The following is a 278,728-nucleotide window of genomic DNA, read 5'->3' as shown; positions in this document are numbered from 1 at the left end:
AACTCGTGTGACTTTCGCGGTGGCAATTTGCGATTGTCGGGACAGTACCGAGAATCACGTCCAGTGAACGGTAAACGGCGGTTATTACAAAAATAAAACGGAATCTCGGGTTGTTTCGCACGCAAGAGAACAAGATTGCCATACTTTTTTTTCTTATTCATCCTTAACCCTTAACCCTCGGGTGTGCTAAAAGTCATGTTTATCTCTTTTCGCTTAGAAACTACTTGTCTCGTGACAGATAATATTGAAACACGAAATTTCGTCGGCCTAACTGGCAGTAATTTTAATCTTAATAAAACAACGTTTCGACCTCTACTTTGGGTCCTTATCAAGTTATAAGTTATTTAGCATTGCTGGAACAACACAAAGAGTCGGTATTATACAAAAATTAATAAGCATTGGTGCAAGTATAAATGCAAAACTTACAATAATCTGCGCGTCAAGTTTTGAAACATATTATCATCGTTACACTATGTGGTCAGGAGGTATAACAGAGCGAACGTTAGAGACATGACCGTACCGTGCAAAGCCCGGAGAACGACTGGTAAATACATAATAAACAATCGCCAACTACCGTGAATTATATAGACGGTAAAGTCTAAAGCGAAACTATAATTCGGTCGTAGACTAATGGTAGATTTTCGGTATCTTTCTGCGAATTGATGGCATCAGTATGTTTTTTAATGAACAACATTTCCGCAATTTCACGTTTTTTAAGGTTTTGTTCTTTGTGTAAAATTTTGGCATCTTGTCATTTAAAGTTATGGTCCAAATCTAATCTATGCTTGCTAAGATGCTATGCTAAGATGCTATGCTATGCTATGCTAAGATAATATTGATTCTGGAGTAAGATGCGTGCTCTTTGCTCGCTTTAAACGACAAGTAGGATCAGCTAAAATAATTACTATAACTCTTTAATATTATATTATATCGATTCTAATGCATACAATTTCTGGCGCTGTTATAGACACGAGCCGTGTGGTGGAACATTCTCGTCGAGCGCAGAAAAGTTATCGAGAGCTTTTCCTGTAATCTAGTACATGAAGATTTTCTTTCTAGCATTTCTTTTTTTATTTTAAGAATGCATCGATCTCGCAACTATAATATTGATAGTCTTATTTATTAATAAAATCGGGAAGAGAGGGACGTAATCCGCGTCTTAATTTCATATCGATCAAGTTGGCGCGGAAGAGGAGTGCTCTCTGCCCTCGTAGATAAAGATCAGCGCGCGCGAGCGGTGTAGCGAGTAATTGGAAGATAGACGTAACCGATTGAATCATCTGTGCGGTAAGTGTCATTGCTTCAAATATAACCGCTCGTTTCTTACCGTTCGTTGATTCACTCGTTGTGGTAGCATCTCGACTGCTCTCGAATGTAGTACATTGGCTTTGCCGATCTAATCGGTCAATTATCTCGAAAACTTATACAAGACGAGGACCGTGTTGCGACAATAAGACATAAGAAATAATATTTTCCACAATGCTCCCGAACGATTAGAACGCTATTTATATAAGAGTGTCGCGCGGTCTCTCACGCCAATTTATCAAATTTACCCTTTACAAGAGAGTTCAAATTTCAACAAAAGTTTATCCAAGGCGGAACTAAGTAAAAAAAAATAAAAAAAAATGGAAAGAAACAAAAGAAGGAAAATAAACACGATAAATTTTTGATGTCGAGTCAATAAATTTGATTTTCTATTAAAATTGGACGTTTGCCCTCTTAAGACAATTAATCTTACTCCTCTTATCGATAACGCGCGCGATACGCTCCCCCGCGAACCGGATTGCCGTCGCCGGCAGCGGCAGTTATGTCAAAGTGCAGTTATGTCAAAGTGCAGCCCATCACGTTCGTGCACGTGATAGCCTCGCAAATCGGACTTAGATTCGGCACAGCTGCACGGCCGAGTTTCTCTCTGTACCGCGCGAGAGAAAAATCGGGTAGGAAAACAGCCGATAGGAACGGATGATCGACGTTATACGGCCGATATGTAGCCGGCTTGTGGTCGAACTTAACCCCGTTTATATGGCTTCTCCGGCTGCTCTTATAGCCGCTATTATCGGCGCGAAGCCTAAATCTAACAATAAGCAACGTCAGAGATTTTTCGCCGACGCGCGACGTCGACTCGCCGCGCCGCGCCGCGCCGCGCCGCTCCTCGTGTTGTACATCGCGTGTCTGTCATCGCTCCCCCGCCCTCGGCGGCGCCCTCAGCGGGAGGCACTTTGCCGTAAAACCGTCGCGTCGAATTTTAACGGCCGTGTCCATCTTTTGATCCGCAATTAGCTACAGAAGGACGTGCATTACGCGAGGATGGAAAATAGCTTTAGCTATTTTCAATCTCTCGCTCTCACGCGCCGCGCCGGCCGCCTCCGCGCCCGCGCCGTCGCGGCCGCGAACGCACGAATTTTTCCCGCCGCGCCTTCTCTTCCGGGAGGATCTCGTTCGAGGAAATATGACCGTCATCGGTTAGACGAAAACTGATCCTTTCCAGATGACTCCTCGTTTCTAAGCGATCGGTGACTTCTCAGAAATCGAGAACGATCGCGTGTCGGAAAAGAAGAACGTGACCCGGAGCCGACTACTCTCGCTCCGGCTACAGTCGAACTTTCTGCTTGCGTTTCTTCCTGCATCGCATTAGTGACTGTAAATATTTCATATTGTTAAGGCTGCGGTCCGATTCGCGCTCATAGAGCTGAAAGGATCGCTCTATCTTCGTTTGACATTCGATGTGCAACGAAGACAGAATGATGCTGCAGCCTAAGACTACCGTGGAAAATAAAAGGGTCGGTGGTCGGTGCAACGTGGTTTATCGCGGTGTTTCTCCCGTTTTCTCGAAAACATCACCGCCAGGATTGATGAGAGATGCCACATCGTGGCCGATAATGCGCGAGAACGCGCAGAAGCTCCGATTCTATATTGTTGCCATATTGTTGCTCGTAACGATATCTCATTGTTAATAATAGACGACTGATGCCCGCGCCCCATAACACGCTTATTTTCCACTGCGATTACTTATCGAATTGTTTCTCTTTCGGTTGCGGCGCCGCCGCCGCCGCCGCCGCGCGCCGGCCGGGAAACTTGCGAGTTTTCATCCCTCTCCCGACATAATAATCGCAGCGAGGCGCGCCAATTAGCGCTTAAGACCGCGCGCGTGTCACGCTCCTTTAATTAATTAAAGTTTTTTCTTCTGAATCACTTAATTAATTGGCGCTTACGTGTCACGTCTGTGGATACATTCGCTTTCCAGCAAAAGTAAACATTTCTTTCCCTGCACTCGTTTCAAGGCTTACGCTGCAAGTTATGAGGAGTTTCGGTAATAATATACAATTTATTGAAACTTGTATTGAATTTTATCTGTTTATTTGACGCCGATAATCATACCGAATTTCTTCTTACAAAAACTGTACAAGTTTTTACCATTACACGAGTACCTGAGAGAGATCAATAAAATGCGTCATTGGAATTTCTTTATCGTTGCCAGCGGATAAATTAATTATTTGTTTACTCTTTTCTCGTCGTCTACATCGTTACCCTCTCTGACTCCCGATTCACACACATCCGCCGATAATTCGCCTTTAAAAATATTTGTATATAGCATGCGTTCCGGGTGCGAAGTACAGTCTCCGTGTTTCTCGGCCTCGGCAATTACGCGATCGCTACTGCAGGGTAATTTACATTTTTTGCGATATGCGTTAACTAATATTAACGTATCGCGGTAATAACGAGCAGCGCATCTCGAGTTAATGGATGTACGAAGAGGTAGTCAAATCGTCCAGCGAAATGTTTTTCGCACATGGGGCGCGACACAGAGGCCTGCGATAGAGAACGATCACGAAGTTTGCGAGTGACGCGATAATTGCAATTTGACGTTACCAGGAACGCCAGGATTCTGCAATCGCGGGTTATTTTTGGACCGTGGCGGATCATCGCTTGAGCCGCGCGTGAGAGTGAGAGCCGCATGACACATAAACATTATACTTTTCGTGTAATTTCGTGAAACCGCTTATCGGCGCTCTCTCTCTCTCTCACTTGTTTTTAATTTGATTTTCACGTCAAAGGTGTAAAGAATTGAAAAATTCACCTTTGCAAAATAATATCGTTTTTGCGGAAACGTTTGCGAATGATCTATTTATTTTAAAAATATGGTATTTTGGAAATATAATATTTTAATTGATTATTATCGCCTATATTATCGATATTATTTAAACTTTTATAAATTCGAGAGTTAATCGATTAATAATCCAAATTGTCTGATGAAGAAAAAATAATTTAGCTTGATTTAATTTGATAATGATCGTCGCGCGCCATTTACATTTCTCGGAAAAGTACAATTCTACTTTTCCGCGCGCGAAATCGGTTCATCTTATAAGATCCCCCTCCTGTAGCTGTCTCGCGCGCGCGTTGGCCGGGACGATCTGACAGGCTAACGATCCACGTGTGACCACTTGAGGCTAGTTTTTCACGAGTTTTCTAAAGTGGCGCGGCTCGCACCTCTCCTTGCGCGCCATGTGCAGGCGGTTCACTTAGGCTCAATAGACCCCGTAAGTGGCCGCTATTACAACGGCGCGCACTTAGGAATCACGTGCGCGCGTGTACTCGCGCGGTTAAGCGAGTGCATCGCCACGTAGTAGTTTGCAGCACGTGGCGCGTGTCCTTGGCATGCGTCGACATCTTCCTGCATCCGCGTGTCACGCGAGAACGTGCGATCCAGGGGAAATTTTTCATCTCCTCGCCGTGCTGCCGCGCGATCGCGATTGGGCGGTGTATCGCGTTCTGCAGGTGCATTCTGCCAGAGAGAAAGAGAAAGAGAAGGAGGGAGAGAGAGAGAGAGAGAACGAGAAAGAAAGGGAGAGAAAGACTGTCATCGATTGCGTGCGTTATTACCATACATACGTGACGCAGACGTAAAACTATCCGACTGCGGTTTCTCCACCTGGACGGACACTTGCGATTGTGTCTATAAATAGACCCCAGACGACGAGCTCTGCTTTCTTCGGAAAGTTCTCGTATTTCAACGATAATATAATGACACATTGCCCGATCATCGAGCACCCACGCGTGAGTCGTTGACTCGGCGTTGTCGTATCGGAATTTATTCGTCAAAGTTCAGATAACATATATATCGATAATGATCGCCGCACCTCTCTTAAATTAACGCGTCTGTTGAAAAAAAATAATGCCACACGTCGTTCACCTGTCGGATAAAAGATGGTCCCGCTAGACCTGCAACGTTTCGTGCAAAATCTATCTGATTTTCATATTTCAAATTTAAATAATAATTTGAGTATGTGTTGTTGCAAAATATATATAGGCTTATACGCTTTGCCGATCTTTTCATCCGCTTTGCGCAAAAATAACACTGTAGAATAAGATCCGCTGATATTAAGGTGCTGTTTACAACCAAACCTGAGTAGAAAAGATATATCGACCGGGGGGGGATATACGTCTATATTCGTCGAAAGATATCGAAATTGCTAAGATCGGTCGAAAGAAACGAGGGTAGCAGGTCGCGTGAAGCGACCTCTCTATCTGCAAAAAATTGCGACCGATATATCGGGCTGAGAGACAAAACAGGCGCGGCGATCAATTAAAGTCGCCGTTAATGGACCACACTTTGTCTTCGATCGGAATCACAGATCACTTAACGTGATCCTTCCGTGTTTTTGCGCGCGGATCCCCGATACCGCGCGGACCCCGATAATCGATCATCGCCGGCTCCCCCGTCGGTCTTCGATAAGTCATTCAGAGATAATGGAACGGTTGTCTTCATTGATGCCGAACCGTAACCGATAGCTACTCCACTTTCGCTCGAAACGCGACGTCTTGTGCACGTGATCCATAGTGGGTCTAAACGACATTTAATAGTAGTGTTCTTGCAATTGTTCGCGAAACGCGATCTATTTACGTGTCACTCGAGCCTGAAACGCAATTCGCGCCACAGATCACTAGCGATTTTATTTACTCTCTTGGAGCCGAGCAGAAAGCGCAGTCGTTGCATCACATGAGAAGTGGCTATCAATAATAACCACAGCTAGATACACAAACGAAAAATATTTGTTTGTATTTTTGTAGGGTTTGCTATACGGATGCATATAATTATCTATTTTAAACGGGGCGATCAGCGTGAACAGCGTTCTTCCTTAATAAATTCAAAATAACCAGCTTAATGTGCAACTTTTTCCCACCCATTCTGGTTTCTTGAATTTGCCGCTACATCTAACACAGTCACGGGGCATTAGTTATAAACCCGCGTGATACAATAGAAATAATGCGGTATCGTGTAGCTGTCTAGCGCTCGGTCCCGGCGCGGCGCGAAGAGACCGAGACGACGAGACTTCGCTACGGGGGGCGTCCGAAGAGACAGCATCCTCGATTTAAAAAAACAGCTCGCTTTGTTCGGGAGATACGAAAAGAGACGGGGGATGAAATCGGACGGCGGCGGTGTCCAAGTGCGCGACAAAATGAATAGCGAACGGAAATAGAGAACGGGTCTGTCTTCGCGAGCCAGACGGGGCGGGTTGGGCCTGGCCGGCGCGGTACAAAAGGGGCGCGCGAAGTCCGTCCAACAAAAGAATATATTATGTTATACTTCGGGAATATATATCGCTCATGTGTGGCGCGAAGTACGCGCCGATTCCCGAAGTGAGAGCGGAATCGTTGTCGTTGTCGGCCTTCATCCTGCCTGTCCGTCTCCCGGCAGTCCACTCTCGTTTCTCCGGCTTTCGGCTGAGAGACGACGCGATGGTCCCCCTCGTTGCACGAAAAAGCGAATTCGTCTGGCCGCTAACGATCCCTCTTCTCCTCCTGCGCGCGGTGTCGCCGGTGACCGGCGAGAGTCCGTCTGCTTCTATTCCTCCTCCTCCTCCTCCTCCTTCTCCTCTCTCTTCCTCCTTCTCTCCTACCTCTTCCACTACTTCTCCCTCCTTATCATACCTCTCTCCCCCTGGTCCCTGAAATCTAGAACAAGAACCGCGTGGTGAGGCGGCCCGGTACCAGTTATATCGTCGAACTCGGTACCAACGGAGGTCTCTTCAAGGCTTCGAGTCTCGCAGCATCATTTCGCGATTTCTCGTGACCGCGAGAAGAGACGGGAGTCGCGTCGGGAAATCATTTCTCAAGACTATACCGAACTGTTAGACATCGCGACATCGAGACTGGAATCAAACTCGAAGGGGACTTTTCGGCGGTCGCGATTGTGGAGCCGGCGCGAGGCGAAATCTTATTTAAAAAAAAAAAAATATATATATACACAACGATCCGGTCGGCGAATGCGACTGCGAAAGACTTTAAGGTATCGAGACTTCCGGAAACCGCAGAGAAAGCACGCTACCGGTCTTCCGCTTCTTTTACATCCACTTTGATTGACGATCGTCCCTGACGAGAGAGAAACATGAGGATGATGGTATGTGGCAATCGTGTGATGAACGGAGTGGTGCTTCTGATCGCCTTGGTTCTCCTGAATGTCCTGTACGCCACCGACGCTCAAGCCTACAAGAAGTCTCATATCCGGATGCAGAAGTTGTGCTCCAGAAAGCTGAGCGACGCCCTGTACATCGTGTGCCGGGAACGCGGCTACAATGAACCGTTTTCTTATAGTAACGATGAGCCGAGGGCCGATCGCGGCCCGGGACTCGTTGAGGAGTGCTGTTATCATCAGTGCACCTACGAGCAGCTCGAACAATACTGCAAGCCCCTTCCCGAGGAGACGCAGGTCGACTCGAGGGACGACGTTATGTGAGTGGATGTTAGTGCGTTCTTTTATGTTCTTATTTGCCCCCTCTCGCTCACCCCTCTTTCTTTCTCTTTATACAATTTTACTATATTTTCGAAAACAGACAAAGATACCTCAACCTTCTCTCTCTAACTTTCTTTCTAATTTTACCTCTTTCTTGTACATGTTACTAAGATCATTATATTTCTAATTTTGTACATTTTCTTATGTCTTGTTGTGTTTCACCTTTTTTCTCCCGACTGCTGCCAACTTTCGGTCTTTCTCTCATTTTTATATATACTAGACACTATAGACGCGCGCTTCGCGCGCGCTATTTAGCTTTAACATTATGCTATTACTATTACACTATTAACTCCTTGATACACACAACTGTCAAAATATACGATGACAGCTGCAAATGAAGTAAGCGAGAAAACCAATCGGCATCGCGGAAAAGCGACAACAATAAACTTCGATAGATTCGAGTTAGATATGGATGAGTGGATTATCAGATAATTAATAAATTCTGTGAGAATCTAATCTGCGTGCGTGTTTATTCATAGCAATCATAGCTCTCTTTTTTAAATATTCGGATACGTTTTAAACACGTTTTAAACACGCTAATAAATTAGAGGGAGAATTTTATTCGAAATTCTCAAATAAATATTTTGTCTCTCGTGTATAAATATTTTGACAAATTTGTGACACGTACCTAATCGGATTCATTTTGCTCGAATAACACAAAACAAAAATATCTTAATTGACATTTCAAAGTTTCCTATCTAAAAAAAAGGCATGTTAAATCGATACTCGAATCTCTCGTTTTATTAAAAATTCTGTTGCTCATCGATTGAATTCTAATTGCAAATATGTCACTTGCACGACACATTCCGTGATAAGTCGATTTATTTCCGTTTTGCAACCGGGGGAAAAATATAAATACGTATAATTCCGCGCAATACGTATAAATATAGCTGATCGTCTTGTAACACATAGCAGCTTATTATATAATTATTTATATTGATGCTGAATCATTTGTTTTGCGCTGTCAGCTGATTAATAGATGATCTGCAACGAGTATAAGAGGGAGTTAATATGCACTGTCGAGAAAGCGTGTGCACTCTCGAGAGAGCGTAAACCGCAATCAGCGAGGGAGGAGGGAAAGAGAGGGAGAGAGAGAGAGCGCGCTAGGCCGCGTTATCATTGCCTCCGTGATAATCTTTGCTATCTAAAGTTCATGGTTGTGTATGAACTGGTCTCAGGAAGGTCTGAAGTATTAGGACGATTCGCTATCGTGCGTAACATTCTTTCCTCCTCCCTTCTCTCCCCCCGTCGCAATTTCGCGTTGGTTGCCCCGTGGGTTTATCGAGTTGTGCGACTTGTTTTTTTTTGTTATCCACCTACAATCGTAATCGAGCCTTCTTACACAAATGTTTACAGTGCTTTTTTGGTCGTATGAACCTGCTTTCACGTGACTCCCATATCGGGCGACATATTTTTTGTATTTTTAACGTCTAAGCTTGAAGTGTCTTTGTCTCGCTAAACACTGTCCTGTTCGAGTTAAACTCGGATGCAGGGTCATCGATCCGCGACGCGAAGTAGATCGTAATATAATTTCGCGGGAGTTTAAAGAAAAATGTAATCGATATGGCTAGAAGTTGAAAATTGAAAGATAAATCCGAACGTATCGTTCAATAATTAATATAACATTGGGTTCCCATCAAGATAACTTTGTTTCGTCCTACGATCTGTTTACTTATGTGTATTATCTTTACGTTTTTCAGAGATCAGTCGTACATAGCGAATCTACCTCATTCGACGACAAAAGATCTGCTGGAGCAGCATTCGCAAACGGAGTTGGAGTACGCCGGCGATGCGATAAAACGTAAGGTCGATGATTTGAAAAGGGGACGCCACAGGGGGAAAAGTGGTCGCAATATTGATGGTGAATGCAAGGGGAAGGCTGATGCGAAAAAGCGACACCGCGGCAGGCACTGCAGATGCCGGCGTCGGCGTCTGGAGTGTCGCCGAGCTGGCAAGGTGCTTTCACGTCATGTCGTCATTGCTTGCTTATTAGCACCTAGCGCTTTCGCTTGTAAACGCTTTTGCAGCGCGATCTGATCGCGACCGCCCAATGCCTTTTTGCTAATTTATCTAATATGCTTCTAACATCCGCAATGCAATGAAGGTATCTCTCGAACAATAATTATCCCGTTTGCGCAAACTTGAATTTGCTGCAAGCTTAAATCTTTTGGAATGCTTATTAAAATATTGTATTTGTTGTTTACTTGTTTTCTTAAATCGATGGACTGCTCGAAGGAAAGATTTGAAGGAAAGCTCCACTTCAAATCGTATTATCTTTATCCATTCCGAATTCTTGTTATTTAAGATTTGTGCATGTATCTGAAGCGCGAAGTCTCATCGAAGTTGTAAACACATTTGATATGATTGTGTCCTTGTGTTTACAGGATTGTGCGCAGCGCACTTCTTTTACTACTGCTTATTACACACCAGTCACTAACTTATGCTTTGCATCTAAAAATAATTATAAGATAGGTGGCTATCGTGCGTATGATTTTTTATTTCATTTTGCATGACGTTCTGCTGTTTGTCACCCACGGTGAACGGCTGCAGTGCAGCCTCGGACAGCCATCGATTGCCTTTGCATGCGTGCTGTCTTGTAAACGAAATAATTTTCAAACATTAATGAAATTCTTCAATTGATTGTAACGTATTGGCGTATCTATCGTTACAGGTTTCACGCAGCAACGTTAAGCCTCTAGACAACAAATTCGTAACATCATTGACGACTGACGAACCTACGCCGTTTCCCTCTGTATCGTAATGCGAAGCTGCGGTGCTAAAAAAAAAAACAATGCAGCCGATTGTCGATCGTCCATACGAGAAATAAGAAGAACTTTTTGAAAAGTGATTACTCGTAGATCGAAGTTATTTGTTTCTCCAATGCCAAACTTTTATCTGTTACGTTCTATCGATCGCATCATTGAAATAACTGATGGAGTTTGCACACGGATGATCGCTCGTAGAGAAGAAACCGGAGAATTCAGGGGACGGATATATCAGGGTGGATAAATCGATCTGAAAATGAATGATTCGCGTGGAAGAGATATTATTTATAGGAAATTCAGCCTCATCACGCGCATTAGTGTTAATAGATCGTATCGAAACAGCGACCACGTGTGGCGAACAGTGTCATCCATCAATCTTGGACATCGAAGAACTGGCGATCAAGGAAGCATGTGGAAGATCGATTGCTCGGCGACGATATTGACGGAAACAGATGCGGCTGTTCCAATATATTGCTTTCCTTCAATGTCAAGACAAATGTCGTTAAGGCAGAAGTGAATTTCGACGACGACTCCGAGAGGAACCGCGCGGACTCGAATATCGAATGCAATTTGTGATGAACTTGAATGCAATCCGTACAATCGGGTCGCGCGATCTCGCAAAAAAAGAAAGAAAAGACTTAAGTGATTTCGATATAAGCGTTTTCAGGCGTGAGGAGCAGTCCGATTTGGATATTTATCGGTGATTTTAGTTTTATCAACAATTGATCTCATTAGTATTAAAAATTCTGTTTAAGGTTTGACTTAGAGTTTTTAGCTTTGAAACACATCGACGAACGCGTACTTTACTAGTCCACAATGGAATGGACAAGATTTAAATGCGGAATTTGTAGTTTTTAATAAAATAAGTAGATTCGAAGGATTTGAAAGGGAGTAGTTGTAGATGGAAGTTTTATCACGCAATAAATTTGAATATCGAATAGCGCACGCTCTTTTTACCGCGATTCAAAATTTCCAATTGACATCGGCGTTAATAATAGCGACTAATAAACATTTATACGTACTGACTGATGTTTCATTTATTTCGTCGAATACCTGACTTCGTACAAATACAGGAAATTGATTGAGAAGTAAGATAATAAACTTGATATTGTATTTATAATTTGTATTTGTAATTAATATACTCTTCCAAGAGGCACTAATTTTATAATCGCAATTTTTAATTCTTAACACGTTTGTCTGCCCAGCAAGTATCTCTTACCGTATATGCCATAAAGTTCTTTTCCTCGAAAGGCAAGGCCTTATTCGAAAAAAAATTATTCTATTATTTTGATTTATTTTGAATCATCCATTTCCTAGGTTGTATGTATTTTGATCTACTCTGTATAATGATAAAATATTATGTAATATGATTAAATAAGACTATCCTCATAGGGAAGAGTAGTATGTTGAATTGCGCATTTTTTACTTTACATTGTTATCAGCTAGCTACTTATGTCATCTAAAATTTTATATTACTGGTATGGTATTTATTTTTTTACAAACGTTTTAAAAAATTTTGATAGCGCCGGTCACCAGTGATCACCAGGACGCCATTTAAAGATGCGTCAGACGCCGGTTACGGATGACCATCGTGGCAGTCAACGCGTTAAGACATCTGACTTTCTAGGCAAGGTACGTGCATCGTTTCCTTAAGGCACCGGTCAACATTTTGACAGCACTTTGATGCTGTTTCTAAGAAAACTTTCCAAGCTTCGTCTTTCGGAGCTCTCGGTAGCCTTTCGTAGATATCATTGTACAGTTCGTCAAGTTCTTCGTCGTTTAAATCGAGACCGTCGTTTAAGGCCTGCCGAACATTATATGTCAGTCTGATTTTTTTCCTGTTGCCTTTATATCCAGATTTATCATTAATTCCGTTTGATTAAATCTGCTATTTTTCATTCTCGAGTTAATTGATTGTTTACTAACATATTTCTGCGTTAGCATTAATTGTTAGTTACATTACACAATGTTGTTAAAATTATTCAGTTAAAATTAGAACGTGTTTCGATACAATCCGTATTTGTCCTGTTTTGTTGTGAGTCAGTCGAAAGAAGTGGAGGCACTACATCGTCGGAGGAATTTGCATATAGCGCAGTTACAGTTGTGTACATACATGTTAATCACACAGGTAGTGCAGAACGGTGCGTTAGAACATTTTTATTGTTACGCTGTTTGTATCGTCGTTGGGTCACCGATGTTTATCATCGCCGTTCTCTGGCACAAATTACAGCGAGATGAATCACACGATTGTAAAGCGTTTTAGTCCATAGACGTACAACGGCTTGACGGATTGCAATATTGATCTTGATGAACCGACTAGCTTCTGTTTCCCATATAACAGAATGGATCCCAGAGGTGATTGGCTTACCGGAGCGCGGACGGGTACGACACCCCTGCCGAGCGGATAAGGAGGCGCGAGATAATATTCTCTCGGCCAACCGAAAGTAGATCCTAATAAACTCGGCCTAGGGTCTGAGTATTCTGTGCCGGACGTGGCGTACACCCGGGCTCGGGCAGCGCCGTTTATAGCTTCCGCGACAATCGGCAAGGTGATACCGCTAATTTGTCCGGCCGATAGCTGCCTTTTCTGTGGAACGCCGTGCGTTGCTGAATCTTTCATCTTCGAAAAGTCTGGAGGAAAACAGAATTATGAATCGAGCGTTAATAGAATTTGGACCGCGGTCGAGACGCCGGTGCCTCTTCTCGCGGATAATCTTTCTGACAAGATTTTTATTGCGCGAGGTCATGAAGTGTCGCGACATACCGCACTTGACATCGTGCAATCTCTTCGGCAATGCCTTATTAAGTGACTTAATGAATTCTTGATAATAATATAATTTCAACAAACAACTACTACTCATTCGCAAAATAGTAAATTAGTCTAAAGTCTAAACTAGAACAACGGGGGGAAAACATCTTACCTCCGTATTTGTTTTAATAAATATTGTTTTATACTTTATTTACAGTATTTAAGCGTACAAAGTTTGTATTAGGAAAAGAAAATATTTTAAAATCTTATTCGCTCACCGGGCCCTTCCTGTCTCTTCGCTTCGTACTTCTCGTCATATTTCTGCATATCAAACCTCTCCAGGCCTCTCTTGGCTCTCTCAGGACCGAGTCTACACTTCTTCATGTGCACGTCCATCACGACCGACTTGCACTGCTTACTGGCCCATGAGATCTCACATGTTACCGTCAATATCGCCAAAATCAGCGCGATCCTGTGTGCGCCAGACTGATGGAGACGCATCTTCTTTTACAATTAATCGTTTCGATTGACACAAGACCCGAGCTGTGGTCTGTCGCACTTTTAATAATGTTCTTATCCAATCGTACGTGTCAAAGACACATCCATGCAATCGTATCTGACATATTTTAGTTCGTCTACAGCACGTGCATTGGCCCGTGTATAAGCACATTAATTGTTATCAAATAATATTATGAATGACGACACAGAAATCGTTTTTGCGAGATACCTACAATGATAATCGGATGAAAAAGTGAAGAGAATAGGCAGCGAAAAGAAATTGGAAATATTGGAATGTACCCATACAAACTTGTTTTTCATAGCGATATTATATTGCACTTCTTTTTGCAAGAAAAATGCATGAAAAATTTGTTTGAAGATTAAGTGAAATATGTGCACGGCGTATAGTATATTATTTGCTAATTGCAATTTAACATGGGTCTTTCTGCGACTCTATTATTAGTATGGTCATGCAATAATCTCGTGCGTGTAATAAACGGTCTTACCTCATTGTTGCGTGGGCATCAATTGATACGAGCGTACGATAAAACGCTTTGCATGACGTTGAAATTGCATATTCTTACGCGTTGAAAATTATCTGCGAGACTCGCTGAATAGCGCGTGCTCGCAAAGGCATGCAACCATTTCCAGCTGTCCTAAACATTTGATGATGAAAGGCAGCAGGAATGTCTGCTTTCGCACAATTTTGTCACTTTTGCAATCACGTTATTTCATTACGAATTGCACTTTAAAGCATTTGTATTTTTTTATGAAGGATTCTTTTCAGGACTATCTAGGTATAATATATTGTTTATAATAAATCAAAGTGCTTAAAGTACCTGTTGCAAAGTGCACGATGACACGCTCTGATGTGATCTGATAACATTAATATCTTAATGTTGAGGACATCTGAATACAACTTATCGCGACACGTGCGAGGAAAGAATAACATGATAATCGTGGTGTCAGACTTTCATCCAACATCGAACATCACCAGTATGTCACGCATTTAAAAAGTTACGTTTAATTAATATACTATATACGGCGTCGCGAATTTTTTAACACGTGAAGTTGCATATCGAGCAATTAAAGGATCCCACACAATTCTTCTGAGAAAAACGTTTTCGGTCAATTTCCTTGAATTCATGATACGTATAAATAAAAGAAAAAAAAACCAATAAAGTTTTGATTTTTGGAATTAAAATGCTTAAAATTATGATTTGTTTTACCTTATTCCTAATTATATTTTAATAGAAAATTCTTGAAAACTGGGAAAATTCGTGGACATTTAAAAAATTCTTGAAATTTTAGATAGTGCAACTATCCTAATATCATTATGTTTTCATAACGCATCAATGCCTTATAAATTAATACATTATAAAAATATAACGCATCGATAAAATGCATCATCTGTATTTGTGCGACATCAAGAATGCAGCCAAGAAGAGAAAATTATAATGATTTGAATCTGTAGAAAATTAGAAAAAAAACTCCGTACGCGTGCAACAGCTATAAGAAAGATAGCAATGCGAAAATAATAATGACTGCGAGAAATCGAAAAACGGAGCGACATAAAATGAAGAGAAAAGCGAAACTTTGGGAATGCCACCAAGGGCATACTATTATCTACTTTGGGAAATATTAATTTAATAAATTTTTATAAATTAAAGGGCTACCATATATCAAATTATCCTATCGGGAAATTTTGTTAGTGATTCTTAAAAGAATTATACCGGGCATATGGTAAATTATCTGGTGCGTCGCTGCGCACACGCTACACACACGCACACCGACGCCTATCTGGGTCCCTCACTTCTTTCTTATTTAATTATTATGCAGGTGATCTTATGAGTTTATCCTTGACAACAAAACGACAATTAGTTTAAATGCAACTTCGGGCATCGCGCGCTAATGATTTTATATGTGATTGCTGAAGAATTCTTCTTTGACGTTACCTCGGCACTTCGTTTGCTTCGATTCTAACCCGACGACGAAAAGCGCGCTTGTGTAAAAGCGCTCTTTCCAAATTATCTTAGATAGCAATTTGAACGAGCAAAAAAGAATGAACAATTAATTTTCCGTTATTCATTAAGGATTAAGGTAATTATCCCAGACTACACACGTATTCAAATAGTTTATTCTTAAAGACGTCTTTTTTAAGACGTTATTCAGACTTTATGAAAAAAATGTCTTAATCTAATGATTATTATCAGGAGCATCGATTATGCATGTTACTTTAACAATATTTCTGTCACTAATTTATAAACAAAAGTAAAAACATACGATAGAAGTTGTGCTAACTAATTTTCAATTTCTTAATAATGACAATTGAGATTTATACAATATTTTACGATATTTCTATTTATTACTTGCTTTAAAATATTTTTCTATAATTTATAGAACAACTTATGGAATTTATGAAATAATTTTACAGTAAAATTTAATTACTTGATATATTATACCTAAATTTTTTTCAATTGCAAAATACATGCAACATTTTGATATAATTGTAAAATTTAGCGTGTTTAGAAAGAGTGCATTTAAGAGTTATGTAATAGTAATAAATATCATAGCAAGTGCATTTTTTCATAGGTAGATAGAGGTTTTCGAGAGTTACATTACAGGTTAGATAACATTTTTGCTATGTCCCGTGTATAAGAGAGAAAGAGAGAGAGAGAGAGAGAGAGAGAGAGAGAGAGAGAGAGAGAGAGAGAGAGAGAGAGAGAGAGAGAGAGAGAGAGAGATTATATAACTTCAATAATTAATTACTCGACAACCATGCAGACGATTGTTTTCAACTTTGGCATGGACAGATTTCCATAGATAAATATCCTCCATAAATTTGAACTAATTCTTATCAAATTGATTTGAGCAACCACCCTCCTTAATAACAGTGCATTCATGACGACAATGGAAGTTGTCTCTCTTGTAAAACAATTAACTTATCTGTGTACAAACTCTAGAAATTATTACATTATCGTTGAAGATCATTTAATGCAATATTTAACGTTCAAAGATCTATCTCTAACTTACATAATATTTCCGTTCTCTTCTGATTTATAACATCTATCTAAAGTATGTTCACTGTTATTATCAATAATCTAATTAAAAGAAAAATAGGAGATTAAATTAACAGAATGTCATTAAATTCTATAATTTAGCTAATAAATACATGCACAAAATTAATCCAAATTGTTGGATAGATAGTAAATTCTAATGAATAAGCTTAATGTGACTTTCTTGCGCTGTAGATCAATTAAAATTTTTTATTGCTTTAATATTATATTTTCTTTTACAATTACAAGGTTTTTTAACGTAAATATTATATAAAAGAATATTACTTCCGATATTGAGTTATGTATACATATAGATATTAGATACTGCTAAAGGATTCATTATTTTCATATTTTTTTATTTATGATAGTGTTTTTATATCTTCAATGACATCATTTTTCTCTGACAGACTGATAGGCATAGTGCAATGATAAGAATTATTTGTGATAAAAAAATGATGATACAAATTATGATGATGTATGTCAATGTACGTACAGTGTTATACATATACATAACTGGTATTCCGATGAAGGCCGATGAAGGAATACATACAATGCCTGCAGTGTCACAATACGTCAAGCACAACGCAATTTGTATTTGGTGTCTAAAGATATCGAGTTTTTGCAAAATAGTATTTTTTTATATCGGGTAAGGTCAACTCATGAGCAGTTACAAGAAGAATACGTGTTTTTTTTATTTTGATCACTACATAAGATGCCCATAGTTTCTCAAAATCGGGAGGGAGGGGGGAGGGAACACTTAGGTATGTCTTTTTATCAGTCTCATAAAATGCACTAAATTGAAAGTATTTCTTTCTATCTAAAGGAGAGATATAATTCATTAATTATATATTAACAATTTTTTCAATCGTGCTAGTTTTGCGTTACATGTTGCTCAGCATTGCAATAATACATGATTAATTAATAATAACTGTCATATAATTAATTTATCGATAGAAGTTACAGACCTATCTGATATAAAAATAATGAATTTTTGCGTTATTATGTGCCTTTCGAATGTGTTTGTTAATTTCACGATGATAAGGTTTTATCATCCTTGAAAACTTTATGACTCTTATTTTTCGTGATGTCGTTATTACATCTCGTCGTTATTACATGATGTCGTTATTACGAAATTACAACTCAATTCAGAAGATTCAAAAGGCGAGCGCACAAACATGATATCTATAGATAATTTCTAATTGTCTATATATAATTGTCTAATTATAAATAATTAGAGATGCGGTATATTTTTTTCTATTTTATCTGTTTCTATTTTATTAGATAACAGTCAAGAAATAGACCAACCAATAGATACATAAAAGTAACATAAAGATAGAGAAACCTGGAAAAATATCTCACTTGAACTTGCCTTACGAAAGAAATAAATCGATAAGGCACGTGGTCTCTTGACATGGTTACAATCTAGCGAATACCAAACAATTAGGCACGAATCCCTAAAGAGTTAAAAAGAGGATGCCTCGACGCGATAGAATGATGACGTTATTATGAAATATTGGCGATGTCAACAGATCTTCGATACCGCTTGTGCGCGGATATCCATCAGGATATAGACTAATTATATAAATAGACTAATTATATAAAATAATCAAAAACTCATCAAAATTAGTGATGTCACCTTAGTGATGTTAAGATTTGATTTTGGGTTTAACTGAATTTTTATTTAGGAAGTTTTACGCCAAGTTTTGTTACAAAAAAATTTATTTATTCTATATAACTGTCAGCAATCCAATCAGATAAGGCTTTTTAAGACAATTTAGTACTAATTATCAAACTGTTCGTTAACTATCACTAAACTAGGGTAATTTTTACGAAACTGTTTTATAATAAGTACTACATAATTTAGTTGGCTCAACTAAACGCAAAATTTAATTTTATAAAATGTTTATAATTATTACAAAATGTTTTGTTATTATTATTAAAATTGGTAATAATAATCAAAAAACCAATTACCTACTAAATGCATCTCACAAATTTACCAAGAATTTTTTTTCAGTGATGGTGAAGTACGTTAGTATGAATAAATGTATAGGTATATACAGAGGGTAAACCATTTTAATCAATACACGCAAATATCTCGAAAAAGAGAAGTTTCTTCAAAAAATGTTTCAGACAAAAGTTGTATGGTTTCAAGGAGTAACATAAGATGGTATCATTGGTTTGACTTTGGATAGGCGTTTGAAGATCACATGAAGAAGATGTGATTCTTCAAAGATGTCGATGACGTTAAAAACGTCCAAGATATCGAAGATGTCGAAGACGTTGAAAACGTCCAAGATATCGCACATGTCGAAGACGTTGAAAACGTCCAAGATATCGCAGATGTCGAAGACGTCAACAACGTCGAAGACGTTCAAGATATCGAAGACGTCGATTGAAGATGTCGAAAATGTCGAAGATATTGAAAATTATGATTTGCATGTTAAACATAGGAACATTGACGCTGGAAGTTTATGTTCTGCACAAATTAGTGGACGATGCTTTGTCGATTTCGGACATGTTTTTGCTGAATTGCAGAGACTGTCCGCTCACTGGATCAACGAATGTCGTTTCACTGATCTTGTCATAACTAAAATGAAGCGTGTCGGTCTGAAAATCAAATTTATTGTAGAATGTCGAATGTGTCACTTCAGAAGTAGCTTTTGGAGTGAACCGACAGACGACAGAAAATTAGATGTCAATAGAGATATCGTAGCCGGTACTATATTGACAGGGACTGGTCACAAGCAGCTCGAAGAACTTCTTGCTGCTGTGGATGTTCCATGCATGAGTAATAAAACGTACATAAGTTTTCATAATGAAATGTCGGAAGCCTTTGCCGCCGCTGCGGAAGAAGAAATGCGCATGGCTGGAGAAGAGGAAAGACGTTTAGTAAGTGAAAGAGGAGATGTTATTGATGGTATTCCACATATACCCGTAATAACAGACGGCTCGTGGATGAAGAGATCCTACCGCAGCGGTAGTTATGATTCTCCATCTGGAGCAGCTATTATTACGGGACATTATTCGCAAAAAGTTTTATTTGTTGGCGTTAGAAATAAATATTGCATTATTTGCGCAAGAGCAGCAAAACTTTCTGTAAAACCGAAAAAACATAAATGTTTTAAAAATTTGGGAAATAATCAAAGCTCAACAAGTATGGAAAGCGATATCCTCGAAGGCTTCCGGCTTAGCTTAGAAATGCATGGATTAATTTATAATAGATATATCGGTGACGGAGATAGTAATGTAGCAAAAAAATTGAGAGATTTTCCACCGTACCCGAATATTGTTGTGGAGAAGATTGAATGCACGAATCATCTTCTCCGCAATCTGTGTAATAAAATTCGCGAAGCGGGTAGTAGTGGTGGTAGAAATATCGCAAAATTAAAAAAAATCGTTACGAACAGCGTGATGAAAATTCGTAACGCTGTAGTAAAGGCTATAACGTTTCGCCGCAATAGTAAAGCATCCTGAAAGCAAAAAGTCGCAGATTTAATAACAGATTTACAAAATATACTAAGCCATGTATTTGGTGAGCATAAAGATCGCGCTTCCCTTCAATATTTTTGTACTGGCGAACGAAAAGAAGGTGAAATAAATCTTGTGCCCCAATTGCAGAAGGCAGGGTTATTTTTAAAATTAGAAATTGCAATGAAACGCATTATAGACAATGCTAATAGTTTATTATATCAATTTACTAGTAATTCCGTGGAAAGTTGCAATGGAATTATTTGTAAATTTATTGGCGGTAAACGTATACATTTTGCGAGGAGAGGCTCTTATCAAACGCGCGTGAAAGCTTCTGTAGTACAATTTAATAGTAGGAAAGTATTGAGTTCTACTTGCCGTGTAATGAGTAAAGAACCACCTGCATGTACAAATATTGTAGAAAATCGAAATATTAAAAAAATTGAGACTTATCAAGAACGCACACACGCGGCAAAAGAATTAGGTCTCTCTGTTCGTACATCAAAATATTTTGCTAAAACATTTAAGTCCGATAAAGATTACGGACGAAATGCGGAACGACCAGATATAGAAGGTCATATGTACGAACAGTTGAAATCTAATCATTATCGAATGCTAAAAGATCAGCAATGCAATAATGTTGTATTGGAATGTGCTACACGGGGTCAGTATGAAAACCCGATGTGGCACAACGTACGGCGAAATCTTCTCACTGCTTCAAACTTTGGAAAAGTTTGTAGTAGAAGAGAAACAACTTCGTGTCAAAATCTTGTTAAAGCAATTCTGTACCCTCCTCAATTGACGAATGTGGCTGTTGAGTGGGGTAAAGAAAAAGAAATAGTGGCACGAGAGCAATTGCAGGTGGAGTTGGGAATAAAAATTAATGATTGTGGAATATTTATCGATGATAATATTCCATATCTTGCCGCAACGCCTGACGGCATTGTCGGAGACGATACTATCGTTGAGATAAAATGTCCTTATGCGGCGCGGCAAGTGTCTCCCACCGATGCAATGCTGAATAAGATTGCTTCTACTCGTACAATATTTGATAAAATGGATAATACTCGAATGAATCAAAGACACGCGTACTACTTCCAAGTGCAGGGACAACTCCACATAACGCAAAGAAAGTATTGCATTTTTGCTGTGTGGACACCCTTTGGATTGAAGTACACGATTGTCGAGCGTGATGACAGATTTTGGGAAACAAAAATGTTATCGCTGCTTAAACGATTCTACGAGGACTGCTTGGTTCCTGAAATAATAGATAGTAAAGCAGCACGAAAAATGCCTATTCTGGAACCGCAGTACGTCATCGAAGCACAAGAAGCGGCTAGAAAAAAAAATATAAAAGTAGAAAGTAGTATTTAAGCTAGCAAACAATTATTGTCGAACACTACTACCACTGTTGCTGTTCCAGAGCAAGATGACGATTGCATTATAACTGATTATTATATAAAAGATCTAACTGAGGATGACATAAAAAGACAAAAAAATGTTAGATGATGTAATAACTTCTCTCTCATTAGTGAAGAATAATATTTTGTCTATAAAGAGTAAATTAAATGATGAATCGTTAGATCTATTTTTACGCATTGTAAGAGAGACTTCTTGCTTTGAAACACAAAGTATGTTATACTTACAATACCCGCACTTAATTGAAGCTAGTCGTAGCAATAACAGCTTACAAATTATTGGCGGAATTTGCACAGATCATTGGCGATGCATTTATTTTGACGGCACCAAACTTCACGTGTACGACAGCCTACCTGGTACTACGTACGATAAATTGGCTGCTGAAGAAAAAGAATATATTCGCCTTCGTTATCCCAAAATAATGAAATATGATATAATTTGTGAAAAAGTACAAATAATACAACGGGATTCCATTTCTTGCGGAATTTATGCTGTGGCTTTCGCTACAACTGTAGCCTTGAAAGGAAATCCTTGTAATGAAAAATATTCTACTGACGTAAAATGCATGAGACGTCATTTACTAGGTGCGCAACTAAGTTTCCGGGTTTCACACATAGATGGCACCAATAACACATGTACTCAGAATTAATATTAAAAAGAAGGAAAAACAAATAAATACTAAAAATTAAATATAAAAAATATATTATTCTTTTTTATTACTTATATACTTCTTTTTTTCATAACATTTATAATTTATCACAGATTTCTTCATTGCGACACTGCGACTAGAAGAAGGAATAGCTTTGACAAAGTTCTTATCACAATCTGTTTTTAAAACAAAATGTATACGTGAAATAACAAATATTTTTAGTAGTTTATATATAATATTATGACATGCTGGAATAAAATCCGTCGAATATATTTGTAAACATTTATTAACTAATTCTATAGGTTTTAACTTATTAGATAATAAATCAGTCTCATATTGCCGAAATAATATTTCGCATTTATATATGATATTATATACATCCATAGTAGGAAAATACAATACATTTGTCTTATATTCTCTTAATTTGGTGAAAAGACTTATATTATTACTATTATTGACATCATCATTTGAATTTGTATCAGTATTTACAAGTGCATTAAAACATGTAGTACAATGTTTGTAATTTGTTTTAATTTTACGTAATAATGCACCTGTCAAATAATACAATGCAGTTTGCGTTTCATTATTTAAAGGTTCATTTCGCATTAGTGGAGTATGTAGTTCTTCATCCCAATCATCCCATATTTCATTCTCAATGCTCTCGAGACATTGTATGTCTTTAGACTTATTTTTATTTTCTAACTGTTTTATTTCTGTACAATATTGTACAAGGTGATCCGTATCAACAACAGAATAATTACCACGATCAATATTTGCCTGAAATTGTGATAGAGAAATAAGGCGCAATGATTGTTTAAATTCTCGTGCGTCTGGTACGGATGTTCGCCCACGTATTGTCGAAAATAAATTTTCTAACGCATCCTGAGTAAATCTGCCTAATAATAAATATTTAAAATTTTGTTTGTTTAAATATTCATCTTGTATATCGAGAGCAGTTTGGGTACAAAGTACCAAACCGTTTTGGAATGGTTTCCACTTTCCATCTCCAACTACTGTTATCCCATAAACAATTTCATTAAATTCCTTTAAAAAAGTGATATTTTCTGTGTATATATTTTCCTGAAAATGGGATAGCGCAAGTTTCTCATAACGACTAGTCATAAGCTTAAACCATTTGTATATTGTGCTTAAAAACCACGCAGTAGTTTTATGCTTGTAATCAATATTTTTTCTATCTATGTGATATAATATGGCTGCAGCAACATTGTTATTTAATAATCCTACGCTTAAAGCAACGTTCATTTTATCGAAGTGAGCAGGATTGATTGATTTTTCTTTTAAGTGTGGACACAGTTTTAAAGTATCTTTTTGGTCTAGCATATATACCTCACGAATAGGTTTGATAGAGACTTCGTTGTGTGGTAAGTTATACTTTTTCACTATTGTTTCATCTAAATAAAATGTGTTACCTGCAGTTAATGCGCATGCAATATTTTTAAAAACATGAACTGAATCTGCTGTAATAAATAGTTTATCTTCATTGTTACATGGATGTTGAGTGAAATTTTTTATTTGACTATATTTACCAGCTGTAATATCAAAAAGTCTCCACCAACTCCTATTTTGTGCTCCCATATCCGAAAGTACTACCTTAATAATTAATCCAATATCGTGTGCCTTTTCAATAATTGTTAAAATCTTTCTCGCCATTTCTTGCGGGCAAAATGAATTGGCTGTATATTCATATCCAATGGTTTGTTTCCACTTAGTAGTAATGCCGCACAGCATAAATACCATACTATGTGTAGCTAGCTGATCACAAGAATCCATTCCTCCTGACAGTTTCATTGTTGGTCGGCCAATAATTGCATTGGTACTTCTATCATATTGCAAACCAGGCTTTATGGACATTTCATCTATAAGTAGTATTGCATGTTTTTCTTCTGATTTAAATGTCTGTATCTAAAATAACATAACAAAATACATCATAAACTCTACATGAAAATATGCATATATATAATACTTTTATTTATATTCAGCTGCTTTTTGATGAAAGTAATTTCAGTTTAAATGTACTTATACAAATATATTAATAAATTATTAAATAAATAAATATATATATATATATATATATATATATATATATATGTATGTATGTATGTATGTTTTGTGTGTATATATACAAAAATATGAAAAACTTAATTATTCTTTTTTATAAAAGCGCACGCAGTTTAGAATAGAAGCATAATTTAATAATTTTACATTGTATGTGTTACATATGCGTGCGTATATAACTTTGCATATATTTTTTTCTTGAAACTGAAGTTACTTTTTTTAACATATGTATAGCAATAAGGGTGGTTCTACAATCATTCCACAATACACTGTCGGAAGTCGTTGTCGGAAGAGTTTACCACAGTTTAATTTAGAAAAGAATTATCCACTGTGTTTGATCAATTCTGCCGACAATAACTCCCGACAGTCTGTTGTGGAATTAGCCTAATAAAAAATACTAACTTTCATCTTTAACAGCTGGAATATGTCTTCTAAAATACCTGGCCCAAATTTTAAATTTTGTATGCGGTTTTGTAGAGTACGAATACTTGGATATGGCAAGTTCTGCCGTTGCACCTCCTCGTAGCCTTTTCGTCCGCAGGCTACGTACAGTTTCAAGGCTTTATTTATTGTTTGTGTAGACCATGAAGATCCTCTATGGTGACACTTTGTCATAAAATTGTGTTGATCTGCGTTGAACACTTTTTCAAAATGTATATTTCTTTGCCGCAATTTTTTCTTCAAAATATTACATTCTCGTATTTTTCGTGTTAAAGCATTTTCCAATTTCCTAATCTTTCTATCTTTTTTTCTGATTAATGGAGTGTTCTGTGATTCATCCATAACATTTGTTCCAATATTATTTGTCATGCTATTACTATTGTTCTCATCGTTATTATTACTGTTGCCATCGTCATTATTATTACTGATGTCCTCATAGTTATTATTACTGTTAATATCATTACACAAGCTAGTGCAATTTATATTTATTAGGTTCTGGTCATTGTCACCTATGAAAAATTAAAAAATGAAAGCTTTAATAACAAAAAACAAGTTAACGCAGTATACTAAACAACATACAAACAGTTTAATAAATAAGTTAATTTATATATACAATGGTTACAAACAATTCAAGGCTTCATTTTCTAATTCACTTGTCATAAAAATCTTACAAATATAAATGCACACATTAAAGTTTCTATAAATATATACAATATATACACTTGCAACTTTAAATTATTCATATTTTTTTATTTATATGTGTTCAAAAATCTAGCCCCATGTAATTTATATTTTTTACTTATAAGTATTATTATATTATTTAATACTTACAAATTTCTATCTCCACAGGTCTAGATGTCTTTTCTGTTAATTGGTTTTCCGTCTCTATTGTGTGTTTCTCTAATAAATTTGGTTTTGCGAATGGACGGAGCAGTTTTCTTCCATCTTCTCTTTTATTCTCAAACTGGTCCTCGCCAAAAAATGTGCCTGCACAATTTACGTAAAAATTATCACTGTAATACATCATTTCATACATAATTATAATTTTTTATTAACTTACCTCACAAATTACAGCTCTTTCAGATAACGTATTTCTCCCAATTAATCGTAACCATTCTAATCGCCTTTCGCTATTTCTTTTGCCTGTTGGCAAGCGAAATAAGCGAGCTCCTTTCTCTGTACGGTTTTTGCACAAATCCACGCAACAAGCTGGCATTTTAATATGTATTTTTCGACTTATGTATTTTTGCTTTACCACTGTTTACCACACAGGTTGTGTCAACACTCCGCAGAAGGTGATACAATTGTACTTTAAGTGTAATTGAACGATATAGAAGTGTACTATTTACACTTTTCGCCGCCATTTTGGCTCCATCGAGAACAAAGGATTTTTAGTTTGCGTTACTTTATAGATCTAGTGACTTTAATGTACTCGACTTACATGTCTGAAGTTATAGCTTGGACATCTGTTAACAATAACCAGTCGTTATATAAACACATATCGCAACGCAAAAATATTTTTTCTAACAACGGAGATGTCGAGTTTTGTGCCAAATAAACAGCATTTGCGGGAAGCTTTGCTTTTCTGCTTTAACTTGAAAAAAAATGCAGCTGAAGCACGTCGTTTGCTTGAGGAGGCCTACGGCGAACATGCACCATCGAAAACTACCTGTGAAGATTGGTTTAAACGCTTCAGAAGTGGCGATTTCGACACTGAGGACAAGGAGCGCTCCGGAAGACCAAAAACAATTGAGGACGCCGATCTGCAAGCGTTATTGGATGAAGATGATACGCAAACACAAGATCAACTTGCGGAGGCATTAAACATGACTCACCAAGGTATTTCCAAACGTTTACATGCCATGGGAAAAATTCAAAAGGAAGGAAAATGGGTGCCGCATGAGTTGACTGAGAGACAGATGGAAAATCGAAGAGCCACTTCCGAAATTTTGCTTTTGCGGCATGAAAGAGTTTTCTTCATCGAATTGTTACTGGCGATGAGAAGTGGATATATTTAGAGAATCCCAAACGCAAAAAATCGTGGCTTTCACCTGGTGAAGAATCAACATCGACGGCACGGCCAAATTGTTTTGGAAAGAAGACAATGCTCTGCGTTTGGTGGGACCAGAAAGGAATCGTGTACTATGAGCTGCTGAAACCGGGCGAAACTGTCAATGGGCATCGCTACCGACAACAACTGATCAATTTAAACCATACATTGCTCGAAAAACGGCCAGAATGGGACACGAGACACGAACGAGTGATATTGCAGCACGACAACGCTCCGTGCCATCGCAGTTCCATCGTCCAGGACACCATCAAAACGCTGAAATGGGATCTGCTACCGCACCCGCCGTATTCGCCAGACCTGGCGCCTTCCGATTATCACTTGTTCCGGTCGATGGCGCATGGCTTGGCTGGGCTACACTTGACCAATTTCGAAGAAGTGCAAAATTGGTTGGATGAATGGTTTCGGTCCAAAGACGCGTCGTTTTATTGTCGCGGTATTCATGTATTGCCAGAGAGATGGCGAAAATGTATAGCTAGCGAGGGACGATACTTTGAATAAACCATTTTTTGTATTTCTCTCGAAATTTTCCATTTTTTATTGATCAAAAAAACCCGAAAACTTAGTTGCGCACCTAGTATTTAAAATTCTGGAAAGCAAAAAATTATTGCCTTTCCCGAATTAATATTTTTCATTATTTAACACATCTTTGTAAGCTTTTATTGCTAAATATTCCTTAATAATTGTTAAATTAATAATTGCTAAATATTACTAAATAATTGTCATTGTATAAAACATATAGTAACTGTTATGTAGTTACACATTCATAGGTTCGCGCCGTATTGTTTTCGTTTCCGCCGGAAATAATACGGGAAGTAGAGGGCTCAGGAAGCGAGCGCTAGTATATATATCCCAGTGAGAAATAATTGATCGACTAGACGTCGAATCGACGTCGATGAAAGACATCGATCGAGCACATCGATTCGATGTGATTTTGTCCCTGAAATCAATGTGTTTTCGATATCGATGGAATTTCGATAAAATTTCGATCTGCATATATTTTGAACCCATAGCAAATATCAGGTTACGCGTGTATTCAGACATCATTGTGACATTTAGACTCATTACATAGTTTACTTTGTCATCTTCGAAAAGAGGTCGAATCGACGTCGAATCGAATGTGGTGCACCCTCTCCCCTCATTTTCCTTTTTCTTTCCCTCCTGATAACATCAATAAACAGAACAACCGGCCATGTATGTGAATAAAATATGATAAAATACCTTTGGAATTCAGTCGAATTATAATCTTCGTGGCATCATTGCCTGCTTGAATCAAGAGGATTGTGTACAGAAAATCAATTTTGAGATTAACATCAATTTTAATGATCACATAAAGAACATTTTTAACGACTACAATTGAAAATATGCATACATTTATACATTTGACTATAATGAGATCAATGAAACTAACTGAAATGACCACAGAGAAAACATGTTAAAAATAAAAAATGTATACAAGAGCTCTTAAAAATTAGTAGAGTAAACAAAAATGATAAAAATTGACAAACCAGTTTTGGTTTATACAAGAAAACCTATAGGAAAAAAGGAATCAAATTTCTGTACGAAGCATGCATATCTATTTGAATATTTTATAAGAAATGCCATAATGAACAGAAAAAAAAAATATTTTTTACTTTTAATGAACCGTGATAAACATAGGCAAACACTAAATTTAAAACAAATATAAGTACTAATTTACAATCTTGTTTTAAAAAAATATTTTAGCTCTAATCCATAAGCTGTGACCACAGTCAAATGTAAGGAGAATCGACTGTGATTGATTACAATTTACAGCTTAGAGCTAAAATATTTTCTTAAAGCAAGATTGTAGACTAGCATTAAGGCTTCAGAAATTTAAATGATTGCATCTAATGTCAGAATAAATCTACTGTGGTAATGAGATGACAGACAGTTTGACTCATAGGAATAACATGCTAAGTACCTCACAGCATAAATTTCTAAAGTATTTCAAAATAACTATACTGTATCTGAACAAATAAAACTTTTGTTACAATAAATCTTCTCAAACAAATAAAATAACTGAACATATTACAATAAAACTTCATTAAATCTTCTCAAAAATTTAATACAACCTCTGACTATGTTGCAATAACTAAATAAAAGGAATAAAATAATATATATAGGTTTTAGTACGAAAAGAGATATATTCCGGTAAACACAATGTTACATGTAATGTAAATGATAGTTGTAATTTCCTACTCAACAATGTAACTATTATATAACATAAGTGTTACATTACATTGTTACATGTTAAGTTATATTGTTGAATAGGAAATTTTAACTAATATGTACTTTACATGTAACGTTGTGTTTACTAGAATGTCATCCTACGCATATTTTAGACAGCAACATTATTAAATTATAGTAGCTGCATGTTTGGTTGAAGAAGTACTCTCTTCACTATTACTGCTATAGTTCTGCCTCAATCCTCTTTCTCTCCTGGTACTTTTCTTCTGACTAGGACATGGCTGCTGACTAGAAGTGCTACCTTCTTGATCTCTCCATTTGGCATCTTTGAGCCAAACTTGTACTCCTTTTTTACACGCTGAGAAGTCTGTATCATCTATTTTTAAACTGACAGCACCTGAATAAGACAAAAGCACAGATTGTATAAAGCTGTACACTAATTTATGTTTGTTCAAACTACAAAACAAATGCAAAGGAAAATTATTACTCTTTTTAAACATTATATTGTTTTATGTAAAAGTAAATCTATGCCCATAGTTAAAATGAAAAACTCCTATACCCAGTTAAATATTAGTCAGAAAATGAACTCCAACTTTCACTTCCATGAAAAGTAAAAGCAAATAGGTAAAATTGGACAATTAAAACAATTCAACACTTTACATTTCTTTATTGACAGAAAACCTACATTTTCATATCAGGGCTTATTAAACAAATAAAAAAACACTACTTCTGGATAAACTAAATACTAGAACATAGAATTTACAGTACATTATAGTTCAGAAACTTTTAAATCAAATGCATTTATTGAACTAAGTCCTCAATTAGGTACAAAATGAAACATTGAGCAATGATGCATTGGAATCAATACTTGCTTTAACATGAATTTTAACATGTACTGAAAAGATCAATCTATTGAGAGATGTGAAACACATGTTTCACTAGAAGTAAATAACATTCTCACCTTTGAGGGCAGTCCACAATAACAGGTTGTCGCAATTCAAGAAACGCCTCTCGATTTTGAACAGCTGTAGCAGCCCTGCGTCTAAAAGTTTTTCTGCACTGATAAACACAAACAGTTTATAGTACATAATCAGAACACCTCACGAAAATAATTTAAAATGAAATCCACGGGCTAATATATTACAAAAGCTCCTGTTAAATAATAAGTACATGTATCAAATTAATCTATCAGCTTCAAAGGAGGCTAGGCTGACAGGTTTCGTCCGTAAATCGCTAATAAAATTGATAATAAAATAAACAATACAAGTTGAAATGTCCACAAAAAGATTACTAGTGAACAAGAGACATTCCTACTCAAAAGCCGGCCACCAACACAATCCCTAACCTCAACATTATGCCATGATCAGTAATAAACTACCTACATGAATATTTTAAATAATATTCATGTAGGTAGTGAAATAATTTAGCACGAGATATGCTTGAATTTGACCTTGTAACAAAAAATACTTGAACGATCGCGAAGTAGCATCAGGTATTTTACCTCTGAGGCTGAACTTCCACAGACATATACTTCTGTATTGCTTTCAAGACAAAATGTAAATATTTCTAAATGCAAGACCATGATCGAGAATAACTTACTGGTAATAGTTGAGCCATGGCAGTAAAACATTAAAAGTAGCATCCAAACATAACCAAACACAGGCCTCAAGAAGCAACAGGTCAATCAACGCCGGTGGAATGATTCCAATATGATTACCGTAAAGTCTGTAAATCAAATTCATGATACAAACACGAATATTTAAAAGAAAATATAAGTAAGAATAAGGATAAATTAAAGTCTTGAATTGATATAACTGTAAAATCTTGTACCGCGTGCTCACGCTCCCGCGGATGATCTACGGCGCTCGCGATCGGGCGAGTCGAGAGATCAATTACACTGTAAATGTCTAAATTGTCTGATTTATTATTGCAAGCACAAATCACGAGATCGAGTCCCGAACAGCACCAGGAATATTACGAATAAATTATGAGATTAAGATGGCGAACACGTGCGAACCACGAAGGTACCGAGATAGCGAATCTGAGTACAGCGATCCGGGGCCCGGCGGCGTAGCGAATATGTATGTACATATATATAAGTAGGGCGGGAGTTACTTACCAAATTCAAACGACTGTCGGCTGATCCAAAAAGAGTTTACATCTTCAGTCGAAAAACGTAATAGTAACATGTTTCGTACATGTTTATTTCAACTCACTGATTAATTTAATCACAATTTGGGAGCATTTCGAATTCTCACATTTAATGATATTGCATCGATGTCGAATCGACATGTTAGTATTTGTATGTATTTTTAAAGTGAAAACGCAAAGTAAATGAGAAATTCCGAGACATATTATTGAAATTAGGTATTTCCTCATGTCTAAACAATTGATCGAAAACACATCGAAATTTAGTTGAAATCGATCGTCGATGACCACTCGATCCCTTCGAGCTCGAATCGACGTCGATTCGAACAACCATTTCTGACTGGGTATATAGCCGTCAGCTAGCAGCGAAGCTCTCTCTCTCTACGGCGGCAGCTAAGAGCGCAGTATTATATATATCGAGTACCGAGGTTGAAATATAAGTAATAATATCAACGTGCCAGAGTCTTTCTTTTCCCGATACACAACAGTAACATGTAATTGTTACTGTATCTCGCATGCAAATAAAAATTTCGGAGAGACGATAAAAGAATATTGGATGCGTTCTCACGGGAATGGGCGTTGGAGGGGCCCATTCTATATTTCATATATGTAATATTTATTATGACAATTATTTTGTTATACTTTTGTTTTGAAAATAGTGCATTGCAAATCAGATCGCAATTTGAACTGAGGTGATTGCGTCGCAAAGTGTTAATATGAGATAGGTTTTTTTTGTTTATTTTCAATGTACTATTTTCAAAAATACATAGTAACAGGTAGATGAAAACAAATTACAAAATATTTTATACAGTAAGTATACTTCCCATAATATGGTTGAGGTCACTTTGCGACGCAATCATTTAACTTAGTTTAAATTGCGATCCACTCGAATTATTAATTTGTGTTGTTTATTCACATAATTTTATTGTTTTTCTTTCAGATTTATAAATTAATAATTTATTTTATTGTTATTATAATTAGTCTATGCACGAAGCATAGAGTTGCTTATTGTATACTCACGACATGAAAATGCCTTCTCACATGAAATTGCACGCGTATCGAAACATATTCAGAGCGCGTGCTCCGTCTCTAACTAGTGGGAAATAGTAATCGAATCGATGTCGAAACTATGTCAAATTGATGTCAAAGAGTTCAAATCGACATCGATTCGACATCGTTTCAACATCGATTTGATTGCGTACATCATGCATGATTCTTAATTATTCGGCGAAGTTGTCCCAATATATTTTAAGAATATGTTATAATAATATATTTTAAATGTTTATAATATTTTTTAAATAAATTTATAATTAATTAATAATATAATAAAAACTCATTATTCTCACTAAAAAAAAGTAACTTATCGTTACCATAACTCGTTTTTCTCATTGAAAAACGTAATCCCCGGCAACAAATTTTTCATATAACAACATATATATAAATGTATATAATCCTTTTCTAAAATGGACATTATATGATATATATATATATATATATATATATGTATATATAATTTATATAAATTTATATAAATTATATATAAATATATATATAAATATATATATTAGACCGCATACTTGGTTAATGTATAATTTAAAACACAATAATTTTCAGTTTTCTTCGATTCAGGAAACAATTTAGTTCTTTTCATCTCATAAGTCGAATCGATATCGAACCGATATCGAATCGTTGATAATGGACAAACATGAAAAACATTGAAAATCTTGAAAGAAAGTATTATATTATATTGCTACATGCTACCAAAACAGATTGTTTGCAAAGTTATCATAACATCAAAATAACCTCAAAATATTTAAAACTATCGATGTTCAACAACCTGCAGAACACGTTGTCGGCGACCATCTTACACGACGTAGGCTACCACGTTACACGACGTAGGCGGCTACGATATACGATGTCGGCGACTCCGATATATGATGTCGCCTACATCTCGACATGAGTGAAAACGCACCTTACTCTGAACGCACCCTTGGTAATAGTGGTAATACCGGCGATACTACGGCGAGCGTGCCACTGGTGCCACTGGTGCCACTGGCCGTTATTAACACATGCGTTCTGGCTAATTCGCAGGATAAGCATCAGAGCTGGGACCAATTTTAACGATCTGCAGGAGGTAGAGGTGATGGACCTGAAGGAGTCAAGCGGATGGATAGTGATCCCCATTAAGAACATCAACGATCGGCCTATTAGGACATTCATGATTCAAATAGCGGTCGTCAGTAATCATTGGCAGGGACACTCGAGTGTCCCTGCCATTTTGATGATTACTGATATATTGTGCGGGGCTGTGGATCTTGATCTGCCTCATATGATCATATGAGGCAGATCAAGATCCACAGCCCCGCGCAATATACCCACTCGGCATGTAATATTTCAGAAACATTTCTGCAAAATTACATTTGAAATATTACACCTTTCATCAATATTTCAGAAATATTTCACGACCGTTTCTGCAACATTTCTGCAATGTTTCAATCGGCACAATTATTTCAAATGCAACTTTGCTGAAAGATTTCGGCAATATTTCGGTAATATTATTGAAATATTTCTGAAATATATCAACGAAATATTGCAGAAACACTTCAGAGATATTTCAAATACATTTTACACTGAGAAAAATGTTTTGTATTAGCAAACAAAATTTTGTTACTGACGCAAAAACTATTTGTTGATATGTGAAAAATGAAATATTTTGTTACCGGAACAAAAAAAATATATTAAGCCATGTGCGTATAGCCGCCGCGCGTTTGTCCGAAGTCCGGTCTCTCAGCCGGTCACCCATCCAAGTAGTATACCGGCACCTTGTTGCTTGACATCGATGATTGAACAGGGTAGTGGTGATCCTTTGACTCTGACGCTTCTTTCTTTCTTATACTTGCTTATTTTGATGAGCATAAAGCTATCGCATAACAATATTAACAATACAGATATACGAATAAATCTTTTTTGCCAGTCAACGTCGAATATTATTTTATATTAAATATTATTAAATATTTTATATTAAAAATGCCATATGACAAAATTTGGAATATCAGAAAATTCTTAATAAAAGAGAAAAAATGCAATAAAATGCAATAATTATATAATAATAAATTTAATTTTATATAAGTTTTAAAGTCTGTCAGCAACTTTTCGGAAATATTACAGTTGCAATGTTGTATGTGAAACATTCAAAAATATAACACGTGCAATGTAAATGTAAATAATAATTTTATCATGTATCAGAAATGTTTCTAAACCATTACATCTGCAATATTTCTTCTGCAATATTGTAGAAATTCACTGCCTGCAATTCAATTTTTCATTACCTACGCAATCTTTCAGAAATTTTTCAGAAATATTTTAAATGCAATGTTGCGTTTGATATGTTACAGAAATATTATTCGTGCAATGCAAACGTAATATTACTTTTATAATGTTTCAGAAATATTTCTGAAATATTGCATCTGCTACATTTTTTTGCAATATTACAGAAACTTACAAATATTGTAACCAACTTTCTGAAAGATTTCAGAAATATTGTTAATGCAATATTATAAAAAACATGATGCAGGTACATTTCTGAAATATTTCAGATGCATAGTTACAAATGAAATGTTAACGAAATATTTCTGCACCATTTCCGAATATTTCAATATTTCAGCAACATAACATGCCGAGTGGGTATTCGTGGCCCATCGGCGCCTTACATCCCTGCTGAAAATGACCGATTGAATCCGATTGGTTCCGCATTAAATTTGGTAAAATTGAATCGGAATGAATGCGTTTTCAATCCGGTTAATCGGATGCCCGATTGGAAGTGAATCGGTTTTAATAACAAATCAATCGGAATCGTTTTTAATTCGGCATTTCCGGATTGATCTGAATCCGCCGTTATCGGTTTTAATCGTATTAATGCCAATTCATTTTAATCGGGTGAATAAATAAGACCACACGAATTGTATTGAATCCGCATCAATCGTAAAATTTTAATACAACACCGGAATCGGATTTAATGCGATATTTCCGGATTCATCTGAATCCGACTCAATCGGTTTTAATCGTATCTGCGCTTAATCCATTTAAATCGGGTAATTAAAGTAGCTATGTGAATCGGATTAAATCCGCTTTAATCATTAAAATTGTATATAACACATAATTTTTACGTAATAGAGTTCTTACTACAGGATTTCTTTTTGGTAAAGTTATGAGTTCTATATTTGCAAAACTGTAAAATGTTTTTATTTAAATAAATACTGCACATTGTAATAAATTTGTAGTACAAAGAATGGAATTATAATAAAGTAGTAAATAATCCTGTTTATACATATATCCGGAATTCACGGATTCTGTCAGTTTGATTCGGTCAGTCAATCCGTATAAATCATTATAATTTCGTGATTTCGGGGTTCACGAAATCATAACGATTTAAACGATTGACTAAGACCGATTCAAACCGATAGAAAACGAGTGAAATTACATCCTTGAGTACGAATCCGTTTCAATCGTTTCCAATCGGTATAATCGTTATGAAATTATGACAATTCAAACCGATAGGAACCGATTGAAATTACATCGTTAATTGATTACGAATCCGTTTCAATCGGTTTCGATCGGTGTAATCGTTACGAAATCATAACGATTCAAACCGATAGGAACCGATTAAAATTACATCGTTGAATACCAATCCGTTTCAATCGTTTTCAGTCGGTGTAATCGTTATAAATCCGTGATTTCCGGATCAAGAATCCAGATTCATGCGGATTCAAAATTTTTAATCGGATTCAATCGGTCATTTTTAGCAGGGATCCCAGGGCAATTTCTTACCAATGAATTTTTACGCTACGCCACTATTAGCTAAGATTTGTAAATTGAACTTTCTGAACATACATAAGTATATATATATATTTATATAAAATAAAATAAAATTTTATTATCATCAACATTCAATTCGACATATTTACAAACTCTTTCATTCTCAATCACTTATTTTGCTCAATTTATTTTATTATTTACTTGGTAAGAATAAATTGATTATTCCATTTATTAAAGTGTAAATGTAAATGAGAAATTCTGAGGCTTCCTACATATATACGTACACAGTGAGATTTATATTGGCGTTTATGTATACCTGTTACAGACTGGAATGCGGAAAGGTAGGAACTATGTACAGAAAAACTGTAAACACAATACACACTATTGGGCGGCGAGCTCGCGTTGTGAATCAGTCGTGATCGGTAGCTTTGAGAGACTACTTTGTGCGAATATGTTACGAGAGCTCCTCTTGATTTTCACGTTAATATGTGTGACACAGTGCGAACATTCCCCTTATTCAACGGAAGATTTGTACGCGATACTCGATCGAACGACGGAATACTTAAAAAATCTCAGTCATGGTAAAATATTAATTACCTGGTACTTGAATATTATAAAAATTACCGTCCTTATTTTTGAAACATTTTTAGCGTACGATGCATTAAACAGTACCACTTTGAATAATATTAACAACGAAATTGCGAAATATATGAATGATACGACCGAAGCGATCCTTCAGAAAATCAAGCGCCAAAAGAGGGGCCTTCAGAATGAGCGCAGTAGAGGTGAGCAAAACATTTCACACGTATCATTTGTACAAAAATCCAGGGAGACTGAAGGAAATTAGACAAGATATATATTTAACGCTGCTACTTTTATATAATTGTATCAATCCGAAAATTTGCTGAATTTTCCTTCTATTCCAAAAAGCTCCTTGAACGCGTGCTGGCAGTCGCGATCAGTTAGGTATTTGAGAAGTTGACCCATGTCGTTGTGACGCTCAGTAGTGGGAAAGGAGATTTCTTGGAAGTCCGTAAATTTGCGCATTCTGTCCACATTGTTGCAGTCCTCCTCTTTCTCCAATAATTTTATTAATATCCTGTGCCAGTTCATAAACCTGATCTGCAAAAGAATTGTACAAATGTGAGACATTCTTATTATATCAAATATTAAGATACGGAAGAGATCATTATATTGACGTTACTCTCTCCCAGCAGTAGTCGCAATCTTCCAGACTTCCCTCCATACAAATTATCCCCGGTTTGCCGGCCAAGCAGAATCCCGTGATGGAGTTCTCTTTCGCCAAGCTAGCCACGTCCTGTCTCTTGGACTTGCCGTACATGTGATGACTGTAGATCCAATATCTGGAGAAGGCCACCGGGACCCGATCTTCCGTGCCGCTTTTACTCGCGTCGCTGTGCTTAACCGTTTGATTACGCACGGAAGCTTCGAGATAAGTATCGGCGTTGTCCTGCAGCCACGATATCAGGGTATAGATGCAAGGCTCGCCCGCCTCTTGGGCCTTGACGAGGACAGAAAGTTCCTTGTTCAGCAGTGCCTGCTGCGTTCGGTCCAAGCAAGAGCCTCTCGCATACACTTCGGACTGCTCCTTCGGGTAGTTAGTCGGCAAGTTCACCAGTAGCTCGATACTCCCCTAGTGGCACAAGCAACATGTTAATGATGCAACATATATGGCTGGCATATGTAGAAGAAAAATTTGGAGAAACATTGAAGTAAACAGTTAAGGCGCATACACCGTGGCAACGTTATGTCATAAGTAAATGTTATATTACACCTTTCAACGGGACCGCGATAGCGTACTCCAGCCATCGCGGTGGGTCCCGGTCGGGGCGCTCGATGTACTCGGTGATGTCAGCCAAAACCCCATAGTCCGCCACAGTCAGCTCGGACGGATAGACGGACTGCAGTGCCTGCAGCTCGTTCACCTGCGCCGTCAGGGTCTCCGTCATCTCTTTCGGAGTGGACATGCTTCGAACGACGACACATACGACAGGACGATGGATCAGTCCACGATTTGCTGCGCGCCGCGCTCGGTTTTCGACGATGATCGGTTCGGTCGAGCCGAGACGATAACACGAAACACTGGTGTATATCGCCCAGACGTTAAGTTTATCGAGAGATCAGCTGATGTTGATGATGTCAATAAGAAGTCCTACCGCGCGGTTGCGTTTCGAAATCGGAGCACGTTGCCGCGCGTACTCTTTTTATCTTATTCATGCCTCGTTATACTTTTTCGTTCATTAATTACTTCGTTCTGAGACTTTGTTTATAAAAATTGTTCTTACTTTATCCAATTGTTGAATTTATTACCGTGAATAAGGATATTTTTAAGGAAAAGGTGTTTGAAATAATAAAGTCTCAAAGTATTCAAGAATTAAATCAAAACTGAATAAAATAAGGGAAAGTTTTGAGATTGCAAGTTTTCAAATGTAATAATGCTCATTTACAGAGTATTATTTCTAGAATTTAATAGATTATGGATAAATATTAGCGATATTAAAAAATCATCTGTTTTTTTATTTGTTACTTTAGTTCTTGTCATTGCTTTATAAGCCTGAAAAAAATCATTAGATATCATCGTCGAATTCTGTAGATATAATTGAGATGAGAAATGAATTTTACGAATTCTCATTTGATTGCAATTTCAAACTAATTTTATTTACAGGTGTGAATGTGTTGCAATGTTTCGAAGAGACCTTACTACTCGAATTGTCGGACTTTCAAGATACGGCCTTCTTTTCCATACAAGATGGACATCGATTTGCAGCTGCCGTCGATTCTTCAAACATGTTACTTTATCAATTTGTTGTATGTCGATTACAGTTATATTCAAGCACATCTTATTTTATGCCGGAATAACAGGAAAAACACTACCTTTTTTTTAAATTACAACAATGTCTTTCACAGGATGATAAAGCTCAACTCGTCGGAACGTATCCGCAATTCAATGGAAAACGGATAATCGTAAATAATTACAGCGCTGGTACGCTTATAGCTGTGCAGAAAGATACCGACGGAATCATCATTCTGCGCCTCAGCAAAAACGAAAGCGGAAGGTACGAATTGCGGTTCAAGCAGGAGTTCGAAATTCCCGAAGTGGTGCATATGTCTATGTGGGTCGGAAAGAATCAGCTGTATTTGGGAATCGCGACGGAAAAGAGAATATTTATATACGTTTGGCTTGGCGAGAATTTCGACAAGATCGACACGTTGCTCTATGGAGCGAGAAAGCTCTTGCCCTTCCAGAACAAGAGTTTCATGCACGTCGTCGTCGTATAGGATCGCTCACGAAGATACTCCGGTTTTCCGTGCGTTCTAATAGATTCGTAGAAATGCAGAAATTACGTTATGCTAACGTCAGTTCGTTTCATTTCAAAGAGGGTCATTTCGAAGAGCGTTTTCTGGTTTTGGCCGGTAACGAGTCCACAATCTTGTATAAGGAGATGTACGGCCGCTTTGTACCGTTTCAAAAAATCGCTCCGACGAGGTATATTCATTCCCTGACGATGGAAAACACTGTCATCCTTCTCGCATTAGAGCAGGGTACCGTGGGAATTTATCAGTACAACGGCTGGAGATTTTAGGAATTGAGCACGAAATTATCGAACATTCGACAAATTCATTCTATTCGCTTGTACGAAGACGAAGACGTGCTAGTGGTGTATAATCAGGTCGGAGAATGGAAGTTTTTGAGACCCACTTGGACCGTGAAGAAAACATGGGAGGAAATGCAGGAGGAAATAGCTGCTTGGTGTACCGAGACAAAGCGCAAGGCGTCTCAGAGAACCTTCGTAAAACTTCCAGATTTAAAAAGTCCCGTGATTTCGAACGCACACATCGGTCAGCTTCGTGTGCAAAACGTAAGACATTGTCTCTCACTCTTTGTTAGTTTAAATAAAAAAATAGCATTTTATATTTTAAATCGATTAATAAAAATAATAAAAATCTGGATTTAAATGTTGCCAGATAAACGGTCAGAACGCAGAGGAATTGGTCCGTTTGACGAAACGGTACAATAGTACAGTTGCCAAATTAAATCTAACGCGCAGCCTGTTGGCAGAAAGGACAGAAGATGCCAAGCATGCAATCTTGCATGGTAAAAAAATTACAGTCAAGTGTAAGACGAATTGTCATGTTCATCGTATAATTACGGATGGCGGAATTAAACATACTGTTAAATACGTGGAATCGGAACCTAATCAGGTCCTGCAGTTCGCCAATTTGAAAGTACAGACGATAAATAACTGGAAATGTCCCGTTCCTAATTTTAAGATAAATGATATATTCGTTAAGGAATCCGTTAACGGGATACTGATGCGAGACTATCTTCATGATAATTCACATCCCAAGGACGATGGAGATTGGATCAACGTATTTATGTATTGCATTTTAATAAAATAAAAATAAATTGATATAAGTATGACAGAGAAAGACAGTCGATATTCACTAGTTAGTAAGTATATTACTTTATTTTCTCTCTCATTCTCCTCCCAAATATAAGATTTTAAGATGAGATCTTTAAAATAAGATTTCTTTCGTGCCCTTTTATATCTTTATCAGGATTAAATATTGTACAAATGATTCAACAAAGCAATACTTAGAAATCTTTTTCAATATGTATATAAACCCGAGAGGAGCAGAAATTATCTTCCTGTTGCATATATTCTAACTTTAAAAAAAAATTGAATATTAATTATATTTATTATTTTATTATATGTGTAATATGTCCATTTTGTTTCTATATTTCATAGCCCATCCATGTGCATGTCTATTATGTGTTTAGTTTTATATTACTTGCAAGTCAATTATGTGAGTTTATATCAAGTAATATAATATTTTATATCAAGTTAAAATATTTTATATCAAGTAATATAATATGAGATTTTATATATATATATATATATATATATATATATATATATATATATGTCGTAGGCATTTAGAAAAATCAGCCCGTTAGCTAAAATCCTAGGAATTTAGCTAAACGCCGGCCAATAGAATAATGAACCGTGAATTAGTGTAATAGCCTAGTAAATTCAGCCTCTTAGGCTAAAAGCCGGTAAATCGAGAAGTTGGTCGAAAGGTTTTTTCACGTAAGTGACGCGCTTATCTAAAGTGCATCGTAATTTCCACTAAACCTGCATTTTCTTAGTAATTAAAGCAGCACCTAGTGGCGACGCTTGTGTCTCCATTGAATTTTTTCTTTCCTTTCTTTCTTTTTTTCTTTCTCCGATCATTCTCTGCATATTCGAGAAGATACGGTGCAATGTAGAAATCCTTTTGTATATCGAGAAAATACAGTAAAATGTAAACAATGTGAATCTCCTTGGCAAAACGAAATCGATCATCGTGTAACAGCCGGACGATATTTATTAATTTGTTATTACGTTGACTAATTAACTTGTGACTGGCCGTGAGATAAATATTCGCGGGAAATGACTCACTCTCGCCGCAATTTACATCAACAATTTGTATTGTATAATTCTGGGAGCCTGATTTTGTTCTCTGAAGTGGGTCACGATTACTTATTATTAATATACAAAGTTTATCATTCTCTCTTTCTTTTCTTCATCGCAATTATCGTACGAATTTTTAATTAAAATTGAAAGTCCTAATGTCGAGACCGCGCGAGTTCGCGAGTTACGATTAATCCGCGCTATGAGTGACAGACGTAAATGCATTAGAATCAGTAAAAAGTTCAAAGTGCGATGTGAGAGTTGTGCAAGTATAAAAGAATTCTGCTTATAATTTTATATATTTAAGAGAAATATATAATAATTGCATATGAAATAATTCTGTTTGTAATTTTATTTGTAATATTTAATATTTAAGAATTTGTAATATTTAAGAAATATAATAAAATTATACAAATATAAAAACATTTTGCTCATAATTTTCATGCGTATTCCAATATACGTGTGTATTTTAATAGATATATATTTTATGTATATTTGAATTTCCTAAATTTCTCTCGCAATATACGGTACATGCAATTGCATTAAAATCAGTAAAAAGTTGAAAGTATGATGCGAAAATTGTGTAAAATATAAAAGAATTCTATTTGTAATTTTATATTTAAGAAATATATATTAAGTATACAAATATTTAAAAAAAGAATTTTGTCTATAATTTTACATGCGTATTCTAATTTATTTTAATATATATTTTAATAATAATAATAATAAAAAATAATACAATAACTATTATTACATATTATATAAATATTATGTATGATGTAATATGTGTGCGCGTGCGGGGGAAGCTTACTTTTATTGTACTACACAAGCGCATACGCATGCCCTCACGCACACATATTACATCATACATAATATTTATATAATATGTAATAATAGTTATTGTATTATTTTTTATTATTATTATTATTTATTATTATTATTTTTATTATTGTGTTTTATTATATTTACGTTTTGACATTAATATTTCTTTATAAATTTTATTTTAGGTTATGTACGCAGTTTTTTATGTTTTTATTGGTTTAATTATTAGTATATCAACAATAAATATGCATCCCTTACTTGCACTGTGTGCTCGCCTCTGCATATGAAACAGAAATTTGTTGCGGCCACTTTCGACACCCTATATCTCGAATACTACCCGTCTTAAAAATTTAACCCAAAGACCAACGGGAAGCTTACATCATGTATAATGAAATTTGAAACTTACGTCGACCGCAAAAATTTCGAAATAAATTTTTTCGACAATATTTAAATCATTAAAAATTACGGTAAACTGAGGAAAAAAGAGCAACATTATTCTAGCATCTGTTGTTGGTATAATTGTTGGTCACATATTAATGCCGAATATACTGTTTTTCAGGAAATTTTATAAGCTTCAAATTTGGTCTGAAGCATTTTGTACGTATCTCTCATAGAAACTGAGAAAATTACAAAAAAGTGTGTGGCAAACCCCATTTTTTTACGAAAACTCTTAAAAAAGGCATAATTGAAATGACAATTCTTTAAAAACTTTCATTTCAAAACCGGTTCCACTGCAGGATCACATACATATGCATATAAACTTTTGAAAAAATGTCGATATTATTTTTTCTAAAGTATTTTTATGTCATGTTTTGTAAAAAAAAACTATAAATTATTAAGAAATTTTTAACATAAACAAATATTTAAAAGGCTATATCATGTATTTTTTTAAAAAAGATAACTCGGAAGTCCGCCATTTTGAGAAGTGTACCTAAAAACCGTTTCTTTTACGGATATCAAAAATACTATTAGTCGTATGCAAATCGGTCAAAAACCAAAATAATGAAAATTTAATAACCTTTCTATTTGATTTTAACAATTTTTTACGTAGGACTACCCATTTCCGACTTATATTGCGAGGAAATATTTATTCTCATAATTTCCGAAAGTCAAAATTTCATTTAAACCGTAAGATTTCCAGAAATATTAGTCGCGCGGTATAACATAAATAATGCATTTTGTAGATAATTTAATTCTCTTTCACTTTCATTGTATGCATTTTTTACTTTCGGACAGCCAGAACAGATATTTTGAAAAAACGCTCGAAGAAACAGCTCTTTCCTCATTTGCCCGATGTTTCAAAAAAATCTATCTCGGGAACTAATGATCGTACGAAGTTCTACAAAAAACCAAATTGCGAGGAATTTTATCAGCTACATTTTCGCTCTGAATGTTCTTTCCCGTGAAACTAATAATTTCCGAGTTATTCGCAAAAAACCCATTTTTGTACTCTTTTTTTCAAGATAGCGCAGCCGGCTCACGCTCTATGTATGGGGACTTTTAGTATGTTTAAAAGAACACTAAAATGAACCTGTATACCAATTTCCAGCTTGCCGGCAATTTTTTCATCCAAAAATCTTAATTTGACTGGGCTATGTAGATTTTCATGGATTCACGATTCGTAAAAGGCTAAGAATTTTGTTGTTTTTTATAGGACCTTGTAGTATTATATGCGAAATTACAATCATTCACGAGTCAGAAATTTAATAAGGTAAAAAATTGTACATTTGTGTATTTTTCTATTGGGTCTTACAGCAAACTATACGAAAATAAAAACATAAGTATTTTAACATCTGCAAATTAAAGAGTTATTAATAATACATAAATTTTGGAAGATTTGTGTAAAAACTTGTAACATTTAACTAAAAAGTACAAATTTTAATTAGCCATAATTGTAATACATTTTTGAGCTGTACAAACAAATCGGTATTTGTTACTATTCGTACAAAATTGTAGTATTTTATGAGAAACTAAAAACTGAATTGGATTCTAAGTTGCACAGTTTTACAATACGTAAATTGTGGTAGATTTCTATAATCATTTATAAATAATTGTAGTATTTTCCAAGTAAACAGATGTTTTAATTTTTTAAGATTTTGTTTCTTCTTAAATTTTTAAAATTTGTAGATTTTTGTACTATTTTTTATTAAATTATAGTTTTTCATGAAATACTACTTGCAATAATTTCTTGATTTGAGAACATTGTAATTTATGGTACTATTTCGTAGATATTTCTACAAAAAAATAATTATTTCTACAAAAAATTAAATATTTCAATAGAAATGTACAAATTTCTATTTTTAGTCAAATTTTGTAGTTATTCATAGAAATTTTTCCGCCAGGGCATACGTGTATTTTAATTTTCCAAATTTCTCTCGCAATATACAGTACATGAAATTATTAACAGAACTCTATCCCAAATTTCGGCACGGAATTCTATACATATCTAATACTGGAATTTAAGCAATGTTAACGAAAGATTTTGTGCAAAATATCTCTCGCGGTAAAATGATAGTTAGAACTGTAGAGTTCTCGAAAGACTCGAAATAAAAGAAAAAAGAAGGAACAGCTAGGTTATATGTGTATCATTAACTTTTCTCACGTGCGTTTTCTTTGATCTTTATTTTGAAAATTTTAACAAAAATTTCGGCAGTTTTTCTAAGTCGCTCTGTACATTATTATTCCCTAATAATAAGTATAAGTCTCCAAACAGAATAATCGACGAAGTATTTGATACTTCTAACTAATATGGAGTGTCGCTTATTATAATCCGTCAAAATGCAGTATGTATAATAATTATAATTATAGTTATAATTATGTTTAAGTAATTGAGTTAAAAGAGAAAAAAAGGAAAGGATCAGTTTTTCTCCTGTGCACAATAATTACCGCCACGAGCAATATTAACGCAACAATTAATACGCAAACTAAAATAGATATAATAGATATAATAGAGATGGTCTTTGTCATGCCAGGATCGCCGGATTTCTCTATCGTCGGATTTTTGTTGAAGTCTTCGAAGACCGGCGGATTGTCATTAACGTTTTCAATAAAAATCTCGACTTGCGCCGTGTCATTAAACACACCGTCGAACGTTCTCACAGTCAGATTGTACTTGGTGATTTTTTCATAATCGAGCGGCTTGTTTACGCGAATCATTCCCGTTGTAGCTTCAATATAAAAACTGTCGTCGGTGTTTCCCGATATGATGCTGTACGTGACAGAGCTCGCCGTATCGGGATCGATGGCTTTGACTTCAGTCACGGGCGCGTTAATGTTGGCGTTTTCGTAAATCGAAATATGAGTGTACACTTTCTGGGTGAAACGAGGAGGATTGTCGTTCTCATCAGCGATTTCGATTTGGAACGTCTGTCGTCCTTTATTGTGCTCGCCGGTTCTGAACAAAGCACTCGGAGCATTATCCGTTGCTATTATTAACACATTGTAGATATCTTTATCTTCTCTGTCAAATGTCACTAACGTAGTGACATTACCAGTTTGCGGGTCAATGGCAAAGAGGTCCTTGAAGTTGTCCAACTTGTAGCTAACCTTTTGAGGATGAAAGTCGTGATATTGCGTTAAGTGCAAGACATAATAAAACTTTTGACGTATAAGTTGTAATAAAAGACGCTCTTACAGCACACAAAATATGACTTATGAAATTTTAATACCTGATTATTAGCGGACGTTCCATCAAGGTCAATGGCTCGCACTTGCATCACAGGAACTCCTCGGGGTTCGTTCTCTAACACGCTTCCACTTTTGACACCACGGAAGACTGGAATGTTGTCATTTACGTCTAGAACTTCGATATTGACCACCGTTTCAGCAGCTAACTCATAATTGTTTTGTACTTTCACTGTTAATGAGTATTGCGTGTTACTCTCGTAATCAAGAGGCTGAGAGAGCTTGATATCTGCTACATCTTTATCATCGGATTCCAATCTGTAATAAGCGTGAAATAAAATACTTTGTTCAAGTCTCGTTGAAAACGCGCTTTGGTTCGCAATCGTTAACATGTTTCGTTTCATATTACATAGAGTGAAAACACGGTAAGCGCAATTCGTGTAGTACCTAAAAGTGTCCCCCTTGTTGCCGGTCTCGAGCTCAAACGTTAGATACGAATCGTCTGAATTACTAGAATTTTCAATGTTGGAAACCGCTTTCAAACGGACAATGCTAGAATCGAAATCGTTGAAATTCTCCTTAAGTCTGATCGGCTCCGATGACCTCGGTAGAAAAGCTGGCGCCTCCACAACCCGTATGTCAAGATCAATGACATTGCTCTGCGGGATTTCGCCAAGATCCTCGGCGGTCGCCGTCATATTAAATTTGTAACCTGGATTCCGCTGTACAAATTCATTATGACCATAATGCAGGACATTTATATATACATACGTGTTTTGTTAAATAAAACGGGGAAGCGGAAGCTTATCGAAAAAGAGATGGATCGATACGTTCTATTATTTAATTGTCAGGGTTTCGGGAATATTATTTTTAGTAAACACGAGAAGTAAGATAATATTTCTGTCGATTATTCAACGGACATTTTTGTTTCAGGCGTTACTCGCAAAACGTTTACTAAAAGCGAAAGAGAATACATTTACGTAACAAACTTTGCCGATGAATTATGAAAATTCGAACAACGATTTAATAAAAAACGACGGAACTATCGCTTAAACTATCAGATAAGTGTTACAAGCTCTAGTTTTGAAGTAACATTGTTCGAAGTAAGACGGAGTTTGCGTTTAAGCGCTATCCTCTTAATATCGTTCCACCTTCGCATTACTTACGTCTATAGCCTTGTTGAGGTATATGATACCGGACTCGCGGCCGATCCAAAAGTATCCCTCATCATCCGGTCTCTTAGGAGACAGACTATACCGTACGACGGAATTGTTGCCATTGTCGATATCGGTGGCGGACACATACATGACCTGGCGACCCACCGGTAAATCTTGCGGCACAGGTTCCGTGTATGCCTGCGTAACAAGCTAAAATGTATTAGTGAAAACCGACAATCGCACAATACGTGCGCGTGGCTTCTAAAATGCACTTACAAGGGGAGGACCAGGTAGTGCCCTCACCGATTTAAATAAATTTTTAATATGTTGTAGGGTTAACCCCCCACTAATTAATGGTAAAGTGGCACGATGCAATACTCGAGCATTCGCAAGATATTTGCATCGAAATTTACTTATTTAGTCCATTCGCCAGTTCGATTGAGCATTTTTATCGAGGTTGTTGGCTTAAGTTAATGTTTTTTTATGTTTTTTGGGTCGTAGAACAAGAATCTGTAAATAGTTTTTTCGTAAGTCGATGCAATAAAAAGTTATTAACAATTTATTTGTTTAAATTGCCCTAGCGATCAAACTATACATCCTATAAAAAAATGAACTAGAGAAAATTTGTTCCTCTCTTCACGACGAACAAAATGGCGGTTGAATTTTTCCAAAATCTTCATTATTGACGGAAATATGTCAATTTTTAGGTAATTACTGCCTACGCGTTGCGGAGTATTCTAGGAGCAAAAAAGGATAAAAAAGGAGCAAAAAAAATAAAATAAATTAAAATTAAAGGAGCAAAACTCGTGTGGTACAATTGAGCGCGAGCGCGCACGCCTAGGGTACGAAAAAACTATTTACAGATTCTTGTTCTACGACCCAAAAAACATAAAAAAAACATTAACTTAAGCCAACAACCTCGATAAAAATGTTCAATCGACCTGGCGAATGGACTAAATAAGTAACTTTCGATGCAAATATCTTGCGAATACTCGAGTATTGCATCGTGCCACTTTACCATTAATTAGTGGGGAGTTAACTCTACAACATATTAAAAATTTATTTAAATCGGTGAGGGCACTACCTGGTCCTCCCCTTGTTAGCGTGATGTATCCCATGCAATTTTCGTACGAATCGTGTTTACGGTACAATTACCATTCATAAAAGACCACACGTACATGCATGCTAATTTAATAATAATAAATTTAAATAATAATAAATAATAAATAATTCAATGATAATAAATTATATATATATATATATATATATATATATATATATATATATCTGAAATTGTTAGAGCCTTTTATTGCTTTTGCTCTTACAAATCGTTTTACAATGTCTCGCTTTTCTCGCAAGCCTTAGGTAGTTGGCGAGACGTACCACTTTGTCGAAGACGGGTTCGTTGTCATTGATGTCTTCTATGGTGACTTTAAATGTGCACCCGTTATCCAGCTGCGGTCTTCCATTATCTGTTGCGAGTACCGTGAGATAAGCCTCCTTCTCTCTGGCGGGTTCGTCCCTGTCGAACTTCTGGGTCGTCGTGATGAAGCCCGTCTTGTTGTTGATTTTGAATTTTAACTTTTCGTCAGCACGGGTCACGAAGCTGTATGTAATGGTACCTGAAAATGTGAGGTCGGATCAGACGATCGTCGGATAATCGAGCTAGTAATAGAAATTCGAATCTGTCCTTCGAAGATCTTCAAATAAATTCATAAAAATCAAATCATACGAAAATACGAGTTATTTCGGAAATATTATTCGAAATCAAACTTCTAAAAATCTAAAAAAACAGTTTAGTCTTGAAATTATTAAAGAAGTCTCGAATATCTAGAAACAATATCTTCCTAGAAATATTTCCTAGAAGATCTTTAAGCAAATTAATCATGTAAAAATGAATTATTTTGAAAATATTATTTAAAATCAGACTTCTGAAAATCTTGAAAAATAACTCAAGTCTTGAAATTATTAAAGAAGTTTCGAATATCTAGAAACAATACTTTTATAGGAATATTTGGCCTGAAACATATTTAAAACATGTTTGAAACATATTTAAAATATATTTGAAACATATTGAAAAACATGTTTTCTCTTTTACAACACAGTTTACAACGTTATTTCCATCCACTCTATATTTATGTACAGATACAGATAATAATTTTGTTTTTAAGTTAAACATGTTTTCAAATTCAACAATTTCAAAACTTCTTTAATAAAAAATTCATTTGATTTCGAGTTCAAATCAAATGAGACTCTTGTCGTATAAAATAATTCTTCTGCATAACATGTCGCGAGTGAATTATAATCACTTGCCTATACGCTCTATTTTCGTTCATCGCGGTTTGTTGGGATGAGAGAAAATAGTACGTATCTCTACTTTATTAATTAATAATGCGACAAGATATTTCCGTTTGCCTGATCTCATTTTGATGCGAGTAAATCCGTCAAAATAATAAATGAATGGTGAAAAATATACCGGGGACACGGTACATGATTAAAAACAAGCTCAAACACGGATTGTGCATCATAAACTTTTTTCCCGTTTTAATTTGAGGTCGCGAAACTTTGAAAATTCATAAAAATGGTTTGCGTGTACAACTTTTGTTTTTTTTACCACGCGCACAATTTACCACAGACGTTTTATGCGTGACACGTTAGAATTCCTATAATAAGAATTAGGACACCGTTTTAGCTTTGTCTCACTCCCACTAACTTCTTAGCTGAAGCATATGGCGACCATGATAGCTTTGTCTCACTTCTACTTATAGCTTGTCTCACTCCCACTAACTTGGCTGAAACATTTGGCGGGACCAATCAAAAATCGTCACCACATTGGCTTAACTCTTATTATAGGAACTCTAGTGACAGGTGTGACATATACACGATGATGTCGCGCTGCCATACAATACCTCCTTACTCCGGCTGGACCGTATCCTCGGCGTGCACCTGAATCACCACCGTGCCAGGCGGTTCCTCCTCCTTCACCACCGGCGCGTAATTCGAGCAATTGGAGAACACCGGCATGTGGTTGTGATTTTCATCGAGCTGAAAGCGCAAGAGAACCGGACGGCTATTAGCGCGGGTGTTACTTGGGCGCGAGGCAGGCGCCCCACTCGAAAGATATCCGGGGGATTAATCGTTTTGACCATGGATTTTGGTCCTTCTAAATTGATGTAATTTTGATGCTTATATATATAATCATGCTTATATTACATCAATTTCTATATTTAAATAATTTAATTAATTTTATTTAATTATTGTTTAGTTACATGTTATTACCACACGCCTCATTGATCGAATTGGTACGACACCCTTCACGGAATGAGGAAGGTTCCATGTTTGAACCTTGGCTGAGGTAATATTTTTCGCAATAAATTAAATTAAATAGAATGCTTATATATAATCCCATACGGCACAAGACCCTGCAGCAACATTGCAGCAACATTGCAATCTTGCATATTGCAATGCAATAGTTCAGCAACATTGCTGAAGCAACATTGCTGAAATAACATTGCTGCAAAAATGCGGTAATAATGTTGTAGCAACATTGTAAAAATAAACTGCTACAATTTTATGTAAAAATGTTAATTTGTGTACGCATTTGAATATTTTTTATTATGATTTATCAAGCTTCATATTGGTATATACTTCATATTATATATACTATAAATTTTCAGTACTGGCAATGAATTTCAGAACGCAGCCTATTACTACGTTTACGCGAGCGTTACTTCTGTAGTAACTTATGATAATTCACCCGTTTACGCGGAGTAAATTATCGTAAGTTACTACAAAATCCCGTTTACGCGAAGGAATTATCGTAAGTTACTACAGAAGTAACGCTCGCGTAAACGTAGTATATGTATTTCATTTTAAGTGCAACGAGTGTACACTAGTTCAGTCACAAAGACCAGACCTGGGACCTAGCCTGTAGCCCCTGTAGCTCTATCGCGCGTTCGTGTCAGTAGCGCTGTAGATTTTTGGGAAAATACAGGTAGGTATATAGGTATAAGAAGTGTAATAAGAAACAAGGAAAAGAACGTATGTAAAATAGCATTATTACATTTCTAACAAAATCCAATTATGGTATAACTGTAACGATATAAATCTAATCTAATCTAACCTAACCTTGAATTGAAATTTTTAGTGAAAAGTAAGATCATATATCAAACTAATACGACCGGCGTATTCGGAAAGTCATCGCCAATCTTTTCGCGATCCGCAGCATCTCGCTGCTTGAAATAAACGCTGTTTGGCTGCTTGCTACCCGTTCCAGATATCAGAGGTAAATTTTGATTCTCTTCTATATATTATTTCTTATATTTTATAATAGTACCAATAGTAAAGAAAGGAGAAGGAAAAGAAGCACAAGATTACAGAGGGGTGACATTAATGAACACAAGCTACAAAATATACGCGGCAATTTTGGCGAAAAAATTGAAGAAGGAGGCGGAAGAAAGAAGAATATTACCAGAAACACAGGCAGGGTTCAGGAAAGGAAGGGGTACAATGGAGAATATATACGCACTGAATTATGTAATTGGAAGGGCTGTTAGCAAAAAAAGAGGGAAGCTAGTGGCAGCATTTATTGATCTGAAAGCAGCATTTTTACTCCGTGAACAGAGAAAAAATTTGGGAGGTACTGAAAAAAGAAGGGATTAGTGAACAGCTGAGAACTAGGAGATCTGTACGAAGAGACAAGAAGCGTGGTAAGAGTGAAAGGAGAAAAGGGATCATGCTTCTGGACGGTCAAAGGAATCAGACAGGGATGCCCGCTGAGTGCTATGCTCTTCATACTATTGCTGGCAGACTTAGAGGAAACAATGAGGAGGGGGCAAGATGGAGGCGTGGTAGTAGGGAGAATAAAATTTTGGACGTTAGCATACGCAGACGATATAGTAGCTATAGCAGAGGATGAAGAGGAGATGAAGAGGATGATGAAAAGACTGGAGAAATATTTCGACAGAAAAAAGCTGAGAGTGAATGTAGGGAAAACAAAGGTAATGAGATTCAGGAAGGGAGGAGGTAAAATGAAGAAAATGGAATGGAAATGGAAGGGAGAAGAAATAGAGGAGGTAAAGGAATTCTGCTATCTAGGCTACACATTCCAAAAGAACGGAGGACAGGAGGCGCATATAAACGAAAGAGTAAGGAAAGCTACCATAGTAATGAGACAGGTTTGGGGAATAGGAAAAAGGTTATTTGGAGGAAACTGGATAAGAAGAATTAAGTTATACGATTCGCTGATGGTAGCAAGCATAGCTTTGTATGGAGCAGAAGTGTGGGGATGGAAAAAGAGAGAGAAAATAGAAAGAATGTACGAAAGGTATATAAGGTGGACATTGGGCCTAGACTGGAGCACACCCGGATACATGATAAGGGAGGAAACCAAGAGGGACAGAATGAGAGTAAGTGCTGGTAAAAGGGAATGAATATAGATGAAATACAAGGAAAAACTGGAAAGGGGAGAGGGAAATGAGATTGCAAGAGAATGCTGGAAAGAAATAAAAAGGAATGTCAGGAAGGAAAAGGCAAATTGGGAAGAAGAGAGAAGGAGCTTCTATGAAAAAAGAGGATACGCAACTGAGGAGATAAAAAGGAAAAGAGGAAATAGCTGGAGCAGTATAGAGGAGATAACAAGAAGAGACAAAGACATTCAGAGTCAAGAGAGAGATGAAAGAGTAAGAGAGTCTATAGATATAACAGGTGGTACAGGGAGATAGCAGAAATCAGAAGGCCAGAATACCTAGAGAAAAAAAGGGAAAGATAAGTCCATGATTAGGATAGCGAGATTTAGGCTATATAGGTAATGAGATGAGAGGTGGAAGATATTGGGAACCAATAGAGAAAAGAAGCTGTAGAATATGTGGTGCAGAACCAGAGACATGGGAGCATGTGTTAGAGCGATGCACAAGAGGAGAGGAGGAGGAGAAGCCAGAAGGAATTGGCGAGAAAGATCATAAGGATACTGAATAGTAAAGGAGAGGGAGAGAAATGGATGGCAGAGCTGGAGAGAAGAAGAAGGCAGGCTAATACAACGGCAAGTTAGTCAGAAAGATTAGAGAATAATACAGATGATGTTGAGGAGGATAAGCGGAAGGTATTGGATGCAAAGAGAAAGGAAGAGAGCGGATTGAGGGTGAAAATGGACGAGGACAAGTCGGTGGAAGCGAGGGTAAGAGAAAGAGAGGAGAAAGAAAGGAGAAAAGAGAGGAGAGGAAAGGAAAGCGGGAGGCCAAAGAGGACCGTGGAGGAAGAAGGAGCGAAAAGGATGAAGGAGAATCTCCTTATGGATACGGACGAGGACGAAGCAGATAGGAAGAAAAAAGAATAGGAGAAACTTAGGATGAAAAGGAGAGATGAAGGGAGATAAAGAGAGAAGCATTAAGGGAGAGGAAGGGGAGAAGAAGGTAAGATTGTAAGAATGTAAGAATAATCTTTAATGCAGTTATTTGCAGAGTGAACGTAGAATAAAAAAGAAGGAAGGCATCGAACAAGAGGAGGGAGAGAGCCGGAAAGAAAAGGGAAGAGCAGCGACAGAAAGGAGGAAGTCAGAGGGGTGCGGAATTAAAAGAAGCTGAAAGAGATGACCAAAAGGGTGCCGGATGGAAGATGAAGGGAAGGGAAATGACCAGGTCGGGGAAAGAAGAAATAAGAAAAATTATATTATGAATGTATATAATTTTATTTGTACAGCAGAATTTGTAAAGGTTTTCTAACCCCGGAAGGGGAGTAAAATAAAGATTAATTGAAATTGAAATTGATTTCCCGAAATTAAAAAAACTTTTCATTAAATTTAATACGGCTTTACGAAGCAATGCATCAGTTGAAAGGATGTTTAGTATCGGTAATTCTGTCTGTCAACCTTCAAGAGGTCGTTTCTTGATTTAACTTGTTTTAACATTTAAAAAAAGTAACTGAAAAAGTAACTAATCGTTACTTTTTAAGTAACTGTAACGGTAACGAGTTACTTTTGAGAATCAGTAACTAGTAACGGTAACTAGTTACTTTTTTGACTCGGTAACGAGTAACTGTAACTAGTTATTTTTAAAAAGTAACTTTCCCAACCCTGGTTGTAATTAACGATTTTTTGGTTATTTCCTGTTCCTATTGCCTGTTGCCTGGCATTGTGCAAGGGGCTTAACGCGCGTGGCGACCACGCGTTTATTTTTTTCCAAAGAGAATAAAAAAATCGTGGACATAGCATGGAAGAGAACCACAAAAATGTGCACATTACCTATATAGGATTCGGGTACAGCCAAAACGCGGACATGACCACTCTCGGCACTCTCATCTTTCTCTCATATAGGAAACTAGCGACATCTCGCGCTTTCTAATCGCGGTTTGATACGTATGACATGACACATGACACGTATACCGTTTCCCTCTCCATCTAGATGTACCTAAATGTCAGTAAACTTTGACAGGCCGATTATTTGCACGCATTTTTCTCAGCCCTAATTTTAGGTATGTGTCTAATCCGTCGCTCGCAATGCTTCTCGTATCAGACGTTGGTTTGCACTGTTTGTAGCATCGCTGATACGCGCAATGTGCTGGGATGCCTTACATAACCTCATTAATCGCTCATCCGCTTTTTCTTCGTCTTCCTTTCGCAGGTTGTAAGGAAACTTTTTTCTTAGTGCGGCGTCACAAGCAGCTGAGAAAATGAGCACGATAACCGAGCAACCGTGCTACACCTTGATAAATATTCCAACCGACACGGAGCCGCTGAACGAGCTCCAGCTGAAGCAGGATCTCGAGAAGGGTAATGTCCAGGCGAAAATCGATGCGCTCAAGAAGACGATTCACATGATTTTGAGCGGTGAACGACTGCCGGGACTTCTAATGACGATCATCAGGTTTGTCCTGCCTCATCAGAATCACACCATCAAGAAGTTGTTGCTGATATTCTGGGAGATCGTACCGAAAACCTCTGCCGATGGCAAGCTGTTGCAGGAAATGATCCTGGTATGCGACGCGTACAGGAAAGATTTGCAACACCCCAATGAATTTGTCAGGGGGTCCACTCTCAGGTAAGAACACAAACACAAGCGCGAATCAAATTGCATGGACGTTGCACATAGTAAATATTAAATTTGCAGATTCTTGTGCAAATTGAAAGAGCCAGAACTTCTCGAGCCACTGATGCCGGCGATAATTGCTTGTCTGGAGCACAGGCACTCCTATGTCAGACGTAACGCAGTGCTCGCTATTTTTACTATATACAGAAATTTTGAATTTCTTATACCGGATGCTCCGGACTTGATTGCAAAGTATCTGGAGGGGGAGCAAGATATGTCATGCAGGAGAAATGCATTCTTAATGTTGTTGCACGCCGATCAAAGTAAAGCTCTCGCATATTTAGCTGCGTGCCTCGATCAAGTGCCAAGTTTTGGTGATATACTACAGTTGGTCATTGTTGAATTAATATATAAGGTATGAATAAATGCGCTGTATTTTAATCTGTGAGCCCATATATTTGTCCAATAACTATCACTGGATATTATAATTTTTCCTTTCTAGGTTTGTCTTGCAAATCCATCGGAAAGGGCACGTTTTATCAGATGTATTTACAGTTTGCTGAATTCACCCAGCGCTGCGGTGCGTTACGAAGCAGCCGGCACATTGGTGACACTTTCCAGTGCGCCAACCGCGATCAAAGCCGCGGCTTCTTGTTATATCGAATTGGTTGTCAAGGAAAGTGACAACAACGTTAAACTTATCGTATTGGATCGCCTAATTGCAATGAAAGATAGTCCCGTGTACGAAAGGGTACTTCAAGATCTTGTAATGGATATACTCCGCGTTTTAGGTATTAATAGCAATGAGAAACTTGTTGAAATTCTACATATGTTGGAGTTCTACATACTTATTATCATTGTCATTTATCTTGAATAGGATCACCAGCCTTGGAAGTCAGGACAAAAACCTTAGCTTTAGCTATGGATTTGGTTACAACCCGCACGATTGAAGAAATGGTCCAGCTTCTAAAGAAGGAAGTTCTCAGGACAGCTGGCGGAGAACATGAGGACGCTGGCAGATACCGCCAGCTCTTGATACGAACTCTTCACACTTGTTCCATGAAGTTTGCGGACGTTGCTGTTACTGTCATTCCAGTACTGACCGATTTTCTATCGGAGAGTAACGAAGCAGCAGCTACGGATCTTCTTGTATTTATTCGTGAAGCCATTCAGAGATTCGAGAATCTCAGACCGTTGATTGTTGAGAAACTGTTAGAGGTGCGTACGAGACAGTGTACTATTAAAAATACGGTTGGCAAGATTAACAGAAATTAATTTTGATTTTCATAAATTAGGTGTTCCCTCACATACGATCCGTAAAAGTACACAGAGCCGCACTATGGATCCTCGGCGAATACGCCACATCGAAAGAGGACATAGAAGCTGTGATGGGTCGTATACGAGCAGCATTAGGCGAGTTGCCGTTGCTCGAAGCAGAAAATAAACGTCAAGCTGGTGAAAAGTCCGAAGATGGTAACTCGCAAGCTGCACCTGCGCAACTCGTCACGTCTGATGGTACTTACGCGACTCAAAGTGCTTTCAGTGCTGCATCTGCACGTGAGTAACGTTTGTTTTTGTATAAAATAGATGTGATATTTCTAATATTTTGTACGCTATTAAATACATGAATTAATCAATAGGGAAAAAGGAGGAGAAGCGACCTGCATTAGTGCAATACATGATGGAAGGTGATTTTTTCATTGGCGCGTCTCTAGCTACCACATTGGCAAAATTAGCCCTTCGTTATAAAATACTCGAAACCAACGTCCAAAAGAGCAACAAATTGCAGGCGGAAGCAATGTTTGTAATGTCCAGCGTATTACAGCTAGGCCGTTCAGGTCTTCCTATGAAAGCAATGACACACGACGACGCAGAGAGGATCTCCCTGTGCCTCAGATCCCTTGCTTGTCCAACGCCTCTCGTACAGAAAGTCTTCACTGAGGGATGCCGCGATGCACTCGGTAGAATGTTGACCGCGAAAGCAGAGGAGGACTCGCAAAATCAGAAGGCCAAAGAAAAGCCAGGCAGTATCGTTCAAGTCGATGACGCAATTCAATTCTTGCAATTGAGCCGAGGATCCGACTTGGCCGGTGGGGCTGGTGATATGTTCGAGCAAAGCCTTAGCGCAGCTGTAGCAGGACGACCTGGTGCCAGTGGAGATGCTCCGAGTGCCTTGAGCAAAGTCATTCAACTCACCGGTTTCTCGGACCCAGTTTATGCGGAGGCCTTGGTTCACGTTAATCAATACGACATTGTGCTTGATGTGCTGATAGTTAATCAAACGGAAGACACTCTACAGAATTGTACATTGGAACTGGCCACTTTGGGCGATCTAAAGCTGGTGGAGAGACCGCAGCCCATTGTACTTGCGCCTAGGGATTTCGCCACTATCAAGGCAAACGTGAAAGTTACGTCTACGGAAAACGGCATTATCTTTGGAAATATTGGTGAGTGAAATTTAGAAATATTTTTGAAAAAATTGTAACACATTGATGTGTGTTTCGGAAGATAAAAATTGATTTTATTGATTATCATGATTATTCTTTTCTATTTGCAGTTTACGATGTATCAGGTGCGGGCTCTGACAGAAGCGTAGTTGTTCTTAACGACATACATATCGACATAATGGATTATATAGTGCCCGCAACGTGCACTGACACCGAATTCCGTCAGATGTGGGCCGAATTTGAATGGGAAAACAAAGTGTCTGTCAATACGACTCTGTCTGACTTGAGAGAGTATCTTGCACATTTGTTAAAGTCCACAAATATGCGTTGTCTCACGCCAGAGAAGGTATGTTTAATTCTTTTATTAGACTAATTTTCTGTTAAAAAATAGCATTGCTGTCATAAATATCATTGTCGTTTTCTCTACAGGCTCTTTCAGGACAATGTGGATTTATGGCTGCAAATATGTATGCTAAATCAATATTCGGTGAAGACGCATTGGCGAATTTATCCATTGAGAAACCACTGAACAAATCTGACGCGCCAGTGGTTGGTCATATTCGTATCAGAGCCAAGAGCCAAGGTATGGCTTTATCCTTGGGCGATAAAATTAATTCGGCGCAAAAAGACCCGCTGACTAAAGTCGTACAAGTTGCTTGAATTGCATCGTTCCGGCGCGATTGAGTCTCTTCGATTCGGACGACTACTTTTATGGAATTTACAGAACTTTAAAGATTATTGTTAAATGATTTTTGCATATTTATGGCATTTAAACCGTGTTATTTAGACAACACAAACATCTTGATCTTTTATAGATATCCTTTTAGACTTATGTATTATTTGCCAATCGAAATACATTGGACCTATATGAATCGCAGTTGTAGCAGGATACATATTAATATATGCCCATGTTAATTTGTATCATGTTTTTAATTATATTACATCTCCTGCCAACTTATCTCTCCTATCATAAGCATGCGATTAGTGCCGTGCACGAGGATAGAATGTATTCATAGACAAGAGAATAAATACACGCAATACACATTTTATCTATATGTAAGCCCCGCTCCATTATTTCTCTTTAAATACAAATATATGTATAAGAAATAATATATATATAATATGTTTATAATATCTCTGTATCTTTTTAAATAAAATAATTCGACGGAAATACTTTTATAATCTTCTGTAGGTGTTTTTACAAATAACTTTTCATACTGTGACTTTAGAACTTCGGAAAAAATTTGAAATAATATTTCTAAATTTTTGTCGACACAGAATATTTAAAAATTTCATGAGTTTCCATGTCCATTTTCATTTTTCCATTTATTTCCAAAATGGTAAGTGATATAATAGCTAAATTAAAAAAAAAAATTGTGTTTTAAGGTGGGTTTTAATTCTGGAAAATGAATTTTAATTTTGTCAAATTAATACGACGCTACGTGACGGCAAAAAATGTCGGTAAAACAGACGACTCCAGTAGTGCGATTCTGGCTGCGGTCCACTTGACGCTACAAATGCTTTGAAGCGTTCTTCTTCCCCTTTTTTCTTCATTGAAAGAAAGGAGAAGAGGAATGCTTCGAAGCATTTGTAACGTCAAGTGGACCACAGCCTCTGTAACTCGTTATGAGGTATCGACTATCGTTGCGCAGATATTTTATATGGTAAAAAAGCTGCGCAATTGTCGTTATAGCTCATAACGACGGCATAACGAGTTACAGAATTGTACTACAGCATCACCTTAAAACATTAAAATAACGGATCCAATATCGAGGAAACTTTTGCTATTTTTTAATGAAAAAGTCACGCTTTTAGCATAGTCCAGAACTTATGACGAGGCGAGTTTCCAGTTCTATGCTTTTTCTCATTTTTTTTATTTTTAAAATTTTAATTTTTTGCTTTCTCATAGAGGAAGCTTTGTTTTCGTGAAAAAAAATTTTTTTCAGGTATCTTTGACAAAGTGTTTAGAATGTTCTAAAACGTCGAAAAATCACTTCTGTATACAAAATGTCCGTGTGTATGTGTGTGTGTGGGTGTATATAACGCTTTTGTTGTCCGTTTATGTTCTAACTTCCGTAATTTTTTAGGTATCGGGATGCATTCTTTTTTAATCGATAAAGTATCATGTAAGGAAGGTTGGGATTGAATTTGGCGATGTGTGTAATCGGTAAAGCGGTTCTTTTTTAATAAAAATTAGAATTTTTGTAGAAATGTTTGTGGTTGCTCTAATTTCCGCAAATTTCTGCAGATATGTAATTAATTATTGCGGCACAATGTAGCACAAACTTAGTACAACACAGCACAATTTTTATTTTTATTTTTTTACAAAATGGCGGTGCTAACTTTACACACATCAGTCTTTCGCGAGCCTTCGCGTGATTTCAGCGTCACGTTTTGCGTATTACCTACTATACTACTACGTTTACGCGAGCATTGCTTCTGTAGTAACTTATGATAATTCCTTCACGTAAACAGGATTTTCTTTCGCGTAAACGGGATTTTGTAGTAACTTACGATAATTTACTCCGCATAAACGAGTGAATTATCGTAAGTTACTACAGAAGTAACGCTCGCGTAAACGTAATAGTAACCGTCCCATGAGACGGGATCGAATTGGTTATATGTTTTGAGATATTAATTCTTATAGTTTGTGATATATCTTTCGCGTAATCCTTGCGGGATCTTAGCGAGGTGTCATTCACGTAATTGTGAGACATCTTTCGCGTAATTATTATGGAAACTTGCGGAATTATTGGCGGGGCATCGTCGCGTAATCGTGAGATATCATTCACGTAGTTATTGCGGTATTGTTGGCGAGGTATCGTCGCGTAATTTGCGAGATAACATTCTCACAATTTTCTTATCATTTATAATATTCTTTAATAAAAAAAATTTGAACCTGACACAGCTTTTAAAGATGTTTGATCAAGAAATAATATATGAAAGTAAAATAATGTTCAAACGTTTATTTTAAACATAAATTAATCTGCGAAAAAATGTACTTTTAATAAACTTAAAACAAAAATAGACATTAAAAACAATTGTTTAATTCCTTACATTATTAATAATTATACAATTTTTCAATATTTCCATTTTAAATAATTTTTAAATATTAGGTAATCATTTCTTAAATTTTAAATTATTTACAGGTGATGATTCAATCCGTTATGAGAAGAATGAAACAAACAATAATATTACTGAAGAATCAGTAGTTGATGAACCTGAAAATATAAACCTCTACTCGGGGATGAAAGTTCAGATATATTTTTATATGAAGATAATGATTGATGAGATTATTAGAAATACCAGACATACTAGAATACAGATGATGAATTTAATTAAATTTAATTATAACTGTAATATACAATAAACATGCGATTTCAAATATTATTTGTAACAATAAAGTAAAAAATAATGTTTCCATGATAAATATAAATAATTAACTTATATATTTGATTCTCTCTGGTAATAGTTTTTTGAGTCTGGCAAAGCCTTTGTCTCGCAAAGCGGCTGCCAAACAACTTTTTTTTCATTTTTAAACTGTAATTGATCACCATGTTAAATTTCAGGTTTAATAAAATGATTCCCGAGGGTCACTTTTTATTACATGTTTAGAGAGGTTTATGCCGTCCCGGCTGACAGCTGCCAGACTCTGTCAATATTGTTTTTTTATATTAACTAAACATTGTACATAAAAAGTCTCAGCTTTAATAAAATCATTCCAATGTATTCATTTTTATGACAAAATTGACAGCGTCCTATAAGGCCGTAGCCAGATTCTGCATTTCATCATTTTCAGCACAAAATAAGAGAAAAAAATAGCTTTCCAAGTTTAATAAAATCACTGACCAATTTTGGTTTCTATCTCCCGGGCTATTATGTCATGTAAAACTATTACGCTGATTATCTCAGAAAGTATTAGTTTATTTAAAAAATGTTTCAGATAAAAGTTGTAGAATATAAAGGGAGACAGGTGATAAAAATATGGACTTGACCTTGAGTGACCTTTTCAAGGCCAGGTCAATATGATCGAACTTTTTTTAAATAAAACCTCCTATTTTTTATTACATATTCTTGTAGCTCTTGTCGAAACGTTTTCAAAACACTATAATAAAACTCTCTTTCATTAAGGATTTCCTGAGATATTTCAAATTTTGTTATAATACTTTTAAGGAGGTTGGTTAAAAAAATTGTTTGTACAATTAAAACCCAACTACGTTATTATCCTCACTGAAATATGGCAATAATAAAATATGGTCCTGTTTTATTTTTACAATTTCTTGATAACTATGTAGTGTAGATAAATCATTTCAGTCTTCGAAAAAGTTCTTCCTAAATATGTAAAGAATTATTTGCACCTATTTTCATTAAACTTTTATCATTTTTAATATGCTTTTGAGAGTTATATTACAGATTAGGTAACATTTTTGCTATGTCGCCAGTGTATAAGAGAGAGACAATATAACTTCAATAATAATTAAGGAAGTTTCACGTATAGCTATATGTAGTATATATTAGTTTTCTTGATTAAACAGTGTAAAGCTAGTCTCAAAAATGATTCATAAACAACAATGTTATCATTGGGAAAAAGCGTAAAAATCTTAATTTTGTCCTATGTTTTGCTTACTCATAGAGGAACCTTTGTTTTCATAAACCTCTTATATGGACCTTTGATCGCATATAAAACTAGGTTTAATCAACCAAATTTTAAAGAATTATATATGAAATAGGGGTAAAAAAGACTGAAGAAAAAATTGTTTTTTTTATGCCAATGTGTTCAGAATGTTCTAAAACATCAAAAAAATCGTAATTTTAAAAAATGTCTTTGTGTGTGTGTGTGTGTGTGTGTGTGCGCGCCAAATTTACCGAAATTTCTATAACTCAAAAACTAATTAACCAAATCTTAAAGAATTATATATGAAATAGGGGTAGAAAAAACTGAAGAATATAATAGAATTAGAAAAATTGCTAATAATAAAGGGGTTACCAATTTCTATCTAAAAAAATCTACATGATTATTCTAATTTCCACAAATTTTGAGATATCGAGCTTAATTTTTTTTTATGGCTATAGTATCATTAAAGGTAGGTTAGTGTTGAATTTAGCAAGAATCGGTGAAGGGGTTACCAATTTTTGCCTAAAAAGTGTACAAGTTATATATGTAATCTTATATATAGAGTATCATTAAAGGAAGGTTGTTCTGAATTTGGCGAGGATTGGTGAAGGGATTACCGATTTCTGCTTAAAAAGTGTATAAGATGTACATGTAATTTTATATAAAGTATTATTAAAATAAGATTGTTTTGAATTTTGCGAGAATCGGTGAAAGGGTTACCGAGTTCTGCTTTAAAAATATGTGTTATTTGATGGGTAGAATATCATTTAAGGAAGGTATTGAATTTGGCGAGGATCGGTGAAGGAGTTACCAATTTCTGCTCAAAAAGTTACATGTATAAGTTATACATGTAATTTTATATAGAGTATCATTAAAAGAAGGTTGGTATTGAATTTGGCGATAATCGGTAAAAGGATTCTTTCTTTATAAAATTTTGAATTTTTTGAGAAATGTCCGTGGTTGCTCTAACTTCTGCCAATTTTGAGATATCAGGCTATTTATAATTCTCTTATATTCTTCAATCTTTTCTATCCCTATTTCATATATAATTCTTTAAGATTTGGTTGATTAGACCCAGCTTTATACGCAATTAAAGGTCCATGTGCGAAGTCCATATTGGACCATGTATAGCCTGAACTCCCAAAGTCAACATCGATTTGACATTGCGTCGATTATAAAACCCCACTTGTGCTACTAAGCTCTATCAATTCATAAAAAGATTAAATTTGAAATTAAAAAAAGTGTGCAAATTAGGAACTTGCACATTGCTTCCTCATTATTACAGGTCGCTACCATTGTTCCTATTTTATTTCGCTCATAAAGCTTCCTCTATGAGAAAGCCAAAACAAATACTAATAATTATGCATCGAATAAAATACAAGCTTCCTCATAGAAGAGCTTTGTAAGCGAAATAAAATAGGAACAATGGGGTAGCGATCTGTAATGATGAGGAAGCAATGTGCAAGTTTTTGTATTTGATATTGTTTAAATAAATCATTTAAAAATTAAAAAAAATATATAACAGAAAAGATTAAAAAACCGTAATTGCAATTCTACAATAGATGTCATAGAAGTGTAAAATTAAAATAAAAATTTCATTTATTTTTACTGTACAGGAGCGGAGATACATAATATGATATTTACATAAGGAGTATATCTATATACAATTTCTGTAACTTTTAAAGCAAATATCTCAGAAATAGGTCAGACAATCGATCGCAAATTTAATACAGGTTTTTGGGATATATAAGTGCACAATCTTTGTAAATTTCAGCCTTTATCCCTCTATTTTGACATAAGCAATATACATCCTTAATTACTCGACAATCATGCAGACAATTGTCTTCAATTTTGGCATAGACAACATATTCCCATAAAGACGAATTTGAGCAATCACACTCCTTAATATAAAATATGAAATACCTCATAAAGTATTCACTTTTCGATGAGTTTACCTTAATATTTTTATACATAGAATAATGAAAAGAATCGAATAATAATATTAATTTTTACATTTTGCAATATTGCAAAATTAAATACCTCTACAAAACACAATAAAATTTTTTAAAATATTGTTTTTGTATATAAAAATTGATTTCTTTTATTATTCTGCGTATGAAAGTAAGGTAAAGTCATCAAAAAATAAATACTTTACGAGATATTTTATATTTTATATTAAAAGTATCATGACAAAATTTAAAATATCTCAAGAAATTCTTAATAAAAGAAGCTTTATTATATTGTTTTGAAAACGTCTTGACAAGGGCTACAAGAATATGCAATAAAAAATGGAGAATTTTCTATTTAAGAAATACATTGTTCACATTGACCTGGCCTTGAAAAAATCACTCAGAGTCAATTCTATATTTTTATCATCTGTCCCCCTTAATATCCTACAATTTTTATCTAAAACATTTTTCCATATCTAAAGCCGTTTCCGAGATCCAGAGGGCTGGGTCAGACTTTAGAGATACCCTGTATTTCCCGATCGTATCGATTGGTAATGTGCGCAATTGGGACAATCCCGTATAGATAGTATAGATACTAGACATTGATACTAGACTTGATACTAAACATTGAAATATCACTTGAAAACATTGAATAATATACTTAAAGATTGCAACCTCTGAAAAAAGCGCACTAAAGCAAAAGACTACGAGAACAATCAACTTAAAGTAGCAGAAAAGGTCATACATACAATCTTCTGTCTCTGCAAGTTTCAGAATTTATTCCTCATCTTGTATATGTTGCGCCCGGAGCTCGCGCTCAGCACACTGCTACTCGTACGTTCGCGCACTTACAAACTCAAAAAAATAAAGGGAGATAGCTAGCGGAAAAGAACTGTTTTATTCAATAAAAGTAGTACAGATTGGTCCGTTTGACATGTCCGTTTGGTTCAAAGTCTCTACTTCCAATGGCATTGTTATTTAACTAACTCGTCGTCAAGGAGACGACTCGCGACTTCGCCACTTCGGGCCTACGCACAAGGATTGTTGTAATCATTTACGACTCTGTTGTAAATCGTAAGTCATTATCGGAAGTCAACGCACAAGGATTGACGTTAGCGTATATGTCGTAGGGGAGACCGGGGCTAAAACGTCTACGGGGTAAATACGTCTAATCAAATATCTCGGAACCTGTATATTGTGCAAACTCGCTATTAACATTGTAAAAGCTGCTTATAGTACCCATATGACCAACGGAGTTTCGGCAGGTTACCTGCAGTGTTACGATTTTTACGAGGGCAAACGTGTTTTCGAAAGGTGAAAGTTACATTTTCTGCGCGTGGAAATTTTGTAATATCTGCAATAATATTTGCTCTCCAAATCTCGAGGTACGTGATTATAAAGAGTAATGCATGCTGAACACGAATCCAGTGTAGTTTTTTCATTATCGTTGATGTCTAATATTTCGTGGGCGATCAAACCTGAAACTTGTGTTTGGGGCTAATCGGTCAGTAAGCAGTCCGGGTGCATTTCCAAGGCATTTTCGGGCTCACTGCATATGGAATATGGATGAGACGGGAATTACAACCGTTCAGACACCGAATAGAGTCATCGGACGTCGAGGAGTGAAACAAGTCGAGCGAGTGACTTCTGCGGAAAGAGGAACCCTCGTAACTATTTTTTAATAATGTTTCGCATAAAAATTTTAAATAAATTTTTATATTTTTTTCTTAAAAAACAATTATTGCATGTATTCTATTATTTTTTCGAATTAGATGTACGTATATGTATTGAAAATGCAGTGCAGACTGTTATACCCCGGCATTTTTGAGATTTCAATTTTTCCACTGTTGTCGTTTTTGCTCTATACCGGTTAAACAAAGCGACGTAGACAAAAATTTCCTATATAAATTTTGTAGCTAAAGGTTCACTCTTTACAGTGGTATACCACATTTAACTACAATTATTTATTTTGTTGTTAAAAATCGGCATCGAAAAAAAACGGACTGTTTAGCCCCGGTCTCCCCTATCCATCGCGTCGCATGACTTTTGATAGATTAGAAGAAGCTCGAGAGGCATTGAATACTATACGCGAATCTTATAAGTAGTTTGACTACTCTCTTTAACTATTGCGTGAAAAAGAAGATAAACTACGTGTGGATTATATGGTTCCGTAGATTCGACCTTTTTCATATGCTTGAGTTTCTCGTACTCGTGCATGAAGTCTCGATATGTTTTGATTAAATCTGGCTGTCGTGCAAGTCACGTTTCGTTGGACAAAATGATTCCCTTGGCGATTTTTGCCTATAAGAATAAGGGTACCCCGTACCCGTTTTAAATGGCAACATATCTGATGGACATATCTTCCGTCAGATTGACGCGTATGCAAACTAGTAAAATGAGCTTCGCACTGAGATTCCTCATCCGATAATACAGATTGACGTGGAATATCCTCCAGTTTCCAGAATTTGCGAATAGAATCATTTAACAAATCTAACGTGATGACATGATTTACATTTATCCGATACCTAGTCGGATTTGAAGGAGTCCCCTACTTCTTACGGGTCCGGAAATAACCCAGCCGTATATTGTGAGTTGAGCAGTGGGATAACCATAGGTTCCCCGAATTAATCCGTCACGCAATATCGATCCGTAATAATCAGCTTCAATTATTTATTAATTCAATGCGTTTCTTATTCAAGGGCTCCGAATCCGTCAGGATTAATGTTTTCAGATACTCTAATTTTGTATCGATAGGGACCGTTTTAGGTACGTACGCAGTTAATTTTGGCGTAACTAAAGCTATTATTTATTATCGGAAGTACCGGGCCGCTTGACTAATACGGCTCGGTTGTAACCTTGGTCAAGTAATGCCCGAACGCGCACAGAACGACTTACTTTTACTTGCCGAATTACTTTTGACTAAAACTAACGCCGTCGGCAGTAGGATAGTATTAATCGCTTGGTGCGCGAGGGGAGTTATTGCTTGAGCCGCCTTCGATATTGCTTTGCCCTTGCCATGCTTATTCGCATTTACAGTTAACGAATTACAAGACGAGTTGTATGACGCGCTTGTGGATTGAACAACGTCAGTATTCGCAGTATTGTGTTCGCGATGAATTAATGTGTAATGTTTCTTCTTACAGAGGGTGCAAACGTGTTTACTTTTGGAACTCCATGGTAAGTCTTCCTTACGCAGACAATTGAAACAACATTTATTTCGCTTTAGTAACTTTCAATACGTTGAGGGACAGTTTGCTTTAAAACGCCTTACTGAAAGTATAGTGAAAGTGTCAAGATGCAGCTGACAATTACATATCCGTGCGATGGTGTAAGTGTTTTGTGCTGTGCAATAATTTGTGCATTAATAAATGCACTTGTGCAATAATTTTTTGTTTTAATATATTTTATTTTTTAGTATATAAGGGTTGGATAAGTCAAAATTGTGGAGGTACAACCTTTAGAAATGGAGATAAATGTTGATTTCACCCCATCTGAGGTCTCTCCATCTCTACGCATGGAGTATAGTTTCGACCACACAACGTTATTTGAGGTGCCTTATCTACCCATGGAGGTGAGTATAGATTACACTACATTTGAGGTACATGATTTGTGTATGTAGGGGAGACCGGGGCCTAACCGTCGCCGGGGTTGAACCGTCAAATCAAATATCTCGGAACCTGTATATTGTGCGAACTCGCTATTAACATTGTAAACGCTGCTTATGGTACCCATGTGACCAACGGAGTTTCGGCAGGTTACCTGCCGTGTTATGATTTTTACGAGGGCAAAGGTGTTTTCGGAAGGTGAAAGTGAAATTTTCTGTGCGTGGAAATATTGTAATATCTGCAATAATATTTGCTCTCCAAATCTCGAGGTACGTGATTATAAAGAGTAATGCATGCTGAACACGAATCCAGTGTAGTTTTTTCATTATCGTTGATGTCTAATATTTCGTGAGCGATCAAACCTGAAACTTGTGTTTGGGGTTAATCCGTCAGTAAGCAGTCCGGGTGCATTTCCAAGGCATTTCCGGGCATTTCCACGCTTACTGCATATGGAATATGGATGAGACGGGAATTACAACCGTTCAGACACCGAATAGAGTCATCGGACGTCGAGGAGTGAAACAAGTCGGGCGAGTGACTTTTGCGGAAAGAGGAACCCTCGTAACTATTTTTTAATAATGTTTCGCATAAAAATTTTAAATAAATTTTTATATTTTTCTCTTAAAAAACAATTATTATGATGTATCTTATCATTTTTCAGGATTACATGTACGTATATGTATTGAAAATGCAGTGTGACGGTTAAACCCCGGCATTTTTGAGATTTCAATTTTTCCACCGTTGTCGTTTTTGCTCTATACCGGTTAAACAAAGCGACGTAGATAAAAATTTCCTATATAATCTTTGTAGCTAAAGGTTCACTCTTTACAGTGGTATACCACATTTAACTAAAATTATTTATTTTCTTGTTAAAAATCGGCACCGAAAAAAAACTGACGGTTAGGCCCCGGTCTCCCCTATGTGATTTTTTAAATAATTTGTTTTGTATAATTTTTTACAGCCTGACGGTGTCATTCACGAGGGGACGCCTCCAGCAACGTATTTTCATTTTATTCCTGAGAGGGTACGTGATTTGTGTATGTGCGTGATCTTTTTTTAAATAATTTATTTTGTGTAATTTTTACAGCTAGCTGATGATCGCATCCGCAAGGATAGGAATCATGAAGGATATTTTAATGTTACTCCATTTGGTGTACGTGATTTATGTGTGTGTGTGTGTGTGATTTTTAAAAATAATTTATTTTATATACTTTTTTTGTTTATTTTTACAGTGTGCGAGTACCGAGGAGGAACAGGCGCGTTCAATACATGTCGACTTAGATATGTCGGTGGTGAGTTATTTGTATATATTATAATTAAATAATTTTGAAATAATTTTTTAAATTCATGTTTTACATATTTTTATAGCCAATCATTGACTATGATGAATTGGGGAATCGGATGGAAACCAATCGCCCGCCGAGGGTATGTATGTGTGTGTGTGTGTGTGTGTGTGGTGTGTGTGTGTGTGTGTGTGTGTGTATTTGTGTGTATTATATGTTTTATAAAAATAATTTTTATAATTTAATTTTTTCAGTGGGTAGTAGACGTTAAGGAAATGGGAACGCTATGACAATGGGAGATACAGCTCAACGAGCAGACGTACGTGGTCTTCTGCCCGCCAAAGGTATAGTATATCTATATTCATTATTAATTGTATGCATAATTTCTTAAAATTGTATACAGTTTTTTATAATTTGTTTTTTTTTCCAGGGGATTATTACGTATGATATAAACGTCGAAGGATATATAAATAATAAGCTGCGCTTATGGGTACGAGAGGACAGGCAGCGGCAACGCGATCAAGAGCTAGGCGATCTCTGGTACTATTCATTATATAGCCACCGCATTGACGACTTAGAAGACGGATTCGATTTAATGCGGCTCTTCGGACTCCAGCCCTACGAGGAGGAGGCTGAGCCCGAAAATTGGAATTAAGAGAATTTTTTTTTTCATCAATATATGTACCTATACATAAGAATAATATTCTTATCATTGTATAAGATTATATTTTTATAAAATAATTACACATATTACAAAAGCGAGCGCCGATGTCAATTCGTTTATTTCTTTGTGCGCTCTCTCTCCCACCTATTCTCTCTCACTACCTCTGTGTATGATATACACGCCACGCGTCTCGTTATCGGTGTAACTGTAATAAACCGCATTGTTCTTATACCCTATTTTACTTATAGAAAAGGAGAACGAAAGAAATAGATAATCATTTTTTTTAATTTTAACATATTTATTCATAATAATAAGAGAAATAGGACCATTACGATATACAATCAAATTAGAATAAAATGCTATTACGGTCTAAGCTTAGATATATATACATATATATATATATATATATATATATATATATATATATATGTATGTATGTATGTATATACACAGAAATTAATACTAGGCTGTCAAAGATCTAAGCTTAGACCATAATAGCATTTTATTCTAATTTGATTGTATATCGTAACGGTCCTATTTCAATCTCTACTATTATATAAAGGGGAAAAGTTTGTTTGTACCATTCCACCACATGGATAAGTATATTACGCAAATCAGTTATGAAGTGTATAAAAACATAGAAAAACGACGAAAAGATAGATGTCCCATATAGGGCATTACGTAGCAAGGATTTAAAGCCATCCTCCTCTCGATGGTCTACTACGCGATGTAACATCTACGAGTTTTTCTCGGTCATCATCTTTGCCGTCCGAATTTGAGGTAACCGTTAACGAAGGAATAATCGGAAGTTTGGGACTATGTGAAGCTTTTGGCCGTGCTCTGATCGAACTGCTTCCGTCTTTGACGCTAGTTGAAAGTGCACTCATGGATACGGTAACGGGTTTGCTTTGACTTTCCATGGGAGAACTAGAAGAAGTTTTCGTAGCGATAGAAACGGTAGCAGTAGCGGTGGATTTTGCAGTAGTAGAAGTGGCAACAGATTTGGTAGTAGTAGTAGTAGTAGTAGCAGCGATAGCAATAGTATTAATAGCAGTAGTATTAGTAGTAGTAATGATGGGCTTGGCAGAAGTAGTAGCAGTCTTCATAGTGACAGACGTAGTTGTTGCAGCAGTAGTTACGGCAGTCGTGCGTGTTGTACTGGTTGCGGTAATTCCGGCAACAGTCACGGACGTCGTAGGGACAAACGAAGTAGCGCTCGAAGTAGTAGTCGAGGATTGAATAGAAGTTGATTGAGCAGAAGCTGATTGTCCTGAAGAAATAGAACAGTATTAGCAATAAGTGTGTCATAAATAAAGTGATCGTAAAGTTGTATGTAATTAAATTATAATTATTATGTAATTAATTAAATATATAATTAAACATTGCTTTATTATATTTAAAAGAATAGAATTTTTTAAGTAAACTTTTTCTTTTTTTGTGATGAATACGAGTAACGTTTATATTGTAGTTTATATTTAAATATAAAGAAGTTAAGTGACTGAGTACCGAGATGAGTAGGCGCTTTCCTCTTGATTACTCGCGGTGGTGATGAACGAAGCGGTAACAATGGCGCAGTGGCCTTCGTCGTTTTTTCGTCAACGAAATCGACAGAGGATTTGGCCTGTATAAAGAAACATTTTTTCCGCCCTTAGCAAAACTTACTCAAGGAAATAAAATTATTTTCTGTTCATCATAACGCTTTTACACACGTCGTTAATTATTAATTTAGCACCTGAAGAATTGGTTCAAACGGCTGGGAACCAACGCCGTTTCTAACTGGCTCCGGAGTCTTTTCTTTTTTGAGTCCTGATGTTTTAGCATCGCCATCACTTTCAACGATGTCGTGTAGCACGTGCAGTATCGTCGCCGCGGTAGTTTCTGGCAATTCAACCGGCACATCTGGCGGCAGTGGGCTTTTTTGCGTCAGACGTTTCGCTTCGTCCATGGCTCGCTTCAGACTCTGCTGATTCTGCAGCGACGCCTTGCTGCAGCTTTTGCCGATTTGAGAGCTCTTAACTGCATTTTTCACGACCTACAAAATTGAAAGGAGAAGTTTGACAGTGAGCTACCATATCGTTTCTTTTCACGGAATAATAAGTAGAGGTCTTTCGTACTTGACTCCAACGATGTTCGGCCGAAGTCAATACAGCTAATCTGGCGATTCTCTTCCATCTCTCAACGTTACTCTCGTTTTCGGGTTGTTGAAGGGTTATCTCTTCCTGAAGATCGATGTCAGCTGAATTTACAGGACCTGCTACTTGGAAGTCTTTCATGAGTCTTCTCTCCCAAACCTTCATCTTCTTGCCCAGTATAGCTAATTTTAAGAGAACAGCCAATATATAAGTTTTGATATAATTTTAAATCCTCGACGAGCTCAAACTTTGCTCTAAGCTTATCTCAATCGTTATTTTAAGTAAAAAAAAGCGCAAATATTCGCATAGGAATGCTCACTCTTTTCCTTCTTATCGACGCCGCCGATGTCCATGCCGTTTCTATGCAGGATGTCCAGGAGTTCACATCTCCAGGACGACAAGTCGGATTTAAGTTCGTGGACATCGTCTTCGGTGACAGGTTCCATCTCATGCTCACTATGCGCGTTCACAACGTAGCGCCATATCAAAGCTCTCATGACCGCTCCGTATCTGTATAATTGACAGCAGGAAGATACGTGTATAACTAAGCGTCACATCATTATTATGTCACTATAACTCTATCGTCTGCAGATCAACAATTAAAATATTAAAGATTTATCATCTAAGATTAACCACGAAAATAAATTGCGTTTTAAATTATTAACACATTTTTTAGCCAAGTACTTCACAAAGATATCTCACTTATGTTCGCGTGCACGTCGACGTTGACTGGAGCGTCTGCCGATACGCTTCTTCTGTAGGCCGAACAATCGGAAAAGCAATTTCGGCGGCGGGAAGATGTTGAAGGGCGGCGGAAGGGTCCCGGTGTCCTCGAAGTAACTCATCCATAACTTCGTTCTCGCGAATTTCCACTCCGTGTCGGAATGTTCCTATCGTGTCAATGCTTCTGTTGACGAGATCATTCAGATCACGAGTATCGTTCGAGTTTTGGAGCCTTACCTCAATAACGGCGTAGCTGTTGCTCATCATGGCTATCAGTAGATTTAGCAGGACAATCACGTTGATCACGGAATACGAGCCGAACATCAACAAGCCCCAGAATCGAGTGTACGATTTGATTCCTGAAAATAACAGCGTTGGGGGTCTAGAAAATAATAACGTTGGTTTCGTCGATGACTAGGCGTCAGTTTTAATAAAAAGGATTTTTTTTATATTTAAATTACATACGTGGACGTACCAGTGAGTTCGAAGCTTTCGATGCCGATCATACCGAAACTGGCCCAGAAAAGACTCTGACACGATTCGAATAGATTGCTGAATCTGAAAAAATTTTACGCGAAATGTAATCGAAATGTTTGCGAACGATTTTGTATCACGTTGAAAAAGTAAATTAATAAATAAATTAAAATTTATTATGTATTAAATAATATATGTTAAAAGAATTACATTCAATCTTCCAAAATAATTTTCTTAAAAAATACAAAGTCATGTATTTATTATACAGGTGTGGCCCTAATAAATAATTCATTAGATTATTCAATATTACAGATTTGAAAGGGGATGCCCAGTCTGTTATTTTTTTCATGATTATTAGGAGACACATCCGCGTCGGAAATGCGGCCTGAAAGGAAAGACATGTCTTTCATCCTGCCGTCTGGCGATTCTTCCATTCGGAATTCGATTATTCCATTCACCTTCTCCATCTTAAGCAGGCGTCACTACCGGCGTCCCACGAGGAATCCGACATTCCGCTGTAACATTTCTGCCTCTCCAATTCCGCAAAATACCACAACAACTGGTTTAAGCCGCAGGCGAAGGCGAATAACACTAAGGTGTAAATGAAAAAGAATTTCACGATGTCGATTACCATTCTGCCCAACGATATCTAAAACAAAAATCGCAAATTCTCTAAAATCAAAATCATATCGCGATCAAGAAAACTATTAATATTATAACACGCTTTTATGTATATTAAAGTAATATCAGGAAATACTGTTAAATACAGAAGAATTCTTAAAGAAGTCTTAAATAGAAATTCTTAATATATAATCTAGCAAAATATCTATGACAAACGTGATACCTGAAGCGGTCCGAGATGCGGATTGATGCTGAAAAGATGAACAAGCTTTAAAGCACTGAAGACATTCGCGGCCGCAAAGAGACCCTCCGCAATCAGCTGCGGATCGAAGTCGCCCCAATTCTCCCTTGGTATTAACGCGGCTAATGGATCTGTCCGTATCTCGGCGCGCTGCTGAAGGTAAGCCGCCAACCTGAGAACTCCGGTCGCGAAATAGAGCGTGTTTCTAGTGAAGTCGATAAAGTTCCACATATCCCGCAAGTAACTCCTCAGACCGTCCACGTAAGCCTGATAGCATGCGTCACGGCTTACAATTAGACAAATATAGAAGACGCATTCATACTACTATTGTTGGGGGGGGGGGGGGGATCATACTTATTTATTTACTACGGATGAAAATTAGACTCGTTTATCTGCGCACCTCTCTCGTTTCTTCCCATATAAATCCAAGGACGTATAGTACGACGATACCCTCCAGAGGGGTAGGTACCGCGCCTCTCTGTCGAGCCAAATAAGCTTCGAGGTTTCTCTTCATTTCTTGAGTACCCAGGAGCCTAACGATCTCCACTTCAGCACGCTGTGATACCAGCATGAGTACAACTATAGACATGTGGTTAGCCGTTGATTAAATAATGATGCTAATTTTATTATTTTGAGTCGGCTTGTCTCCTTCGTAATGAGCATACATATATCAATGCTAAAACAACTTACATAAGAAGAATAAATAGGATGACGCATGAACCAAGAATTTCATGAAGGGTCTTCGCATAAGTCGCCCTGTTTTTGACTCCGGCATCAGATAGTACATGATACAATAGAATGGAAATAGAACCGCGGTCTTTGCAAGAATGCCGACTCTCTGCATAGTTGACATTCTTCGAAATCCGGGGACCCCTTCGTACCTTCGAATCGGATGAGATATTCAAAAGTGTTTTTAAATTTTTTACGAATAATGTATTGTACGAACTTTTGTATTTAAATAATAGATTCTTTGGGGTTTACCAGATTGCTGCCAAGAGCTGCTGAACGTGAGAATGTGAGACGAATCTTTTTTGCTTATATTCTATAGCTTGCTCCAGTCGAGCTAATTGTTTGCTAAGTTCGGCATTCTCTTCTTCGGGATCGTAATTTAGGATAGTGTCTAATTCCGTGGTAGTTCGAACGTGTTGCAACAAATCGACAGCGAATCTATTCGGAACGCGATTATAATTATTGAACAAACATACAATATTACACAATTGTATCGTGCAAAATAAAAAACTTACTTTTCTACTTGTCGCCGTAGTTTCAAATACTCGGCTCTACTTTCCGGTTCCGATACAGCCAGTTGCCGAAGTTCCCAGCTTAATTGGAAAGCCGTCATCAAAGGGTCCGTCGAGCTCAGGGCTATTAAACTTGGACTCGCCAAAGCCTTATATTCGGAGATTCTAGTGGACGACAGTCTTAATGGATCGCCTAAATAATAATTCGATTAAGCCATTGTACGTATCTTCTATATCTTTGAAAATTTATACATATATTTTGTAAAGCCTGTAGAAAAATAAAGTTCATCAGAGTATCTCTCACCGATGATTGCCTGAAGACAATCGTCACAGCCACACCTCACGTCGTGCGGCATCGGCAAGGTAGCTCCTCTATCCAGTAGAAGCTTCAGGATTTCGTAATTATTACGCTGCGCCGCGAGCACCAAGGGTGTCATGTCCATCGAATATCTGGCTGATGCCGGATCAACCTTCTGCCAGCTGTGTATGATCTGCTTTTCGGCTGCAATCAAGGCGCGAGAAACGTGAAGGACAGGTAATAGCTCAACAGCAGTGCTAAGAATCGATCTATTAAAATTAATAATACGATCTATTAAAATTAACAATTCTTCTGAATTCTTCTAAAGCAATTTTATTTTCAGTAAAATTGTTTATTTACATTATTACGTTTTTACAATTGCGACAATCGAGACGTTATACGCGACTTTTCGAAAACGTCAATTTCGACTTACAATCCTCGGTCATTTGGCTCGTAAGGAGTTCCTCGTGTTCCAGCAGCAACTCTACCGCCTCTACGAATTCTTGATCGATGGCATGGAGCAAGGCATCCTTAGTTTTGACTCCCATAACGACGAGCAGCTCGACCATTTCTAAGTTTTCCGCCTCTATAGCCAGCGTAAGGGCACTGCGACCAAGACTATCTACGCAATTCGCGTCCAGCTGTTTTCCCTAAAACGTTCGAGCATATTCGTCTCGGCGTGTTTCAATCCTACGAAATTGCTGCTATAATAACTTTTATTCGCGAACTATTTCCAGGATTTCGTCGCGGATACGCATTAAACAAAATTTTTTATTTTTACGAAATAAAATTTAAATTTTTAATTTCAGCAAATTCGATTAATTTCAAAATAAGGTTGTCTTTTATATTAAAATGTAGACATTTTCTTTCTCCGCGAAATCGGGGAGCCTTATTTGCTCAAAGATCATTTTGTTCTCGCGTTGATTTCCTAAGTATTAAGAGTCAATATTTACCTCGCCCTTGTTTGCAAGCTGCAGAAGCCTCTTCACGTTCGGCAAATCACCTCTCTCTACGGCCAATAGGTACTTCTTTTCTTCGAGATTGAGCGGACGTGGGAGGTGAAGCACATAATCGCTCGTGTCCTCCTGGGCCGTGGCTTCCGTGTCTTTATCGTTCCTTATCCTCGCGTCGCTCATCTTGAAGCGTCTTCAGCTCACTTTCCTACCCCGACAACAATTAGCTTTAATTTCACTTAAACCACTCACATCCCAAGGACGACTATCAAAATCATTTCTTCTTTTCATTCGGCACGTCGACGGAGCATCGCGAAGCTCCTTACATAATAGTAGCTTCGTAAAAGACAACGACGGTCTTTCAAAGAGAAGACGATTCCGCGAAGAAGAAGAATGCCGCGACATTCGCGGTTAAAATGTTGTTTTGTTTTTGCGCGAGCCTCCGTAACACCTGTTATATAGAGGATGATGAAAATTGAATTACGCGTATTAATATAGACCCCGTTTGTCGCGGCGGCGGGCGGCGCAGATGACGACGGGGAGCAGTAACGCCGCCGCCGTTATTTGTGATAGTACACCTGTGTCTGTTGGCTAATTTGCTTACCGATATCTCGTTAGTCGTCCAACGGATTGCACTTGGAATGAGAGCGCGTTCGCCAGAAACGAGGGAATGCCGGCGCGAAAGCGAGTAAACCACGAACGCGGTGGTTCGCGGGGGCTAAGCCGGATAATTCCCTATTGCCTTACACATTACATAATTCCGACGGTAGAATATTCGATACATCAACAACAACAAACCCAATAACAACCCCATTATGTGATCGATATAATTTCGCAGGCTACACCGAAAATATCGAGTATCCTCCTTGACCGTAATTTCTTTCGATCGATTTGGAGAGTTTCTTTTTAGCGTTAAGAAAGTTTGTGTTTATTTATTGTGTACCATTGTAATTTTTAACATTGCGAAACCATTTATATCTCTAAGCGACGATTTAATATTTGCATCCTCGTAATTATCTAAAGAATATGACTTTCTCATCTGTATCTTCTTCTCTCTTATTTTCAATCGTTAATTAAAGAGAAAGAATTAAAGAAACTTGAAGACTGTAGGTTTCCCAACATTTTTTAACTGATGAAGAGAAATTGATCGTGTAGAACGAAGAGAACATACTTTTAGTTTCCATTTTATTTAAATTGATATAAGCCGCTCAACGTGACATTAATGTGGAAATCAGATGCAGCTGTTAAAATCTGCGGTGTTTCATGTCGACGAGACGGTAAAATTGCACGGGTGAGAAATTACGGAGAATGCAACGGAAATGTTGTGTAAACATTTTGATCGCTACAGGTACGACATACATTCAGTGGTCAGTGCCAGGGAAACATTTGAATTGCGAAGCAAATTGCGATGCTGAGAAACAGTTGTAATCAATTAATATGGGACGCTTAACGATCCCGCACGATAGGTACGCAGAGCGGATTAATAATCCTAGTTATGCGACAGAGAGATTCATTATGAATCTGGAATTAAAATGCCCTTTCGTAGCTTATCGGCTTTTCCGCGGCGGCGAAAGATGAAAATGAGACGAGGAAAGTTGAGAGTGTTGCATCTCACGGCGGGACGGACGTTTCAGAGAGAAAGAGTAGAAAAGAGATGGTAATTGTGTTTACCTGGCGGCTTCGTCTTCCCGGCCATGGTTGTGCCCGATATTTGTTCGATGGCTCAATGCGAAGGCTCTGGTGTTCAGTGGTTATGAGTCATTCATGTCCTTCGGTCACGTTCTTTGCGTTTCTCATCCGTTCATCCCCTTGTCGCGGCGTTTTCTACGTTTTCGGCGTTTCAAAAATCGTTTTAACAGAAAAGGAATCGGCAATCACTTTAGCAGAAGTAATTTGTACATACTTTTAGGGATTGTATAAAACTTTTTTTTCGACGAATTAATTTTTAAAGTAAAAAAATCTACTGATAAATTATATAATAATTAAGTCAGTAAATTATAAGTTTGAAAATGTATTTATAAGTTGCTGTTCGAATATGTATTCATATCATAGGGCAAAATCGCGTCAAGAAATTATTAAGAATTAGTAGTGTATACGTATTAGCAAATCAAGAGTTAATTACGCTAATTATGCTTTGCAAGTCAAAGATGTATTAATAAATTGCAAGAATTATAACGATTGCAATTAATAGTGCGCTAATAAATCAAATTAGACAAATTAAAATTACGCTAATAGTTTACAAATCAAGAATTGATAAATTAAGACCCGAAACATATATATTAGTGACCAAAGACGAGAGCAAGATATATAGCCCGCTCGCAATTTTGTTCTTGCTCACACCGCGAATAATAAGCGCGGCGGGTGAAAGTAGCGACGACAAAGTAAGAAAACGCATCTTTTTTTTCTCATTCTTCCGCGCCGTCATCTTCCGTCCGGAAGAGAAAAGTCCTTTCAGCCACTGGCAGGAAAAATAGACGTTCGCCTGACTGGCGGCGGCGAGGAAAAACGAGCGATGCCAGCGCAATAAATCGGAGCCACGATTGCAGATGATCCTCAGTGCCTTATCTTGTTCTTCGCATTCCGAACATACTTCTTATTCTGCGCGGAGCGGTATTAAAATGACGTCAAACATTGGCGAATTGAGGATACTATGGTTGTTGTTGATCCTGACGGTTCTTCTTGATGGCTCGCTGGCGATGAGAAAGGTCAGCAGGGCTCCAGTTGGTTTTCGGTATTCCAAGGATTTGAACGCGGAAGCTACAGGTCATGGAGGTGCGTATTACAATTGCATGTAAAATATGAAGCGGTAAAGAAATTAAACTAAACGAGATTAAAAGAACAAATCACCGCTCGATAAAAGCAAAGCTAACTACGAAGGTCAAACGGCCAATTCCCGGGCAACTATAAAAAGTGTTGGTTTAAATGTAAAAAAAAAAATAATTCATTATCTTTTATAATTGCTCGGAAATTGGCCGGAAATTGGTTTGATCTTCGCAGTTAAACGAGATTATTTAATAAATAAAATATTTATTTCAATATTTGCTTCACAAAGAAATCAAAAATTGTAATATTGCTGCAAAAATTACATATATTTTTGCAGGATTATCAATATTTTTGCATACGTGCCGTGTTCTCTTTCACGGTAAATGAAATAATCGTTTTTGACATTGACGAGCGGAAATTCAATCGTGAAAGCGAAGCTTATATACGGTGGATTATGCGGATTTGCCGCCGATCGTGTTAATTTGTATGTGTCAGAGAATTAGAAGTGCATTCGAATCTCGTACTATTTTAAACATGCGTACATTTGCTGCATTTAATTTTTAACAATTTACGTATATTTTATTTTCTTGTACCATTACAATTCTAACGATTTTGTTATTTAATTTTTGCGTGGTCTCTGGAATATACATATATCACATACATGTAACATATATAACGTGAATTAATTTATATTCAACAAGATACAATATTCAAGACATTTAAGAGTATTATCGACAGTAAAGTTCTTGTCGCACCACCACTTTTCCATTAATTAAAAGAAGCGAGCAGTTAATTACATTTCCGATATTCTCTCTCGTCCACCTCGCAAGTTAATAGTTATAATATTTGCAAGTATAAATGCAACGACCTTGAATCGTGCGCGAGAAATGAAAAGGACTCAATAGAGACCTCGTTTCTCCGAGGTAGATGCGGTCTGCTTTCCGACGCGCGAATCGAGAGGTTCGTTAAATGAAAAAGAGAAAAAGAGAGTGGGCCTCCCACCGACGATAAAGCCCCGGTAGTTTTATTTACATTTTATTTTATTCGAACAGGCGGCGACAGACATCGCGAAGAGGGCACCGGCTCGAAGCACGATGAGGACCACCACGACACGCACGGCCATAAGAGCGATAAGGTACAAACGCTTCGTTCCTGGCTGCCATTGACGTCCAAGCTGTTGTCATTCACGTCATCCGTTGACGACTTCTTCCCTCTTTTATCGCTTGTAATATAAGCGCCCACGGTGCTCACGTTCCCTTCTCGCTCGCTACCGCAAGAATATATATTACATAGTTTTTTCTCCTTTATACGAATATTGTACCCGAGGAACGAGACAGGGGCCTCGACCTAAAAAAGCATTCGTCGCGCGACTATAAAATATTTTACCCCTTTGGATCGAATTTCTTCCGATATCCTTTCTGCGAATTTCTCTCACTGTAGGGAAAGCGAGCACTGATTTCATTCCTCAATGCCGGAATTGATATTCTAACAATGTCGCGAATCCGACGTCGGCGCTTTTTAATGAAATTTCAGCCGACAAATCCGATAATATGTTTTTCACAAGATATATCTCTATCTATTCTTTATTGTCTCGTTACTATCATGTCAATTCTTTTAACGGCAATAAACTATAATAATATTGATTTAATATAACAAACGCTTTTTTAACTTCTCAATAACTTCTTAATAATTTTGATTGAGAAAGGGTTACAAGACTTTCCACGAATTCGAGAAGAACGACAAAGGACACCACGATAAGGAGAAGCACAAGCAGGAGTATGACGAGGAAGAGGGTGAGGAAAAGAAGAACCACGAAGAAGCTGGCCATTATGGTGAGAAGCATCACGGTGAGGAGGGTGAGAAGAACGCGAAGTTTGGCGAAGAAGGAAAGCATGAAAAGGGATACAGTACGAAAGGAGAACACAGCGTCTTCAAGAAGGTATGAATTGTGTAATGTGTATCTTCTTGTTGCTCAACACGTATCGCACATGCTCAAAATCAATTTGTTTCGTTAATATCCACTATAATTTAGAAAACACATTGATTACGATTTCTTTGTAATACTAAAAACATAATAGTATATAATAGCCCATTAAATATAATCAGTAATTTTTCCATCAAGGATTATAGTAACATTATAATTAATTTTTATTTTAGAAATAAATTTTATTAGATATGTATCTATTTGTAGAATACAAAATATATTATTGTAACTACTATAATAAATATTTTAATGTGAGCAAAATTTTATTTGTTATATTTCTGAATTAACATATAAATTGCTTCCAGGATGAATACGAGAAGAAACACGATTTTTATGACGAATACCACGAGGATGGAGGAAGCGAGAAGCACGGTGGTTGGCATGAGGAACACGAGGGCAAGAAGGGTGGCCATGAAAAGAAAGGATCTCTGCATTCGGGACATCACCAGGTCATTATTCATTAAAATCATGATAAAATATCATAAAATTATTATTTTTTTGCCACTAAAACACTTATAACGCTATTACACGTTAATTCGGCCATCAAGTCAAAATTGCGATTTTCTTCTTGTTTCAGGGTCATCACGGTGCGGAAAAGAAACACGAGGGAGGTCACCACCATCATGAGAAGAAGGGTCACAAATCGGCAGAGGGGCACGACAGTCATCACGAGCATGATGAGAAACACGGTCATAAAGAAGGACAGACGTCAGGACATAAATGGTCAAAATCAAATCATCATTGACGAGACGCGACAAAATTTACTTTTACATAATCGTCGAATGTGTTTTACTTACGTCCGTTTTGTCGAGAATTTCGCGGATAGATCGAGGCTATGTATTTGGAGCATTATCGAGTGTCGTGTATCGTGTGCATCGAGTTTATTGGGAAGACTTATGATGACAACAATAATTTTATTCTTGTCGTCAAATGAGTGGCGTACAAATTTGCTGCTAGATTTTTACAAATGTTTATATAAGTTTTAATATATACATACATACATATATCAATATATTTAAATATAATATAGTCGTAATATGAGTGTGTAAAAATATAATATAGTCGTATAATAAATATCGTCTGTCTAAGGCGAGAGAATACAATTTCTCGAACAAACCTCGAACGTCGTGCTGTCACTTTTTTTATCCACGCTGATCGCTGGGAAAAGTGAAAATCTTAGTAAAACTGGTCGCGCTTCGATGCACGTTGCATTGTGCGAGCAAAGCTCGTACAGTCTAATCCAGATGTATGGTATCATTGGTATCGAAGTAACCTTGCGAAGTTAAAATCCCCATTTTATTTTAGTACGCTTTTATAATTAAAATAACGTGATTTTATTTCTAATTGCCATCATATCTACGCTTTCTGTATGTGTAACAGTATTTAATAACTCTCAAATAGATTGCTATATTGCCTAACCCTCCAGTCATAATTTAGTGGGTTAATAAACTCTTGCAAAATCCACTTTGATCTTTCGAACCTCTTTCTCTCTCTCTGAGTAAGTGAGAGAGAGAGAGAGAGAGAGAGAGAGAGAGAGAGAGAGAGAGAGAGAGGGGGGGGGGGAGGAGGGAGGGAGGGAGGGAGAGAGATTGAAATAGATGGATATTTAAATAAGAGTAATTAATCTAAAGTTAATTATATAGTAACAATTAAGTAAAGTGATTAACAAGTGAAATTTGACCACAGATTTTGACGTGCTAAATTTTGCAGTTTATACGAAATAATAGCTTTATGTAAAAATCAAGTTAGAATAGAATACAAATTTTATAATATCGCGCTTTCATAAAGTATTGATGTAATAATTAAGCGCGTAATATTTCGGCGTTGAAAAATTCACATTATTATGAACGTATATGTGTCGTTTTCGTTGCACCATTATGAATCTTCACTCTGCATATGTGTGTTATTGCTTCGTATTATCTTCGTTTCCATTATCTAGAGTTTCCGTAATTAATGTAAGCGATATATTGATACAATCATTCGGAACGTATATAATCCCGCTATAACGTAGGCATATTACCAAGAGGATTGATTGAAACGTAATTGTGCCCTATTTTCTGGTGAATTTACCCAACTATCAAACTTACATTGGCAATCGATTATCGTATGTACAGTTGATCTGCCGATATCACACGCAGTGATTGGTTTAACGCTTATCCTTAATGCTTACGCAAATTTATCTAGGTGTTGCTGGGTGCAATTGTTCCTCAAGTTGATTCCATGATCGATTCCATGATCAAGCATTGAACGAAGAAATAGCATTTGCAAAAATGATAAAACTAAATAATAATTTTTAAAAACTTTTAATTACTTTTTTATGTTATTGTTGTTTGTAATATATCTATACATTACTCCTAAAATTTTTACTCGTTATTAAGACTGAAAAATTTCTAACCCTAGGTGGATACATATGTGTACGCTTGCAGCTGAAGGGGGTTAAAATAAAATAAAAGTACATGCGGAAGCTTTGTACAAACAGAGAGGAAAGAAAACGACTGCTATAAGGCTATAAGACTAAAAGGAATAAACCCATTACGTTTGTTATTTCTATTATTGCATCGCCAGGGAATTTTCGGGGAGTCTTCAATTTGCGCGAGATCAGGAAGATAAGGGAAGCGTTTCATACGGGGCGCGGCGTTTCTGCCTTTCCCCAAGTCCCCCGCGTCCGATTTTTACGATGTCGCGCGTTGAATTTCACACGGGAATAAGAAAGACCGTTGCGTATAACGAGGTCAGTAAGCACCCGTCGGCGTCGTCGCGTATACCGCCGCCGCGCCCGCGCCGGGAGGATGGGTCCGCGGAGATTGCATCGTGGGATTGTTAAAGATGATTTTGCCGGCGTAGGGTCCATTGTCAGAAAACTGTCAGAATCGTCTTCATGCGTCTGACGTCCATGAATTCCGTTCCCTGCGGCGAGCCAGCCGACGAAATAACTGTGATTTCGTAATCATATTCATCGGATTTCTGTGATTCTATCTCAGATCTTGCGGATTATCTTTCGTTTATAGATTCCTCGACCAATTAAAAACTGATATTTTTTGGATATATTAATCGTCATTTCTTGCAAGTTTTCAATTTATAATATTAAAAATTGTTTTTTATTCACGGAGTTTGTTAAAATATTACTTTAAATTAAATTAGAAATAAAGTTCTTATTTGATTATAATTTTTTTTCTTAAAGACTTTCTAGCTTTTATTTATAATCTCTTAATTAATTTAAAAAATATTTTCATTATTTTTCTTAAGAAAAGTCAAGGAATTTATAGAACATAAATACAATGGTATATTCGAAAGGTTTGACGCTAATTATATTAATTGGCGATTGTATCACTTTACACAAACCAAAATATTATACAATAATCATTTAATATCATGACGATAATCATTTAATATCGTTTAATCGTTTAATCGACGATAAACTTTCTTCTAATATTTCGAAATATCATTGCAGGCGTCTTTCCGAATCGAATTTATCGAAGTTTCGAAATGCTTCTACCTTGGTAACGACCACTTGCATAACAAATTCTCTTTAATTACGTCTATAATTAAAACGCAATCTGGGGTTGCCGAACGTTGACGCGGTGCACAAGCAACTATAACTGTCCCATTTAGGCTTGAATGCACGCAGAAATTCGACGTAACATCGCGTGAAAAGTCGCGCGCCAGTCGTGAAACTTCTTTTCACTTCGGCTGACATAATCAATCTAAATTTTGCTTAACCGAATGAAATGTATTCGTACCTGAAATTATAAAGTTACTGTTTTAAAACCACTTTAAAACAACATTATTGAAATTGCCTTAGAAGAATATAATACATATTGATATTTTTAAAACGGGAGAGATGATGAATAAAATATAAATACAATAAACAAAGGAAAAAGCATATGCGGGCATACAACAAATGTAAGTGTATCGCAAAATGTATCGTTTTTCGAGCTTATCGGAACATTGTAGAGAATAAGAAGATAATTATGTTCCGCTCTTTTTGTTACTTTAAAATAAAAAAAAATTTGTAATTTAAAATAATGGCTTGTGGTTTATTTGCTCGGTCAAATTCTATCGCCGACCAGCGTAATTTCCTCTGTTCGCGCGATATCCTTTGAAGTAATTTACGTGACGCGCCGCGCCGGAAACCGCAGGAGATCGTGTGTGACTTTACGCGATGCACATCGTCACGGTGTCCGGCATGCAAAGGTGCAACGCTAATCCGACAGCGGATTATGAAAATTCGACAGTGCGTCTACGTGGAAATGCAAAATTCACTCGCGTCTCGCGATCAATGGACTTGTCAGTGGTGATTGTACGATTTCCATTGAACAATATAATGCAAATTCAATTCCGATATAGCCAGTGTTCCACGCGAGCGTGGGGTGGGGGCCGTTACGCTTTTTGATGGATCGAGTAACGCGAGTGCAAAATATTGCATGTAAATGGCAAATGCTAATGTGCGGCAACCGTCGCGCCGATAAAAATAGCGCGGAAGAAATGAGTACAAGTAAAATATCGTGAATCGCGATGTGGCATACCATTTCCTCCGTGTTACGATACTTGACTTAAATAAAAAAAAAAAGCACGGCGCGTTGCGCAAGGCACGTTAATAATAGACTAAATAATGAGAGATCGGGATGTGCTTTCAGATCGGCTCCGGCCGAGCGACGATCTTGTGCAACCGACAGAGAAAGGAGGAAGGAGCGATCGATGCAGGACTGATTGTTCGGCGGTTCCTTCGACACTTCGAGGTGCCTAATCGCTGTGAAACTGTCATATCATTCGCGAATGGTTTTCTGATAGAGGAAAACGAGTCGATATAATTGCCTGGCCGCGTCAGGAACGCGGCTCAGTCTTTGTCGTGGATTCGTCGAATGATGAAAACCTGCCGGAAGCTGGTAGCCATGGTGCTACTATTGCTAATCCATTTGGTATAATATCTCGATAATGAATTTTTAACGCGCCCTTTAACGTTAAATAAAAGTGAGCATGGAGAATATAAGGACAACCGTCCGATATATGGATTTGATTAATTTCTCTCGTAGCATGTTGTGACATTTTGTAACGATATATGTACACACTTTGCCACGAATGGCAAAATAAATAATTCGTAGTAAACGTGCAACCGTGGGGGCTGTCAGCGGCAAAGGTTGACGCGTGTTTACGTCAACTTTTAATTAGAATGGTGGAGTGAGAGAGGCAATAAAGTGGTATGGTGCTGAATATGTGAAATATATATACGGGATCTTGTCCGAACTGACGTTAATCTAATTAATATGCGTGACATATTTAGTACTAATAAATTTTATCGCGTTCACAAATAATTATCGCTCTTACCGCAAGCGTAAGTATATACGCGATAATTGAAGAAAGCTATCAATTGTTCGTCAAACGAGCCGAAATTTTATTGACGTTTCGTGGCCACGTTCCGTGAAACAATGCTCTTGCCAGGATACGTTTAACTTATATATTTACGATATATAATAAAGTCTGCATAATTAACATCGACCTATTTGCAGCTGACGTTACAAATCGGTGACGCAGGACGCAACCACACGAACGTTTCGAGCGCCAAAAGCGATCCCAAAGTCATTCTGGAGGAGGTAATTATTGCCGGAAGTGGAAATAACACTCGCGTAATCGCGAACGCACTAGTGGAGGATGCATCGAAGCTCGACGATGAGATGCTCTCGCTTTTGTCTAAACGCGAGATACGGAGGAGCGGACGTTCGTATTCGGATCCGGACGATCAGGATGCGGCACAATCGCGCGACACGCTCGTTGAGGCGAACGAAGAGGACGATCTCGAATTAATGAGTCGCGTGATCGCAAAGTACGAGCCGAAGAGACTCACGTCGAGGAAGACCAAGAGGAAAATCGTCGACGGGTCGAACGGGACTCAAGGTAAATAAAAATAAAATTACTTTTCTTTCGACATTATAGTAATCCAGAAGGACATTCTATATATCTTTGTACATCGGAGAAAGTTCAGTCTCTATATTTGTTCCTCAGATGTTCACGATAAGGTCGCGGGATCGATAACGGAACTCGAGAAGACCTATGCTGAGCTGCTGAGAAGTATATCGCGGAAAGCGCCCGAATTGTCGGTGAACAATCCCGACGTGACGCTAAATCCCTATTTATCTCAAGCAGTGAAGCAACTCAAGCAAATTTATATTCCAGAAGTGACGATCCGCCCCGCGACTAACGGCGGAGTGGAGAAGTCACATTTCGATATCGATTCTTCTTTCACGTCGCCCCCTCTGAGCAAGAAGTCGAAAAGGTTACCGAAAAAGTATTTACAATTAAATCGCACCGCCACAACTCCACGATTCTCATCGCTCGATGAATTAAGATCTGACGAGAAATCTGCTGACTCTAAAGAATTGAGCGCGCCCGTGCTCAGACTATCCACCGGAAAGACGAAGTTGAAAGTGAAAAACGGATCATTATCTGTACCAACGTCAAATGTTTATCCTGGTTCTACGGAAAAGCCGAAAAGCCGTCGCGAATGGAATGTTCAGGACTCCTCGATTCAAGTTAAACCTCAATTTCCCTTACGATTGAATAACAGTAACTCTAATAACATTATTAACGTAAATAATTTAAAAAGTTTGAACGTTCCGAATAATGCCATTCAATCACCACCGAGATACAACGTGATACCAAGGCCATTTTCCGTATTGCAATCGCCCAATTCACTTGCTACCACAAACATCGACGCGTCGTACAGAAAACCGAGTGCCTTGCCGACGGGTTTCAACCACCAACAACAGATTGCAACCCGTTCTTCCGCGAACGTTCTTCCGTTGGTCCTTCCGACGGATCTTTTCACACCGCCTCCAGCGCGTCGTTACATCCCGATAAAGCACGCGAATCATCTCAATCTTGAGGGAAATTCGGCAACGATCGTCAGCACCGAGGCGAGTCCGCCGACGAGTCCCGTACGGGAAAGAACCACCCATGCAGATTACGATGCCGTTTATAGAGCCGTAATTGGCACTACGAGAAGTCCTTTGGTCACCGTTAATAGCCAGTCGAGCTCGTCGGATTATTACGCTATTACGGAGGGCCCCACGGAGCGGACTGTTACGCAGACGAACTTCGCGGCAACTTACATACCCACTCAAACATCCGCTTCGCACGCCGTTCAAGGGCGAAAGGACTCTCAAGCCATTCGCAAGAACGACTTCCTACCTAGACTCGCCAGTTATAACGGTTCCGACGATGAGAGCTCAAGTTTAAATGAAGATCCTGGAATCGCGCTTTATAACAGATTCGCGAGCTTATATTCAACTAACGTACCTAATGTATTCAATGCACCGAAAGCAATTACGGAAGACTTTAAGCAACCGGTACAGACTTCGCTACAGCAAGTTTCCACCCTTCCTTACGCAACTTTAAAACCTCTTACTCCCACGTTGCTGAAAGTCCGACCGATTACTTCCTCTAAACCTGCGCCGTATTACGATAGTAGATTACTTGTTTCGCAAGGCGGAAAATATAGCACGCACAAAGATGAGAACGACGAAACGAACGAGCAGTCTCGCGTTGAAGACGCAAACGAGACCGAGGAGGAAGATAATGACGATAACGACGATGTTGGAGATTATAAAACTCAAATTAATCGAGAGGCTTACGAGGCTTACAAGACGCCGAATAAACAACGCGAGAATAAAGATCGCGAAGAAAAGGAGGAAGATCGTTATCCGCAGCCGAGCCGTAATTACGGACATCAAGGCAAAGTTAAACATTACAAATATGATGAAAATGAGAAAAATATTAAAAACGACGATAAACGCGAAAAATATAAGAATGTTCGGCATGAGAATAACGATGACGGAGAGGAAGTTGATAAAACGGAAGAGGAAGAATATGTCAGTATCGGAAAAAGTAATGATGAGAACAATGATAATCCTACTCATCAATACAATAAGTATAAATATGAGAGAGATAATTCTAATGAGGAACAACGTGAGAAACCACGCTATGATCGTAAGGAATATAACAAACTAAAAAATCGTCGCGATAAACATGACTATGAAAGTGACGTTGCGCACCGACTTGAAAGTAATAATAAATATTTCGAATCACTGCGTAATGACGATGATGAGATTCGTGAGCGGGGTAAAAAATATCGTGATCGCTCCGATAAAAAGAAATTGGTAGGCGATAACCAATACGAAAAAGATCGACGAGATCGCAAATATGAAGAATCCGAAGATGAGAGTGTCGCTGAAGACAAACCGTCCGTTCAACGTTCTAAAGATCAACCAGTTTATAGACAAGACGAAAGACACGAAGAGGAACGAAGCAATGCTGATGATACGCTCAAATATCACTATCAGGTCTCTCCACGAAAAGACTCGCTTCACAAAGAGCGCGAGGAATACGGCGAAACTAATCCTACGCATACACGCGAGGAATATCATCATCAACGTGTCAAGAATGATCATCGTGATCATCCTAGACGCGATAGTGGAAATCAGGATGACGGTGAAGGGGAAGAGACTCAGGAACACGACGCACTTAAGAGCGAGACGCACAAACACGAGGAACATCACGAAAAGAAGAAAGGTGGAGGAGATCATCATGTTGAGGAAGGTGGAGGTGCGGAACATGAAGAGGAACATCACGGACACGAGGGAGAAAAGGGCGACAAGGTAAATTGTCCATTTTTAAACAGTCCGTTTGTTCGTCGAACTTATTTAGCTTCGGCAATTATTAATGATCTTCTGTTTATTTGCAGGGATATAAGGTTTGGCACGAGCACGAGAAGGCCGAGAAGGGACATCACGACAAGGAGCATGCCAGCAAACACTATGACGAGAAAGATGGCGAGGAGAAGAAACACGATGAAGAGGGTGGATACCACGAGGAACATCATCACGGTGAAGAGGGCAAGAAGACGGCGGAATTCGGCGAGAAAGGTGAACACAAGAAGGGTCACAGTACACACGGCGAACATTCGGTGCATAAGAAGGTAAAGAGTGCGCGACACGGATATTAAATTCTTAATGAAATAGGAACGTCGCGATTACAGCAATATTTCGGTTACCGTTAATTTCTGGTAGGACGAATTCGAGAAGAATACCGAGTTCTTCGACGAGTTCCACGAAGACGGCGGACAGGAGAAGCACGGCGAGCACCATCACGAACACGAGTCGAAGAAGGGCGGCCACGAGAAGAAGGGTCATCACGACGGCGCCGATCACGAGGAGAAATACGGTAAGGAGGAGAAGCACGAGAAAGGCGGACATCATCACGAGCACAAGGGCCACAAGGTCGACGAAGGCCACGATCATCATTACGATCACGATCAGAAGCACGGCAAGAAGGAGGGGCACGAGCACGGGAAAAAGTGGAGTTTCAAGAAGGGCGACGACGGTGGCGGTCATAAGCATAATCGCTGAACCGAGAGACGTTGATCGAGGAGTAATTTTTTTGCAAAATTATCGCGATCGTTACCATACCTTGATATTGCGCGATAGTTTCGGAATAGATCAATGCTGCGTCGATCAATTGTTGCGTTGATATTGATCGCGTATTATCGAAATGTTATGTATTACTTTAGAGAGCGGTTTGCCTGCCGCCTGGTCACTGCCACCTATATTGATCACCCACGATTGAGATATGACATATTGTGCGCGTTAGCTTACGCTGTTATATCTAGCTCCGGTTAAGCAGAAGTGAGTAATTGAAATGTCAAAGTGAGCATTAATTCAGGCAGAAGTAATGAATTGACTTCTGCCGAGTTGAATTTCCTGCAAATCTGGAAAGCTCGTACAGGCTATCGTAGATCAATTTTTCTTTCTCATTCCTATTCAATGGAATATTACTCACAGCGTATTGAAGGGAAAACTGAGAGAAAGATTTCGAAAATCGCAATTAAGGAATCATTATCCAACCATTATTTAAGGTAAGATTTTTAATGTTAATTCTATGTACATTATTTGTCAGTTTTGTTTTATCTGTTTGTCATCATGTTTCTCGATATTGCTTATATAAATAATTTCTTATTTAGTAAAATACATTTTATGTAAAAAAGAGTTTTACTAGCGCTAAGAAGACACCAAACTTTTTAGAACTTTAATGATACAAGTCCACTTTGTAGATATCTGTAGATCGCTAATAAAATGATATTCCGATAATGAGATATTCAATAAGTAATCGCGTGTTTTATCGAACATTTTCAATTAGGGAGTAATACAATTAATTAGGAAACAATACTTCGCTATTGTGTGCAATTGGAGGTGCTGATGAAGTTTGCTGAAGGTGCAATTTCCTTGTTACTTCTGTTAACTTCTCGTCTTCTCACTTACGTTTTCACCGTAAACGCAAAAATGACTCCGTTTTATGTCATGTTAAAAGGATTAATATCCGCATGGGAATGCAGCACGAGAATGGGTGGCAGAATAGTGCCATTTACGTTTCTTTAATAGCTCCTCCGATGAGAGAAGGCGTTACAAAACTCTCCTCGGGCGCTTGCAAGAATTCTCCGAAGTAGCCCCTTAACGAGAATGACCGTAAGGATTAATTACGCAAGAGCTGGTGCGCTGCTCTCGATCTCCTTATCCTTTCCTCTCCCGTCCTGTTGCGCCTGATAATACGCTCTTTCGTCTTCGTTACCTCCGAGTACAGGTATCGATCGGTCGCGTGGCATTCAGCCGGGAATCGCGGAAGGGACTTTAGCCGAGAGAGAGAAAGAGCCGCGGATGCAAACGACAGACGATTTACGACCCACACTTTATTAAAGAAGATATCGATCTTTTTGGCAGTCGCGATGAATGATCTCGAGTGAAATCAGGCTAATATTGGAACAGCGTTAATGATCGAAATGACGTCGGCCGAGCGACGTCGGGACGTTCAGTACCGGCGCGGTATAGATATGATTGTCCAGAGCTTAATCCACATGGGAATCGAACAGCGGCTTCGACTCGCCCGTTCTCGGCGTTATCGGCACGTATCGTACCGCTATCAGACCGATATTCATGCTTTTACGAGCCGGATAATATCGGTACTATTAAGCTACGCAAAGTGCAGCTTTTCTTTTTTTTTTCCTCACCTTTCTTTTTATCCTTATCGCACTCCGTGCGATATGCGAGTACTCTGAGCGCATGTGGGTTGGAATGCGTTCGATAAATCTGGATAATGGACAAGTTAAATTAAATGCATCCCTAATAGCGTCGCAGTTGAAATTTTTGCATGGAAAAACAGGAGGACGAATAAGTGGAAAAGCACGTTCCTGAAATCGCGTCGAGTTCCCGGCGCTTCATTCTTGGGATTTCTCATTGAAGGAATTATTCGCGTCTCAGCTCTTGTCTTTGACGTAATAGTTCGAGATCGGTGCTATTATGAATTCTTAAGAAAAAAAATAAGGTAAAAATAATATGCTTTCGGCGTTTCCCGGTACGGAAACTCATTATTCTCATTAAGCTTAAGTGTCTCTGAATCTTCTTTCCATCCTTTCCATCTTTTCCGTGAACCAACTTTTCGTGGAAATTCCCTTGATACATCCGCATATGAGTCTTTCAAGTTTATTAGAGCCGTTACTATTAGTGTCTGAGCAGAATAGCTGACTTATAATTTCAAGACAGTGTTTTATGCTTTAAATCTTTGTTTTTAGCAACGCACAATACTGTCTTGTGTCTCAAGTCTTAAACGAGTGTACAAAGTGTCAACATTGTAAGACTTGAGACATAAGACAGTATTGTGCGTTGCTAAAAACAAAGATTTAAAGCATAAAACACTGTCTTAAAATTATAAGTCAGCTATTCTGCTCAGGCCCTTAACCTTTAGAGGCCGGGGGTGGTCGAAATATCGACCACCCAAAAAACACAAGCTATTTGATGTTTTCAGGCAAAATTTGTGTGTTGAATAAGGGAAAAATAGTTATAAAAAAAAAACTCTTCAAGTCCTTTTCCCGGCCTCTAAAGGTTAAAGTCGGAAGTACTATTTCAAATGTTAAAACGCGATATTATGCGCGAACATGTCAAAATTATTCATGTTCGTGAATTGCTAATGAGTAACGATGAGAATTAATTCAAATTCGGGCAAACACTTCAGTACAACACGATATAATGCGAATCATGATCAATGTTTCGAGGTAGATAATTAAACGGATAAATTGATTAAACTTGGCGTAGAGTAACTTCTATTAGCGCCTGAACAAAGTACAGCGTGCGCTTTAGAATAACCGCGAGATTTTCCATTATCTTCCAGATAATCGAAAGTGCGCTGCGTGTAAAATCGAAACGCGCTATACGCATAACAATAAGTGTCTACGGGACATTTATTATACCTTTGCTATATTTTAATAATCTTCGATTCTTGTCTTCGTCCTCGTTATTTTCGCGCGCCCGAAATTCCTACGATATTATCAAATAAGATGCGACTTTTCGTCTGGCGCGACTCGCCGCTCGCATAAATATGCAAATACCTCGTCTTCCGGATCCGTCGCGCACGGATTTTCCACATTTCCCACGGGGCACTTCCCAGTCATTTCGCGGGGTGGCGGCTTTTACGACGATGCAGGGCGACGGAGAGTCTGCCCGAACGAGCGGGCAGCGAGTCAGCTCGTTTACGAGTGGTTTAGTAGGAAATCCCACGGAAATCCTCCGCCGCATCCGGTTGATGCGTAACGTATCCACGGCGAATATCCATAAACGCTTAACCGCATCGCCGCGGATTTAGCATTGGGGTGCTCGATCTCCTCGCACGATCAGCGCGCGGTTTATGGGGCAGCTTTCGTCCGGTGAAAAATTCTGCGTATCCTGCACGTACCACACAGGTCACTTGTGAGAGGTGCGATGACGTCGTATAATTAAGGATGAGGCTGGTTCGTCAGAGGAAAGTTGCAAATCGGAAGCGAGGAAAGTGAGTTTCTGCGAGATGAAACTGGCAACATTCGGAGCAAGGAGGGTAATCCGATAAGAATGCAATTTACCTTTCATTTGAAGGAGAGCGTTATAATACGCGGAGGCGTCAATTTACTCGCTCGACGATATTTTATAATAATCACATTTTATCACTCGAGTAACCTTATGTCTCTTCTTGCGAGAGCGAGATATTCAATGTAATAGCTTTTGCGACAATATTATTTAAATATATGCAAACTTTACGTAAAAAAGTCACATCGTCACGTTAGTACGATTTAATATTCCGTTATTGTATACTCATAATCTTCTTCGGAATAATAATATTCCTTTGTATCTCTGCCGCGGATAACAGTCGCGCGAAATTAAAATCAAACGAAGCGACCACCGAAGCGCCCGCGCGGCACCGAAAGTTTATTTTGCACGTTATAGGTGGTTCGTGTTGTTCGTGAAGTGGCTCTACGATTACTCCCCTTTCACCCCGTCCAACAGTTCGGTTCGCAATTGGGCGACGTGGGGACCGCGCGTGGTGGCGTCATGCGTCGTCCCGTCTTCTCAGCGTGAATCTGTCTTCACGCATATACGCGCGCGAGAGGCGTCGCGACGCCTCACCCCCCGAGAGAGCGCGGCGCGCGAGGAGAGGTGGCACGCGGCCCCCCGGGGAGCGAGAAAGACGGGAACCTCCGTCATACACGCACAGGCGCCGACGCACACACACATACATATAAAGGCCGGCGTCGCGACGCTCTCGCCGTCATTTCCGCGCGCAGACACCGAAGTCGGCGGCACCCGGCGTCGGACGTCGTTGTCGTCAGTGACTCACGGAGGAAGTTTAACTGTCGCACATCCTCGCTATCACGTGAGAACGAAGGACCGTTTGTTCCGCGCGAAAGTTTCATCCCCCCCTCGGCGAAGAAGAAACGCGAGACGGGACACTTTCCTGTCTTTTATTTAACAGTCGAAAAAGGATATCCACTTTCGTCTCTCACCTGGATCACAGAATCGCATGATCGCGCCGGCAGAATCTGACAGCAACAGGTGAGCAATTTGTCTCTTGAGACGCATCCTTTCTGCATGCGCTGTCCTTTTTTTACGGCTTCTTTTATTTTCCTTTTTTTTTTTTTAAGTACACTGTCATAATCGTATCTTTTATGCAGTAAAAACTCAGGACCTTTTTTCGCACCTTTAATTTAATTTTATGAGGCGATCGATTTTGTGTCTCACTTATCGAGTACTCTTCTACTTGTCCACCGCATCATACTTGATGGTCGCAAACTAAAGAAAACTGAGAGAACTTTACTTCGGGTAGTAATATATTATAGATTCGATCAAACGTATACACATTGATATAGTGGCGTGAACGTGCGAAAAGAGCTTTTTAAATGCCACAAAGTTTTCACAAATAAACATGATATTTTATAATAAAAGCTTTTAGTTGCGTATAACAACCGATTTCAAATAACAACAGATGTGTCTGATGTACTTTGGTCCGCTTTTTCCTTTCTCTCTTTAATTTTCTGTTATACACGCGTGGCATATAAGAGATTTCCCGTTGCGGTTTATCCTCTGTTATTCTTCAATAACACCTTTCTTTTTAATTCTTTATAAGCCGATTATATATTTCAATCGATTTATAATTTTTTTTACACAAAGATACGTGTTATTAAGATTATGATCCTATATTATTAAAACATTTTTTAAAAAGAGAATGACAAATTAATAAAAAATTATTTCTTTAATAAGTATACTTTTTGTCATAAATATATATTAATCTAGTAACGAAATTATTAATTTTTTTAAAGGTTACATCTAATAACTTATATTAAATATTCTTCAATCTTAATAAAAAATTCTTCTTTTTAATTTATTACTCGCAAGCTTTCTTTCTTTAAAGGTAGTAGCAACAGGTGAGAATGTTTTAAGGGCGAAGCTGTTTCCCGAAGTTTCTAGATCTTTTTCTTTTGTTTGTTAATTATGCTAATATTTTTTCACCGTGCATGAAATGACGCTGCATTACTTATATATTTTTATTTAAAAGGTTTCTCGACTAACAAATATATTAAATATTAATATTTCTAATTTTTCTTTATCGAGATATATTAAAGACGGATTACAGATGCCTAAAATAAAGAAATGTGAAAGATGTCGTAACTTAAAATATCGAGTTTTTGACACTGAGCAGAAAAAATGATAGGAATACGAAATTAAGAATGTCAGTGTGGCGCAACTATTACGTTGTATTTCTTATATTTTATTTTTCATAAGCCTTGCTAGGTTTAATATTCTCTTGTAATTTATTATTTTCGTGAAATATTTTTTATTATCAATATATTGAGGCAAAAATGTTGTTTATCGCATGTGCTAAATTATAAGGCAAAATTGTAATACGAATTGAAATCTATTTCGACAAAACATTGAACAAAAGCTATTGTTCAAATTTGGTACAGACTCTTTTTTGTTACCATTCTTTATTCAATCTATAAAAATTATTATTAAACACCTATATACAGATATAAATTTAGATATACATACATATATATGAATAATGCTTATATATAGATATAACGCAAATTTGAATTTTAAAAACTATCCTTTATATATATATTTAATAGCGAGACTTTTAAGTTTCAAATTTACGTGAGCGAAAAATTGCGTAGGTTACTCGTAGGCGGGACGAAAGATGCCTGTCAAAAATTCAAAGAAAAACACTCTAGATCCATCTTAATCTATCCTGTATGCATATTTTTATATTTTTGGCAAAACACGCTATTACTTCTTTTATTAAATTTTTATAAATGTTATAAGTCGCGAAAATCCAAATAGTGCATTATTGACGTCATTTGTCTCTATTTGCAACAGATTACAAACGGAAATTTTTCCACATATCTTTTTAGCAATAATGCGTAGATCCTTCCAGCACGGAGGATGGTGACTGAAAAGTCGCGTGAATTTCGGAAAGCGAAAAATGAAGCATTTCTATAATTGATCGTACGATCAAGCAAGGAATTTATTCGGCTGTCACAGAAGAATGGAATCACGCGGATTACGTAGGAAGCATATGAATAAATCTAAATTTCCGATCAGTAGTCACATTATCGCGTTCGCTGCATTTTTAATATTTCGAAGGAAACCGATCCCTCTCCTCTTTCGGGCGAGTGAAATTCAACGCTTTTTCGCGCCGCGCGCGCGCGCGCGCGCGACACTTTAATGCAATGCTTTTCACCGGGAAAATGAAGCCCTTGACTGAATACTGGACACCTGAGTAATGGAGAGCTTACCTGGCGACAGAGAATCGAAGATTAAGTTATACCGCTATTGTCACTGGCGCGCGACAGAATGAATGATCGTTGCATTTCTGAAGAAAGAGTCAACTGAACAACACGTGCTTGTCGCGCGTAACACGACATCGCCTCGAGAACACTTAGAGAATGAAAGCATTCTGAAGCAGGTCTAACTTTTGCGATTATTAAATTCGATATTATATTCGGGACAATTTGTCACATCACTGACGTAAAGATATGCATACGTACTTGAAAATTCAAACGGATAGAGAATGAGACTGAGGAATTTTTACATCAATCACCCTTCGTTCTTTCTTTTGAATAATATGACGTTCTTGGCTCTTTCGTCTTGAGTTTCATCTTTTATTTTCTAGGAGATTATTATACATTACTGAAAGTGAAAAAAATAATCGGCAGACGTTGTTGTATTTAAATTTCGTACTGTTCTTTCTTGTTATATTCTCGCCGACGCAAAGTGAAATATAATGCAACAGTGGTACAACAGCGCTGCGACAATGAGACAGTCGACAGTCCTCGTTATGCACATAATTGTTTCGTTATCGCGATGAGAACATTATCTCCTATAATAAGACTCCAGGGATTTAAAATTATCGTTTACAAAGTTCCATCTGTGTATGAATAGCGTAGTATTCTTTTACCGTGAATAAAATGAATGAATTTAAAAAAAAAAAGTTTACATAAAACAAGGGCCCGCGCGATACGCAGGTTATTTCTTTCGACGAGCAATGCATGGCGTATATAACATGCAGATTGTAATTTTAGCAAGAAAGAGAGAGAGAGAGAGAAGAGGAGAAAGACAGAGAGGGGGAGAAGCTTTTCTATCCAGCAGCGGGAAAAGAATGGACCGCAGACTGACCAGTTATGAAATTGTCACTGGGAAAAACGGATGTAGACGATGGGAGCGCAATCTCGGTGCGTGCGTTTAATGGGTGCGTCTGACGGGGAAGATGAGTAAAATGTGAGAAAGGGGAGGGAAAAAGAACGGGGGAAAGTGGCATCGTTAGTCCGTTAGATGCCGGGTTATTGGATCGCTGTTATTGCCGGACTTGTTTACCGCTCGTAAGTCGCTACTTGCCTTGTTCCGCGTCGTTTATTAGCTCGCCTCGGGCTGATGCATTATTTTTGTGCGAGCGAAATCCGAAACTGCGCCAACCTGGTCGTCGTACGATACGAGAAAGAGCGTAGCTCGCAGCAATAGCGTGCAACAGCAATAGCAGCAGCAGCAGCAGCAGCTGTTGCTGTGCTGGGATGAAGTGTACATTCCCGTAAAGTTCACTGCGTTTAAAGCGCGACATTTTACTATATCTACTTGCGAAGGGGTGCACGTACCGCCAGAGGCAATTGATTAAAATCTTAATGCTTAAATGCGTTAGAAATTAAATCCGTTGTTCGCGATACGGAATTCGTGGAGTGTGTCACTCGAAAAATAAGACAAAAAGGCAAAGGGAGAGAATCAATGTTTCAACTTTCGTATTTGTTACTTCTACATCGAGACTCGAAGCGTCGTGCTTTCGTAAGATGAAAAGTTTGGGAAATTTTCAGTAAGCGATGCGTATATTATGCGTACACTCGTATCTTCGGAAAGTTTTTAGTTATTCGTTGCAACGCCACTCGCATGTTTTCTTGCAATATCGCTCGCATGCTTCTTTGTAGACAATATAATGTTGCAAAGTGAATAAGAGGGGCGGAGGGGAGGGTGCCCTTAGGACAGTCCTGGATATATATAGAGGACAATATCGCGCGAGAAAGAACAAAGTAACGTACGTTGTCTCGCTTCGCACCTATTTTCCTTACCGCAAGATTTTATATGCTACGCCGTAAAGTCTTCTCTTCCGCGTGGTCGCACGTCGCAAACGGCTTCATCATTAATTTCGTTTGCACTGTCGTTAGCGTTGCGTCTTTAATTATGGCCGTAACTCATGAGCCTTTGACGGTTTCTCGATGAGGCATTAAAGTGCCTCGTGTCGCTTGTTATACTGCAGCGCGTTTACTTTTCATGCGCGTTTCTTTGCACTATGTTAATTAGTGGTTCACGGCGAGATAATTCGCAAGCCTTTATCGAGGCGGACAGTCACGTGCATTCGATCAGATTTCCTTTGTTCGTGCCTTCCTCGATTTAAACAGTAGGTATATACGAAAGTGACAAACTTGACGATAGATCTATATCGCGTTATTTGCAGAGAAAGAAATAGACATATTATCAAGAATAGACTAAAAAAAAGGAATAAGCAAAAATATGTAATAAGCAATATATAACTACCTATTTTATCTCCGTTTATCTCTCCATTTTCTCGTAACACGTATTTTCAATAAATGAAAAGATAATTAACTTTCGATACGAAAGCAGGTATCCGTACAATATATTGCTGTTTATTGCTTTGCTTATCTCCGCTGCCGATGATCATCGCGGCGGAATTATTTATTATATTACAAATGAATGCGATCTCTCATCGACCGCGGTAAACATGAAAGCGACGGCGATTAAAATCAGCGGTCACACCCCGAGGGACGTTCGGTACACGCGTGTAAATGCAAATCGATAAAACAGGGAAATCGTCACCCTTCTCAAAAGGAGAGACAATACGCGAAGCGCCGTTGTTGTATTACAAATTACAAGTTCTGCGAAAACTGCGGTATGACTAATTATGCCCGGAGAGCTTGATAGAAATGTAAATCACAATGAAATGAAATTAATCAGCCTTTTCAATCTGCTCGGTAATTATCACGCGCGCGATGAAATCCGAAATCTTAAAGCGATCGAAGGGGGATGCAAAGAGATTTAATTTTGCGCCCATCTCTCCCGCTATCGCGCTAGGATGAAAGGAACGTCTAAGCGACATTAATTTAATTTCCGCGCCCAAAGTGGAAACTTGTTGCACGCGCGGTTGCACGACAAGATTGACGATAATATTATCGTCTCGAACGTAGTTATCATTTTAGAAGAGGCACCCCAGAGTGGTAGGCCTGCAGACACTTGTAGTCTATCGCATCAGCGCCTCTTGTACCGTTGCCATTGTTATGTATGACGTGTATAACGTAGACGTGTATAAAATAAACATAGGTGGGCGCGCTATCGGGGAAATGACTTTATCGTTTATCAAAGCGGAAGGCGCGAAATCGCGCGCCGTTTCACATAGAAACGTGAAGAGATCAGTTATCGGTACTGGCGATGATTACGATTTCGAGATAAAGCCACTGAATGCACTTAAACGATAAACTTACCGCGGAAGAGATATAGTTATATAGTTACATCGATAGTTTTTGCAACGCTCTAAAAATTATCAATGTTGCTGAAAAGTACATATATTCTAATTTGCATAGTATTACGCATTTAATAATTAACAGAAAATCATATGTATTTGTTTCGCTAATAATTAATAAACGAGGAAGACTCTATTTTTATATTTGACAACGTTTGGCTAATGTCGTGACAATTCGACCATTGGTTTTGGTCAGATTAATCGTCAAGACTTTTTCGACCATGGGTTTTGGTCTTTTTTACTGACCAAAACCAATGGTCGAATTGTCACGCCATTAGCCAAACGTTGTCGAATATAAAAATAGAGTCTTTCTCGTTCAATAATTAAACTTTAGAAAATATCGATAACATAAAGCGCACTAGAAATTAATCGAAAAATAATTCTCTTTATTTTCGATTATTACGTTAAATTTATCAAATCTAGAGCAAAACTTTTTTATTGCCGTCGTTATTCATTTTCATTCGTTTTACTTTAAATAGAAATTAACTCGTCTGAATTACCTTCCACTTATATTACAAGACTGACATCTGTCCGAGAGGTCAGCTGAATTCTTGGAATTCCACTACACATGTATGCTAAAAGGAATGTATACAAGGAAATGCCGGAAGCGGAAGTTTAGGAGAGTACGGTCATCCGCGATTACGGAAAGCCCGCGCCCCTTATTTTCTCATTCCAGTGGGATATCAAACCTACCGCATGAGACATATCTCTCTCTCTCTCTCTCTCTCTCTCTCTCTCTCTCTCTCTCTCTCTCTCTCTCCCTCCCTCTCTCTCTCTCTCTCTCTCTCTCTCTCTCTCTCTCTCTCTCTCTCTCTCTCTCTCTCTCTCTCTCTCTCTCTCCCTCCCTCCTCTCTTCTCTCTTTTCATCTCCTCTTCTCTTTCTGTATCTATAGTATGGCAATTGACAATATCTAATATTCTTGTCTTCTTCAGAACTGCCACATCCGGCAACAAAATTAACGCATCTCTTCCTGTGTCTTGTCGAGTACTGAAATATTAATGATCCGTTTTGCAATTATAAACGAGATTATTTTAAAAGCGAAGCCTGTGCACGAACCGAAGCTGCGCGAGAAACTTTTTTATTAGCTTCCAATGCCATTAAATACGGCGTGACGCATATGCATGGCTTGGAGAACACTTTCTACGATAGGATCTTTTATGTGCATTAGTACCTTTGAGCGCCGGAGATTGCAAATATATCAGAATAAATTGCTAAACTTCGCATTATTTGGAACTGATTTATGCAGAATGAAATGTTTCTTTGATCAAACGGATGCTTTGGTATCCATTTTATGCGTGTGTGTTTATGTATACGTGAGTCAATTATTTTCTTAATATTAGAAATATCGACACATTAATTAATTCTCCATTTCAAGCGAATGTAAATGTTCAAAGCTTGAAGGAAGATTATAATTAATCGCAAGAATTATTTTTCGATTAATTTCTGGTACGCTTTATGTTATCGATATTTTCTAAAGTTTAATTATTAAAATGGGTAATACTACAAATTAGAATATATACTTTTCAGCAACATTGATAATTTTTAGAGCGTTGCAAAAACTATCAATGTAACTATAACTATCTCTTCCGCGGTAAGTTTAGTGTTTAAGTGCATTCAGTGGCTTTTAAAAAAAAGGCGAAAAAATTTAATCAATGACGTCTCTTAGATGGATGAGAGATAAAAAATGAGCGTAATATTCAAGCCGTTACAAAATTTACATTTTAATGAACGCGTACGCCTGTACTGCGGCAATAGAAGAAACGAAAGAGGTAATGAGAAGAACGAAAATTAATGGAATAAAGAAAGTAATATTTTCCGATTACGATGCTAATTTGAGAGCAATAAATAAGATTATTATTATGAAAATATAAATATCCGATTTCAAGGCAATTTTTCATGACACCACTCGCAAACATCATCATAGCAAATTTTCTTTAAACATTTGTCTGCACATTTATGAGATAGCCACATAAATTATATCGCATTTTTAAATGTGTAAAAGTAGTTTTATAACGTGCTTAACAAGAACAGTTACATTCGTTTTCGCAAATATTTGATCTACAATTAGGATGTAATTGAAGAAATAAAATAGAGGGGTAAGAGAGGTAACGATATGGTATAAAAGAGATAAATTATCTTTGAACGTGATTTTTCTTCTTGCTTCCATATATAATCTGAATCTGAAAGAAAAGCCGGAGAAATAAAATTTAAAAAATTGTGGGATAATTTGCGCGATTTTCTTTGCTCGCAGTCAATTAAAATAAACATGAGTTCTCTTTACATGTCCTCGATATTCTATAGTATAAAGAAATAAAACGTCAAATTGTCACCCGTACACGCGAGCAAACATGTTTCGGGTTTTAATGTTTTTCATGCTGCATATGGTTCTTTGAACGCGATTTTTGACACACTACGGTTTTTAACGCGCTTACAAAGGCCATCCATCGTACAAAAATATAGAACGCGTATGTCGCACGTGAGGATATATAATTGAATCAGACATTTAAAAAAGAATGAAAAGATGATACTTGAACTCGCGTTATTTTCAAAACGACCGAATAAATTAATTTATCTGCGTAGTATAAAAGTTTTTACAATATCCAAAATTAATTTCCAATATCCAGCATTTAAAAAATAGTTGGAGGAAATATATCTCGGAAACACGAGTGATTCAGACAAGGAAGTATTACGGAGAAAGAGTATATTCTACATTACGGTAAATTATGAAAAACAATTTTGCCGCACCATTATTCGACGTATTATTATTCTTATTTCATCTTTTGTTACTAACATTCTATCGCAAACGTTACGTAAAAAAGGTTAAAAGATATAAAAGTCTTCAACGCGTGTCGATAACAAAAGAAATTCGATGAGAAGCCGTGAATGTGTATTACAATGTAAATAAAGTCTAGTATAGAACGCGGCGTAATCTCGATCCTTATTGAGAGCCAAGGGTGTGTGTGTGAATGGCTCTACGAGGAGAGCATTCCATAAATATTGATCAAGATTATCGAGATCATCGTACTTCAAGAGAGTCAAAGAAAATTTAGGATTTTTTAAATAACGACAGAGGACTTTTTTTCCGAGGAGCACTACTCGATTTATTCGATTAAAATGCATAGTGTAATCAAAGTACTTATGACACGACTTTTTGAGCGGACCAATGATTGATGGTAGCTCAGTAGTAGTGTACTCAACAGACCATGAAAGATCCGGCACGAGAGATCGTCGCATTTGTGCGATCGAGCCCATAGCAATCTCGTCGCGGATCGATCAGGCCTTCTGCTTCATTTAACGTGAATTTGAAGCTGGTCCATTGTGCGCGTGTCATCTCATCAGAATTCTCAAAGGAATGTCGCGTCACGGTATATGAATCCGGTCTATAAACTGACGGAAAAAATCGTGACGAATCAGAGAGAGACCATGAAAGCGAGAACATACAGAAAATCGAATCATCGAGCTAGAATGCCTTATGACATCTCAGTAAATATTCAAATTTGACACAACAATGTAATAAAGATTTTTATATAATATAAGAACAATACATAATTATGTGTTTTATTTTGTGTAATTTTATTCCTTTATTTATGCGGCTGCTTAGTCAAAATGCTGTGGCTTTGCAGGACTCGTATGTAATTATTTCTACAGGAAATAAAGCTATTTGCTCGGCGTATAGTCGTATTAAGTTGCTTTCAATGAAATATAGTTTCATCAACGTTACATTCAATTACAAATATTTCAGCAATATGTACGATACAATATGTATAGATACGAGTCCTTTATATTAAACATTTAAACTACTTAGTAATGTCACATATGCTGTAACGTGTATTTCTATAAAGGTGTATTTCTTTGAAATTAAGATACGTAGCGTATTCCTGTATGAAATCACTGACGCGTATTTTCGCGGAACTACGAGACCGCTCGTTCGTTAATTAATTCACGCATAGAGTAATACTTTAATATTATCATGTAATTTAATTTGATACATCATGCATGCGTAAGAGCATTTGAAACGAAGTTCAAAAGCAACTACTTTACCGTCATACCCTTTCATCTCGTTTCGCCGCTTTTTGGAGAGTTGCGAAAGGTTCCGCTTGTTCATTTCTGCGTGACGGCAAACAGAGAAAGCGTATAAAATGCAAAAATATGTAATTTTTGTTAAACTGGATAAAAGAAATCGTAATGCTGTTTCTTTCTTATCTTTCTTAGACATTTTATCTTTTCATTGTTCCTCGTATTTACTATACAGAGTATAGACAGTAAACTATAACATACGCGTGTTTTTATTCATGTATTTTTTGCGTTTTCGGTCAGGTATTGGCAATCATTTTTCATATTTACGGGTCAAAAATTCTGCTAACGAAATCAATAAGAGAAATGTCCTTTCAAAGAGGTAAGTATGTCCAATATCCTTTAAGGCACTCTCGCCACCTTGAGTGACGGGTAAGACAATGTAAGCTTCCTTCGTTGTTAGGGAAGAAGAGATAAAGCAAACAAATGATATAAAGCAGAGCTTTGTTGTCGGCAAAAATAATTATCGGACAGGTGATAATTATCAGACACCCGATCGCTGGATAGATATGTAGTTTACGCTATGTGATGATACAAAAGTAAACAATTTGTCTTTTTCACACAGGATTCGATGCGAATGAGAATAGATGATAACTTTTTGCTTTAATACATGTAATATTCGGATATACGCTTTCGCAAATGAATCTCAAGCTAACTTGCGTGTACTCTGAACAGATCAAATGCCATGCTTGAAATTTTTAAAAAATATGATACATACAACGCGGGACAAAGAAAACTTTGTTTTAAAAAAAAAGTTCGCGAGATTGGCAACTATTTATTTTCCAAAGAAAATAAATAGTTTTCTATCAGTTATGAAGGGCTGTTGGTATTAAAAAAATAGACTGAATTGAAGTTTTAGAACAAACAAAAAGATTTTATTTATTATAAATTGTGAAGAAATCTAGTATTGATAGAATTTACACGTTAATTTATTAAGCTGATGGAGAAAAATAACATTATTTATTAATCTGTCAAAATTATTCATGCAAATAAGAATACGTGCGTGAAATCAAAATTGAAAAGTTTGTGAAGATTAAGAAAAATAAAACTATATTTAGATTTAAAAAAATAGAAAAGCACTTGCTGCAACCATCAAATTTCTCAGCTTTAAGTAAGTCATTAGGAAACTCTCCGACTCATCACTCTCGTAAAAACTTAAAAACATCGTCTCGTACCTTCACGCGCGCACAGCGCGAGAAACTAAAATTAGCAACTATGTTTAATCTTATTATTAAAGATTTATACAGTTTGCAGTTTTAAGGAACAGTTTTATTTATCAGAGCAGAGTTAGAATTGTAATATACTATAATGTATAACAAAAAGAAATTTTAATATTCAGAAATATCTCCTTTAATGCCAGAATATATGTAAGCGAAAGCTACAAAACGGGTATGAAATCTTTGATGAACTTTCGTTCATTGGCAATTATAAGTTAGCGGTATCGTAGACAAGTTAAATTGAGTTGCAGAAACGTTTATTACGCCTCTTGGACATCGCTTTATCCCTAATGAAATCGTCATTTTAATCTTATATGCGACTTTAATTCAACTCAACGGCTCAGCGGAATTAAACATTGCGGACCGAGAGTGGGTTTTGTAGTTTTTATCTCTTTAATTGAGGCTGTTGGCTGTTCAGTCATGCACATACAAATTTAACACGCAAATTTGATATTGCACGAACAAGTGTAAATAACGAAACATTTTAGATATTATCTCGGCGATGGAAAAAGAAGTGTATCTAAACGTCGCGTCATAGTGCGCCATAGCGGAAATTACCTGAGTTGACTTTCTTGACATTTAAGGATTTTCTATGGACCTTCGCAATTTTACCTACATCCATTTGACCTCTCGTGCTCGCCCCCCTTCATCCGTTTAAGCTTCTCCAAAAGCAGCGTGACCAAGCGAAACGAAGGAGGATTCGTAATCTCGGATTTTGCCATCAAATATTGAACGAACCGTCCGTAGAGGATTTCGGTTCTAGCGGTCTGTAACGATGTTGTGATATTCAATCACGCCAGACCGCGCTCGCTCTTTTTTGACTCCATTGTGTTAAATGTTTGTCCGAGAACTGTATTGGTCACACGTATATCGACGTCTCGTACACTCGTAATACAACATTGATTTTACTTTTAAATTAATGAAAACGCACATTTTAACTGATAACCACAACACGCACAATAGTCCTTTTACTGATATAAAATTCACGTGCTTTTTTCGTATTTTAACGAAATTTTGCAACCATCATTTTGTTTCGTGCATTGCGATAAAATATTATTCGTGGAGAAAGGAACGTAAAAATAAAAGTGATTTTTTTCTAGATTGAACATAGAATTCGGTTCAATGTATCGGTGTGAAAATACCTTGCAAAGAAGTAGGGTACACAGTACACATTGCACTACGACTGTTTGAATCCATGTCGTAAAATTGGCGCGACACCTCTACGAGTAGAAGCTACTCTCCTACTCTGCAGTCGTAAATAACTCTTCATTTTATTTTTACATGGTAGAATTCCATTTGCGTGCATCTGCGCTTGAAAGACTCGTAAAATCTTCCGCGGAGTATTGCATTATAACGCGCTTTTATGTTCTGATAAAATTCAAAGATAGATAAGATTTTACGACAAGATTTCTGAAAATGTTATAAGTTCACTTATAAATAAAATGCCCATCACGTTATAGCAAGAAATATTGTTATTTTATAATCGCTTTGAATTTATTCATTCAGTTTGATTCATTCATTTTTCAGTTTAATTATTAATAGACTTTTATATTTTTAATAATGATTGGATCTTTTGTTTTACAAATAAACTTTATTTTGATTCACCAGTCTCAGAATACGGCGCTATCTGCATGCGCGCTTTCTTCACCAATCAAAATGCCAAAAAGAAAAAGTTTATAAAACAATGCAAGAGTTTCTAAAAGTTTTTTTTTTGTTAACAAAGAATAAATATTTCATATTTCTAATTTGTTTTATAGTAGTGGACAATATAAAGTTTTTATTAGTATAACTCATTTGCCTCAAACATAGTAAATAGTACTCGATAAATTAAGTTTTCCTTAAGTACGGCGTATGTATATCGGAGTTACCCTATTGTAAGCGACGGGAAAAATTAACGGAGCCGACCGGGACTCGAACTCGAGATCCTTCGTTCACACGCCTAGCACTTAAGCTGCTATCCCACGACTGCTCCACTACTACGCTAATTTCTCCGATCTCCCATCAATACCGGCCCTACGGCCCTAAATCTCCTACACTACTATAATACTACGTTTAAAAATGGATGTTGCGCACACCTCAAATATTTTGAAGATTATACTAGGGTAGGTAGTACTAGAGTCCCTCTAATCAGAGTCTGGCCATACGACAGCAACTTCTGGTTAGTCCGCCATTTTTTGGCAAAAGCAAGAGAACAGAAAGAGGAAGAGATGTAAGAGAGAAAGAGAAAGCGATATGAATATATATATATATGACAGTATATTGCTTTCTCTTTCTTTCTTATACCCTGAACTGCAAGTTGGCCAGACTCTGATTAGAAGGACTCTAGATAGTACAACAATGAACCATGTAAATTTCAAAGACTACTGATATCTCTCTCAATTATTGAGTTGGAGATCTGTATTTTTGCATACAGTTCATGAATTTAGTTGGCTACATACAATATAGTACTACGTATATAAGCTACGTATAGCATGCGGCACACAGTTTGTGAAGCCTGCTCTTAGCAGACAGGGCTTCCCTTCCCGCATGGGGAATTGATCCGCTCAATTCTTTGGGCCCAATGTCGATAAATGGACGACGGTGCAAGAGAAGGGCGCCTTCTCACTGGCGCCATTTTGGATCCCTGGAAGTGTATCGTACGTGTGTAGATATGCATTGTGTATGCATGTGTATCGTACAAGAGCAGTGTCACTGTGGAAGGGGAAGCAATAACAATAGCGACCGCGATTTTGGTAAAGTAGGTGAGAAGATCTTCCCTTGTGCCGTCGTCCATTTACCGACCTTGCTTGGGCCTAAACGCACCCTGCACGGATCGACCTGTACACCGCGGACACTCACGAACAGATACACGACACACACACACACACACACACACACACACACACCATACACACAATTACACGTATTAGTTTAAACATTACCATTGAAACCTGTTTATGGCTTTTTGGGCGAAGTACTGCCCAGTGTCAGAAAAGTGAAAGAAGAAGAAAAAGAAGCAGATGTGGCTATCTGGGTAGCTAAAAACATACGATGTTAAATGAACGTAAAATGAAATGCACCAGTAACAAATGACGTTGCTTTGTTCATAGTACGTTTAAAAAAGGTAATTAAACTTCTGTTTTCAAATTATTACATTAGTTAAATTATTATATTTTCCTATAAGTTACGGCTGTGTTTCGCAATTTTATTTTAGGTTAAGTAGATCATTATTAGAAATTATAAAGTGAAAACAAGCAGAAAAACCCATATATCTAAAGAAAACTAATTGCAATTTGTGCAATTATCTGTATTTGACATTTATTCTGTGAATGTGTTTCAGATATAAAAGTATCCTTGCCTGAGTTCACCGATATACATTGCGCGCTTTCATTTTGATTAACAGGACAATATCTCAAGAACTGTTAAAGATACAGAAAAATATTGTATATAAAAATTATATGGCAAGATCTCCTTTATTAACAACATTAATAATATTTAAAAAAAAATAATTTTTTAAAAGAAATTTTTATTAAAAATTAGAAAAAAAAATTTTGAAAAAAGTTTTATTAGTGTGGTTAAATAAAGGTGTTTTTGCTGTAAAACTTTCATAGGAAACATTTTTTAATATCTCGAATACTTTTCGAGATATATCGAAAAAAGCAAAAAGCCTTTGCGACAAAGTCGCAAAAACTTTTTGCTTTTTTCGATATATCTCGAAAAGTATTCGAGATATTAAAAAATGTTTCCTATGAAAGTTTTACAGCAAAAACACCTTTATTTAACCACACTAATAAAACTTTTTTCAAAATTTTTTTTTCTAATTTTTAATAAAAATTTTGTTTAAAAAATTGTTTTTTTTTTATATTATTAGTGTTGTTAAATAAAGGAGATCTTGCCGTATAATTTTTATATATAATATTTTTCTGTATCTTTAACAGTTCTTGAGATATTGTCCTGTTAATCAAAATAAAAGCGCGCAATGTATATCGCTGAACTCAGACAAGGATACTATTTTTTAATATCTCGAATACTTTTCGAGATATATCGAGAAAAGCAAAAAGCCTCTATATGTATATAGGGAGTGATTTCCCCCTTTAGAACCATTTTCGGGCCTAAAGAAAAATTTCTAAATTCATCAAATTACCTCCCCTACATGTGTGGAAAGTTTCATAATAAGAATACCTATGTATATTTAACTGCAAGGAATAATTTTTTTTAAATTTATTTTTTCTGCATCTCTTAAGGCCAATTTCACCAACTACGATTAGCTTAACCGACGGTTAAAGTTAGCAGGATTGACCAATAGAAATGAATCCACCTTGCTTAAGCTAACCGTGGTTGGTGAAATTGACTCTCAGAAGAGATATAAAAGGATATCTGTAGCGTTAATATAAAGGATGTTCCATGACACGAGGTCCATACATTAAGGGCGTTATTGAAGTCATTTAGAGTTGAAATTGTTCAATAAACATATGTCCGTAAATGCTTCCGAACAGAACTATTTAGTACAACCATTGAAGTTTATGTGAATATTTGAAAAAAAAAAGACAAGACATTTAATTTAACTTGTTAATTTACAAATGTATTACAAATTCTGTTCAAAATTATCTCCTGCAGAGTCAAAGTCTTGAACTGCCTTCCTTAGCCTCCAAGGTCACGAGAGCTAACACCCCTGGACTACTTTTTCTGGGGGCATATGAAGTTAATAGTTTATGCAGAACAATCTCACAATAAGGATGAACTTGTAAACAGATTTATGGATGCAGCAACGCAAATAAGAAATTCTCCTGGCATAGTGGAGCGAGCTGTTAGATCACTTTTACGTTAGTGTACATACAAAGCTATAGAATAATGAAAAAAATAATAGATATAACCAAAGACCGGATCGCGGTCCCCACTCCAAGCGCGTGCTAGCGGCCGAGCGCCGTGAGAAGCAGTACCGTCGCGTCTAACGCCGCGCTGATCTAACGGTGTAACGTAACAAAGGGGGCACCGTCGCGTAGAGTACTAAAATATTTATATTTCTATAAATATATATATATATATACATATATATATATATATATATATATATGTATATATATATAATTATACGTAAAAAAATGATAGATATAACAACCAAAACATAAAAAATACAAAAAACTTAGTTTGTCACCGAAAATTCAAAAAATGTGTTCTCAAACGGCCGTCCTTCGCGCGCTCTACCGGCCGATTGGGGCGCCGAAGAGGGGTTTAAATGCGAGTCGTTACACGGCAACAGCACAATCTGGCAACGTCACATTTACGAAATATCGCAATAGTTCATAGTGTACTACTGGTTCATTGTTGGACTACCTACCCTATATTATTGACTCATAGGTGGAGAAATTACAGACATAATAAAAACAGAAGTTAAACTAATATAAATTAGTTCTCACACTTTTGACAAGGGTGAGAATTTTACGTGAATTTGTGAAAATTCCATCTCGGATTACTACAAAAGTTTATATGACATTAGTTAGAACGAAATCCTGTTCCTGCAATCTGGTGGTCCGTTATAGATTACAATTCCGCGTGACTTTTGTGCTTTCAGATTCAAACAGGCATCATGAAGCCAAGAACGAGTTTAATCACTACGCGAATTATTATGTTCTACCTGTTGAGCGTCGTTGGATCAACAACGGCAATAGAAGACGCATCTTCCTCGTCTTTACATATTTCACGATTTCAACGATCATTGAACAACTTGGAATATGAGCAACCTGAGAAAAAGGCTTACATCGCTGAATATAAGAGACCCGTTTATAATTTTGGCATCGGAAAGCGATGGGTTGACAGTAATGAAGATAAAGTGAGTTTTAGATAAAATAATACGTTCAGTTTTTTTTAATGAATAATTTCTCTGTTAGAAAAAAATAATCTGATTACTAGAAATGTCATTGATCCAATGAATATCCGAATAATACATTAAAAATTCGTATAAAGTTTTGTAATTAGGAAACATGAATTTTTATTTACTTGTTTATGCGTTACAATACTAGCGAAAGTAAAAGAGAATTCGATATATTTTAAATAAGATCATAATTAATTTTTTATAATTGTATCTTCACGTGTTGAAACTTTGTGCACAGAGAACCCGGCAATTCTCGTTCGGTGTCGGCAAACGAGACTACAGGTTCGGTTTAGGAAAACGCAACAATGGATACCATCCCTTGAGTTTGGACTACTTCCCGACCGACAACATGGAGGGGTATCAATCTCGCGAGGACAACTCGAATGACTTTATAGAGGACAAACGCGGTAAACAGTACGACTTTGGAGTCGGAAAACGATCAGTCTGGAAGTTGGCGACTGGAGAAACGGTTGGAAGAAGACTGAACGATGTCACAGTCCCGAAATATTTGTTCGGGTTGGGCAACGCACTGGATGAGAACGAGGATTTGATTCAGTAAAGCGTTCTCGTCGAGGAGCACGAATTATTATCTTCCTCATTCGCTTTAACCCTTGGACGTTCAGAAAGAAATATCTGATTTACATATTTCGGAAAATATTTTGACAAAATGCAATAACAGCGAACAGAGAATTTAAAAAACTGTATAATTTATTAACTTTTCAACTTCTTAATAATTTAATAAATTCTGTTGAATTGTGGATGTGTCGGATTTTAATAATATAAGTCCATTATAAAATTAACGTATCGGCACTCTATGTTGTACAAATTAATAATTAATTGACACACTTACTAATAAGATTTACGATAAATAATAAATTAAATAATAAATGTTTCTATTTTTCTGATAAATAATAAACTCGAGATTTTTTAAAGATTGAATTCATTAAAATCACACGTAACGCAGCTTTCTTGAGTGTATATGTCAATATCACGTTGTACGGTTCTATTGAGTGTCGAGAGCAGAACGAATTGTCCACGGAAGTTAAGAGCGATAACGAGACGTCGAGACTTCTTTTGTCTAAAACTTACTATAAAATTCGTGCGCCATCGACAACTCCCTCTCCACTTGTAAATGATTAAAAAACGACGCAGGTACCTTAATGGAAAGATACATTTGACGTAGAAAGATTCTCTAAATAATTTTTTTTCTTTTTTTTTTCAAGGTAAAGGTTGTCTGATTTTATTGTTTTATCATGCTTTCATAATGCTCCTTAATTAATTAAAATATTCGTTTTGTGTTTGTAAGATGAAAACCAAACGTAAACGAGAAAAAAAAACAATTTTGTATTTTGTGAGTTTACTTATATATACGCATTATATTATATTATTTATATATATCAATACTATTTAGCGCTTATATTGATGTCAAGATTATTTTTTAAAATAATTTTTTAAAATCTCACAATCGTAGAATATAATCGATAAAGGCGATGGGAAAATTATTAAGTTAATTGCAAACTTACTATAAAATTCGTGCGCCATCGATAACTCCCTCTCCACTTGTAAATGATTAAAAAACGACGCAGGTACCTTAATGGAAAGATACATTTGACGTAGAAAAATTCTCTAAATAATTTTTTTCTTTTTTTTCCAAGGTAAAGGTTGTCTGATTTTATTGTTTTATCATGCTTTCATAATGCTCCTTAATTAATTAAAATATTCGTTTTGTGTTTGTAAGATGAAAACCAAACGTAAACGAGAAAAAAAAACAATTTTGTATTTTGTGAGTTTACTTATATATACGCATTATATTATATTATTTATATATATCAATACTATTTGGCGCTTATATTGATGTCAAGATTATTTTTTAAAATAATTTTTTAACATCTCACAATCGTAGAATATAATCGATAAAGGCGATGGGAAAATTATTAAGTTAATTGCATTTTTGTATTGCAATGAATTACATCGTAATTTAACAAGCAATTAAACTCAATTTACCGAACAATAAGTAGGAACAATATCTCGATGTGCTAAAAAGTTATATCCACCTGTAACCTGTGGCAGCGTACTATACTTATCTTTCTTGTTCGACGATTATATTTCTAATCGTTATAGAAAGCTAATGCATAATTGTACCACTGTTCTCAATGTCATAATAAATCTTGTAATCTTCTTTTCGTCATATGTATGTGACATATGTGAATATTTTTAACACCATTTTATTTAATTATGTCAATTAAATGAGAATTTTGTTAATAATAAATCTTACCTATATTTTCATGCGTGATGTAATAATGTAGATTTATTTTATCACACCATAATAATAAATACATGAATGCAAATATATTGATACATTTAATATGAATTGCGAAAGTTTAGCTTTCCATGTGTTTTGTGTTCAGAATGAATAATTGTTAATAAAAATCGGAGATACTTGAAATTCATGTTTCAGTCATATATATATATATATATATATATATATATATATATAAATGTTTGAATATATATTTGTAAATAACCACATTTATATGATGGTATTTCAATTAATGATGATAATCGTTATACAATGTGTTGGTTTAAGTGTATATATATTCAGTTATCTTTTTAAATAATAGAGCTATAAAAAAATTTTCTGAATAAAAGTTACATTTTGTTTAAGAAAATCTATATAATGATTTAAACAAAAGTTTTAAATTACTGTATATAGCATACTTGCTCATCTAACAATAAGTTGTTTATTTTTTAAAAATACAAGTGAATAATTATACGACAAAGACTTTGATTTCAACGAACTACGAAACCCATGGCGATCTAATCGTGACAAATAACGCAAGTCCACGCCAGACTCTCCTGAATCAGGCACGCCCCCAATCGACTTCGATTATAGCGGAGTAACTTTCAGTTATCGAAAAATTCCCGACCGTGTTCAACTTCTCTTCCTCGCGTTATTTCGGAGTTAAAAAATTTGCTGCGAATGATTGATAGCGAACGTCTAAATTCACTATACCGTTTCATATTTCTTTCAAGTGAGAATTAATCGAGAAGTAGCGTATTCGTTACGCGTACTTATATCTTCGTTCAATCGACCGGCCGTTTAAGACATTCATATAAAAACATGCTCGCCCCTTCCGCGCCGTATCGTAAAATCGTGCTGTGCGTTATTTTGATATCGAGATATTCGACCGCTTTCGAAAAGTACTGGCTTCCAGATCTGGAGTGGCAAACCGCGAGCAACTGGGCGGACGGCCGTGTCCCGGAGATCGACAGCCGTGTGATCTTTCCTCAGCAGACCCGGCACGCGGTGGGCATCGCCGGAGCCGATAATCTCAGACTATCCGAAATTGATTTACCGAGGCAGGGATTGTTGGTCCTCCCTAGAAACGGTCAACTGCAGGTGAGCTATAGACTCGCGAGAAAATATACAGAAGGTTGATAGAATAAATTGAGTATATAGGGAATGGAATAATGCGTTTGACCGCTCTTTTTCCCCTTTTTTGAGTTTAACGAGTGTGTTCGCGGATGGAAAGTTAAATCATTTACAATTTTACAAAATATCGTAGCCGCTTCGATGATACACTCGCGATAATTGCGACATTAATGTTTTAATGTTGACATGTTGTTTACGCTCCGACTGATTGGAAAATCCAGCTTGTCAGAATATTTATTAGCGATAAGCGTCATAAAATGCTGAAATTTATGCAACTCAAACGATATCACAGTCTATTAAAAATTTAATGATATACGTTTTCGTATTCCCTTTTCCGCATTTACTTTAAAAATAAAATAATTTACTTTAATAATAAGTTCAAATAAATAATTTAACTCATCCACTATCTTTCTTACTAATAACAAATTTAATTTAATAATAAAGATTCTGTATGTGTGTGTGCAAGCTAAGCGATTCACGGACAGACGCGAAAGTTAGTAGATGGTCGAAAGAGGGTAATATTTTCTGGGCCGACCCCACAAATTGGAACGGTAGCTCGACAGCAGCGCCGCATCTCGAGCGCGTCCCATGTCGCCAGGACAACGTTGTCCTGCCGAGCGAGAATTACACCTTTAGTATCCTTCTACCTGTAAGGGAGATAGAAGTAAAGTCGATTCGGCTGTCGAACGAGAGGCCGTTTACCGAGTGGGAATGGCAAAACTTCCAAGATCGTAGGGAATTCTCCAGAGGCGGATTCACCGTAAAGTAAGCCTGAATGATAATGTTTGCTGATGCATTTCCACACGTGTATATCCACTGTGACGAAGGGTATTTTGTGAAAATTGTTTTTTTTTTTTTTTTTTTTTTTTTTTTTTTTTTAGGTACAGCGAACTGTACCTGACTATGCACGACTGTAAGAAATGTTTCTGCCAGGGAAACTCTCAGAGCGATTATCTCGAAGAGATCTGCGCCATTCAGAGGCCAAGATGTGGATTTACGGGCTGCGAATATCCTCTTACGGTTAGATACTTTATTTAAAACATTAATTTATTTATTACGTAATTTATTTATTTCCATTATTACCTGATTGACATAATTCATCTTGTGTTTCAGGTGGAGGGTCACTGTTGTCCGTACTGTGGCGGACGCGTTTCCATATCGGAGCAGATTTCTTTAGCGACGGTACAATTCTTGGCGGACGAAGCTTTAGAAGGATATACGGAAAAGGTTGCCTGGCACACCAGACGCACTTGGAAAGGTGGCGTCGAGATTCTCGTAAAAGAAAAAGGGGACTATTCCGGGAATACGATACAGGAAGCGGTAGAAAACCTGCGAGAAATGTTGCGAAGTCAGTATACATAGTTCTTTTAAATCTCTGATAAATTTTTAAACAAGATTATAAACCGAGAAATTGATTCGATTGTGTTCCAAACCAAAGTTAGACGACTATTCAATTTTCCGATAATTTAGAAAAAGCAATTTCATCACGTAAATAATCTCGTACAGTTTACTAGCGTACAAGCAAAACGGAGATATGTGAAAAACGATAAAATCCTTTCATTTGTCGCGTTCTCGTTGTTTGCAATACCGATATCGATTGTTGTTAACGCCTACAAATGTCAATACTCAACTGGAATTTTAATCCGGTTTTATAATTGGAACGCATTGGACATTGTCAAGCATTATCCTTTCGTTCATTCATTTATTGAAATATAATTTATTTGTTGTAAAAAGTTCAGTTATATGTATATATGTGTACGTGTACACATAGTATCATACACAAATATTTCGTATTATTTTCATATTATAAATTTAAATATATTATTTTAATTAAATTTCAAGCGCAGTCCAAAAAACATTTAAAAAATGTTCGTTATAAATAAATGATATTCTCTGGTTTTATTTGACATTTTATTTAGTTGCTTTAATTGTTTTAAGTTTAATCAAAAACATGTTTGGCAAACAGAAAAACATTATTAATTACGTGATTAATTACTAAAAAGATAATTGCTTACGTTTCTCTTAGAAACAATAAAACTAATTGACAAGATCCTTTTTCTCAGAATGCTATTTTGTCACACATTTTTCTATTAGGCAAAGGAATCGACGTGACGAATGCGGAGACGGCGGGTGCAGCAATGAAAGATTCTCGATTAGCCGTTACACTTGGACCCCTTTTGGGAACGCCTCTTGTTGTGATCGCCCTTCTTCTGTTGGCCTTTCTGTACTTCGGTTATTCTTTGGGGCAGTAAGTATCCTTGTGTCATCTTCTTTTTTGCGTCGCTACACTAGGTACCAGTCAATTAAAAGTATCGATCCGACAGGATTACAAGCTGTCGTTCGCGCTACACTAAATTTAAGGACGTTCTCCGGTCCTTATACTAGAGAAAATCGATTTTCTTAGGATTTTCTTGAAACTGTGAATATACGTTAATTTAGGTGTGCTTTATGCGTGGTATAAATTTCAGTACCTCTTCCGGTATAAAAAATAAAGATACTGAGCCTCAAAGTTTCAACTTTTACTAATGAAAAGGTTTTCCAGGCCAAACGGTAAGAGATACGAGGTTGGCCAAGAGGACCAAAGTTGCTCCTCTCGTCGAGTTCTATAAGGAAAAAATGCCAAAACTAAAAAAAAATTAAATTTAAATATTTTTTTTGAAACTTTGAGGCTCAGTATCTTTATTTTTTATACCGGAAGAGGTACTGAAATTTATACCACGCATAAAGCACACCTAAATTAACGTATATTCACAGTTTCAAGAAAATCCTAAGAAAATCGATTTTCTCTAGTATAAGGACCGGAGAACGTCCTTAATATTAAAATGTTTAACACGTTGGTTATTACGTGTCGCCATGTGGTGACACACTTGGCTACGAATGTTTGGAAAGCCGCGCCAGCATTCGGCGCCGGCATTTGTGTTCGATATTTGCAATATTCGCATACCCAGCATCGGTCGAATGAAACGCTGAACTGTGTTGGGCATACTCAACCTACTCACGATACGCAAGCGAACTATGTCGGCATTGTCGGCCGCGAACTCCAGCGAAATTAATAGTCCGGGAGGCAGTGAACATTTTTGGGACGTTATTTTAGCAAGCTTAGCTTATGATTTTTTTGTTTCATTGGAGGTGACGATGGATAAAATGACAGTGCACCGTCGGAACTATTACGCGTGACGCGACGGCCGCGGCGACGGCATCCTCTGAACATTGTAAAAAAAAAAAACAATGCACTTACGTCATAGTAACAAAGCTGAAATGTGTACTAAAAATTTACTTAATAAAATATAAAAAAAGTGTAGTCTGGCAGCCCGCCGACGGGACTAACACCTTACCAAATGTAATATAACCCGTGTATGTGTGGATGGGAGTACGTGCTATATTGACCTATAATCTTCGCTAAGGACTACATTTTTTTTATATTTTATTAAATAAATTTTTAGTACTCAAAATTTCAGCTTTGCTACTATGACGTAAGTGCATATTGTTTTCTTTTTTTACAATGTTCAGGGCGCATGCCGTCGCGCGGTATTCCGATAATGCCAGACTGACATTTTACCCATCGTCACCTCCAATGTAACAAAAACAAAAGATATATCGTAAGCTAACTGTTAAAATGACGTACCAAAAATGTAAACCGCCTCCAGGACTTTTTAGAACAACGAGGTATTTTCACGTTTATCAGACGAAAGTATCGAAAGACGGGCTACGAGTTAGCCAACTCATTTATATTACTGACTTGCGTCAATATTGTTATTAAAATCAGCGAAATTGAAAAAGAAAACTTTCCCGGACCTCGCGATGCCCCGTTACGTTCGTGTGCAGCGTAACTTCGTGCAAGCACAAGCACCACTACTCGGCGCATGGTCACGGGAGTAATAATAACAACGCCGACACGTGACAAGAAAATGAATAAGGAAAATAACGTTTTGTAGTGTAGTACCGAGAACGCTGTGTGTAGGATGTTCGCCGAACGATCGGCGGACGGCCGCGGCGCGGTGACACATGGTCACGCGGAAAATTCCCGACGAGGTTCAGTTCGATCGATGATCCGCAGCCTCTCTTAGATCTGGCATGTCTCCCGTCGACAGTTTTTGCACATCTGTAAAGAGAGTGAGAAAAGCAATTACACGGATTACCAGCTTATATGTACATGCATATACGTACAGTAGATATACACGCTTGCTTATGTCCTCGCTCTATTTCCGGTTATTCGACGACATCTAGAGAGAGCGCAATATTGGATTTCTTTTCAAGGGTATTTAAGAGCTGAATACACAAGGAAACCTTCATGATATTTTTGCATTTAAACATTTAAATAGCTTATTTATTTACAAACGGAGATATGATACATGATTAGATAACAATGAGCGTCGTTATATCTAATATTTAAAAATTTACATTCGTCATGATTTTATAATGTCGCTTACGCAAACATACAGAATCGATTAAAGATGATGTTGCGCATGATGACGCATTTTTTTTATCTACCATTGTCTATAATCTCAAGAAGTGAGGGTATAAATTATTTAGTTTTGGCAATCTTGAAATTAGGCTCGCGCGATGCAGGCGCAATGCTCTAAACTCTAAAGAGTGGAACGGGATGATGACGGGCGACCAAGACAGCAAGATTGCTTGCAATTCGTAAAGGTCAGTCGCAAATTTGTCGCGGCTATTAAATCCACGGGGAAATGGAAAATGTCGAACTCTCCGAGATTCTCATTTCCCAGATATTCATCCGATATGACGAAAAAACGAGAAAAAGAGAGAGAGAGAGAGGGGGGGGGGGAGGAATTGCGAGCTTGACGCAGGAAGGAAAGAGATATTATATAGTTGGAACGGCGGAGACTGGGTGCGAAACAGGGTATTTTAATTTGCGAAGTAGCGACAGGATAACGATAGTTTAGCGCAACCAACAAATTCACTCCCGTTCTCCTATTTTACGGTTTTACGTTTCATTGCGCTAATTTCTTCACCGCCGTTCCGCGACTGGCTTCGCAATTGGAATCGAGGTACCGCCCTGCGCGCCCCTCACCCCTTCGTCTAACATTTAATTAGTTCGGCTCCCTCGGCGGGCCGACTGGTCGGTTTATTATTGCTCTCAACAGGCTTCAAACCGAATGCAATTGGCCGCTGTGTAATTTTCTCGGTTCATCGAACACGTTCTGCTTGAGGCCGAAATCTTTTAGACCAAGATTCCCATTTCACTTACGCGCTATAAGGATACGGTTTTTATATTTATGTAAGGCGTCTCTTCTCTCGAGACATGATATTTATGTGGCATTACAATTGATGATTTATGTCCATTTCTACCAACGTAGATTAACTTTAATCTCAGTTTAACTTATATTTTCTATCTTTTTCTAGCTCTTAGAACTATTAGGAAAAGATGAAAAATAAAGTTAAACCAAAATTAAAATTAACCTGCGTTGATAGAAATGGACATCAGTCCCGCCATTTACTTCATTTTTATTGCTTTCCTTCTGTTCTGCTTTAAAAAATATTTTTGGGATTCCATATTAGAGATTGTGTTAAGTACTTATCTCAGAAGCACGTGGGAAGTATTTGTGCGACGCCATTGGATATCTATCGATCTTCCTGAGACGGAATGTAATTTTTTGCAGCGTCCTCTCGGGATGTATGGAAGCCGTCTCATCCGTCCGAGATGGAATTCGGAAGGACAAGCAGAAGCACGGTTTCGCCCGTTTCGAGAACGTTCCCGAGGGCAACGTTCAGATTGCTGACGTTCCCAGAACGAGCGGACGAGAGGCTGACGACGACGTCGAGAGGATAAAGCAAGTCGCGAGTGCAGGTAGATTCGAAAATCCCTTATACAGGTCCAAGAGGGACAAGGTGGAGAAACGTAAGATTCTCGATATAGACGCGCCTCTCAGCCTTACTACTCTAAAAAGCAAGATAGAAGATCAACTGGAAAATGAGGAGATGGATACTGAGGAATAAGAGTCAGAGAAATAAGAAAATCTACTTTGTCATTATTAAATTTATGTTATACTAGCTTGATACACCCGTGCTTCGCTACAGTATGCGAAGGATTCTATAATTCACCTCCGAATTTAGATTTGCCCCTTAGGGATTGATTAGGGCAAAATCTTGAATTATGTTTTAACCTTTGTAAGCAAAAACCAATTCGATATCTCATTGGACCTAAGAGATATTGAGAAATCCGTGAAAACACGTTTTACCCCTTTTCACCCCGTTAGGGGTCGAATTTCTAAAAATCCCTTCTTAATGGGTGCTTATGTCATGGAAGGAATATACTCCCCGAATTCCTGTTTCTAGGTTTAAGGGTTTGGGCTGGGCGTTGATTAGTCAGTCGGAACTCGGAACATTCGATTATATACTATATAGATTACGCCGATTCCAATTTTATCATCCCATTTGTGGAAATGTTTCGTTATAAAATGATAATATAAATTATAAATTGTTAAGATTTTAAACGTGGGATGGCAAAATCAAAGGAACAGAAAAAATATTCATTTTTACAGGGAAGAAATAATTTCTAATTCATTAGGATGTAATGCGAATATGTGAATCATATAAAGCGTACGATATGCTGGTTCACAAATATTTATTACTTATTGTCAGACAACATCCATTCGAAGTTGCAGGACCCCGCGGTACATTGACGACGTGGTACTGAGCTTTATATAGACACGTTATACATGCACACGTAAATTCGACATGCGTCGAATAGGATATATATTTATATTTATGTTATCTTTGTTAATATGTATATATATATATTTATATATTCTCTCTTTTTCTTTCTCTCTGGATAAATATATACGCCTAGTACGTGATATAAAGATGCATTAACGCTCGCATATGAGAAATAAATGATACATCATGATAACGAGAATGGTAATAGTGATAAATTCATGTATCAAATAACTATATATGATTTCCTTCGCTATTGAACGTTTGTGTAATTTGTCGTAAAATATAGTCATCTCTATGAATGTATAATGTTAATATATGTATATATATAATTAACTATAAAGCTCTATTCTTATAGAATATATTAAACTCTCTGCTTTCGATAAAAATCATTTCTCTGCCGCTTTGTACAGACATGTAATTATTTCTTTATCACACGCATGTGGTAATTAAAGACCATATGCGTATGTGTAACGTATATATGTGTGGTCTGTGTGCGCGTGTATACGCAGAAAAGATGAAAATTCCTAGCCGATAGCGCTTATCAAGTCTGCGAAGTATGTACATCGAAAGTGCCTTCACATTCACATTTATGTTATAGATTACTATCATTTGTTTATTGACTGCCTCATTGACTTTTGTCCAACAACATATTCTTCAGCAGGTCTCTTCATCAATTCTTTTAAAAACTGTAAAAATAATTAATTTGAAATTATCTTGAAATTCAATCTTTTCGTAAGAGTTACGCGTCTTTATGTATACAGCGTGGCTAAGGAAACGAGAAATTAACAATGAGAGTGTTTCCTTTGATGAATTTGAGGTCGATTTTAATTTAAGTTCTGACTTATAAGTATATATAATAATTTATTTTTATTAATTAAATATAATGTGTGTGTGTGTGTGTGAATCTCAAGAATAGGTAGATGAAGATTCCTTATGGCCATGCTATATACGTTATTTTTATAATACAAACGTATTTTACCCTGCATTTTTAGACTCATACGATAAAAAGATCAAAAAATATGTCGGTCGATCAAAATATAAATTCCGTATTAAAGAGATATCGACGCACAATGATAGCCGCGATCGTTCTGTAGACATTCATGCGAGGGATGTGTGACCATTTAATACACATACTATCTCCTGGACACGCGATACGACACTAAACTTTACTATTTATTTGGCAATTATGTGAAGCAGAAGAGAAGGGGGAGCGAGAAGAAGAAGAAGAAAAAGTCTTCTTGTCTTACACGCATTGGTCCCTTTCCACAACTTTCATGCGGTAAGTAGTCGAGTGGTCTGCCACTATCGTGCGACAACACTTCTTGCGCGAACTTACGCTAATCATGAAACAAAGTTGCGAAGAAAAACAATTAAAAGTCACAATATTGTTTGGTACGTAATATACCAATGACATTTAATATCGATTAGCTCGATTGAAATTCTTCTTACATCACAACTAATGCAGCTTCACGTTTGAAGACACCAGGAAACCGTCCTATATAATTTTCTCGAGCGCGATCATATCTATACCTATATAAATGAGGCCAAGAACTTGCTGCTCGAATAGTTGATTTCCATTGCCTTGCAAACGTAACAGCGGAATTCATAAATTCATCTATAGACGATTCTTCGTGGACGAGCAAAATGTATTCTACACTCGCAAACTTATATTTTACAAACATTTCAACTACGCGTTTTGAACTAACGCGAAATGAATTATCATCGTTGTGATCGATCTTAGAGCCTTATTCTAACACACGTTTTAGCGTTAGTGATAGTGCCCTAAAAGAATAGTACACCGTCGATTTGACGCGACTGTTTCCTTCAAGTCGATCTGCATAATAATCTTATTGCACATACAACTAAATATCTTCTCGTAAAACGTAAAATACAATAACTTCGTCGATTGCATCGAACTTTTACATTTACACAAGAACACACTTTCTTACATATATATAAGAATAATCGTACTTTCGTTTTCCTTTCTTACATATAAAATATGTCATATGGTTTTGTTTTGTATACAGGCAAATCCATTGACAAAACTGCGTCAAAGTGAATTATGTACCGATAAATACGCTATTATGGACCCCAAAAATATTTCTTTGGGTCCCAAACGGTTTAAAACTACTTTTGCAGCACAAATATATGGAATAATCAAAAGGCCGTTTACATCTGGGTGTCTTTTTGAAATTCCTCGTTGCATCGAGTTTGGCAATAACCAACAACCAACTGCTTTTCACAACATGTAAATATCGTGGATCAAATATCCAAATCCCATATTTTCAAAATATTTTCGTCTTATTGAAATGTAAAAAAAAACTCACACTAAATGTATCATATAATTGCGAGAAATAAATTAGCCACCTATATACCTTTTGGTTTGCAATATGCTGGAAGAAATATGGAAATAAACCCGCAAAGGCACTCCTGGCGAAAATATGTTGATTTAACGAAGGATGATGTACATACATAGTATATCAGCATAAAATCTTTAGTTATTGAAAGAATTGAAAGCTGTTGCAGCATTCGGGATGTCTTTCATAAACCTTCAATCGCGATAACACTACAAATGCTTCATCGTGTCTTGTATGTGAGGAAGACATTCTAGGAATGTAAAGAAATTGCACTAATCCCTAAAAATATATCTCTTTTTAATTCTGACCTGTGACTTGGCAATAAAAACACGCCATTTTTATCACCTCGTAACAATTAAAGGAATTAATATATGGAAGAACAATTTGATGAGTACAGATAAATCTATATTAGCATCTGTGAAATATTTGAGAATCTAAAATCTTTTTCAGGACTTTTTAGAATTTTCAATCTTTGTAACAATATTAAATTGCTTAGCCATTTTTTGTGAACATTATCGCAAACGTGTAGTATTCTTCGGATCAAAAATTATTTTTGGGGAGAGCAATTACTGTAAATCTTTTTAAAAATAAAAATTTGATATCAAATAAATTTGGGCTATTCTAAATAGAAATGAATATATCTAAGATTGTTGTAGCTGCAGCAAGCTCTGAAGACGTTCTAACTCCTTTACTAGCTCGCGATTCATATTTTCTAGAGAATTCAGCCTCTCTCTGTACGAGGAATTCTCGTCTGTCAACGAGGTGACTCGGTTTTCTAAATCTTCCATGTATTCCTTCTTCTTTCTTCGTGATTCTTGCGCCGATATCTGCAAAAAGTACCACGTAAAGTCAGTATCTTTCACGTCACATTCGTAATTTCGCAAGTTGGATAACATTTGAAGAGAATTTGAATATCCAGATTACATTGTTGTACATGCCTTGTTCTTGATCTTTCTTCGTATTTTCTTCAGAGATTTCTCCTCTTGTTTCGTCAGAGGAAGCTTCGTGGGCACGGAAAATCCTTCGGCTATCAAGGTTCTCTTCTCTTCCTCCGTCAATATTAACACCGTAGATCCTTTCTGTAATGTCAATCACATATAAGTGCATCACGCTAATATACTGAGTCAATAAATATGACAGCAATAAAATGTAAAACATTATCCATATGAAACTCATCCATAAAAGAAACTTCAAATTTATTCATGCAAATTCAGTCATCTTACTGACTAACGATACTCGATTATATATGTTGATAATGTAAACATGAGGTGTGTAGAGATGGGTGGACGTGGGATATGCATCATAACTTAGAATACTGAACCAAATATCAATAAAAATGTCTTTAAAGTTATTTTAAAAAATTAAAAAAATACACAGGCAAAGATAGACCTAAATAAGGATATGAGAGAAGGATTCATCAGAAATTATCAAACTCTTCAGACTTTGTGTCTTACCGGCTGACAGGAAATCAGAGGCGTATGAATGGGTTGTCTGGTAGTGTGAGTAGTGCCGTTGGTGACGTAAAGCCTCGGTGTCAGCAAGCCTCTGAGATTCTGCGTACAAGTCTGGGAATCTCGGCGTTCGGGCGAGCAGGAAGCGGAAGCGGTACCCTCGCTGTCGGAGCTTATGCTACTGGGCGGCGTCGGCGGCAATCCCTGTCTCGACGCGTGCAAGGTCGCTTCCTTCCCCTCGCAGACCATGCCGTACTCCTCAATCTCCATATTCTGGAAGTAAGTGACGACGATGACGATAAGAAACTAATGGAGAATCGGTATATTCAAATAACAACGCGTAGTTCGAACACAATAAATCTCACTAGTTCTTGCTCCTAAATCAAGCGAGTCTATATACCGTACCCTTTTCCACGAGCATTATATTCTCGAGCAGTTGAGACTAATGTAGATAATATACAGTTGGATAAAACCTAATGCCGGAGAGTATTTTATCGCTCGAGAACAATCTGATGCCTGGCGCAATATTGATTTAAGTTGAGATACCTGATAGTACTCCTCGTCATCCTCTTCGCTGTCACTCGTGTGCGAGGGATGGGTTTTGGGAAAATGAAGACTCTGCGGCGACACCATTGTTATCGCGCTCGTATCGTCTACCATATCGCAATTTGGTTGACAAGGCGCGCAGGGACTTGCTGGCGCGCTGATGGGTTCGTCCTTGATCTCCGGGTACTCGTTATCTTCAGGTACTAGATTGTTTCTCTTGAGGATTGCGCTCGAGGTAGATGATGACGTCAGCGGCGACGACGATGACGATTCGACACGGTTCGAAGTGCTACTTATCGAAATAGCCGGAAAACATTCTTCTTCCATATCTGAAAAAAGTATTTCAGTGATAATTTCTATCTCTACAGTTCCTCCGAAATTATTGTTAAAGAAAAAAAATGACGAAGAATTTGTGAATGATAAAATTATCTGTTTTTTCTCAAAAGGACGAAGACTGCCACACAATGTCATTTCCTTACCATCCATTCTGTCGCGGATATCGAGAGACTTGTGATCCAGATTGGCGAAATCGATGGAGGAACTAGTAGTCGCTGTAGAACCAACCGCGCCAGAACACGAATTCGGCGTATGGGGATTATCTCCTGGCGTTGCCGGGCTCGGAGGCGGACTGGGAGCCAAAAGACTATAACTATGCTCGGATTTTATCGGCCGTGGTCCACCGAGAGCTGCATCCGTCATTAGACGATCTCTCAGTATCACATTGTTCCTCAGACATACGGCATTACCCCATTCCTCCTCTTTGGTGTTCATTAAGATATCCTGATTGAGTATCTGCAATGAGACCAAGAATTTGTTAAATGTAAAAATATTTTTTTAACTAGATTCTTAATTCTTAGGCTAAAATATAATTAAACATTTTAAAAAATTCTATGGAAAAAATGTAACATATCACAACGATGGTAGAAAAATGGAAAATTATTTATTATAAAATTTTAAATTACATACATGTAGACCGAACTAATTTGTTAATATCTTATTAGATTTCCTTTGGAAATAAATATCAATTTTTTTATGAATACATAATCACAATGCTTTATAAAAAATATCTTGGAATAAATCGCCAAACTTTGAAAGCATATTCTATGGATACGAAAGAATTGATATCTACTTGACACAGGCACGTTATCTTATTTGTATTGTTATCGAGAAACACTTGTTTCTTTAAAAGTCTGACAATCGGCGATTCGAGCAAGGGGAGAGGAACGAGCCGAGCAGAAATCAATCGTTACGTGAATTTTCATCGCAAACGTAACGCGACGCGAGTCAATGGACACGGGAGGGGCAGCGTCCGCGTCCGCGTCCGCGGTTGTCAATGGTTGCCGCCCGTCGCGGCGAGGTGTCAAGGACCCCGCGTGCTTCTAAAATTATACCGCGAGCGTTCCGCGAGCGGTCACACGTAAGCGAGAAGGAGAAGGGCGCTCAAGTTGAGCGGTCAAGTTGAAGGTCGGCCGTTACCCGAGTCCATAAGGTAGTCGGTAGCAACGACTTCGCCTCCTTCTGCGCGATCTTCGGGGGCCCTACCGGGCGCGACCCAGCAATGCGGAACCCGGTCCCAAGGTCAAGACGGATCTTTTCGTATTGCGCTAGCGACGAGCTGTTGCTACCAGCTATTCAGCTTCTCGCTTCGCTGCCGTCTCTCGCGCACAGTTGGTGTATACGCACGGTTTTCCTTTAGCCGCGGAACTTCCCCGTTATGCACGGTTTGCTCTGTATAAGCAAATCCGGCTGTGGAATACTTGAACGAGATGATTTAAGCGACGCTTGCCCGATGTCGCGCGCATTGGTAGCAGCTCAACGAAGATAATTTTCTGATGTAAGAAGCGTGGGATATGTTCGAAGCAATTTCTGACGCTGCATTCTGCAGTGCTGCTTATTAACATTTTTTAAAGATTAATTTAAAAATAATAACTTTATTGGTTCGACAATTTATAAAATTGCAGTTTTATTTCTAATTGGTTTTCATTCATCCTCTCGTCTGCCTTTGTCTCAGTTTTTTCTATTCTTTCTCTTCGTTATACACCGTGGTCCCCCTAATTTAGATGGGAATGTAGCAATTTCCCGCAAGTGGGTAATTAGTTAGAATGGAACCATTAGTAACCAACAACCCGGAAACTCAAATCTCACGAGCCGTCTTTGCTTTCTTCCACTACTGTTCTCTTCTTTCCATTACATAAATTTTTCTCGCATAGGTTTATCATTACCGACCGACATCCCCAGTATTATAATTCTTCGCGTACTAGTGACAATTAAATAAAAAAATCCGAGAAATTTGCCGTGTTTGGTCTATAAGAAAAAAGAATCGTTTTATTCGAGTAAAATTAAAATGTCGTTTTCCCGTTCGACCGAACTGATTAAAATCGCATCTGGCTTATTGATCTTTGGAATGTCTCGCATCCATAAAAATCTGCCGGCTACAGCAATGCGGAACTCGATTCGCCAAGGTCGCGACATCACGCTCTTCCTTTTCCCGTTTCCTCCATCTTCCTCTCGCTCCTTCTTTTCGTCCTTTTGCCCTTCGTCATCGCTCTCCGTTATGCTCTGATCGCGCGGCCAACACTTATCTCCCATCCTTCCACGTCTCACTTCCGGCGGAAGCACGTCCGTAACGGGCAATCCTTCTCGTTGTCTTTTTGGAGATATATACGGCGGAGGATACACGTGCATCCTTTTTTGCGATCGTCCTATCCACGGCTTTAAATACACGTCTTATCATTCATTATCGTTTATCCATTGCGTTTGAATTTTCCGTGCACGTCTTCGCAAACTTCGAACATATATATTTGTAATCGCTCATATGAAACATCATAATAAACTTCTTCGTGTAATGATATATTAGCAGATGCGACTTTTTCCTCATACTGACGTAACATATCTTTTAGCGATTTCTTCTGACGGGAACAATAAAAGAAAAGACTATGACCTTTTCAACATTCGTACTATTTTTTATCACTATTATGCAATTCTACTGTGGGCAAATTTATCGACATTATTTCTTTGCCGTTCGGGTTCGCATAATAATCCGCTTTGGAGGAAATTAATCAGGCTCATCGAATAATCAATTCTTAAAATAAATATATAATTGATGTCTTGTTAAATTATTTTCATAGATCAAAATGATTTCACATAGATAAAAAATTAAGTATCTATCGTACATTCAACTCATCAATGTTCGCGAATAAAGTTAATAACTCGATGTCGAATTTGCTGATTGATTAGTCTTGACGAGAGTTTATGTACAAACAATACAACACGGGTCGTGAAGAACATCGTCATTAATAAATTAAACGTAAACATATAATTAATTGTGAATCGGATTTGCATCGTCAATTACACTGGTATATCCCTCTCCAGTAGCGCGGTATTTCCGCTGGAGATCAGTCCGGCTGGAGGGCCGCGGCGTCTCTGCTCTCATCCGGGGGTATAGGAATTCCGATTAAATTTTCTCCGCCGCAAAATTGCAACATAGCGATTGATATTAACTAACTGCAGCGCGCAACACGGGAAGTGGATCGAACTGAGTGGGGGTCCGGGCTCAGCAATTTTCGCGACGAGATTATTTCGCTACCGCGGCATTATCGTTTTGTCGTTCCGACTGTCCACGAGAAATCGCGCGGGGCCTCTCGCGCAATCGCTTCGATTCTTCATTTTCTCAAGAACGATTATTATTATACGCCTCCCCGTTATTACGCGCGATCGTTATTACAAGCGCTATTAATACTGCAGCTAACTAATTGAGGCAAGATAAGGGGCGTGTCCGTTCGTTTTAGTTGCGCTTTCTTGCGCTTTCTGAATTTAAATTTAGACGCGCACTAACGCTCCGCCCTGCAGAAAAAGGGAAAGGTATTTTGTTCTCGTAGAATCTCTCAAGTAAAGCGACTTAAAGTTTTACGTGACCTTTCTAATAACCCGTGCGCCGCAGTCGGACGAATTTCAGACGAACGCGCTGATAATAATCCGCGATAAAGGCGGCGCGGCCGCGAAGTTATGCCGGGTTATTAACAGAACTGACCTTTCCACTTGTTGGTTCGACGACTAAACTCCGATGCACGGGTCGAAAAGCAATTGTGCGCTGGTGCATTGAAGGCGCATACAGAGACGGAGACGCGCTCGTGGGTAATGCACCGGAGAGAATTGCAGTGGCATGTTCGAGCGGTGTTTCAAAAGCTGCGATACATATGAATGAGAACGAGGACCGTAAAAGCGTATTGTGTATGCAATGCGAAATAAAATTTCGTGCCGTTTCTATGCCGGTTAAGCACGCGTGACTTGTAATCGGCTGTTCGCACGCGTGGAATCGAGAATCGTGAGACGTGAGCGTTGCGTTCGATCATCTTTTTTTCTTCTGATTTACCTGAGGACGAGAATTTTCGCGTGTGCTTGTGTTACCGCTGTGCACTTTATGTTGAAGCGTAAGGGTCATGGCACGCAAAAAAAAAACTTAAGCAGTAAGCAAATCAGCCAGTCAAGAACTTAAGGCATAACGTAAGCGGTAGCGAATTCAAACTGTTGATTTTCTTACTAACGTTTTACTGCTTAAGTTTTTCTATGTGCCGAGGCCCCAACACAGACGCCTACTGACAATACAAGCGCAAGTGCGAGGTAGCTGAAGCGATAATCTCGCGATCAACGCGGGAATTGTAAAACGTTACAAAAGAAACGACAGTGTCCGGCACGATCCCGTTCGACACCTATGCACGCCCGTCGCGTTATCGTCTCGACGGATAGGAGCGTAAATTGCCAATAAAAAAAGGCGATAACAGTTCATGATAAATTAAATCCTCGATGAAAACACAGTCGTAAAAAGTGCGACTTGACTTTTTTTTATTATGCCCATCAGCGTAACGTCTATGCATGCGCACGGTATCTATGTATCGCACCCGTGAAACAATCCGATCCGTTTCGCGATCGCGAGACCGCTTAAGTTTCGCAGCGCAGAAATTTGCGCTGTCGGTGCGAAAACACCGGCGGAAAGGTCAACGGCACGCACCGGCCGAATATCTAATTACGCTAATGCGATAGTAACCCGAACGTACGGAATATCAATAAGACTGGCGGCAAACACAAATATTTTCCCAACGTTTACTATTACTACACAGTGAAGGAAACCAACCGTTATGTGATTGAATTGCCCCCCCCCCTCTCTCTCTCTCTCTCTCTCTCTCTCTCTGTGTTGCGATAAATTTCCGACAATGTCAGATTGTTTACAAGGATTTGCGGCTCGGTGTCCCTCACGTGTATGAGGAAAAGCGTTTGATTAAATTGATTCAGTACACGAATTCATTATCAGCATGTATGATGTTAATCGCCTTGCCTCAATGCAGAAGAAAATACTTCGGATGCCGATCAACCGATAGAGCGTTTCGAAGCTTGAATATCAAATATTGTATAAAAATACAATTTATAATATTCATGAGACACTTTTACTGTAATAATGCTATTGGAAACAACTATTTATTGAAGCTAATTATCAGCGTGTGTTATATCGTATTCAGCTGTATTGCGTTTAAATTAATATAAGATATTCTATTTAATAGTTCTTTATATATGTGATTAATTTTATTATGCTATTATGTTATATGTATTATTCGACGGCATAATTTTATATTTGGAAATATTTTAGCAACATAAATAATAGGATTCGCGCCTTCTTCGAAAATGTGCTAGGCCGCCTGTAGCAATCGCTATTTCCAATCACGAAGACGGACTTCTCCTATTGTAGACGAATAGGTCAATCGTCCAGGATTCTAGCCGGCAGGGGAGGGTATCTCAACGGCGGCGTCTGCCGGCCTCGTCGAAGTCACGAAAAAAGGTGAACGTCCTCGAGTTCCATCCGAGTTCCATCCCGTCACTTGGTCTATTCCCCACCATGGCCCGACGACGAGCGACTCGACGCCGGCGACGGCGACACAGGTCTCTCTCTCCCGCGGTGTACCGCCATACAACTCGTTTCAAAACCAGATCCCTTCCTAACAGGTAGCCGTGAACCTTCTCAGGAAAGTCGAGAAACTCTAGAAAGCTTCAGGCACGGTCGACGAGCCCGGTCGAGATACGGCGACGAGGTGGGATAACGCAAATCCGAGCTGTTTATTTTGAAAAGATTCTGCATGTCATTGCAGGAAATAATTTTGCGTCGCACGAATTCCAACAACGTCGAACTTGTTGTACGAGCTTTCCTTCGCAGAAGAATGTATCTTAAGTCGATGAATGGACCGAGTAACTTCGTAAGCGACATTGGCGCTCAGCCGTAAGTATTTACGACTGTCTTTTCCTGCAGGATTTCGAACGTGTTCTCACGTACGGCACGGAATTATTTACACATCGGTCTTTCGCTCGTCTTCGAGGAAGACGGGACAATAATTTACCTGCCAGAATGTTGTCTGTCTGTGATCCGGGATCAACAGGTAGTTCTGCTCGGCAGATACGATAGGGGATACTAAAAAGTGCTACCAAAGATAAAAGATACTCTTATGGGCAAAAATAAAAGAAGAAGAAGATTTGGCCGCTCGCTCATCGCATACCAATGTCAAGGTTTTGCAAACCTTACTCACTCGTGATACAAAATGACTCGACGACGACGACGTTACGTAAATTTTCAAAATAAAACAAGATAGTGCTAATTACAAGATAAAATAAGAATAGGAAATTGCGTACAGTAACACGCACAAACAGACGAGACTTTATTGTGCTAAATATATACGTAATATTTGATATGAGCTATCGCTCGATGAATCTATTACTTTGTACCACTGTGCCCAAGAACAGAGCAATCAATGACGATAATTCTAATCGAGTGTAGAGGGCCATTCTCTGCGTATACCTGTGGCCTCGAGATATATCACTCTATCGATTAGTATTCAAATCCGAGAGGCCAATAAAGGTAACGAATGGCTATTGGCCGATATACGATACTCGCGATAGAGTCAAAAGGCCTAATCGCGGTTAGCCAATTTCAATTATTGTTGTGCCAGCCAGTTACAGAAATACATGAGAAGAAGTACGCGGAAAGAGTTAATCGATTAAAAACTTTAGATCATTAAACGCGGAAAGATTCAGGCCGCTTTATATTCCAGGAATTTGAATTTGAGATATTTGCAAATTATCGCCGAGGCGTCTCCTCAACCACCTTTGATATTCGAAGCAGCCGTTGAATATAAACATCGTTTTCAATTTAACTTCGAATACGTTTCTAGGTACGGTGACTTGTGAAATACAATATTTGAAATACGACTGGGTTAATATACGAGAACTCTAAATTACACGCAAGGAAACTTGCGTGTAATTTAGAATCATTCATATTAATTATGAACTCTTAAGTTAAAGTGCCTGTAGGACGCTTTTAATTAACTAACTTTATCAGTAATTGGTAATTACACGCAGTATTCAGATCAATAGTTCATTATAGAATATTATATGTCGAGGATGTAAATTAATTGACCTCTATCGGTCACAATGCAGTATATAACACAGTATCTGATATTGTGATCGATCCTTCTTTTTTCGTTCCATTCTTTTCATCGTTCATTTTCGCCATATTTACGGATATTCTTTTGCGTAACTCGAACCGCGCTGAACTTTGGTCGATCCTAAATTATCTGAGTCAAACGTTTTCGACTTTGTCATTAACGCTTCGTTTAACTTGATAGTCGATGAATTATCGTCCGATAATTATAAAACAGATAAATAATTGTAAGAAAAAGTAGAAAGGAATAATCTCTTATATATATATATATATATATATATATATATATATATATATATATGTATACATACATATAGGTATAATCAAATGTCCCGACTGACTCATCAACGCCCAGCCTAAATCCCTAAACCTAGAAACATGAAATTCGGAGAGTATATTCCTTCCATGACGTGAGCACCCACTAAGAAGGGATTTTTAGAAATTCGACCCCTAAGGGGATGAAAAGGAGTAAAATGTGTTTTCACGGATTCCTCAATATCTCTTAGGCCCGATGAGATATCGACTTGGTTTTTTATTTAAAGTAGCTACATATATATATATATATATATATATATATATATATATATACCGTAGCAAAACACGGGTATCAAGCTAGTATATCATAATTTAAGAGTCTTTGTTCTAAACAGTCTTATTAGCGATCGTAATCTGTGACATTAAAATTGATAGTCTGGAGCGAAGCGTATCTTGATTAACCAATTCAAATAATTAGAAGCTACAGTATCTTATTAATTTGCCACTAGGCTTATTTCACGCAGTGCACGTTTATTAAATAAGATATGAAATCCCGCGAATATGCGCTTTACTGGAGAGCACGATAAAAAACTTGGTAATAGTTATGCTATTTATACGTTGTATTTGTCGCGGTATGCATGAGGCATATTTTACTAAACACAAGCGAAGTATTTGCATGCCGAGGCTTAAACAAAGCGCGCGTTTCGACTGCTCGTGACGTGACACGCATCCACGTGCGTATATGGAAAAACATAGTTAAAGAAACGGTGTCGCGCAAATCTATGCTGTTATCAATTAGGCCAAACGAATGCAGACGAGGAGTCAGTTTGTAAGGGGGTTTCGAAAAGGGCGACGCGACGCGACGCGACGCGACACGCGGCGACGGAAGACGGAAAAGTCGGAGAGGCAGCGCGCGATGGCGGGCGCAGCTGATAAGAGCTTATCGCCGTGCGCGTAACTATTCAGCACGACTGATTCGCCGGGCCACCGTTTCGCTTTATCGTCGTCGTTATACCTGCGGGCGAATCGCTCGCGTCTGTTTAACACGCCCGATAAATGCGCGTCGCTTCGAGAGAGAAAAAAAGTCGCGCCTGGCCGACCGGCCACTTGCGTCACCGGTTATGCGAGAGGCTTATTGAGATGAGCGCCGGATTTAGGTAAGACGGGCCTGAACTCGCTACAACTGGCTAAGATCCACTACAGCTAATGATAATTTTACGAGAAATTAGTGAGCCGTATTCAAAGGCTGCGTTCCAATATTCACTGTCAATGCTGAAAATCTATAGTGTATGTACGATGTACGTAACGTAAACTATAGATTTTATGTAAGACCGTGGTACTGACAGTAAATATCGGAATATAGTCAAAATAAAACAAAAAAAAGCAGCTTGTTATTTTCAACAAAATTTAAAAGGCCAGAGAATGATCTAAAATAGAGATTTCCATCTTTTAAATGTCCTTTAGCCGGTTTTGAAACTATATTTCAGAAGATTCTATATAGGAATTTCGAAAATTCTCTTTTTCATTAACGAATATTACCTTCGTATCTTCTGCAATTTTTATCAAAACTTTTCTATAATAAACGCCCTCAAGGATATGCTGATAACACGTATCGTCGTATTACGAGTCGAATTCAATGTACAGTTGCGAGCTTGCTCACATACGCACAAGGCGGCGGGAAGCGATAGATTGTCACCGCCTTAAATAACGTACGACGATGACATCGGCGAGACCTACATAGATGAAATCGCTTGCTGGAACACAATTAAACCCGAAGAAAACTCTATGAGAATGACGGAACTCTTTCTAAAATCGATATAGAGAACTCTAGCTGGGACACCCAGAACTCTGATAAATTTTTTCGAATTTTGAAAAAGTGAGCCAACTTCACAGACATAGAAATGCCCTTACGACAGAAGAATGCTAACAATCCGGAATTCTAAGCTCATCTATCCTGACTGAGCGATTAACGACGGCGATTAACACAATCGAGGAAAATAAGACTTCGAGGTGAAAGAATAAGATTCAAGGAATGCTTGGCCTTTCTCATCGCTCCTCTCTTGTCGACAGCGATACTAACTCACAAAATCTCTCTGTATGTTTTATCTCTGTAAAACTGCATTTGGGAAGCGTAACTATCTACGGATCCCACGAAAAGAAACGTATGTGGTACATGCGGAATAAACCTCTAATCGCCCAGAGGGTCCGTAATCACGACGGTTTTATCTCTTTCCTCCTGATAGAAGCTGCACGTTGGCCGATAAGTAGAGAAGCTAAAATGGATTTCTCAAGTTAAATTTTCCAGACGAGCTCCCGAGAGAGAAGGAGAATGCAAACCATTTTGCGACGCAGCCTCGGCGAATCGCTGGCTGCGAGAATGTTGGACGGAGATATTTACACCTTACTAGTTCGACATCGTCGCTTTTCCGTATATCGGTATTCGATTTTCCGTCAACAAGAATGAGATATTTGTTTAAAAATTCAATTTTTATCCGAAGCAATCGAATGTTACATTTTAAAGACCTAGTTTTCTAAACTTTTGCACTTGAATATACAAATTCTGTATAAACCACTTTCCGTCCTTCAACTGTTATCTGATCTTAGTTAGGATATTATCTGCGATCTGCCGTTAAAATGTTGTCAATGCGACCAGTTGCTGATAATGGAACGGATAAGGGAACGTCTGTTGTCCGAGACGAAAGCAGCGCGTGCTGTAATGAATGTGCAATTGTAATTGCGACGAATTAATCAAGGTCGACAGAATTTCTTCCTCACTATATCACAAATTGTACGATTGTCATCTCACGTGCCTTACTTTGACACGCTCAGTCAAAACATTTTTTTTTTTTTTTTTCATGAAAAACTCGCTCTTCCTTCCTCAATCATTATAAGCTTATGCGACAGATTGCACGTGTGAATTTTTGCGTTCAATCACGAGCCGCAGGCGCCGCGATATAGTAACAATAATGGTTCCGTGCCGGTTGGTAACCACGAGAAGATTGAGAGTCGTTTGCGCTCTCAACTGACTGACTGATGGCAGCTTGTGACAGCTATAATATATATAGTAGTGAATGAACGTTGAGCGCGATAACTGCGAGATTATTTATCCGAACGATGTAAAATCGCTTTAGAATCTTCTCGTAGAGCGTCTTATTTTACTAACAGCGTTATGTGTCTTACGCGAGACAGCCCTGCCCTTTCTGCCCTGCTTGCATTCGTGTTCGTGCATTCCTGTTGTCGAAGGACGTTTAATTCGATTAAATATATGGCAAACCTGCCAAACTGCATTTCTCATCCTCGGCTCGCATGACGCAATCGTTTACAGAGTTCAATATTGTTGCAATCTCGTACACGATATCAAATTATCTTTCGTACTTTTACAAATTCTTTTCACATTCTCTACTATAAACATGCGGGTAGCTAAAGGAAGTGACCTTCGACATTTCTTTGGCAATAGAAACAAATCATAAATTATCTATACTGTATTGCAATGCAAAGAAAAATGTAGAATTTGATTTCACATCAATGAACTTCTTTTAATTTAATAGAAATAATTTACTGTTTCTAAAATTTTTAAATATTAAATATTTTATTTACGTTTTATTATTAATTAATCTTGTGTATTATAATTCAATAAGAAATGTATTTGTTTTAAAAATATTTAATTTTATCAGGTTCAGTGATTTTGTAGAAAATGAGTTTTCCCCTGAATAGAAAATCTTGTAGAAGAAAATGCCTTCGGAATGCATCGTAACATTGCATGCTTGTAGAAAGAGAGAGAATAGCTTCGCGCGCAAGCGTGTACGGAAGAAAAGTTTACGGTTACGCATGTACAAAGGTGGAATCCCGCGTCTAACGGTGTTACACGAACAGACGATAAGAACGCCAGAAACGGTAAGAACGCAACAATCGCATTCTGTGCGGATCGGTCAGTTTTTACTCTACGCTTGCACAAGGAATTGAAAATTGTATTATCGTTCGATCGGTTATAAATTAAAATTACATTTTTAATAGAAGGGGTAACATTTCTTTCATACTACATCCGTCAAAGTGTTACGACCAAGAATTCACGAGGATATACCTGCTCGTCAATCGTAAGCGCGATGATGCGAATCTAAAATATCGAAGATCATCCTATCCGGCAGCTCTCCAATTAACTGTTTCAGAGATCGATGGAATAAAAAAAAAGCGCGAAGAAGCCGCTTGGGACTTTCTCGTCTCACAATCAGTTAAGTCGAACGCCCGCGGCCACCGTTGCCGGAGGATTTGATATAGATGTCGAAAGGTCACGCTACGGTGATTTCGTCGCGAATTCTTCCGATCCTTTCCTTCCTCCTATCCGTTCGTCGGCATGAGTTAAGCCGACGGCGTAACGAAGAAGCGAACGGTGAAGCGAAGCGTTGCAAACAAACGGGAAGCCGGGAAAAACAATAATTATTTTCGTGCCACGGTCGTTCGGAATCGTGCTGCGCTCGGCGATAAGGAAATGTGCCGCTAGAAAATGAGCAATCGCCGGTAATTGACGTTTTTCTTTTTTTTTTTTTTTTTTTCAAGAACGCTCAGCGACGATGTCGCGAACCGAAGAGTCCGAGGAGTTCCGCTCGCCTGGGCGGAAAGCTCGTCGGAGGGGAATTCTGTTTCGGCATGTTTGTCCGAGATAGAAAGTCCGCGGTTCGTTCGAGACATGCTTACAGTTTAACGACGTGCTGCTATTTCCTCGAGAAGGAAGATGCGTGACACGTATCGAGTACGGCGGAGCTGTCGGGTCATAAAACGCGCATGATTCATCTGTATCACACCTTGCGATTATTTCCTACTTTCCACACAGTTGGCAGTCCTTGAGAGCCTTAAGTTCTTTGGCGGAGAAAGAAGTTGCCGAGAATTTGTTTGAAGACACGTGCACGGAGAGAATTTTTTGTTATATTTTACCCTTAAATTCACTACAAACTTGGGACAACTTGGTAACCAAGAAATTTTTAAAATATTATACAAAAGACATTTTACAAACAACGCGATAAAAATTACCATGCAGATTGGTAAATATTGAAAAATTATTGAAATTTCCTAGATATATTTTAGTAAAATTAATCAAATATATTTTATATTTTAATGAAATAGATATTAATATTTCTTATTATGGTGGATATTAATCAGAATAGCTCACATAAAATTCTTGGTGGTACATGTCCCACAACTACCATGATTTCAGGGTAAATTTTAAGAGAAAATTCTCTCCGTGTGGGAAAAGAATATATTTATTCGTCATGAAAATGGATTTGAGTTGTACAAAAAATGAGTGTTACTCGAGCGTTGCAATATTTCCATGTTCGCGTTCCCTAGAGGTCTAGAGGTTACTCATTTTTATATAATGTTTGCTATGCGGAGGGACGAGTGTCGCAATAGCGTCTCATTACTATTGTGTATTCTATCTCCCCCACTCTTCGCGCCTGTGTTTCCGGTATTGCGAGCTCGACATATTCTTACTTCCGGTTTTGGAGTAGAAGGCAACCAACCACGACTTTTCTCATGCAGGCATTGCTATGGTGATTATTGTGGGTGTTCCACTGCGACACCATAGCTATTTTTATCTCCTCTCCCTAATTAGATTAGATACGGAATCTATATTGCTGCTGTATGTACGTCACCTTATCCGATAAATAAATGACTGCCCAATGAGGTTCTCAAGGCAACAGTCGCATAATAATTTGTTATGTTCAAATAAAAATCTATTTTATCATTAACACTAATTATTAATCATTTAACACTAATTATCAATCATTATAATAATCTTATTTGAATAAGTTAATTTCTATTTTTTATTTTTACAATATTTTGCTCCCAAACTAATTTAGTTATCTCGTAATTGAAAGGACGTCAGAAAGGACGTCAACATCGTGATAAAATAATATTGTGTGATCAATAAAATGATGACAGCAGGATCGAGATGAAATTATAGTGTGTCGAGACGCTTCCTGTTTCGGTAGGAAATATAATACCGTTTGTTTATGATAACAACGTGTGTCGTCGACGATTTTCCTTCACGGCTCGTATCAAAAACACAATCGATATGTTACACTGCAGGAAAATTACTTCCGCGCAGTATTTTCCTAACGTGTCCATCGTGCTTCCTTTTCCGGGTGGCCGGATTGAAATGAAAGCTTTTTCATCAGCAGAGCTTTAGATATTCAATTTTTACATTAATAGCACGCTGAGAAAACCATGGCCACATAAAACGCTAATGCCGTATATAATTTATGAATAAGTAAAAAAAAATCTACAATTTATGAATGCGGTAATTTATAAATGAGTAGAAAGATCCGTGATTTTACTTTTGTCTAGACTTCTAGAACATTAGCTATATCGGAGAATAATTTATCTATCAGAGCGTGACGATTGTCTGAGTTTTCTAAAATGCTTTCACGGTGTTTGTTTGATTTATGATAATACACTTTCGTAAGACAAATTTAATTTTTATTACTATTACGAATTTTTGTATTGATGAAAAATTTGTGTCAATTTTTTCTTTAACGGAGTTACGCGCGCGGCGCGTTTACAAGTGGCTGCAAAATATTCAATTCGATATAAGGCTCGAATGTGTAACGCGAAGACTACTATCAACACTTGCGTCAGTAGCACCTGCGCAAGCACGACGAACGAGTGAAGAAAATTGCTTTATAAAGCCGCCCACGATAAAAATGCGAAACATACGAGCGCCTAGACACAAATTACGGATGCCGTAACGAGATTATCTTGCTCGCCCTACATTTTCAATTTTCGTTATAGAAGCCATTGGAATTTAAAGTTCTTTAAATCAGCTGTTACTTATTTAAGCGACTGATGTTGGTATCGAGAAACTTGGAATTTTTGTAGCAGAATAAATACAAAAATACACAAACAAATAAAAAATAAACTTGAGTAAAGCTAAAATAATAAATTCACATGTCGTAAAAGCTAAAACTCAAAAGTGTACGAGCTTCCCTTCGAGATAATACGGCATACATTGTCAAGGTATCAACGTTTATCGAGACAAGTGTTTTTAACATAACGAGACAGATAGCGAATTAATTGCAGCTACGTTTCATCGTAAGTAAAAAAAAAACGAAGTAAAAAAATATCGGTATCGAGTCATACTTTTCCGAGAAAAATTCCACGGCGACGATCGAGTTCTATGTCCGTCCTCCCGGTTACACGGAGTTTCAGAATCTGACTCAATTGTTGTCGATGCATCGCGAGCACTCGCTGTGTTTGCATTTCTACGCTTCGTCGTTTCGTCGTTCGCTTCCACGTAACGATAACACGATCAATCGCGACACTCGTTGCGCCGATGGCAAATCGCGCAATGTCGCCGTTTCTTTAGCGAGAAGAAAGTCGGCTAAGCGAGAAACCAATATTTTTTGCCGTGAGCGACAGCGTCGTAATTAGGACGATTCATTACGGATTTTCGATGACGATTGAGACGAGCTTGCGTCTTTAATGTTGGAAAACGGACGGAATTCCTGGCATGCCATTGATCATGATTTCAAAACCATACTCGGCTGCATTTAACACACGAGGATTCCCGTTGATTTTCTTTTACAAACGCCCGTTGGCTTAAACGATTTTATTGGCTAGACATATATTTGCGCGCGCGATGAGCTGTCCGCCGCTTGACGTAATTCCCGTCAAAAGGGGACTGACCCCCAAATATGATGAGACAGCACTGACATGCACATGCGCCGATTCGCCTTTCAATTTCTATTACGATATGCTTCCCGAAGCCAGACCACCGTATCAATGCATATTAATAACTCATTATTATGCAAAAATAATCGAAAATACATTAAAAATTCGAACGAAATCAAGTCGAATGGTTGCGGTATGAATATATAATCGATACGCACGTCAAATTTCATATTGTTTCACGGATGCAGATGGATAGAAAAAGGAGCGAAAAAATATCTATGTGCTCTTGCGTATAAATATATATATATATAATATTAAATGATTAGAGGCTTTTGATTGGATCGAGAAATAATAACGTGTGCACACATACTTACATTAATATTTAAAAAAATTATGTTATAACTACGATTCATGGACTTTTATTTTCAAACAACTCGCAAATTATATAAGTCATATTTCGTGGATAATGAGAGTGTAACGAAGCGTCGTCGTTACTCAATGAAGTAAATAACAAACACACGTTCAACGATAAATGTCCCGTTCCAAGATGGTTACTGGGCCGGCCAGTCTGTAAATTGTCTGGGAAGCACGTTCGCGACGAATATGTGTGACAAGCCACGATCGATAAAATTGTAATTAGTGTACAGAACTGCGATTGTCTGCTTAGTGAGAATATACATAGAGCTGCGGAGCTATTTTGAGTTGAAATACGTTACGTATCTTTCCGTTCAATTATAAATTAGCATAAATATGAAATTCAGTAAACATTTCCATTGAATCTTATCGACACTTTTCCGTAATGTGTTCGTGTTTTTCCGCGTCTCTTGAACTGAAAGTAATGTAATCTCGAAAGTATTAGAATACCAGGAAAATAACGTCGAAGATAATTTCAAAGGTATTAATAGTTTCGGAAATTCCCCGAGAAATAATTCTGACGAGAAACGCAAAGCGTCGTTAAATTTACATTCAGAAGAGAAACGTTGCTCCAAAAAAAAAATCTATATATATATTTCTACAGACGATTCGTGTTCGGTGTATTAACGGCTGAATATACGGAGGACGATAATCGAGTGGCTCTTCGCAAAAGACGTGTACTTATGGGTATTTACTAGAAATGATGCGATATTTGTACAGGTGCGCAAACCAACTATAATGCCTTACTGCCCAAATACAATGTCCTTTCTCCGTAATACAAGCATACAAATGCGGCGAATCCGCGCGTACGAGTGGCGCTAATCCCTCCATCCATGTTTGCGAAGAGCAATCGAACTGTGACAAGACACTCCAAGTGCGTAACGTTCGAATGCATTTTTGGAAAAAGGAGAAAAAAATAATAATTGCTACCGTTCCCGGCGTTGTTGCGTAAGTCCACCGACGGAAGAATACGATGATCGGATCGATGCGAGATTAAGCGTCTCCGAGATGATGATATCTGCCACGCGATTGACGATTGAATTTATTCCCAACGGAATCGAACGTGTAATATATCGCCGACCTTCTAGGAAACGATAAAAATACCGGTTAGCTGGCGTCGCCACTTCGAGGACCTGCGAAATTACTCGGCGAGCATGTGAAGCTACGGGCGGCCGATAAGAGGAACAATAACTAATAATAAATACACGTCTGAGACGCGACGCGGAGCGTAAAACAGCAACACACGACTGCATGCGAATTGGCATTTATTTGCGGCGAGAAATAGCCTAGGCGTAATGACGTAGAGACGCGACGCGTTAATGATTAGGATTAATTTGTCGGCAATTCGATGCCTTCGCGTGCCGTGCAGCGGAAAGAAAATTCTGACGTGAAAGGGCCGAGGAATTGCCTGACCGTGTCCCATTTTGCGCGCCGATCGAAGACAGGAACGCACGCTGCGAGAATGAAAGGAGCATATGCGGGGCCATTGTTACCGTCGCGAATGCAACGAGCGATGAAAAATAGTTTCTGTCGTCGTTCGCAGGATGGTTAGATAGATATACGCGAGAGTCGTGGAAGAATAGAACGCGATGATTGTCCGAGTGATGGAAGAATTATCGGCTCCGTGACGTGTTCGTCCAACAACGTCGCTATCATGTAAATTTGTCGGTTTCCTCATTTCCTTAGGCTTAATTAGCGCAAGTTGCAACCGTGTCACCATAAGCGCGATGACAAATGACAATACGCGTGATGCATATGTGAATATACGACCATTATTATTCATAATTCAAAGGCTGTCGTACTTTCTTTAAACTACAGATGTTAAGTGAGTTAAAAAAAAAATAACGATTGATTGAGAAAAATACATGTTTAAAAGGGTTCTGACTTTAGATGATTTATTTTGATAAAACCTTTATTTTAAATCAGAAAGCAGTCAATTTCAATCAATGTCAATATCATATTTTAACTAAACATTACTAATTAGGAAGTTGAGAATTAAAAAGTTGCAAATATATAATACTTTAATGTCAACTATTGTAGTTGTCACCACGGAAGAACGTATAAAAAAGCAGAAATGTATTTAGTCGACATCAATGACATTTAGTCGATAAATTTGATAAGCGTGGCGCATATACGTTTCTTGCACATTTCACATAAAAAGAAGCTTCTGAGAATAACATTGTAAAACAAATATCTCTTGTAAACTACGATCATATATTTTCATCCACGATGATAAGGTTACGCAAATAACGGTATTCGCTGTTTAAAAATATATACTTCAGTGTGCCAGTGATATATCATGATTGTATTACGTCGACCATTTCTTTGGATTTGACACGAATATTCGAATAAGACGGAGGATTGCGGACGCGCGGCCCTCAGAAGGACGTAGGCGTCCCTACAATCCCAACGGAGCTTCCTCGCGTTCGAGATCGTAGACGAGGACTTTCTCGAGAACGTGTAATGTACGCGCCATGTAGGCGCAATAAAAATTAATGAGCGGCAAACGACAATAACAGTGTGTTTGGAACATCCTCGAAGTAAAATTTTAAGAAACCACCGTATACCGTATTTCTTTTACAAGAAAATTCTTCAAATCTCTTCCCTTTTGTAAGACTACAACTTATATATGTATAAAGGTTGCGCACTCACCGACTCGGGAAGTGGATAGGAATCCCATAATTCCCTGAGGTCGCCCGTTCCCACGTCGTAGTTCCACGCCATGATATTTCGTTTCCTTTAGCTTTCCTGATAATGCGAGCGTCGTCGGTTAGAGGAACATGGTACTCGCCCCATGAAGGACGAAGGAAATTAAAACGCCGACATGCCGTCGCCACGAGGATCCAGCGTTCCTTGATAATGTCACAAGACCGTCGGTACCTGAAAGCAAAGATATTGTCTCGTAGTCTCGTGATCTAATATTATTGCGAACATTGTTAATTATCTCTCCTTCGTGTGCTAAATTGACGAGAGATTCGCAAATATATAGCGCGCGGTTTAATCACCTTAATTGCGTTAAAGAAATCTCGAGAGATCCGCGGTGGATCTCCCCCTTGGACTAAGATTAAAGTCTTCCTTCAAGATTATAATAGAAACTTGCTATTTAGAGAAAATAAATTCAGGGCTATATTCGTGATCTTCGGTTAAAATTAGATCGAGAAGAGCGAGAGATAAGAGGAATATCGCGCTTTCGTGGCATATAAATAAAATGAAGGAGAATAGAAAGAGACGCGCGCGCGTCTGGATGGAACGAGGTACATATACAAGTCTCGCTCGATAACAGACAGGTCGGAAAGTCGTTTATATAAGTGTCATTAAAAGATCTAACCGGACGTCGGATGCTGATGCGGTAAGGAGGATATCGATAAACGAACGCGACTTACAGATTAACACACATGCACATGCGCATCCGTGAACTCAGCGCCGGCATACGGTATCGCGCGTGTCTATTATCCGCCGCGGCCGGTTTTGCGTTTAATGCCTTTTGTCCTATATTACGAGATGATGCATAGCTGCATTACAGTGCCGCGGTGCGTTCTAACGAGTTCAATGGACCTGTCTTTATGGGCTAAGTATACCATTCGCGAGAAAGAGAAGAGAAAAGAGTGTGAGAGAGAGAGAGAGAGAGAGAGAGAGAGAGAGAGAGAGAGAGAGAAAGGAGGGGAGCTGCTCCGACTGTTGCGCGGTAACGCGAACGACATCACGAGATTGCGAGAAGTTACGTTACGTGCATCAATTCGTAATCTTCTATCTTACGTATTTGTTACAATTCCATTACGCGCGATCTTTTTCAAATAAACGCAACGATGAACGGTTACGTTTCTTAGGTGTGAGCTACAAGTTTCTGAATCCTTTATATTTACGTTGGACAAAAATAAATCTTTAGATAAGGAATACCAATCGAGAGTGTTATCTTGGAGTGCGGCGGGGTATCTCGGAGTATGAAGTTCAATTGAGCCACTTCCCGCGTATGTAACACGCGCAACCGTCCAGAAATCACGGCGGAGGAGGCTCAGGAGAATTCCAATCGGCCTTGCTCACCATTAGAAGAAGAAATTAATTTCTCGTTACGTATAGCGCGCCATGTGCGGCATAAATTCCTTCCTCTAAAATCTGGCCTCTCCTTTATGACTACAATTGGATTCTTTTTACGGCGAGATAATGATTCCCGATAAGAAAAAAAGATCCATGCATAAGTACTAATTGTAAGTAATCTTTGAGTTTGATAAGACTCCTGCTGAAAGCTGATGTTATGTACACGGCATCGCAACAGCATGGGTGATGCGAGGATTATATGCCTCGATGTATTCAATCGCCGATCGTGCCGTGGGATATAATCGCAAGGATAATCGCGAAAGGACATCGACAACAATCGACAATTACGTATATGCATTATTTCAGATGCGAAACGGGCTAAAACGTTAATTATACTAAACGATGTAGATACAGTTATCCTGCTTTCTCATCAAGCGTGCGCATCGCTCGAGAGTTATTTTCCAAGCATTACGTTTACTACCTATAGATAACGAAAATTTTATTTCTTATCTTTTTTTTACGTCAATGAAATGACAAACCTGCGTGACTTCCTCTGAGAAAGGCATCCGTGAAAAGATCAGATAAATATAGTTGAAGGATGGGAAGTTGATTAAAAAATTGGCATTTGCATGCGAAATTTTAGAAAGGTTTTGGTTTCTCGGAACATAACATTCGGTTGCCTCGGGTAAAAATTAAATTTTTCAACAACTATTATTATTGATTTAATTAAATCAGATATTTATATCCGCGCGATGATAACGTAACAATCTGTTACTTAATATTTGCATCACCTCGTATCATATGTCATATTACGGATATATATATTGCTATCGAAAACGCTCTCGAAAATTATTTCCGAACGTATATCTATTCCATTTACTTCCACGAATAAATCATCGTTTCGAAGGTCCGCTGATAAACGATTCCAGATATCAACTTTGGGCGTCGTTCCTCTTCGATTTTATTTTTTTTCGTCGGAAATTTTCAACCGCGTTCTATCTCACGAGACATACATCTACATCTCTTCGTTATTTTATTTCTAAATAACATAGCTTATTCGCGCTAAATGTCACTTCCAATGCAGTCGTCCGACTCGACTTTTCGATCCGACCGACCTTTCGACGAGCGCGAGCGATTCCACGTAATCGCCGCCGATGCTAATCGGTAAACTGGTATTTCCGGAAAGAAAAGGAGAGATATACCATCGATCGGACGGACGGGTAGAATGCGCGAGATTCGCGCAAATGCGACGAGCACGTGAAGCGTTCTTATCGCGGACACGATACGTCAAACTTATAAATACTATTTTCAGCGCGGCTTTATCGCTAAGAATACGCTTCGTTTCGTACCTTGCTTCGGTACGATCGGTACTACGCGCGAGTGGAGCGTTCCAGGAAATCGCTGCCGGCGAATAAGATCCACGGTACAAGTCGCTGAACGAGACAATAAATTTTATCACAGTGGCTACACAGTAAAAAATTTTGTGTCAATGGAAGTCCACTCTCAATTTTGTGTTAAAATAACTCATTCATCGTGTTATTTTTGACATTTAGAAATGTTATAAATGTCGATATAACATTTCTAAATGTCAAAAATAACACGATGAATGAGTTATTTTAACACAAAATTGAGAGTGGACTTCCATTGACACAAAATTTTTTACTGTGTATGGTCAACGAGACGCTACAAATGCTTCGAAGCATTCCTCTTCTCTTTTCTTTCAATGAAGAAAGAAGGAGATCGAAGAAGAACGCTCCAAAGCATTTGTAGCGTCACATTGACCGTAGCCAGTATTATATTATCGCACATCAACGACATCACTATTCCGCGCGGTTTCAACCAAAGACGGATCGATTTTCGTGGCATCGCCGAGAATCGAGGGAGCCGTGTGTCCCGAGAGATCCATCAATCGGCGAGAGGAGTCCCACATTCCGCTGATTTCGCACGCGTGCGTCATCATCTCGCTCCGATCTCGCAGCTGAGAGAGTTCTCTCCCGGGAGCTCATCTCCGCTGTTCTCGAATATCCGCGCGCCCGGCGCGGCACGGCGCGCGGGGTGACCCATCACGCGCGCGATGATAGATCCGGTCGAGTTGTAATCGGAGCGCACCAGATGGAACGGAGCGCCGCGCCGCTCGCCGGCTCGGCTCGGCTCGGCTCGGCTCGGCGGCGCGTGCACGTGCACCGGGTCGTATCCGGCGTCTTTGCGCGCCGCGGCGTCCGTCAAGCAGCGGTACCGGCGCGGGCGCGGCGCGGCGCGCGGAGGATTGACGAGAGGAAGAAAAAGAAGAAAAAGAAGTAGCTGCGGGATACAGTTGTTACTCACCAAACGAGAGACGGGCGAGGGAGGGCAGGGCGTCCTCTCTCGTTGAGACCTCCGACGGGCGGGGAATCACAGATGGTAATTCTTGGTAATTCTCTTAAGTATGTTACGTTAAGGCACAACACTGTATACCGCTCGCAGCCCCCGGCGCGGCGACGACGAGTACGACGACTGCGCCAATGAACGGCGAGGAAAGCGGGACGGCGGCGGGATCGATAGCCAACACCCGTGGTACCAACGAGAGTTGTCGCGCGGAGCCGCCAATCGCGAGGAACCGGCTGTTTCGCAAACGCGCGTACGCACGCGGGCACGCACCGAGCAATTTGTGAGCACTGGCACGTGGTTATCGATTTTCGAATGTTAGCGCGAAGGTCCTGCCTGTCTGCCTGCCTGCCTGCCGTTGGAGAACGGATGTGTGCCCGTCGAGCGGACGGAGCGGGATGCGCGCGGTACGACGTTCTCCGCGTGAATGCGAGAGTGCGAGACCCGGGACCGGCGCGGCGGCCGCACGTGTTGGCGCCGCAAGACACTTCAATCGCCGCAACTCAGCCAATAGCGGCGAACCACCTGTTACCAGCGTACTGAGCTATCAGTTGAGTAGTGAACGGCCGCAATGCGCGCGCAGCCTTATCAGTTGTGACGCGCGTCGTCGAGCGGACTTTTAAAAGTGTGTGGAAGCCGCCCCGGGTTTCTCGGCGACGCGTCTCGCAAGTCGCAGCCTGTCTGCGAACTGCGAAGCAGTGTTGGGATTCTTAATAACAAATAAAATAAATTTATTCGTTATTCGTGAATAACGAATAATTCGATTGTTCGTTATTCGAATAAGACGAATCACGAATAATTTATTCGTAATTTATCATTTTTATTCAAAAATGTAACGAATAAAAAAAATAATTGATTACGAAAAATAATGCGCCAATGGAAAATTAAAGTTTACTTTACTCGTGAACGTTATAATTGGTTATATTTTATTAATATTTTTAATGTTAAATAAATTTACAATCAATAAAATAAAAATAAAAATTTATTTTAATAAAAACCTGTGTCATTAGTTTTAATTAATAAAATAAAAAACAAATTAAAAACCAATTTTATTTATAAATAGAAAAAGAGAAATATATAATAAAAAAGTACATAATCAATTTTAGTTTCCCAAAAGAGTAGATTTCAGAATAGTTGGTTTATAAAAAACGACTTAAAAGTAATTTTTGTCAAAATTTATTTTTTATTTGATAAATTTTTATTTAAAAACGCTTTCAGAAACACACATTTTTCAAGCATACTGTCTGATAGTCTATGAGATTCGGTTGTATTAATCATCGTAGCAAATGAAAATAATCTCTCCACCGGAACCGAAGAAAGAATCAATGTATTGAGTTTTAAAAAAACTTTCTCTATTATTGTGGGATATTTCTTTAGGCAAGAAATCTGAGAGATTCTCCTAGATTAGGAGATCCAGACTCTCAGACTTCTTGCCTAAAGAAATGTCCTACAATAAAAAAAGTTGTTTTCAAATTCAATACATTGATTCCTTCTTTGGCTCCGGTGGAGAGATTATTTTTATTTGCTACGATGATTAATACAGCCAAATCTCATAGACTATCAGACAGTATGTTTGAAAAACGTGTACTTTTGAAAGCTTTTTTAAATAAAAATGTATCAAATAAAAAATAAATTTTGATAAGAATTACTTTTGAGTAATTTTTGTATAAACCAACTAACATTCTGAAATCTACACTTTTAGGAAATTAAAGTTAATTATGTACTTTTTTCATTATATTTCTCTTTTTCTACTTATAAATAGAATTGGTTTTTTATTTTATTAATTAAAACTAATGACACACAGGTTTTTATTAAGATACATTTTTATTTTTATTTTATTGATTGTAAATTTATTTAAGTTCTTTGTTTTAATTTATTTAACACCAGCTTGAAACCAGTGCTTCGCTACGGTAACACACATTTTACCCTTTTTCACCCCCTTAGGGGTCGAATTTCTAAAAATTCCTTCTTATTGGGTGCTTACATGGAAGGAATATACAGGGTGATTAGGGAGGAGTTACCGTCACTTACGGAGCTTATTTCTGAAGACATTTTGAGAAAAAAATGTCATATAAACCCGGGCCATATTCTGAATATTTACAGAGTTATACTAATTTGAAGGTTGTTTGTAAAAGACCTCTTTTTTTAGGTTGAGTAAAAGAAAATCGAGCGTAATCCTGAATATCACGTGGTTGAAGAGGAAAACATTTTCGACGCTGCAGTCCATCAGCGCAGTCCACGTACCAGTACACATCGTCTGCTCCCTGAGAAAGTGGATATGTCATATCTCTGTAAATATTCAGGACCCGGATTTTTATATGACATTTTTTGCTCAAAATGTCTTCAGAAATGACCTCCATAAGTGACGGTAACTCCTCCCCAATTACCTTGTACTCCTCGAATTTCATGTTTCTAGGTTTAAGGGTTTGGGCTGGGCGTTGATGAGTCAGACAGTCAGTCAGGACATTTGTTTATATATATATATATATATAGATTAAAAATACTAATTAATAAATTATAACTTTACGTTCACGAAATATTATTTGTTAACAAAAATTTTTATATATTTTATTTCATTTTCAAATAAAAAATAACGAATAAAAATAACGAATAAACATGTTTTATTGTAAATTACGAATAATTTTAATAATAAATAATTCAATCAACGAATAAAAAATAACGAATAAAAAAATTATTTGTTATTCGTAATCAAATAAAAATTTATTCGATTAATGTACATACAACACTGACTGCGAAGGGAAAACGAGAAACTGAGTCGTTGGATTGTCTGAGTTTCAGCGACGAAGATGACGAGATCGCGCGCGAGAAATTGCAAATATAGCAAAAAGAGAATCGGTCTGCATCGCTTCCGACTGATAAGCGTTATCGTTCGTCTCGTTTTACTTCCCAACTTTCTCGAGTTCTTTCGAAGCGTTCGATGTAAGAGAGAGAACGATTCGTTTGTGCTCCGATTCGTAAACTGGAGTCGAGTGCAGCGGGGCGATGGCAGTTCTGGGTTATAATAGCGTGCGGCAGGATCTGACAGACTTAACGGTATGCGGGCGCAGAAAGCAATGCGGGCAATCGATGCACGCACCCGCAACCGAACCGAACTGGAGTATATGCGTCTAATCCCGAGGCATTTACCTGCGATTATTTAACGACCGATGAAAATAACGCTTGATGAATATTTCTCACAATAGGCCCGCTCGTTCAGTTGCACTTCCTGGACTTTGTTCCTCTTCTTCTCGCTGCGTCTGATGTGCAGAATGTCACAATTGTATTTCTCTTTTAAGTCGGCTTCTCTTTGAAAATCTGGAATAATTTCTTGTTCCTCTCATAAAATCTATTACATTTAGTACCGAGTATCTCAAGCTTTAAATTGGGTTTTTGTTAAAATAAAAGCTTAAAATTTTCTAAAGAAGTGGCGTTTTATCATGTCAAAGGATATATAATTTAGTAAAATTTTATTATTATTTATTTGTAACGTAAAAATTAAATGCTTCGACATATCTTCACGAAGGCAAAACAGATCGAGTTTAGCATACAAGACTGTATATTGGTACGTCAACTATATTCTGCGCTACTTTGTTGAAGACTTTTATATAGATCTCTATTTGCGCGTTTGGCAGAGATCGTGCTAGAACATGCATACACGGGTTTAAGTTTATCTGACGTAACACCCGTCTGTTTAGCGTAAACGGAAAATGAAAACCGCACAGTCATTATCCCTCATCTAGCGCATCAGCAAATGTGCAATTGGGAACGAAAGATGGGAATATAAGCTGTAAGGAGAGTCAGCTGGTCCACACAGGTGCGAACCGTCATCGGGGGGCTTCCATATCTCGCGGCCTGCCGTTAATTATGCGAATTCACAACGCGTATCGCGACACGCGCAATTTGCGCGGAGGACACGCGGGCTGTGTCTAGCGCGACGCCGGATATTCAATTAGCGGAAAGAGGTCTTACCTCCTTCCTTCGCCCGCCGTCACGTCGCCCCCATTGGGAAAGCGAGTCGTGCGGCACGACAGAAATTGTCCGGACCCGTTTAGGCGCTGAATAAAATTACCGCGCACATTGTTGCGTGCACAATGGGATATGATATTCAGCCGGCACGCTGGCAGTCCGTTTGCTACCGTCTCACCTACACCGCGCCGCGCTATCGATTTTCCAATTATCTCGCGACATTTCGTCGCGGCATTTTGTCCACGTATCGGCACGTACATACGTGCTCGCGGCGATCAGTTATACATATTTTAACAATGTCAGCGAACGATCTACAGAAATATCTCGCGTGCCGTTATAGCTTTTAACGCGAATTGGCATGGGGCTTTAGGATATCGCGCTCGTCAATAGACATCGCGTGCAAAAAAGAAAAAAAATAACGGGTCATGAAGGACGCTGCTGTTATTTTTAACCCGCCGCTATATTTGCAGCGTGCACGCGGAATGACGCACGAATCTTGGGTTGATTTTTCAAAATAAAGATTTTTATTGGATCTTGTTTTTACATCGTATCGTTTACGATTCAGATATCATTGAATCCACACCAAGTAGTAGAAAACTGTGTATTACCAATTACATGCTTCTCTCTGCAGTAAGATTCTACATGTATGTTCTTTTTTTTCCCCTTTTTCGTATCAGGTACAATACAAGGCTGAACAAAATATGATCGTGCGATTTTGTTCGGATCAAAATCTTCTTCTCGATAACGGTATTATCATTTAAAAACGTAATTCTGCTCTTCGCTCGTGTAGTACCTCTTATACACAAGGTAATTTATAAGATATATACATATATATATACATATATATATATGTGTGTTTGTATGTGTGTGTGTGTGTGTGTGTGTGTGTGTGTGTGTGTCTATTACGCAAAATATATTCTAATTTCTGTTGTGTTTCTATCTATTTTTCTCTCTCTCGCTCTCGTTATAACAAAATAAACTTTTCTTTAATATATAATATTTCAGCTGATACTGATATACAGCAAGTCAAACGTTGTATTTTTTAAAACATTTTTTACGCGCACTGCAGCAGCGTACACAATTATCTATCGCTAGTCCGCGATTAGTTTAGTCGGGACAATTAAATTGCGTAACGATATAGATAGATATACTCGAGACGGGAGACAAGATTAATAAAAAAAACCGTCTCTCGATATAAAACAATATGAAAATAACGATAATAATAAGCCTTTAAGAACGCTTTTAACTCCATTAAGACAATTAAGGCAAATAAGTTCAACATTAAAGTTCACATAACTCTTTCGTGGTAAAAGACATCATCGCGTTTAATAATGGCGCATGCTTGACAATAACGTAACAAATGGTGGCTTATTAGATTATGCTCGACAGATCGTGTGGAAACGTCTAGGTATTAAATAACGCGTACTTAAAATTCTTTCTTTAAAGCAGATCGTAATAACGCGTTGCGCATCGACGTCACCAGCTTCTCCAACTCCTCGACCTTCATCTTCAGTATCTTGTTGTCCCTCTCCAGATCGGTCGCCCTCTTGGTCATTTCTGATTCCTTGGCTTTCTTGTTCATTCGCGATCTTCGCGAAGCTTCGTTATTCTTCTCGCGGCATTCCCTATATTGGGAAAGGGAGACGTCGTCATCAGAATCACTCTCTTCGTAATACCTTTTCCTTCCGTTCTTATCCTTCGTCTTTGTACTGGTGACAGTTGTACTGGTGACTCTTTCTCTTTCTTTGCTTTTAGTCGCCGCTATCCTCGTTCTCTCCGATCTTCGAGACGCTGCGGGAGTTTTCGCCGTGGATGATGTTATCGTCGATGTCGCGCGGGTTTCCATCCTTCGACGCGTCGAAGGTGGCGCCGGCTCGTTGATCTCCTCCGTCTTTACCTTTGTGGAGGTAAATGATAGTACCGGTGACGACGTTGCGAGTGATCTGACTTTCAACATCGCCGAGGAATCGGTAGACACATTGGCTGAACGCATTTCATCCTGTAACAAAAATCAATTTTGAAAATAGATCGTATGGGTACTCAACGGTCGTGCGGTCAAATATTTCCGCTAAATCTGTCAACGTACCTCCCAAAGGTACGACAGTAAGTCGAAAGTATCCGATCCGGTTGTCTCGATCGTGCGTAGCTCATCCCACATTTCACGCTGATTCGTGATGGCGTTAAACGACGTCGGGGAAACCAAATCATGACCTTCGGATTGGAGTGGCGCGCTAATATCTGCGTTTAGCTGTTTGCTCGACGAGCTGCTTTTAGAAGCTGTAGATTCAGGTGACATTAACCACGAGCTGGATGCGTTGTTCTCCTCATTATTATTATTATTTCTTAATCCATATTCGTTAACGAGTTCCGATGGAGATAGCAGCAAGTGACGATTATCTCTATCACTTGACGCTTTGGTCGTCTTAACGGTATCCATTTTCAAATCCAACTTTTCATCATCAGTCGTTCTCGTCAAATCCTTTAACAATCCTCCCTCTTCCGCAATCGAAACGCCGTTACCCTCGTATTTCGTACCTGGAACAAGGCCAGTAGTCCATAGCAATGCTCTCTGTGCCGATTATATCATATGAGAAGAATTAGCGAAATTCCATAGAACGCCTGACTCGTTTACGTATATAAAAATATAGGTACCTGATAGTTTAAACGTAGTCGATTCACCTATATGAAAATCGCATTGACCCTGGAACGTGTCCATGCACCAACTGCTCAGATCCTGAAAGTCCTCTTCCCAGGCGGAGAGTGCCGCGATGTCCTCTTCTTTCGTAGGATTCGCCTTTGTGCGCGGGAATACCCAGGGCTCCTTCAAAAGCTCGGTCTCCATCGTCGGGCTTAGCAAAGGAACTGTATCCACTTTCGTCGAGGCATCTCCCAGTGGCCGCGATCTCACGCCACGAGTAACAGATGACGGAAGCTGCTGACGGTTGCATGATTTTGGTACCTGAAATGTTTGCATCTTTCCTTCAATATCCGTCCAGGTCCGGCGCCAGATTGCGGTGTTTCCCCTGTCCTGGATCTCTTTCGGGATCGGACAGTACTTACGTTAAGAACACCTCCTTCCTCAACTGAAATGTTGCTGGTTGTTGGACGTTCGTAGATGGGAGGGATTTTGGAAGCCTGAAATAAGTACGAACGTGATTTAATACAATTCGAGTCTCAATTAATAATAATAATAATAATAATAAATAATCGTGCTTAACACGTCGCATTAAAATTAATTAAATGTAGATATCCGCTAGCCTTTTACTTTACCAATAACATATTTTTCAGCGCAGATAATTTAGACGATTTAATAAAAGGTTACTCTTTCTAGACATCGGATCGATAATAATTCCGAGAAAGTTATAATGTGAAAGTTGATAAGCAGTATCAGTCGATGTCCATCCAATCTTCATCCCGCTGAGCAATGAGCGAAAAGCGAAATAGTAATTTATCATGATAATATCATGATAATATCATATTATATACCTCGCGGGGCTCGGGGGATTGATTCTATCTTATGGATTATAAGATTATATCTGTCGCGTATAATGTGGAACGTTCGATGAACTTTGCATTCTTCCTATTCGGTATTCATTTAGGTGAATTTGAAACCAGTCTGGTCTCTCAGCGAAACGTGGTGGCCGAATCTCGATACGCGACATATATCTCGCCCGCGCGATTTCGCTTAGTCATCTCCGAGGAGAGTTGCTCCAAAGTGTTACGTCACGCGACTTCCTATATGTGACTTATCTTATCGCGCTCCGCGCTTTCTTTAGCAATTATACGTTAACTCGATCATATCAAGAAAGCAAACAGCTTGTTGTTTCCGACATGTTATCGTCACCGTTAAAAAGGCCTTGAATATTCCTTTCAGTCTACCGCGCTCTTGTGTAGCGGCACATCAGGCTGTTAACAAGCGAGCGCAGAGTCGTTACTTATCTCGTTTTCCTCCCTCGCGATATATCCCGCTCTTTGCGAAATCACTTCCACTTACGCGCTCGTTGTTGTCTCTCTTTCCCGACGGCTTATCTCGCTGCGTGTGGGTGGGTGAGGTGCGCACTGCAGGAAAAGCTATACACGGTCTAGTCTAGCTTAGGCCGACTGGTTACGTAAGCGCCGTGGCGCGTTCGGACGCATGTGACTATTGTGACTCCGATTCGCGGCGGATCGGCGCGGGTTGCATCATGCACACCGCGGACCGCGGACCGCGGTTGCGGACGTACCGTACCGTACCGTCGCGTCGCGGTGCGTCATGCGTCACCGTGATTCGCGCACCTGGATCGCGTGACCCCGCGCGCTCCGGTGCGTCGCGTCGGACGGTACGACGCAAAATCGTCGCGTCGCGTCGCGTCGCGTCGCGTCGCGTCGCGTCGGCCGGGAAAACCTTCGGAGAAGCTATATCCACGCGACCCCGAAAATATATAGTCGCGCCGACGGCGACGTCAACACGCCACACGCCTCGCGCGCTCCAATCGATCCCTCGCGACTACGCAGCACCTTTCAACCGATGGCGGGGCCGCACGGTACGGGTCGCGTCGTGACGACGTATACACACCTTACTTGCTCATCCAGATCGTTACATAACGGAGCACGAGAATCTCTGCGCCGAAAAAAAAAAAAAAATGACGTATAAAGGATTTATTTACTCACCCTCCCTGAGATGATCGGTATCGGTGTACCTTCCACTTGGGCCGGGGTACAGCTAGTAGAAAAGAGTCAAGAAAGGTCGGTCCGTGTCCGCACTGTGCAACTGTTTTCACTCGCTCGGCCCTCGCGCGGCCGATGTGTCAGAATCAGGTGGACGACTGTGGACGTGCGCGCGTGCTTCGCCGTATAGCCGTATACTCTCTCCGTCGTGTAGTCGCTTCAATCGTCGTCCGTGAAATGTGAAATGCGGCCGGAGTGGTGGCGGTTAAACCACGTCACGGGACGGTGTTGGGAGTACGGTACGCGTATACCGTCGACACCGTCGTGGGGCAACGTCATCCGCGGCAAATCGGAGCGGCGGTGAGCTCACCGCGGGCGAATCGACGCGGCCCGCGGCGGCCGCGGCGCCGTCGCGGCGCGCCGACCGGAACACGTCATGTGCTGAATTCGAGACGATAATCTCGCCGGGAGTCGATAATTTATTGTTCCCTCGCTTATTGGTTCCGACGCCGCGACGCGCGGCCGCTCGCTTCGCTCCTGCATGGACCTGCTGCGTTTTCCTCCTCTCCTTCTTCTTTTCTTTTTTTTTCCTTCTTGACGCTGCACTTTACCGGTCGTTTACCGCAGTAGCTGGTCGGAGCGAGCGTTTCTCTGAATCCTTTCATTCCCTTCTGCAAAAAGGCGTAAAAGGGCGATCCAGGAAAGATTTTAACTTGTGACATCATCGTTATTTATAACACATTTTACCAATTTTTTATAGATATATATATAATGTAATATGGAGTGACTCATAGAAAGAGAAATCGCAGACCGACGCCGCGACGTATCAATAGGTGAATGTATGTGAAATTGGAGGACAAATTCGCGCATTCATGAGCTTCGAAAGTTCTTTCGGCAAGAGAGAAAGCCGAAGAGTGGGGTGACTGGATATAAGAATAATTGCTTGATGACGAATAAGAAAGGAAACTAGTAGTGCAGGTCGGCGCTAACGAAACGAAATGAGCGAGTAAAGCTTTTAATTAAATTTGGTTAATTCTCCAGCACTTCCTCCCCCGTAATCTGCATATAATATTTTAAATTTAAATATTTTAAATTATCTTTTAATTTATAGAGAATACTATTGAAAGGAAAGATAAAATATTGTAACGATAATTTGGATTAAATATCGTTTGTGGAGCAACATATACGTGGCAGTTGCAAAGTTGTTATTTCAGCAACAAAATTGCTCGACGTTATCGTTCCTCGATGCAGCCGCGTCGTTGCGATAACCACGACAGTGGCTAGATGGAGTTGCAAGCTCAAGCTACACTTTGCAACTCAGCTTGGCGCTTTTGCTCTCTCCTCTTTTTTAATGATTTCTTATTAATATTATTCTTACTGGGTAAACTTTAATGTTTAGCATTATATGTAATTGTTATAAGTTAATCACAAACTTTAAATATTAAAAATAAACTGTCCCAAATAGGGAATCTATACCAAGTTATTAAGGCTGATTTATAGAGGCCGTAACCGTTGATTTAAGCCGTAATCTTTAAGAAATTGACCAATCACAGTTGAATGTGAGAAGAACAATCGACTGTGATTGGTCAATTTCTTAAAGATTACGGCTTAAATTAACGGTTACGGCCTCTATAAATCAGCCTTTAGGCCATCGATCTTATGTCATTGTTAAAGTTTGAGTAAAGAATACGTAAAAAGAACGAAAAGATATTAGATTACTTATCTTATTGTTAGTAGAAACCTATAAGTTTTGTAGTTTGTAAGTTTGCAGATGCTGCGGTTTCTACTAACAATATAAGATAAGTATAGTCTATAATATCTTTTCATTCTTTTTTCTATTCTTTACTCAAACTTTAACAATGACATAAGATGGCCTAACTTGGTATCGATTCCCTATTTAGGACAGTTATTATTTATTTTTAATATTTAATTTTTTATTTAAATAAATGAATAATTAACTACATTCTCGATATTGAAATTAATAAAAAAAAATGGGTTTTGTGAGAGTCAAACACGGTTAGTTGTGCGTGAGTTAACGTTATGTAACACTTAATTAATGATTGAGCCATATCATAGCTCAAAGTCAAAACGTACGATTTATTTTGTATTAATGAATAATTAAATGTTGCATAACGTTAATTCACGCGCAACTGATCGCGTTTGACTATCAAGGCTGCTTTTTCTTTGTTATTTTTTAATTTTAATTCTTTAGTATATTCGGCACACATAAGTTAATTAATTGAAGACTGTACCTAGCTGGTATATAATTTTGTACCTAACTTTTATATCTATACTGTATTCCCAGTTATGTTAAGATATTTAATATTTGCTCTGCTCTGTTTATCTACCCAGGTAGCAAGCACTCGTCATTTTGACGTCAAATGACGTCAAAAGACGTCAAAATGACAGACTTTTGACGTCAATTGACGTCAAAATGACGAGTCTTGCTACCTGGGTATCGTTCTAATTTCGACATATTGTCACAACATGGAAGTATCTTTTTGATTTAACATGTTACCGATTATTTTTTAATTACTTATCGGCTGTATGGACTAAGCTCCAAGCCTCGTACCTAGCGTACTGCTTTTTTTCAAATAAAAAAGTTTACTCTTTATACATACAATATCGGTAACGTTTTGTTCAAGAAGATTATTGAAAAATCAACAATCGAAGAGCCTACAGCTTTACGATCATTTCAAACAACAGATAATCGGTATGTCTTTTATATTTCAATTGAATTTATACAGACACGTAAACGAGTTTATTTACAAATAAGATAGAAATTTGTTTCTTTTTGTCGCGAAAAAACGAACTGGGATAATTTATGATTATACGATACGTTTTCTCACGACTGTTTCTTCCACGAATCCGTATGAGGAAACTGAATAAATTGAAGGGTCTCGGTGACGCATTCCGCATACCAACGACCTCTCCTTTCGCCCACGTACAATAATTATAATAGCATCTTGCAGACTACTACAGAGTCTCCCAACTGCGAAACGGGATTTCCTACATGACATCAGATAGCTTGAATTCCGACGCAATTCAGGTAATTTTAATAATTCTGGCAAAATTTATTTGAAGTTATTAACAAATACCTATTGTATGTATATGAACGTGTATCAATTGTTCTGATTAATTCAGGCACATTCTCGCATCTTAAATTCTATTCGGTATAAAATAAAATTTCTGGTAATTTTTAAAACACGTAAGGTTTTGCAAACGAGTAAGCTTGCAAATTTGAATGAGTATTAATATTATACCTCGCTTTATAATCTGTTTGTGATAAGAGCGATTCTGTGAAATTCTTATCACTGACTAGAAATGGTTATCGGTGAAGTGCAAAAGCACGTTTGAAAGCAACGATGGATCAAGAACATAGCGCAAATTATGAAGATCGTATTGAAGTATTAATATTATATCACAAAAGCTTAAAATTTAGTTTTGCCAAATTTGAATAGAGGATAACCAAAGCTCTGCATGTTTTAGTTCGTAATCGCTTTAATGACAAAAGATTACGAGAAGGCTCGTGACGTTGGAAATCAATGTAAGGATTAATCAATTTTAGCGTAATTCCGTGTATACATAAATATTATTTAATTAAAATTGTGAATTATAGAAAAAATAAATTATTGAAATTTAATTTTAATTATTAACAGTGTTAAAGCGAAACCGGAATGACGTAGATATTACCCGTGCTCTTAATATTCTGAAGCACAAAAGTCAGTGTGGAATTTTTCTCTCATTTTGTATTCCATTCCCCATTCAAATATATTCTATAGTATTCTATTTTATGTTAACAGAACACGAAGAATGCGAAAGGTCAAGTTTAATTGAATCTAAATGTGAGGGAAGTGACGCGACCGATGGCAATGATACTGATTTTACAGGCGGCAGTGCGGATATTCACATCGATCCAGAAATGGCAAGTAAAATCGCGTCATGCGACATGTCTCGATTAAGTAATGAAGCTAAGACCCATTTCGCCAAGACTCTCAAGCAGAAAATGCACAGAGTAATACCAATAAAAACGAGTAAAAAAGTCACGCAAATAAAGGATCTGACGAAACGTTAAAAATCTGTCTTATATACTAAAGGTTTATAATTGCAAGAACATAAAATACATGAGTAATGGAAACAATATAAATAAAATATAAATACAAGATAAAAGTGTGAATATATAGGATAGGAAATAAAATACCGCGCGAGACGTTTTACTGAAATACATTTTATTAATAAAAAAACAACTATTTGTTAAAGTTTTTACAACATAAATGAAAAACAGCGTGGTAGGCATCGTTTGGTGCACGCTCGTCGCGCAGGCACAGAGGTCATCGTTTGTCACACCCGGCGACTTTACACGTTTCCGGTTCTTTAGAGAGATTATCTCGTCACGTGAAAGGATACACTATATGAATATTTCCCAATGCTTTTTGGTCGTCATCGCGAATGAACCGGTCTTCTTGGGGGTCGGCGGGGATTTCCACGAGACTTTCCTTCTCCCTCTTTAACTTCTTTTTTTTTCCAGTCACTTAAATCAAATTCGGAATCTCGTCGAATTGCCCCGTTGCGCTGGTCGCGCGCGCCCGCACACTATTTATATTACAACGTGATGCGTATACCTTCCGAGTAACAAAATATAAATCCACGTACGTATAGTTATATTAATATACAAGCACACAGTTTCTCTCACGTACGCACGTCGATCGTATGAGTTAATACAAAAGAGGGGAATAAGGATGGAAGAGGGGACGATGGTGGTGTGTTGGATTGATCCTTAACGTTCTATTAAATTACAAAAAAATACAACCTCGCGCGTAAAGTCTCTTTAATCATTGAACACGCATCGAATTTCACTTCGAAGGGCGGACGGATTCCCATTTCGTTTTTTTTTTCTTTCTTTTGCGGCTCTCTGGCGCGCCTCGAATTTATCTGGACGCGTGCCGAAGCGACGATCGGTGGCACGATCTGCCGATCGTCGTTCCAGGACTCTTGCGTCGCTCGCCAAGTTGTGTCGATCGAAGCACATCTCTTGCGTCGACGCGAGATCTCGCGATTTCCGATCGGGCTCCTCCCTCGCCTTTCCCACACGTCCGCACGTCCGGTCGCGCGATCGCGGATCTCGCGCGACGTACGCCGTACAGAATGGTACTGTAATAAATAATATGATCCGTCGATCGGTCGAGGAGCAACGACGACGACGTGTCGCTCGAAGGATGAGTATATACCGTCGTCGCCCCGTCTGATTACACTGATATCTCCCGTTTTTTCATATTCTACGTTGGCGTGAAAGTCATTGTTCTACCCGGTCACTGGCCTTCGCTGTCGCTGTCGCTCTTATCTGCAAAATGGATATTTCGTAATGTTATTTGTTGCGCCGCACGCATCGGAAACGTTTTCTGAGATAACGCACTGTCGTGTCCAAGTCTGCCGTTTAATCAAATGGAGCGGAAATTTGTTACGTGTTCTAATGATAGTAAAAAGACGACGGCAGCATACGTAAGCTTAAATTATTATTTATTATATAAATTAATTAATAAATAGCCGGTCGTGCGCGAGGTATATGTCGCATATCCGATCCTGTTGGCAGTGATTTTTCAGACGACCGCACACATATGATGAGCCGACGTTGATTAGTATGATTACGAGGGTAGTTGCGGAATTGTACCTTTTTTACCGGTATACGCGTGACGCTTCAGTCTGTCGTAAAGATCGTCTTTTGTGCCGTAAATACTGGCGTTCGATCGAGCAAGACTGTTCATCTTGCCTCCGTTGTGCAGGCTCTCTGTATAAGGAAAGAAAAAATTGATGAGCACTCTCGACAATAAATTATATGAAATCTCACTGCGCATTATTTATTCTTGCAATAAATACGATTGGTGTCTACCGTGAGAATAAATAATCCGCATCGATATCACATCGCTACACGGTAAGAAGGGTTTTGCTGAAATATCTAAAAATTTAGCTATAGATACAGATCTGAAAACAATTTTGTTGCACCATCCAAATAATTATGTAGAACAATCAAACTGATTGCTAAAATGTTAAAATGTCAAAATTGTTTACAGCATTATCATCATACTTTAGCGACCTACTATATTATTTTGATGGTGCAACAAAATTATTTTCAGATCTAGTATCTAGCTAAATTTTTAGATACTTCAGCAAAACCGTTCTTTCCGTATAAAACTTAAATTGTAATCTCGATTTCGTATTTGGAATATTTTATACGATGCTTACCTTTCATGTAAGTTTCGTTATAGAAATTGGGCATCTCCCAGCCATCCTCCTCGTCGTCGTAATAATGAGCGTACGTGCTGTGGTGTGATGGTGCTATCGATTCGGCATACGGTGTCGGCGCACCATAGTAGAAATTGACTTGCGAGCCGTTTTGGTCGGTCGCTGGAGTAAGCATCTTCTTCGGCTCCTTCTTTCTAGAGGCTCTGTAAAAGAAAAGAAAGATTTCTCGTTACCGATAAAATGCTGATTTACGATACGATTTATATCTAAAATAATATTATTAAACAGGTTTTTTTTTTACAGATACTCGAATCGAAGAGAAGTTTTCCGAGATCGTTATTGCAAGTGTAGATTAATCGAATTTTTTTTTACCAACCTGACGCAAATCATCCAGACGAGCAGCACCACGATAATTATCAGGATAACGCCTCCCGCTATGCCACCGGTGATGTAGAAGAACTCGGACTTCTCCGTGCAATGTTTGCCCGTGAAGCTGCCGCTGCATCTGCACGAGGGTTGCCCGCGCGAGTCCTTCAGGCAGACGCCCTCGTTGTCGCAGTAGCCCAGACACACGTCTGTGCACACGGTTCCGGTGCCGTTGTACCCGGGCTTACACTCACACTTGAAGTCGCTCGTCTCAGGTATAAGTAGACAGTACGCATTCGCGTCGCAATGCATTTCCTCGCCACTGGTCTCGCACGGATTCGTGCAGTCCGCTTTGCTTGTCTGTTAACAAGTGTCGACATCGACAAATAATTTTATATTGAACAAGTTTGTCAAAATACATAACTTAAAAAATCACATTTATTACATATATATACGCAGGTAATTTCTCTAAGGAATAACATTTATTAATATTTTAGAAAAAAAAAACTCACAGCAGTGGGTCCTTTCGTGCTGGTGTTCGGCGGGCACGGAATGCAGAAGGTTTGCTGCGGTTCCGATTGATAGGTTCCCTTCTTACACTCCACGCACTCGTTGAGGGTGCCGTTGAGGTAAGTTCCGGGTTCGCAGACCGGAAGCGAGCATTCCTCGATCGCCGCCGATCCCATGTTCGGGGTCGTTCTGCCGAGCGGGCAGGACTGGCAGGATGCCTGCACCCCTTGAGTTCGGTACGTGCCACGCGGGCAAGGCTCGCATTTCCCTTCGACGGCTAACTGCTGCCCGGATCCGCACTCGTCCCGGCATTCTTCTCGCGACACCGCCTCGGACGTTCTCGTGGTCTTTCCGAGGCCGCACAGCAGGCAGGAGAAGCTACCCTCGTTCGGCTGGTAGAATCCATGGCCGCAGTTGCGACAAAGACCGGCTACGTCGTCGTAGTATTTGCCGGCAGGACAACGCTCCTTGCAGTCCGCCGCGCTACGCGCTCCAGGACCCACGGTCACACTGGGACGACCGGCGATCACCGGACAGGAACTGCATCTTAATTGCCCGGATTCGCTCTGATAGGTACCCACGGGGCAGGATACGCATTGCATCGTCTCTTCGTCATAGAAAGTGCCCACCGCGCATGGTACTGCAAGAAAATTGTCGATAACGATCGAGATGAGTTTTTCTCAAATGCTATTATTGACATTTTGTCTCTAAAAGGCATATTGCGATTTTTTCTAAAATTAAACGGAGATACTTTTATCTCGCGGCTAGAGATTCTGTTTGATTTTGTCAAAGAAATTATTTTTAATAATTATTTATAAAACATAGTATCTTACCACAATCCGGTGCCATAACAACTTGGCCAATCGGACAGGCATAGTCGGATTCTAGAACGAGAGATGCGGGATCTGGCACGGTGTTAGGCAGAATGTCGTGGACGTCGAATTGGTCCTCCTCGAGGATCAGTCTTTCGAGCAACATTTGTACGGTAGAGCGCTCGTTTGAGTTAGCGTTCAGGATCGGATCGCTGTGAAACATAAAAAACAGTTATCGTTCTGTAAACCGATGGAATATTTACAATAGCAACAGGCAATGGAAAGGTTTGCGCAAGTATATACAGCCGTTATCTTGAGGTGAATGTAGTTAAGGCAGCCTTGTCTTTGAACCAGGATCCTCGTCAGTAGATTCGTGTGTCGCAGGTTAAACCGCACTCAATACCCTTAGCAATTTTAATTAATGCGCGCCTGTATTTATTCGCCGTCACGTTGATCACGTATGTTGTCAAATGTATACATTGGAATTGTCATCCGTAAATCGAAGCTGTTGGATCACTTGTTAAGTGAGCGCAAGTTACAGAACTTGAAGTAGCGAAATTGCACAAACTGTCGAATCATATATCATTTTCGAAATTGTAGTCATTTAATTTCTGTGAGTCAGTAACGTCCATTTAATCGAGTAATAGATTTCTTTTCAACAAAATGAAAAAGTGCTGAGCAATCTCACACAGTTTGATTAGATTTTGATTTTGTTACAATGTTATCCCTGTCGGAAAATATGTGGACACCTGTTGCAGCCCGCTACGATGACGTCCCACCTGTATGTATGGTGATCAGTCGTGATCAGTTAGTAAGAACGTGCAACTTTTACTTATTTCGTACAGCTATAAGGCTTGATCCACTTTCCTGGCCGTAAGATTAGTCGTTAGTATATGATCTGTTCGATGACTTATCGATGCTTTATTATAAATCTGAGAGTTATGCGCTATTATCGTAGGACGAGGGAACGCTGAAACGTGATTAACGCGGGAAGTTATGACAAACTGCACAATGTAATGAATGATAACGTATTAGAGATGATGGCGGGTAAGACATGTAAATGAATTGAATCGCGCTGGCGTGAATCGAGCTGTCCTTACTTTATCGCCGGGAACGAGATCTCCACCTCGTAGGTGTCACTGCCCTGGCGACCCTTTCTCGTTCTATGATGCAACACAAGTAACAAAAATACTCAGTACGAAGGTTCACTGTAAGCGAAATGCGCGGCAGCGGACAATAAACTGCAGTATCTAACAATTAAGTGACCGATATGTTCGATATACAAGAGCAAGCCGTGATTTACACACATTATAAATTATTTTAAATAAGAGGAAAATGCATTTTTAGAGTGATTGGCGAGTTGACGTGTTTTAAGAATTGCGACTTGTACCCTGCAAACGTTTGAACGGCAAAAATTTCTAAGACGTTTATTAATTAGAAGATTATAATTTGAGCACACTTACGGTTCCGCGGGCACAACGGCGGAAACGACGTACGTTCCACCGTCCTCCTCGTTCGTTTCTCTCGTTGCGCGTATGCGATGATCGCATTGTACATCGATATCAAGATCCTTGCACTCGCGAGTTCCTAAAAAAATAAGTAAAAGTGTAAGTAATTAGATTGGTGCAAGAAATGTGCAGTTATATAAATAATAATCCGTTTGTAAATTGCATATTACCTTCGTAAGGGTACGAACAGAAATTCCAGTCTCTGTTCAAAGAGTTCACGGCATTTCGAACTTTCTGTTTGAGTACACCCTGGCCGGCCTCGTTGCAGAGCACCGATGTGGGGAAGTTCATCTTAATCCTGAAGACTCTTTGGGCTGACGTAGCACCTACGAAACAAAGTATACGTTAATTTATCCGGAAAATGCGATCGTTGTACGAGAAAATGAATCAAACATGTATGAGATGCTTACTCGTACAAGCTGGATACACCAAAGGTAGACTAGGATCACTGGTGGGTCTCCAGAAGCCTTCTGCACCGCACGTGTAGAATTTGGGAACCTCTTGCGAGAACCGAAGTCCGGCATTGCAAGAAATCTCGCAGACTTTAAACTGGCCTCCCGAACCCCAGTCCTTGCATTGTTGTGTGCCACCGATAGGATCCTCCAATGTCTGGCAAAAGTCGGCTGCAATGAGAAAAATTTGTATAAGTTTTGAAAATTTACGCTCGTGCAACATCTTCCAAGAAAAAATATTATTTTCTAGAGAAATATTTCAACGTTTATTAGACAAATACTGGCCGAAGAGAAGACTTTACTTACATAACACGTAAACTTTGAAGTTGCAAGTGGCCGAGTTTCCGGCATGATCATAAGCCACGTAGCTGAGGTCATAGGTGCCCCACAGCAGAGTCTGTCCGGATCGGTGTCCGTTCTTCTCCTGGACCCTAGTGACGCCGACGTTGTCGCTGAAATGCGGCTCGTCCCAGGTGACGATCGACGATCCGTTCTTCGCGATTACCCAAAGATCGCCCGGACAGTGCTCCACTCTGGGTGGGATCTTGTCAGCCTCGAGTTGCTGACATTTGTTACCACCGTAACCGGGCGGACACACTCGCTGTCCGCAGTGCGACGGTACGACTCTCTCGACACCACCTAGGGTTTCGTCGTATCCCGCCCACGTCAGCACCAGACCCTGATAGAGAACCGGTTCCGTGCGGCAGTCGCGAACTTGCTTCTGAATCTCGTTCGTCACGTGCAACGCACGGCCCCAGACTTGCACCTTGGTCAAATGGCCTTGGAAGCCCAAGTCCGTATAACTCTTCGTATTTTCGCTCGGTGGTTTTCCTAACACCGCCCACGCGCTGTAGAAAATTTTTATTATCAATAAATATTAATTTTCTAAAAGAATCGTCGGAGAAACATTAAGGAAAAATGTTTCATGATTTTTTACGTTTCTTCTCAAAGAACACTTACTATGCTGGGAGTGATCTGCCACTGCCGTAGCCCTCAGTCTTGCTAGCAATGAGGCCTTCTGTGATTAAAATGAGCTCTCCGCCATTTTCACCATTCCACACAACAGCGACGTGATGCCATTGTCCGTCGTTTATGGTCGCGTATTCTCCGAATGGCAGGTAGACGTCTTGCAGGTCGTGGAAGAGAGATACCTGAACACCGCTACTGTGCGCCTGGATCATAAGTCTTCGGTTCGTTGGAACGTGTGGCGAGCTGAAGAAAAGATTTTGCATATGCATATATCCATGTACTACATTACTCGAAAAGAAAATAATAGTGAATTATTATGCTGTATGAGTTTCAAGCGAAAGAAAAGTGTAAATAAACAATAAACCTATACCTAACGCCATAAAGAGTAAAGAAAATTCCAGCTTCGTCTCTCTGCGTGTACTGCACCCACATAGCGACAGTTAAGCTCTTCGTGGAGCCAGTGAAGAATGGAATGACCTGCGAAGCGCTGCTGCGTCCTGGATCGCTGAAATACAAGTCGTAGTCCACTTGGATAGCTGTAAGAATTTAAAGCCAAGATTAAACGATGAAAAGTAACTATCTCTAATATAATATCTTAATAAAAAAGAATCTGAGAAACATACATTTCCTGCAATCGTCGCCAGTTAAGTTGAATGGACACTGGCAGAAGAATTTGCCCGTGAGATCGATACAAGTTGCTGATGGTGGGCAAGAATTTTCTTTGCAATCGATTATATCTTCTTCGCAAGTTTGACCTAATGCAGACGATTAAATAATTCATATTTTTTCTTTTTTTTTAGAAATAATAGCGTTTGATAAGAAAAACAACACGTTGACGTGGATATGTTAAATTTATACCGGTATATCCCGGAGGGCATATGCAGGTGAATCCGGGACCTTCGTCGATACAAGTTGCTCCATTTTTGCAAGCGCCGGCTTGGCAGGCGTCATACTCGTATTGACAGCCGATGCCGGTGTAATCGTTAGGGCAAGTACAATTCAAGCCAGAACCAAAATCTTGACAGCGGCCTTGGTGCATGCACGGATTTCCGATGCAGCGTTCCGGCGCCGTTTCACATTGTTTGCCGTCGGTTCCGGATGGGCAGCTGTCGGTTGGAAACTCGTATAAGCCCAAGATTTATTATTTCCGCGAAACATCATAGAGACATGTACTTACACGCAGAAGTAGTCCATGAACAAATCCACGCAGGCGGCGTCGTTCTGGCAAGGTCGATTCAGGCACATGCCAACGTCCATTTGGCAATACACGCCGCTCCATCCCTCCGGGCATACGCACTTGAAACCACCGACCTCGTCTCTACACGTCGCGCCGTTCAGGCACGGATCGGACGCGCAGTCGTCTATGTTGATCTCGCAGGATGGTCCGGTGTAGCCGTCGCGACAGTGACAGACGAAGGTGTTGTCGAGATCTATGCAGCGATCGGTGCCGACCGGATTGCAAGGATCGCTCTGACATTCGTCGATTTCCGCCTCGCACTGCAGCCCAACGAAGCCGGGTCTGCACCTGCAGACGAAGCCCTGCAGCTGATCTATGCATGTGGCCCCGTTTTGACAAGGATCCGACGCGCAGTCGTCAATCGTGTGTTGGCACTGCTTGCCCGTATAACCAGGCTCGCACGTGCAGGTATAGTCGTCGATCTGATCGATGCATTGGCCATTGTTTCGGCAGGGCCGAGACGCGCATTCATTGATGTTTGTCTCGCAGGCCACGCCTGTCCATCCCGGATGGCAGATGCACTCGTGGCTGAAGAGCTTGTCCACGCAAATTCCATTCAAGCAAGGATTGCCCGAGCAGAGATCGATTTTCTCGTGGCAGCGTTTGCCGGTAAATCCTGGCGGGCAGTCGCAGGAGAAATCGGCGACCAGATCGGTGCAATTGGCGCCGAGCAGGCAAGGTCGCTCGGCGCAATCATTGGTATTGATCTCACAGCTTTGACCTTCCCACCCTGGCAAACAATCGCACTTGTAACGACCCTGCTGAAGAGCTATGCAAGTAGCACCGTTATTGCAAGGATTTCCGCTAGCCGTACAAGGATTTATCTGCATAAAGATACGAAAATAAAATTAGATATAGGTAAATTAAATATAATATACTTAATTTATAAAATGTTTGATGTTTATAGATAGAATACGATTTTTTAAAACCGTATTGATCTATCCTCTATGGAATTTTATCAGGTTTTTAGACTTGAGTCGATAAACAGAAGCACTTACAGTGATGTCGCAATCGACTCCGGTGTACCCGGATCGGCAGAGACACGTGTAATTATTAAATCCAGGCTCGTCCTTGCACATGGCTCTTTCCGGACACGTGTCGTTCGCGCAATCCGATTTCTCTTCTTGGCAATTGATGCCAGAATAGCTGTTGGCGCATTGACACTTGTAGCCTTGCGGCAGATCTATGCAAGTGGCACCATTGTAGCACGGCTGAGACGCGCACTCATCGATATCGATCTCGCAGCGTCTTCCAGAGAAGCCGGCTGGGCATAGACAGTGTATACCGTGTCCCATTGGCACGCAGAGACCGCCGTGCTGACATACGCCGTCGGTGCACTGGACAGGCTTGCACTCTTCGCGGCCGACCGAACCAGGTCCGTCTGTATACATGTTTGTGGGACACTCGACGCACGTGGTCGCGCCGTGCTGAGGCTGGAAGAAGTTCTTGGGACACTGAGCGCAAGGTGCGAGTCCCGTATCCGAATACATGCCCGGCGAACACTTGGCGCGGCAACGATCACGACCAGGCGCGGCTGGTTGGTAAGTGAACGTTCCAGCTGGACAGGTTTGACAGTCCTTGTAGCCTCCGATCGGCGGTTCGCCGGTGTAGCTGTTTCTGGGGCACTCGAGGCAAGGCACGAGACCGGTAGGCGAGTACGTTCCGTAACCGCAGACTGGTATGCAATCGTCTATGCTCTTCGATCCTTCCTCCTTTGTATACGTGCCGAACGGACAGCGCAAGCAAGAACCTTGCCGGTCGCTGTTCTGATAGAAGCCCTTCGGACAGGCTGTGCACTGCTTCTGCTTCTCTCCGGCGAAGGTTCCAGCAGGACAATGCACTGAAAATGTGTAAACAAGTCTTGCTATAGAATTTCTTTAAAAAATTGTAAGTAATAGATCAAATTAAATAGTACGAAATATGTCTACTTACGGCAACGGGGAACGTCGTTGGTATCCATGTTCAATACTTCACCAATGCTGCATGTAAAGCCCCTGCTGATGGATGATTGAAGAGCACGGAGAGGCGGGCATTGATTACCAATCGCGGAAACGTTCAACAGAGGCTCGATAACTGCGCTCGCGTAAGGGATCGATAAATCGAAGATCAGATTCAACGTGGAACCACAAAAATCGTACAATTGCGGTTGACGTTGTGCCGGGACGATCACCAAAACAAAGTCCATCTGAAATTTGTAGACAATTTTTGTCAATCTAATTCCTCATCCATAATAATTCTGATTTAATTTTGGTCCATACCTTGAGAACATTCTCTTCGATCAGGAAAGGCATCGATCTGACGAAAGACACGTTCATATTCACATTGACAGCGGAGCAGCGTTGAGTCAAAATAGTGTTAAGATTCGTGTAATGCTGAGCCATGAGATCCTGGTACATCGGTAGACAGGATCGAGAAACGGCGCCGTTTGCGCGATAAGTTACCGAGGCAATTACATGATAATCGGCCTGTTGCGTGTCTACAGATATCAATATTTTGATTATTAATAAATTACACTGTATAAAATAATATAAAATAGTAATAATAACAAATAAAATTAAGTTAATCTCAGAATAAGAAACTTACTTTCGGAAACGCAGTCGGGCACCACCGACGAGGGTAACCACCGTTTGTTAACATCACATCCGAACGTTTTTGCGGGCGAACCATCGGTGAATCTGTACCCAGCCTTGCAGGTCGCTATGCATTGCAGTCCTTTGTCTCCGGGGACGCACTGTATACCACCATTAGCCGGCGGTTTCAGTTCCCAATCGACGCAGGGTGTCGCTTGGACCGAAACTTGGAAGTGACAAGTCGCTCTGTTGCCGCTGGAGTCCGTTGCGTATACCGTGACGTTTTCGAAATCGCCAATTCGAATCATCGCACGTTCCGGTACGAAAGTGATTTTCACAGGACCGGACGCGTCCGTGGCGTTGATGCGTTTTCGTGTCTCATTGAAATTAATGGAGTAACTCTCTTGTCGGTCGGTCAGTTCGATAACGTAGCTCTGAGGACAGCTCAGCTTCGGTGGAGTTATATCTGCGACATCAGAATGTCAGTTAATTTAATATCGATTAAATTATAACTAATATTAATTAATAATTTAATTAAAATTCATGTTTAAATTAATATTATATGTATAGAACGACTGGCACTTTTGAGCGTACACACACACTATTAAAACGCAAGACCAGTACTTCTAAACATGCGTTATTAACACAAGATTAATCTAAATTAGATCAAATAAAACATCAGACAAATTGAAAATTGTCACTAACCTGGAACAGTGATGTTGATCTCGCAAATAGCTACATTGCCATCGTAATCGAAAGCTATATATTTCACGAACGTGTCCTCGAAGATTCGAATAGGGGTTTTGAAACTCGGAGGCCTGACTTCCACTCGGGCGATACTGCCGCTGTTGTCGATGGCAGTTGGCACCGTGAAGTTCACCGGCAGAAGCTCCCCGTTGGCACCTTTTTGCACGACTATCGGTTGTTGCGGACAGTTCTGGAAGACCGGCGCCTCGTTGTCCACACAGGGCGAGAATCCGTAATCGTAACCCAACAACGGTTCGGTCGCCGGTTCTTCGCATCCCATAAGCTCGAACTTCAGACAGGCGTTGTCCATGTAGCTGACGATACCGAGGATCACGAAGCGGGCCTGCACGTACTTGGGCAGGGTGATCATCGCCAGTTCGCCGTAATTTCCGGGTTCGCGCATAGTCAGATTGAAATTCGGGAAGTAGACGACGTAATTCTCGTTCTCCGCCTGCTTGTAGAAGAAACGGATCTCCGTGGGTCTGCCGACGATGTCATTGCTGACCACGCCCTTCACGAGGATCGCCTTCACTCGATAGACGCGACCGAGATCGACGCTGACGTAGGTAAAGGCCTCCTGCTTGCCGCACCAGCCGGTCACCGAGTTCAGCCGGATGTTCCTGGCCTCGTAGTTCGGTCTCTCGGAGGTGGAGTTTATCGCCGAGTCCGGGATGCGTCCGGAGGCTAGACCGAGCGGTCTGATGACCTTGCACTCGGGCTCGCGAATGCAAACGATCGGTCGCGGACTGATGAGGATGTAGCCAGGCCTGTTGCAGCCGAATTGCACCTCCGAGCCCTGCTCGTAGCTACGCGCCACTTGATAACCGTCGCTCGGCCTGCCGGGATCCTCGCAGACCGGACCTTCGCATCGCAGGTTGCCAAAGTCCCAAACGCCGTTCGCCTGACAGCGCACGACGTTGTCGTTGCGATTGGTCTGACCGGCCAATTTGAAGGTATCTTGACAGCCGAAGAAGAACGAGGATTGATACTTGGTGTCCAGGTGCTGGCCGTACTCGGCGCCGGGCGTGGGAAGCGGCTTGCCGCAATCCACGCGGGGACAAGCCGGCTGCAAGCCGGACAGCCAGTAATCGGGCAAGCCGGGTTTGGGATCGTACACGCACTGTCGGAAATTGGACGTCATGGTGTTGCGCAAATAGCGGCCGTTGCTACCGCATTTCAGGGTGACGTTCTGCTTGAAGGGTACCAGCACGCTGGCCTCGTCGTTTCGGAGCACGGTGAGACCCTCGTTTTTATCGTCCGGCAGAGATACACATTTCGCGTCTGCAAAAAAGTTGAAGAATGCACTTGAATTATTTTCAAGAATAGGGATACTTAATAAATATAAGAAATTTCTTGTAGAAATAAGATTGTATACAATCTTATTTAAAACGGGGATGCAACGAAAATTTATGTGCGATAATCTTGAAACGTTCTGTATATTACTTACATTGACATTCGGGAATGGTCCCGTTCCAGACTCCGGCAGAGGTACAAATTACAGCAGAAGATCCAGATAAAACGTAACCAAAATTGCACTGGAATCTGATGAGGTCGCCAAAGTGATGCTGCTCCTACAAAACGAACGAATTTCCACATTTCAGAAAATATCTACGTAGCGATAGTAATCGTAACAAATTAATATTTTCTTGGGCGACAAAAAGATCGTGTTATTAAATTTTTATTTTACCTTAGTGGACAATAATTTTCCATTTTCTGGTGCCGTTAGCGGCGGGCACATCACTCGCACGCACGTTTTATTTCTCTGATACAAATCCCCATCCCTCTCGCCAGTTTCTGACTTCACCAGGTTGAATCCGGCCGTGCCATTGCCCTTGTACAGTTCAAAGCCCGTGTTGCACATGCAGGAATAGCTGCCGGGACTGTTAATGCACTTCTGATGGCAGCCACCGTTCCTGATAGCGCACTCATTAATGTCCGAACACTCCAATCTGGTGCAGCCCATTATCTCTAGTTTCATACACGGTGCCCCGATGTAATCCTGTATTCTGAATCTCACGTAGCGCGTCTCGATTGGTACAGGTAGATTCAGGATGGAAAGCGTCGCCTCCAAAATTCTGAATTCCACCGGCGTACCATCTGGATTGGTGTAATCCTTGAAGATGTCCGTCAGATCGTTCGTATACTGAATCCGCACGGCCGACGCGTACGCGATGTTCCCGTCGATCCTGGCTACGACTTGCGTGCGGAATCCACGAATGATTGTCGGCGCTTTCATGTCGATCGTCACCCAGTTCGCGCCCGGTTCGATGTTGTTGCCGCACCATCCATCACCGTTGTTCAAACGAATACCCTTCAGTAACAGAAAGTATATGAGCAGTTAAATATTATAAAGAGAAGAAAAAGCATATGAAATATTATGAATAGAAAATGTCAATGCGTCTTACGGTTTTTGTATATCCATTTTCCGAGCTTGAAACCGTGATCGACTCGTCGGGAATGCCGCCATTGATGAGACCAAGATCGCCGATAGGCCGACACTCCATGGTCGGTGCAAAGCCCGGCTTGCACTTGCAAGTGAACGCACCGGGATTGTTTATGCACTCCGTGGACGCTAGATCGCACTGGCTCGATGTGCATTCATTTATATCTGCAGAGACAGATGGAGGAATATGAGACAACCGCGCGTTTCTCATTATATGATAAGTAATTTATATTATAAAATCTACCTTCGCAGGTTGGCACATTATCAAATCGTTGATAAGGACCGCATTGTATGATATTTGATCCAGTCAGCTTGTAACCTCTATTGCATTGCACCCTAACTTCATCGCCGAAGAAGTAATCTTTGCCAATATCGACAACGAATCCATTTTTAATCGTAGGTAGTAGCGGACATTTGGCACCTATAGAAAAGAAAGAAATGTCATGTTGTTATCCAGTGTCATCCACTTAATTTTATATCAATGGTTAATTAATCAGTTTATTAATTATTATTGAGCAGTTTACTATACTTACGTGAACATGTTGGTACTTCGTCGGACCAGGTGCCGTTGCTCATGCAAAGAATGACGGGATGTCCGCTTCGAACATAACCAGGCTCGCACTCGAATCTGACAATCGTGCCATAACTTCGACCGCCTCCGTTCAAGATAGTTATGTTGGAGTGAGGTGCCTCTGGCAACGGAGCGCATTGAGATGCTGAAAACGAAAGGGCACACGCGTGTCTTTAATATATAACTCCGCTTCATTTAATACCGCATCTAGTCGTATCGACTGTAAAACTGTTAACGAACCTAAACAGGACGGCTTCTTTTCCCATCTTCCATCAGCCAGACAAGAAATCTTCTCCGTTGGTCTTCCGGAAGGAAACGCGAATCCCGCGTAACACTGATAGGTCGCCAGTCCTCGGTAAGTAACGTTCGAAGAGCCAATCGAGAATCCGTTATCGATTTGAGGTACGGGGCCGCAGTACACCTCTTGGCATTTAGGAATATACGTAACCGACCAGTTACCCCCGGGGAGACATACCGTGGCAATCCTCGATTTGCCTGTGGCGAACTCTTGCCCTAGTGGGCAGGAGAATGTAACTACTGTGCCGAAAGCTGTGTCCCGACTCGACGCTAAAGCTCCCTCGCCGGGTTGTAATGCAGGGCAATCTAAAATTATCATTACATATAGATAAACTCATAATTCAACAATATACAACGAAATATAAAATAATTATATACAATTAATTAATAAGTATTCTAGTGATATAAGTATATATTTACATGTTATTTTACATAATATAAGAAAAAAAATAAAACGTAATATAGCTTACCGGCAGAAAATTCGGCTTGCCAGCCCGCGCTGCTGTGCAGAGCATCGGAGGCGAACCTAACGAGCATTTCTCCGCTTTCCGCGGTAAGCGTGATCTTAGGTCGAGTGTTAGAGGTGAAACCGCTTCCGGGATGCAAGCGTAGACCGTTCGTATTGGAGCCGTCGTATATCTGTCGATTTCCCGCGAAAAAGCGAAAGTTAATAATCCGAGCGTGCGAAGAGGTAACGGAACTTCATCGCCTAGGTATGTAACTTAATTAAATTTACCTGCACGTAGTCAGTTTTGTGAACGTTGAAAGTGACGAATTTCAGAGAAAGCGGTCCCCTGTCTGGATTTTTGATTCTGTACAAACACTCCTGGTTATTAGGATACTCGTTGAGACCGTAGGACGGCGATTGAACGGTTCCGTTTCTCGCGATGATCGTGGCTTTGCAACCCTGCGTGAAGCGAATGCTGAAACCGCGTCTGGAATCGCCGAGACTCGTTTTGAAATACAAGTACAAATTGTTTCCGGTGGACATGATCACTGTCGGATTGTTCTCCGATTTCCCGGTGAGACGTGCGATCGGTCGGCTCATAGGTGAATCTCCGTCCCTCACAAGAATGTAATCTCGATTCATTTCGAGATCCAAGTCCTCGATCTAGAAACGAGAAAGTTAAATCTTTGAATCTCACAGGTACTTAATATATTCTTCATTTAAAAAAAATTTCAACATTTTATTAAACAAGTATCGCGATTGAAGTAAAGTGGATACGTAAGGTTTCAACTTACTTCCAGAGACATTATGCGCCCCGGCTGAGCCTGCAAGATATACAGGCACTCCAATCCTCCGGGATAATTCTGCGGATATCCCGGGGACATGAGCACTTGGCCTTGCGGCGTTGCTCTAAGGATTCCGCCGCAAGTCTGCGGTTCGGTTTTCCACGAGGCGCGGAAGCCCTTCCTCTCCACCGAGGCGTCGCTGCTGAATTTTATGATCATGAAGTTTGACGCCGAGACGAAAAGTTTATTGCTGAGATCCTGCTTGCCGGAAAGGGTCGCCAGATTTACGGACTTCTCCTCGGTTCTACCGCCTACGAGGATCTGCACTATGTCGAAACTCTTCTCGGTCTCGAATTCTTGGAACTGAAACACACGAATCGCGACTCATTTTGTATAATTCCGTTTGAAGCTGTCCGATCTGTCGCTCCGAAAAGTTTGCACAGCATATTATATACAGCGTTAAGTGTCATTAGCTTATTGAACGGGGAACGTTTATTGAGCAAATCACTCACCTGCAGGAGAATATTGTGCCCTTGAGGGCCCTCCAGCGTCCACTTGCAATTGCTGAGGGGTGCATATTTATGCGGGTAATTTGGACTCTCCACGACGTCGCCGCTGCTCGCCATGTAATACTGGCAGTTAGCCGGACAGTCCAATTCGTCGGAGTAATCGCCGCAGTCGTCCTGCTTGTCGCATTTGAACGCGGCGTTAATGCACTTGCCGTTCGAGCAGTGGAACGAACCTGCGGAGTTATCCCGTCACGGTGGATTATCATCCTCATTCCACGGTGAAATATGGAGAACGGCCCGCCGGCCCGGCCGTTACGCGACCGCTTATATATATATATGTTCGCCCGCAATTCACGTGAACAGACTTACCGGAAGGACAGGCGTCGGCACGACACATGAAAGGAAGAAGCGACTCGCACGTGGTCAATTCCCACGTTTGCCGGTCATCCGTCAAGGCGACGTCCACGCATTCGCCTGAGTGCGGATTCGGTTGCCTGGACGCCCAGAAACCTACATATTTGCCAACAATGTGAAAACGCAGCCCCTGACAATGTTGACGATATTGTTTCTTTTTTGTTTCAGATAATTATTGGCATTAGAAATGTTTTATTAAGACGTTTTTGTAATAAAGCTACATCCGCTTTATACCTATAACAAACAATTAAATCTTAATAACGTGTTAACAATACGAATATCTCGACTAATGCACGCTCGCGGTAAGGAACTGCGTCGACTTTGTCGTACATATCATCGTTATCTGAGCAATTAAATTTGTCGCTAGCAACGCATAGTTAACTACAAACTCGACGCGTAATTAATAGTGCGGTTTAGTTGACGGTGTGCAAATGTATTAGATGAGGGAATTGCAGCTTGCAGCAAACGGACGTGAAATGACGACGTCTGATGGGTATTGTTGTGGGAAAAGTGTGTCTTCATCTCGTGTATGTGAGTTCCGTGTTCCGTGACCCTGATAGAAACTGGCCCCGCGTGCATGCGAGGTCGGAGCTTTGTTACAAAACGACCGCGTCACAATTATCAATCACCTAATTTCATAATACGTTCGTATAACAACGTTCGGAAAACTTTTACTGGGACAAAATAAGCTTTCATTATTTTTTTTATCGTCCATATCTGTATTTTGAATGAATTCATGGTTTTTAATAATTCTACCCGGTAAAAAATTTTTCATATAAAAAAATATATAAATATATAAAATAATCATATAATATTATATAAAATATTATATGAAATATGTCCATATATGTTTATACTACGTTTTTTTTCTTGTATAATCTCTGTTCGTATGTATACAGGAAAAATAATAAGAAAAAGAATTAGAAAATAATTAAAAGGATAATTTCTGCATTGTTTAAAAAAAAAAGTGAGCAAATATGAAAAATTTGCTCACATATAATCATATATAATCATATTTTAAATACAATTATTACATTATATATGATTATATATGATTACATATGATTATATATAGCCAAATAAATAAACAATGTAAAAACAATAAAAAAAACAATGCAAAAAGTATCCTTTTAATTATTTTCTAATTCTTTTTCTTATTATTTTTCTTGTACGTACACGGAAAAAAAAGATTAGCTACTATAGCTAAAATAGTCGTAATATATAGATAACTAACATTTTTTGCAACGGGAGTAACATTTTTTGCAGCGAGAACAAAAGGTTTTGCTACTATTGCTAAACTATAGCTCTCGCTGAAAAAAATATAGCTCTTGCTGCAAAAAATATTAGTTATCCATATTTTACGACTAAATTTAGCTAAATTTTTTTCCGTGTACAAACAGAGATTATACAAGAGAAAAAAAAACATATATGAACATATATGGATATTTTATATAATATTTTATATAATATTATATGATTATATATATTTATATATGTTTTTATATGAAAAATTTTTTACCGGGTAGCTGTCTTTAAAATGTGCAGAAATATCTTTTGCATTACAGACTTTTTAATTGACTTTTTAATTAACTTGACTTTTGGTCAAGATATTAAAGATTGGCACTTACAATTCTTAAGTAATTAATGATTAAAAATAAGATCTTGGAAGAACTAAGAGTTTTAAAGAAAAAAAAAACAAAGACAAATCGTTAAACAAATTCTTAAATCGGTATCAAATGGATTTTAATATTAAGAATTAAGCATTTCTAACTCTTCAGAATTTTCATCCCCTTCACATTTCGAGAATCGCATTTGCTAGCCGCATCGCATTACATTGGATATCGGTCAAGGTCTCTTAAGTCAATCGTTAATGGCGAGGAGCGCGAGTCGCACTCGAGAGACAGATTTAAAAAAAAAGGAAGAAGTGGCAGAAGCTGCACATGATGCATTCGGTTACGGGATTTGTTCGTGCAGAACGCGCGGCTGCCGTCTGCAAATCGAGCGAAACGAAATTGCGTACAAACCGGCGTATTGCGAGACGAGCATTCCCGCGGCGGATTCGAGCGTGTTGGTACGTAAATCGTCGAGCGAAGCGAGACCTAGCCAGTAACGATCCAAATGCCGGCCGATCATGTTTGCTGACATGTTGTTCTCGCTGTATGACTCCACCACCATCAGCTCGCTCCCGTATCTGCAATAGAAACGCCAAAGTGACTCACCTCGCAGCATCGTTGAAAAGAATGAGAAAAAAGGGCATTTTTTATCCTTCGTCTCGAAAAACGATTGGCACTACACATTCTTTCTGTCGAAAGAGATACCGATAGTATTCTGTCGAAGTCAAATCTTAGGTCCAGAAATAAAAAATCTGGTTGCAATTAATTGGAATTCCGGTAGATTCAACCAGTATGTCTGTTGGAAAATGAACGAATAAAAAATTTTTTTTTGGAATTACCAAATAAGCATGATTAATTTCTTCCCGTTAAATATACCAGAATTTCTGTGTCGTGTATGTCTAGTGAATATAACTAGAAGTTTTATAAATCCAACTGGGGAAAATACTAATCAAATCCTTATAGTTAAGTCTATCAAACGTTCTGGTTACAACACATCGAGTCCTATCGTGATAATTAGAAATTCTGCTTGGTTTCGCCAAAATGCATTCTACCATACACTTCTTGTTGGTACCATCAAAACATTTTTCTCAGTGTAAATGAAAGGGAAAGATCGATAGTGCATGTCTCTTACCTCCTGCATAATTCTGCCGCTTTTTCCCAAGAATGCCTGATGTTGAAGAATTTATAACAGTGTATGCCTCGCAGCTCCCATCCTGCGCAAGGAAACATCGCATTAAACTGTCTGCCTTAGATGTAGAGATTGTCTGAGCGCAAAGTTGTAATAATGCGCCACGAGCACGCAATATCGCTAAGGGGATTATTGGAACACCACACGTTACTGATTATCCTAATTGATCGAAATCTCTCTAAAATTATGGTAAAGATACGCTCATAAATTTTTTATACTTTAATTTATTCACAGTAGTGAAATTTTTGTTGAAAACTAGAAAACACCGGCACGGTGTACGGATGCAGGAAACCTTATTTTAAAGTCGGCGAGCGTTTCCGTGTAACCGGATACTTTAAACCATCTTCTGCCGGCAAGCATACAGAAGACAGGAAAGGCGGTTAATCGGTGACCCGCACTGACAGCAACGGACATAACGGCCTCGATTGTTTTTTTAGCGTATACGGTGTGCCTTAAGGGGGTTGATAGCAAGTCGAGAGGAATCTCGTGAAATAGTGAGACTCATGATGGTGGCAGTTGAACAAGTTTTATAGATTGATTTTTATTGATATCTATATTTACTCCGATCACTTTAATATTCTATATTCAATAATCTAGTTCAATTTCTATCAATTCGATTGTCGATATCTATTCTTACGACGGCGGCCTGTCTGATTACCTATCACCTTCGATTTACACGGTACACAGTTTACATTCTGAAATTCAAAGTTTCCTCAAATCTGATTAATCGGAAAGTAATTCGATGCGCTTGCTCGTTCGACTGAGAAATTGCATCGAAATAATTCTCCGTATTGATCGATGTGACTATCGTGCGTAAGAAGTTTGCTATCCAGATCGCTCCCGGCGCCGGCGGCGAGAACTTTTATTTCACGCCATGTCGTACATCGTCTGAGGATGCTCTCGAGTTTCCGCGAACTCGATTCGTGTCAGTGATTCGATCAAAGTAAACCACCTCGTCCCGGTCAGAATCGTGTCGTATAACAAGCGCGAATATTGTATTTCGCGGAATCTCTGAGCGACAGAATATGCAAATTACTAGAGATATACTAAAGTTTCGATCCGGGAAAGTATATTTCACGGTTATCTCGTAGGAAAATAACAATAGTAGAACGCGTTACAGCGTGTTTCATTGTTCGGGAAATAACGATGTTACGCGAGATAGGACTAAATAATATTACCTCGGCTTTAAATCGATATCTATTCTCTAGTTTGACATAAATGTAGATAACTCGACGGAGAATTTAAAAATATCTTCCTAAGTATTCAACTCATGACCATTTATTGGCGATTTCTACTTGTTATCTCAAACGGTGTCGATGTTCGATCAAAATAAATATTCTGTCCATCATTCTCATCATTTTACAACCACTTGATGACACAGTCGTAAATATAAACGCATAAACAGCGTATTCTTCTGCAGGTTGGATACTTTCCACTCGAGTTATATTGCCACAATTTCTAGACATATAATTAAGTCATTTTTATAAAATTTTTATAAAAAGTTAAATTTACTTTTTTCTTCTTCTTTTATTATTAGCGGATATTCCGAACATTTATTTGATTTTTTTTGCTGCCTCGCTGCTGAATGAAAATGGAAGATCCTACGTGGAATGCAATTAAAGATGTTTTGCATTTTTCGTTGGAAGACGTAAGTCGCGTGGAAGAGAAACGAGACGCGCAGCATCAACTCAGTCATGTTGCTGATGCAGTGGGCGCTAAATTCGCAGGGAGAGACTCGATGACGACCTTCCTTTCTTTCAAAAGGTCAAACGGCCATGCACGCACGCGGTTCTCCCCGACGTGCATTAGCATTTCTCGTCCGAGGAACGTGTGTGAAATATTATTTTCTCCCGGCGATGAGACGCGTGATATTTCAACGATCGCGTAATATTAATGACACATCGCGAAAAATGGAGGAAATCACAATATCTCGTTGTTACAAAAAAAAATTGAAATATAGTGTGAGCTAATGAAACAAAAATCTCCACGAGTTTTTCTAAAGGTAAAGCCGATAACAAATCAAAATTGACTTTGAAATTGATAAAATTCAGTTTCGGAACAGAAACTCGTAACAATCGAAAGAGTTAATTCACTGGTGAAATAGCGAATGGATGATATAATCCTTTGACTTTGTCCAATCGGCACGCGAGTACGCGGAAAAACAGATCTTTGTGCCTCTGTTTTTCCGAAGGCAAAAGCCATCTTGCGAAAAGCGAAGTATGTACACGCATGACGGATGATCGCGTAAGAACAGATGAGCGAGCAAGTTGCCGGATGTTCTACTTTTTGGAATCCCGTTCGACGGTGCAATGCGCTCGGTCGAGTTTCCTCCGAGGTATATAACCGCGTGGCGCAAACGCGAGGAGCCGACGTATATTTTTAGGGCCCGGCCGCTGTGTGTACGATGGGAAAAGGCGAGCGACGATTCGATAGGTACGAGGGTGGATGAGAAGGAGTCGCAGGAGAGAAGATGGAAAGATGCGATGGTGGAGATTCACGGTTTAGGAATGCCGTCCCATTCTTTCTCCGCCGCAGCTGCCTCTGCAGGATCTACCTGATTCGACGTTTATACGTGGGGGCTCGAAAATTTCAGGCCTCAATCCGCGTTAGGTAGAACTCTCCCTACCCATCGGACATCGCACGTTAAGATAGAGGTTGACCTCCCGATTTGGCTGGAATGTTCCGGCAGGCTAACGTTCGAGTTTCAAAATCTTAAACCGCAACTTAAAATTCTTTCACATCCTAAAATGCGATAGCTTTAGATAAATGTGAATATTTTCGTCATGTAACATGTGGAATGTAATAATGTTGACGAAAGAGATATATGAATCGCGATGGATTTCAGCGTTGGCACTTAAAATGTTAATAGAGTAATACTTATGTAAATGAAAAGAGTTATGCTTTCAGAAAGTAGATTTTATTCCGATTATCGAATCAACGTAACATATTAACATATATCAGCTACTGGCATACAAACTTTACTTTCAAAAATTGAAATTCTATATTTAATCCTATAAGATAGTCATCAAGATATTGAATTAAACATTTCATTCTGCTAATGGCAATCTTTATTTTTACTAGCTATTGTTTAATGTTAAGTGATATTCATTCAAAACAATTTCTCGGTCTCTCGATGAAATCGTTTCGCAAATGTGCGGCTACTACGAGACCAGAGGCGTGACCGAACGAAGCGAGTAGATTAATCGAGGCACTAAAGAAGAACGAGAAAATAGAAAACACACGGAAGAAAATAGCACTTGCAATTTTTCAAGCGCACGCGACGACTTATGGCTAACGACCAGCCGGCCCCATATGGTACGTGCAACCTACTTAATTGCATCGGCGAGTAACGAGGAAAAGTGGAGCAGCGTTACGAATGGCCGAACTCTTATCCTCATTGTCTCTCACGAGATTTATTTATCGGACATGCGTATACTTGTCTCATTTTCGAAACTCTCGTGTGCTGCCACAACCGTGGTATAATTGTCGGCGTGCAATTTGCGATTCAAAGCATCTCCGTGTAATTTGAATGTAAACGGCGACGCGTCCTAGTAAAAAAAAAGTCTTCTGTTGGTTTCCCTTTATTTGTAATTGTACCCGGTGCTACGCGTGTCGCGAAACTAATTTTTTCACGGTCTGTCCGCGGAATAAATCCTGCAAAACTGGCCACACACCTACTATTTTACAATAAAAATATTGCAGACGGCATAAGTATTGATTCGCGAGTAAGAAATGCCGAGTCAGACCAAACAAACAAGACTTTTTTGTGATAGAATTATCACTTAATAGAATCGTGTTTTACTCCGGCGGAGATTTCTTCGGGTTGCCGAATTGTGATTTATCTCTCTCTCGGCAGTTATCCAAACATCAGCGGATTGTGCGGCATTAGCCGTAAATGGCGTTTACGGTTTCTCAATAATCTCGAAAATCGCTCTATGCCGATTTTATTGCCCGGCTGTTCTCTCGAATCTCTCGTAACCTCTGTGAGACGAGAGAACTCGAATATTAGCGGAGGCCGGTCGCGAAAGTAAGAGTCGCCTAATATCTGCATAAGTCGGATGACTGTGAGGATGACGATTTCTACGATGTCTCCGGATTAACTTGGGAGAACCGCCTTGAAAAAATAATTACAGAGCAACTTTCACGTCATCTCTTGCGTCGTACCGCCATCGATTCACGGGAGTTATTCATAAATCATTTATATTACATTTATCACATTTGTGAATTTTCAAGGATTATTTGAAATTTGCACATTTTTACGCGTAAAAATATTTTCTCGTGTTTTTTCATAGATATTTAAATTATTCCGAAGAATTATCTTCAATTTTGTCTAAACAGATACGTGTGCGAATACTGGATGCGATCTTTTGGAAAGGAAAGGGAAGGTTCGCTTTAAGTGTTGCTTTATGCGCCAGCAGTATACAAGGAAATGTTATTACTCACCGTTTGGACAGGTAAAGACATTTGTGGTAGGAACCTGTAACAGAAAGGAAGCGTGTTTATTTAACACTGATAGTTAACGTTTGAACATAAATTAAATGATACTTGGTAACTGAACTCTAAATTGCAATAGCGACTCTAAATCTAAACTACATTTAGTTTGCATAATATAAACTAGAAAAAATTTTCTTAAATTATTGACCAACAAATTAATGTTGTAATCAAATTTAACAAGTAATAATAAGAATATCAAGATTTGTTCTTAAATGTTTTTCCAACAGTTTGCTATAATGTTGGAAGCAGATTCATATTGAATGATTAAATTTGAATGATTAAAAAGCTTCTTTGAATTGTCATAGTGACTCAAATTGTAGTAACAATATTTTGATAGGTAATAAAAATATGAGAATTTTTGTTTATAACGGTAAATTAACGAGACTCTGCCTTGAGATTTATGATGTCAGTTACCTTTTTGAGAAAAAAGGATCATAAATCTCAAATCTCTTATTATATCACACCTGGAAGTCGCAGTTTTCGCGTGTCGGATTTAACGTGGAAAGGCGCCGCGCCGGTTAGACCCAGACATGCTAGACGCATTGTTATCCAGGCAGGAGAAAGTGAAGATGCAATCTGTCCAACGATCTTCGTTTCTCGCGTCCGTCTCTCAAGAGCGCGGAAAGTATCCGCTACTCCGCGAGAGCGGAGGACTCGGACGCGTTCTCGTCCGTGTTTTCGACGTTGCTATGCGTGCGCGTATCAGTGATATAACGGTGACTACATTCCTACGAGAGGTGCGAGTTGCACCAGCTGTAGAAAGGCTGCACCCTCTCGTGCATTCCTGCGCGCGAGCACGCTCGAAAATCAAGTCTCCATGCCACAGCTATCAAAGTCATTTATTTCTAATGTATTACGATAAGAACGATGTCTTATGATGTCACATATGTTTATTAGATAATTATGCAACCAAACGCGATAAGAATTTGCACGAGAAAAGTGTCGCAGTTATTTAATTTCAAGCCAATAGAAAATACCGAAAGTATAATATATAAATGTAATACAAAACAAAGGAAAATTAAAATCCAAAATCTTTGCAAGAAGAATTTCTGAATTTTGCTTGCATTCGCCCTGTATCTCTACAAAGGATTCAGTTTTCTACAGCTATACAATTGCCGGACAGATTGCTAGTTTTAGAGAGGAACTTTTCGCTTCTCGAGGAGACGTTCGTCAAGCGGTGTCACGCAGAAATGCTTGCCTCGGACTTACATTCTCGCTACGTTCTCTTCTCTCCCGCGAGTACCGGGCTACTAGTTCTGTAGTTAAAATATGTTATATCTGTGTGCGATCGTGCGCGGCACCTTGGCGTATCAGCCAAGCGGCGGGTACTTATGTGCGTACGGGCGCGCTTGTGTGTGCACTGAAATTCACTTTCACCTCGCATATGCCACATCTCGTGGAAACGAGCTCCGGCACCGCTAACTCCTACGGAGTCGGCTCGCCGCGCCGCCGACATACCAATTACTTCATAACCCTACGGTTTGAAACTCGTAAGAATCCCGACGTAGGGCTTATATCGCGCGAGCTCTCGCCCTCGCGTGTTTCCTTCCTGACCGGCCTCGCCTGACGCAGTCAGGGCCGCGCAACTTTTTCTTCATCGCAGACAAAATTATCTTCGCCGAGAGTACTCGGGGTTCTTCTCGTCTAACCGACGTGATTAAGTTAAAAACTGGCCGGAATGTTATGATCAGATTCATGGCGAGAGAGGGAAAGAGAGAGAGAAGAGAGAGAGAGAGAGAGAGAGAGAGAGAGAGAGAGAGAGAGAGAGAGAGAGAGAGAAAAGGAGCAATGACTGTTCTTAGGCAGAAGAGGAGGTAAATAGACAAGTGATTAACGCCGAATCTTTTACTTCTAAAGACGCGCGGGGCGATGTGTAATTTGCGAAGTGTACCTACGTGAATATCGGTTAGCAATAGACGCACTTAACTCCCGACAAGTAACGCGTGCGGCACACTTTGAAGGTGCTGAAACTTCAAAGCTTGATAAGAATGTACTTGAACACTCACCTGAGACACCGTTAGCTGAAGATGGCACAAGAGGACGGCGACCCAAACGGTCGCCAATTCTCTTATCAGCATATTCCTGCAACAGACAAGAAACTCTACGTGAGTAGGCAATTTTGCGTCGTACGACGTATAATTAAACGATCGTAGATATCGTCGGACGGTGTAACGGAGGCGGCGCGTAATTTTTTTTCTCGAAACCTCTCGATTTTTCTCGGAATTTCTCGCCGCTGACTGGCGTCTCTTCGTCATCGGCGCATTTAGCGATGCAACGCGTGCGTTTCATCCTCGGCCAGGATTAGCGATTGCGAGTCCACGTGAGAGTCGTACCGTTGAGGCCGCGATTCGTTCGCGAGACTCAGCGAGACTTTTTTTCTCTGCCTTCGTCGGACGTTCGTCATAATCGCGAAAGAACGCGGAAGCTATCGTTGTTTTCTGCACACCGTCGAATACACACCCGTTCCCATAAAATTCCTTACGGTTTCTGTGGCTGAATTGTGGCACAGAGCGCGAGCGGCTGTGTGTGCATACCTCGCCCCGCGTAACCGAGTGCCGTCGCCGATAACCGTCGCGCGGTCCGCGAAGATTATTATTGATGACGTTACGCTGCACTGCGCTGCACAGTGCACCTGTGTCTATTAACTCTACCGGACCTTATTTTTCGTACCGCCAGCGTGGGGTCGTCCGAGCATCACGCTCTGCTCTTCCGCGTTCGTCACGTCCCGCAAATATGTCTGGGATTATGCGTTTAAAAGATTACTCCGAAAACGGCAACTCTTGATAGATTCTAAATCTGTCTAAATCCAACCAAAGAGAAAAAAAAAGGAACGAAATAGAAAGAAGCATGATACGACGATTAAAGAACATGTATGTATATTATTACAATTGCGTTTTCCAAGTCGCAAGCAGTTACGAATTAGACGCGTGACGCAATGGTCGCGAGGCGCATCGCGGATGAGCGAACTCGTGGGAAGCGCTGGAAAGCGATCTTGCGCGCGCTACGCGATACACCGTCGTCGTCGGCGCGGCATAGTACGGATCGCGAAAGTTTATTATATTTCGCGCCGTTGTACAGTCGCTTTTACGCAACCAACGCGCTATTGTCCGTCCACACACGCGAGGCGTCACAATTGCGCCTCGCGCTTAACTGGAGCAAGCGGTCGTGCGAGAGCTGCCGAGTCGAGTATCCGCGTTTAATTAGCGGCTGGGTAATTAGGCCTCCTCGCATTCGGAAATGCCGATTGCGTCGTGAGAATTCGTGCCAGCAGAGCTCTTCCTTAATCATACATGCAAGCGTGGCCTTTCAAGATTTCGGTTGCAACAGTTGTTAAAAGAGAATGTTGAGACTAGAACGACCAACCCAAGAAGATAACTTTGGTGATTTTTAAGAAAGAGATATTAATGTTTTTAACGGCGAGGAGCGTCGGTTAATCAATTTTTATTCACAAAGATAACGGATCGCTTCCCCTGCTGCCTCGATTCGCGTGTCATACTTCTGTATAACCGTTGCCGAGCAAAAGAAGCTAATTCGCGTAAAATAAGCAATCGTTCGGATGTTTTCTTGCGTAAACACGGTCGTCGCCTCGGACGAGACGATCGTACCAACCGAACGCGAGACCCGTTAGAATTGCGATTGGTAGAGGAAGTATCCTATCGGCTAGAGGACCGACCGCGACGGGATTACGATTATTCGCGATTACACCGTCGTCGTCGGCAGGAAATCTTCCTGCGGTGAGCTAAATGTCTGACGTGCCCCCACTGCCCCGTTCGAGATAGTCGATGCCCGACGATTATAACGGTTTATCAGGGAATCCGGACACGCGCGCGTCACAACCGCATGCGTGTGTATATCAATGTATGTATAAGGCGTATCTCCTCGAGAAAACATCAACGATGCATCTGTATAGGTGCGCGAATCGTCGTCCTGCTCCTGTCTTTAACAGTCGTGGCACGAAACCGGTAAAATGGAATCGAGAGAAACAGAGAAATATAAAGCCGGTGTCCTTCGAGTTGCTCTCGAAAAGATTCGTGGTCGATAGTAATCAGAGAAGTTAAACCTGTTCATTTCCTTTATATTTATTCCGAACGAATGCTCCCGGGTTCCTCGCTCCGATGAAAAGATTTCTCATGTATTAAGAATGCACGAGATATATTTTACGAAACGTTATATTGTTAAAATGTATAAGATACTTCAGCGTAAGGTCAAATTGGCAATACGCGAGGTGTTGAAATCAAATCGTCGCTCATTCAAATGGATTTAAATGTCAATTACGTGAATAATTCAGCGGAGGAAAGAAATCGCGCTGCCTGTCTATTTATAACCACGTACATAGATGAACTAAGAACCGTGCAAGTTGAGCGACAGTTCGTGTAAAGCAAAAATACGCATTGACTGTATTTACAATGCTAATCGTCTCGGACGTCATTAAGTCGATAAATGCAGATATCCGCTCGTTATTGAACTCGCGATTCGCGCTGCGCGAATCACGCGGCGAAAATAGAAGAGAAAATAGGCGCGCGCGCGCGCGCGTAGATCGAAAACCGGCGAAGAATGCTGGGATCGGGTGGAGGCTGGATCCCATCAAGCTGGCTAGAACTGGACTGGATCCTAGGTCAGCGCTAGAAAGTATTCGGGTTTCCTGTTAAGCGGCACGAAACGGTGCGTGTAAAAAGCGAGCAATGACTCCCCCGGACGCGTTTGAAACGCGACTTTCCGCGCGGTGAAGCCGAGCGTGAAGGAACGCGAATAATTCGGCGCGCTGGGGAACGGCCGCGCGGAATTGCGCCATTCGATCGGGCAAGCTTTTGTCGGACGAGCCGTGATTAAATTTTACGCAATTTCTCAAAAACTCGTGCTCTTGGTGCGCTTTGATATTCGCTTGAGACGTAGAAAGGTCATACAGATGCCATAACAGCCTCATTTCGCAGTCATAACATTCTGCAGCGTGTAATAAACTTATATCAGACAATCGCGTGAGAAAACAGTGTATCGCTCTATGGGTTTCGATGTGAAACCGCGATTTTTCTATGCGCGTTCAGGCAGCGCCATGCAGCGGTGGTATCAGCTGTGGACAAATTTATTTATTTTCTCGCGCAGTGTGCCGGATAACGGTCTCTCCCTGTGTTACCAGGAAACGCTCGCATCATCATAATTGCGATAGCACTGCAAACATACTTTCTAACTGGATCCTGAGCCTGGTTATCTTGATCCTTACGCCGCGATCAATTATTTCTGTAATAAAGGAGATCCCCGTGCTGGATTGTACGGACGCGTCTTTAATTACGTCTTTAATGACTGCGATATTTCTGCCGATTCGCGCGTTGATTCGCGCATCTGGAGCATAATTTATGTATGTAACGACGGATCAACGTCGCCGTTTAATTGCGCCTTTTTTATCCCATTCCCGTGTACACTTCCGTCGGATGGATTTCGCAAGGAGGCTCGTTTCCCAGCGTGTTTTACTTTTTTGTAGCTATCTGAAAGTACGAGATTATGACAAATTTCTCGTAGGAAAACGTATGTTTTATAATTTCTCTATCGATGTCTAATAACACCTTGCGGTATCGTTGATACGTCGATTTATGCGCAATCACCGTTATTTACCGTTATCAATAGTAAATTCTATGAGGCGTATTTCTTTCTCGTCCGTTGTATTTATTCTCACGTGCCTTTCCTTGGCACTGAATTAGAATTCTTGCTTAAGAATCACAATGTTCGAAGAAGATGCAAGTGCGTTAACATGGAAATAACGTTTTAACAATTAATCATTAATGAGATAGATTTAAAAAAAAATTAATTAACTCAGATTACTGAATTCTAATTGTAAGATAAAAGGAACTGGGAAACTTTGTGGATTGTGAATATTGTGTATATTCCTCTTGTTCGCGATGGTTCCAATCGAATTTCGAGGTAAATTTTTGCGGGAGAATGTACTTCCTGTGCTCCGTTTTCAAAAGGTAGCCTGCATTTTGTGGAATTTCAACAACAATTGAGATTTACGGGCTTACTTTACGATGAACGAAGGTCGTTTTCCTCGGTCGAGTTCATCGACTCGAGAAGGGAAAAGCGAGAAGGTATAACTAAGAAAGTTTATTCAAATACAGATATCACGAGTGAAGTACCGCTGCGCATTGTCCGCCGACCGCTTCCGGCTACCTCGATAAACCCCGTCAGCGACACATCCGTTCGATGACAAAATTGGTAAACGATACGCCACGATACCAAACTTGAATTCAACCCACGCGACACTCGAGAAGTCCCTCACGTAATAATTATCCCGTAGCATATTGTTAGTACGTAATACGAAGAAGCCCACAACGTGACGCACAAAACGCCATTGTTATCACGTCTTTCGCAATTTACGCAATTACTTCTATTTAATTAAATAATATAAAACATGTAATGCGTTGATGTTATCTAATATATAATTCTACATAATTTTTAGCAGAATAAGTGCGTGTCGTCACGAAAAGATCGGGAGCTACAAAGTTTGACGGCAGTTTCGAAATTGATCCTTAGATAAGATAGAGAGAGAGAGAGAGAGAGAGAGAAAGAATTGAATTAAAGAATCGTGGAAAGACATCTCTGTCGTTACCCTTTACGTAAAGCCTAATAACGCACCTGGCTGTAGCTCCGTGAGAATTTTACACGCCGTTGTGCTTCTTGGTGAATGGAACTACATGGCCTGATTACTTTGAGTATTACCGTAATCGCGTCTGCGTCTTGGATGAATTAGCAAGCGCGCGGATTCAATCTTCGACGTAACAAGGCGTGATATAATTTCCGGTTGACAATCGACAGCCTCGAAATATCTCTATTTCTTCGATTTTTTTCTTTTTTTTTTGCGTAACGGTATTTCTTATTCGACGACGCATAAAGCGCAAATGCGCCGTTATAATTTCTTTTATTCATGTACAATTATTTAACAAGAATCACGTCGTAACACTTGCGGAGAGCCGCTGATATCCTTGAATTTGTCGGAGCAAGAGGTTTCGGCCTCGAACGAAGGACTCGTGAGAACCGAGGGGATGCACTTTTGTGCGTGGGTGTACTTTTCAGGTAGGTTTTCAGGTTCCCTTGTGGGAATCGTGCGCGCGCGAAGGAAGCTTCAACCAGACTCGCTTTTGTACGAAGGGTCGGGATGCGGACCTCCTCCTGCTTCGTCACTGCCATCGCAATCGTTAGCCATGGACGTGCTTTGTCTTACCGAAGACAAGCGAGTAATCCTTGATTCTTTCTCCAGCACGTTCAATTTATCCTCTAAAAACTACGCTGGCATTCATGCACGACGAGGATTCTGTTTACTTGGCCTGGTGATTATAAGCATCCTATGATACGACACGTCGTATGATCGTTAAAACTGTTTTTGCAGCGATCTACTTGACGATACAATAGTTGAAAGTGGTATCTAAAGTAACACCAGATCATAAAACCGCCTAGTCAGTTCGATGTTTCTTTCGTGCGGCTCGATTGGCAATTGTGTAAGCGCATTCCGTGTCCTGTTCTCCTCCTCTTCGAGCCACCTGCGCGGCGGTTAGAAGTCTGTCACCCAATGGTGATGTAGCATGCGGCGTGCCTTCTATTGCAGCACCGCAGGAAATTCACTGTATCTACGTAGCCTTATTATAAAGTCGATGCTCAAACCGTGAGTACAACTTATTTCGGCCTCGCAAGATTAATAAAGAAGTTCATTGGACCTCCATTGGTTCGATACGAGATAACGAACGATATTCAACGAATTTTAACCCAATTCCGTTTAATTCCGTCTTACATATTCACGGACCATTCATTCGCTTTTCGCTTCGTACGTACGAGGGCCAATTAGCGAGGGCTACCGTTAAGTTATTCAGATGTAGCCTATTAGGCCGGCGGGCTTGATGTAACGAGTAACTCAGTTGCAACTGTTAGTAATCGATATGTGAATCAATGTAAGGAATATCAAGGTCACAAAACATATATATATATATATATATATATATATATATATATATATATCTGTCAATTAGCATTACTTATTCTAATTTCAAATTCTATTAATTTTAATTTATAGAGTTTTCATATATTATATACATACATGCGTATATTATATATTAATTTGTATATCTAAAGTATATGTGTATATACACGCTTTCCAAGAATTGATCACATAAGTAGTTCTCGGTACGGTACTCGGTTTTGACTTCTCGCGACGCGCGTTCCATTTCTTCTTTCGCGAAGGACACGGGCGTCATTAAGCGCGCGCCGACCATCATCCTCGTTTTCGCGAGCGTGACTTTTGTCGTATCGCCCTCATTAAAGCAGGCACGAATTTACCGTTTGTTTCCTGAATGCGGGATGCACGTGGCACGATGGAAATTCAGGGTCGAGGTTTGAGACACGAAGCCCGCGCATTGCGTTCTCTCGCGGAATGACCTAACGTTTGTTATCTCGCACGATTCTCACGGTTCGCTGACCGATAAAGCTGCTCGCAGCTCAACAAACGACAATGTCACGCGACGAGTGAACGTCGAGGAAGCATGACATTTCGTTTTCGAAATAGGAATTGACGTCGTTTAATTCACCGTTGGCGTTTAGCTGCTTCGTTGATTCGCGCCACGGTAATCAAAAGTGATATATAAATTTATCCTACATTCCTCCTTTTCATTTGCAAAGTATTTGTACTTAAACGGCACTGTTGTCTCCTTTTTTATCTCCAAGACAATTAACCCTCGGTTGTCACTCGGGGTCAAAGTGACCTCTACCAATTTTCAAACAGCTGCATGCTATTCAAAAATTAGCAGTTTAAGTAGATCGCAAAAAATTCTAGAATTAAAGTTTATACATTGCAGAATGTATTTTCACTATAAAAAATTAACTTTTTGAATGGCATTATGTTAAAAAAATCCTTTAAAAAAGGTTCAAAAAAGAGGTATGACAACCGAGGGTTAAGATCAATCTCAAATTTCAAAAATTTTGGAGTAAATATGGTCTTTTACCTCAGGCCTCAAGTAAAATATATACACCCAAAAATATTTACATTTTAAATTAGACAAAAAGAGCGTGACAAAAGACGAAATACCTCAAAAGATCGTTTAAAAGAAAATTTATAAAAGCTTTCCGTAAAATGGAAACTTTCGGAATTTGATGTTTTACACGCAACGGCCGAACCGTGCGATTTCACATTTCTCGCGGTTCGTCGACCGATAAAAGCGCGGCCGGCGCCGTGCTGTCGCGGTCCCGGCCACGTGGAGCGCGCGGCTCAACACGGTGCGGCGTGGCGGCCGCGAATATCGCACGCGTGCGTTTGCAAACGCGAAATGTATTACAGCTACGTGCATTTCATTCCGTGACGAGCCGCGGCGATGAAAATGTGAGGCTCAATCGCGAATACCAACTATAGTTGGTTCTACCAAGGCGCGCCGCGTTACTGTACGGCCTATACGCGATGGTAGCACGCAGGGCGTGGTCGTGCAGTTGCACCGTGCCGCGCGATTTATGCCGCGCGGCAACTGACACAGCTGCATTACGTACGTGCCGCGCGCGAAAAGTGGTCCCGCAAAATGCCGCGCGATTACGGATTGTCGCAACGAGGAAGCCGCAAACGCGGGTCCCGCAACCGTGCCCCGTAAAAACGGCGGGAAAATGTGCGCCGGCCGTGCGTTTATACGCGCTCGATAAATTCGATACAGTGAAAGTAAGGGGAATTTGACGTTTTTACGATAAATCCGATTTATCCTTGACGCATCCGACAATTTTTTTGCAATTTTGAACCTGTGTGATACAACGACGAAGATGACACTCGACGATTCAATGCTTCAATAGGCACGACTTTTTCGGACTTTTATTCGGCATGTATCGATGTCTGTTACGTGACTGGAATTTCTTACGAGCGATGATATGCTCTAGCCGTTGGTGACTAACGGTACTTCGACCAGGTAGCGTCATAGCTTCAGCGAATTTGTCCTTAAGTTACGGAGCCAAGCGAAGCGTAACACGAACTTGATTGCGACAATCATTTATATACTTAAAAATTAAATATTAGTTATAAGAGATACAAATTTGAAAACTGCTATATGTTACTTTTCTATAACAAGTAAATGCCATATCTATAATCTTTTCAGAAAATCTTGACACAATATCTTCTACAGAAATATTAATTGCATTTTTGCATTGCGCTTGCATTTTTATAAAAAGCGGATATGTTTGATTTTGCACAATTGTCACAATAAGCGTATGGAATAGTATCAACATAAAATGTACGTAGACATTTGAACTTGTAAGCGCATTTATATGTTTAAACTAACGTAATGAATTGAACGAGATAGAGAATAATGCCCTTAATACGCTAGAGATACGGTCAGAATGTCTGCTACACCATGTGCGAGCACTTATATCTACCTACACGCTAGCATCTACAAATCATGTACCTGCCTATCTTTTCTACCTACCTACCTAGCTACCTACCTATCTACCCACCTATCACGGTTAAAAGCCCCAAGACTGGCCCCATGTTTTCTCTGCCGCCGTAATGGCGGAGATATTAATGCCCGATAGAAGAATTTTAGGCCATCATAATATCATGAAGAATCTTTTAACATTATAAGTTATATCTAAGAATTGTAACACTTTCTGAAATATATAAAACTTTCAACATATGAAAATTGTTAAACGATTGCAGATCGAGGTTAATGAAAACTCAGTATCTACAATCTCCGATGAATACATTCAAGATACTAATAATTATGATATTCTGCAAGCAGAGGAGAGTAAGTTAAATCCAACAGCAAATCGCAATTTCATAGCAGCGAAAATATCTATGATACACTGTATGTATACTTCTTTTGCAATTTTATATGCCTACATTATATTTAGCGAATCGAATTGAATAATTATATTTGTGCAGATAGAACCATATTCACTCGAGTCCATTGCAACGACTCGCGAAGAAATTGCGAGAAAGAGAGGGTAAAGGAATCCGGCGATCGCTTTTCTTTTCTTGCCGGCGCGGTGGATGAAGTTTGCAATCGCGATGCCACGGAATCATTATCGCATCACGCCGAGCGAGTGCGCATTCTTAAATCATTCCCGCCGCCGAGCCTGGCTTGCAAATGCAAGCGTAGCTCATAATTTCGTTCGTCTCAATATCCTATTAGCATTTTGCGAAGGCAAAGCAAGGCGCGCGAAGGGTATGTAAAATTTAACGTACATGAAACTTTCTCTTCTGTGTATCTACATGCGTTCTTATGATGTTTTACGACACGAATTTGTGCTACATGCACTCCCTATGCGTAAGATCAAACTGCTGGCGATTTATTGGTTTTATCGGTTAAGGAAAGTCTGTAAATCGTAACGCAAGAATTGACTGAGATCGACCGTACAAGTATTCGAGAAAAGGTAAGAGATAAAAGGTAAAAGGTAAAAGGTAAAAGTAAAAGGTAAAAGTTTCTAATACATCTCTGTAAGTAGATTTCGAAGTAGACTTCGATCTTTATACTACACTACTATTACGTTGTGAATAATGTGAGACATAAAATTTTAATTCCATCAAACAATATAAAAAAAGATACGTATATATTTGAGGTTGTTAAAATAGAATATTGCTACACAATTTAATGATAATTTTATGTGAGAAATTGGTTAATTATACGATTTGTGTAGCAAATTACATGACATAATGTTTCTCATTCTGTTCACACAAATTATTCCTTATAGAATAAATTTCTCATGTCCGTTTCTACCAATGTAGATTAACTTTAATCTCAGTTTAACTTACTTTTTACTTTTTCTAGTTTTAAGAATTAGAAAAGGATGAAAAGTAAGTTAAACCGCAATTAAAGTTAATTTACCTTGGTAGAAATGAATATTAAAGGAAGATTAGTATTAGGTTTAATTTATATAGTATTAATTTTCGACTCATACATTTCTCGTTAAAAATGCTGCAAGACTGGCAAGGATTCATTAATCTATGTTACTGATAACAAAATAGAAAGAAATTACGTGTTGTTATGATCCCTTATCAGGATGCAACGGCTAATAATTGTTATTATTTAGACTGTAATTATCCGTTTTGATTTTATAATCATATATTCATCGAGATCGCGCTTGTAAATAAGCTTCGTTTCGTGTTATCAATCGGCTTCTAATTGAATACTACTCACCAACCGGCAACAGTCTGATCTTTAAGATCACGGACATCACACGCGGACGTACGATCGCACTCCGTAAATTTCAACACCTAGCTCCTGTGCTAAAAGATTTCTACACGTGTAGAAATCGCATGTCCGTGTCTTGCAGCGTGCGCTCGTCATGGATATACGCCATTTCGAATGATATTTTAAATATTCCAGAACAATTCTTCCTACACTAAATTTTTTAACAAGTTTTTCAGTGTTGAGAAGATTAAAAGACGATTACGAAATAAAGAAGGATATTAATATAATTTTATTGAGAGGGGAATTAAGTTAAGAATGAGAAACGGCATCTTCTCGAAATTTCTCGTTCGAGAACCATGAGATCAGCCGAATTTGACCTCGTACCCAATCGAGCCCGAATTCCTTCAGTGCGAGTAACTCCGCAGCGTCCGTTCCGAGGAAAGGCGTGCTCATGCAAAATCACGCTCACATCGAAATACGACTTCGACCTTTACTGCTACGGGATACATATGTGACATTTCCCACAGACTTACGTTGATTTTCCCTACGTTCTACGGTGAGATTCTAGTCCCAGGGTACATGTACACCACTGAAAGTCCGTCCACGATCCGCCGAAGACAATTCACTTCACAGAACGGAACGGAACTGAACTGAACTCACGCGGCGCGCGGACACAGGCCGCCGATAGCGATAGCGCGCTCCACGAGGCCGGAAGACGACGACGAAGAGAGGAAGGAAGCGCGAGACGTCTGGTACCGAATTCGCGACGAGAAGAATGGCAAGGAAGAGAGAACAGAGTAAAAGACCTGGGAATTGTCCTCAGGGTCACGGAGCTCCTTCCCTCCGGCCCGCCGCTACGAGACTGAAGAACCGGACTCTCTCTCTCTCTACGCCCAGGTGAACGGCGCGCATTACCTGAGAAAGAGTGCCTTCTTCTCTCCTTCGTGGCGGAACGCAGGAGAGAGAAAAGGAGGCAGCCGTGAACGTAGGCGCAGGAAAAGGTGGAGGAGACACTCGAGAGCGAGTCGCGACGCCGCGCCGCGCCGCACGCCGCGCCAGAGAAGGCCGAGCGGAGGAGCATCGCTCTTGTTTGTTGCATGGCAGCGTCGCGGGGGTAGCTCTCTGTACGGTACATTTAAATACCTGTCACGTGGCGGCCGGATTGCTGCAAAATGACGTCAGGACGCGAGCGTGACTCTCGACGGAGAGGAGAAACGTGAATTTGCCTCACATTTCGCTCAGGAATCCCGTTCAGCGGAATCGTAATGGCGGTCTTCGGCATTAGAGGCCGAAGAAATCCTTTTGAATCTCAAAAATCATCCCGTTGCCCGAGTTTTAGTTATTTTACAGCGATCTATCTGAAGGTAGATTTTCATAAAAGAAATAAAGTAATTTCAACTATATTATTAGTATATTTTGCAATAAAACGTATAAAGGGAAGAGTAACAAGTGCACACACAGGGAGATAAATTATGCCATTTATACTAATGTGAATTTTGTAAAAATTGAATAGAGATACTTTGCTGACGAGTTACGTTGCCATAATATTGTCAAACACTTCTACACTGTTCGGAAATAGCATCCTAGTTTGAAACCGGTTTGTACGAGTGCGTAGACGCTCATTGACGGATAAATATCTTATTCTAGTGGATGTTTTCTCCGTACCGATTCTAATCCCATCCTCGTAGGAAGGCTAAGAATCGAAGAAATAGCCTTTCTATTCGAGAAAAACGGCCGTGAACGTAGCACGAAGGCGGAATAGCACCGGTGGATTTAATCGTGGCGTGCCGTGCCAGAGGTTCGCACTATTACCGAGAGTAGGTATGCCTCCACACAGAATTCCCGCAAACAGTCAAAGAAATATATCGTGAAAGAACCGAAGACGTGTAAAGAAGACTTTACGACATTTCTTTATAATATAAAAATTGTTTGCTCGTAAAAATCCCTTTCTAGCTTAATCGATTATTGTTCTTTAAAAATTACAAAGTTTTTATTATTTAGCTAGAAATCTTCTATATTTTTTAAATAAGATGCCATTAATCTACGGAAGAATGAATACGGAAGAACATTTTTTTATAGTGATAACAAGAAATTTGAGGTGAAAATATATCAGAAAATATTGCATTGAAGTAAATAAAGAAGTTTTTACAAATCTAAAGGAGACATTTTTGTCTTTCTCCTTTTTTTCTTCTTCTTTATTAGCAATAATTTCTTGTTCAATTTACTGTAGTGACACGGATCGTAAAACGTCTAGAGATAGCGCCGAGCGCGACTCGGCACGCTAACGGGTTAAGTAGGCGTACGATTGCAGCAAGTAGGTGTTTCGCGAAAAGAGACATCGATGCTCGCGCAGGAAAGGTCGTCGAGCCAGATCGGCGGCGGAGTCACGCCACACGGGTACGACGACCGCGGGCCGGCGCGGATTTCTTTTTCTTGCGCACCTGAATGAAAGTTGTAATTGAGCGAGAAGCTGGACGTGCGCGAGCCAACGTATATCGCGTTCAACGTTCTGCGTTTACGCGCGTCGATAATTCGGAGAGAGATACCCGGCTCTTTAGATCGGCAATTAGAAATCATCGTGAAATACGATCCGCGTCATTTATCTCACCGTAGCATCACTGTAAACACGGAAGAAGCTCAACGACGCAATGATGACAATGATGACATTGCGAAGCAATTTACGTTCAACTTTAACGCAAAGATTTCATAAAAAGAAAACCGGATTTTATAAAAAGAAAGAACTGTTCCGTTTACTTCACTCGTTTGCTTATTGGTAAGTTTTAGATTGGAAAAGAAGAGATATAGAAATAAAAATTAATGTTTCTGGGCAAAAGTGAAATCTTTCAAGTGTATAGATGATATTCTCTTGTTTATTCACGAAAAGAGAATCGCACGATAATAAAAGTTAACGCAACGTCTATACATTTTCTTTCGAGGTACGATCGCCTAATTGCCTTCGTCGAGGTTCAGGTGTCGCCTTTTTCTTCCACTCGTTCTAATTGCAACGGACGTAACACTTTTTACCAAGCGTGACTGCGGCGCCGGAATTATGCAAGAGGAGCGAGCGCATCGCCGCCGCCACCAACGCGATCCGTCGCAATTATTTTTCGACTCTTAATTAACGCCTAAACTAAGAGGAGCACGTTGAGGCGACAATCGAACGAAAAGTTGGACGGATAATTTCGCGACGGAGAAAAGAGGCATGTAAAGCGCACTCCGTTAGCGTTTTATCGGGTCTGCTGCACTTCGAGGCGTTCAACCCGGCAACACGCTGCGAGCGCACGCGAGCGAGCGAGCCTTTTGCGCGCGCCACGCCGCGCGATGCTGTTTATAAATAAAACGGAACCATCATCCTTAAGTTGCTTACCAAGCCAGAAAACGCAATCAAAGGGTGCTGGCATCGACCTGCGCAGGCCGCGCTGATTTGGTTTCAAATAATACGCTCAATCATTATTTGCTCGAATATTTCCGAATCTGTTTATCTATCCTATTGACTCGCGGAGGTACAAAAGATCTTTGATAAATTGTGATAAGTGCTTGTGATAAGTCAAGGCACTTAATGTATGTACATTACGGAACACGATTAATTTTGGTAATTATTTACTTTAGGGGACACCACGCCAATGACTTTGATCTTGATATATGTTGTCAAGGACATGACCCTGAGTGTCCCTGAGTAACATTTAAAAGATTTTAGTCAGCGGTTATTGTTTGTCCGAAACTTATAAACGAAAAAGAGTTTGAGAAACATACCAGGTTGTGTCAGTGCTAAAGGAAGTAATTTGCTGATATGTGTGTATAGACAGTGCACATGTAGGCTGAAAACTTGAACCTTACAATGACAGACTTTGTTTCGCCCTGTAACCAGAGGCGAGGTGAGGTGGACCTTCCCAGTGAGAAATGAGAAGTCGAAATGATATCGAAATAATATCGAAATATGATCATCGAAATCCAACATCGATTCAGACGGGCTTGGTTTCAAGAAATTTTCGACATCGAAATCAGCTCGATTTCAAGTAATTTGGAGAATTCTTACTCGGTAAATGACTCGTCAAATCGACATCAAATTGATGGCGAATCGATGTCGAATCGATGAGTCATTTCAACATCGGATTAAAAGTATCATATTGATATCATTTTGACCTCGAATCGAGATTTTGCATATAAACGGATGTGCACAGAGTTACAACAGTAAAATTGAACAAAACAGTAACAGGAGTAGCTATCTATCATTCATGTCAGTTTATTTAAGATTACTCGAAAATATGTCGAAATTCAAACAAACGTTGACTTTTTTTACCCTTGCCAGAGTTATCGAGCTAATTTCGACGTCATTTCGACATCGTTTCGATATTAGCTTTCTCATTGGGAAGATGCGTCGGAATATATATATATACAGGAACTCTAATATATAGGTACGCGAGACTCTTCATTATGAACCCGGCTCACATTTCTGTATCTCATTAATGGCTGAACCTAGTTTTAAATTATCAAAATGTTTATTTTTCTTCAGATAACGTACTGATGAAAGTAAACATGGATTTAAAAGTGGTAACCAAGGACGACAAAAAGGAGATATATGTCTCGAAAATAAACACGAAAGTCAAATTCTCATTATTTAATTATAAGTTTGATGAAAGCGAAAAGGAATTAGTTCAACTGCATCAAGCTCTTAGTAATGTCGTAGATAGCAATTCAAAAGATATAATTGCTAAGATTAAACCAGTATTAGAAGCGAAGATATCAGAAATAGTCATTTCAATTTTCAACAACATGAGCCGTTCCAATTATGAGAAACTATTTCCCGAAGAACCATGAATTGTCTGAGTCTTTGAGATTCGTTATTGCAAGATCACTTCTTACATGCTGCGAAATTAAAGAATAACTAGAACAAATTTTATTATAATAGTTTGAGAAAGTCAGTGATATAAAATTTATTTTAACTAACAAGGGAACCTCGCGAAGTGGAAAACTCTGATTTTAATGAAACTTTCCACACATGTAGGAGGAGTAAAAAGATGAATTTAGATATTTTTTGTAGCGGCCCAAAAACGGTTTTAAGGGGTGAAACCACTGCTCATATGTAGAGCGGTTTTTTGCTTTTCTCGATATATTTCGAAAAATATTCGAGATATCAAAAAATGTTTCAAATAAAAGTTTTATAGTAAAATCTCCTCTATTCAACAACATTGGTTTTGTTGTTCTGTTAATTTATTATTTTGTTTAAAGTAATATTAATATACAAGTTAGTAAATTGTTCTAAAACGTTTGTGTATTGTTTTTGAATTATTAAAATTATAGCTTATGTGGCTGCTCGCTTTTTAAATAACAAATTTATATTTTAAAACATAAATAGAATATAAAACTTAACCCTTACTTGCCACACTGGGGTACAAAAGTCAACCCCACGACCATTCCCTTAATTTTAAGTACCTAAACCTACGGGGAGCGGGTCTATAGCGACATCTGTCAATAGTTCGAGCATGCCACTATCCCCTCAAGCCATTCATTTTCTTTGCTATTTTAATTTTTTTATCATACGTAATTTTAATTATTGATTATAAGTCATAAATGTAATTATGGATAAAATTATGGAAAAAGAGGTATAAAACACAAAGTGTAATTGTTGCAATATTTACTACTTGATAATCTTATAACTAGTCTACTAACATTAAAAATAATACAGAGACATTTTTAGTCGACCAACTATTACACCAAATATTACACTAAATATTACGGCACTTTATAAATATTAATGTCTACCATTACTTAGTTAAAATAAATTTTATATCACTGACTTTCTCAAACTATTATAATAATTCTTTGTTATTTATAAATTTTATCTACAAATTTTCTGATCCGAACAGAAATATAACATCGATTTTAATACATTTTTTACATAGAAATAAAATATTTTTGATACAGGCTTTATTTATTTCAATATTATTCGATGAAGATTGATTCTAAATTTACATTATGCATGTAATTTCGCGTGAAAAATCCAAATAAAATTGAGTTTTATTGCTATTATAGTGCGATTATTAATTCTTACATAAGTACTGTTGCAGTATAATTTCAAAATCTGAGTAAAATAAGACAAATTCTTCACATGTAAATTGCATAATGCATAATCCATAATGCATAATGTATCACGCTCAAGGTTTTGATCTAATAATGTTGAGTTATTTTGACAATCTTATTGTGAGAATTTATTTTTTTAAAATCAATAAAGAAAGCGAATACAATTGTCCCTTTTCAAAAAAGGAACATGTTTTATGTCAACTTTATTTTGTAATTGCACTTTTTGTAGCAATTCTCTACGATACTTTTTTAGAAAAACATACTTTTAAATTCTATTATATAGTGTTCAAAAAAAGTGGTATCAAATTTTAACAGTATGTAGTACCATGGTGCCTCTACGCATTTCCTCATAATTGTTAAACAACATTTAAGCAATTGTTTTCAAGAAAAGTGGATAAGACGTGGCAGTCCAGTTGCATGGCCACCTCGCTTACCGGATTTAAATTCGTTAGACTTTTATTTATGGGGACATTTGTGAAAAGCATGGTGTACGCCACATCAGTTGACACATTAGATGAATTGGTACGGAAAATTGAAAACTCTTGTCAACAAATACGAAATAAACCTGGAATTTTTCGATCTTCAATGAGAAAGCATACCGAATTGTGTGTTGAAATGAACGGTGGGCACATCGAATATCTGCTGTAGAAAAAGCTATATAACTCGGAAATAAATGATTTTTGGAGTATTGTTTATTAAGACTTTTTGATTTGCTTTCACAAGTACCTACTACATACTGTTAAAATTTGGTACCACCTTTTTAAACATTCTGTATATTAAATAATTAATAATCAAATTTAAAAATAGAATACTATAGTATTTATAATTTGATATATATTCTGTAATGCATGTGTAAATGTGTGTGTGTGTGTGTTAATAAATGTTTTCATATATATATATATATACATATATATGTCTTTTAATTTTTTAAATTATATAAAATATAAAATTAAAACTATAGAATTTTATTCTGAATTTTAGCATAAATTATAAATTATTTTTAGTGATATTTATAAAATATAACACATTCACTGAAATTGATTTAATGCAATATTTATTTAACATATGTTTTAAAAATATATTTTTATTTAAATGTAATATTTATTCGCGTGCTATACATAAGGTAAAATACTTTTTTTTAAATGTAAATTTCTTTTATTTTATAAAAAAGATATATTTATTTTTCATACAATTTGCTTAATTCTTTAATTTTAACACGGATATAGTTTAGATCACCATTGGGATATTGTCAAACTTGAATAAATAATGACTATAGAACAAGAAATGATCAGTCGCTATGAAATTAGTGTTCTTGAACGAGAACATTTTTTTGCTCGCTATACTGTATTCCTTTATTCTGTCTTCCTCTTTATTGTAGTTTTATTCTCTGCAATGGATACTCTCTATCAAATGATGCTTAATTCTCTTCTTGCGTTATTTTTCTAATAACACATTTTCCACGTAATTACGCAAAAATGTGTAGAGACAAAAAGATTGAAAGATGAAGTACACGGGATATTTTGATACATGCAATTAAAAAGAAAAAACTGGAAATTGAAAGATAACAAGGTGGTATATAAAAGCTTGCGCACTCGTGTAAATCAGTCTTGATTTATATCTGTTCTGATTCACAGCGACTAGAAGTGTAGAGTTCGTCAATAATTTAAAAAAACGGCAGAAAAATTCCGTTTTGAAAAATGGCTTGGAAAATATTTGCTACAATTTTTACTTTTGCACTAGTACTGGCTTATGTTGCAGCAGAAATACGTAAGTTTAGTATTTGTTCAACTTCATTTTTATTGTAACGTGCTGTAAATGACTATAGTCATATTACAAAAAAGACTCGTTATACTTTGAAGCGCAAAATTTGGATTGAGATGAAAAGAATATCAATAAAATATTTCTTGGATTATAGTTCCTTGATTTTGATGCGAACAAAAGACTTCATACAATCCCATAATTTAGTAATTTTACTATTATGGATATTTAAAAGAAATTAATATTAAATATAACATAATAGTACAGTGGCAATGTAAATTGCATATCTGTCATACGCATTGTTAATATGCTCTAATAAAAATAATGTAAAAGTCACAAGTTTGAAGAAATATAGACAAGAAAAAAACATAGTTATAATCATAATCTTTGCGCTCTTAATTAAGATAATCTGTTAAGAACTTTTAGTACTATACATAAATGATATTTTATTTGTTAAAAATGAGTTCGATCTTGATCAATTTGTGACGCATTTAATCAGTTTTTTCTAGCATCTCTGTTCGTATGTACAAGAAAAATAATAAGAAAAAAAAATTAGTAAATAATTAAAAGGATAATTTTTGCATTTTTTTTTACAAAAAAATAAAGTCTGTGCAAATGTGAAAAATTTGCTTATATATAATTATATATAATCATATTTTAAATACATTATTACATTTATATATGGTTATATATGATTATATATAGGTAAATAAATGAACAATGCAAAAACAATAAAAAAACAATGCAAAAGTTATTCTTTTAATTATTTTCTAATTCTTTTTCTTATTATTTCTCTTGTACATACTAACAGAGATTATACAAAAGAAAAAAAAAACATATATGGACATATATAGACATATTTTATATAATATTTTATTTAATATTATATATGATTATATATATTTAGATGTTTTTATATAAAAAATTTTTTACCGGGTAGTCTTTTTCAGTACATATACAAAATAATTTAACTAATCATATATCAAGAAAATTAAAACGGCGAATATTATTGTTGATTGTATGATGTGAATATTCGTCGTTTTGCAATGTTGCAACGTTTCTGCAATGTGACTGCAAGCATCTGTGCTGTATATGGGAATTCTTACTTAGTAAGAAATGACTCAAATCGACGTCAAATCGATGTTGAATCGATGTCGAATCGATAAGTTATTTCAACATCGGATTAAAAGTATCATATTGATATCATTTTGACCTCGAATCGAGATTTTGCATATAAACGGATGTGCACAGAGTTACAACAGTAAAATTGAACAAAACAGTAACAGGAGTAGCTGTCTATCATTCATGTCAGTTTATTTAAGATTACTCGAAAATATGTCAAAATTCAAACAAACGTTGACTTTTTTTACCTTTGCCAGCGTTATCGACCTAATTTCGACGTTTAAGCTAATTTCGACGTCGTTTCCACATCGTTTCGATATCAGATTTCTCACTGGGTTGCTTCGCGTGGAAAGTTGAAAATCCGAACCGTACAATGCCGTCCAGAGAACCATCCACGCGAAGCAAGGTCCACCGTGTAACATTGAATTCGAGAAAATCGTCATCGCGCAATTTCACTTTCGGTAGAAATACATCTCGCGGAGATGCACGGGTGCGGGGGTAACTCACAGTACCGCGAACGAAATGGGAAGCATTTTATATTAATTGCAAATGCGCTCTCTTTGCAACTAATATAATTTCCTGCCGGTATCAAAATCGACGCCCAATCCGTGTCGCCGCTTTCGTCCAGTTATCAGCGACTTTCGATACACACGCTACCACTTAATTATACACTTTCCCGACTTTCTTCTACTTGAGTAATAGTGCCGATTGCGGGAGAATAAGAAGGGACTAATTAAATATTGGAATACGCCGTCTTCGGTCGGGAAAGCTGGTCATTCTAGCCCAATAATATTTATGTAAATTTTTACACTTATTTCCACTCAAACTGCGTGCTGATCGCTTGTCCTCCCTCCATTCCGTGATGGGCGTTTTTTTTTTTGCCAATTCGACCACTCAGGCAGGAAGGGGCTAACTTCTCCCGCAAACGGGATAACATCTACCATTGAAGTTCAGTGTCGGTTCAATGTCAGTGAGTAATAACTCCGATCATTCGTTTCATAACGTTGCATCAGCGGAAGCCCACAAACGCGATGTGCATTTAAACCGCAGAGTGTCCTATCATTAGGTATCATGAGGCACTAGCCGTATCGCTATACCGAACAAAGTACTGTCAAGCACTCATGACAAGACGTTGACCCGGGCAAAGAACCGTTCGATTACATTCGACTATATATATGTAGGTAAAATTATTATAACTTTATAGCCAGTTCCTATAGGATTGACCATGATTCTCTTAAGACAGCAAAGAATAATACGAAACCTTGAACGGTACAAAATAGATTAGGATTCACGTCTCGGTGCTGAAACGCGTGTCCTAATCCATTTTGAATCTAAAATCTAACAATCTTCTAGCTCGGTACAAAGCAAACATCATTAATCCGACGAAACTACTTATTGACTCAGCTCGGACCAGTAGTTAGTCGGAAGTTTGCGTAACTTCGAAGACGGCCTTAACGCCGATAGTTATAGATAAAGTTCAAGCTGAAGTGGTTTAGTTTCCTAGATCTCGTATTTTAGTATGAGTTTGCCTGTTGTTTTCAAATCGACCATGAGGTAAATTTATAATCGAGGAAACAGTCGTCTCGTAGACAGTTTCGGACGTGATACGATGCAGGATGATTAGGAAGTTTGGGCAGGGCGTCGACCCTGGCACGAGAAACCGTTCGACGTGTGTCCAGGCTGACGCTCAGGTGTAGTCGTGTTAACGTTCGTATCGCCTCGGCCGTGTACGCGGCAAGCTTCTCCTCGCCTCGCCTCGCTTCGCCTCGCGCGGCGTGTCCTACAAAACTCGTGGCGAATTAACATCGAAGCATTTACGACGACCTCTTTATCCGCTAGTACACGTACTCGCGCGTACGCGTACGCCGCGCCGCGCCGCGCCGCGCGCGCGTATGCCGGTTTCACCGAGGGACGTCGAACGGCGAATGAGATGCATAGCTGCATTCCACGCGCGGTTGCGGCCGATCCGATCGTCGGCCGACCGTCACGGATATTGCAGGCACTAAGAAGTGTATCACTCTTTTTCTTCGAGCGTTGTTCGGTTACATAGTAGAAGTCCGGAATGATATTCCTGAAACCGCGAGTCGCTCGTCAGAAACGGATATTGAAACTTTTTTAATCTGTCCCCACGCAAAGAATTCAATTCTGTCACTTTCTGAGAACCGAATGAAGTTTCCTTTTTACAGAGAGAATATATTTGTCACGGGAAATGAGAAGAAGTTTTTTAAAGATATAGTTTTTCACGTTTTATCGAATATGAAAATTGTCCGCGACTCAACACAAGAAGTTCAACTGAAAGAAACTGAACGAGAAATTCTGCAAAGCGTAGAGAAATGGAAATGCGCAAAATCGATGGTCATAGTAGACGGGCGTGCTCGCATCAGTGTATATATGTATTATATGCAGTCCCTCCGCCTTGAACTTGAACGTTACACGAACGATCGCGGAATAGCAATCGCATTCGTAGCGCTTCCTCGTTCGATTCGAGCATTCTTACGAAACTGCATTTCGCGTCCGTCTGGGATGTTCGCTGACACGATTTTACGACCGCGGCGCGGCCACACACCGTATCATACCACCCGGAGCACAGAGCACGGAGCGGTTAAAACCGTGCCGCCGATAATCGCTATTTTATTGCCTCGCGGTTATTTTTATCGCGTAGAACGGTTTCGCAGCTGTCGAGAGAATCGCCGGTATCCTGGCGCGCTTGCACCCGCCTTAATTAACGCCTCAATATCGCGCTCAATGAATATTCATTCGGCAGACTCGATTCGCAAGTTCGCGCAGTCAGTCGTACAATTTTATTTCTCTCTTTCTCTCTCTTCTTCTCTATATATAAGATGAATTATTATCTTACACAACTAAAACTGTGGCATTAATTATTGAGTAGAGTACGTTTATTGAAATGCCTAAGAACTATGGAAAACGTCGTTTGCGAAATTATAGGGAAGTTAGCAATTAATTTAAGAGATCTCTTCATACAAGAAATAACCGTACAAGAAATACCTCTTTCGTTTTGTTTTTATGTAAATATATAAACTGTAACATGTAGATAAATGTACATAAAATATACGTAGCCGCAAACTATTAAGCTATCATATACGACATTAATATCAGTAATTTTCAGATTATTTTTAAAGGAATAAATTATTGAAATTGAGGAAATTTAAAATCTAGAAAAGAGTCGGAATTCAATTTTTTTAAACGCACAACGACCAATAGAATCAAATAAAATATTTCGTCAGGAATTCGGGACGATTGCAGCTGATTGCATTCGACGAGAATAAAATCGCATGATATTTCGGAGTGAATTTTCGTGTTTACTGTAACTGTAGCCCGAAGGCGCGTCGCGAATTCCTCCCTGTCGCTCGCGGCGGACGCATTCTGAATTTTCGATTGGCGAAGTTTACGGTACAGTAGCGCGCATGGGAGTAGGTGACAATGACGATGCCGAAAAGACGATGCCATAAGTATGCGAAGGAGAACCGACGAAGCAGGGCCGTAGACAGTCCACGACCGGCAGGAAGCTGCCAGATGTAACGGTACCAGAGCGCGGCTACTCCGCTCGCGGACGCCGCGCCGCTTCGCGCCGCCGATATCGTCGTCGTCACGTTGTCGATAAATATAGAGAGGAGTTCAGAGTTTGTCGTGGTACACACCCCGAGTGCCGTATCAACCATCTCGGGGAACACGATGGCAAACAGGACGGAGAGGAGGATGAGTCGTGTGCTCTCGGTTTATCGAGAAACCGAACTCCATATAGCCACCGAGAATTTCCCAAAACGAAATTGTTAGAAATTAATGCGTTCCGGCATTGAAAGTTTAAGGATGTGTTAAGTATCACGGAATTGAATTTACGATGACCTCGTTACGCTCGCATTTTTGGATCTGTACGCTCGGCTAATTATCACCAAGGTTTCTCCGGGGTCAATATTAACTCACTCTGCTGAAATTCGTATATGCGGCGAGGTCAATATTAACTCGCTCCGTTGAAATTCGTATATGCGACGCGCAATTGTCGCAGAAGATTCGAGGTCGGACACGCGACTCGTAGATGAAAGGACGGGAGTCTTGAATTATCCAGTTTAGTTACGGACGAAATTTATTAATTTATACGATTACAGTAGTCACATCTATTTTCTGAACATTTTTTTAAAGATTTTTTTTTTGAACATAATGCCACTGAAAAAATTAATTTTTTATAATAAGAATACATTCTACAATGTTTAAACTTAATTCTAAAATTTTTTACGATCCACTTAAACTGTTAGTTTTTGAACAGCATGCAGCTGTTTGAAAATTGGTTGGGGTTACTTTGACCACCGAGGGTTAAAATCAGAATTATCTGTTTTGATAATATCTCCAATATTTTGATTTAGTTAATTACTTATTATTTGTTAAATTCATAATTGTTTGCTCTTACTTTGATGTCTGTCGAAGAATCGTTCGCGATTTAGAATGGTTATACTGCTTTATAGCTTATCTTATCGGAATAAATCTACAAAGCGAATCCAGTGTCCCGTTAACCATTGTTGACACTAAAAATCGCACGATTAGTAATCCAACGATAAGACTCGTACGGATTACCATTTCCCAGTGTCTCACCATTAACGGCCACTTTATCGACTTCTATGGAAATTACAGTTACAAACGTTTAAGATGATAACGCGGTTGAAGGTTTTTATTTCACACGCCTGGATTTGCATGTTTCAATCGTCCGCTATTGTTTAAACCTTATTAATGGCGCCGACGTGACAATTAATACAAGAGAATAGTAATATGGTAACCGTATAATCACTTTTAATCTGTGATATCCTACATAACCGCTTAATATAGCACAATTTATTTTTAAGCTCTACCGCATGATGATGTTCCACGCGATGAATCGACATTGAAGATGGTCTTTTAACAGCGCGTAATTACACGAGAATTATTCCTCGCCTCGCATCACGCGTAAGGTCGTCATCGCTTAATAAATTTCTCGAGGATCAATGCTTCTCGGACGGACAGGGACTTCCTCGATCCTGGGATGATTCATATCGCGCGTAACGCAGGTACAATGCAGGCTCGGAATGCAAGCGGGACAGAGTGGGCTCATCAAGGATACGAGCGAGCCACCACCGCGCGACGTAATGTGGGTAATACGTAATGAGGACTTTACACATTCTTGAACGTTGACCGCTTTGGCGCTTTCTCTGCTCGTCTCTCTCGCGCTCGCTGCCGAGAAAGATTTCTCTACGCTCGTGTTCTCGCTCCAATCCTTTCTCCCAGCGCCGCCTCAGCGTCCTGCCTGCGCGTTGAGTCCAGTTCAGCGCGCGAGACGGACCACAGGTAATTCACACCGAAACGATCATTAGTTCAGGCACTCTCAACCTGTGCGCATCGCGCCACTTTCTGCCTGTATCCTCGTTGCAGAATAAATGTGTTAACAATTACATAAAAGTTATACCAGCCAAATGTAATGCATCATTTAATTGAGCAACCTTTGCTGTTAAACAGAAGTTATGCAAAATATTGAATAAATTATATAGATATTTTGCATGATTAAAATATGTACATATTTTTATGAGGAACGTCTCTTGGATTCCTTTTTTCCTGAATTCCTTTGTCGACATTTCGCAGAAGCGAAAAGAGCAATTGTGACACGCGGAGAATTCCCTCTGTGGAGAATTCGCCATTCGGTTTTAAAGATTGGCCGCAATCTAGCCTGAATCCGGCTTTGCCTTTTACGTTGCGTTATAACGCTCATACACTTGTACACGCCGCGTTTCGCGTGAACGTGCAAAAGGCGCGCGCACACAGTAGCACCAGGGGAATGAAGAACCTTAGGCGGTGGAAGCGGCCAACGGTACACCGCGGAATGAAATTATACGTAGTGTACCCCGGTGTTGATTACATAATCAATGTCTCGTCGGCAACGGATCGCTTATTGTCAGCCATGCTTGTAGTCGCTTATTAAAAAAGGAAAAGACGTATATCGAGGTCAACACGCGGAGGAAGGAAAATTAAATTGGATATAGCAAAAATCACGACGGAAAAAATATCGCAAGAGAGATCGCAAGGGAAAGGAAAACGAGGAACGCAAAGGGCCTTAAATCAGTTTACAGAGGGATGGTTTAAAAAAACAAAAGATCTAATCTCGTTTTGCCTTCTTACGCGGCTACATCATAAATGCAGCGAATTCATCGTGATCACTGAGCGGTTATACATATATTCATGATCGCACCGACACATTCCGCCGCGAGCTCCCGGTTAGTATGGAGCAATCGATAAGGCACAGCATCCGGCGTGTAAAAAGTACGTGCCTCGCGTGCTTGGTTGCGTGAGTTAATAAGCGATGTGAATGACTTAAAGGTATTTAACCGCGTTAAATAATGTTTCGTGAGCGCGCTAGAAACTCAGTTTTTACCTGTGTTGGTTACATCAAAATACATAATTTTCCTTATATTCCTCGCGATCGGATAGTAAAGTCTTAGATCATCTGAAAATACGGTACTATAAGAGTTTCAAGAAAGAAATTTATTTCGATACGAAGTAAGTAACGTGAACATAAAACCCGCAAAAAATGTTTAGTTATTTTGTTTACCGACTAAGTTAAATTAATAAGATGATTAGATATGTTAATTAGAGCGTGAATCTGTTCGTGAATCATATCGGAAAGTATATGGAAAGTGCATATCGAAAGTACGCGTATCAGTACGATCGAATCGTCAGTAACGCGTAACTTTCTACAAATGATATCAAAAACATATTATTTTATTTTGAACCTGACAGAGAGAACAGATAAAGCAACATAAAATAACAATTTATGACATGTTTATGAAATAAGAAATATTCGCGTTAATATAGATCATAAGTAGCACATACGAAAGAAAAAACGTGCAAGTTTAATACCACGCCGGCCGCGATAGGATGCAGTAGATGGACGCACACGGAGAAAAAATAGCCATTATTTTCATATTCCCCTCGTTTTCGCTCGAAAGAACCAGGAAAGGAGTTTCCGCGTAGCTGTTGTTAGGGGCTCTACACCGCGATGCCGTTCGACGTACAATCGGACGGTAAGCTTTTAAGGTAAAAAGCGGTATGTAAAGTATAGTAATTGAGACGAATGCTACGGCAAATGCAAGCAGCAAAAAATACAAATAATGTATTGATACCAATAACAAAAAAATCATAATTTTATATTGTATAGCCCCGGTCTCCCCTATCTATTATATAAAATTTGCTGGAAATTCGTGCTACCATCAATTGTTCGAAAAAAAATTTTATAATAATTTACTTCTCTTTCTCTGTAATATATTTTTTATTTATTCATTATCAGATAAAATATGTATATTATTTTTCCTTTAATGTATAAAATATTTTCTTGTACACTATATTCAATATAAATGCAAGAGTCACTTATGAAACTAGTGGTATTCAAGGGAGCTAAATCGATAACGTTGTTAATTAAACTTTAGCTCGCTCCAGGTGGTCTTCATCGAACGAAGTCAATATGCAAAACTGCCGGAACGATGGAAAACGGACGGACGAGGAATCGCTTCGGAGACGAAGAAGAAGGGGCAGATGGAATGTATAGCGAATGGGGTCGCTGCCGTTGAAGGCAAACGACTGCGCCCCTGGCTTCTCCTGGCAAGTTGCCTTCGAATGCCACGAAACTACGGAAAACGGTATCCATTCACATTCCCGGAGTGACTAATTCGCGCTGTCTCCTACGTGACGCACGTGCACGTGCTCGAAGCGATCACGTATCGCGGTATCGGGAAATTCTATTCAACGCTATCATATTTCTCGAATGTAGAAATTTCATTACGTGATTATCTGATTCCATTGTCTGTCAAACAGCGAATCCTAAGAATGTATATTTCATTTAATATAGTTTCATTAATATATTTAATATATTATGTAAAATAGTTAGATTAGTAATTTAGTTATAGTTCATTAATATATTTAATATATTATGTAAAATATATTTGCAGGGAGTGTTAAATTTTGCAAACAATTTTATGTTATATTAGTAGATAACAATTAAAACGATGAAACTACAAATACAAATTATAGCGAATATCTCTCTCTTTTATTGCAGATTTATTTGACGTTTTATCAAAAGGTGCAAACAAAGAATAATGAACTTATTTATTCGATTAGAAAAGAATTATTTCTTACGTAATTGATTTGCTTTGCTCGTATATTGTAACTTTTATGCTACAACTAAATAAATTAATCTCTTAAAACAATTATATAAAACTTAATGATACTTCGTGTGATCCCACATTAACTTTCAAGATGAAAAAGATCTTTTACATTCGATTGTCATACCGTGAATAAGATGTAAAGATGAAATTATTATAACGTGATTGCTTAAAATTTGTAAACAATACACATTTCACTAATTGCACTTGACAAAAAGACGGTAGCAGGGTCTCTCCGGTTGGACCAAATTTATGAGCGGTTTATCGTCACGCATGGTTATCCACGTGTTCGAATTTAATCGTATCATGTAGAAATCATCGCGAGATGGAACAATAGGTTCGAGAGTTTGATACTCATAATTGATCATTCCGTTTGTGTAGCCGCTCTTTCGGCACACGTTTACTGCCTCCTCTTGTGACGTTACTACTGATGGATAACACAGAGTGTGCCATACTCCGTAGGATCGTTGCACCACCTCGCCCGCAGCAAATCTGTGAAGCAATTAAAAAAAAAACGTGTTAACTTTATTTCGTCAACATTTAACAATTGTGATGTATTATCTGTGATATACAACAATTATGGCGCAGCTCATTTCAATTAAATTCTCACCTGTTATCTGCAGTTTTTTGCACCTTTTTGCATTCCGTCTCGTCTTCTCCGTTCGGACAATCATCGTCGCCGTCGCACACGAAATCTCGCGAGATGCAGGTAACATTTTTGCTGTCTCTGCGCATAACGTTTATATATAATTATTGATTGTAATAATTTTTACAAGATTTATCATTTATTCAACAATACTTTTTAAAGTGTTAGAGATATAAGAAATGTTTTATGTTGTTAGGATTATCTTACGTGTTGCATTTGAAGCTAGTTTTGGTGCAACGACACGCTTCCGGCGACTCGTCGGTTTTATCGAGACAATGTCGCACCCCGTCGCACAATCGTTCTGGCTTAGTCAGTTTTAAATATTCAGCGCAGCTGCATGTTACAGGTTCATCCGTTCCATCCGAGCAATCTACTTTACCGTCGCAAAATGCACTCTTCGAGACACACTCGCCGTTCTTGCACCGTAACTCCGACTTTGCGCATTCTACAAAAAAAATGCATATTAATACATTCGCAGCCGCTGACATAATTTTACATTAATTTAAGATCTATAATAGCTAATTGCCGCTGACGTAATTTTACATTTTATATTTATTTATAGGAAGGCAGATGACTTTATGATTCGTATTTATGATTACTGCAGTTATCTAACAATAAATTGATTTCAAATTTATGAAAATGAGCATTTGAACGGAATTAAAAATAATTCTGACCCGAAAATGAAACAAATTTGCACGCGGCTCCCAGTTTTTAAAGTTGCACGCTAGAATCGCCGGCTGCGAGAACATGAGCTCGCGCACAAGAATGAATAAATTTACATCTAGTTAAAAATTAATCTAATGGATCTGACTTCATAATTCTATTAAACTTTTAATTCAGATTTTAAGTTAATTTAATGTAAATTACAATTTTAAATTAATTCCATAAATTGTTCACTAAAATTACTTACTGCGGTTGGACTCGTCTTTTCTTCTCGTCTGTTGCACTTGTAGACACATTGCATTTTTCTCGTCCGCACCGTCTCGGCAATCCGCTACACCGTCGCATACTTGATTCCAAGGGACGCATTGTCCGATATTGCACCGAACACCATCGCACGTGGCTTCAACTGTTGGTTGTGGCTCTTTCTCTGTAGTACCATAGTAAGAAAATTAAATCACACTAGACTGTTTCATTTTTTCGCGTAAAAATACAACATTTGACGTAAAATTAATTACATTAAAAAATTAATAGCATAAAAATTGATGTCTTCACGTGTATGACAATTTACCTAAAGCTTGCGTAAGATAGGCATGGATGTAATCGATGCTCGTCAAGTTTTGTGTGCTTTGGAAGCTGCACGGGCCATCGTTTTCGTGAAATACAGCCGCGGGATACCATCCTTTCTCGCTGCGACAAAATACCGTTCCGCTCCAATTCGAAGAAGTTCCATTGGTCTAAACGCGTACAAAAGATAAAGTAAAAATCCAATAGCGATGCATCTTTTACGCAATTAATAAGTAAATAAAAATAATCGTAGTTTGAGCTACTATAATGGAGCTACTCACCGGGCATTTGATACCTAAAGCTCCGACGAAACAACGATAGCACTTGTCGCAATTTTCAAGGATCGGTTGGAGAAAAATTGATTGCGTCAGATGTTCGTTGTCCGTACCGATTGCCACGCATAAATCGTCCTTCTCCGGTGGATATATTCTGCGAAGATTCGATAAATAGCCATGTAAAAGGAAGATAATATATATATATGTGATAACGGATGAATAATCAATATACACACTTTTTCTCTAGGAACAACGGCTGCACGTAACGGGTAAAGTTCACCGCAGTTTTCAAGTGAAGCAACGAGACGTCTGTTCTTTTCACGTCCCTGATCTCGTCAACGACCGAGATCTGTTGATGGGGCCCGTCTACGTAGAGGAACGAGCGACTTGGGCCGAGCAGAACTGTTGTATAATTCACTGATAATCTGCAATTTATTCTTCGTTACGCATCTCTTTATCGATATTTGATCGATAAAATTTGATGAAGAACGATCGTAAGGATAACTAAACGGTTCGTCAAATTTTATACAATCTGCGCTCTGCAAATGCACCGGATAGGCATTTTTGAGATAAGGAAGAATTTCGGAGAAAACGGGATTCACTTACCTGATAGCTTCCGTGCAACTCGAACTGGTCAGGAGCCAGTCTGATTCCAGGAGTAAGGCCGAGCAGTGATAACGGCCGTCGACGAAGATGGCCGCCAGCCACGGCCACAGGTAGGTATGGCCTCCGGTTTTCGGATCGACGGCCAGATGCGAGTCGGCGCTGCTGCTTAAAACCGGTCTGCAGCGAAACCGTAGCGCCGTACACGTCTCGCCTCCCTCACTCCCTGCCACCGGCGAAGGTTCGTAACCCGTCGTGCCGTTGGCCCACCTCCGCGAGAATCTCGTTTCCAGCACCGTTTTATTCACAACGATCTCACCCGACGACTGCAAACTCCTGCGTACAATTAACGTGCACGCAAACGCAATTAAATATTTTGCAGTTAATATTTTCTGAACAAAATACTATCGAGTAGCGATAAGTGTTGTATTTGGAAAATTGAGCGTGAATATAAATGTCAGACTTTTACCGAATCGTTGAACATTTAAGAGTCAAACTTACATAAATCCGAGATATTTGCACAAGTTTCCTCCAATTATCGACATTTTAGTGCTATTCTTCAGTATATCTGGGTGAGGACATTCTACATGCCACGTCTCGTTGTAGTATCTACTAAGCAAACCTTCTATGTTCAAAACCGGTCGATTATCGCTATCCACATTCACGTATTCTCCGTTAGTCAATGCAACTGAAAAAAAGGAAATGGCAATTTTGATGCCGCTTAACGGTCTTTTAGACACGAGAACACGAATCGTATATACTCACGGCAATCAACTTCGTCCTCCCTTAGAGGGCAGTCGAAATTTCCATCACATTTCTTTACCATCGGGATGCATCCCTTGCTTCTGCTGCAATAAAACTCGTCATCCTTGCATATACCTGAAACGATCATTTTGTTAGATAAGCGAAACCAAATACGGTGAAATTACGTAAGATTGAATACCGCAATCTTTCTCGTCCGTTTCGTCGTCGCAATCTAGATGTCCGTCGCAAATCGCTGTGGGTTGGAAATTCAACAGGTAATCTCTGCAGGTACAGTCCTCTTCATCGGTGCCGTCCTCGCAATCCAAGTGTTTATCGCATTTTTTGTTGATCATTATGGTTTGAATCAGGCTGTAAATGAGACGAACATTGGCTCAAAAGTCTTAATTTATGTTATTAAATATTTTAAATTATACACGGAAAGAACGGTTTTGCTAAAAGTATCTAAAAATTTAGCTAGATACAGATCTGAAAATAATTTTGTTGCACCATCAAAATAATTATGTAGAACACTCAAACTAATTGCTAAAATGTCAAAATTTTTTATAGCATTATCATCATACTTCAGCGACCTACTAATACTTATTTTGATGGTGCAACAAAATTATTTTCGAATCTGTATCCAGCTAAATTTTTAAATACTTCAGCAAAACTTACTTTTTGCAGGTGAACGTTAATCTAACGCTCGACATCGTTATTTTAGGCGTTGTGGTATAAGTATCCGTGATGTTTGAATTTTCGTCACTGTAAGTCTGCGTTTCTGTCTGATAGAAGAAATAGGAAGTAGAAATAGGAATTGTTTCCGTGCTCACTTCTGTAACATAAAATTCCGCGTCATTTCCAATTATTTTATTAAAAATCCGAGGCTTGTCACAATTATGAAAGAGCTTGGCATAATTTACTATTTTTTTCTGTGGCATCACTGGATGTTTCGTCTGCTTGCGGTTTCACAGATGTATTATTAGAATCCAATTCCCTGTATCTTCCATTAATTTGCAGAATTTCACATCCGATTTCATCCTCTCCGTCTAAACAATGTACAATCCCGTCGCAATGATTCTCTTTCGGCAAGCACTTTCCCATGCTCGATTGGCAGCTAAATCCCGGACACGAATCCAAGGGTTTACCTCCATAACGAGATGTCTCTTGAGTATCTGCAAAATAACATGTTTTAAGTAATAAAAGTAAGCTTAAATAGAAAAGGTATAACATTTTTTAATTTTTTAAAGGACTTACCTAAAATTACAAATGTTTGCAGAATCCAATCTATGTAGTAACTCACTTTCATGTAAACACCGGGCTCATTCGGACGTCCGCATCCGTCACCATGGCTGATTAGGCCTGCCGCATACCACTGCGATTCTAAATTTGGATTTCTGTGCAAGGAGGCTTTTTGTAATAACAGTCGTAGAAGTCACAGATTCTCAGTGTTTTGTTCCTGTTAATTGTTACCTGCACATCAAGGGACCACCGCTATCGCCCTGACAGGCATCGCGACCGCCTTGAGGATATCCCGCGCAGATCGTGGCATTGTTCTGATCGGACAAATATTTACACGATGACAAAATCGGCACTTCCACTTCTCGCAAATGATCCGCTAAAACGAAATTTTAATTTTAAATAAAGAAGCAGGCCGTATCTTGTTTTTGAAATATTTCACTGAAAAAAATATCTGGTTCGTTCATTTTCCACCAGAAAATACTGGTTGAATCTACCAAAATCTGGTTGAATTAATAGGAATTCTGGCATAACTAGATCTGGTTGCATTAATTGGAAGAATCCATGGTTCGTTCATTTTCCACCAGACGTCCGATTAATTCAACCAGATTTTTTTTCAGTGTTATATTGCGCTCTTTGGAATATTTTGTATTATATGCGCGAAATTATCGCTGCATGTAGATTGTTCTTATGACTGCTCCGGTTACTAAATAGAAGTCTAGCTTACGATCTGGCCCATCTTCTCTTATGGCTCCCCATCCAACAGCAACGCATACGGATTGTGGCGACGGACCTTCTCTCCATGAAAGACCCGCGGTGTCCAATGCTGGTAAGCAGACCTGGCGGACCCATCGATTGAAAAGAAGAGGTTTGTCCAATACGATCATTGCAATGTCGTTCTGCATCTGTTCTTTTACGAAGCCGGGATGTATAATCACGTGTTTCGCCCTTCTCCACTGCGTCGTCAGTGAAAATGATAACCGTCTGAGTATACCGGCTTGTATTTCGTAATAATGTCTCTCATATCTGAAAATTATTAGCGGACACACATTTTAAATCGATAGAAAGAACATCTGCGAGAAATACGATAATTCGTCGTCGCTTGTAATATATATCTGTCGTACAGCTAAGTTGCCTTTGAAAACGCCCTTACCCATACATGCAGTGACCTGCGGTGAGTATGTGAACTTCAGTGAGGATAACACCGCCGCAATGAAAATGACCATCCCTGTAAATGGCGACCAGGAAGGGCCAAGCTTTGGGCTGACTCGCTCGGCCGCCGACTACTCGCAATTGCGATCCGACAATAGTATCATTCTGATCTTGCATCTTTTCCTCGGACATCGATTGACTAGCGTTCAACAGCCCCAGTGTCTCCCGGTAGAGCTTATTAAATTCCGAGGCCGATTGTTCCTTCGCGTGTCTCCTGTAATTGTTCTTCGTCGTGTTGAAGACGCCGGGGGAGAAGTTTTGACGCGGGAGGGCTTTGGTGCCGCAAGGCAACGGCGGACACTTGACGAATACCGCTGTACCCTGACACGACGTCATCTTTATATTATTATTATCATCGGATACTATCACGTAAGGATCTTGAAAGGTGTTCTCAGGCACACGAACGGTTTGTATTTTCGGCATCATTCTGCAAAGACATATCAAATTAATAACGGTTTGCGAAACTTCCTAACTCAGAGATTTAATAAATTTTATTATCAGCAAAAATTTTCAAGTGCACGACTTATGTACGTGTGTTATAAACGATCGATGACATACGTTAGTGGCCGACCAATTTCCGACGCGCAAGCATCCACTGCCCAAGTGAGTGTCTTGGAGCAAACGGGATACCATTGTCCTCGTACGTTCTTATGTAGATACCCTTGAGTATAACCAACCGTAAATATCTACAAACGAAACAATACACATTGAAAGATAAATTGGAAAATATTATAAATTATTAATACGAGAAATATACGACCGTTATGATATACAATTAAATTAGATTAAATTAAATCGCCATTTACGGTCCGAGCTTAGATCTTGGTAGCTCAATTATTATACATTTTTTTTTGTGTATTACACATATCTCTTCCAACATTAGTAAACTAGCGCGCCCACTAGATTTGTCAGACTTACAACACAGTTGCCGTTGGAGTAAAATCCCCTTCCTTCCCGTAATTAAATCGATTCACACAAAAAAATATATGTATAACAATTGGGCTACCAAGATCCAAGCTTGTAAATGGCAATTTAATTGAATCTAATTATAAATTATTATATAAATATTATTATAAATATTATGGATTTCAATAATGAGTAAATATACAAATATTCTGCTCTTACATCGTTTGGACCCACGTGTGTTTCTAGAAGTATATTGCAGTCAAGTTCGTCCTTTCCGTTAGAGCATTGCTGTACCCCGTCGCAACGTTGCAAAAGTGGTACGCAATTGTCTCTGTTATAACGTCTGTCCCAGTCGTCGCAATTGAAAGAGTCTGATGGGCATCCTAGAAATTAAGCATTTATCACATAAATTTGTTGAGAATAGATTTTGAAAGTGTCTGCTGCAAATTTTGTCAATAGAATATGTCAGCAGAAATATAATGTAATATAAATCTGTTAACAGACTATAATAGCAGATTGGCTACAGAAACTGAGCAAAATCTACCGTTTCGTAACCATGATGTATCCCATTTAAATGGAATTATTTATTATCCATTTAATAGAAATATTTATTTAAATGGAATAGTTTACAGAATGACAGATTCTGTTTGGTTTCTGACAATTTGCTGTCAGATTACATCGGCAGATTTTACCAGCAAAAAATAACGAGTTTAATGTGGACACAGATAATAAATTTGTTCTAAAAAAAGACTTATATACGTAAACGTACAAAAAGATTTAAAAGAAATGTATGCTATTAAATTTTCCTGCATGGTAATTAAACTGCCAATCTGTTGTCATTCTGCAGGCATGCAGTTTGATTACCGGGAAAATTTAATAGCATACATTTCTTTTAAATCTTTTTTGTACGTTTATGTAAGTCTTTTTTTTAAAACAAATTTGTCACAATAAGTTTATATTTCGTAAAAACCGCTTGCGATGAAGAACAGTTTCGTGGATAAAGTAGCTTTCGTAAATTTAACCAGTATTTAGCGTCATCTGGTGGACAATCATAATAATATTTAAAAATGATATTATATTTATAACTATTATTTTTTAACAATGCAGTTACGGCTAAACACAATTCTCTTTATTAATTCTTCATTGGAGTTCTTGTTTTACTCAAGATAAGGGAAGAAATGCTCAGTTGGTTACCTAGATTTCTACTATGTCACATATATTCCACTCATAAAAAAGCCGTGTAAAAGGTTTTATGAGCATCTGTCATCACATATTTTGGCAATTTTGTATATCAAGGGGTTAATGGTGTAATAGTAATAGTATAATTATAATATGAAAGCTAAATAGCGCGCGCGTAGCGCGCGTCGGTGTAATGTCTAATCTTTTTTTTTAAAGTTACCTAATGTTAAAAATTAACAATATTACTAATTCAGTAAATTTTTTAAACAAATTATATAAAAATGTAATTATATAAAAATGTAAATGTGCATGTAAAAAATACTGAATGCAAACAACATCCGAACAGAATCGAGTTGTCTTTTATTTTATTTAAATTGTGTATATAAAAAAAGTTTAACAAAATATATGTTTTTTACCAAAACAACCGAGTTCATCCTCTCCATGTGGACAATCGAAATAACCATCGCAAAGCCGATCACGCGATATTCGATCTCTGCAGGAACACTTTGTCTCGTCGCTGGCATCGGTGCAATCGACACGGCCGTCGCACCATTTCACCTTTGGGACGCAGTTCAGATTATCGCATTGATGATAATTTATAGGACATCTGTTGATCGCGGGAGACTCTAAAACAATTATCACACCGTTAAAGATGACGTTCTAATTTACTTTTTCAGAAAATTTCGTCTCAATTTAAACTTTATACGTTCTTTAAAGTATGATAAAAAGGAAAACATGACAGATAAGATAGATAAGATTAGAATATGTTAAAAGGAGCAGTAATAGATAAGATAATTGGAAAGAATCTTTCGCGCAGAAAATCTGCGAAACTTGGCTTACGTGGGTTATTTCGTGTGATAACACCGTACTCCTGAGGTGATTTTTCTGATTCTCTTGGAAGATCTTTCGCTTCGTCGGCAGAACGGTCAGATTGCGACGTGCCAGGGATCGGCGGGAAGCGAATGGTTGGCAATGATATATAACCGCAAAAATACGGCATGTTTGCAATTGGCTGCTGGGACATCGCGGTTGGTTGCTGATTCAGCGAGAAGGCCGGTGCGTGGTTCGACATGGCACTCATGGCAGGTCCCGCGGGACCGACGCCTTGTCCCGTCGGTTGAGCCAGATTACCGACGTAGTTAGATCTTGGCATGAACTGCACCGTGTTCGCCTGCACCTGCATATAATTTGGCGACGAGGAGCCTTGATTAGGTGGATTTTGGAACGGGAAGCCGCGACTTTGCGCGGAGGAGGTTGGACCTGGGTAAAACGCTGATGCTGGAGATAATGGCGTGTTGGAGGATTGTCCGGGATACTGGCCAAAGAAGCAAACCGGATGCGGCATTGTCCACATCGTTGGAGTCAGTTGCAGCTGCTGAAAGGATTTCGTGCTCTCCGCGGTTACCGGAATCGATTTGCCGTTGTCCTTTTGGAAATGGTCAGCCGACATGAACTGTTCGTAATCACGGTGATTTTCCATCGACCTCGATCCTGCAAAGTATGTATTCCTTTCTTAAGAATTTTATTATTATTTCTTGAAAATGGTATTAGATTGGTAGATATTTTAGCAAGAAGTCTAGCAGTCTGGAAAAAACTTAGTATTTCGTTTTTGATTTACAAATTAGATAAACTTTCTTCGTAGGTTTTTCATTTCAAGTCATATCAAGCGAGTTTTACGTTATGTAGGATGAATATCCCAATACATCCAGCTTACGCAATCTTAGAGATGCAAGTCACAATAAAATTGAATTTCTGTGCGCGTTCGCTCATTACAAATATTTTTCGATAAACTTTAAAAAGAAAATATCAAAATAAGTGGCGGAGCAAAGAAGAATCGGCGGAAAAAAAACACAAGGAGGAGCCACACAGCTTAAAGAAGCACATCCGCAGCGTAAATATTGGTACAAGCAGCGAGCTCTCCCCGTCACGATTTAATTATTTCGCGACTTCCTCTTCTTCGTATTCTTCCCGACCACGTACCGTTCGTCACTGTAGCCGATCGATTTTCCGGGTGTCCCTCGAACGAAGGACGCACCGAAGAATGCATCGTGCCACCGCCGTCGATTCCGATCACGTCGTTTCCCGCCGGCACACTCGTCACGTTTTCAGTAATCTGCGTCGTAAGATCGATGGCGGTATTCTCGTATATTTGTATTCTCGTTTCGGTTGTTCCTACCGAATCAGTCGCGATTGTGGTTTTCCTAGATTGTTCATCTCCCGTAATAGCGTTGTATTGCGTCCTTACGCTACTCGACTCCGTCGTAAACCACGACTTTGCGTTCGTGACATATTTGCTCTCGGTTACCACACGGTGTGGTTCGTCGATTTTCGGCGCGGCAGAAACGCTTCCGTCGTTTTGATTTTTTGTCACGCGCGAATCGTTTGCCGCTGGATTACTATCCGACTGTTTGTCGTTAATGCCCGAATCGTTAATGTCAATGTCGCTCACGTCTATTCGTCGGCTTCCATTGTAATCTGTCTGACGAATTGACATAGTAGTGATTTCCGGCGTACTGGTACTCGTCGATGATTGATTCATGACGTTTTGTGATGAATTGTTCATAACTGAGTTTGTCTTCACTGGCGGCTGGATTTCTGCCGCTTCCGTCCGATTAATTTCCGTCCGTTTCGTGCCGTTTTCAGCCTGTCCGTTATCCAGCAGCTTGATGACGGCCGGGCCAAAATCGCTCGAGTGATTTTGCTCGGCGTAATCATGCGGGAAATATCGATCTTTCGATTGTGGCGCGTGATCCACGTCGTTTTCATCCGCGTTATTTAACAACTCCTTGCAATCGAGACATTTCCGGATATCCGTGGGTAATGATTTTTCCGGAAACTTAATGCTGAGAGCCTCAAGATAGCTTTGCACCGTTTTCAACAGCATCTCGCATTGTTTCGCGTTCAGATCGCAATCTCTTCTTCTGCGAGATACTACCTCCCGTTTGGAACGCGTGCCGGCGTCTCCCCCATTTATCGTTGGAAATGCGTCGCTTTCTGCAACTTGCGTTATCTGGCTGGTAAGCTCCGTTTGATCGTTGAAAAATGGGTCTCCATCGATCACTTTTTCCGCCCGGGATTTCAACAATGATTTTCTGTCGAGAGGGAAGCCTAGCCTGATCACTCGCTCCAAGCGTGTTTCCGGTTGAATGCGAACTGAAAGAATCATGGTGGAAGAGATGATTTTTCGAGGACATCGGTTGGAAATTGGCGATTGCGAGAGCGATCAAGAGCAAATTTCTCAGGAAAAATAATACGCGTAATATTTACTCTACGTATATAATATTTACTAACCTGAAGCTTCACGAGCGTCATGTCCGGACAGTATAGAAAACGTAAGATTAATAATTGTCAAAAAAAGTGTAATCAATAAGATTAAGATTGCTCCAGTCAGAAGAATACGTTTGTGGCTTGCGTAAAATTTCGAGTGGTTGTCCCCGCCCGACTTCGTCTTGCATTTGTTGGATGTTATACCTAAAATCGTGATCAATATTAATTTTGAAATTTTGTAGATAGATAATAAAACAATATTTGCAGTATAGCATTACTGAACTTATTAATGCAAAATGAATGCTGTAATACAATATAATCCCTCCATGATTTTTAAATTTATTATTAATATATTCTTCACAATTGTCAATGAGAAACTGATGACATATAACTGAATCGACATTTTTCAAATATTAATTTTCAAGTAATAAGACTTACCTGTATTTCGAATCCTCGAATCCGTCAACACAACGCAACATGGTGAATCGATTGGAACATCGACCATTTGCGAAGGCGGACCTTTATCGACGTGCAGTTTATTCGATTTATCCAAAAGACGCACTAGTCATTAAAAAAATTAAACAAAACGGAATTAATCCAAAGATCAGACTTAATTAAATTGCACTAAACCTCGAATGACGCGATGACATTGAAAGACTTACTTTCGATCAATCTCTAAGTTGTTTGTTGCGATCGTCTCGTACAAAATTCCTGGCTTTATTCCGATCTTCACGTGGGATTAGATCGGCAACGACTAACCCAGGATTTGATGGGCAGAATGGTTCTTCGCAACGGCGCGTCAGCGAAAATATGCTGACAGCTTATGTCGTCTCCTGTTACGTTCGTGTGAATGAACCCTTTTACACGCATTTCAACAAGTGTCGTTGTCGCAACGCTTGCAAAAATCTGTGAATGGAATTCTTGGCTTCCACCGCAAAATTGGACTCAAACATTCTTTTATGCTGACTTCATATCAGCAAGTATAAAACACGAGAATTGATTGACCTGTTATTGTATACATACAGACTTAAGAACTTAAGTTCCTGCGTTTCGTGTATCTCTCGTACGTTCAAGAGAAACTTGAATACAACGTTCGCGATTAATGACTTTCATCTTCGAGTGGGGAATTTTTCCTTGAGAACTCTGAACCTGAATGAGAAACTGTTACTCTTTAATGTGGAAAGTTTCATAGCTTACACAGTTATTTCTGTCTACCAGAAAAATGGAATAAAATGCCGGATAATATCTTTTCTTGAGCGAAAAAATCAAGAGACACGCGGTAGTGCGGTCTCGCGCCAAGTATACGCGAAGCGAGACCGCACCGTGACTCTTTTACGCGACGCGACGAGTTGCGAGTACCCGAGATTTTGAGATCTCGATAATGACTGAACGGATCGAGTTCTGAGTAGACTCAATCGATAGCTTGGGATTGAATTATATAATAAAAGTGTTTTTATTCTTTCGCTATTAATTCGAATAGAGCACCCGGAAAAGATTAACTTGAACAAGATATTTTCTAAATCTCATAGAGTGGTTTCGCCACTAATATGTTAGAGTGATTGCGCTAGTCACTTCAAAACAGAGAGTTGTCACTCTAATTTGAATAAATGCGGGCACTCATAAGGTAGAAGTGAATTTTTCAAATTTTAGAGCGGCTACTCTACCGGAGTGATGCGATCTCACTCTGAAGCTATAGTGAATCACGATTCACTAAAGATCGACTGATAAATGACTCTAACAGAGTAAAAGTTTCCTCAAAATTGTGGAGTGACATAGTTTACTCTTATAGATACTGATCTTCATTCAAATGGAGTGCGATTTCACTCCAATTTATATCGCAATTTTACTCTTTCTTCATCAATTTTCACTTTTCGTTACACTTGCATTTCACTCGTTTTGAATGATATTGATATTTCACTCTTCGACTTTTAGAGAGTAAAAAATCTTCTTTGAAAAAGGTGTTGATATATTTTTACCTTTCAATAGTAAATGAATAGAAATTGTATATGCACATGCTTTTATAGTATAAGTAAGAATGCATTTATAAAAGTTGAATAATAAATATACACAAAATAAATAAAATTATCAAAATAATAAAATGTTATCACAAAAATTCAATTGACTATAACTGGCATATTTATTCACAAAAATCACAACGTTTCGGTCCAACTTCGGACCCTCTTCAGGTGAACTCTTACACAAGCATTCGACAGGCAATTCGTGACACAGTACCCGCAAGTCAGAAACTGAAGACTAGGCAGACAAAGAATTTCGTTTTTGTATTGCGATCGCTTAAATATTATAAATAAGAAAGGAACTATAAAAGTAAAAAATCTAAGTGACTTACATGATTTGTGCGTTGTCAGTAAAATATAATATAATAATGTCAGTGTTCGTAAAATTAAAGTGTAAAAAATAATAAGAAGTCGAGATAGAATAAAATTAAATGTGTATATAGAGCGTGTTAGGAAGCACGTCCGTATATCCCGATTTAAGCAAGTGAAGGTTAACTGCCTATTATTTTGTCGTAAATTGTTGTTAAATTTTCAGTGTCCTTCTGTAGGTTTATTGCCTGTTTGTGTTTTTTGATGAAAAACATCTCCGCAATCTCTCTCTTCTTAACGTTTTTCTCTCTATGTAATATTTTCGTACCTGACCAATTAAACTCGTGATTAAATTCAATCCGATGTTTGCTAATTACCGAATGATTACTGACGTGCTTCCTAATATCAGTTTTATGCTCTTTAATTCGAGTTTCGAGGTGTCTCTTAGTTTGTCCTATATATGTTAGCATTACAGTCTAGGCAGTCAGTTTTGTAAACCAATTCAATTTGTTTCATGTAATCCAGTCTATCCTTACCCTTTCTAATAATGTTATTAAGTTTCTTGGGAACAGTGTAAGCGACGTCAAACTCACGACTGCTCAACATAGCACGGATACCATTACTATATATAATCTTTTATGTAAGGGATAGATATAAAATTTTTTCTGAAGTTATTGTCATCAGCACTATTACCATCCTGAGTGGCCGCCCGGTATTTAATTTCTTTCAAGCGTCGATTAATACATTTATTGCTAAAATATTCAGGGTAACTGTTGTTGCTAAGAATTTCTTTAACGATTTCAATGTTACTAATGTGAAACCTTTGATTAGATAACAAAATCGCACGATCAACAAGACTCGTTATTACGTTTTTTTTGTAATTTTCTGGGTGGTTAGATAAGTAATTAATATAGCGACCGGAAAAGGTTGGTTTCCGATACCAATTTGTAATAAGTATATCGCCATTTCTAATGACAGTTGTGTCCAAAAAATTAATCGCATTATTATCCTCGATTTCACACGTAAACTTTAACCGTGGATGATAATTATTAAACGTATTAAGTACCTCATCAATCTTCGATCTAGAAATTATCGCGAATATATCATCCACATATCGTAAAAACATGGGAAACTTGAATTTCAAGGTGCTCAGACAAAAAACCTCTAAAATACTCTAAATCCTCCATTACCATATCTGCGAGAATGGGGGAGAGTGGAGAATCCATAGGGCTGCCAAATATCTGTTCATAAACCCGTCCGTTAAACACAAAACTAGTGGAGCTCAAAATTAAAATGTATTTTAATAATAAAATAATAAAATGTATTTTGTTTCTTTACTAAGAAATATTATTCTATTTTTATTTATTTTGATACTTTTATATTTATTGTTCTAATTTTATAAATAGGTATTATTTCCAAAGAGATAAGATATCACTTTATGAAAAGAACAGATCATAAGAAATTAAATTTTTTATCAATGTACATACATGATAAGAACTATTTCAATTATCTTCATCACAAGGCATATAAAAAATCGAAATGTCATGAGAAAAACGCTAACATCAAGGCTGCAACTGCAAAACAATCACATTCTCTGAAGTATTGATGAGATAAGTTTTTATATATGCAGCTCATGATATTGCGCTACAAATTAGCTGGGAATCGATTGCTGCAAAGTGGCAATAACATGCCGTTATTAAAACAGTTCTCATATTTAGAAGTCTTCGCAGTTCCGTAATACGTTTTCACTTCTTATTTAACAACTTTCATTTGTAAACAAATTGCTAGGATTGCATAATTTTATGTAAATTGCCAGCGATAACGGCTAATATATTAGCATTAAAAACCAACTAGTATTTTCAAACACGGCAGAAAGGGAAAGATGGATGCAATAATCGGCTGAAAGTTTTGAGATGATGCATGTGTAAAATAAGGAAACCGGTGGGAATAATCCCGGTAGTGAATCAGAACGGTTCATTCAGAAATAAGAATAGTGTTTCGGTGTAATGCGATATTTCGCATCATCGGGTTGCGATTATTGCGTGTAACGCATCGGCATACAATGTGCAAAGCTGTCATTTATTCAAAACATTGGAAAGTCAGAGCGATGCTTTTCCTGCGGCAAAAAAGAAACGCGATACTTCCTGAAATCTGCGTAAGGGAAAAGGCTGAAAGTAATTTTTTTAAATATTACATCGTTTCTTACTCTCATATTAATTAAAACCAGTTTCTAGATCCAGTATTTAAATCTCTATGTATATATCATTTTTTTAACAAGTCATATCGCATATGAAATACCTTATACTTATCTCGAGAGAGCATTTTTCAGTTTTTTACCGCTTTTATGAGGTAAACATCTTTTGAACTCTTTCCGTCTTTGAACTTCTACATTTAAACGAGGATTATAAGAAAGCTTTTTACTTTCCTGCAATTTACTGCATTATTGAATTTCTTTGGTGTATCCTGCTCTTTAAGGATTTATTTAAAATTTTTTGACACAAAATTAAATTGCAAACAAATAACAAATTCTCCATTAGTTCCCACGACAAGTTTCAAATTAATATGACATATTTCCGATATCAAATTCCGATCAATTAAGACTATTTTATTTTTTTATTACGACTGTTCAATCATTAGCAAGAGACAGTCGATGATTCGATTAGTATTACTCTTTCGCGCACTGTCGATACATCAGACCAGCATTTTGTTACGCTGAAATTGTTTGAGCTATTGTAGAGACGATAATTGCACAATCCGCTTCGTTTTACTTTCTCCTTTACGGCGAGTACCCGAGTCGCCGCGGATCGATGAAAGTGACAGTCTGTGCTCCGACGTTACGCCTAGTACACGATTGTTCCGACGTATTGATTTTATTTATTTGGTGCTGCTCTCGCGATTGATTTGATCACATAATAATTGAACGAAAAGAGGATAAATTCTTAATAAGCAATTATCGTTGACTTATTTGTGCTGCGATATTCGTGCATGCTACGACAAATTGATTTGCGCGGAAATTGGAAAGTTTTGAAAGTTACATCGATGCCTCGCTCGTACAGTTTAATTGTTAATTACGATCACATCATCGAAAAGACATTAGTACACAATTAATCAAAGCAATTTAATTAAAGCTGTAATTAAATGGGAAAACGTTGACGCAACGTTTCTAGATTGACAAGTGCGCTGAGAGTTCACATTTCTCTGATACTATTAAAATAAATAGTTTTTATTACATGTTTTATTAATTAATAGATATAATTTATTTATGTATGTGCAACAAAGTTTTGTAATTGTAAATATATAAGAAATTATTGATTTTTTTTCCTTCCAAGCATTGAGATTGTATGCATATACGATGACATCTGAATATTTTGTACGTATATGCGTCATCTTATAAATCTGATATAATATACCGCGATAAAGGTTTTGCAAGAAGCTCATTTTTCAAACAAGATCTTAAAAAGAACAGGGTGAGAGTCTCCCGCAAGCCAGACGACGGGAGAGAAATTTTTTTGAAATGACTACCATCTATCACGCTAAATCCAGGCTCCATAAGAAAACGTCTTTAATGTCATTTGTAAGTATTTATTTATGAGTTTATACACAGTTAACGATTCGAATTGAATAATATATTTTTCTTCATGATTATGTAAATGTAAATATAAATTTTTTAAAGATTGAACTCCGTGTTATTCTCTGATCGCGTCGCATTCAATATGCATGATTCTTTATGCAAAAGCACGAAAAGTTTACCGTTACACTCGATTGATTAATTTAAATTTACGTTTGCGGCTCGGATACTTTATATCGAAGATTGCTGTTGCCCGTGAGTATTTTTGAGAAATCATGGGAAAGATAGCTGGAAAAATAATGCTACGAACTGGTATGCACGTTCGTATCGGAGTCAAGGGAAACCGGAGCGTTCAGTGTACTCCGCTCTTTTTACACTCTGTGCACAACCATTTGCATTCGTACCATCGACTATTTAAAAGTTGCCCTCTCATCGACGATATTTTCTCCTTATCCTCTCACACTTGACTGTTCACCGAGAGAGATGTTTAAATACACCTCGCGAGAGCTTATAAAGCTAAACATTTGAATGCATTTTTGCCTCTGAGAAAATATAGTCTGCCACGAGCAGTAAGTTTGTGTCGCTTGAAATATCGTCGTTCTAAATCCCAGAATTTTTTCAGAAATTTGCGTATATTATTTTTTGCGATTTCTATATAGTGTGAATTACTTTACATAATAATGTTGTACACATGCCTGTGCGAATGAAAATTATGATATCATGGATATAAAAAGCGTTTTATTATTTACTAGCATTATTTTATAAGCGTTTTGTATTGTATTATTTATTCATCTCTATTCAAATATTACTGGAACATAACAAGCGCGTGCCATATAACTTTTGATATTATGTGTACTTTTGCCAAGAACAAATATACATATTCAGAAATATGAGTTTACACGTAGGGGAGACCGGGGCTAGACCGTTAGTTTTTTTTCGGTGCCGATTTTTAACAACAAAATAAATAATTGTAGTTAAAAGTGGTATACCACTGTAAAGAGTGAACCTTTAGCTACAAAATTTATACAGGAAATTTTTATCTACGTCGCTTTGTTTAACCGGTATAGAGCAAAAACGACAACGGTGCAAAAATTGAAATCTCAAAAATGCCGGGGTTGAACCGCCACCCCCCCGGGATAAATCAGTTTCAGGTTTGATCGCCCATGAAATATTAGATATCTACACTGGATTCGTGTTCAGCATGCATTACTCTTTATAATCAGCATGCATTTATAATCACGTACCTCGAGATTTGGAGAGCAAATATTATTGCAGATATTACAAAATGTCCACGCGCAGAAAATTTCACTTTTCACCACGAAAACACGTTTGCCTCCGTAAAAATCATAACACGGCAGGTAACCTGCCGAAACTCCGTTGGTCACATGGGTACCATAAGCAGCGTTTACAATGTTAATAGCGAGTTCGCACAATATACAGGTTCCGAGATATTTGATTTGGCGGATTTACCCCGTTAGCGGTCTAGCCCCGGTCTCCCCTACTTATATTTTAATGCATGTGTAATAATTAAATTTGTATTATTAAACATTTTATTATAATAATTTTATTATAAAATTAATCTACAGAACATTGAATATCAATTTTCTTTAAAATAGTACTGAAAAATGTTTATGGAGGTATGATTAATCATTTTTATTGTATTATGTCCCTGAAAAACTGAACTGTATTATGCCTCTGGTCTCTTATTTCAAATGCTTTTCAAATCCAGAACTCTTCATCAACAACTTTATTTTCAATTTTCAACGTCTCTTTCCTTTTTTTTTCTTTTTTAGTTTTTGTCAGTGCATAGATTTACATAATAAAAAAACAAATGTACAATATAAATATGAGTTTTTATGCTCTGGTTTTGTTTTACACTTTTTTTTATTTATTCATCTCTTTTTAAATATTCTATGCGTTGTTATACATTATTACTGAATTTATCTTTTAACATTATTTTTCTTCAAACAGCTTGCTAATTAAGGTAGTCTTTTCGCAGCACCTAGTCAAGTAACAGTACGTCATAAGGTAATTGAAAACAAACATATTGCAACATCCCAATAATTATAATAATATAAAATATGATTTTACACGCACGATTTAATCGTATTTAATTATTTACTAATTAAAAAAATATCACAATAGTAGTGCGGTTGGACTCGATTTAGGTTAGTTCAGGCATGACGGTACGAGTAAAGCAATATGCGATTGGATCCACTACTTATTTAACCTCATATATCTGATATATCAGAGCAAAACATTCGCCAAGTCCTTATTTTCAAGGTACGTACGAAATCCGGAAACTTCAGGGAATATTTTAAGACATTAATAATGTATTCGTCTAGTCGCTAAGTACATGTATTATTCGTTGAAAACCTCGTCCGTGGCGATTTGCATCATTCTATCTTTCTCGTTCATTAGATGTAAACAAGGATAGAATGGCAATATAGCACGCTCCGCGAACGCACATTTAGAATGACTTATTTCTTTTGTAAAGTGTCGCTAACCTCACCTGATTTTTCGTACACATGCCCCTTATTACTGTATATTTAATATATATCAAATTTAGGTGCCTATCTAATACTTATTCTCATGAAAGGACTACCTTAATCAGCTCGATCAACGAGGATCAAAGTTTTAAATTAAGTTTACTTTTATATGGATTAGAAAATGATAATATTACTTAACACAATCTAAGGATTTTAGAACACAAAGATCCTTTCATGCTAATACTTATATATTAACTCAGATATCTATTTACATTTTACGTACCTATTTAAAAATAAATTAAGTGATTGATAGATTAGGAAATACTGAGAAAGATAAGATCAATATGTGTTAATCCCAGATATTAATATGGCATGTGATCAATCAGTAATACGGAAGACTTAATTTAAAGCTTTTAAATTAACTCGATTATCTCATCGTTACATCGGGAACTTTTATAATTCAGCTTATAATTGAATCTAACTTCAATCGCTCTACACCGCTTTATCAGAACTCATTCGTACTCGAATAATAACCTGGAATGACATGTGGGAATAATCTGTTGTCCTTATACGTGACACGAAAGCTGGGTTTTTTTCAAATCGACATTCTTCTGTCAACATTCTGATTGTGACGTGGTGATTCTCTGGCAATTGCTCAGCTATTGACCTATGCATGTATACATTGTGTCAAGGCGAGAAGAAGAGAGAAAACGAAAGGCGCAAAGGTGCGGAGACGATTGTGAGAAAGAAACTAGATGCATGCGTGTGTGTGTGTGTGTGTGTGTGTGTGTGTGTGTGTGTGCGCGTATGTGTATGTGTGCCTGCGGTGTGAGAATAGCCGTAGAATCGTTTCCGTTTCCCCTTCTTCTCATCGCCGACCATGTGAGTCCCAACGTTGGGTTTGGTTTGGTATCCGAACAGAGTCTCTCCGTGGTGACGGGCCGGTAGCCTGTTTGCATCGCAGTCCCAGCTCCCAGCTGGCGCCGCATGTTCCTTTTTCTTGCCTCCGGAGATCCAGCAGGATCTCTGTAATCGCGATCGAGTGAATCGTTCATCTTGCAAAAAAAATACTTGTCAATGTTTCAACTAATTGGAGTGTGTGTGCCTCTTCTATATCGGTCGCGATAACTCGAATTATCGCTGATTATTACGCTAGTTAGACGAGTTCCACGTAAACTTGTCACGCACCGGCTGGCTGTGAGTGCTGTGACATATTTCTCTTTGTTCCCTGGTACTGCTGCTGGTGGACTGTATGACCGGAAATAGTGACGCTCCGCTTACAAGAAATTGAGAGTGTGCCAATTTCGTGACAACCGGTTTGTTTACTGAATTTGTTTATTATTATTACAAAGGCGCAGGCGGCATTATTGGAGCACTTACGTGTGGTTAAAATTGGAGTAAATGTGAGTTACAGGTGTGTGACTTCAAATTTATCCTTTGTTATTAATAGAGGATATTAAGGCTATAATTTTTTCAAGGACATTTTTTTGTTATATTATTTTCACCAATTTTTTCCTATTTATTTCACGCTTTAAGTGAAAAATATTTTCTTCGAAATAATAACTTATTCTGCTACTTTTGTGTTTTAATCCTATATTTATATTATACGATATTTAATGCGACAATCCATTACAAATACAGAAATTTTCATTATATATTTATCTTCAAATTATGTTCAGAAACATTATGCATGTGTTCGCTCAACGTGACAAGATTATCGCAAGAAGTGTTGCAAATTTAAGCTTTATGTTTATCTTTGTAATAAAATTGGATGTTGTCACAGTTAAAGTTAAAGGGTGTTTCACTCACCTAATTTTATTGCGCAATTAATATTGCCGCTGGTGTAAAATGATAATTATTGCTTTTGAAATAAATATATAATGTGGATCCCCCCGTATAACACGGAAGATGCGTTTCGTATTATATGAATTCGTGTGATACGAGTCACACAGAGTATATATGTATATATGGATTATATATATAGAAACACATATTTAGAAAAGATGTAAGGGTTCATTATAAGAAAATGTAAAATAAATATTGAAGACATAACAGTAAAATATTTTTTATTTTATTTTAAAGCAAACAAATATTAAAAATTTTCCGTCTTGTTATAGGAATCCGTATTATATGAACCCGTGTTATGTGGGAGTCTACTGTATTTTATTTTAGCAAGGAACATGAAAATTTAATTAAGTTACTTATTAAAAATATGAAAAATGATTTCTACATCGGGATACAAGAAATATAGAATAATGTTATAAATAACGTCGAAAGATTTCGCGAAAAAAGTGAAAGTGTTCTTCATTTTGGCATCGACATAACTAGCATAATCGTCCGTCCCGGCAAAATTTAACAGCATCCGGCATTTATATTTCGTCCGATCTTCTCTCGCGTGTAACTCATCAGTTTAAGAGACAGTGATTCTCATTATAGAGTATTAGTTACGCGATACTTGGCATATTGGCTGAAAGTTGATTTTATATAAAAACTTATATAATAATTTGCAATTTAATCGGCAACGCAAGCATATAATTCTTGTAATTCCTACGTGAAGTGGTACAGTAGGTCATAGCGTCGGAGATCAATGTTCTCTGAAGAAGAAATCACGTTTGTAATATATCTGGACCATTATCGGAAAGCTCTTCTTTTAATTACGATGCTTTCAATTACCAATAACTTAAATTGACGGTAATTAAAGCAAGCGCAAGATAAAAATACGGTCCAGCGAGAATATTTTGAAGATAATGTAGGAATAATGGGCAATGGAAAAACATTTTATCGGATTCTTTGAATGCAGGTTGCATGTATGCAAGGGACAGGTGTGAGGAAATAGTCTTAAAATCGTATTAGAAGATAAATTGAATGTAGAATACTGAATTGTTCGAGTAATACATACATATATAACGTATACGTGACTGGAATAAGCTTCTTAGGATTAAATTGAATAGCAGCTGGAACATATAGAACAGAAAATCGATAAGAGTAATAAGGAAATTAAAAGCATAATTCTACACCATTAATTATGTTAAGTTACAGTGTTTTATTTTAAGCGCTAGTTAAAGTTTACGGTGAATTTTATATGTCTCGCGAACAATGTTAGTTGCACTTTAAATTTGTGAAATGCAAATTGTGAGAGCAATCTGCATACGAATGTATGATGGAGATTCATTAGTTTGAGATTTTATTGACCACTCACTCCATGAAGGTGATGTCACAGGAAATATTTGAAATATTATTGCTGTTTTGTGCTTTTGTTTCACCTCGGTTTGGCGTATTTTTATTTTAGTAGAAAAATATACTGGTTGAAAGAAAAACTGAATGATTTATCGTTATACGTACATATGCATAAAAGATTCATTTTTTATTACTTATATAATAATCAATTTTTGCGTCTTCAGTTTTTAAATATTTTATTTTAAAATGCAACTCGAATACTAAAGACACATGCTACGCATGCAACATTTGTTTCTTAACTCCATGTGTCTTTTAAAGTCCAGAAATTAAATTTTTTTATTTAAAATTTTGTAATTTTAAAATTTTAACTTAATTTTTTTTAAATTTATATTAATTTGTATATTTTTTAAAATTTTATATTAAAAATTTTTAACTGTAAAAGTTAGTACTTTAAAATTTTAAAATTTAAATTATTTTAGTTTTTAACTTTTAAAAAGTTTTGCAATACAAAATTTTATTTTTATATTGTAAATTAAATTATACCATTTAATTATAACTTAAAAATTTATATCTTAGATAATCTTAAATTTTTACTTTAAAGTATTTTAAATTTAAAAATGCAAATTCTGAAATTTTATATTATCTGAAAATTCTTGATGTAAAACTTTTTTCACATGCAACGACTTAACATTTCTCGACTGCACATAAGGAACAAGAATATACTACAAAGGAAAATTTTTCTTTTTATTACTTTTATTCACTAGCGTTACTTGTGCTTTCATATCTCACCTTTCTTAATCGCTTTCTTAATCGCTTTCTTAATCTCGATGTAAGTTATATGTGCATTTGATATTTCGCACATTGTAGCGTTAACGTTCACGCTAATGCTGCTTTCACGTTTTATCAGCCTTACAATTATTGTTAAATACTTATACTCGTTTCATGGCATCGTTTTATGCTTTCATAAAGAGAAGAAATGTGGTGATTCGGCATGATTTCAGCGAACCACGAAATAGAGAGCGAGATGTAGGTGAAGTATTACGAATGATTTAGTCTCTAAAGTCTCTCTTTGCGAAGCTCTCGAAATTCAGCAAAACAAAAATAGGAATGCAATGCAAGAAGATTTATTCGAATGAAAAAATTTATAATTGCAATATGGAATAGAATCTCGCGGTCTCTCGATATTGAAGTTGCAGAAATTCACGGTTGACAATACCATTGACATTCTATTGAAATTCTGACGCGTACAGATGGCCATTCAATCGATGCGAGAACAATGAAAATTCCAGCAGATGACAAATATCTCGAACCGCGTGCAATTGCGTATCACGCAATTGGTATAATAGGTATGTGTACGAAAGCTAGCTTCGCTAGCTTGCGATATGCGCAGTGCGCACCCAACATACTCGAACGCGTACCTACATGCATCTATATATGTCGCTCGACACATTTATGAATGGCAGTTGTTAGAACGCTTGGAATACCGAGCGACATATGCATACATGAACACTTACGTGTCTTACCCACAGGAAACGCGTATACGCCTTTTCCATCAGCAGTTTACCTGTATACGCTGACATACGCAGCACGTGTTGCTCGCATCAGATAATTTGACAGTGCGATCTACGCGACTAACTGTCATGCTATGATTAACTGGCATATACCTTTAGCCTTTTTGTGGGAGACAGCAGAGTTAAAAAAAAAACTGTCACTGTACAATCATTCATCATATTTTTTCCGATATTTATATTTAAATTTTTATAATATATATATTTCATCGTGTAATAATGCCTGACATTTGCGATATTACAATATGCGAATATCTTATATAGTTTCTAGTTAACTTTATATATGATATGTAATCTTTCTTCGAAAAGAATTTTTTCAAAATTCCCTCAATATTTTATTCGAGTGACAAAGCAAAAGACAGCGATGTACGTTCAATATAGAGGAGGAATTGACCGTTGCAGCCTTTGCATTCTTTGCAGATTTGCGGTTTCCTTGTAAGCCACATTCCTGCCGTAACTCCGACAGCAGCCATCCAAAGGTAAAATCACGTAATCGCTCGTGAAAGTTTTATTTATGCATTCTTGTTTTGCGAATGCTCGCTAACCACTGATCAGTGAAAGTATAGTTTTCGTCACCATCCGTCGTCCTTGGACCGCTTTTCAGATCGATATTCCTCCTTTATGATTCAATTAGCAATTGATCAAATCATTCGTGCAATCAACGAGAGTATCGGCAAATGTTTTGAAACAACAACTCGAAATAATCGCCACTATAAATCACATATGATCAACGTGCGAAACTGTTATGTGCATTATCTTCGGTCGTGTATATTAAAAATAAAAATATCTGATATAAGATAATTGAGATAAGATTGTTAGAGTATTCTTTGTTATTTGTAGCATACATTCGTGACAATGAATTTCTGTGACGTAATAATTCATTGCGGTTTAGCGGCGCAACCTTCCCCACGTCATCTCGCGTATTACATTTAATAAAATTTGCACCTAGACATTCTTATCTCTAACAGTAACGGGACGATATCGTATCATGTTGACGCGCGAATGTCTTCTGACGAACGGAGAAACGCGATTTAAAAAAAACGGTAATTTTTATTCTTTCGATGACAAACAGTAAAGCTATAAATCTCTCGCAGCATGATACTCGAACAAGTCGAGTGTCCGAGAGATATCATTCGTGGTTACAGACGCGAATCTGTCATTCTGTTCTTTGCTTTCAGTCCGGACAGCTAAGGGGCTCACAAAACTGAATGGATACTTCGGTACGGTCGTTCCTAAGAACTCGTGGTTTATCTGCGTTATGGCTTCTCCTGTTACTAGCACCTACCGCACTTGCCTCGTACAGTATCGGCGTCGGAAGAGCTGACAGCACGGGGCCGACCGCAGAAATTGTCTTCGTTAGTATCCTACGTTGTATAATGTATATGCTTCGAGATAGACAATCCCGAGAAATCGTGTATTACATTAATATGTTGGATAACAATTAAAAAAAACACATTTATTTCAATAAAAAAAATTTATTATATTAGAGAATAAAATCACAAAAAATATATCTCTTCAAGCTTTTATTTAAAAAGTTAAAAAGGTTAAAAACGAATATGTTACGGTTATGTATACATATATGAGCTTTGAAGAAGTAGATTTAACAAGTAGATCAATTGTTTTGCGCAATTTCAGATGGGATATGCGAAAATGGAACAGAAAGGGAATGGCCTTCATCTTCGAACGTTTGCCAGAGCTTTCATAATTGACGATGGCATGGAAAGGTTTGTGTTTGTCAGCGTGGATAGTGCGATGATAGGCAATGACATCCGACAGGAGGTAACGTACATATACTCATTCTTAGTCATATGATTACGTTACATTTCTAATATCTATATTTCAGGTATAAAAGAGAAGAGAGAATTGAGTATTCATCTATAGCAATTTTTGTTTTAAATGCTTGATAAAAAGATGTAATATGTACAAGAGCGATTTTATTTTTTTGTTTCGTCCGATTCTTTTTGCGCGCCGTTAAGCAACGTTAATACAGTAAAATACCTTGAGGATCTGATGTAATATTCAAGATAATATAAGAAAATGACTTCGACTCTCTCTCTCTCTCTCTCTCTCTCTCTCTCTCTCTCTCTCTCTCTCTCTCTGTTTTACATTTTTTTTTAAGTTTCATAGTTTCATAATTCATACTTTATCTGTTTACTGTTGCGCAATTTGCGACTTGCATCAGTTATGTTTAAAGCCTTTGTTTGATGAAAATACAATTTCCGTTTAATTTAGAATTTGTTGAAAATATTATGGCGAATTAATATAGTGCAGAGAAATGTACATAACGATAATACATGGATAAAAGCATATGCAGAATTCGTACTTTATACACAATATCATTTTTTTTCTAGCAGTTGTAATATTAAATTTTATTTTTTATTGAAATGTTTTTGTTTTCTAATGATATTATATTTTTTACCTAATCTCATTGTAAAGATAATAATTTAAGGGATATTATCATATTTTTTTAATTTGTAAATTTTCATAAAGTACGATTTCAAGAAAAGATATACTTGATAAAATTTGACTGTCGTAAAAATTATATCTTTAAAACAATCATATAATAACGACATCGAAACTTTACACAAAATACATATTTTAATATTATGTGCAAATACAATAAAATTCCGAAAAGACCAAAAACATTGCTTGTGTGCTGTCGAATTTTGGAATCAACCTCTAATAAAAAGAACGCAGGATGTGTATTGATTTATATTTTAAAATCTCCGCCATATCTCCTATAGCGTAAAAATTCAAACCTTAGGTATCGTTTATTCAATACGTGTGTACACAAATGCACCATTCGGTCTTTATGAGATCGTGAGCTGCGCTGTAAAATACGATCATTATCACGCGATGTTAATCACAGTCCTTCCCGCCACAGGTGCTGCGCAAATTGAAGACCCAATTTGGCGACATGTACACGGAGAGGAACGTGATGATTAGCAGCACGCATACGCATTCGGCCCCTGGTGGTTTCATGCTAGACGTGCTTTTCGACTTGACTACATTCGGCTTCGTCAGAGAATCATTCGACGCTATCGTCAACGGCATAACGAAGGTGAGTAGACGGGCAAACAGTCATTACGACGTTACACCGTGAACGATTCACTTGATCAAGGATAATAGCCGGTCTGATAATAAATGGCTGCATATTTGTTTTGACACCACAGAGCATCCAGCGTGCCCACAATGCTGTTGTGCCCGGGAGGATCTTCATTACTCACGGAGAAGTTTTGGATGCTAACATTAATAGGAGTCCGCAGGCATATCTTAATAATCCGAAATCCGAAAGAGATAAGTGAGTGATGAAGTAATAGTAATTCTTTTGATACATCTCAAGGGGACAAACTTCGCGGAGGGTCAAAATGACGTTTGTTTCGGGAAAGAATAAGAAAAATTAACGAAAATTTACTGTTCGAATCTTAGAACATTATTAATTAAACATAGAGATAATGATAATTATTGTATCATCACAATTATTTTACAATTAATTCCGGTCGAGAAGCAGTCTTATTAATATATCATTATAAGAGCGTCAATACGGAAGCCAGTGTTCGTAACATTACGAATTCAGCCTTGCAGTCGGGTTACGAACGCAACATTCTCAAATAACACGGTCGACTAAATCACGTCGCAATTGCTTAGTAAGGGGATTGCTGAATATACTCGGCACCGAATATTCGGTACTGAGGTTTATTAATTCTCGGAATACATAGAGCAATCATGTATATTGCGCATTACACGATGTACGACACACGTCCACGTGTTTGCGAGCCTATATAAGCGTATGCATTCTTGGAAATTCACGGACTTGCGTCCACTTGTCGCTTAAATCGCGATTTTACGACGTACGGAAATGTAAAACACAATGACGACAGTATATTTGCAGTCAGTTGTGTCACTTCGCGGAAGAAAATTTTATACGTTTGCACAAAATTAATATTCTCTTTTCTACTTCCAGATACAAGTACGATGTGGACAAGACGCTAACACAGATGCAATTCATCGGTGCGGATGACAGGCCCTTGGGCGCCATAAATTGGTTCGCTGTGCATCCAACTAGCATGAACAATACGAATCACTTGGTCTCCAGCGACAATGTCGGCTACGCTTCGATCCTCTTCGAGAAAATGATGAACAATAATGCCATTGTTGGCAAAGTAAGTCCATTTACAACGGCTGCGCTGTGATGTTTAATTTATGATTAAGTATGATCAAGAAAAGAGCGACGTCCAAAATGGCCCTTAAAAATCCCCTTTTTGAGCAAAGAAAAAATTTGAATTAAGTCAGATACCATTGGAAAGGTTTTCAAAAATAGATCATTATTTGCAAATAAACTATTACGTTACGACGTCTAGTTTTCGAGATATCGTGGATCAAAGTTCCAGTTGAGCTGTCTAATTTGTCAATAGGAAACGTGTTTCTTTGAGTAAAATCGAACATGGCCTAAAGAGAACGTTTGCGCATTGCATTGCAATGCTACAGAGAGTTTGCGCGCTAAATCGAATTCGATTTTCGAACGCTACGTTGGGCGCATCCAAAGTTCGAAATTGACTTCAATGGATTTTAGTTATGAAATAATCAACTTTTATTATTTTATCGATCTAAAACGGTTCATGATAACACGATAAAAGTACGTATATTTGTAATTAATAAATAAATTTGCTTTAATCTAATATTTCTTTTTATATTTTTTTTATTCTTGCTCAAAAAAGAGGATTTTTTGAGTGTTACTGTTTGAATCTAAAAAACGAATAATTTCAATAAACCGATCCGCCGTGTCGAGGCAGTATGTATAATTGCGAAATCCCCGGAGTGCACATGTCCCCAAGTTTAAATAAATTATTTCAACGCACTTGTAAATTATACATCGCGTGCAGACAGCAGTTTCATGAGCTCGCGGAACACATGCAGAAGAGATTGCGTGTGTCCACCACTATTATCTTCTCTTTCCACTTCAAAGTGAATCCATTTGACCTTCCTATTGTATGGTTGTATTGTTTGTGCTGCTGCACGTTTCGCTTGCTTTTCTTTCTTCTCTTCATTTTTATGCGACTATTATTTCTTAACATCTGCCCGACGGTTACAACATGCATTTACATATCAAGCGGCATTAGCCGGAGCTCGAATAAAAAATCTCAGATGCGCGTGTTGCAATGTGTAAACACAAGAAAATAGCACGCGTGTTTGCAAGCTAATACAATTCTGGTTCATAAGCATATTTTGAAATTACTTCGGGTTAATTTCGTACGTGGGGATGTGCAAAATCTTGTCAGAATAATTAAGAGTTAACTGCTTTATTCTCGCTTGAAACAAGGTGCACATGTCATCGTGGCACGACTAAGCCCTAAATATATTTATTTACCATTATAACGGAAAACGATATACGATATCTCTCTCATATTTATCGCGCGTGCCTGAAAGCAATTTTAAACTTTCACATAAATCCATATATTAGGAAACTACGCACGGAAAAAAAATGATATTGTATCAACAGCATCAGTGTAATCGAGATGAAATCTATTAATGCAACATCAATATTATTGAACAAAAAACGTCAGATAGTTGTTTTAATAATTTAAATATTTGGCGTAATAATATTCAATTAACTATTTATGTTTGTGGCAGCCCGTGACGTCGACGTTTAATTGAAGCAACTTCTTTTTTTTTTTAATTAAATAGCATTTTTTTTCCGTGTGGGAATTAGTTTAATAACGATGTTTATTAAACGACGAGACTAATTAAATGAAGATTAGTTTTTTACCACGCACACACACATATAAACATAAATTTTGTAATGCAAACACCATGATATGTTTTGGGCATTAGGGCCAGTTCGTAGCAGCCTTCGCCTCGACTAATCTTGGCGACGTTTCGCCAAATACACGTGGACCAAAGTGCGAATTCTCTGGACAAAACTGCTCCGACCAGTACACGTGTCCCGGAAATAAGGAAATGTGCTTCGCCTCCGGTCCTGGAAAGGACATGTTCGAGAGTACGAGCATTATTGCTCACAAAATTTATGAGGAGTCCGTGGTAAGTGTGCCTTATCTTATAATTTTTATGATCCTCGTATTTTCTGCAATGTCCCTTTCTTCATTTATCGCGCAAGATGCGTGCAACAATAAGACATCATTTGTAATTGAAAATAACAATGATAATACTTGTCCGTCGGATATTTTCCACGTCGGAAATGGGGGCCTGCGATATCCGCTTTAAAAAGTCAGGAGAAAAAAATTTGAGCGATTTCTCCGACGCCCGTGAATGCCCAAAAATGGGCATTTTAATTGAATAGAAAAATCAGATCATGCCGCTATAGCGCGAGACTATAAAGTAATTGGAAAGCGTGCGCGTGCACGTGAATTTCACGGTCTTGGTAATGCGAGTAAGTTCAAGTGCTCGGACAAAGCGGCATTTCCGTAAAGAACTGCACGTGTTATTGCTCGAATCAGCGACTGGATACGAGTTTTCCACGTGTGTGTATTTGTTAATTATTCGGTGGCATGTGAAACTTATTAGCAAGCGAAGCCACCGATGCGTCGAGATCGTTATCAGGCAAATTAAGTGATTTCGCGCGCGCGGGGCGAGTCATCAAAAGTGATACGCTAATTAAGAATCGCGAGACATTGGTCGTTGTAGTTAAAAAATTGAAATTCCGGCAGCCTTATAATTTATTAAAGACAAGGATTTAATTGTAAGATTAATCTAGGATTATTTTTAATTAAATATATTTATATACCGCTTGTTTTTGTCTTCTGAATAATCCTGATTATAATCTCAATTATGACTAATAAAAGAACTTAAGGCTGAAGGATCATTATTGTCGAGAGAAGTGATATTTTTCTTTAATTGAGCAATTTCAAGGCGATTTAATAATGATTATGACGAGAGGGGTTGTTTTTCTTGCAATTTTCTCAAGACTAATTGCGTAACACGATTATTTTCTTCCGTTGAAACTGTAATGATACTAATGATAATAATGCATTGTGACATTATTGAAGAAATTAGAGCCGCTTGCACTTCATTACAATCTCTCCAGAAGATTATATGTTACTTGGTTATCGCCAAGTTCCTCGTCATTGAATAAAAGGTGAATAACAGCAGGCTAATTGGAAAGTCAATGTTCTAGCGAGGAATTATCTTTTAATGCGTGTGTCATACCGCGTCACATGTCAGATGAAATGAAGTCAGATAAAACACGAATACCTACCTAATCGATTGTCCGTACTTTTATTTTGATATATAAACCAGTTTTATATAATTACATTATCGTTAACACCAATTCTTTACGATTTCACTGTTTTAATGTAATGTATTTTCTAATATATGCACACGTGAGTACAAAAAACTTAGCTTCTATTTTTCTCATTTAACAAAATCTGTTTCTGATGATTTTTACTTGCGTTATTTTCAAACATACATTCGTTCGTTCTATCCGTTTCACATTAATTGAATACTGAGCTTTTCGCTCCCGTAACAAGTTTACATCAATTACATCTAATCCTGCAATGTAAAGTTCATATCACTATGCTACTACATATAGGCTGCGTTTCGATTTTTAGATTTTCACTGCCAATACTGAAAATTTATAGTTTACGTGACGTAAACTATATATTTTTAGTACTGGCAGTGAATATGGAAACGCAGCCATAAACTATTCTCGGACGGATTTAAATGAGCGTAACACTTTCTATAATACGAGGCGGTGAAACATTTACATACTCTTTCTAAATTATTCACGGTACTATATTTATTTAGAATGTACGAAACCTAAAACTGAACCCACAAGAGGCATCTCGAGAACAAGTGAAATGTGGTATGTTATTATGTATGTCGCTCTGCAAATATAAATCGATACTTCAGACATGCGCGGTTACATCGGAATTCCAATTCCGTCAAATAGTCTACTTTTTAAAAGGATGCGCAAGATGCCTTTGTGCAGTTTCGCCACAATCGTCGGAGAAGGGTGAAATAAATAGATGGAAACTACTTCTGTTATCTGTGGAAGTAATCGATTTTTTCCGCGCTGCTGCCGTTAAGTGCAATCAGGCGCTTCGAAATAAGGCAACGAGATGTAAAGGACTAACAATAAGAAAAAAAATACTTTTATTTCAATACGTAGAAAATAATAGTCAAGTACTGTGTCAGGGAATGAATCAATTTCCTCGTTTATAATCTCAATTATAAACTATATATTTACCGCAGTATTATTCAAAACACATAATCCTAAACCCTGCTAAAATCTAACTGTTTTACATGAGATGAGCCCAATTTTTGTTGTTCGTTGCTGACGGCCAATGATCAATTAAATCCCACCTGAAGATCCGATCGAACTTGAAAATTTCGCTGTCACATTGACTAGCAGACTGATTATCGACTAATGCCTCTTAGCGAAACGCCCGATTCGTTGCTATTTACACTGATGGCTGAGCTAATAATGCTTCTCGTAGTCGTAGCTGTTGTAGTGCGCCGGCGAGACGTACTTGACGATCGGCACCGGTTTCGGGTGTATCGCCGGCCCGACTTTCTTCACGACGGCATTGAATCCGTTGTGATCGTCCGCCGTGTACTCAACGATGCGCACGCTCCCGTCGGGCTCGTTCACGCTATACGAGCCGTGGACGACGTCGCCGTCCCGCACCTCGTGCTGGGTCTTCACGTCACCGGTATGGGGATCGTGCACGCCATAATTGAAGGTGTATCTCGGGTGCGACTGCAACAAGCGCACACAGGGTCATCGTTATAACGCGAGTTTGTGACGAGTTAGCGACGAACGTCTGCATACTGAAACTGGCGCCAGAGACCAGAGAGAGCTTTAACTGCTCAATATGCACATCACGCGCGCGCGGGCTCGGGTTATTTATTTTATCCCGCGCTCCGATACTTCCATGTAACTTGCAAATTGCTGTAAATACAGATTTTGATTGCGCGAACGTAGTAATCGTACATAAAACGGAATTCATTTCCAAAAAATTGAAAAGTTCAAGAGACTCGTAACTTAATTAAATAAATTAATTTACATAATGTAATTTAATTTACCGAATATGCTTGAATATGATATAGGATGCTTTTGTATGCTGCGATTTTAAGTTGCTAATGAATTCATTGATAAATTTGTGATCCGCAACTGTAATAATACGCTACTTGCCACGCACAGTTCCGCGTGCTTTTGAGAGACGCGACGCGTTATATCGTAATTATCATCCGCACACGTAGCGCGCTGTTTCCTCGTTTTGCGATATTACTTGGAGCGCCGCTTTTAGTGACAATTAACATCGCGAGAAAGCGACAACAATGAGCGTTGCGGAAAGAGGCTCGACAATAAGATACGGCGAGGACAGAGGAAATACCTTCGTCACACAGACGTCGCTTTTCAAAGAGAGAGAGAGAGAGAGAGACAGGAATTTAAATTAACATGTACGCCTCAGGCACCTGGAAGCATCGCGAGACTTGAAGAATCTTGACACTTTTCAGAAGGAAACGTGCGAGAATTTATATTAAATGCCGTTAACGAAGTTGAAACGGTGGAAGTCGGAGTGTGGGAGAGATAATTGAAGTTTCCCTTGAAACCAGATACGCCGATTACAATGTTTGTTGTAAATATTATTAAGTCGCACTGCTTCTGTGAAAGTGCTTCAGAAAAAGAACTTTTGAAAGTTCTCCAAAAAGTATCAAACAAACATATCGTGGAGTATTTCTACACGAGAATCGAGATACGTGCTCTCAGCAATAAAATATTACAAACTTGCGAAAGAAAAGACGCAAAAAGAGATACTCACGTAATAGTCGTGATCCTGATCGACGTGTTTGTAGCCGTGATATTCGTGATCCAGAGACGCGTCCACGTGTAGCGGCGCGGCGGATACCGCGTGCAACGGCACCGCGACCGTCGGCAGAACTTTGTATCCGGCGGATCCAATGTATCCGTCTAGATCGCCGTAATCGCCGTAGGACAGGCTGGACAGGCCGTGGCCGCCGTTGTAACCGCTGAGAACCACCGCGTGGCTGCACGCCACCGCGGCGCAGAGGAAAGCTACCGTCTGAAAAACCACAATTCGCGATCGTAAATCTCTTCTGTGGGAAAAGCGAGATTGTTAATACGCGCGAAGTTGTGTCAAGGATTCGATAGTTTCTTTGAAAATTCCTCCGCGGCTTCGAAGTGTTCGCTTCTCTTTTCATTTTCTTCGCTCTTTGAAACATCCTCTCTAAATATATATCTTCCCTCATCTACTTAGCGCCGTGCCTCGTGCAAGATATTTAATAGCATCCAAAGTGTAACAGCGGATAATCGATACCCCATGCGATGCAGGCGACTTTTCCATTAGTCACTGTCAATGCGAAATCGCGGACGAAGCTAAGTTTGTAAAGTCATCGGGGCTGATTTATTGGGAAAGCCTTTCCGGGAACGCGCGCTTCTTGAGTTTCAATATGTTTCGTTAAACCTCGGATCGGAAGTCCTGTCGATGAGAAGAACCGTCTCCTCTTTTCACTTTCACGTCGACCTTGTTATCCGCCGGCCAGTAGATGGTATAAGTCAATGAAACGCCGCGGAAGTGGTTAAGAATTTCGCTTGTTTAAGCGTCGCGATGAAAATGATACATCGCGAGTAAAAGGTTTATTACACCCCCGGCACGAATATTCATGCCTGTGAGAAAGTCGACGCGGATTCCGGTACTTTGAGGTAAACCGGAGGATCGGGAAGAAAGAGAAATCTGATTTGATCAGAAGGAAAAAATCTTAACTCGGAATGTTAGTAAAATTCTCTTTATAACTGCTTTGAAGATGTACAATATTACAGTAACTTTAGGCGAATGCAATTACATCTAAAAAAAAATTTCCAAAACAGATTGTTTTTAAATAATTTGAAAAGTATTTATAAAAAATGTGTATATATATATATATATACATATAAATAACTTTATTATACAAGTACAAGTGCCAAATAGATGATCTACAGGATAATTCACAGAAATGAGAGGTCTATTTCTACGAAATCTATTTTAAATTTTAATTAGAGATAGAGAGACCTATCTAATTAAAATTAAAATTAGAGATAAGTAGAATTCATTACTGAATACATGCAGATAAGTGATTTTATTGTAGATAAGAAACTTTGGCATATGACACAAAATTAATGATTTTTTTTCTTTAATTAGAACTTAAAAGGGATAAATCTCTAAATCATCTATTTACCAGCTCAACCAAAAGCAATTTTGGAATTATCTTTTCTGCTCTCTTGACGGAAAGATCCATATAGATAAGATTCCGCAGATTTCGCGTAATATTTGGCGATAACATTATAACGGACGCCCTAGCCAAACGAAAGAAAGAGAAATAAGGGAGATTCACTTGGACGATAGACGCGGCCGCGGCGCGGCGCCGGGAAGTTCTCTCGAAACGCGGCCGATAGGAAAAGCGACGCACATATTTCCCAACCACCCACACCCACTATCTCGCGTTCATACCACACTCGAATCGCGGCGGGCCTTCTCTCCTCGTACCTTCAGCATGATGTGTTTTCCACGATGGTTTCCACAACGCTCACAGCACGTTTACCGTATGCGAGACTGTCGGGCGCGAAGTCACTGATAGCATTATTCCCGGACGATGGGCTTATATCCATCTCCCACCTCAGGATGGCTCCGTTCCGGGCAAAAGCTCTCGGCCTCGGGTGCCACCACTCTTTCAGGCTTGCGTCTAGGTTGTACCCTACCCCCCGCGGATCTTTTTGTGGATGAGAAAACACACGGTACGATCCACGTGCTCGACGACGCGGCGACGGTGGCACACGTCGGCGTTACTCATTCGTGCGAAAATCCTGAAAGGGATTCGGCCGCCGTGTTCAAATCGACCGTCACGCTCGCGATTCGATCGGAGAAGATAATTGAAAAGTTGCTGGTAGTTGCCGCAAAAGTTACGGATAGAATTTGGCCGCTTTAGTTAATCGATCAGGACGGGCGATATGGAATTGCCTGTATTGCTCGCGGGAGAGTCTTGCAGTTATTCATTAAAAATGTAATGGATTGATTCGGCCATCAGAGCCGATTATGTTGAAAGAATAAGAGGTAATCGTCGGCAGATAAACCTTATTTTTCAAATTCTTCGTTTCGTAACTATGTATGCGGAGTTTAGACATAATTTATTCTCAAACAGCGGAAACTGGCCAAGTAAACGTGAAATTGAATGAAAATGTCAAAATGATTCAATCTTCTGTCACTAATTTGGCGAAAAACTCTAAATTTAGTAGCATATCTATATTTAGTTATCATAAAAACCTCGTATATTTTCAACAAGAGATTTATGTTACACAGAAGTTTATTTCACATTTATATTAAATTTTTTTCTGTTTATCTAAGAACACACATGAGTGTTTCTCTTTAATGTGGGAAATTGCTGACATAAATAATACTTTATTATTAATATACAACTTATATATATAAATTTATATTAAATTTTTTTCTGTTTATCTAAAAACACACATTGAATGTTTCTCTTTAATATGAGAAAATGCTGACATCAATAATACTTTATTATTAATATATAACTTATATATATAAATTTATATTAAATTTTTTTCTGTTTGACTAAAAACACGCATTGAATGTTTATCTTTAATGTGAAAAAATGCTGATATAAATAATACTTTATTAGTAATATATGTCACGTAAATATAATAGAAAATTCTACTAAAATCCAGTTTTCAGGAGAAACTTTCAACGAATTTAAATAAAAAAGTATTTAAATATAAAATTGTATAAAACACTTTTCCGTTGAACATAACTGAATCCATAACAATGTCGACTTACTATGTCCTTTTATTATTCAATTTAATTATAAATTGCAGCGTAAAGGCTATATACAGAATGAAAGAACAGTCGATTGCTTATGCATCATTCTTACTGCGCGCATAAACGTTACGTCATGTCTTAGCGTAATAGAAGCAAGTGATCTCACTCTTTCACTCACTCTCTCTTTCCTCCTCTCTTTTACTCTTCACATATTCGTAGCCGAATTACTATTCTTTTTTTTTTTTTGTGAAATCGCTTGCGCATTTTTCTTCGTAAGAGAGAGAGAGAACACATAACGCAGAGAGAACGCATAAATAATGCGGGAAATTTACGGCGAATTCCTTTTCGGACGCGAAATAAAACCGGACAACGCGTTACAGAACATCCTGAAGAGAAAGGATATATTCATAAATTACACACGAAAAACTGGTTGCCGCTTTTTACATATGCTCACTTTAATAGAATTTTTATATGCAAATAAACTTTTACTAAATTAACAGTCGTATGATCTTATAGATTACATCTTATATAGCTTTAAAGAAACCAAATTTCGCATCTTATTTTGTGATGCTTCTTGTTTCATAATTATAGTACATAATAATTAGTGCCATTTTTATATCATATGTATGTATGTATACACACACACACACACACACACATATTACCAAATATAATACACAACGTCCTTATATACAAGAAACTTAATTCTCGAATATATCTCTAGTTTTAGCCGACAAAGGCGTGGTAGCTTCAGTTCTATTCTTACGCAATTCTTGACAAAGCCCGTTTGTCTTCGCAATGAGCAATGTTATTTCTTTGCGCACGTAACGTACACATCATCATCGTTCCGTGAACGCAATCCGGCAACCACCTTTAATAAAAAAAAGGTTGGTCCCGCCCGAGTGATTACCGGCGCGATCTATCTGGATCAAGATCATAAGCGACAAAACCTTTCGATCTCAGCCCAAATTCTTTTGTTGCGCATTTACGTAATATCGTGCCGGATGTTCAATGTTTCTCTGAGGGAGAAAGAGAGATTGCATGACGCTCCATTATTTTCGTGCGACTTGTTGAAATTTATTATTTTAACTGTATTTGAAGTGCGTTGTATTAATTCTGGCAATAATCGATTTAAAATTTCGCACGTTGTTTATTATCTTAGCGGTATATTTTTACGTAGAATTTTTTCCCCGAGAATACAAATAAGCTTTATTTATGTTTCTTTTTATGAACATGATCGACATATAATCGTACACGATCAAAATGTAATTTCGTCAATTTATGTTTTTCTCGCAATTATCAAAGTGCGGTAAGAAAAATACACAAAACGGCTCTTGTTATTCGATCTCTGCTCTCCGTTTATCGCACGGGCTGGATCTATGTGTAACGTTGTGCGATCCAGGCGTGCTGAATCGCTCGATCGCCGTCACGCTCGCGTTGACGTTTCACAACTTGCGAAGCGCGCGGAGTCGCGCTCTAAATTCAAATTTTTTGTATCGTGCGCTAATAAGCAGTAGCCCATTTCTCCGCTGTTATTTCCTTTTTTTTTTCTACCAATGACATTGCCTGCTGGACACGTAATTGAAGGTTGCCCGCTTCCGCGGACGATTTCGTTAACCGTCGAGATATCACCACTTTCTTTCGACTCCGAGCCAACTCGTTTTCTTACGCAGTCGTTTATTACTTGACGACGGTTGTGGCAACAAGATTTCATAAGGGAATCTGGTGCTACGCTGAATTAAGTTCGAGTCTACTTGGGCGTCTTTCAAAAGGACAATAGCGAGGACGACGACGACGACGACGACGACGACGACAGCAGCGACAATAACAACAAAGAAAAAAATGCGTCGCGAAAGAGTTCTTCATAAAAAACGTATTTCAATCAGTTCAATACTTTTCGACCTTATTCGAGGTAAGTGAAATCACGGTTAGAGTAATTCATAGAGAGAAACTCTCTTTGAAGGAAAATGATTACCCTCGAATATTTTAGCTAATAAAAATTCTGCAACTCAATGAAGACGTAGTAAAAAAGGCTTATATATATAATTTATATATGGTAAAAGAGTATCGTTTAACATAGTTTATATTTCTCTTGCAGAAAATGCGTTGTAACAATCTTACATTTAATTTTACATTCTATACATTATCATTCTGCATTCACTTTGAAACAACAAAAAATACTGTAAAAAAAACGAAGGTGTCGGTGAGATCAATCCATTTATTCGCCGTTATGTAATATATGTCAGCTCAGATTGCAGGTAAAGAATTATATAATCGTATGTCCTTCGTAGGCACCAATTGAGATGACAAAATAAGGCGTAACCGTTGACAATGTGGTCGTTGAGAGACTTAACGACAAGAATAACAGGTGTACTTATAGATCTCAACGACCCTTTCTCGCAGTCTGTATAATTAAAAACGCTACTTGTCTGTTTGTAAAGCAAATCGATCGAATTTGACGAAATTTGTTTGCAAAAAAAGAATTATTCTCTATTTATAAATTTATTTATGGTCCATGTGTGGGCAGATTTAGTAGTAACTAAATGCAATTTTTTTACGTTAGCTTCTATCGTGTATAAAGGAATGTAATGTTTGAGATTTCGTATCAGTAATTCAAATTTTCAGCGTGTACATATTTCAAAAATTTTACCGTAGTAAACAAATATTATTTGAAAGTGTACTTTCTGGTTGTATAAGTTTTAACTTGTCAATCATGTATACAAAGAAGGATGTTTATATTGAAAAAATTCATCAATTTCTTTTTATTTGCTCAATCCTTGTTTTTGACGATGACGAAATATTGGATGGTAAACTGCGATTGTAGAAATATGGTGAGACACACACACGCGGAAGTAATAAGAACTTTTAGAGCGGAAAATATAACCTACATCTTCTGTACGAAATTCTTTCTGAACGAAATCACGGAATCGTTATATTTTTGACATTTTCCGTCTTGCTTTTTATTAAAGATCCACGTGGCACTCTTCTATTAAAAAAGGATTATAGGAGTGTAGCGAATCGAAAAATAGAGTATCTTCCAATATTGATCAAATTTTTGTTTAAGAAATAGACTAATCATGTTTTTTTTTGTTAAAAAAACATTTTTAATAATAAAATTAAAATGCAAAATTATATAAAAAATATTAAATAATAATAAACAATAATTAAAAAATAATAAACAATGATAGCATCCTAAATAATCGTTGAAGTCTGATCGTGCCTGTATGAGGGCCAAGATTTTAGCTTCTGTAAATTATCTAAATTCTAAAAAATAGGCATTTTTCAAATTTTATATTTGAATTATTATTTGTTTAAATTTTATTTTTTGCGAAATTAGATATATCTAAACATGGGAATTACATTTTCTTGAAAAATTTTATTCTTTCTTAAGATAACTTAAGAAAAAAGTTAAATATAGGAAAAAACCTCCGTGAATCAATATGGAATAGTAGATATTAAAAGTGTTACTTTAAGATTGCAAATTAATTAGATAAATCATGTGTTTGAGTTATCATGCACTGAGAAATCTATTTAGTTGAATCAACTAAAATCTTTGGTTGGATATGAGTTTGGTTGGATAAACAAATTCTTTAGTTAATATAACAAAAAATTTAGTTTAAAAATTTTTTGTTATGTTAACCAAATTTTTTGTTATATTAACTAAAGAATTTATTTATCCAACCAAAGATTTTAGTTGATTCAACTAAATGGGTTTCTTAATGTGGTCATCGTTTTCAAAAATGTTTTAAGAAAAGCACGTTTGAAGTCTTGGGACGTAAATTTTGCAATTTTTAATAATTTACTTACAACTATTAATCTATACCAGTTTCATTTTTATGACTTTAAACTAGTGGAAAATAAAAAAAAGTTTCTTGAAATATGGTCTTACAGCCCCTTAATATAATTCAAGCACACGTTGTGTCAATATTTAATGTACTTAATCTTTGCTTTATTTTGATAAAAAGTTTTGGCAAATATCTCTATAATTTCAGTAAAATATTATATTAAGTAAATGTACTTAAGCTGGAAATTAATTGAACCAAAAAACGTCACTCTCTTAAATATCTATTTCTTTCTCTAATTATTTAACGAAAAACTAGAAAAAATGAGCTTATTTTTTTTATTACGCAACACCATATGACAATAAATGTCGTCTGTACTTTTCGTCTTTACAAAGAAAAAATCTTTTTCAATTCAACGAATCTACTTTGTTATCAAAGGAGCCCCACACACACATACGCACACACACACACACACACACACCTAATATTGCACTTCGCAACCTGGAAGAGACCCGCGACCTGTCCCCGTTACGATTCTAATAACCGTGAAGTCGTGAGAGGTTCACTCGTGACTTTAATGCCAAAGAGCATCGGCAAATACGCTCGACGGTACACCGTGAACAAATAAACCGTACACATTGTAAACTATAATGAAAAGAAAGATAGAGAAAGAAAAGATCTTCGTGTATATGTACTTAATAGAAGTGTATACAAGAAACTTTGAAAAACTAAATTAAAAATACATAACTATTTACAAAAATTTACTTGTAGAAACTTTGAGGTGCATATCTCGAAAATATGAAATTGAAACGACCCGGATGATAAGACTTGTTATTTTAAATCAAATCCTGCAATTTGTTCGATTAGCCCTAATCTGTTAAACATCGAATTTTCACTACATAACAGTTCCGAGGCGAAACGAGAGAAGGCGAAAGTGGAGACGTGGAAAGGCAATAAAACTAAAATTAAATCACAAACCACGTTTAAATTAGTCGTTTAATTGGGCCTTATCAGTGAAACCAGGAAGGGTCAATACACCCTTATCCGTTTTAAGCCATAATGGATCACGTCCTCATCTCGTTTTAATTATTATTCAAACAGCGAAGTGTGTTGTGATAATCTGCCGTTTTACGGAGACAATTTGCGCTGAGGAGGGACATCCATTTGACTGCGCGGCTTTGTTTGTACAAAGAACCCCGGCCACACACACACACACACACCCACACAGTTTCTGCCTTCCGTCCTTTTCTCCTGCTCTCCTCCTGTCACGCCTGTATCAATCCGCGACGTTCTACACGGCGTGGCCCCGCGACGTGGTGACGCAACGTATTGTTTACGAGCCGCATTTCAATACAATCGTGTGGGAAATGTACGCGGCGCACGAAACGTGGGGAAGAAATGTCTCGGCGTATCCTTGGCACACCCCGAACTACGTTCGTACTACTGGCTCTCTTGAGGCCGCTTTCGGCCGCAGCTCCAACCTTAATTCGGCGAGTCGTTTTTGTTTCAAAGCCCAAGGATAAGCAGTTTCCTCTCCCTACCGTACGTGACTATCCATCATTCACTCGCCGCCGACGCTACGATTTTATTAATATCCTTGCAGTTAAACGAGTTTCCATGTAACAATTTTCTCGGGATCCCCTTGAAAGACACATAACTTATTTAGACGAATCGTAATAAAACTGTGCTCCTTTACAGAATATTTCTCAGTTATTTCATCATAAACCTACAATTGCTTGTAAAAGGCTTTTCTAGAAAATTCAGATTTTTAATAAATTCACTTATATAAAGGAAGATTCAATAAAAATTCGCAAAACTTTTGTATCAATTTTGTGTCTCGATAATACAAAGTCTTCGATAGTAGATTTTGAGAGAAAAATCCAGGTTTAAATGATCGGACAATCGTTCGAAAATTAACAAACGGATAATCCGGAATTATAAAAAGCCGATCAAGCCGATCAAAATAATGTTCAATCAATGATATCCAATTATCAATGAAATCCGGATATTATTGATCGGACATTATTCTGGCCTTGATCGGCTTTTTATAATTCCGATTAAAAAGTATCAGATTACCCGTTTGTCAATTTTCGAACGAGTTATCCGATCATTTATTTCTCTCCAGTGCACAGTGTAGGCGTGACATTTCGATCGCAAAAATTTTCCTCGCGTTACCGGAGCTGGTGAAGCGTTTTCTTTTTCCTTGAAATCGATGAATTTTAGCTCGCGGTTTGCAAAGCGATGATGCAGCGCGTGGTAAACGTGGCGATGCGCAACGCAATAATTTGCGTATTATCCGATAACGTATGACATTGGAGCATCGGTATATTTTCCGCGCTGTTAAGCACGAGGCGATACAATGGAAACTGCTAATGGTATAAAATGATAAGTCTAATGTAAGATGGCGATCGGCTAATTATCCCAGTACGCGGCATCCGTAGCGCGGCTTTAGCCGCGCTCCGGAATTTACAGACAATAGCGATAGCCTGAATGGCGTCTCTCGGCTTGAATGGAACACCACACATCGCGAGAAGTGCGGACCGAAACAATTTTGTATTTCCTCGCGGTAAGTGAGATAAATTAGCTCAGTTTATTAAACGGGGATATGCACGTCGAAATATACATTCCTATATCCGATTAACTGCGTTATATAATTATCCAGTAGCCGAATGAAGAACAACCTACGGTGTCATGTGCAGGAACCTGTGGTTGGTTCCACAGGTTCCACGCACCGACGTAGCTAGAGTTTATTTAAATAACAAAGTGATTCAGCAGCGGTTTCTACCGGTGCTACGACAATCATTTCTGTCATTTACGATTCAATGGCATGCCGCCAGTGGAATACTTATTACCGTTACGCAGCGCGTTTGTTGCGAAGGAAAGGCGAAGTGTCATGTATTACGGCACGAGAGCCGTATGTGCTTCTGGAGGGTAAAAGTGTTCCGACATGTTTTCCAGAATGATCGTTAGAAAATGCGCCGTCTATACGATGGATGCGCTTGTTATTCTGGAGCAGTAGTACGCTTGTAAGAGAATAGTCGACGTTCCTGCATTCGGATTTCGCGCACACACGGCCATTCAATGGCGAACGAGAGTGAAACCTCTCCAGTTGAATAACCGTGTCGTAACGTCAGGAAGTCAGGAATTTTTCTGCCTAGAGAGTCATTCTTCCTAATACGCGTATCTTTATTATTCCGCGCGGATCTCAAATTGGAGAGGCATACTATACGCCAGCGAAATCGATTGGCTGCCGACGAATCGATAAGGCATCCGCTTTTAAAGAGGATCCTTCGACGTCAATTAGATATATCCAATTAGATAACACGATATCGCCCGCAATAATAACGCAATAATAACGCGAAGCGAGTGATGCCTTGCCACTAGAATTTATGAAACCGAGAGGCAGTCGACGGAAAGGAATGACGATGCCAATTTGGAGAGAGAGGTGTTATTGTAATTCCCTAGCCACGTGCAGGTAACGTCTCATCGTTTATTAATCGCGAGACGTATCAGGAACGCATTAGTAATTTGTAATTCCGTCGCGAATGCATGGCCGTGCTGGCTTTTAATCGGTGCGGCCAATTTTATCCCACGCCGGAACAGCTCCGCACGCCCTGATATTACCGCTTGTGCAAGGGTCGATTAGAAGGGGCAGAGTCATCGTATAGTCGTGAGTAAGACAGAGGCCCGGAGAAGAGAGAGAGGAGGAGGAGGAGGAGGAGGAGGAGGAGAGGGATAAAAAATGGAACGAGTCACTACGGCGATCCACACGTGTTTACACGTTCCTGTTCCCACGTCTTAAAACGGGGCTCCGCAATCGCACAGCATCTCAGCCTCATTATGCGGCCTTATCTTACATCGACGGAGACAGACTCCGCTTCCGCGGCTGAAAGTCCTGGCTGCATAAGTCGGAGAATCAAGGATCGACAGACATATATACACCGCATGTAGCTCTTGATTACCGCGGAGCGCGGCGCAGTCAATTTCGCTCGAGCGACTGATGACTGAAATACCCGAGTAAAAGAGGATTGAGAACCACCACAAAGGAGTCGGCGTTAATTAAAGGTCGCAATAATATATCATAATACACACGGTTTTGATAAAATCACAGATCTAATTTTCGAAGCTCTCGAAAATTAACCCGTTCGCGCCCAATATCTCGCACGACCTACTCTCAATAAATTCTCAATAGTAAGTCGGCGCTAGCGAGGCAGCGATGCGTGGGCAAACGTTAATTAACGCCCGACCGCGATTAGATTGGCATCACGCGATCCGTCCCAACTCCCAGGTAGAACCGTTTCCAAGGTAGGCCGGATGATGGACGTCGTCGCCCAGCCATCATCGCGTTGCGAGCGAAGGCAAAAGCGAAGACGGCCACGGTGCGCGGCGTGTTGATGTTAGCTGCTGCCGGGTGGGAAAGTACGGTCGAACGAGGTTGTTTCAGCCCGCCTTGAAGAGCTTTGCGCGAGCTCGTTTCGCGATCTTCCAAGAACGCCTCGCGCGCCACGCCTCGCGCTATTGCGAATTGCCGGGATGACGCGAGTTTTTGCGCGAGTTTCGCGCGCAAGGACGATCGCGCTCTTCCGACTCGACTCCTTTTGCGCGACTTCGCTTCGCGGTTATCTTGAATCACTCTCGACGATAATCGCGCGCCGTTCCAGAAATTGCGCCTTGTCCTCTCCTCGAACGACGGATACCGGCGGTTAACTCGAGAGGGATGACGAGGCGCTTCAATGTCTCGCGCTCGCTTTCGAATCGTTCGCCAGCGGTAAAAATGAACCATAAAACGATATAATAATTGCGCGTGCGAACACGGGCCCGCAACGTCTCCCAGTTCATTACAAATGCATACACGCAACGTTACTAATTAATGTATCGCGGCCAAGACTCGCGCCGATATTGACGCAACATTTTGGGCAATTTTCGCGGGTGCGTAAATTTTGCTCTGATAGATTCTTACGGTACGAAAATATATGCGTAAAAGTGAGAATAATTTATGGAAAGCGCTCACGGCCATCCGTATAATCAGGGCACATCGGATTTCATTATGTTTGTTAAATATACATATAATAATACGAATTATATTGCGAATTATTATATGTATATTTATAGTACGAATTATATTGCGCGTATACATATAATATAAATATACATATAATAATACGAATTATATTGCGCAATTAATTAGTGTATAATATAGAAATTTCAGATTGTGTTAGTAGAAATTGTGGTCATAAGTTTTAGTAATTGCACATTACCGCGCCAAAAATACTTGCAGTTATACTCTGGTATACTTAACTGTCATATTTGCATGGAAACGGTCCGCAGCACGCGTGCGACAATTGATGTTACGAAATTTTATCGCCGCAACGAAAAATGTCTTATTGCGAATATTGCGTCAATTCTAGGCGTTCTTACCGGAATTTAATGACACACGGAGGAAAATAATTCCGCTTCCGCAGCAAAACCGTCGCTGTTGTTGCACATTTGACCAGTAAGCGCGATCAGACTTTGCTACCACAATCGATATTTTGGATTATTCGATATTATTTTAATTTTGACATATAATGTTCTAACTAATTAAACGTTTTTTCAATTAAAATTAAGCTATTTTCATCAAATCTTTTTATACTATTTATAGTAATTGAAGGTTAATTGACAAAATTTACAATAACTTTACTGCGTCAACGAGTGTCTTTTTTCAAGTGTGTTTAACGAAAAGGAAATAATACATACTATAATCTAATTATCTCCACAATTAATTTAATAACTGCTCCACGTATACTGGACATTATTATCGGTGATTTTAATTGGTTACAGAAACACTTACTGCAGATCATCGAGCGTCACCGCGCTTGATGTTAATTAATTTAGAAAGTAATATTGCCGTCCGTTTATTAACGCTCGCACAGCCGTACGGTGTTAATTATTGAGCAGGAATCACATACAGCGCGATGCAGCAGCGTTGCAGCAATGCGGAGATTGGACGTGCAATTTAACGGATATATCGTCAATGCACGTATTACCGGCTATATTGAAGTATATGGCACGGTGAGATGGATTGATCATAGACACGCGTTTTACACAATGTACTCGCAGTCCCACTTAACGTAAGAAGATCAAAGACGCAGTTTAGCGACGATTAAAATCATCATGCAAATAATTTATGTTTCGAAATAATTTTGCCAATGTTTACAAGCATATAACTGTCTATCTGTCTATCTTGATAAGAATTTCTTGATCTTATTACGCGTTTTGAAGAGGGACGACTTCGCCAAATGTTTAATGATGTCATCGCGCGCGTTAAATGTGACGTTGACATTCAGTCGATCCCCTTGTTGACCTACTTCACTGATCGCGTACGAATAGCATTTTTATGGCATATTTTTTGGACGGAAATCCAACCGGTGTAAATTGACGTATATGTGTCGAGTGACTTTAAATCTGTCAATAGTGATTCTACAAATATTCTTAGACACAACATAGAATTATATAACTACCGAAGATTTTACTTCTAATTTCTTGATTTAGAATTAATGAAAAAAAAAAATGAAATCTACTATGGTATTTTAATTATTTGTCGTACGCTCTTGAGTTAATATTATATTAATTTTATTTTATATCTGGTGCGCCCGATAAATTGCGCGATAAAACCGAGAGAGAGAGAGAGTAATTTTTCGTTCTCGGAAATTACGCGATTAATAAAACAATTCTTATACCATGTCTTTCATTTGTTTCTTCGTTATCTCCATTTTATCACAATTCACTGAACGCTTTGTATAAGTCGCTATCGCGTGTCCGTTGATTTCCTGATATTTATTATAACTTTGTAACTGACACGTGTGCGTGCCTCGTGCACGCACTTGTGTAGCTAAAGAATTCACGTGTGTGTAGAGAGCCTCCGTTCGATCGCCGCGAGGCTTGTCGGTTGTCTTCTTCGCGAACGATATCGCCATCCATCGCGGAAATACAATCACGTAATAAACAAAGTTGCAATTTGCCTAGAGTCCAGATTGACAGCTAACTAGATACGACATTTATACGCGGATACAAGTTTCGCAATTTATTGAACGCAATGCATACAATCCTTTATTTTAATCAAGTTTTGTTATAAATCGGTATTTGAATACGCGAGAGTTGGGCTGGACAAGTAATTAGGAACGCGCGGTGATCATTATACGAGCAATAAGACCATGGATTATGCGGGAAATTCAATATACGGGATTCGGAAGCTATCGCATTTCAATTTAGTTAATTAAAGTCAGCTTCGTTCATTATCAAAGTTATTTGCATAATACGCGAGTCCGGGGAACTTTTATCGATAAGCGTCGATTGTCCTGAATGTTGCTATATCTTTTGCAAGGCGCGATATATTTCTTAGTTCTTACGTACTTCCAATGATCGTTCGCTCGCTCTCGTTTTCCGTGCCACTCGCGGGAGATGGTTTCTTCTTTGCGTCGCTGTGTTGTTTTGATCGAAGTGCGCTTGCTTGGCTGCTCCAGGTAGATATGCGATTTTGTTTCTCCAGGCGGATACGGCGGAATGTAATGGTGCTTCTACAAAGTTACCCGCGCCGCGGGAAAACCCCCCCGTCGCTTCTTTGAGGGCGGAATCGTATTTAAAGTACTTTGCGTATACGATTGGACGCTAAGCCGCGATCTGAGTTTGCATTAATCGAGTGGAAAACTAAATTAAAACTTTAAATCCGCGCACGTTCTAGATTGGGTAAACTATAGAAACGGCTAACAGATTGCGGCATTTGTTCAGACAAGTACAATTGACCAATCTCGAAGAATGACCTTATCAAGTCAAAGATTTAAATTGTGACTGTCAGTGTTATAATTAATGTTACTTCCTGATGCCTGATACTTTGCTGCTGTTACTCTTTCTAATTATTTTGTTGTGAATACCACAATCGTGTCAAAACCGTTGTACAAAATAAATAAAAGAGTATAGCGATATAATATATATTTATATTACTGTACACATTGCCTCGTAATTTAAGAGATCCTCTTGATCTCCTGAGAATTTTTTAACAGCATAGTCACTCGAAAAATGCCTGTACTTTATACATGTATACCTATATGGATCGCGCTGAGAACTTTTAGAGCGGACATATATCCCGCAGCACTTGATATTTTCTGCAGAGTGTAAGTCCCTCGAGGAATTTTGCGCGAAACAGGAAAATCTCTTCAAGCTTTAATGTAACAGCTGATTCGAACAAACTAGATATTTAATTGAATAATTATAAGTGACCTACTGGAGCGTTTACGCGCGCGCGCGCGAGAACTTGATCCGCGCACGGAAAGAACGATTCTGCAGAAGTATCTAAAAATTTAGTTAGATATAAATCTGAAAATAATTTTGTTGCATTATATCAAAATAATTATATGTAGAACACTCAAACTGATTGCTAAAATGTCAAAATTTTTTACAACATTATCATCATACTTCAACGACCTACTATAGTTATTTTGATAGTGCAACAAAATTATTTTCAGATCTGTATCTAGCTAAATTTTTAGCTTCAACAAAACCGTTCTTTTCGTGCGGAAAAATTCTCTACATTGTGATATTTACGAAGAAAATGCGTGTTATTTTAAGCGGCTTTGTTTTCTTGATACTCAAAGTGGATTTAAATAATTTTGGCTGTTTTGTTAACGAATTAACGTGTACCCGTCAATGAACAAAAGCCTCGAATGCAATATGAGCTCGCTAATTACGCATATATTGATAAACAGCAACTTTAATGATAGACTTATGATATCGTAATTATCTCCTATACAATCGAGTTTTATAATACCAGCAACTTTCTTCCGTAAACTCCCAAGGATCTGTTTGAAAGGTTCGTTAACTTAATTACGTGGCGCCAGATCTATTTGAATGCGCTCTTTGAGGCGTTCGATTTACGCAACACTCTAATGTGTGTTCTTAACTGCGCTTGCACGTGCAAAACTTGCATATGTGCTCAGAAACACCTTACGCGATGCACATTACCGTGTTGTCAGAGCAAAAGGATACTATCCAATGTCGCTAATATGTATAATATCGATTTACCCTCGATTTTCTTGACTATGCACGTCCTGAAAATCGCTGGGTATAAAGCTTTTATTTTTAGACTTACATACACAGAACGACTGGCGTACGTAACGACGTATATATTTATAAAATCGTATACTTAAGTAATATATTATATTTCAAATATTTTTTATTAAAACAATTATTTTCGTAAATATAGATACTGTTATCGTTATTATCTGTTGTTATTCGTTAAAATTATCAATAAATTATTAATAAATAAAATCAGATATAGCGTAAATTAAGATTGAATTTTATTCGTGTATTTATTGTATTGAATATGAGTCGCTCCTCTTTCTATTTTAAAAATACCCGAACTGTAAATTACTGTAACTTTTTATTAATAATATGCATTAACAATATGCATTTTATCAGAATTAATTTAAATATTTATAATTTTTTAAAGTTATCTTTTAATCGATTTATCTTTTAAAACCGAGTCTAAGTTTATAATATGTATAAAGACTAATATCAAAAAATTCTCTCCGTGTAAAATTCATATTTATCAATGTAATTATTTCTCCGTCGAAAACGCTTTAGATTGATGCGAGGCAGATGTAGCTTAATTTCTATATGTAAGCTAATGTTACGTCTAATTCAGTGCAGCTGACGTAACCCTCTTTCTTTCGACATCAATTTTATTACGTATCGTTACTTTTATCTCACGAGGTCCCAAAGCGCGCGAGCGCGCTCCTCCCAAAATTGAATAAATCTGAAAGTTATTAAAATAAGTATATGGCGAAATTGCGAGGAAATACTGCTACACATAAAATTTACATGAATTTGTTAAACAATATATACCACGTATATATAAAGTTTCATATATTATATATGATAGCTTTCATATAAAGTCATTAAAAAAAATTTATATCTTCTGAAGTTCTACTTATTATTACATAAATGCTAATTTAATTGTTGATTAATCACGCACTAATTACATATATTTCGTCTTTGCCTCTTTAAAAATTTGTCATTTGTTTTTCGAGAGAAAATCGTATATTGCGACCACAATGCTCTATTATAGATGAAAATTATATTATACTGAAAATGCCGCGATCGATGTAGGGATTGCCAGGGCGGGGAGTTGTCTCAACCGGATACGGATACGATCGACGTATGCTAATAGGAAAAGCCGTTTGATTAAGATCAATAGAATCTTCCGGGTCGGCGTATTCCCACGCCCGCGCCGCGTTCTTGTTCTCGCAAGCCTTGGCACAAGGTTGCCCGCCTACGTGAGGATTCGGCTCGATTAATATTGAATCCCGAAGCGTAATCGATATTCGCTGCTGAATTCGAGAAGATATAATGACCAGCAATCTGTGCAAAGGCAGATGAAGATACCCGACTTCGACATTACGGTGATCGATCAGCTATCTTGGATCCCTAACCGGGGTTCGCCACGTGTCGTCGCGCCGCGTTCAATATACCATTTGCGCATTATTAAAATTAATTAAGCGCCGTTACATTGAAGAATTTACATCGCCGCGCCGCGGCCGGCTAATGATGCAATATGACGGTTTGCCCCCGCCGCGGCCGTTACGCGTTGGGAGGGTAGTCGCCGTTTTACCTCGCCGGTCCCGGACACGTATCATCGTGTCACATTAATCTGCTGCTCGTGACACCGTACCGCGGCGAAATAAAAATGAAGAGGCGATGCCCGAAGGCGGGAAAGCTACGCGCAGCGCCTGGCCCGTCGTAGAGTGTGTGTATATGCGCTCGGGCAGCGCTCGTGTGTCTAATCCACTCGGACATCATTCGTCATCGTTTCCTCGCTCATACTCGCGCGACCGAAATATCTCGCGTCGCATCTCCTCGCACACGCAACGGCATGGCACCTTCCGCCACTTACTTTCCCTTCGACGCGGCGCGCCGCGGCGCAGCGACGTCGCGGGCGTAGTATAAAGACATCTGTCGTACCTATGTAGTATTATACACCTGGATGACTCGCCGGTGCCGCGGTGCTCGAATACAAATGGTCCTCGATTTGCGCGTTTCCGAATATCAACGTGAAGGTAGGCCGGGAAAAGTGGAAAAAACTTTCTCTCGGTAAGGTACGTCATTTGTAACTTTAGCACAAATTTCGCGAATATCTTCGAAACGCAGCGGCAGCAGTAACTCCGCGAGATGCACAGCCTCTCGCGGGAACTCTCTCAATAAGCCGTAGAAAAAATGAGCGCGTCCTGTGAAGGGGGCTAATTATGTGTTAGTACGTTTTGAAAGAGAAACGCCACGTAGAGCGTATGTAACCGCGAAAAATGTGCGTTTCATCTTAAACAAATCGCGCGAGAGATGAAATCATTTAAGTCAAAGAGTACGGATTAAATCCGCAAGCGTGCCGACTCGAATCTCGCTGATGCGAATTCGCGTGGCGGAGCATTAACACCGAAAGAATGTAAAAGAGCATAGCGATCACGATTAAAGCTCAGAACACGGGAATGAGAGGATTACATCATATACGCGGCGGCAAAGCGTTACAGGAACGAATTATTAACGTCGCAGCCACCGTGTACCGGGGAAAAGCGGGCAATCAGGATGCCATATATCAAAGCAGGTAAAGCGTATTCAGAGGTATTCATGCCTGGTATATCCAGGGAGTCCGTGCTCGGACCGAACAGAGCGGGCGTTTCAGCGTGCTTTCGCCGTTCGTAATACAGAAGCTAGGGACGCGCGGGCGAGCGCCTCGCTGCCGCGATAATTAACATATATTCGCATGTTCCTTAAGCATGACCGAAGGGGGGGCATGACCGGCGAACTACGAAACCGTCGTCAGTTTCGTGAAGAGGTATTAGCATCACAAAGGAGAGCGAGAAACGGTTTCTATAGCCGTAGAAGGCGCTATATACTGGCCAAACGCTATACAACGGATGCATTTCATGCGTGCCTGCCTGCCTGCCTGCCTGCGTGCGTGCTCGCTCGCTCGCGTGAATTCCTCGCCTCCGCACGCGATATATCAGGGCATCGTGGAAATGCGAACCCGTGTTTTTCTACTTTTCGAAATATCCTCCGACTTCCGCCATACATATGCGTATACGTGGTTTCAGTTTAGTTTCTACTATCTTCTCATACATATACGGAGTCGATTTACGTAAGCCGATTTTAGGATTCTTCGATCAAAAAGGCGAAAATCTTTTCTTGACAGTTTGAGATTATTATTTTTTCCTCTCGCAAGACGTGTAATTTTGAAATGCAACGATATATAATTTTTACTAGAAAATATAAAATAATTTTATTTATTATTACAATAATTATATCGTATTATTGAAATTTCGTTAAGTATCTGACGCTGCGTTTTTCCATATTCCCCACCGCATTGTTTTTAAATAGATATTTATACTCCAACAGAGACGATGAAGTATAATAAATGTTAAATAATGTATTAAATAATAATTGTTAAAGGCTGTGTCTGCCCTGTTTTTGTAATATCTGTTGTCTTTTCTAATTGTAACGACTAAATGACGAGATTGTAATGACCAAATGAAGAGAGTACCTGCGGATAAATGTTTACCTGGCATTTTAATTAAAAGATACATTTGCGTTATATTTTCCATCGCTCTATCATTCATACACATGTTATTCGTGAAATTTAATCCGCAACAGCTTCATCCAAAATCGAGCTCCAATTTTGGGTTTCATGTGTTTTCCATATATATAAATAAGAGATCAAAGCAAAACGTTAAAAGGCTCAATTAGGTCACTATAAATAAACTAATTGCAGATACATCGCGTTTTATCTGCCAATGATGATTTATACAGTGCTAAAACGCTAATTTAATTGCCGTAATTTAATAACGATAATATATTGTATTTCTCGTACTTCCGGAATAATGCAATATATATTTTATATAGATGATAACATGGAAGAAGATATTCAAGTTGTACAATTGCACAGATCGGCATAATCATTTATAGTTTCTTTTGCGGATTGTGCAACGTTTCACTTTCATATTTCTACGAAAGGAATCTAATAACCATGATCGTGATCGATACTAGATTAACTCTCATGGTGATCACATCCGGATATTAACTTTACTCCGACAACAATCTTCATCGCTTTTAACTCTATCAGTTTACCAGTACATTATCGATTCATACGCGAAACCTTCGCATACTTCTCCGTCATCAGTTTTCTCATATGAGAAAATCTAAGATCATTGAGGAAAATTTTTATAACCAACATGAGCATGCACTATGCTTATCTATCTTCTTCACAATCAATCATCATCAAATTTTTGCCTTCATACGTTCCACGTAATCGCGAAAATGCGTGTACGATGAAGGAGAGCCTTTTACTCCCATAGTATAAATCATACAAGTGGCTTGTAGAATTAAAATTTCTTTAAATGTGTACACAATAATGTTTGTATTTTACCGCGCGATATCCTGTTCATACGAAATTTCCTTTGTTTCGCAGAGATTATGGAAAAGTGACAAAACGGTGGAAGTGATTGGACCAGTGCGAGCGGTTCATCAATATGTCAACATGCCGGAACAGTCCGCGGAATTCTACAATGAGACAACGCGTAAATCTGAGGAGGTAAATCCTCCTTGTCATCTAGTAATCCTGACAATGAGAGCAAATTCTCGACAAAGGAAGGATTTATTCGGCCTTCTTTCACAGGTGCACGGCTGCGTACCTGCGATGGGTTATAGCTTCGCAGCTGGTACAACCGACGGACCTGGCTCATTCGCCTTCGAGCAAGGAACAACGACTTCGAATCCCTTTTGGAATGCCGTACGAAACTTTTTGGCCGCCCCCACGGAAAACGATATTCGTTGTCAGAGCCCGAAACCTATTTTATTGGCCACCGGACGAGTGAGTCTACCTTTCAAGCGCACTCTACTGCGCGATCTTGAATCTACAACATTGTACAATTTATTTAATTTTGTCATTAGAATGCAATTAAGATGCGCGATTAATAGTATTTCATTGTGCGATAGATGAACATTAGATTCTTCCCATAGATACTATACGTACGAAGAAATAAGATTCAACGTAAATTATCGCGTTTAGAAAATTAATGAGTCGCGATTTGTATGGAATGAGAATGGAAATGTCAGTCCTACGCAGCGCGGTGTAAGGTAAATGTTCCAATGCCTGGACACGTAAGACCTATGTCTGGACACTTTTATGATTTTAGTTCTTAAATAAGTATAACGCGAATTAAAATCATAGATAAAAATATTTTTCTCATATTATATTTTTATCTTTGATTTTAATTTGCGTTATAACTTATTTAAGGACTGAAATGATAAAAATGTCCAGACATATATAGGTACGTGGTTCAGGCATTGGTACACGGAGAGATCTTTTCGTTAAATTTTACTACAAACTTGGGACAACTTGGCAACCAAGGAATTTTTGAAATACACAAGACATTTTACAAACAACGTAATAAAAATTACCAAGCAGATTGGTAATTTTTGAAAAATTATTGAAATTTTCTAGATATATTTTAGTAAAATTAATCAAACGTATTTTATATTTCAATAAAATAGATATTAATATTTTTTATTATGGTAGATATTAATCAGAATAGCTCGCATAAAATTCTTCATAGTACATGTTTTCCCACAACTACCATGATTTTCAGGGTAAAATCTATGAGAAAATTCTCTCTGTGTAGGTACATTTTATACCTTAATTGAACGCTTTAATATTGTTACGTCCGCGGTGCACTGAATCGTCGTACGGTGATTCACAATTTCCAGATGAAACTCCCCTATCAATGGCAGCCGAAAATTGTCTCGACGCAGGTCGCCGTAATCGGGAACGTCGTCATCGCCGGTGTGCCCGGTGAATTCACGACAATGTCCGGAAGAAGATTGCGAGAGGCTATCAAGAAAGTCATGAACGATGTATCCGTCGACGAAACGTCCGTAATAGTCGCAGGGCTCTGCAATACTTACAGCGATTACGTAACGACGCCCGAGGAGTATCAAGTAAACTGTTCATTCCTATATTGCCAAATACAAGCATTCACTCGAGGATCCGGACCACTTTGAAGACTGCCACGCGAAACGTGTCGAATTAGTTACAGTGCGATTTACGGCATATTATAAAATAAGCTGTTAACAAAATTTCTCATACATGTCGGTCTGATAATTTTTTTGATAATTGAGATAAATAGCACTGAAAATTGTTCAAATAAACTCGATCTGGCGATTCTCTTCACCCTCCGGGTTCATTTCTTTCACACGCATTCCGATACATAATGCATAATAGTCGCTGAATTATTAATTTTCAGATACAGAGATACGAGGGCGCATCGACGATTTATGGCCCGCATACACTTACGATATACTTGAAGCAATACCAGGAGCTGGTACAAGCGGCTGTTCAAGTGAGTAAATAAAACATAAACGTTCGCTATGCAAAATATGCAGAAATATTATCAATTCGGAATCGAGAAGGTCTTTCTTCGCCTACCTCAAGATGCGATCAATCTCACAGTGAAAATATTTCTCCGCTTAGTAATCGGTTAGAATTTTCGCAGAAGTTATACATTATTTATCTTTTACGTCATCGCAGAATTGCACTTAATGTGACGGAATTTATATCGAGGACGTATGCTATGTTTTATCCATTATTGCAGAATAAACCCGTTCCACCAGGACCACTTGCTCCGGAGTTGCTTAAAAGTAACTTGATCAGTCTTGTACCTCCCGTGCTGTATGATACGCCGCGATGGGGACGTAACTTCGGGGATGTTATCCAACAGCCGCCAAAAGTCGCGTCGCCTGGTGACACGGTTACGGCGATCTTTGTAAGTATCTCCCTTGTGGTATCTCTGTCTATGACTTTATGACATTTAAGTTCATTCCGAGAAAATGCTTTAAAGAATTTTTTCCCGCGTAAAATCGTCATCCGTTTTCGAATAATAGGAGAGCAATCGACGCGGTTGCAAACTGTATCAGCGTCACACAGGGATATTACGCGAAATGCGACGTAATTGAATTCGGGTAGGTCGGGGGAGAGGGGTCACAGGCAGTTTGCGCAAAACACATGTAATTCCATTTTACATACGTATAGCGGTGCCTGCTCGCTTCGCGAACCATTGAACGGTGGATACGCTACGAAATGGTCCGATTACTATGCGACCCGTGCACACCGATTATCTGTAAACACCGCAATAATGAACCTTTAATGCGGCATAACACATTGCGAGTCGGACGGACTAACGCCATTAGCCAAGGCCGCCTGCTGCGACGACAGGAAACTTTGTGAATTCGAAGCAATATAAACTAAACCGTGGAACCTAGTCACGGCACACGATCGATTTTCCAAGTAAATTCCGTGTATTGTGTATTTTTCATCTGTTACATGTTGTCAATGTTACATATTGTCAGAAAAATTAATCGTGTTGCGCACGTGTTAAATTACTTTTTCTATATACCTACTAAAGAGGAAGGACGCGAAATTAACTGTTTATTGCAATTTCCATAAATATTCCTGTAATGGAATTTTCCGTGTAGCAGAAACGAAATTGTTGCTGACACGATATTATGAACTTGACGTAAGACATCATCATGAAAATTCGAACAAAAGAATGCCTTACACCTATTTTTTGGTTCGTTTACGTCCTCTTTTCTCCCCTCTGTTCTTCTTTTATTTGAAGGCTACAATGGTTTATAACGCTTATATAACATGAGTAGATAATGTAAACGAATATGTTAAATGATTTTAATCTTATATTATTGTTTTATGAGATTTTGACCATAAATTAATACTGCAGAATTGCGTATAATGTTAAATATAATTAGTCGGTTAATTATCGACAATAAATGATGATGCAGTAATTACTATAAAGGGCATGTATTATTAATTAAGTTATTGATTTTACATTCCGTATAAATATTGGTTATCAAACATATTTGCTGAATTAATTAATTTGATACATATTTGCGTGAGAGATATTCATCGGTCCAGTTCGACTTATTATTGTCTATTCACATTACCTGCAGAAATAAGAAGTTCTCCTTAATATTTATCGATTATTGCGATAAATATGCCTCAATAGTCAAATTAGTAAACATGCCCGTCGGATTGGATGGAGGTCCAAGTTTCAAAAACTGATTGGGGTAATATTTTTCGCAATAAATTCTTTACAGCGATTTAAAAAAGATGCTTGTTAGTGTTAAAAGTTATCGATTAAATCGATTAAATCGATTATTGACTTAAGTATATGGATTTACTGTTCCAAAACAAAAAACTGTGTTTCAGGACCGACAAATAATACGTATTGTTCAACAAAAAAATGCACAGAAACGAGAATATCACAACAAATTCCTTTTAAAGGTTGAAAGTCCTAACAACATACTTAATTTTGATTGCAATAAAACTTCTCCCACACGTCACATCATATCGTGGTTATAACATGCCAAAATACACTGAAATAACCCTTTTTTGCAACCTTCAATTGCACATTTCTCAAAAGTGTGAGCTAGAGTAATTTGATAAACGGAATCGTATTCGGCGTCCAAAAAATTACGGGAAACGATTAATCTCGTTCTTGTGCTCGAAAGAGAGTAATTTTTTGTTGAACAGTGTAATCGGTGCGCAGTGCTGGGCAGCGATCACATAACTTCGTTTCCGCTCTAGAAGAAAAGTGAAAAATTTCTATCTCTCTCTATTCAACACCAATAAAAAGAGATAGTTACATGGAACTGGAAAAAGTACATAAAATTCACACAGAAATGTGAATTATTATCTAATAGTTTAATAAGATACAGCCCGACCGAAGGTGCCACCTTCTCTATTGAATTGTTATTTAATTATACATCTTTATCTAAAATGTAATAAATTATGTAAAATTGACTTTATTTTTAATGTGCGGTTTTTTTTTTTCAAGAAATTAATCTGATACGCAGCGTTTCGTTGATTCAGTGAATGAAGGCGAGAAATGATCGCCGCGTCGATCTTTTATGGGCGGAAATCGTCGTTCGATGTTAATCATGGCAGATCCGCGTTTTTATCGCGATTGAGTCACGCAATAAAAAGCAGCACCGACGTTTTCCCGCGCGCTCGCTCGCGTAACGCTCGGAAAATAGGTTGCCTTCGGTGACGCGGTGCGAACGGATTAAGTAATCATAAATTACCTTCTGGCTATAATTTCCGGCGGTGGAGGCGCGAGATGCATCGTGAAAGCACGGGTACAAATGAATCATAGTCCATAACTTACGCGAGGCCAGTTCAGAACGTTCTCCATTCTTGGCTCGTATTGATCGCTCGGGAAAAACCTTTCTCGCACGAACGCTTGCTTCCGGTATCAGCTGCTGCGGTAAATATGTAAAACACGTCGTGTTTGCAATTCCGTTTCAAGAAGAGCGTATTTTCAGGTGTAAACAGCCAGATTCTCGTTTATCTTCGAATAGATATATAGATACCTACAGCGCTCCGCGCGCGTTCGATTACAGTTAAAGTCTAATAATAATGGATCGGGGGGAAAAAAGAGAAAGATTTGCACAATTACGATATAATGGAGCTGCTCATTTCTTCTGTTTCAGGTCGCCGGCCATCCTCGTAACAATTTAATGACTGACGGTACGTTTTTGACCGTGGAGCGATTAGAGGATGACGAAGTTTGGGTACCAGTAGCCACGGATGCTGATTGGGAGACCAAGTACGTGTATCAAAATCGCAATATCGCGCAATCATCTGGATATACATATTCGGCGTTAATTATGCGAGTGATGCACCAAATACAAAATTTGGAATACGGAACGCCATTCTCCTCCTTTTAGCCGTATCCTATTTTTATCTTTTATAGCGTAATAAATCGCAATGGGATATGTGCACTTTTAGATTTCAATGGAGGCGAACTTCCATGATACTGGGGTCGAGTCAGGTAACCATTACGTGGAAAATCCCGCAGGGCGTTAAACCGGGCGAATATCGCATCAGACATAATGGTTATTATCGCTATGTCCTTGGTGGCGTGTATCCTTACTACGGTGTCACCAATCATTTTCAGGTAAATCTCGATTGTAGCACATGCTACAAATACATTTATTTACTATTACGTATATGTATATAGCCGACGTATTAAAGAACGAAATACATAGCATATTAGTTACAGTTCTGTATTTTTAATACACTGAGGAAAATATCTCAAATCTCATTGTTATATCGATCATTACGTTAAGTAATCGCGTGCTAAATCTAATTATATTCGTTACTATGATTACAGATGAAAGTTCCTGCACCGAGTATTCGTCAACGTTATTATGGATAACCACTTGATGCCTCTCTTGTCCTTCCTCGCGTGCTTTCTTAGTCGACAAGGAAATTATTACGCTTACTTTACAGTTAAATTGATTTTGTCGTAAAATTGATGTGCGTGTAAATAGATATTCTATTCGATTAAACAATGGCAAATGAATGAATGGTGTATGAATGAAATGACTAATTGAAAGATCACGTATGTTAATGTATGTCAAGCTTGTACATAAAATAAATCATATTTTCCTCCTTTCCAAATAGATATATTCTTTCGTGTTTAATAGTGTTCGATGATATTGTTAAGATTCTTTTATTATAGTTTACAAGATTTGATTTACATATGTGACTAACTACGGATTGGGTTCCCAATTCAGAAAATTAAAAAATTACAAAAACTTTGGCAATACGTAGAGGATGTCTTGATATAATAAGCCATTTTTTGCTGCTTGAATTCAATCTGAAGGGATAAACTTAAAGCCTGGAAGTTGGCTCATTTTTCATTTTTGTTTTATTATTCGCCAACAAAAAGAAATATTACCAAATTTTATGAAGAAAATTTATTTCTTTTAATGAGATTTACCGATTAGAAAACTTATTAATGATTTAAAAAGTAATAAAAAATGTATAAACAGAAGCAGGAGATTATATTTTCTTTAAAATACGACTTTGCAACTTTAATATTGCGCTGAAGATGACTAAAAAAAAGAAGGATCTCGAAACGTCCGCTAATTTATGTACTGACTAAGAATATAAAATATTGCGCACCAATTACTGCGCTTGGCTCTTATTACTTATTCTTTTTTTTACTTATTGATTTATTCAAGAGAGCCTTTATACGTTTTAACAAAGTTTTATAATTTTTTGAATTTTCGAGTAGGAGATCTTCTTTTATAAGACAGAATATTATTTCCATTATCGGCATTGTTTTCGAATTTGGTCAATAAGTCCTATTATTGTAAAAAATATTGATAGTGGTAAATAAATCGCTATATTACATCATGCGACTAATTTTAATAAATAAAATTTTAGTTTGCTCCTCGAGATTTTATAGCACAAAAGTCTTGTAAAGCTCACTCACAAGATTGTAAAAATTTAAGATATCTGAAAAAATTGTAGAAGCAACAGATTTAAAAGTTGCCTAGAAAATTACTACTCGTGTACTTTGTGAGATCTTTTAGAGACGACATTTAGAAAGGGATGAGAAATTTAGAAATGACATCTGTCTCTTCCTCGTTCTTTTTGTTCTCGTAGAAGTAAAAATGTTCCAAGCCTAAAAAAAAAATCGAGTGTATTATTTTTATAAATTTTATTATTTAAAGTAATTTCATAAGTTTATTATAAACATTATAATCAAATTACATAAATATCATACAAGGTTTTCAATAAAGGAGGCTAATGAGAAAATATGTTCGTCTCGTGAGAAGAATCATAAATGCTGAATTTACATGCGGATGTAAATTCGTATATGCATTACAATTATGTTATATTATTCTGTTGCGTGGGGTTATATTACTGGCATAATTCTACATATTAATCCGGGAAAATTTCGTATCGGTAGGTACTGCTAGCTTTTGAGATATATTATATTCGTATCACATATCAGCGCATGCTTTACATATTCTCTTCATCATAGGCGACTGACGACATCACGTAATCGATAGCGCGGATTGTTGATTTTTCCTAAGATATTTATATTTTAAAAGATATTTATACATTATAAGATATTTATTATTCTTTTCTTAACTAACGATATCTCTAACTTCAAAGAGAAGAAATGCATAATCGACATGCCGATTACTGAATATAACGAAGTTTTTACAATTAAATCCAATCTGCATTAATTGGATGCTGCAAATAGTATATCCGCGGTACCGTCTCTAATTACGACTACCAGGTTTACATGTAATATATCAAATTGGGAAAGTTATAGTTCATCGGACAGAGTACCGATACCGTATCAATCGGTCAGTCACGATATGTAGGGGAGATCGGGGCGGAGCCATCACTACAATTATCTCGAAATCTGTATATTGTGTGAACTCGCCATTAATATTGTAAACACTACTTATGCTGCCCATGTGACCAACGGAGTTTAGTGAGATTATATGCCATGTTGTGATTTTCATTAAGGCAAACGTGTTTTCGGAGGTCAAAAGTAAAATTTTTTGCGCGTCAAAAATTTTAAATATTTTAAATATTATTTTCTCTCCGAATCTCGAGATAAGTGATTCTGGAAGAGTAATGCATGCTGAACACGAATCCAGTGAAATTTTTTTATTTTTGTTGTATTCTAATATTTCATGAGCAATCAAACTTAAAATCTGTGTCCGAGGCGAAGTCGTCACCATGCCATATCATAGAGGCTTCGGGCGAAAATCAAAGTCAAAGAAGCAGCAGTGGTCGGAGTCCGGCGAGGACTTGGATAATATGTGCTGCGTGTGCTCAGAGATGACAGAATAAAGCTGACGAGAAACAGTGCATTTCGTGCGAGCGTAGGGCACATAAGTGTGTGCGCTTTTCTTGTAATTATTTTCCGCCATCGTGTTTTTAATTAATGTTTCCATTTTTTTTGTTAAAAAATGATGAATAAAATGTATCCTATCATTTTTCAGGATCGGAATTATGAATTTTCATTTAAAATTCAGTCCGAGAATGGAGTGACGACTCCGCCCCGGCAATTTTGACATTTCAATTTTTGCACCTTTGTCGTTTTCACTCTATACCAGTTGAACAAAGCGACGTAGACCAAAAATGTCCTTATAAATTTTGTAGCCAACGGTTCGCTCTTTACAACGATATACCACATTTTACTAAAATTATTTGTTTTGTTGTTAAAAATCGGCACCGAAAAAATAGTCATGACTTTGCCCCGGTCTCCCCTACTTGTTAATGATTTTGTGCAACTTTTTGAGGGACTATACTCGACAATTTATTATTTACAACTGTGTGTTATTTATTATTAATTGCTACTCCGCGTAATTATACACAGTAATTTGTAGGCCAATACTTATTTGTACGCCTATGTGAAGAAAGCAAAACGTTTTACATCATCAAAGCAGTGAAATAGTAATGAAATTTTCTTGCAATCTCCGGTATTCTAATCCTACACGCAAATGTTGGAGGCGTGAAATGCGATATCGTTGAAATAATTCTCTATTGTACAAATGCATCGGTGCATTCTATAAATGTATCTTCTTGTGCTACATTCCAAATATAATATTCTTTTATATCGATTTGCATATAAATGAAAAATATATTGTCGCGATATTTTTTAATGTAATATCTTTTTTATACAGAGATGTAATCGTACAGAAGAATGAGACATTTCTGAAACTTTTTAAAAAAATTAAAGTAATTTAAATAATTATGATTATTTTGATCACATCTTGCTAACGTAACCAGATATAATAAATATGTTTATTATTCATCGCGTTCATGTTCCGCGGAATGCAATGCATTCGAAATAATCGTCTATTATTGGAGAAAATGATTTTTCTTTATGCGCTTCAGAGAGAGAAAGACGTGATTTCGAAGACGTTTCATCTACGACTTTAATTTCAGTTTCAATGAGTCGCTTGTAAAAGACGAATACTTTCTTATTTTATCAATTGCATTTAATATACAGATTTATACGGGGTCTTTCATTTTATTAATACTTTTATTATTAGAATTCCTTACGAAACTCGATTTACTCGATTTGTCTCTCTTTACCAGGTTCAATTTACATTCAGCGGCGTGACATTTAACATTAAACACTATCCGTTTGTAACGTAACGGGTTCTGATAATGAATGGACCCTATGTCACTCTCAGGATGGGATATAACAAAGGGATAAGACGGTCGACCGCACGCTATATGGCTAAAATACATT

General features: G+C 38.4%; 20 protein-coding genes and 1 long non-coding RNA gene across 36 annotated transcripts; 11 read left to right on the top strand and 10 right to left on the bottom strand.

Annotated features, from left to right (window-relative positions):
- Nucleotides 1–6,732: 6,732 nt before the first annotated feature.
- LOC139768243 (uncharacterized) lies at nucleotides 6,733–11,582 on the top strand. Its single transcript, XM_071698232.1, has 3 exons — nucleotides 6,733–7,731; nucleotides 9,493–9,748; nucleotides 10,464–11,582. Exons 1-3 carry the CDS (start codon nucleotides 7,388–7,390, stop codon nucleotides 10,551–10,553), a joined length of 690 nt encoding a protein of 229 aa, XP_071554333.1. The 5' UTR covers nucleotides 6,733–7,387; the 3' UTR covers nucleotides 10,554–11,582.
- Nucleotides 11,577–13,857, bottom strand: LOC139768244 (uncharacterized). The gene is made up of 3 exons (XM_071698233.1): nucleotides 13,585–13,857; nucleotides 12,926–13,188; nucleotides 11,577–12,361 (listed from the first exon to the last, which is right to left on the bottom strand). Exons 1-3 carry the CDS (start codon nucleotides 13,805–13,807, stop codon nucleotides 12,164–12,166), a joined length of 684 nt encoding a protein of 227 aa, XP_071554334.1. The 5' UTR covers nucleotides 13,808–13,857; the 3' UTR covers nucleotides 11,577–12,163.
- A 14,423-nt stretch (nucleotides 13,858–28,280) lies between these two features.
- Nucleotides 28,281–31,312, bottom strand: LOC139768242 (uncharacterized). Of its 2 annotated transcripts, none has more exons than XR_011717317.1 (4): nucleotides 31,020–31,266; nucleotides 30,789–30,914; nucleotides 30,151–30,248; nucleotides 28,281–29,586 (listed from the first exon to the last, which is right to left on the bottom strand). XR_011717317.1 is itself a non-coding variant. In XM_071698231.1 (4 exons), the coding sequence occupies exons 2-4, from the start codon at nucleotides 30,829–30,831 to the stop codon at nucleotides 29,357–29,359; spliced, it is 366 nt and encodes a 121-aa protein (XP_071554332.1). In that variant the 5' UTR covers nucleotides 30,832–30,914; nucleotides 31,020–31,312; the 3' UTR covers nucleotides 28,281–29,356. The 2 variants fall into 2 exon arrangements, 1 of the variants encoding a protein (XP_071554332.1); XM_071698231.1 differs by having other exon boundaries at nucleotides 30,151–30,243; nucleotides 31,020–31,312.
- A 5,118-nt stretch (nucleotides 31,313–36,430) lies between these two features.
- On the top strand, nucleotides 36,431–40,017 carry LOC139768240 (uncharacterized). Its single transcript, XM_071698229.1, has 4 exons — nucleotides 36,431–36,733; nucleotides 36,803–36,937; nucleotides 38,839–38,981; nucleotides 39,081–40,017. The coding sequence occupies exons 1-4, from the start codon at nucleotides 36,484–36,486 to the stop codon at nucleotides 39,450–39,452; spliced, it is 900 nt and encodes a 299-aa protein (XP_071554330.1). The 5' UTR covers nucleotides 36,431–36,483; the 3' UTR covers nucleotides 39,453–40,017.
- On the bottom strand, nucleotides 36,992–38,352 carry LOC139768241 (RWD domain-containing protein 2A-like). The gene is made up of 3 exons (XM_071698230.1): nucleotides 37,946–38,352; nucleotides 37,357–37,806; nucleotides 36,992–37,274 (listed from the first exon to the last, which is right to left on the bottom strand). Exons 1-3 carry the CDS (start codon nucleotides 38,138–38,140, stop codon nucleotides 37,041–37,043), a joined length of 879 nt encoding a protein of 292 aa, XP_071554331.1. The 5' UTR covers nucleotides 38,141–38,352; the 3' UTR covers nucleotides 36,992–37,040.
- A 5,037-nt stretch (nucleotides 40,018–45,054) lies between the features above and the next one.
- On the bottom strand, nucleotides 45,055–54,554 carry LOC139768238 (DE-cadherin-like). Its single transcript, XM_071698227.1, has 7 exons — nucleotides 54,470–54,554; nucleotides 50,142–50,277; nucleotides 48,616–48,854; nucleotides 47,242–47,430; nucleotides 46,523–46,797; nucleotides 46,120–46,393; nucleotides 45,055–45,997 (listed from the first exon to the last, which is right to left on the bottom strand). The coding sequence occupies exons 4-7, from the start codon at nucleotides 47,380–47,382 to the stop codon at nucleotides 45,272–45,274; spliced, it is 1,416 nt and encodes a 471-aa protein (XP_071554328.1). The 5' UTR covers nucleotides 47,383–47,430; nucleotides 48,616–48,854; nucleotides 50,142–50,277; nucleotides 54,470–54,554; the 3' UTR covers nucleotides 45,055–45,271.
- LOC139768239 (uncharacterized) lies at nucleotides 51,125–53,549 on the top strand. The gene is made up of 2 exons (XR_011717316.1): nucleotides 51,125–51,226; nucleotides 51,380–53,549. It is a non-coding gene; the product is annotated as an uncharacterized lncRNA (long non-coding RNA).
- An 8-nt stretch (nucleotides 54,555–54,562) lies between the features above and the next one.
- Betacop (coatomer subunit beta) lies at nucleotides 54,563–58,749 on the top strand. 2 transcript variants are annotated; one of them, XM_071698225.1, is made up of 9 exons: nucleotides 54,563–54,699; nucleotides 54,849–55,265; nucleotides 55,335–55,668; nucleotides 55,756–56,044; nucleotides 56,131–56,471; nucleotides 56,549–56,810; nucleotides 56,894–57,700; nucleotides 57,811–58,046; nucleotides 58,130–58,749. In XM_071698225.1, the coding sequence occupies exons 2-9, from the start codon at nucleotides 54,898–54,900 to the stop codon at nucleotides 58,358–58,360; spliced, it is 2,868 nt and encodes a 955-aa protein (XP_071554326.1). In that variant the 5' UTR covers nucleotides 54,563–54,699; nucleotides 54,849–54,897; the 3' UTR covers nucleotides 58,361–58,749. The 2 variants fall into 2 exon arrangements, with proteins under 2 accessions (XP_071554326.1, XP_071554327.1); XM_071698226.1 differs by having other exon boundaries at nucleotides 54,596–54,699; nucleotides 54,873–55,265.
- Nucleotides 58,750–67,490: 8,741 nt separating this feature from the next.
- LOC139768235 (uncharacterized) lies at nucleotides 67,491–69,720 on the top strand. Of its 2 annotated transcripts, XR_011717315.1 has the most exons (7): nucleotides 67,491–67,835; nucleotides 68,831–68,893; nucleotides 68,957–69,022; nucleotides 69,102–69,161; nucleotides 69,238–69,294; nucleotides 69,407–69,496; nucleotides 69,583–69,720. XR_011717315.1 is itself a non-coding variant. In XM_071698224.1 (6 exons), exons 1-6 carry the CDS (start codon nucleotides 67,728–67,730, stop codon nucleotides 69,440–69,442), a joined length of 390 nt encoding a protein of 129 aa, XP_071554325.1. In that variant the 5' UTR covers nucleotides 67,491–67,727; the 3' UTR covers nucleotides 69,443–69,720. The 2 variants fall into 2 exon arrangements, 1 of the variants encoding a protein (XP_071554325.1); XM_071698224.1 differs by having other exon boundaries at nucleotides 69,407–69,720.
- Nucleotides 69,721–69,887: 167 nt separating this feature from the next.
- Trpl (transient receptor potential-like) lies at nucleotides 69,888–94,558 on the bottom strand. Of its 2 annotated transcripts, none has more exons than XM_071698223.1 (17): nucleotides 94,181–94,558; nucleotides 93,674–94,007; nucleotides 75,553–75,750; nucleotides 75,252–75,441; nucleotides 74,989–75,174; nucleotides 74,698–74,888; nucleotides 74,408–74,586; nucleotides 73,990–74,274; nucleotides 73,604–73,794; nucleotides 73,147–73,229; nucleotides 72,909–73,030; nucleotides 72,651–72,838; nucleotides 72,268–72,458; nucleotides 71,931–72,130; nucleotides 71,549–71,848; nucleotides 71,323–71,437; nucleotides 69,888–71,086 (listed from the first exon to the last, which is right to left on the bottom strand). In XM_071698223.1, exons 2-17 carry the CDS (start codon nucleotides 93,858–93,860, stop codon nucleotides 70,509–70,511), a joined length of 3,384 nt encoding a protein of 1,127 aa, XP_071554324.1. In that variant the 5' UTR covers nucleotides 93,861–94,007; nucleotides 94,181–94,558; the 3' UTR covers nucleotides 69,888–70,508. The 2 variants fall into 2 exon arrangements, with proteins under 2 accessions (XP_071554324.1, XP_071554323.1); XM_071698222.1 differs by lacking the exons at nucleotides 93,674–94,007; nucleotides 94,181–94,558 and adding exons at nucleotides 75,980–76,196; nucleotides 76,500–76,896.
- On the top strand, nucleotides 79,103–82,720 carry LOC139768186 (uncharacterized). The gene is made up of 5 exons (XM_071698129.1): nucleotides 79,103–79,271; nucleotides 80,315–80,397; nucleotides 80,968–81,201; nucleotides 81,552–81,695; nucleotides 81,824–82,720. The coding sequence occupies exons 1-5, from the start codon at nucleotides 79,118–79,120 to the stop codon at nucleotides 81,989–81,991; spliced, it is 783 nt and encodes a 260-aa protein (XP_071554230.1). The 5' UTR covers nucleotides 79,103–79,117; the 3' UTR covers nucleotides 81,992–82,720.
- On the top strand, nucleotides 86,112–90,647 carry LOC139768185 (uncharacterized). Its single transcript, XM_071698128.1, has 5 exons — nucleotides 86,112–86,165; nucleotides 86,754–87,121; nucleotides 87,218–89,897; nucleotides 89,984–90,217; nucleotides 90,309–90,647. Exons 1-5 carry the CDS (start codon nucleotides 86,112–86,114, stop codon nucleotides 90,645–90,647), a joined length of 3,675 nt encoding a protein of 1,224 aa, XP_071554229.1.
- Nucleotides 94,559–94,856: 298 nt separating the features above from the next.
- Nucleotides 94,857–113,489, top strand: Apime-asta (allatostatin A). The gene is made up of 3 exons (XM_071698221.1): nucleotides 94,857–95,147; nucleotides 111,515–111,772; nucleotides 112,053–113,489. The coding sequence occupies exons 2-3, from the start codon at nucleotides 111,530–111,532 to the stop codon at nucleotides 112,371–112,373; spliced, it is 564 nt and encodes a 187-aa protein (XP_071554322.1). The 5' UTR covers nucleotides 94,857–95,147; nucleotides 111,515–111,529; the 3' UTR covers nucleotides 112,374–113,489.
- A 1,260-nt stretch (nucleotides 113,490–114,749) lies between these two features.
- On the top strand, nucleotides 114,750–124,302 carry LOC139768231 (uncharacterized). Its single transcript, XM_071698218.1, has 6 exons — nucleotides 114,750–115,214; nucleotides 115,714–116,012; nucleotides 116,129–116,267; nucleotides 116,361–116,595; nucleotides 117,342–117,495; nucleotides 120,872–124,302. The coding sequence occupies exons 1-6, from the start codon at nucleotides 114,936–114,938 to the stop codon at nucleotides 121,206–121,208; spliced, it is 1,443 nt and encodes a 480-aa protein (XP_071554319.1). The 5' UTR covers nucleotides 114,750–114,935; the 3' UTR covers nucleotides 121,209–124,302.
- Creba (Cyclic-AMP response element binding protein A) lies at nucleotides 121,820–148,971 on the bottom strand. Of its 2 annotated transcripts, none has more exons than XM_071698219.1 (7): nucleotides 148,454–148,971; nucleotides 144,746–144,973; nucleotides 126,762–127,074; nucleotides 126,283–126,611; nucleotides 125,740–126,009; nucleotides 125,224–125,364; nucleotides 121,820–125,112 (listed from the first exon to the last, which is right to left on the bottom strand). In XM_071698219.1, the coding sequence occupies exons 2-7, from the start codon at nucleotides 144,815–144,817 to the stop codon at nucleotides 124,927–124,929; spliced, it is 1,311 nt and encodes a 436-aa protein (XP_071554320.1). In that variant the 5' UTR covers nucleotides 144,818–144,973; nucleotides 148,454–148,971; the 3' UTR covers nucleotides 121,820–124,926. The 2 variants fall into 2 exon arrangements, with proteins under 2 accessions (XP_071554320.1, XP_071554321.1); XM_071698220.1 differs by lacking the exon at nucleotides 148,454–148,971 and adding an exon at nucleotides 147,478–147,577.
- A 3,988-nt stretch (nucleotides 148,972–152,959) lies between these two features.
- LOC139768229 (uncharacterized) lies at nucleotides 152,960–157,338 on the bottom strand. 2 transcript variants are annotated; one of them, XM_071698214.1, is made up of 5 exons: nucleotides 157,109–157,338; nucleotides 155,519–155,593; nucleotides 155,111–155,417; nucleotides 154,545–154,993; nucleotides 152,960–154,457 (listed from the first exon to the last, which is right to left on the bottom strand). In XM_071698214.1, exons 3-5 carry the CDS (start codon nucleotides 155,298–155,300, stop codon nucleotides 153,885–153,887), a joined length of 1,212 nt encoding a protein of 403 aa, XP_071554315.1. In that variant the 5' UTR covers nucleotides 155,301–155,417; nucleotides 155,519–155,593; nucleotides 157,109–157,338; the 3' UTR covers nucleotides 152,960–153,884. The 2 variants fall into 2 exon arrangements, with proteins under 2 accessions (XP_071554315.1, XP_071554316.1); XM_071698215.1 differs by lacking the exon at nucleotides 157,109–157,338 and adding an exon at nucleotides 156,453–156,767.
- Nucleotides 157,339–159,446: 2,108 nt separating this feature from the next.
- On the top strand, nucleotides 159,447–164,146 carry LOC139768230 (uncharacterized). Of its 2 annotated transcripts, XM_071698216.1 has the most exons (4): nucleotides 160,166–160,652; nucleotides 160,765–160,827; nucleotides 160,909–161,030; nucleotides 163,649–164,146. In XM_071698216.1, the coding sequence occupies exons 1-4, from the start codon at nucleotides 160,610–160,612 to the stop codon at nucleotides 163,694–163,696; spliced, it is 276 nt and encodes a 91-aa protein (XP_071554317.1). In that variant the 5' UTR covers nucleotides 160,166–160,609; the 3' UTR covers nucleotides 163,697–164,146. The 2 variants fall into 2 exon arrangements, 1 of the variants encoding a protein (XP_071554317.1); XR_011717314.1 differs by lacking the exons at nucleotides 160,166–160,652; nucleotides 160,765–160,827; nucleotides 163,649–164,146 and adding exons at nucleotides 159,447–159,818; nucleotides 160,068–160,154 and having other exon boundaries at nucleotides 160,909–160,996.
- On the bottom strand, nucleotides 161,318–198,342 carry Uif (sushi, von Willebrand factor type A, EGF and pentraxin domain-containing protein uif). 3 transcript variants are annotated; one of them, XM_071698211.1, is made up of 37 exons: nucleotides 197,947–198,342; nucleotides 187,286–187,361; nucleotides 185,229–185,262; nucleotides 180,729–180,810; nucleotides 180,008–180,174; nucleotides 177,939–178,079; nucleotides 177,573–177,802; nucleotides 177,070–177,423; nucleotides 176,564–176,938; nucleotides 176,298–176,466; nucleotides 175,771–176,133; nucleotides 175,493–175,675; nucleotides 175,204–175,380; nucleotides 174,922–175,124; nucleotides 174,204–174,827; nucleotides 173,964–174,087; nucleotides 172,475–173,797; nucleotides 171,783–172,235; nucleotides 171,458–171,675; nucleotides 171,132–171,384; nucleotides 170,198–171,039; nucleotides 169,140–170,023; nucleotides 168,821–169,068; nucleotides 168,586–168,717; nucleotides 168,333–168,498; nucleotides 167,954–168,205; nucleotides 167,300–167,841; nucleotides 166,952–167,164; nucleotides 166,712–166,867; nucleotides 166,497–166,620; nucleotides 166,134–166,196; nucleotides 165,055–165,245; nucleotides 164,224–164,861; nucleotides 163,722–164,071; nucleotides 163,346–163,548; nucleotides 162,774–162,890; nucleotides 161,318–162,446 (listed from the first exon to the last, which is right to left on the bottom strand). In XM_071698211.1, exons 2-37 carry the CDS (start codon nucleotides 187,355–187,357, stop codon nucleotides 162,415–162,417), a joined length of 10,698 nt encoding a protein of 3,565 aa, XP_071554312.1. In that variant the 5' UTR covers nucleotides 187,358–187,361; nucleotides 197,947–198,342; the 3' UTR covers nucleotides 161,318–162,414. The 3 variants fall into 3 exon arrangements, with proteins under 3 accessions (XP_071554312.1, XP_071554313.1, XP_071554314.1); XM_071698212.1 differs by having other exon boundaries at nucleotides 198,220–198,289; XM_071698213.1 differs by lacking the exon at nucleotides 166,134–166,196.
- A 16,087-nt stretch (nucleotides 198,343–214,429) lies between these two features.
- Ndl (serine protease ndl) lies at nucleotides 214,430–226,632 on the bottom strand. The gene is made up of 25 exons (XM_071698201.1): nucleotides 226,524–226,632; nucleotides 226,300–226,422; nucleotides 225,886–226,065; nucleotides 224,575–225,747; nucleotides 223,435–224,085; nucleotides 223,011–223,220; nucleotides 221,635–221,798; nucleotides 221,068–221,195; nucleotides 220,451–220,936; nucleotides 220,025–220,323; nucleotides 219,532–219,676; nucleotides 219,316–219,455; nucleotides 218,982–219,233; nucleotides 218,737–218,893; nucleotides 218,261–218,430; nucleotides 218,083–218,196; nucleotides 217,819–218,005; nucleotides 217,321–217,653; nucleotides 216,951–217,139; nucleotides 216,721–216,868; nucleotides 216,444–216,609; nucleotides 216,123–216,302; nucleotides 215,420–215,657; nucleotides 215,177–215,293; nucleotides 214,430–215,058 (listed from the first exon to the last, which is right to left on the bottom strand). Coding segments are annotated over exons 1-25 (6,246 nt in total). The 5' UTR covers nucleotides 226,525–226,632; the 3' UTR covers nucleotides 214,430–214,763.
- Nucleotides 224,006–275,856, top strand: Cdase (neutral ceramidase). Of its 7 annotated transcripts, XM_071698208.1 has the most exons (16): nucleotides 235,169–235,558; nucleotides 239,408–239,466; nucleotides 240,166–240,342; nucleotides 240,623–240,766; nucleotides 241,872–242,048; nucleotides 242,161–242,288; nucleotides 242,952–243,150; nucleotides 244,820–245,026; nucleotides 269,050–269,172; nucleotides 269,257–269,451; nucleotides 270,348–270,578; nucleotides 270,884–270,979; nucleotides 271,232–271,402; nucleotides 274,143–274,258; nucleotides 274,441–274,609; nucleotides 274,826–275,856. In XM_071698208.1, exons 3-16 carry the CDS (start codon nucleotides 240,196–240,198, stop codon nucleotides 274,868–274,870), a joined length of 2,148 nt encoding a protein of 715 aa, XP_071554309.1. In that variant the 5' UTR covers nucleotides 235,169–235,558; nucleotides 239,408–239,466; nucleotides 240,166–240,195; the 3' UTR covers nucleotides 274,871–275,856. The 7 variants fall into 7 exon arrangements, with proteins under 7 accessions (XP_071554306.1, XP_071554303.1, XP_071554305.1 ...); XM_071698205.1 differs by lacking the exon at nucleotides 235,169–235,558 and adding an exon at nucleotides 224,006–224,092 and having other exon boundaries at nucleotides 269,050–269,451; XM_071698202.1 differs by having other exon boundaries at nucleotides 235,168–235,558; nucleotides 269,050–269,451.
- On the bottom strand, nucleotides 246,198–250,631 carry Cpr6 (cuticular protein 6). Its single transcript, XM_071698210.1, has 3 exons — nucleotides 250,492–250,631; nucleotides 248,770–249,030; nucleotides 246,198–247,703 (listed from the first exon to the last, which is right to left on the bottom strand). The coding sequence occupies exons 1-3, from the start codon at nucleotides 250,498–250,500 to the stop codon at nucleotides 247,422–247,424; spliced, it is 552 nt and encodes a 183-aa protein (XP_071554311.1). The 5' UTR covers nucleotides 250,501–250,631; the 3' UTR covers nucleotides 246,198–247,421.
- Nucleotides 275,857–278,728: the final 2,872 nt, after the last annotated feature.

The sequence above is a fragment of the Temnothorax nylanderi genome, unplaced genomic scaffold (assembly GCF_030848795.1).
Source record: "Temnothorax nylanderi isolate EJ_2023f unplaced genomic scaffold, tnyl_v1.0 TNYL_tig0015_pilon, whole genome shotgun sequence".
Classification (NCBI taxonomy): Eukaryota; Metazoa; Arthropoda; class Insecta; order Hymenoptera; family Formicidae; genus Temnothorax; species Temnothorax nylanderi.
This window is presented reverse-complemented; position numbering and strand designations above follow the sequence as displayed.

Coding starts and splice junctions, on each gene's coding strand:
- LOC139768238 (XM_071698227.1), bottom strand. CDS start 47,382: ATGTATGTGTCCGCCACCGATATCGACAATGGCAACAATTCCGTCGTA. Junction 46,394..46,522: donor AACAAGGGGGACACTTTTAG/GTACTACACGAA, acceptor CGCTTATTACAG/ATTGGAATCCGATGATAAAG. Junction 45,998..46,119: donor GAACGTCCGCTAATAATCAG/GTATTAAAATTT, acceptor CATCCTCAAAAG/GTTAGCTACAAGTTGGACAA.
- LOC139768242 (XM_071698231.1), bottom strand. CDS start 30,831: ATGCTACTTTTAATGTTTTACTGCCATGGCTCAACTATTACCA. Junction 30,244..30,788: donor CCATGGCTCAACTATTACCA/GTAAGTTATTCT, acceptor TTATCAGTGCAG/AAAAACTTTTAGACGCAGGG. Junction 29,587..30,150: donor ATTGTGGACTGCCCTCAAAG/GTGAGAATGTTA, acceptor TGTCTTATTCAG/GTGCTGTCAGTTTAAAAATA.
- LOC139768241 (XM_071698230.1), bottom strand. CDS start 38,140: ATGTCCACTCCGAAAGAGATGACGGAGACCCTGACGGCGCAGGTGAAC. Junction 37,807..37,945: donor TCGCGGTCCCGTTGAAAGGT/GTAATATAACAT, acceptor TTGTGCCACTAG/GGGAGTATCGAGCTACTGGT. Junction 37,275..37,356: donor GCGACTACTGCTGGGAGAGA/GTAACGTCAATA, acceptor ATTCTTTTGCAG/ATCAGGTTTATGAACTGGCA.
- LOC139768231 (XM_071698218.1), top strand. CDS start 114,936: ATGCTCGCCCCTTCCGCGCCGTATCGTAAAATCGTGCTGTGCGTTATT. Junction 115,215..115,713: donor CTAGAAACGGTCAACTGCAG/GTGAGCTATAGA, acceptor TGTGTGTGCAAG/CTAAGCGATTCACGGACAGA. Junction 116,596..117,341: donor CCTGCGAGAAATGTTGCGAA/GTCAGTATACAT, acceptor TTTTTCTATTAG/GCAAAGGAATCGACGTGACG.
- Apime-asta (XM_071698221.1), top strand. CDS start 111,530: ATGAAGCCAAGAACGAGTTTAATCACTACGCGAATTATTATGTTCTAC. Junction 111,773..112,052: donor TTGACAGTAATGAAGATAAA/GTGAGTTTTAGA, acceptor CTTTGTGCACAG/AGAACCCGGCAATTCTCGTT.
- Betacop (XM_071698225.1), top strand. CDS start 54,898: ATGAGCACGATAACCGAGCAACCGTGCTACACCTTGATAAATATTCCA. Junction 56,811..56,893: donor TTTCAGTGCTGCATCTGCAC/GTGAGTAACGTT, acceptor ATTAATCAATAG/GGAAAAAGGAGGAGAAGCGA. Junction 57,701..57,810: donor CATTATCTTTGGAAATATTG/GTGAGTGAAATT, acceptor TTCTATTTGCAG/TTTACGATGTATCAGGTGCG.
- Ndl (XM_071698201.1), bottom strand. Junction 218,197..218,260: donor AACGGACGAGAAAGATTGCG/GTATTCAATCTT, acceptor TGATCGTTTCAG/GTATATGCAAGGATGACGAG. Junction 216,869..216,950: donor CCGTTGTTCCTAGAGAAAAA/GTGTGTATATTG, acceptor GAATCTTCGCAG/AATATATCCACCGGAGAAGG.
- Uif (XM_071698211.1), bottom strand. CDS start 187,357: ATGCTGATAAGAGAATTGGCGACCGTTTGGGTCGCCGTCCTCTTGTGC. Junction 174,088..174,203: donor GAAAATTATTGTCCACTAAG/GTAAAATAAAAA, acceptor TTCGTTTTGTAG/GAGCAGCATCACTTTGGCGA. Junction 171,385..171,457: donor TCGAAGAGAATGTTCTCAAG/GTATGGACCAAA, acceptor TACAAATTTCAG/ATGGACTTTGTTTTGGTGAT.
- Cpr6 (XM_071698210.1), bottom strand. Junction 247,704..248,769: donor ATCAGGATCACGACTATTAC/GTGAGTATCTCT, acceptor CGCTTGTTGCAG/TCGCACCCGAGATACACCTT.
- Trpl (XM_071698222.1), bottom strand. CDS start 76,682: ATGAGCGACGCGAGGATAAGGAACGATAAAGACACGGAAGCCACGGCC. Junction 74,275..74,407: donor TATGGGAAGAAACGAGAGAG/GTGCGCAGATAA, acceptor GCATGCTATCAG/GCTTACGTGGACGGTCTGAG. Junction 72,131..72,267: donor CGTCGATAAGAAGGAAAAGA/GTGAGCATTCCT, acceptor TCTTAAAATTAG/CTATACTGGGCAAGAAGATG.
- LOC139768229 (XM_071698214.1), bottom strand. CDS start 155,300: ATGGAGACCGAGCTTTTGAAGGAGCCCTGGGTATTCCCGCGCACAAAG. Junction 154,994..155,110: donor GACTACGTTTAAACTATCAG/GTACCTATATTT, acceptor GCCTTGTTCCAG/GTACGAAATACGAGGGTAAC. Junction 154,458..154,544: donor TACTGTCGTACCTTTGGGAG/GTACGTTGACAG, acceptor TTTTTGTTACAG/GATGAAATGCGTTCAGCCAA.
- Creba (XM_071698219.1), bottom strand. CDS start 144,817: ATGGCGTGGAACTACGACGTGGGAACGGGCGACCTCAGGGAATTATGG. Junction 127,075..144,745: donor CCTATCCACTTCCCGAGTCG/GTGAGTGCGCAA, acceptor GTCTCATTGCAG/ATACTCAATCAGGATATCTT. Junction 125,365..125,739: donor CTCTGATTTCCTGTCAGCCG/GTAAGACACAAA, acceptor TTGACATTACAG/AAAGGATCTACGGTGTTAAT.
- LOC139768186 (XM_071698129.1), top strand. CDS start 79,118: ATGACGTCAAACATTGGCGAATTGAGGATACTATGGTTGTTGTTGATC. Junction 79,272..80,314: donor GGAAGCTACAGGTCATGGAG/GTGCGTATTACA, acceptor TTATTCGAACAG/GCGGCGACAGACATCGCGAA. Junction 81,202..81,551: donor AACACAGCGTCTTCAAGAAG/GTATGAATTGTG, acceptor AATTGCTTCCAG/GATGAATACGAGAAGAAACA.
- LOC139768230 (XM_071698216.1), top strand. CDS start 160,610: ATGACAAAAGATTACGAGAAGGCTCGTGACGTTGGAAATCAAT. Junction 160,828..160,908: donor TAATATTCTGAAGCACAAAA/GTCAGTGTGGAA, acceptor TTATGTTAACAG/AACACGAAGAATGCGAAAGG. Junction 161,031..163,648: donor TTCACATCGATCCAGAAATG/GCAAGTAAAATC, acceptor TTTTTTTTACAG/ATACTCGAATCGAAGAGAAG.
- LOC139768185 (XM_071698128.1), top strand. CDS start 86,112: ATGAAAACCTGCCGGAAGCTGGTAGCCATGGTGCTACTATTGCTAATC. Junction 87,122..87,217: donor AAGAGGAAAATCGTCGACGG/GTCGAACGGGAC, acceptor TGTACATCGGAG/AAAGTTCAGTCTCTATATTT. Junction 90,218..90,308: donor AACATTCGGTGCATAAGAAG/GTAAAGAGTGCG, acceptor AATTTCTGGTAG/GACGAATTCGAGAAGAATAC.
- LOC139768235 (XM_071698224.1), top strand. CDS start 67,728: ATGGAGATAAATGTTGATTTCACCCCATCTGAGGTCTCTCCATCTCTA. Junction 68,894..68,956: donor TTCATTTTATTCCTGAGAGG/GTACGTGATTTG, acceptor TAATTTTTACAG/CTAGCTGATGATCGCATCCG. Junction 69,162..69,237: donor TCGACTTAGATATGTCGGTG/GTGAGTTATTTG, acceptor ATATTTTTATAG/CCAATCATTGACTATGATGA.
- LOC139768243 (XM_071698232.1), top strand. CDS start 7,388: ATGAGGATGATGGTATGTGGCAATCGTGTGATGAACGGAGTGGTGCTT. Junction 7,732..9,492: donor GACTCGAGGGACGACGTTAT/GTGAGTGGATGT, acceptor TACGTTTTTCAG/AGATCAGTCGTACATAGCGA. Junction 9,749..10,463: donor AGTGTCGCCGAGCTGGCAAG/GTGCTTTCACGT, acceptor CTATCGTTACAG/GTTTCACGCAGCAACGTTAA.
- LOC139768240 (XM_071698229.1), top strand. CDS start 36,484: ATGCGGAAAGGTAGGAACTATGTACAGAAAAACTGTAAACACAATACA. Junction 36,938..38,838: donor TCAGAATGAGCGCAGTAGAG/GTGAGCAAAACA, acceptor TTTTATTTACAG/GTGTGAATGTGTTGCAATGT. Junction 38,982..39,080: donor TGTTACTTTATCAATTTGTT/GTATGTCGATTA, acceptor TGTCTTTCACAG/GATGATAAAGCTCAACTCGT.
- LOC139768244 (XM_071698233.1), bottom strand. CDS start 13,807: ATGCGTCTCCATCAGTCTGGCGCACACAGGATCGCGCTGATTTTGGCG. Junction 13,189..13,584: donor GAAGAGACAGGAAGGGCCCG/GTGAGCGAATAA, acceptor GTTTTCCTCCAG/ACTTTTCGAAGATGAAAGAT. Junction 12,362..12,925: donor TCGTACCCGTCCGCGCTCCG/GTAAGCCAATCA, acceptor AATGTTCGGCAG/GCCTTAAACGACGGTCTCGA.
- Cdase (XM_071698205.1), top strand. CDS start 240,196: ATGGATACTTCGGTACGGTCGTTCCTAAGAACTCGTGGTTTATCTGCG. Junction 270,579..270,883: donor CGACGCCCGAGGAGTATCAA/GTAAACTGTTCA, acceptor ATTAATTTTCAG/ATACAGAGATACGAGGGCGC. Junction 270,980..271,231: donor TGGTACAAGCGGCTGTTCAA/GTGAGTAAATAA, acceptor CCATTATTGCAG/AATAAACCCGTTCCACCAGG.